We start from the raw sequence: 288,358 nt of genomic DNA, 5'->3' as shown, positions 1-288,358 counted from the left end.
TGTCATACCGATGTTCGATGGACAAGATGTGATTGCCAATTGGGGCTGAAAATCACCATCAAGATAGGAAGCTGCAAACCATCAGTGGTAATGAAGTACATAGTTCATGAGGTGTTGAAAAGTGGCTAGGGCTCCATACAAACTGAAAGGCATGGTTGTAAACTAGAATTGCCCTAGAGGGGAGGCAAATGCTGCCTTTTCTCTCGAATTTTGCATAAAGGGTATTTGCCAAGACCCTTTTGTCAAGTCTACCATTGTAATGTATTTAGCTTTTCCAGGTTGATGCAGTAGCTTGTCCATGTGGGGCCTGGAATGGGATTGAATTGTGAAACCACATTCAACCCTTGCAAATCCACACAAAATTATATCATGGCATCTGGCTTAGGCAGCAGCACAATGCAACTACACTAAGGCTTTAAGATTCTTCAATGGCCCCAAGTTCTAACACTGTCCAAACCTCTTGCTCCACAGTCCCTCTGGAGTGTCTCTGGAATCTGATAAATTTTATGTTTGGGCTTTGACCCTGGATTTATTTGGATATGATGGCCAACGAGATGCATCCAATCTGGCTGAGAGGAAAATGTAGTACTGAAATACTCCAACAGGTTCCTGTCCTGTCACTGCAGATGTGGAGAAAGGTTCACCTTTACAGGTACATTCACAGGGCCTGTAGGAGACTGCACTTCAGGTCTCAAGTCATCAAATAAATATTGAGGGTCTATGAATAGGCCTTCCTGAGTTCTCCTTGGCTTCAGAGGGTTCACATGATTCTTTTGTTTTTCCTTGTTGGGGTAATTGATTTCATAGTCTATTCCCTCAATCCTCCGTAGGACCTCATAATGATGTTGTCACCTGGCCAAAATCTTACTTTCAGGGCTGTGCAGTAATAGAAAGACCCAATCCGCTGAGTAGAAAATCCTTTTCCCAGACCCTTTATTATAATATCAGGCCTGAATTTATTGGGCGTCTTCCAGATTCTCTCGAGCAATCTTTGACATCCAGTTTAGGCATTCACACATCTGCATAATGTATTGTAGGATGTTTTGGGAGTGGGAAGGATGTTCTTCCCATGTTTCTTTAAGTAAATTGAGGATTCCCAGGGATGCCAGTTATATAATAACTCAAAGGGAGAAAATCCCATTGAAGCTGGTGGCACACCTCACACAGCAAATAACAGGTATGGCAGTAGTTAGTCCAAATTTCAGGGGTCTGTTTTTACAGATTTTTTATCATACCATTTTAGGTTTGGTTAAGCTTTTCTACTAAGCCATCTGTTGGTGGATGGCATACCAAGGTTTTAAGGAGTTTAACCTTTAGGAGGGCTGTGACAGGGTGTATTAGCTCCCTCACTACTATTTAAGCTGCCACTTAGTACATGGGAATCGCCTCCGGACACTGTGTGGTCTAATCAGCAAGTACCAATATATGCCGGCGTTTCCTTGTGCTTTTCTCTAAGGGGCCAACATTATCGGTCCCTACACTTTCAAAGGGTGTATCTAAAGATAGGGAAAGTAAGGGTACCTGTCCTGACACCTTTGATGCAACCAAATGGCAACCAGGACAGGAAGCACAAAAATTAGCTGTCTCCTTATAACCCCTGGCGAAAAGAAGTGGGCTAGTAACCAGTCCAGAATCTTCTTCCGGCCTAGGTTTCCTGAAGAAGGTATAGAGTTAATGAGATACAAGACTTCTTCCTTTATTTCCTGTGGAACTAGGAGCTGGTAGTGTGTTCTTCCAATTTTTGGTCCCATTCAACCCAATAAAGCAGGGAGCTGCTTGAGCTGCTTGAACTTCTTGAGTAACAACCCCTTTAACTACTGCTTTCTGCATATATGATTCCTGCAAGGTAGGATCTTCCTGCTGCCTGCATACCAGGTCGAAAGAAATTGTCAAATGCTCCAAGTTGAGTCTGTCAAATGCTCCAAGTTGAGTGGGGGGTTCTCTTGAGGTGTTTCTTCCTCCTGCTGAGGTGGCTTCTTAGGTTCCACTTTTCTGATCAAATAGGCCTGCAGAAAGTTTTCCCATAATTTAGGTGTTATGTCCAAGACTTCCTAGGGCAGGTGGTCCCCTCACAAAGGTCAGATGGTATTGGGAAGATATTGCCATATAATAACATTCTTTCTATTCTACTAGTATCTCAGGAGGATGTTAAATAGCAGCTTCTGAGGTACCACCTCAGAAGAAGTCATGTCTGACTGAGGGGAGAACAAGGAGGGAAAATGATGTTTATAACCTTCCAAAGTAGGCATTTTACAAACTGACCTGGATTGGCTCTGCAAGGCATCTGACTTGGGCCAAAGAATCTTACTGGGCCAACTCACCACCAGATGGTCTTCAGTAGTCTGGATTGCGGTTGCTGATGAATTAGGATTATGCTGGCAAACACTCATTTGGATTGTCACTGGAAATACATCTAAGTATTGTTCTAGCACTACTGAGTCTATAACGTCTACTATAGTGTACGTCTCCAGCTGTTGTCATTGAGTAGCCCAGTCTTTTAGGCACTGGGCTACAGTGCAGGGCAATGACCCAGCGTGAAAAGACTCTGACCCAAATCAACAATGATAGGTCTCTGGAGCTACCCCCAAGTGGTCCAGTATGGCAGCTTTCCTACCATCATTGGCTCTAGCTGTTTCATTATCCAAGGCTCGATATGCAGCTTGGATTTCCCCCGGGCAGACGGGTGTTAGGCAAGCTGCCCACATATCTTTAGCCTATGCTGCAGTCATGGCTACCCATTCAAAAATGACCAAATAGGCCTCAGGATTATCACTGGGACCCATGTTGGCAAGCGACATACCAGATCAAGCCTCAATGTACTCAGGGAAGCTGGGGCAGCCAATCGCTGGAGCAGCGATCCTGAAATCATTCCTGGTTTTGCTGTTGTTATTGCAGCTGGAGTACCTCAAGGAGTATTGCTTGTTGCTGCAACGTTCATTGGATTTCTCATTGTCTCTTGACTAGTAGCTGCTGGGTTTTGGCTGAGTCCTATTGCTGCTGGGCCAATAATAACTCCTCCACTGTACCATTGTAATAAGCACATCTGGTATCAAGTTGTGGTGGGTTTCACTCACCTCGTGAGCACCCCTTGTCATTTGGTGGTGGTGCTGCCATTCTCTTTTCCTACCAGCACCCCCTGCAGGCTGTCAGCATGCCTCTGTGGGTGTGACTTGGCCCTCTCATCTGTTCACATAGTTCAAAACCCCTTCCAGGGTATAAAAAAATTCAAAAGATAGAAACAGTTCCTTGCCCTTCAGGAACAATTATAAACAAAAATGCTTTCTGGGTTAAGTTCCCTCTTTGGGATTGAATCATCAGGGTTCCTTCTTATCCCCTGCCAATGCCTGTGGCCAGTAATAAGCCCTGGCCTGCCTTGGTTCCTCTAGCTGCAGCCTAGGAAGCATCTCTCCAGAAGACCTCCAGTAGGGAGCCATGAAGGCCTGGTACAGCCCGTCACATAGAGATAATGCAATAAAAAAGTAGGTCAGTTAGCTAGGGTGGGGCAGTTCTATGCAGACCCTAATAGTGATTAACGCCTTATTAATGTATTTGGGGCAAAATCAGATGATATAGTCATATATGATAACACTCTTTCTATTCCACTAGTATCTCAGGGGGATATTAAATAGCAGCTACTAAAAAGCTAGACATTTTAAAATCAACAGGTCCAGATAACTTGCATCTAAGAATTGTAAAATAGCTGTTTGAGGAGCTCACTGGAATGTTAGTATGGATTTTCAACAAGTCTTGGGACGCTGGGGAAGTTCCAGAATGTTGAAAGACAGCTAATGTTATGCCTATATTTTAAAAAGGGTAAATAGGATGATCCTGGTAATTATAGGCCTACGAGTCCAACATTGATCCCAGGCAAAATAATGGAGCAGCTGATACAGGACTTGGTTAATAAAGAATTAAAGAAGAGTAATATTATTAATACCAATCACCATGGGTTTATGGAAAATAGATCCGGTCAAACTAACTAGATATCTTTTTTTTATAAGATTACAAGATAGATTGATAAAGATAATGTTGATGTAATATACTTAGACTTCTGGAAAGCATTTGACTTGGGAATCACATGACATTTTAATTAAAAAACTAGAAAGATATAAAATTAACACGAAACATGTGAAATGGATTAAAAGCTGGCTCACTGACAGGTCTCAAAATGTAATTGTAAATGGGGAATCATTGAATGGGTGTGTTTCTGGTGGGGTCCTGTTGGGATCGGTTCTTGACCCTATGCTATTTAACTTTTTTTATTAATGACCTGGGAGAAAACATAAAATCATCACTGATAAAGTTTGCAGATGACATAAAATGTTGGGGGATTTGTAAATAACAAAAAGATCAGGTCACTGACACAGAGTGATCTGCATCACTTGGTAGCCCAAGTTCAAGCAAACAATATGTATTTTAATATGGCTAAATGTAAATGTATACATATAGGAACAAACAATGTAGGCCGTACTTACAGGATGGAGGACTCTATCCTAGGAAGCAGTGAAAAAAGATTTGGATGTATGGTGGTTAATCAACTGAACAAGAGCTCCCAGTGTGACATTGCAGCCAAAAGAGCTAATGTGATCCTTGGATGCCTGAACAGAGGAATTTCGAGTAAGAGCAGAAAGATCATTTTACCTTTGTATTTGGCACTGGCGTAACCACTGCTGGAATACTGTGTCCAGTTCTGGTGTTCACAGTTCAAGAAGGATGTTGATATATAGGAGAGGGTTCAGAGAAAAGCCACAAGAATGCTTCAAGAATTAGAAAACATGCCTTATAGTGAGCTTAATCTATTTAGTTTAACAAAAAAGAAGGTTAAAAGGTGACTTGGATACAGTCTGTAAGTAGCAACATGGGCAACAAATATTTAATAATGGCCTCTTCAATCTAGCAAAGAAAGGTGTAACATAATCCAATGGCTAGAAGTTGAAGCTAGACAAATTCAGACTGGAAACAAGGTATAAATTTTTAACAGTGAAAATAATTAACCATTGGAACAATTTAAAAAGGGTTGTGGTGGATTCTCTGTCACTGACAATTTTTAAATCAAGATTGAATGTGTTTCTAAAAGATATGCTTTAGGAATCATTTAGGGGAAACTCTCTGGCCTGTGTTATGTAGGAGGTCAGGTTAGATGATCACAATGGTCCCTTAAAATGGCCTTAGAATCTATGAATTTATGAATGTCTGGTCTTGTATTAGGAAGCAGTCCTTAACCTTTAATAAAGCTGTTGATAACGGAAAGAACACAAGTGCATGGAGAAGAGGGTGTGGTAGCAAAGGGACATATCAAGGGTAGAGATGGGCTCCAAGCAGCAAAATTCAGATCTGGATTTCAGAACCCCTCAGAATTCTGATGGTGCTTGTATCCAGCATTTTGGTTTAGGCCAACACTACTCTTGAGGCAGTTACCTTGGAAGTAGGAGAAAAAGAGGAGAGGGAAGAAAAAAGCAGCAGAAAAATAGTCCCTTAGCAACTCAAATATCCAGTCAACTGCTTACCACTCATAAATATCTATTAACTTTGGCAGCCTGTGTGTATTTTCTCTTGCCCATTAAATTATTCACATTGACAAAATGAATTGAGGCCCAGTGTAAGGCCCAGATATGGCCTTTCCTAGTGAAAGAAGGAATGCCTAGGTTGACCTGCTAGTGTCGAACTGGCATCAAGGATTTTAGTGACCACAACCACTCGGTCCATATAGATGTGAAGAAGAAACTCATCCCAAGGAATTCATTTTCTCAAATCATACATTTCAGGAGAGGCAATGCATACGCGAGCTTGGAGGAATCTTTTGGCAAAAAGGCAGGAAATGCCACAACAAGGCCTAATAGCAGAATTGCACAGTCTACCACATAAAATGGCCCTGTAAAGACTTGCCTGGTATTAATAGACTCCAATATATCTGTGGTTACTTGGCAACATGAGGCATAAGACAGAGCACCGTCACATATTCCCTTTTGCAAACACAGCCAAATTTGTTTTGCTATGGATATTTGACCCTATAAAAAAGCAAACTGCATTGTAGGCCAAAAATGATTGCCAGGAAAGCTATATCCATCCTGTGTTTGCAATTTTAAATATAAAGTGGAGGTTATTGAAAGCAGTACAGAATAAGTGTAGGGAAATGCGTGTGGACATCAAGGGGACTTGCAGACACATTTTGTTCCATTGTATAAGGACAAAATAAATACATAAATAAAATTTCTGGCATGAGAACTGATAAAATGATATTACCATCCATGAATGCAAAATTAGAGGACTCAAGCCAAATGGTTCATATTGCAGCACATGGGAATGACGTTGTTCTTCATATGCAGGAGGAGACCACTGTACCTGTGGAGGAAGTGCTGACAGGATGTTTAAACAGCATTTAAATCAGAGATTATTTGGGAGAATGGAAGTGTACAAGTAGGAAACCATTTCAGCTTTTTTTTTTTAAATGTCCATTTTCTTTTTACTGCAGCTACTTTCATACTTGATTTGTACTAAATCTCTAGAGAAATCCTTAACTATGCAAGACCAGTAAAACATTAGACAAATAAATTGCTCCAGTTACATCAGCCAAATTTATGTAAGCATCAAGTTTTGTGACCCCATTCGGTATTTACATTATTTTAAAAAATGTAAGTTTAATTGCCGCTGTCCTTTGGCAACATTGACCTATTCCAAGGAGTTATATGAATTCACCATATCTTTAATTGAGAGCTGATTGTGGGTTTTTTTAGTATAAAAGATGACACTTTATATAGCATTATTAGCATTAGAAGATTGCACTGAAGATTTGTTGGGAATGATTTTAACTCTAGTCACTTACAAATCTGATGCTTACTGACATAGTGCCCTCAAGTAGTTACAGTATATAATAAAACATGCAAATGTAATGATAGCTTTGTTATAGATGAAGAGTTAGAGGGAAAAAGAGTTCTGTAATAATTGTAATACCTATAATGAAACCATAATGTTAGTTTCCCCCCATTTAAGTTTGTTAATTTATTTATTTAAAACATTCCACTGGAAAATGTTGAAGGCACGATCTGAATTTTAATGAAGATCTTGTTCTGCATCCAGAAAAGTATACAGGGTGGTGATGTGAATAATCTGCTGAGTTACCTTGTGATATAGCACAACACATTGAATAAAACAGAGTTATTGTGTGACACCTAATGGAATTTTGTGATATATCACTAGAGCTGGTCAAATTATTCTTTGCAAATAAATTAGCCAATTAATTTCACCCTTTTTATTGTTCTTGAACTCATCCTGATTTTTGTAAACGTGTTCATTATTTCAAAGTGTTTGCAAACAAATTATAAAGACAAAGTTCAGCTTATCTGGTGTTCATACAGACTGTCCATTTTGACTATTTGCTGGATGTGATTGGTCAGCTAAAACACATAGAATTCTTTTTGCTTTCTGGTTGATTGACCGAACATTTTAAACAAAACATTTCAGTAATAGATGGTGAATAATGAATAGGGAACCAACTCTTGTTTGTATGTTTGCATGACATTAAGCATTCATACAAAGAACAGACGTCTCCCCTAAACCTTCATGTAAACAAACCCCCCCCATTCACATAAATATTTGTGAACAGGGAATAAAATTAGGGTTACATATGTGGTTGGATCAAACATCCATTCAGAATTTGAATGGAAGTTTGTGAACCCTGGGTGAAATCCTGGCTCCATTGAAATCAATGGCAAAACTCCAATTGACTTCATTGTGGCCAGGATTTCACCCACTGGTTTTTTTTGCCATTTGCCCTGATAAAGGAAAATTAAACTGCTGTTGCTTGTTGCTCCATAGCTCAGCTTCCCTACCCCCTCCATACACCCCAACACAGTCAAATAATGATGATACCATGCTGGTCTTCAAGTGGTAGGATGTTCCTTTTAGTAGAGAAGACGGAAATGAACACATTGATACTTTAATCACTTGAGATTTAAAATTAAAACCTGGATCCTGCAATGTGAGATGCATGCATGACCCCTATTGACTTCAGTGGGACTCCGTGTGAGTGTACTGGTCCACCTATACAAATCTGATCACAGGATCAGCCTCATATTTCAAGCGAGAATATTCATCAGAAGAGGGAAACCTGTCAGTGCTTTCATGAGCAATGTGTGTCTTGTTCTCCTACTTCATGTAATGAATTACTTAAAAGATATTAATTTGTCTCTGCAGCTTTGATTTTTTTTTTGTATCCCACTTCCATCTCAGTTCATTACTATATTATCTAAATTTACACTATCATATCCTTATAATCATTTACCCTAACATGTGTTCCATTTGTTCGATAGATTTTTTTAAAAACAAAAGTTGAACAGGGAATAATACTTAAATAAAATTTGAGCAGGAAAAAATATTTGAAACAAGGTACTTTTCTCTTCCGGGAGGATTAGGGTCAGATACTGGGCCATACTATGCACACTCTCTGTCCCCCTCCCCGTCCCCCCTCCACACCTCTTTACATCACTTGTCTGTGCAAAGAAACCATAAAGCTGATCTGAATGGACAGCTGGGGATTTCTGTAGGGTAGAGGGAAATCAAAACTCTGATGTAAAGCCAGCCGAGTCAGCTCGAAATCATGCCATCTTGGGCACTCCAGAGTAGAGGGTATGGGGAAGTGTGGCCAGAGCATAGTGTGCTCTAGCAATCCGCAGTCATGGAACGGCCCTGTGGAAACTGGCAGTTGAATGTAATTTAGTTACATTAAAGTTGTACTGGGTGAACTGGCAACCAGCAGCCCCAGGGATCAGGAGAGCATCTCCAAAGCCACTTTTGCACCTCCCTCCTCCTGCTTCTCAGCTGCATTGAGCTGATGTAGATATGGACTTAGTTCACAGTGTTACTTAAGTCACAGCTAGAAACAAACTGCAGTGGCTGAGTGTAGTAAGAAGTCGTAACAAAATTATCTGACAAAAGGCATGTGGAAGGAGGAGCTACTCATAACGTTAAATAACTCCCATGACACTTTGTTCCAATGATTTAAACTACCTGGTAATGGGTAAATATATGTTTTACTATCTGAGAACAAATATGTGGTTACTCCATTTTTCAAAGGTTTTAGAACCTATCTGGCATAGTGCATTAAGATTAATGTCATGGGGACATCAGTCTGAGTCTTGTCAATGCAGCATACAGAGTGAATCACACTTAGTTTGGGTAGATGTAATTCATATGAGAGAGAAACTGACAAAATTAATATTTCTAAGGTTTGGTGAAATTTGATCACAAAAGACATTTTCCCTGTTTAGTTTCTAGCGAGGACCAGATCTTATTTGCCGTACTCAACAAAATTCCCTTTGAGTTCAATGCAGGATCACCCCTGAAGCAGTAAATAGAGAGTCTAAAAAAGAGATTTGCTTTCAGTTGGATCATGGAAAAATAGCTTGGATCAAATCCTGCTCACTTTATTCATGTGCAAAATTCCATTTAAGATAATGGGACTGTAGTCAAGTGAGCAAGATTTGCTCCTTTTTAAAGGATCTACTTATTAAAACCAAAAACCTGAACACTAAAAATACACCATAGATAGCTGAAATCAATGTAACTAGTCACATCAATAAGGTTTTGCAAGATTGGTTTCTTGATCTATTTAAAAGTAAAAAGAAAAATAGTGTCATGTTTATCATCCACAGTATATTTAGTGGAGAAAAATAAATATATTTTAGAACGCAACCAATCTTGCTATATATTAGTTATCTGGTATCATAGATGGGCATGAGGATTTATGCAACAAAAGACAAAACCATTTTCTAAAACTGGATTTAATGTGTATTTACAGACTGGACATTTCCTTTCTTCCCAGTGAAAAACAAAAGGATCCTGAATGCCAGGCTAGTTCTCAACACCTGTGATGAATTATTTGTAAATGTAATGAATTACATTACTAGGGACATGTCAAATTATACATTGATAATGAATTTTTGGATGCATCTGCTATGTAATTGTTCCCAGCGGATGTGTATTCATCTTCACCTGCCATTATTTTCCTGATTTTTGTTTTTTTATTATGCATTTTCATTTATATCATAATTGTTACAGTGATCCCTGTTCCTTTGTTCTAATCAGGCCTCTTTAATGGTGTTGCACATTTTGAACAAAAGAGGAGGGGAAATACACACAAGGCTATTGGCAAAACAAAACACTGGCCTTTATTTGTTACTTTGTAACTGCCTGTTTGGCCTCAAAAGGTTGGGTGGTGTTGACAGGGACCAGTTGTTTTCCTGAATGAATCTGCCAGCTGCTGCAGTTGTGTACTCTATAGCATAGTAGGTGAATAAATGTTAAAGGCTGCTCTGATGACAGACAGGTACATGCTGCTTATTCTTAGTGTATCTGAGATTTTTAAAAAGGTAAATAGAGCAAATTAGTAGCATAAAACAGTATCTCTCTCTCTCACACAACACACTGTTACAGAAATGCTTTCAATGAAAATATCTGTCATCAGTTTATGGTTACAATGAGCAGTCCTACATAAATTGTGTTTACACAAACTTTCTGTATGATATGCCATTTACCTCCAGAGTTCATTTTTACTTCACAATCTATGTTTGTCTCTCAATAGCAATATTTGAAACTGCTGCCAAAACCAACTGATCAAACACTGGATCCATGTGTGCAGAACTTATTAGTGTTTTTTTTATAGTCTAACAAACATATTTTTTAAATTCAGTAAATCATTTACAGCGTTTGACCTGAGACAATTTTTTACTGTGAAATAAGTCTTTATTATTTGCTTTGCACTTTATCCTCATTTGACTTATATATTGACACGTAGCGGCTGACATCTTTCTCTTTCTCTCTCTCTCTCTCTGGGTATTAAAGTATATCATGTGAACAGTTAAGACACAGTCAAAAGTGAGATCTGGTTCTGGACGTCACCAAAGTTGGAGGGTTTTGGTTCAGCCCAGTCTGGAGAGATGGGACAGCAGTGAAATTTGGATCTAGGTCTTGGACGCAGACAGATGGGTTTGGGCTCATCTCTGATAAAAATGTCAGGCAAGAGTTTAAAACCTGTTAAAAAACAGTCTCTTCCCCCAACCCTCTCCCACAATCTAAAAGTAACAATTAAATAGTTTGTGACTGTTATGTACCAGTATATGCCATTCTTTTGTGAAAAAATAAATCAGAATGTACTGCTAACTGAGCATCCTGATTAGGGAACATTCCTAGATGCTTTATAATTTAGAATGTTTTCTCTTTGACATCATATTAGACTGCTACATGCTGGCTACCAGTTAAATGAGATCCCATTATAATCACTTATACATGGTTTCTTTTTAAGGACATTCAAAATATTTGGCTTTCTAAGATAGGGATATAATGCAAGGGTAGTGTATTAACTGATCTCTATTCATCTACTGAATTGTTGTACTTAGAATAAATTTTATCTATTTTTTTTAAAGTTTGACACCAATCTCAACACGTACAGCACTGTAGCTATAGTGTGAAGCACCTCGTCTTGCTTTCCTTAATTGTCAAATGCAAGAGAGATGATTAATATGGCATCACAGGAAATATTAGTTTATATTAATCTTTGCCGGGCTAGAAGATGCGCCCATAAAAATAGTATCATGTGAATGCATGTTATATTGCATTGTATTCACATTAAATTCCTAGAAAGTGTCCATTATGCTAACAATAATGGAAAAAAGCAGATGCTTATTTATAAGGCTTAATCATAACAGTATTCTAATACTTCGTACATTTAGTGCCTTCTAGCAAAAAAGCATTCTCAAAAACATTAACAAATTAAATTTCACAACTGCACTGGGTTACTTTCTGTTCTCTGTCATACTGGTATAAATCAATGAAATTGATTAACTTATTGCAGATGCACATTGGCATAACTGAAAAAAGAATCTGGCCCAATCAGAGATACATACATAGTATTGGTCCTTTTACAGTTGGAGCAATAGACTTCCATTTGGGATGCACATATGGTAAACGTTTAAATCAGAGATACAAATACAATTATTTTGTTCCTCTATGACAATTACTTTGCGTAAGTAGCTCTATAGTAATTAAGATAATAATTTTTATATTAAAGCAGTGGTTTTCATCGCCATTTATAATGTACAGCTTTTTTCCGGTTCAGGCTTTGAATTCTGGATTTTTCTACACTTGCACCCCTTCAAAATAAAAAATCCATAAATGTTGTTTGTTCTGTGGCTGGCCCAAACAGTAAGAAACTGTATTCATATAAAGCAACATATATTTCATTTAATCATGCCATGGGCTTATATCACCCCAGTGGATATTGTATTCATCACTGGTCTGATGATGCAGAACTTCTAAAATAATCAATTAGCTTATTCTTCAAAATAAAAAAAATCCACAATTTTGATTCATTTGGGAATTTTTCAGCTATCAGGAGGATTTTGCCCGACCATTTCAAAAAATGTTAAAAAGAAATATCAAGGGGCACACTTTACAAAAGCGCTAATGAAATAAATGCCACTTTCTTGATTATGCTAAACCAATTAAATCTAATTTCTCTTCTGTTTTCATACATAAGCAACAGCTGTACATGCCATCCATGGGTAATTAATTGCTTCCAACTGCCTGCCAATGTAAGTGGTATTTCTTTAAATCAGTGGCATGGCATGAGCCACTAACTTTATCAGGGTACATTATATCATGGAACATATTCTGACATAACAGAATTTTCATGTTTCTGCAACAACTTAAGAGCAAAATTTTCCTCTCCACTTTATGCTACAAAGGTGAGTTTTGTTCACTGCACTCATTCTGCCTGTAGAATTCCCACTGATGCCAATTGGAGTTCAGTACTTGGATAGAATATGCAATACGCCTTAGAGATCTGCAACAAAGATAACACAGATCAGAGTAGAAAACTAGCATGACATGCTTTCATTCAACTATAGTGGTGCAGGCAACTGAAAATGGCACCGCTTTGTGGTTGCAGAAGGCTGCTGATCTTGAGGGCTGATTCAGCCCTGGAGAAGGGCAGGCAGAGTTTGTACCCCTTGGCACTTCTTACGATGATGCTGAAGGAGAGCAGCTTTAAGCAATGGTTGGAATTTCATGGAAGCCCCACTGGTGTTGGCTGTCTAAAGGTGTGCAGAATCAGTGCATTACCTGGTTGCCCTAACTCTGCACCTTCAGACCTTTGCAAATATACCGGACGGCTACTGGCCCCTCAGGAGATAAGGTGTCTAGGGAGCCCTGCATCACAAATTTTCTCTTGGTGGACTGTTTACAGCTTGTGACTCTTTAGGCATAATTGAATTGTGCCTAGTGTGGCTTGCTGTAGAAGTGGGTTTGCACAACACAGGGACACCAAAAGAGCCCCATTGCTGATAGCAACAGACCTTTTATTACCACCCCTCCCATCCCATTTTCAAACATTCATTATAAGGATTTTCTCTAACAAAAGATTTTAATTTTTTCCTCCATCTCCATTAGCAAATAAATGAAAGAAGGTTGAGGGGGGGAAGCAGCTTTTATTCTTTACACCTGGAGTTCAAAAGAAGCAGTGTATGTGCTAAGCCTTTGTAAAAGCAACAAATAAACAAGTCTTGTGAAAATGTCAGAAATCATAAGATTTTTTTAAAGTTACATTGTTTTTCAGACCCAAGACTCAGAGATTTAAAGCTTTTTCCTGACATTTTCTCTTTTATCTGAATTTTCAGGTTTATATATATGGATGCCTTAATTTAAGACTGTAATAAAGGCCTGATTCTCCTGTCACTTACAGTGATGTAAAGCGGGAGTAAATATACCGAAGTCATGGTAGCTACACCACTATAAAACTGGAGTAAGTGAGAGAAAAAATAGACTACAGAATAAAATTAAAATGTCCTTATGAGATCAGTAAAGCAGCAGTGTGAATTTGAGCAGGGCTTAACCACAGATTTGTACAACTCTCTTGGTAAATCACATCAGACATGTGCTTTCTGTAATTTATATGTGAATTATTGCCATCTTTAACATTGTGGGCATTGTTTATTATTATGAGGCCATTAACCCTGTATGATGTAGATAAGTCTTCTGCTTGCCAGTTTGCCTTTTCAGAGCACACACTGTCACATAAGCTCCACTGATTAAATATACTGTGACAGCAAAAGTAGTAATACACAAGGTTCGGGCATGGAAAGATTTTGGTTCATGCTCCTTTGTTTACACAGTGCATTTTCTATCTCTGGGGACCAATGTTGCACTCCTTTATCAGGCAATAGGAGTTTTGCCCTGTAAGAAGCACAAGCTCTGGTGTCCCTAACTTGATATATTTAAAGGTATGATATTCTCTTTACCCTGAGCCATTTTATTCCAGTTTCCTCTAACGAGAACCTGGATAAAGGAGTTCCATAAAAATTGTACTTACAAAACAATATTCCCGATTAAATTTATTATTAGTACCCAGGGTGTGTGTTGTATTGATGCTTCAACCATCAAGCTCAAGGTTTCTCCTTTAACACAAGCCATAAAACCAACCTATCCCTGGCCTTCCCCATGACAAGCACTGGAATGCTAGTCTTCTTGAAACTTTGTTTATACTAAAGAGTATAATCGATATTTTGGTAGTTTGTGTATGTCTCTGTATGTATATATTAAATACAGGACATATGCACTATAAAAAGGTACTCATTCTCACTCTGTAAATTATACTCTGTGTACACAGATAAGCCACTGTAATGTAGTTATTTACTGTGTACTACAAGAGCTGTAAAATGCCACTTTCTAAGATTACAACTGAGGCTTAAGTCAGCATTTTATGATATCATCTGTACTGGGAAAACATTAAAGGCTCAATATTTAATAAACATAATAAACATCCCCATGAAACAAATTGTTCATAAACTACCTGTTTAATTTTTCAGGGTTCCTGAACCACATATTTTCTTATTAGTTGTGAGCCTGCTGGGTTGCAGGATAGATAGGGCCTGTCAGGGATAGAATATAATGTAGCGGTTTTATGAATTATTTCTGTGAGGAAAAGCCTATTATAGCTGACAAGAGGATGATGATATTAGCCCATCATCATTCAGATGGCACCACCCTTCCCCCTTTCATCCATCAGACCTCTTATATGGAGGCTGAAAGCCATGCAGTCTTTGCATTGCCAACACAAAGACAAATACTGCTCTTTTTCTGAGTCCATGAAACATTTAGTATTTCATTTTGAATCATGGCAGATGACAGTAACAAATGGCCTAATGAATCTCCCTTATTGTCCCTTGTGAATCTGAAGATGAGCTAAAAGTAAAATCTGTTTCTTTTTTTGGACGCGCTCATTCAGTATGAAAAGGTTTCTGCTGCTTTCTAAATAGAATTCCTGTGTTGCTGAAAATTAGACCAATAAACAAACAAGGAAATCAAAAATCAGCTGCATTGCTGTAGACCGGTTTTCAATCTGCACCTGATAGTAATAGGGGAATGATTTCATTCAGTAATGGGGAATGATTTCAATCAGCTTTGACACAGACATTTAAAAAATGTACATAGTGCAATAAAAGATATGTAAAAATAATAATAAAGCTACATAATGAAGTTTTGCATTCGGAAATAATAGTAATAAGTCAGTGGATATCATGAATTATAGACCTCTTTAATGACTTTTTGTTCTATTTAAAAGGAAAATATATTAATGGTGTCTGAATTTTTCAGCAAAAATATGGCATAGCGTATATTAATTTGTATAATTAGATTTTCTAAACATCTTTTTAAAAGGAGGATGTCATTAATACATGAGTAAGACAGAGAATTTTTTTTTCCTAAGACACTATAAGAACTTATTGGTTATCCTGGGTTTGTTTGCCCACTGGGCTTGTCTACACTTACCTCCGAGATTTGGCAGCTGTCAACCGGAGTTACACAAACTACACAAAAAACTTGTGTAACTCCCGTCAACTTCTCTGCTTCGGTTCTGTGCACCGTCTTCACTGCACTGCACCGATGGGAACCGTGTTCCCATCGACCCAGCGCTACGCCACTTGAGAAGGTGGTCTTAATACGTCGATTTCTGGATTGACTGAGCGGGTCTTTACTGACCTCTCAGTTGATCCAGAGAAATAGATCTGATGGCGGCAAATTTTTGCCGTCAGTGAAGATGTAGAGATACTTTTATAGGCCAAAAATCATCTACAGGACTGGAAATAGTTTAATGAGCATTGTGTGACAAAGGTCACCCACTACCAGGTCTTTTTATCTTTTATCCATTTTTTAGATGAGGTATGAACTTTTCTTTATCTGTGCAATTGACACTGTCTACACCTATGTTTACCCTGTGATGAACTTTCTCTGTGATGTTTACCAAATCAAACCAAACTGGTAACTGGTTGAAGTTATCAGGATTGTGTTATGCTCACCCCGTTTTCTTTATGTTGGCGTCCCATACACTGGGGAATTGATTTTAAGTGGGCACTAGTGGCTTATGAAGTCCTTAATACTGCTCTTATTGGACCTGTCTACATTTCAGACCCACTACTTGAGCTTTGCTTATCCTGATGGGTTTCCGCACTCATATGCCACCAACACTTTTGAAGTTGGCAGACAGGCAAGCGTTTGCTCTGGTGGGCCCCATGGTGTGGAATATGATCCCTATTGAAATCCATTTCATTTAATCCCTCTCCACTTTTAAAATGCACCTTTAAAAACATTTTTTTTCTTCAAAGTTGTTTTTAGAATGGCGAATATTGACCCCACATTTATTACCTTCCCTAAATACCTTTATTACTCTTTTAAAATTGCTCCCCTCACGCTCCACCCCATTTGTTTTTGTGGGCTTTTTAAACACCAACTTTATTATATACTACACTATCCCAATGCTTTTGGAAGGAGTGGGGAGGGGCAGATCTGCTACATAAATGTTATACATTATTATATTGGATTATATTATTATATATATTTCAAATTTGGATTTTTGCTGCTTTTAGTATTACTGTTTTTTATGTTCAGCACTTATGTATCAAGGAGATAGTATGAAATAGTTACGTATTATGGGAAAGGGAATTCATACTCACTCTCTTTCTTTAAGGAAATCTTCCTTTTCATTGGTTTTGTCAACTGGAGCTATCCCCTTAAACAATGTGATTCATTGAGATATACTCATCAATAATGTCTACTCTGCTTCCCCTCCACATATCACTCTGCCACATAAGTTTTCCATTAGCGCAGCACAAGGCAAGTTGAATTGCAGAAAATGCTTTTCATTTATAATAAAAACTTGTGAACAGGACAGCAGCAAAAAGTGCTTGTTTTGGATTGTCAGTGAAAATCAAGAACAAAAAATTGGCTTGGTTTAGTGTAAAACTTTTTGCATCGCTCTGTTTGTATCTACTGTAGGCACATGTGCATTTTTGACATGACAGATCATAATGGCTCTTTCAGACCCATTACAGTTACCAAGTAAATCCTTCTTAGTTCAAGTACATATAATTGATTCCCATAGACCATAATAGCTCCAAAACCAAGGCAATACCCTTACCAAACATAAAGCAGTGGCAGGACTAATACATAATAGTAGTCAGTTTTTACCACCATGGTACTAGAAAATGATATAGTGCTAACAATGTTGCTTTTTTATTTGCTGATTTTTTTTGGTACAATAGTAGGGCAATAATTCCACAGTATTACAATGGTACAATTCCCACATATTCCTGGTAAAGTTATAAATCCAAAGGTACCTCAGTAGTAGTTTTAATAATCCCCATATGGGATTTAAACAAATTAAGCACCTGATTGTGCAAATAATCTGGTTCACTTTAGTAGTAGGGCTGTTTACGTGAGTAAGAGTTTATTCCTGTGAACTAGGCAGAATCAGGCCCATAACTTTACCAATGACATTGCATATTATAATGCAACAATAATTTAGAAAGCATCAACTAGACTTTAAATTATGGCAAAAAGGATAATAAGCCAAAATGTGCTATCTTGGCCCTGTGTGGTTCTGAGATGCACTGCTCACTAAGGGATTATGCAAAATCCTTTCCCAATGCAGCCCAGTGTGCAGAGACACTGTGCAGGTGGTGCCATCTTTTTAATGAAATAGCCTGTCCCAGTCGGCATGTCTGGTAGACATGTCTGCTGTAGAGAGGGTGCTGCAACTCCCCCTTGAATGGGGAGTGCAAGAAGGAAGTGGGGCTCCAAATTTCATATATTGCCACTAAGGGCCAAGCTCCTCTCCTACTAATAGAAAATAATTAGGGAAATAAGGGGGGTAGGTGTTTATTGCTTTTGAAGAAAAGACAAGTTTTTAACATTTTTTGTTCTGAAAGAGTTTATATTGTGATGGTAAAAGGTGCTGTAAACTTCTGATACGCTAATGTGCCTTCTGTAAAGAATTTCACCAGACATCTTAGAAATTTCACATAACGCTTATATGTTAATAACGTCTTTGAATATAAAATCCAAATTAAAAACTGGAGCTGAATAGAAAGCTTTTGTTAAAAGTAACATTTTGAAATGCTGTCAGTAACTATCATAAATATTTGAGAAGTTAATATTTTAATCTTCAACTATAGCACTGAAAACATTTTTAGTGACAGACAGTGGTTCATTAATAGAGTTCTGTATGTCTAATTGCTTTAGGCAAAGTGAGTTGCATTATTTTGACACATGACATGCAATTAGTACATGGTCACACGGCTAAAGGGAGATTTTACACCTTTTTTCCTTCCACATTCAGAGTGAATAATTAGCATATTTTTTCTGCTTAGAATAATCATCAGAGCCTCAGATCAGAAATTGCCTAATGAGGTAAAATTCCAGTTGTTGACATTAATACATGTGACATTTTTTTTTCAGTTGTAAAAGTAAACCAACTGCTGCTACTTCATTTTCCCTTTCCAAGGTGTTCTTAAGATTGAGTTATGTTTTTTTTTTTTTTTTTCGCATGAAGCCGTTGAATAACCGTATCTTTTGAAAAGAGAGAGATGAATGATTTTTTAACTTTCTTAATATTTGTATGGGTTGTGTTATTTCAAAATGGCTAGCTTTGTCCATAACCTAAAGCCATGAAAGATACCTTTTTCAGTTTTCTTAACACAAAAGATAAACAGTGATCACAATATTATTGTATTAATTGTGTGTAAGGTTTATATATACACACTCACACAAATTGGTGTTGCTCAGCTGAAATATATAGCATATTTCAATTTGAAAGTCTATTAATGGAAAAGTTTTTGCCAAGAAAATATATTTTGGTTATTTGATGCTTGAGAAATAAAACATTTTATTCTAAGCAAACTGATATGACTGTACTTATTAATGTTTAAGGTCAATGATGGCTACAGCTATAACACTATTTACTAGAGATAGTTTGAGATATTTTTGAAAAGAAAATATTACAGAATTCTTTTGCACATTGTTTTTTTTCTTTTATTTATCACTATCACTCAAAATATCCTTTAATTGCCTTTTATGCAAGAAACATATCAGCTGAATGGTTTGGGGATCTCAATCCTTCACTCTATACTCAAGCAAAGTTCCCACTGAAAAGTTTTGCCTGAGTCAGGGGGTCTAGTTAGTATGGTTCTTTCATTTCCTTCACTGCAGAGAATATCAGCATTTCTGAACACCAGAGTTTTCTTTATAAATGAGTGCAAAAATGCATATATTAAAATGGGGCAAGGGGAAAAAGACCCTGAAGTCTGAATAAGTGTTGTATGGTAGGTATTAACAAGGCACCTCAAAATTATAGTTTAAATTCATACTGATAATCTGTTCTGTGGGAGGATCTTTCAGAAAATACATCAAACATGTAGAGCCCTATATAACGAAGGGATGACTTAAGCATGAACATAGTAAATCGACCTTTTTTTTTTTTACTTTTAATATCCTGCTATTCATTTAAATGAATGAGAGATAAGCTGTAGAATATGCTCCTGACTCAGTGTACATATTGGATATTTACCAAGATTTGGATAGCACAAAGACTAGCACTCAACATTTACAGAAATCACAAAAGACAAAGAAAACTTACTTTTTTATACATATAAAGGTGTTATATGTGGATTTGGAAGGAAATATTTTCAAAGTAAACTCCTTACTCGTCAGGAAGGGTGAGCTATTCTAGCACAGGACAACCTGACAGCAATCTATAGATATCATAAATCAGATCAGGAGACTCAAGAGGCCTGTGGGTAGGTGGTGTTCCCACCTTGTTCTAATCAATATATGCTATTTAGAGTCAAATCTCACCTCTTCCTGGGGTTTGGCTTTACTAATAAGGTAACACAAAATAAACAGAATAAACTGTAGCTCCAGTCTTTTCTCCCAGCATGGCCATTTGTAGGGTTCTTCTCTTAGGACTGCTCAACCTTATACCTTAGATTCTATTGACCAAAGGGTCACCCCTCTTCCGTTATTATACACAGGGTGAGGCAAAAGCTGCAGCTGTCACAATTAGTCAGCAGAACTCATTTTGCATCTCTCTCCATGGTCAATATGGTCTTCAGGCGAACCCTGACACTCTGCTACGTGACCTGTACAACACTCCTGGGCAGGAAAAAAATCCACACACACCCACTAAGCAAAGCCCCCAACTCTCTGTGCAGAAACCTATATTTCATAGCTTCTTATGCTAATGTAAGGAGAACATAGTGTTGAGGACAGACACAGATGTACATTTTTATGTCATCCACTATCCCTCAATACAAAGATGGTGTCTGCTGGGGGATAGTCATTGATGAGACTTGAGATGGCTGAGGAGTCCAATTCATGCTCTAAAGATTTTTCCACATACTGTATGTGACAGGTGGTTGCTTGGAGAGAGCACAGTTGCTGGCTTGGATGATGTATACTTTCCTTCCTCCTCTGCCATTTCTCAGTCTCTTGAGCAAGGTGATTCTCTTCAAAAGGGCTGAGGTTTGATGTATGATGTGATGCCAGCCAGCCAGCCAGCTCTTCCCAATTCAGGTGTATATTTTTACAATGGCCAAAGAACTGCAACTTTATTCAATTGAAAAAGGATCGGTTAGCAATTCGTGAGGTGATGAGAGCCTCTTTTGTCATTGGCTTTCCTCCTTATTACTCATAAAAATAAGTGTCCTAACAGTCCATGGCTGAACTCAATCTAGTGGGCCAAACCACCCGGCCTCTTTGGGCCTGCAGTCCAATACAAAGGACTATACAAAGAAATCCCCAAATCTCATGAAGATCCCATAAACATGAACTCCATTGGCATAGAATAGAGGGCTGAGAGACAAGGATATCATCCCTCTTCCAACCACCATTTTACATATTATTCATCTCCCAACCCTGGTGTGGGACACCAGACCGCTGTTCCTTTTATACCATTCCAACAAGCATACATGGGTCACAGGCTGACCATGCCTTATTGTGCATTCAACGGCAAGTGGATCTGGTGGACACATTTCTATTAATTGACCAGCTCACCTGTTTTTTGTTTATTTTGGTATGTTTATCATTAGGCCAAGTGAGAATGAAAACAAGGAGTCTACTGGCAGTAAATTGCCAGACCATGCTAGTCATGATTTCAAGGCAGAGCTGAATTGACCAATGGCAGTTCTCCAAACAAGGACCGCACAGCATTGGCTGGAAGGGAATGCAACACTGCATGGTATCCAGAGCTCCTTGTGTCAATCTGAGACCAGCTAGAGTCAGAACCACTTTATTACACTGCTACTCTATGGTCGTTCATAGTGTATTCATGCACTGTTGGCTCTAATATTGGAGGTAAGAGAAGAGGAAGCTGAGGGAGACACATTTCATGTCCTAGCTGATCGGAATGTGCAGCATTAGTTATTCCATGCATCTTTTAGTGCATTTTGGAATTGTACTATTCAGCTCTCTGAAAATATGCTGCTTCTGATAAGAAAAAAGCTTTTCTAGGTACATTTGTAAATTTACTCTTGCAATTATTGGCACGATGCAGTCATTCAGCAGCAAATCAATAGAAAACCAAATGTTCACAGATTGCATTATATTACCAGAATCTACCACATTAGAGTAAATCAGTGATTATCAGTATGGCAAACAGCAGTATCTCCCATATCAAAAATACCAAAGCAGGTGTCTTGGGGATATTTTAGTAAGTGTGTATTCACTAGATCTTATTTACTCTGCAGAGAAGAGAGAGAGAGACTGTTTACAACAGAGATTAGAAAACCATGCACTAACCTCAAGTGTATGAAAATTCTGGTCCCTAAGAAATGCTGCTGAAGATAAGTTTTCAAAACTGTCTGAAAGCAAACAGTAAAAGTATCACAAGGGATGCATGCCCTATTCTCCAGCCAGGGATACGTTTTTTATAAGAGATCCAATTTGCTAAAAAATTTACTTTTGGTTATTTAGATGGTGTTCAGTTACTGCACTACTATCGGGCCACCACATAAATATGTGGCGTTCGTATTAGTGATGAACTTGGTCCATTATTAATTTACATATGACTATCACTGACACTGGCTGATAGTATTTGAAATACCACTGGACTAATAGCTTCCAGATGAATTCACTGGGACCAAAGGGAGGCAGCTTGTGCCACCCCTATTCAGGGTCTCAGGGGAACAACTGGGCCCTTGGGACACACTAAGGCAGCTATCAGAGGAATCACCGAGGCACAAGACCACTCCAACCAACCTCCTGCCCATTCTGATCTACCCTCTCAATCCTCTGGCCTATCCCCAATATGCACCCAGCCTGCCTTGGAACACTCTCTATGACGGAATTTTCTGCAGGAGCCATGCAGAGTTGATGGCATCAGCTCTGCACCTGGCATATAGTCCCCCTGTACTATTCACCAGGTGGGCCTTACGCCTTTCCTTTATCCCTTGCACACTCATAGAGCCAGCACAAAGGAACCACAAGGCAATATTGAATCTGCCTCTTCATATTCAGCTAAAACCAGTCCCCAGAAAAATGATCGGTTGTACTAGGTGATGCCTAATATACTTGCTAATGTTAGGCTTTTGAGTAGAAAATTAGGGTTGGGGATGTAGTACAGGTGATCTGGTTATTTTCTAGCTCTGGTGACTTTTTCATTGACATCACCCATTTTAGGGTCACAGCTTGACTTTCCCAGCTTTCAGAGTAATTCATGTGAAGTCATGCTGTAACTAATTCTGCTGCAGTCATCTGCAGTACCTCATTTTGGGAGAATTTTTATGAGGACTGAAATGAAAATAGATTATATTGCCTTATAATAAATTAAATAAAAGGCTACATGTAGATGTGTACAATTCAACAAATACATATATTCAGTTGGTCTGAGATACCTAACCTTCTATAATGAGCAATCCCTTCAATACTTGTTTATACTGTTGGTCTAAGGAATAGTTCTGCAAGCACTTGATAAAGATGAAATTAAGCGTTCATCTTGCAGAAGATGCTGAATTATAGTACCTGTCTTACCCACAGTTATCTTGCTGATTAAGCTGTTCAGAAGAAAGGTTCCTGAAGTATCTAACTAATATAACATGCACATGTCACTTTATTGCTTTCAGCTCCCTCCACAGCCACCCTTTATGCTCTTCTACACAACCAATGCATTACAATGGCCAATAAACTTGTGGCTGAACATGGGGGAAACACAGCCTGGACTGGACCCTGTGAATCCCCACTTCACATACTGCATGCCTTCATTAAATTGTTCACAGCATGGTTAAGTTAGCTATGCAACAGACGTTCAGCATGACCAGCCCTTGGGTGTGCCACCCGTGGGCATAAGGTCTGCAATGTATACTGTGTGTTCAAAGAATCAGATTTTTATATGCTCATGACTCAGTCAAATCAAACTGAATTTTCATTGGAAGTCTGCTCAAAAAAAGCTTTTTCTAAGCCAGATTTCAGCATTCTAACACTAACAGCTTAGACATGAAATAAAATCAAATATTTCTTTTTTACTATACCCCTCTCTTTCTAAACCACTGCTCAACACACACACATACATGTCTATCTTTGAGCTAAGAAATAGTGGCCTGAAAAGTGAAAATTTCAGAAATCTGATCCCAGTATTGCAAGACATTTCTTGGAGGTGCTTAACACCTTATAGACTGGGCTCTCAATAAGAAAGTGAAAAGGGGGAATTAGATTTAGAACTTTGTTATGATATTTAACTGTTTCCATGGCTCCTATAGTTATCAAGGGCAATCATTACAGTGTGTAGGTAGGTAAATAGCTATACATACACACTTTTGAGACTGCTTTTCCATCATACATTCAGTGCTGCCATCCATTAATATTCAATAGAACTCCATGGTTCTTTAAAACACACCTAGTAACATTCATACACCAGCAAAGCAATTGTGTTCTGTATCAAAATAGATCTGGAATACCCAACAGAAGTCAGGTGGTTAATCCTGAAGACCTATAGCTGGAAAAGCCAGGAAACAATGTTAGAATGAACTGAAATATTTATATTATCTCGGTCTTGAATTAAATTTTTTTAAAAAAATAGACCACATTATCATATTTAAAATATTTCTAGTTCCCTGTGTTGATTCCTGTCTGCCACAATTGTTAACTGAAATTATACTGTAGCTATCTCAACCAGAAACTCAAAAAGGTTATGACTTTTTTGTTTCAAAAGTCACAATTTATAGCTAAAGGGTCTATTCTCTCAAGGAGCCCATATAACTCTAATTAAGGGTAATGGGAGTGACATTCATGTACTGAGGGCAGAATAAAAGCTTAAGGTTTCATGAAAATAATTTTTAGCAACAATAACAATTATTATGAACTATGGCCCTGATTGATCAGTGTTAGAACAATGCTGATTGTTTTTGAAAATCCTACCTTTTAAAGCTGAGCTATAAAGAAAAAAGAAAACAAAGATAAGCAAAAGAATTATAGAGGTTTTCAGCACAGAGGTGGTGAGATGCATTTGGTACATAAATACATTTTAACTTGACTCTTTAAAATCTTTTCCCCTATGAGACATTCTCTAGGTATTTCTTAGTCTGCTGAAGAAACTAAGACTGATGACATCAGAGTGACAAACACAGATACCAATGTCATTGTGACAAATGCAGTCCATGGTATCTGGTACTGCACAATGTCTCATTCTGGAATACTTTCGGATGAACCAGGATTTACCAAGAGAATTCGTCAGAGAGGAAAAATTAATTTTGAAAAGATTAGTTAAAGCGTACTTCTGCACTGACTACTCCCCACAGCCTGCTTGATGTCACTCATTAATTTGAGTTTATTCAGTTGTCCGCTTTTTGTTTTTGTTTTTTACATTTCACTTTCAAATTTTATTCATACTGAAAAGTTTAATTATCTTTCTAAATACTCAAGCTGGCCAATTTCAGATAGTTCAGATTCAGTGTCCATTGTTATAACACATCCAGTGTTTAAAGGGTGGATTTTCTATGCTTTGTGCTTATGTACTTGTGAGGCTGGCAGACTAGTTGGCAACTCATGCCAAGGCCCCTAGGCCTCACTGAACACTGACAAATGCATAGCTGGAAATCTGTGCGTTAGCATTGTTAAAATAGATGTTAAGTTTATAAGAACGTGTTTGAGCTTTACGGAATGCTTCTGAGTTGCTCCATGTATTGATCTCACTTATAATATCTGAGCTCCATGATATAAGGTAATATTTAACTGTTTGCTTTGTAACTATCAAAGTGTTTGCTATGAAGCTGGAAATCCTCAGAGTCAGGAGAGAAAAGTTACCAAGTGTGAAATACTAGTTTACCACAAGAGGTGTCATCTCTTGCCCAACGAAAGAAGGCCTATAGACACCAGATGAACCATTGTGGAATATCAGTAGACAAAAGACTTGGCTGATTGCTCCCCCAACACCCAGGAAGAGGGGACATGCCCAACCCTCGTCCCATCACAGTTTAAATTCTGGGGGGAAGGAAATAAAAATCCACTGACCAGAAGGAACTGTATCACTGTGCTGCTTGGAATTTGGAGACGGCACTACTTCTAGGCTTAAGCAAGGGATCCCCAAGCTGCTTAGCATGGGTTAGTCCTAAAGGATATATAGAGCTTGCATATTACAGCAGCTTCTATTACCTTCTGAAACCTAAGACTGTAACTCATTTCTGTGTGTATGATTGCCTACTTTAACCACATAAATAACTCTCTTATTTCTTTGCCCTAGTTGATAAATCTTTAGTTAGTTTATTACATAATTGGCTGCAAATGTTGTCTTTGATGAGAGATCTGTGGTACAATTGACCTGGGGTAAGTGACTGGTCATTTGGGACTGGATGTAACCTGAATATTGTTGTGATTTTGGATGTAAAGGACCATCTATCAAAAAGACAGGCTTGCCTGGTTGGCAAGATAGAGCAGAGTGCCCAAATGGGACTGTCCGTAACTCCATGTTAAGGCTGTTATGGTGCTTGAGGACTTTACTCTTGATACTTGATTGGTGTAATTGATCTAATTATAGAACACACAACCAGTATGGGGTTTGTGCCCTGGTTTGTAACAAGTGTGACCTGAGGTTGGCACCCACGTTTGCCAGCCACTCCAGGCAGCATGACAGTATTTAAGAAGTTTTTGTTAAATATAGTGTTTCAGTAAGTAAAAGCCTTTCTTATAAATCTTATGTAAATTATTTACCTTGATCATTTTGGAAACTAGTCATAATTATGATGAGTGATTAATTAAAGCTTCTGCAAAACTTGACAACAATGCTAATAAAGCAATTGACGAGGTGTGAGTAGTTGATCTTAATAGGAAGAGCTGACATTATTTACAAGAATAAATAACGGTACCTACTCTCACATTCATAACTATCAGTGATGGGCCAACATCAAAAGACGTGGAAGTTCTGTTCAGCTTTTCTGAGGCCCCCAAATATGTTTGCATATCTAGGGTTTATCCAAATTATCCAATTATCTGAATCATGTGTATATATATAGCAATTGTTCCATACAAAAGGAGAATTCAGTGGGCCTCAGAAACTGGAAGCATCATTGGGACCAGCATGGGAACATTTATTTTATGGAGAGATGGAAATATGCTGATGGAGCTGGAGGTGGCCATTTCCTTTCAGAAATGATGGGAGGGGAAGCGGCAAAACTGGAGCTGGGCTCCTAGGGATAAATGTGAGCGAACCAAAAGAAAGAGTGTCACTGCTGCTCTTGCCTAGCCCACTCAAAAGTGTAGCCTACCAGTTGCTATTCTCTCTTCCAACCACTGGAACTGCTCCCCACATCTGTTCTACGATGTAACCTCCAATCCCGCAGCCTTCTGGTGAAGAACACAATTGGGCATGTAAGGCCAGATTGTCTGGCTGCTGCACAGTGGGAAGGAAACACGTTCTCACCTTCACATAAACCATCCAGCCTCAGTTGTTGTTTCAGTGCCACCCCTGGTTTGAGCACAGGGACTGCTTCTTTCATGTGCCCTCTGGGGCATAAGTGGCTCTGCCCCCATCAGATAGAAATCCTTCTGGAGCTCCTTTGGGGCCACCTGACTCCACACCATCCCCAAAGCCGGGCTGTGCCTACATGGCACAATGAAGCGCATAATTAAGAAGAATTCCATATGGTTAGTATTTCCTGAATGAAAGATTTTGCTGATATTGGATTCAGGAAAGAGTATCGTGCATTTTTGTGAAGAAGTGAGTGCCGACTTTGTGTTCATTCTCTTATAAAGTCATCAGCTGAAATTTGCTTTCAGAGAAATCCTATATGATCATTATAAGAAATTGGTTGAAACAGTGAATCACAGTGAACCTAAAATATCTGTGTGTATTGATGTCTCTCATTCCCCAGAAGGAAGCTGCATTTGAGACCCTACAAGATGATGCCTGTTCAATGATGTGCATTGTTGATAAATCAGGTACTTGAAGTATGGTCATTTTCTGTCTTGTGCAGCTGGAAGGTGTCTCTCTTTGGTGGTGATGGTAGTGGCTGGTCTACAAATAATAACTATAACTATCACCCACCCATATCAGGTCTCTGAGAAACCCAAGGGTATTAGAAAAATAAATGTAGCTATTTGACTTTTTGTTCACATTTTGGTGTTGATATAACTTTTCCCACTGCATCTCTCATTGCCAGGTTTATTTTGAGCAACAAGCTATGGTGCATATGATCCAAAGCAATGGTGGCAACATGTTTTCTGTTTGGATATGAAATGGATCTTTGCCTTTGGATGACAATATGGTCTGATGGAATATGACTGCTAATCAAGAGCAATCATTTCTGCTCCCTTTCATTTTGGTTGATGATTTTGGTAATATTTAACCTGTCTCTGGAAATCTCTGATGACTTTCTCATTGAAAAACTTCCCTTATCAGGATCACAACATCACTTTGTCTTTATCTATTCTTGATTGTTCAGCTCTTGCTTGAGGGCATGCAAAGAGCTGCGGGAGTAACAGTAGCACTGCCAATGTTTGATAACCAGTGACATATTAGCAGTGAACTGTGACAAGCCTATTACAAAGCTAGAAGTATCTCTTCCCTCCTATGCTCTTCTTTTGTGATGGTTGCTTTCACCAGTAGGTGTAGCATGGAAAACTGTTTTATTTGGATACTAGCACTAAAGATGTTTCATCAGAGATGTTGTATGTGGGTTAATCCACTATAACTAACACAGGGGTTCTCAAACTTTTTTTGTGAGGACCCCCTTTGTGATAATCTCCCCCGAAAAAAGTGATGACTCCTCCATGTCATGCCACCCTTACTTCTGCACTGCTGCTGGAGCACTTCTTCAGAGCACCCGGCCAGCAGCTGCTGCTCTCCGGCCACCCAACTCTGAAGGGCTGTGGCTGTCAGTCATGCATGGAACTGATATCCGCAACCACAGCAAGTAACCTTGCGATCTCCTGAGGGGTCCTGACCCTCAGTTTGAGAACCACTGATCTAATACAAAGTGGCTGACAAGGATCACTATGGCTCTGATTGGAGTGAGCCCTGAATAGCTGATGTTAAATTGCAGTTAGCTGCTCGGCTAAATTCTGAAGTTATTTACAAAGGAAACCTCATTGTCTGAAATTTTACCACACAATGTATGGGCAGAATTATTCACATGTGCACAAAAACACAAACATTTTTATCTTGTGACTCAAGTCAGCATGAAGGCAATTTCACTGGCACTGAGATATATAAGGGAATCAAAGAACCAGTCAACTCAATGGGAAATTGTTTCTGAGCAATGTCAAGCAAACATCTTTTAATATCATCCAACATGCCTATTCACTGATTTGATTTATAGGGAGAGATGAAGTCAGAGACATTGTTCTCCCCTGCTTTCCCCCTCCACCCTACCAAACTATCTCCTCTTTGGCTTTTAATGTTCAACAGCTTCATACTCAGAGAATTTATTTGCCTTCCTCTATATATTTTTCTGTGGTTTGCATTATCATTTTCTAAACATATTACCACATGCTATTTACCTTGGGCACAGATCTGAGACCTTTGTATGAGCCCTCTGGACCCCTCGACCTAGGATTAAATCACCGTGCTTATTCCAGTACATCGTATTCATACTGAATTACTTCATATATCAATTATTGTATATCTGCTATTTTCATACCATGTGATAATCATATGGACTTTCCACAGCATCCAAAACAGAGTGTACAACAAACAACCCTGCTGTCAGCTGAATGTGAAAATGAAACACTGGAGCACTCAGTGGCTGTGACATCCATGAATGTAGAACCAATACTTACATCATCATGAGAAATGACACAGTCTGTTCCATCAACAGAAATATTATACAGTGTGGTTATACAGAGTCATAACAAATCAGAAAGGTCAGCAGGATAATAGGCCTAGATCCTAAAAGAAGTTGCTTCTTCCCAATGAAAACTAAAAAAAATAATTTTAAATCCTTTGCTGCTGTTGTGTCTCTTGTTTACTTTATTGACAGTAAGTAGTTGTTTAACAGAACAGAAATTACCCTAACCAGTTTTTCAGGACCTGATTCTCTGTTGCGGTTCAACTTGTGTATTTGTTTTCATCGGTGAAAACAGAGGGAAAAATACTTCCATTCTGAGTTAGCGACATTTCCACACACTTTACACTGTTTTAAGTAACTGCAAAATGTGCAGGGCTACAGCAAATGGGACCATCAATGCCTTGTGGAATAGAACCCTGTTCTGATTCAATACCATTTTAAAGTGGGGTGAACATTTAAATAGCTTGTTGCCAACTATGCTTTCTTGATTTTTGTGGCACCCTCAAATGTACAGTGCACATCCAGGAGCCATACAAGTGTGCTCTACACCTAAAGGGTTAATTTTAATAGCACAGTGATGTTGAGTCTAGCACTGCTGCATCCTTTAAAAATAGTATCTATATTTTAGAAGGTGATAGCAATAGACATACTACTTGTCATTGATTTTATAGGCTGAGTTTGTATCATAATATATTGACATCGTACTTTTATACAACACTTGCTTCAGGGTGTAGCTGCATTCAGGATTGAATAACAGGCTAATAAAAACTGTGGCAGAAACAGCTTTACGACCCTCCATTGACTTGTGTTTTACATTATATTATCTTATTGCAGACATCAGAATTAAAGGTTAACAAACACAATTTAATGGGTTGTCGGAATGAATGTACAGTACATGAATACATGCCTAGCAATGTCTATCAGTTATCACACTATACGTGCATTGCGATTTGGGTTAAGACAAGACTTTAAATGGGTGATGGCTCCTGACTGACTCTTTTTAGTAGTATGAAATAGCACATTTTGTTATACTTCCTCCAATTAAGGGCATATCTACCATTAAAGCAATCTGTCATCATTTTAACACTGTCATTAACTTCTACAATGTCTCCCAGACGCTTTGTTCTTCTTTCAAAATTAGCAGCACATACGTTTATATAGAAACTATGAAATGCAAACTAAGGGGAAAAAAGTGTAAGGAGCCATCATCTGTAAATTATATAAATAATGAAAAAGTGGTTACAGAGGAAATGTGACTGTTTTAAAAAGAAAAAGCACAAAGTACTTAATCTGCAGAAATTGTACAGTAATAAAAATGTACAACCTTATAAAATATAAATTATTTTTCTCTCTTTAGTAATTATAAGGAAATATGGTTTACCATACTATAAAAATGTACTAACCCTATAAAAATATACTAAATTATTTGTCTATCTATAGTAATTGTTGGGAAATATGGTTTGCAATAGAACAAAATGTACTAACCCTATAAAAGTACACTAAATTTTGTTTCTGTCTATAATAATTATTAGGGAATATGGTTTATAATTAATAAAATATAATTTTAAATATGATAAGGTTGGCTACAACACCAAAAATGAGACAGCTTCTTTCCTTTCTATGCTCAAATAGGCTAAAATTATTTTTGATGGTTCCAGTAAACAGGAGGATAACTATTAAGTACTCTACTCTGCAATGAATGGTTAAAACAAATCATGGGTGATAGATGAAGGCATCATTTTTCAAATGAGATGTTTTTTATTCAAAGTTTCACATTCAAGTTAATAGTAGTATGTCATGCTGATAAAGGATCAGCTCTAGAATCTTGCTTTGTTAATGTTGCACTATATTTTTCTAATATGGTTAAGTTGTCCTTTAAAATCCAATTTGAAACAATATAAATCAAACATCCTGTTTAGTTAAAAAACAAAATTGCAATTAATTAATCTGCATAAAAAAATTAAATGCATTTCAACTGAAATATGGTAGTTGTACTAGAATCTTCTTAAAAATATATTGCTTTTGTGTTAGTAGTGTGCATAATCTGTAATCTACATTAGGAGTAAAATTTTCAAAAGCATCTAAGTGATGTAGGAACTAAGTCTCAATATCTAAAGAGATGTAAGCATCTAGGAACATAAAGTGTATTTGAACGTCAGTAAGAATTAACTCTCAAGTCACTTAGGCACTTTTGAAAATTTTACCTCTAGTTATAATAGCGACCAACATGGATTACATTTTTCTTCCACCTGCTTCTTTAAATATTTTTTCAAAAGTATTGTGATTCTTTGATTCCTCAACACAAGACTCTCTGATTTAGGATTAATTGAACCTGTGCTATTGTATTGTTACCTCAGCTGAAATCCATCATGTGATCCTTTTATACTGTTATTCAGTACATGTAGAATGTTTGGTACCCCAACATAATGTTCTTCTGGAAAAAAGCCATGTTTCTTTGTAGTGGTGATCTGGCGTGAGATTTACATTGAGTTGTATTAATAATGGCATCTGGTATCATGAGAGAGAATTTATGTATAACAAAATGTAAGTCAGATATCTGTTGAGTTGAGTTATGTTTCTGACTCAAGCCTCTGAGAAGGATAGTTGTGGTACATTTTACAGAGATGCTTTGGGTGGGATTGGCTCAGAATCTGTACTTAGCAATTGGCCATTTTAGTACCTAAAGATTTTTAGGAAAAATAAGGTACATGCCACCACAATCGGCCAAATTCTGAGACCAATTAATGCAGCTGTAAGAGGCATGATAGCTCCAAATGGACACACAAACTGGCTCTTGATTGAGCTGACCAATCTTGGGCACCACGGCCAAAGTGTGAAAGGAAGTGGCAAAAAGGGGATCCACTATCAATTCATGCTTTAGAATGTGAAGCCATTCAGCAGGAAGGAACACATGAAAAGAAGCTCCACAGTCCTTCTCTAAACAGCCCTATCCAAATCCAAAGCTCCTACAGTTGTTACACTTGCTGGGGCTCCAGGACTTATTTGTCAAATCTACCAAATGACAGTGTATTAAAAGATTTATTGATTTTGCATGGGCAAGTTATTTTTTCCCCCAGAAATAATTGTTATTTAGTATGTGGCAAAAATCAACATTTTGCAATATACTAACATGAAATGTTTTCACAACACATATTCTTAATTGTCAATGAATCTCACAAGTGATTATAATAGTTTTCTATATTTTCAATTGAAGTCAGTCTCACACTGAAAGCTGTGCACCAGTAGTACTAGTAGACTGCTACTGCCCATAATTTGTATGGAATAGTGGGTAGATATAAATGTAAGTGAATTCCTAAATGTAATGCTCTTCCATTTCTAAACATTTGTACACACCAAAATGAAGCATCTAGTCTGCCTGGTAGCAGGTTTTAATCTGTAATTGCCTGTGCGTGCACAGATCAGTATTAGTGTTAGATATTTCAATACACAGCTTCGTATTATGAATATGCAAAAGCTAGGGGAGGAAGAAGTGGCCTAACAAGAAGTAGTGAAGACAAAGTCCACAAATAAGTTCTTGCCTCTTCAATGAAGCATGTTACATTTCTTACCAACCATGTCGTTAACTATATAACAAACCCATTTGACCGTGAATCACATCCAGAGGTATTTATTAACATATCTACTGGATTGCATGTGACATCAGATGTATATGAGTCTCTGATAAAAATAACAGATGTTGGTGAAGAGCAAATGGAGAGGTGCATTTTATTCTAATGGGACATGTAGCTTCTTCAGCCTAGTCAAGAAATCTGGCATCAAAACATTTGCTGATATGGACAAGAAGATCAAATTTAGGTCTGGCAAGAAGGGACAATCACAGCAGCCACCAGTCCAGAAATTATTTCCTGCTGAGTTCTTTCCTTAGCAAGACACAGAGATGATGTTTCAACGGCAACTCTTCTTAATCATCCAGTAGGACTTGTGGCTATGTCCTTCTTCCATGCTGATGGAACAATGAGAAGAACAGACAAAGCTTTCTTAGGGCATCAGCTGGAAGCTCTGGATAAAAGAATGCATGAGCTAAAAGCATGCAACAAAGAAACGACAGTGTACATGAGAGATGCTATGGCTTTCATACAAATGATGGCTGGAGACAAATTCCACACATTTGATTAATTGGCTGCTGAGTACTTGAGGCAGGACCTAAAAGGATTTGACAAATCTTATTCTGTAATCAAAATCTTTGACAGCTATGACAACAGTAACGCCAAAATCTGCAGAAAGACAGAACTGGAGAGGGTCTAAGGTTGGACTCAAAAGACATCTTATGCCTCCATTAAAAGAGTTTCTAAAGGTGCCATCCACCAAGCAGTCACTTGTAAAATTCCTCTGTGAATGTATGTTTCAAAATGCACCTGAGAGTGTAGGCACACATCCAACACAAACACTCTTTCTTGCTGTAGGCTTTTTCAGTTGTGAAGTAGCAAAGTCCATCATCCGCAGAGGTTGAAGAAGACCAAGACTTGTACAGTACTCAAGAGGAAACAGACACAAGAATGCTGCTGCATGATGGATTTGTTGATATGGCTTTTGGGTCTCTTGATGTCGAAGGAACCATAGTAATTATATACAGACATTTTGGTCCGAGCTGTCCGCTGCTTTCCAAAAATGGGACATATCGCTAACATGTGGATTGAAACAGGTACTGTTACCAGTACAACTGACAAACGGCTTCATACCTGTGTTTCCAGTTTGTCACTCACTCACTCGCTCCTGACTTCTGCAATATATTTCCTGCTGTCCGTGCATTATCAGGATGTGATTCTGTCATCCCTATCTGGAATTGGGGCTGAGGGGGAGGGGGAAATTTGTGTTTAATGTTTTCCAAACAAAGGGAGCTTACTGCTTCAGAGATCTTGTGAAATTGGGTGAGAGTGATGGATAAACTGCAATTTCTGGAGCAAGGAAGTTGATAGCAGTGCTGTATGACCAGAATGAAAAGGACGTCTACAGAGACCTGAATTGCTTGTGTCTCAATCTAGCCATCACAAAGGACAAGTCACTGACCAAACTCCTACCATGTGAAGATCATGTCAAGAAAGCGTCTAGGCAAACAAAGATTTGGATGGTTTTATTGCTGCCTGACAAACCCTTGAGGTGAAACTTCCCAAAATCTGTGTCCACCGTTGGTCATGAGAAGTGGAGCAGAGGCTGGTTACAGCTGCTGCTGGATGGCAGCCTGGAAATGGCACCTGGCTGGTAGCTGTGGAGGCCTGGGTTCTAGGCTTGTGGAGCTTTACAGAGGGCCCAATAGCATCTGAGTTTTCACAAGACCTTTTTTGTGCCTGTGCTAGTAGGGGTCACTGCACAACTTTGTCTATAGTCAGAACAATCTTCCTTGCACAGATATGGGTATGCGCCAAGGCAATGAAGACTATGGTAACCCATGCACTCTCATTGAAGATCATAATGATGAACAAGATGATGACCATGATGTTGACTAGAAATGTCACAGGTGCTATTACATTACAGTGCTGCCTGTACAAATTATTAGATATTATTTTACACCTTAATTTATTGTTGTGATGCTTTGAGGTCACAAAGAAATCCAATGTTATGTCATGAAATATTACACAGAGTCATTAAACTAATAAATGAATGCAAATATTTCAGAGTGGTCATTTTAACGTGTTGATGGTGTCATTGTTTATCCCCATTTCTATGATAATGGCACCACTTCACAGCTCCACATCATACCTCATCTTAAAATAGACATAATAATCTTTCAAATGATGTATGGTGTATGTGTGTGTGTATATAAATGGTACATTAAGTCAACCAAATCGGCGGTGTCTGCCACTTGCCTAAAAGATGTGCTCCCAAAGTGGAATAAGGGCACAAGGAAAAGTCCATACATTACTACATTTTTGCTTAGGATATTAACTGTATTTTGCTTTTGATCACTGAAAGAATTATTTTGTTGAATGACATGTGAGCATAGAAAACAGCATAATGACAGCAAAATATAAGGAGATGCTCTCTATATTTTTATTATTATATTAATCATATGTATATAGCTCCAAAAACAGATATATACATGTCCACTCTCCTGGCCAACTAGCTGACTTCAGCTGTAACACATCTTGAGGATATGTAACTGTCAATACTAAGTGATTAATGATCAAGTTCAAATAGTCAGGCATCATGTGCTATTGATTGACATGCCAAATGCTTGGCAGTTTAAGAAATTATGGGCAATGCAAATTGCTATCTTCCTACAACTTCAATTAAGCATCTTTATGTTGATGTAATTAAACTGCAGTGGCATCTGAAATTAATCAAACAAATGATGGACCTAAAGGGATGGATTTTATTTGTTTTTGTTGTCTGGAATTGCTAATATTTTTTGCATTGCTTAGATTTGAAGGGATAATACTTTAGTTTTCTTCATTGGATTACTAAACATTTTTCTAGTTTTAATAGTTCAATATTACTTTGTTGATTCACATTTATATTGTGATCCACTATAAGTTACAGAACCTTTTTTGAAATACTTCTTCCTAGGCAGCCATTTCTCATCTTGTATTTTTGCAATTGATTATTCCATCTTAAGTTTAGTACTTTGGAATTTCATCCTACTTATTTCAGACCATTTCTCCAGTTTGTCAAGATAATGTTGAATTCTAATCCTGACCTCCAAAGTGCTTGTAACTCCTCATAGCTTGGTATCATCCACAAACTTTATAAGTATACTCTCTGTGCCATTATCTAAATAATTTATGGAGATATTGAATAGAAGCAGACCCAGGGCAGGTCCCTGTAGGACCTCACTCGATATGCCCTTCCAGATCAGCTGTGAACCATTGAAAACTACTGTATTCTGAGTATGGTTTTCCAACTATTTGTGCACCGACCTCATAGTAAGTTAATTTAGGCTATATTTCTCTTGTGAGCAAATATCAAAAGCCTTACTAAAGTCAAGACGTATCACATCTACTGCTTCCCCCATCCACAGGGCTTATTACCCTGTCAAAGAAGGATGTTAGATTGGTTTGACATGATTTGTTTCTGACAAATCCATGTTGACTGTACTTATCACCTGTTTTTGTTATAGGTGCTTACAAATTAATTGTTTGATTACTTGTTCCATTATCTTTCTGGGTATCAGAGTTAGGCTGACTGGTCTATAATTCATTGGGTTTTCCTTAGTCCCCTTTTTTATAGATAGGCACTGTATTTGCCCTTTTCCAGTCCTCAGATCTCTTTCCCATCCCGCCATGAGTTCTCAAAGATAATTGGTAATGGCTCAGAGATCTCTTGAGCTAGTTATTTAAGTATTCTAGGATGTATTTCATCAGGCCTTGTGGATTTGAAGACATCTAACTTGTCTAAGTAATTCTTAACTTGTTCTTTTTCTCTTTTAGCCTCAGCTCCTACCCCATTTACACTGATGTTCACCATGCTAATCACTGCTAACTTTTTTGATGAAAACTGAAACAAAAAAGTCATTTAACACTTCAGCCATTGTTGTTTTCTGTTAGTGTCTTTCCCTCCTCACTGAGTAATGGGACTACCCTGTCTTTGGTCTTCCTCTTGCTTCTCATGTATTTGTAAAACATCTTCTGGTTATTCTATATGTCCCTTGCTAGTTTAATCTCAGTTTTTTTCCTTGGCCTTTCTAATTTTGCCCCTACATGCTTGTGCTGAATTTTTTTAATATTCATCCTTCATAATTTGACCTAGTTTCCTCTTTTTGTATAACTCTTTGAGTTTCAGGTAATTGAAAATCTCTGGGTTGAGCCAGGGTGTCTCTTGCCAAACTTCCTATCTTTCCTACACAGTGGGATAGTTTACTGTTTTGCCCTTAATAATGTCTCTTCGAAAAACTGCCAACTCTCGAGCTGTTTGATGTTTTCTCACCTACCATTCCTTGAAATAATGAATTCCATCATTTGATGATCACTTCTACCCTAGCTGCCCTCCACTTTGAATTCTCAACTAGTTCCTCCCTGTTTGTCAGAATCAAATCTAGACTAGCCTCTTCCCTAGTTGTTTTCTCCACATTTTCTAATAAAAAGTAGTCTCCAATGCATTCCAAGAACTTGTTGAATAATCTGTGCCCTGCTGTATTATTTTCCCACCAGATGTCTGGGTAGTTGATTTCCCCCATCACTACCAAGTCTTGTATTTTGGATGGTTTTGTTAGTTGTTTAAAAAAAGCCTCATCTACTTATTCATCCTGGTTAGGTGGTCTATAGCAGACATCTATTATGATATCACCCACATTTTTTATCCCTTTTATCCTTACCCAGAGACTTTCAACAGGTCTGCAGTCCGCTTGTATCTCAACCTCCATGTAAGTGTATATATTTTTAATATCCAAGGCAACACCTCCTCTTTTTTTCCTGCCTGTCATTCCTGAACAAGTACTCTTCTATACCAATATTCCAGTTGTCCGAATTATCCCATCAAATTTCTGTGATGGCAATTATGTCAAAATTGTGATTATTCACTAGCATTTCTAGTTTTTTCCATTTATTCCCCATACTTCTTGTATTTGTATACAGACATGTAAGATGTTCATTAGTTTCCCCTCTATATTCCCTCTTGTCTCTCCTTAGTCTCTGCTGTGATTGCCCGTGTTCCCCTAGATTCTGACCCTTCACTCAGGTATCCATGTTTTGGACTTACCTGTGGGCTTTTGTCTCCTGCTCCCGTCAAATCTTGTTTAAAGTCTGCCTCTTTAGCCATTCTGTATTAGAAGATACTATTCCCCTTTCTTGATCAGTGGACCCCATCTCTGCTCAGCAGTCCTTTTCACAACAGCATCCCATGGTCAAGAAAGCTGAAGCCCTCCTGGCAATACCATCCGTGCTGCCCTGCATTCACCCCCAGGATGTGTCTCTGCCTGGGCCCCCACTAGACTAGAAGGATCAATGAGAACACCACCTGTGCCCCTAACTTCTTCACCCTCATTCCTAGAGCCCTGTAGTTACTTCTGATCTGCTCAGGGTCATACCTCGCAGTATCATTATTGCCCGCATGGATGAGGAAGTAGTCAGAGGGCTGGATGATCCTTGGCAATCCCTCCATAATGTCTCAGATATGGGCTTCTGGTAGGCAGCATGTGTTTCCTCTGTATGAACAATTTGTTCACTATAATATGGAAATACAGTATACTTATTGTAGGGAAAATGTTTTATAATAAAGAGATGAAAAAAGTATTGTAAAAAGTTCACAATATTGTAGTCAGATTCATAGATTCCCAGGACAGAAAGGAACATTGTAATCATCTAATGTGACCTCCTATATAACACAGGCCATAGAACTTCCCCAAAATAATTGCTAGAACAGATCTTTTAGGCCTGATCTACACTGCCAGCGAAATTTGGCGGCAGTTGACGGGAATTATGCAAGCTACTCTGTGTAGCTTGCGTAACTCCCGTCGACTTCATAACTTCCCTTTAGTGAGCTGTCTCCACTGTGCTGTGCCGACAGGAAATGAGTATCTGTCGACGCAGCGCTACACTTTCTGGGTAGGTAGTTTTATTAGATCGATTTCCAGATTGATTGAGAGTGTCTTCACTGCTGCTCAATCGAACCGAAAAAATCGATCTGACAGCGGCAAATTTGCCGCTGTCAGTGTAGACATTGCCTTAGAAAAAACATCCGATCTTGATTTTAAAATTGCAGAAGTCATTCCTGATTCCAGAAAATCCGCTATCAAGAAGTGATTTCTGCTTTTTGTTTAATAATTTCAGATGAACAAAGAAAAATATTAATGGATTTCTTACATTAAAATAAAACACTTTATTTTAGTAGCTGAAGATTCCAATACTGACCTGTAAGAAAATCAATAGTGGAAAGTGCACTATTGCACTATGAGATGGGTCAAAATATAAACAACTGTGTCTTATTGTGACTAAAGATAAATACTGTGGAATGTTATTCTCAAACCTTAAATGTGACATAGATTCTATGACCTAATTCCTCAAATCCCGAAGATGTCAAAGAAAATGGCAACACAAGAAATAGCCATCAACTTCAGCATACGCCAAATGCACAGACAAGTTCCATAGCCTCCACAACAGCCAATGTGGCCAGTTAAGAAACCCTGGCACAGGCTTACCAATAAGGCAGATGTAGATGCAGATGCTGTGGAAAATTTACATTTCAAAGCTTGACATTTGAATCCTGCTACAACAAGTACACCTTACATGTGGTCATGAGTATTGGCTTCAATCCCAGAGAAAACAAAGAGGGAGGATTGGAGAATGAAATGGGTCAGAAATAATAACCCCAGCAAGATAAAGCAGCAATGCCAAAATAGCTTTGAAAATCCATACAGAAGGCCACTATGTGTTATTAGTTGGAAAACATGATGTTGTGTCCAGGGGAGCACTCTGAGAGGGCACAAAAGGGAAAAATCATTTCTGGAGTGAGATTTCATATTATGAATGATAGAATATCACAAATGTGTGTCAAAAAAAAATAATCGTCCCTATGAATTCTACCCTAGAGCTACCACCATTACTACTCCAGATGGGTGAAAGGAGGAGGCAGAAGAAGAAAATTGTCATATTTAAAAGTCAGAATTCTCATTGCAGCATTTGTACAAAATATTTAAGGTTTGTGTATTAAATCTCCCTTTTTGATATTTCATGTTATGTATCATCACGTAGTGACTCCAATCCATTGATCTACATCATCCACTCCAGTTTGACTAACAACACTGGTAGACTGCAAGATTGCAGAGCAGAGTGAAGCATTTCTTCCTATGAACCCTTAATAAAAGTAACCATTTAATGGTTTAACACATCCCTACTGTTGTCTTCTCTCTCTACTGTAATGATAAAGGCAACAAAATTATGAATTATTATTTAAGTATCACCTAGGCATCAAAGTCTTTTAGAAAAGATAGGACAGAGGGCTAAGAGAAGAAACTCAAAGGCTAAGAGCAAGGATTCTTCAGACTTTCCAAATAATCTAGAGAAACACGTGTTTCTAAAGCTTTTCACAAGAGAGTACCATTGATGCTGCAGAAGAGATTTCCCTTTTCCCCTGTCTGTGAATTCATCAATTAATATAATATCTTAATATGTGATATCTATATTTTATGTTGCCAGATACAGTAGTGGGAAAAATAGGGAACTAGATTGAAACAACAACTGTGATTAAATGAAGTTGTGTGTATAAAAGGGAAGTCAACTAAAAGTAATGCAGCTTTGGACAAAATATTGTAAACTTTTAATGAAAGTGTTTATCTCATGGGCAATCCTGTTAGTCGGATTGGGAGAAGGGAGTTGTGCTCATATTGATTTATTTTAGTTTAGTGATAAAGTGAAGAAGTAAGTTTAATATTTGCAATCAAGCTTGCTTGTGCTTTCAAGTTAGTAAAATATTCCTGTTCTGAAAGAGGGTAGGAAATAAAAGGAATTAAAATCATCAGGGCACTTGATTATAGAATGGAATAATCAGAAATGTAACTTTGTTCAATAATGTGTGGAACTGTGTTCAATAATAACACAGCTCAGCCATACAAACAAAACAAGAACAGAAAGGGAAGATTTATACAGCTGTTCCTGACTGCTGGAGAACCACAGTTCTTGGAGTGACTTTGCATTGCATGATGGGCTGTTAAAATAAATTTAAAGAGCATCAAAAGATGTAGAGGGACTTTGTATAAACTATATGACTTTTAAAGTGGACTTTTCAGAGTATTGATGGAGAAATTTGAGCAAGCATAATGCAAAGCAAAATGCAAAGTTGGCCAAAAGATGCACTGCAGATAGGAAAGATGGAAAACAACTTGTGAAGGTAAGTTTTACTGACCAGAACAAACCAGCCAGTGTTCAATGTATGTCCCAACATGGTTGTATCAAGAGCGATGACCTAACTCATCTTAATATGACATAATGTTTTACACAAAGCTGCTGGAAAATTCCAGCTCCAGTAACAAGAACTCAGAAGTGATTTCTTATTCCTTGATAGGACGGTGAGAGGACATCTCTCAATTTGATTGGGACATTTCAAACCTTCAGCAGAAGTATGGGTCATCATCTGATTGGTCCAGGCCAGCATACCCAAGAAAAGGAATCACATCGAACCACTCAGCAGAAATGGGATAAAATGTCCTGTCCTTCAGCATATTGTTTCCCAAAAGCCAAATACACCTGAAAGAGAAAAGACCGAGGTCCTCAGCCAAGCACCTGGGAGTTCTCCTGGTGATATCAAGTATCTTATTTGGGCAGACACCTTTTACTGTCTCTTTCTGTTTACTAGCAATTTGGGTTACCCGCTAGTGCAGCAGGAAAATACTATAGTCATGTCTGTTCTTTGCTCCACAGGTGTTTGCAGTGTCCACTCCTGCTGTGAGAAGTAACTGATCAGATGGCTGAGCAAAGATCTGACAAATAATACACAGACTTTCTCTTGGGTGATGACACAAATCAGTCAATTGACTACTTCCTGAAACTGAGTACCTAATTAATACGGAAGTATACATGCTTGTGTGTGTGTTTTAAAGACTGTCATAAAGTTAGCATGTGTCCTTATTTTGTAACAGGTTCCAATAAAGATTGGTATAAAGTAGCTTTCAAACTGAACAGATTATTGTTGTTAGCTAAGATTGTGAAACTTTGTACATATGTCTACCATAGTTAATGGTTTCACACTCTCTTGCAAGTTTTAGGTATGTAGAGACATAAAACAAGACCTACTGCAAGTCTCATGAATTACACTCAGTATATACTGTGTTATAAATGTAGGAATTTATGGTAGATAGTGTTAAATCCTCTGGCAAATTTAATTTGTGGGGAAGTAGGTTAAAAAGAATTGACTACTATAGGTCCATTGGGAAGGAGATCTTGGTGAACTGGTATGTAATAATTGATCAAATTGTCTTATGCTTTAGCTTTGGATTGATTTTCCTTCATTTTGTTACCAACGGAAGAGTTGATAATCACAACTGAGCCCCTATTCTGAGGAACTCTTAATTAAAAAACTAAACAAATTCACCTTCTCAAGACTGTGGTGAAAATAAGTGTTATTTTCTATTGTGACTGTGTTGTTTGATTCTGAAAATCTGGATGGTTATCATATCAACCACTTTTCTACTATTTGTTAGCAAAATTATAGTCCAATACTGTTTTTGCCTTCTTAGATTCTATGGTATTAGTTGCTGTTGTTAAGGATAGTCAATAAAATTCTATAAAACCAAATTTAACTTTTGATTCTTTATTTCAGTTAAGCAATAAAAAAAAATCAAAGTACCCTAAGAAAGGTGGTACAGGTAACCAGGTAAGCAATTTGCGTAACTAAGGTTTGTTTTATACACTATATTTCTTACCATAAACATAGAAAAGTTCCTTGCTTTTTTGCATTAGGGGCCTGATTAAAGCCTACTGAAGTTAATGGGAGTCCTGCCATTGAGTTCAATGGGCTTTAGATCAGGCCATACATTTTAATCATGTTTTCAGCTCATGCAAGACACAAAATGTTCTTGTTTGTTGAAACTGATGATGCAATCATGCTTTTTAGAAGAACAGAGGCAATATTGGTAATGCTTATTTAAATACTGGTATATCATGGGGCACAGTCACCTTGCCTCCTTGTGACTGCATCTGGGGATTAATTCTGCCCAGTCTGATGCCCCCTTCCTTTGCTCACTTCACCACAGCCTCTCTTTCAGTCTAGGAATCACAGTGCTCTCTCTTCACGGATTGGCCCTTCCTCTCCATGGCTTGGCCCTCTGGCCAGGTCTCTATACAGTTTTCCCCTTCCAGAGTAATAGTCTTACAAGATTAACTGTCGGGGTGCCAAGGTCTGCACTATCTCAATCTTTGTGGCTGTTTCCCTGGGCTTCTTCCTACTCTACATGCTTTCTTCTTCATCACCCCTCTGGGTTTATCGCTTCTCTCAGGATCCCAGGGCTTCTGCTCCCTCCTGGGTATTCTTCTTCTCTCCTCTCAAGGCCCAGAGAATGACTGCAGACCTCCACACTGCAGCCTTCTTCTTTTCACCTTTCCTGGCTTTATACGAGCCCCACCTACTTTTGGCCAGATGGGCTCCATCTTCTATTGGTGCTTGTCAGTCAAGCCTGAATCTCCCCTTAGGTGCAGCTGTTAGATTAATTAGCCCCTTCTGAGTGACCTTAACACCTTTAGTGGTGGTGTAGGGTGAACACCCCCTCACAGGGTATAAGAAAGCTCCCTCACTTTTCCAGATTTGTTTTAAAGTTAACCAAATAACTGTTAGCAAAGCCCCACCCTCTCAAAAGTGAGTGTGGCTGTCTCACTTCTGGTGACACTGGGAACCCCTTAGTGCCAAATGGCAGAAGGCCCACCACCCTGACACACTCACTGTCATTAACACTCTGCTGTCACGTAAGGTGTCATATGTCAACTGGTGACACACTGGTCCCAAAAATCTTTTTGTGATATATGCACAGGTTGTGTATAAAGAATTACATATGTGTGTGTTCTTAAAATGTGATTGAGAGGCAGTGCATAAACTGAGCCTGCCCTAGACAAAGGAATGTGGACTTATCTGTCTGACCAGCTTGATTGTAGGCAGAGGACAATAAAAAATGCATTTGCATATAAGGTAAACAAAACAATCACGCTAACAAGCAATGGAGGAAACAATTTAGTGAGCACTCCAGAGGTCCAAGTGTGCACACCAGGAAGTTTTCCTGGCTCTTGAAACAAAGACAACGGACTTTGGAAAATATAAGAGGGAGCAAAAAGACATTCTGGTTATCCATCACATAGGGGACATAAAGAATAGCACCTCCTAAGCCTGTGAAAGTTAGATCCTCTTGGCCTGAAGGGCAGGAGCTGCTGATCACTTGCTGTAAGTGAGAAACTGTTTTATATAAAGAAATATAAAGAAATATATATAATGTGCTAGAATTAAGTTTTAGTCACTAGAAACCAAGAGAGATAGGAAGGAGTGCAGGGCATAGCAGGAGGAGTTGTTGAAGCCTGATTCTGCCTCTCTGGTTTAAGGGCTCTGATCTAGAACCCCGTGGAGTGGGTAGACCTGCGTTTCCCTACCACCTCTCAGAGACTTAAAAACTGAAGAGGTTTCCAGACCCCCTGAGTACCCAGAACCAGCTGACCGCACCAAGCATAACGGGAAAACCTCCACATCCCAGAGAGACTGAAACGAACACACAAGCTGGTGTGTGCTCTGTCACTTTGGACATAATTTCTGTGAGCATCCAGTGAGATGGACTGGATGCTGCAAATAGACATTTCTGGGGAACTTGGGAACTGGAGTTCACTAATTGTTACCTGCAAGGCAAGATTCAGACTGGCAAAGTCTTCAGAAGTTTGCTGGTTAAGCGGACAGACAGGTGTGGCAGGGAGCAGACATACAGTCTAATCTCACTTGCTGAGGCAAAAAGGTAACACAGTGCCTTACAGTTCTGGGTGTCCTGAGCAGAACATTACACTGCTATCACAGGCAGTGATATCTCTTTTCAGAAAGAGAGGTGTCAGAATATTCAGTAAATCAGGTGATCAATCTGATTACCTTTACTAGAAAAAAATGGACAATAGTGTTGTATGGATAGCTTGCTTTAAAATATCCTATATTGAGTTATGGATTGATTTACTTGATGCAAATGTAATACAACAGGAGTTCGGTGGAAGAGGGGGAGCAGTGAAGGGGAGGAATTGAACTGAATGGACCTAACATTAGGATCTGCTGAACTCCATAAGATTTAGTTTTGCAGAGGATGGAAATATATTAGGCCTTTAAAGTTCACTTGGAGATTTGAGTTTAGTGAATTCAGTTCGGTGTTTCCAAGGGGTGAACCCTTTTCTCCCTTTCTCTTCTAGTTGTCCTAGATCAACATGGGTTTGTATGCCTCAGCAAATACTTCTGAAAGTTTGGTTCTGAGCTAAAGTTGTTTGCACGGATGGGTAACCAACTAACCTAATCACCATCCCCCAAAACCTCCCGTTCTCAATATACACCAACCTCCCCACTGTAGATGTCTGTGTGCAGGGATCCATGGTTCTCAAACACAGATCTGCACTCTCCCTACGTGGGCACGGAAGTGAACCGCAACTTAGATTCCAATGTCAAGAAGATTCCAGTTAATACCAGTGGTAATGATAACTATGTCCTTGTGATTAACCTTCAAGAATTTTATGCCTACAATGTGACAAGTGGTGACTTTGTTCAAGACTAAATCTGTGTTTGATTTTTCTCCCATGGGAATGAGAAAATCCCAGAATATGGTCCTTTTGAGCTATGGCAGCCTTAACAGGAGATTTAATTCAGCAGTTCTGAAAGTAGAAGAGCTAACAAAATTAGCAGGAATTCACTATGGTGAGGTAATTCACCAACATTATGCTGCTAAACCAGCCACTTTCTCCATTTCCTGTAAAGTGATGTCCGCTGCTCCTTGCTGAAGGCTGTGAAAGGAATGTAGTTAATGGAGATTTGTGCTGTTCCATTACATGATTTAAAAGTAGAAGAAGAAGGAAACAGAAAACTGTCTATCCTTGTTTAGAAATCCTTCCTCACCTATGTGGTCAGTGAAAACCTGCGCAGATACTAGTGTACACATATGCATCTTGAATATTCTTTCTGATGAATGGCACATAGCCAGAACACCTGCCCAGTGGAGGGAAATACATGGGCATAACTCAGTTATTTAAGGAAGAATCTGTAACTAGTATCAAAGGGAAAAAAGGCAGCATATCCAGCCTCAGCGCAGTCTGACCCAAAAGGCACCTAGAGGTTAATAAAGAGGCCAGCAAGCTACTATAGTAATAAATCCTTCTCTCCTTTTATCTACCATGTCTCTGACCAACTAGAATTGTGTAGCAAGAAATCATCATTTCTAGCACTGACTAGTCAATCTCAGAAGTACCAAGACTAAGGAAACAGTATTTCTGGAATAGCAATATTGGATGTCGTATAACCCGATGGGGCATAGAAAGTGGCCTGGGTGGTAAAATGGCTACCTGACTCCTGAATGAGTGGGAACTTTAGATACCCTGAAGATGAACTTTACTAGGCTATCCACAATGGGGCAGATCTTCCATGGGTGTAAATTGTCACAGCTCCACTGAAGTCAATGGAGCTACGATCATTTACCCTAGCAGAGAACCTGACCCAACGTCTGTGGGCCCAGTGAAATCTAGAAATCTAAATCTGAATCTTGGAGCCAGATTTTACAGTTGCCCCTACTTCATAATGGGTCCAACCAAAGCCTAGATTGATTTGCTTCTGATCTCTGTTTATTAGGATCCAAATATTGCAGCTTGAGGCCATCTTTGTTTAAAAACAAATAAAAAATAGTCACACCAAGCTGTCACTACAGTCTTTTTTCAACCTGACATAGCATATGAGAGAGTGAGAGAGAGAAGTGACCCTCAAATATTTTTTTAAAAATGAAAAATTGCAGAGTTATACGCTAAATGCCTCAGTTGGCAAAAGAAAAAGGAGCATTCTGTGCATAAATTATTCTCAGTTTAACTTTTTAAAGAATATATATTAGGTCTCCAGATGTTACTGTTCACCAGCTCTCTCTCAGCTGTATGACAACACACTGCCTCATCCCAGCATGCATGATGCTGTGCTGTTCCAGCTGTCATGGAAATTACTGGAGCCTAAGGGAGTCAGGTTAGTGAATGCTGCTTTTTAGTACATGACACAGTTTCTCCAAGTGATGCATTCCAGCAAAGCAGGAGACAGCCAACCATAATGCTGAAGAAATCTAATGTCTATACACAGAAAAAGTAAGATTAGAATAATTTATGTGTGGAATGCCCTCCTTAGGTGCTAAATGCAGAATGGATTAGTTGGTCTAATACATCTTTTCCAATTTATGCCTTTGCTCCAGCTGTGGAATAGTTATGTTGCTCAAGTCTACTAACCACCAAAAGAAATATTAGAAAGCTAGGAAATCCACAATTATGTCAAACACACTACAAAATAATCAATCAACAATGAATACAAAGCACACGCTACATCCAGTCACATTCAGCATGTGAATATTAAGATTATTAGATTCATAAGGAAATGCCCTATCAAATGACTCTTTAACTCTGCTCTTATAGTGATGCAAGAGTCACAACTGAAAAAAGTTTTTCTGCCCATTACAGGATTTCAACTAATCCATGATTACATGCACTAGAATCTTTTACTCTCAGTTAGCTTGTACAATTATTAGGAAAATGCTGGTCACCTTTAGATCCATATTATGAGGTCATCCTGTCCATAAAAAGCTCACCAGAATGAAGTTAGCAGTAACATCAGCATAGTAACTGAATAAGAGATGTGAGTTTGGCCCTCCTCTCCAGAGGCTTCTAGCAATTTCAGCACAGTGGGAATAAAGTAGTTGAGTACAAGGTTGTGAGCATATAGAAAGACAAGAGGAAGAAATTCAAGAGGCAATAGTGGAAGAAAATAAGAGGAACTCAGACAAATTCTGGAGTCCAGATAGGGTCCTTTTCCAGTGTTGTATGAACTGCGCTGGGATGGTCAGTGAAGAACAAGTGTGTGTATGTGTCCACATAGAGGTGGGGGTGCAGACAGGGAAACAAGTTCAGGAAAATCTCTAAAATAGAGTAGCTAATAAACTGGAAAGTGTTCCCTGTATTTAGTATTAGGGAATCAGGAGTTTATAAAGTGACACTTATTTTCTTTCAAATATTAATTTCCTTTATTTATAAATGGTAATTTACATTTGTTTAACTTGAAATGCTTAAAATAGTCTCCTCCTTTTGGGGTAGCAGGATAGTGTGGAAATGTTCTTGGTTTTGAGTGACAGAGGAGCAGATTAAGAAAGTTTGGTATGGACCCAATATAAAAAGGGAATTATAAAGAAAACACAGGTGTTCCATCTACTCTGGTTCAAAGAGGGACTGTAAGTTTTGAGGTCTTGTAGTTTGGTTGGGAGGGACTACAGCAGAAAGAGTGGGAGCCCTGAATAACTCTAAGATTTTGGGTAGGAATCTACTGCTATTATCTTCTACCTCTGCATCCAACATCCAGACTGGGTAGATCTTCTGCGGGGCATTATATTAGAACATCTTCCAGCCTGATGAAAGCTAGATTCTGCCTTTATAAAGACATCAGACAGAGATCTTAGGTAAATAGGGAGAATAGAGCTAGGAAACTCCATGCCCGCAGGAACAGAACAATTCTCTAGGAATTCCACGAGTCGGAGTGAAATTAATGTGAACTGAAAACAAAATCATATTGGAATCGTTAAGTATAAAACCTCATGACATTTTACTCAGTCTCTATTCTTTCAAGTCTAACATAAGAGACTGGAAATAAGAATAGTAGGTGGGGCCTGACCTCTGTGGAGAAATCTCCCTTTCATATTTCCCATGAGGGTAACAAGTGGAGGCTTCTCATTGGGACTAGTTACTGTTCTGAGTTTAGACAGCTGAGTTCACTCTCTGGCGACTGTCCAGTCTTTACCGGCAGACCAACTGAAAGGGGTAAGAGGACATATCCCCTCAGTGAAGATAGATGGCAGTGCTTGCTCAATCAGAGCAAGTTGCAGAGGAGTGGCCATGCTGTGTACTACTTCATATCTAGCCTTCTAATGTCTAGATCATAGTAAAAGGGCAAAATGCTAGCTCTTTGTCTATGTGGGCATCTTGGCTTAATGCATTGAGTTGAAGGGAGTGAAAGGAGAGAAAGTCAGGGCAACAATTCTAAAGAAATTCTGCTTTGAAAAAGGAAATCCACGTGAAATCTCATAAATAAATATTTCTGGGCTCATTCGGTCCCCTGGGATCTTCACCCTGCAGCTCTGTGAATAAAGAATATAGCTGTCCCTGAGTTGCCAGATGGTCCTGATTTAACTCTTTCTTTGAGGAACAGCTGGGGGAAATTGTCTGGTTCAGGTATGAAATGAAAAGGGTCATCAGAGTGTCAAGAGACACTGAAGTTAAGAAGCTTTGCTGCTGAATCATGAGATTATAATACCACATGCCCCCTGACTCTCCATCGCATCATCATCTGCACTCTACTGCCTCTTAGGAGACAGCGTTTAGAAAAGGCTATCTTGGGTGGAGGATAATGCCTAATGCCACAGACACAGGTGCATGGAGCATCTTTTGATTTATGCACAAATGATCAAATCTACCAATGAGAACTTTTGAAACATGTGTAAATGTTTATGTGTGAAACATCAGTCCCCCTCGCTCCACTGATTAGTTTCAACCAACAGAACTGCACCATGCAAATTAACTGGTGAATAATGGTGATGATTGGTTGAATTTTCTCAGCTATTACCAAAGTAAGAATTACATGAGCTATTGACTTGGCCTTGACTATCAGAATGACAATTAGCTAATAACTTCACTTAATTATTACCTATTTTCTTCAATGAGTTTAACATTTATGAAATGGTTTAGTAAAATCCAGTTTTTAGAAAGAGAAAAATGGAAAAAGATGAAACTCGCAAAACAAAATTATTAAAAGGACTAATATACATTTTAACTTGTAAACTCACTAAAAGCTTTGCTTGAAAATCATCAGAAAACTCCGTCTCTGCTCTGAAATTGTGTGCTGCAAATTTGAGGAAGATATAAAAATGTTATTGAAGAAAATATTTAAAAAGTTATGATACAGAGTTTAAACGAAATAGTTACTGGACATCCAGGCATAATGTACACATTATCAAGGGGTACAGAGTTTGGTTGGGAGTCAGGGAGTACAACGAGAGGATAATCTGTGGTATCCTGGATGGGAGGGTGATAGGTTTGACAGTTAGGAATACAAGGGATTGGTAACGAGGGAACGTCACTTAGTGCAGGGGTTACATGGGATGCGGTTAATGGGGAGTAGATATGTCTGTAATAGTGGGTTCTCCCTCATTGAGTCAGGTAAGTGGTGAAGTTAGTCCATGAAACTATAAATCTATTCTTCATACAAACTAAGAGGTTGAATCCCTGCTAGGACTCAAGCATTTTTTTTACATCATAACTGATGCAGCAAGCCTAGGGGTGCTGGGGCCATGAACTGCCAAGCTTAGAGATGTAGGGGGCTCAGTTCCGGCAAGCCCTGGCACAAATTAAGCGCTAGAGTCACTGTGAAGAATATGGGGCTGATTTGTAATCATTTATGCTACTGTATGTGATCTGATTATTGGGATAATTACTGAATGGCTATATTAGCCTATTGGAATGTTCATTATTTAATAGCAGGGCTGTTTGAAAATTAGATAGAAGGCAACACAATGGTTGTAGATAAGTAATATCTCAGTAAAGGTGGCAGTGTTCATTAAGAGACAATTCCTGAGCTGTTAATCGGAAGGAGGCTACTTCCAGGCTCCAGTCATAGACTATTATTATAAATCTGGTTTGGCCAGGGCTGGAACCAGAAGATCAAAAGAACACTAAATAACTAAAAGGCAGTGTGGTGAGAGAGAAAGGATTCCTGGAGAACAGATAGACCCAGAGACTAACTCTGCTTGAGGGTCTGAAGAAGCAAAACCTACCTGGCCCACTACCACAGGCTTGTCGAGCTTAGGGTAAAATAGGCATGGATATAAATATTTTTGTTATTGTAAAATCCTTTTTCTCTTATGTTATGGTTGCTTCCTTCTCTTAAGATTAAATTATACTTTGATTTGAGATAGCTGTCTGGTCACCTGATCACAAGCTTCTGAAGGGGAAAAGTTCCAGATACAAAACCCAGTTGGACTTTCTGGGTAAGCACAAATGGTGCACAGGGAACGGTAGCCGGGGCTGGGAGGGTCCTAGAGTGGGAAAATCATGGGATTCTGCCCCAGCAGAGATGAAGACAAGAGGCCTAACACTTTGGGGAGTGCACTTAGTGAGACCAGAAGATGGGACCAAGGCACAGCTAGCTCTGTAACTGTGCTTCCACAAGGAAGTATTTCATTTTTCAAAAACTACTTGCCTTTAGTATTTAACGTATAGGCTGTAAATAGGTACAATGATTAATGATTGACAATTTTAAGATGATTAATATGTATATACCACCTTGCAGTAATGACATTTTTGGTAAAATATTGTTCAATTTAAAATTCAGAAAGGATTTGAAAAAAGAAAAATGTAAGAAACAGAAATCATTTACATGCTTTCTTCTGGAAGAGCAGAAGCACTGCTATTCTATGCTCTGTAATGAATGCAAATGAGGCAAACATGGCTACATTGCTATAAAGTGGGAAAATAGTCACTTTATAGCACCTATGATATTAATTTTTAAAAGTGTTGAATAAGATAAGGATGAAATTAGCAAACAAAATATTGCAAGAAAGTGATGAAATTCGTATCAGTTCTTTGCTTTAAAACTAATCCTCTTTGGCCCCTACTAATGGTGCAGCTGAATAAAAACTGAGTATTATACCATAAGTCTGTGTTGCATTTGCTGTCCCAGTATTACCATAATTCCCTTGTCTCCGCATATACTTATATAAGGATAAATTGTTAATTGTTAGGGGCTTTGCACTGTTCGGATAGCAATACAACATCTTGTTCAATATGCCAGGACAGTGGTATACATTTGTACCAGTCCTCTGCATTACTCAATTTCCCTTTACTATTGGTGAGAAACAATTCAAAAGGTCCAGAACTGCTCCACCACCTAAGGTAACATGTTGTGTTAAGTTGCCAGCACTGGCTGATGTGGATTTTCCCAGTTTCTCAAATGCCAGGTTGTTGCTTAAACTCCAGTGACTGTGACTGAAACTGGTGGATTGCCTTCTGGTAATATTTCTATTGGACAACATGACAAGTTGAATTACTGATGTATAACAAATTCTACATAGTAACATAGCTTTTAGAAAATTGTTTCTGTCAGCTAAGAAATTATTGATTGAGTAAATATATATATATATAAAGTCAGGCAGCAAGACAGACTGGTGAAAAGGTTAGATATGGTGTCCTTTCCCAGAAATCATACTTTAAAGTCTACAATGATTAACACTAAAACCATGAAGCTACCTAAAATCTCCAGATAGTAATCCCGAGCTTCAGAATATTTTTCTTAGTTGCTGGATTTTGTTTATGAAAGGAAAGATGAGTAACTAAAACTTTTTAATGAACTAAAATGGTTTTAATGAGTCCAGAGTCTGTCATTCTAATCTAAAAACTTGCTAATTAATTTAAAGGTAACATGCAAGCCTTGTTTTATGTAGCTTGTCAGCAGAAGCAGTCAAAGGAGAAAAGTGTATTTTACGGTTCTACTAAAGGTAATAAACATCAGACTCACGGAGATACTGTTATAACTTTACGAACACCCAGGGCAGTATTCACAGAAAATCCAAGCACAAACATAAAATGAAAAGATATGTTTTCTAAGCACAGTCAAGAGACTGTGTTTAACTCCAGACATAATGTAGGTACAGAAGGTTTAAAGCTCAGAGAAGTGATCTGATGATAAAGTCACTACAGTTGTGAATCTTAATGGGGTATAGTTTGGGCAGCAGGAGAGCATAAAAATGAAGCACCGAAGGCTTGTGTTGCGGTTTTTTGATTAACAAGAAATGGTGCAAATGCTGAGCTCTATATAAGATATAAAGACAAGTTGGAGTTTATTCAGACTTTTTTACATGACATGCGACAACTCTTCACTTAACAATACATATACTGATTGTGACCTTCAAGAGGTCTGGAAACTGCTTATTTATTCACTTCCTGAATCCCCTGGATATACAAACTCAGTGATTATACATTATACACTATCACTTTGACTTCTAGTTGTCCTACAGATAGGTCTGCTGACAGCCTGAAAGGTAAATAAGCAGGTTAAACCTGTAAGTACTGCAACATCTCTCTATTTTCTAAAGAGTATTTTGTAACTTGGAGGGAAATACACCTACATAGTTACCATTGTCAGAAATGGCTCCATTTTTAATTGGATCCCACCCTTGCTCTTCTTCCTGCTCTTCAGGGCCCAATCCTTCATTTCCTGCACACTCAGAGCTTCTACTGAAGCTAATGAGAATTTTGGGTGTGTAAGGAATGAAGGATTCTATTGCTCTATTGCTTTTCCCTGCTTCTGTACTATTTTTGTCCCTCTCTCAGGATTCTCTGGGATTTCGAAAATTGCATGTGCTGAATATGAAGGCTATTATAGCAGTTTGAGGGCTATGTCTATTCTGAATCTTACTTGTTCTCACCAACTGGAAGTTTATTTAGTTGCATATTCTATCCCCAGGTTTCTTTTTCTCTTTAACAACATGATAATATCAGGATATCAGTGTAAATACACATGCAATTGTCAGTTAACCTTATGCTATTATTTTCATAGTGCCTGCGGCAGTGTTTCAGTACTGTCAGAAGGAAGAATAACTCAGAACAAGGCATTTCCACATTCTTTGCCATGAGCCAAGACACAAAATGGGCTCATTATCAACATGTGGTTGTCTGCAGTTCAATATTAATATGTCTTCAGCTATCCAGAAAGCACTGTATATTTGTGTAATTTAGTGAAATGTAAACATGCATTCCTGAAGGAACAATGTGCTGCCAAGCAAATGAGATTTTATTTCTGTTTAATCAAGTGTGAAGAATTTTTGTGTGAAACAACTTTTGAGACAGTCAAAGGACCAAATTCAACACTGGTGTAAGCAGGTGCAATTCTATTGTCTTCAAAGAAATTGCTACTGCTCATGACAGCTGTATGTTTGGCCTAGTGTTGCTCAATAATCCTTCAGATGATATGGTCTAGAACTAGGGCAAGAGAGAGGAAATCCTGAGTTCTAATTCTAACTGTGCTGCTGTCTTGCTGAAACAACTTATTTTAAATTCTTTATGACGCTTAGCAAGTCTGACCAACCACATCTCAGGTGTAACTCAGTATGAAGTTGGCCTTCTGTGTCACTTGTAAAATGGTGATGATCATACTGACTTACCTCACAGGGATGTTGTCAGTATTCATTAGTTTATGCCTGTACTGCACCTTAAAGATGTTCAATGCCATATACGCTAAGTGCAAGTATTATGAAAATAGCTTAAAATGACCAGCATATATATATATCCTCTTGATTCATGTGCCTAACTCTACATGACAGTAATAGGGATTACTCACATACATCAACAAGAGAGTAATTACACATATGCACTTAGCATTTAAGGGCTTGAACCTCTTCCCAAGGAAGTCACTCGAAATTTGTTCTCATAGTATTTAAAACCAAATACAAACCAAAAACAGGGGACCAAAAACAGAAATGCAAAGAGTCTCGTAAGATGCTCTAATCACATGAGATTTCTGGTTCATTATTTCAAACTGAAGAGGCCCAGATTGTTTGGGGAAAAAATTCCAAAAGCATCCCAACATTTAGGTGTTCATTTGAAATACTCCAGAACTCCAATCACTTTGAGGTTTTACTTATTAGTAGTTAAAATCCTCCTATGTAGAAGCATGGAGCTAGTTCTTTTCATTATATGCTTAATCATGGCAGAAGTCTGTTTAAGATGCCATTACAAATCTATAATTTCAATGGTGTATTTTTTCTTCCATTTTCTATATTTCCTCATTTTATGGACTATGGGTTCCAGCTATTTGTTATTTCCATGAACAGTGTAATAGCTTTGACAAGTGGTGCCCACAGACAGAATCTCACTATTAACCTAGAGGTAAGTGGGATGTTCTGGGTTATCTATACTAGTTCTGTGCTAAAAATGATGGTAATAATAATTTTAGCATTGATGCTATCCTTTTCATCTGTAGGTGTCACAGTGCTTTGCAAAGATAAATAAACATTATTTCTCCCCATATGACAGATGAGGAAAATGGGGTATAGAGAGAATAATGACATGCTTAAACTAAAACCTAGGTAGTCTGATGACCAGCCTAGAGTCTTATCCATTGGACTGCACAAGTCTCTCCTTGGTGCAATTCCAATGAAGTCAGTGAAGTCAGAGCAAGAATAAAAGTGACCCATTCTAATTCATTTTTTATGTATTTTTTCTAATCATTGTTTAATTGGGTATCACATACAAAATTGATTATATCTCAGGAAGATCTTACTACATTTTCTTTTTAAAGGTCTATAATTTCTCATTTTAAAGATAACAATAACCAGTGACTGTGAGAATATGGTTTTGTAAACACTTAAATGAAATAAGGAAATGTATTTGAAATTTACAAACACTAATGCAGTACTTTCTACAACCACTTTCTCATGACAAAGTGCCTTTATTTATACCTGTTGATTACCAGTTGGCTAAGTGTTACACAGCCATCTTATGACTTGATTCTTAAAATAAAGTATGTATACTCTATTTGCAAATACAGGACTTGCTGCATTTTTACTGTCAGAGTGCAAGTTGATCTCTATGCAGGTTTTTTTTTAATAAAAAACCCACAAAAACCTCACACAACGAGTATGAGAAAACTCGTGTGCCTCTGAGACAACATCTTTTTGACTCTGTGAGCATTCTCTACTATGAATAGAATTACCTACCTGTCAGTCAGTCAAGGTGGTTTAAAATACCTGTGCTCCAAAAGCCTATGTGTCACCATAGATTTAACAGTACTAGCAGCGTTCTCTGTGTCAAACAATGAAGCAATATGACTAATTAACACTCACTAGGGAATCTAAAATAATGATCCCTCTCTCTTCCCAGAGCCAATTACCCCAAATATTCAGATTAGCTACCTACTATTTCTCTGAAAGAAATGTCTTGATTTTTTTTAATTTAAGGCATTATGTATCATGTAGTATCATGTTATATGATGTTATGTCACATCCTGACAGCTTACAACTAGGTATATGCTGAATTTATTGGATGGTTAATATCTGCCTGAATTAACAAGACAACCAACTTTCCAAAGCAAGGAAGTCTGGGAAATAGCTACAATTCCTCCTTCCTTTTCAGTAGGGAGAACACATCTGATTGCTTTAATAAGCCACAGTGTTTCACTATTACAGTACTTTTCATTAAGATATGTTTGAAACATGATTTTATTTAGAAAGATACATTATGCAAATAATACACTTGAATCTACCCAACATACAAGACTATCCAGTGAAGGAAGTCCAGTCTCAGGAAGATGGTATTTCCAGGAATGTCAATACAGGCCAGAAAATAAATAAATAAATAAAGTGTATATGTGTGTGTGTGTATCTGTGTATATATATATATACATATATATATATATCAATCAAGTTTATGAACTGTAATGCTATTCCCAGAAATTAATCCCAAATTTGTTAGGTGCTAATTCCAGCAATGACATCAGAATCCTTCTGGTGGCCAAGTATTATCTCCTTTATAAAAGGACCCTAATTATGTATTAGAATAAGTACAGGTAAGGGACAATGGTACTACAATGATGGGTGTGATATTGAACCAGATTCAATTCCTTGTTCCATCACAGATACCCTGTGTGACCTTGAGTAAATCACTTAGCCTCTATGTGCCTCAGCTCCCCATCTGTAAAATTAAGGTAATAGCACTTCCCTACCTCACAAGGGTGTTGTGAAGATAAATACATTAATGATTGTGAGGCTCTCAAATACTCAAATGGGAACCATATAAGTACCTAAGATAGATGATAGCTCTATTGTTTTAAAATGCAAAACTGCAACATTCTAAGGCCCTGGTACAAAGCACTTACGCACATGCTTAACTTTTAGTATGCAGGTAGTTCCACTGAGACCAATGGGACTCTTCTGGTGCTTAAATGATTTGCTGGCTCGTGGCCTAAGAACAAACAAGTTTAAATATGAGATTTGCTTTTTTTCCACATTGCTATTTGCAGTATGATGGAATATAATCCATGTTTTTACATGTCATGAAGTCTGGGAGATGGAGGCATCATACTTCTTTCAGACACAGGTACTCTGGCAACTAGTACTCTGGGCTTGTGGCAGGAAGCACAGTTAGACTATGTACTTATTGTTGTTATTTATATATTGAGAATTAGAAGCAATCCAAACTTTTCTGTTGAAACGTTTCTCAACAAAAAATAAAATGGATTTTTTTTTTCTAAATGAAAACTTTCATTCAAAATTTGTAGGTTCTTTTGCTGACAAAAATTTCAGCCAAAAACTGGAATTCCCCCCCCAACAATTTAAAAATCCCAACCTTTTTTAAAGGAGAATACTTGCCATTTTCTGATCAGCTCTAATAAGAATCAATAGTGTACTTTACAATCTACTAACAAATGAGATGACATGAACTGAGCCCCCAACCTGGTTGCAGTCTAGTTCAGACTAAAGACGAGTGTGAATTGAAAGACCAGATCCCAAATTCAAACTGTCTTCTCCCCTTTTCAGCAACTTTAGAAAAGGTCAAATCTGAATCCTGATGCAAACTCTGTTTCTCAAGCCCATCTCTTGAATTCAGATGCAGAAAGAATAGATGGGAGGCAAAGAGTCTATGGTGTCCCAAAGTGAGGGGGAGGTGGTATAAGAATTGAGTTGTGGTTATATTGGGAAGGCTTTGAAAAGCTTTGCTATTGAGTAATTTTCATTTTCAGTGGATAGTTTGACACATTGCATATGATGTAAAGCTATGTAACTCAATGCACATGGGTTATTTAAGAAAATATTTCTTTCTGCTGGAAAACATATAAACTCATAAATATTTTTATTCCTGCTACTGTGTTTGAATTACTGCACAACCCTGTTGTCTGTGTGTAGTTAAGAGTTTGCCATCTATCCATTATATTATATATCTCTAGTTTGAATGGTAAAACCTCTGTCTGGGATGGAACTTTTCATTCATGATCTCAGCCAGTGCAATACAGACTTACACACGTACACATGCATAGGTATATTGTATATGTATTCATATATGTCTGTATATGCATGCATGTTATTGCATGTGATAAACGCAATGGCTCAAAAGGTTGGAATAGGTTGGATGGCAAATTTACTAAAGCAAGAGCTTTACAGCTAATAACACATTTGGGGCTTAATGCAAAAATAATTTACATTGCAATCTTTGAAAACAAAGCATCTGGACAGTTTTTAATTTTTTTTCTACTTATGACTGAGAAAAACTGACAAAGATTGACAGAGGTAGTGACACTGGGGTGACATGAGGCTGTCAACTGAGAAATCAATTTAGAAATAAAAATAGGGAAATGTTTTGAATGTTCAACATCTGGGGGATGCTTCCAGAATCCAGCTAGTATAAAGAGTCCCATGTCCCTTTCATCCACACCCACTAGCAATGCAATACTGTTCCTTAAGGGAAAAATATGTGGCATGTTTTAAATGTTTACTAAATAACTTAGGGATAGAAAGAGCTTTCTAAAATGGTTATATATTCCACACTTAAAGCAATATGATTAAAAAACAACTTGGAGCAGCATGCCACCTTTACATCGTCTTATATTTTATTGTTTTATCTTTGTCATTCTTATACCCACACTCATCTCTGATTTGTAACATCACAACTATCTTCAGGGTCCCACTGCTCCACCAATGCACCTCACTTAGGATGTATAATTCCACTGCTCCGCCTGCTTTGGGCCGCAGTCATTGCTCCATTCTGCAGTACTTTTGCTATGCAGGTGGGCATGTATCAGGCTTGAGACCACCAAACCCATTTTCGTTATTGACATAAATTGAGACTCAAAAAACTACATTCCTACTCGTGAAGGGATTATGCATTCTGCTACCTATATTGGAGTTTCAGAACATGTTACATATAAAACTATGTGTAACAGACATGAGTTCAGCTTGCTCAGAAGTTTCCAACTGCTGGAACATTTTACTATCCAGCCGGGGACTAATTTCCATGAATCAATCAATCTATCTATCTACAGAATTCCTTAACTGTCTTTATGCATAACAGGTTACAGGCAGCTGTTTACTGACTGACAGCGTAACAGGAATACTGATTTTATAGAGTTTCCAGCCGTTACTGGTGCTCCCGCTGCTCTTCTCTTCTGTTTTTAGACAATGAAAACAGAATAAAAAGAAAGAAAAGTATTTGCTTTATTCATTCTCCTTCTTCAGGATGCATCACATTACCAAAATTTTTGTGAAAGATTATGTGATATAGAGAGTGAAACAAAGGTTGTAATAAGTAATAAAATTTACCTCCAGACAGTATTATTTATTATACTTCAGTAATTCTGTAAAACTTTTCTAGTGTTCTTAGGAGTGAACAGTCGTCACATTAAGAACATCTTTGATCAGAGGTTGCACAGAAACTTACAAAGCTCGTGGGTTTAGAAAACAAAGAAGGAGCACCTGATTGTCCCATTGTCTTTCCAACACACACACGTACACAAGCCTACAAAATGTTATCACTGTTTCTGTATTTACTCAGTAGTAAACTTGAAATAATTAGAACTTCAGTTAACTTTTGTAACTACAAAAACATTTTTAAGCAAATGCAATACATTAGCAAATAACAGTATCATAAGATGAGCAAAGAGCAACAGTGTAGAATGCTACCCATTACCATAATAGCAATCACTGCCTTGGGCTTCATTCTCCACTCATTTTCTATAAAGAACAATAGAACTCTCATTATTGACTGAACTTTGCACAGGTGTTCTCTAAAAATGACAATGGACCCCATTTGCTGAGCCCAAGCACAGTGAAAGGCCAAAGAGCGAAAGACGCATCTTAGAAAAAAAATGTGAAATGTATTCCAGAACAAAGTACTGGATCTCGCAGGATGCTGAACTCCCTCAGCTCGTAGTGACCCCATTAGCATGCCCAGCCCCAAAAGGAGCAGAGTGTGGAGTCCTTACCCAGATGAATATTCTCACATAATTCAGAAAGATTACTCATGTGAGTAACTTCTTACTAGAGGGAGCAAGGGGTTCACATTCTGGCCCAAATTTTGAAGTTATAATTGGGCATTTCTAATTTACTTGTTCCAGAACCTTCATTGAAGAGTGTTACCATATCTGACACTCGCCAGTATGGCAGCCCACTATAAGTCTGTAGCTATTTTTTCATTGACTTTTGATAAAAGCCTAATAGTTCTGAGAAATGCTTCTGGGGCAGGGCTCTGCTGCTTCTTAGCTGCTGCTCTCAGCTGCTGCTCTGACTTGCTAGGAGACCGTACTTCAACTGGGGATAATGGTATATTTTAACTACTACCACTGCCACTAATAGGCTCAGAAATGACAATTGGAATTGAAAATAATAATTATTATTATCAATACATTGATGCCTTTCACAATATATTTATGCGAGACAAGGTGGGTGAGGTAATATCATTTATTGGACCAACTTCTGTTGTCAAGAGAAACAAGTTTTCAAGCTTACCCAGAGTTCTTCTTCAGCACAAAAGCTTGTCTCTCTCACCAACAGAAGTTGGTCAAATAAAAGATAATACCACGCCCATCTTATATCTCTAATAACTTGGGATCAACACAGCTACAACAACACCATTACCCCCTCACTTTTTGTTTTATTTTTGTTTTCAAATTTAACCATTGTTACAGACTTGCAGTGGTCTGCTAGTAGTAATAGACAAGGCAGGGGCTGAAGCAGATTCAAGTCTTAAGTAAACAAAAGGCCACAGTACATCGAAAATGCCTTTGATGGGTGCTGATCATGTTTTGCTTCTTGCAATATACCAGTGTAAGCTGCAGACTGGTTGGCACACATGGGCTGTTGGAATTAGAAGCTTATTGTTGAATTAGGAAGATCAGTGTCCCCACTTCAGGCTCTGGTTAGTGAGAAGCAAAGACAAGGAAAACAAGAAAGTTCCATGCTGATTACAACTGTTGTTGACCTTGCAGTCTCTGTTCTTGCCATCTCTGCTGCTGCTGCTGTGATTATAGCATTTGCCCCTGAAAACTCTCCTGCTCAACACAGTTTTTTCTACAATAGTCTTGAGCAGGCCTTCCCTGTTGGCTCATGTTCCTTGAGGTGTTGCTCCTTTGAACTCAGTTGACATGCACAAGCCAAGTCTTTCTGTGTAAAATAGAAACCCTATGACAGAGTTTGTGCCACATATTGTCCCCTTGTGGAGCTAACTACTGTAGGAGGCCATCGATTCAAACTCTGTAGCTGGTTTTTCAAGGGCTGAATAATTATATCACCATTATTAATACATTCATTTATTCAGGCTGAGATAAGGATAAGGAGAACTCATGTTTCAGCATAGAAGATGATCCTCTGTCTACAGGGGTCAGAAAGGACAATATTGCTCAATTTGAGTGCGAGGATTATGGGGTAGGGTTGGCCACCTTTGAATACACATGCATCGGTCACTGCAGAATGCAGAAGATAGTACCTGAAAGAAATATATGCTGGAACAGACCTGTTTTGCTTGTGCACCATTTGGTAGCTATGTGTGTCCAGAATTCTAAAACAAGAAAGAAGTGTGTGGGCTTTTCATTTTCATCTTCATATTGCACTTGTAAGTTGATTACTAACATTTCAATAAAAATATTTAAAAGCACACTATGCCCACGAAATAGCTGACAGATGGAGAAGCAAATGGAGTCCTGCATGATTTCAAGTTTTAAGGGATTTATCTTGCTAAAGGCTACGTATTTAGTGCAGCTAACCTCTTCAGTTACACTGATACAGTCATTGTTTCAGTGCTTGTCCAAATAGTCTTTTATGTTGCAATCAAGTAACAGATATAAGATTGACAAGTTACAAAGAAAAGGAGCTTTCAGTCAACAAATAGACTAAAATCCATTATTGTGGAGTGTACACTGTGTCCTGGACCTGTAAACACATCTTCATTGATCCCGTAGAAAGATAGAAATATCTCCCCTTGTATGGTTCAATCAAGCCTCTTTTCACAAAGGCAAAGTGCAAACAATATTGAAAAAGCAGAAAGAGACTGACATTACAGTCAAACAGTAAATAATGGTTGGGCTCAGGAAACCTATCTATAACACTTCAAACTCCTGTCAGCTCAAATGAAATGTATAACCTCTCTGTTACAACCCTAAGAAAGATCAAAACACAGGTACCATACATTCCTCTTATTGTCATCCCCTCTTTACCAACTGACCAAATCAATAAGAAAAAGAATATCATTTTTTAGTTTTGCATTTTTATGAGTGTCTTGAGGCAGGACAAGCCCTTTGGAGAAAGCTCTGCTCTTTGAATGTCTTTTTATTCACATTCTGTTTTTAAAAATATCTGCCAAAAAGTGTTAAAGCTTTTTTTATACAAAGTTTTGTGAAGTATCCTGTGTTACGGTTCTGCAAAGATAAAGGCAGAGAGGACAGCAGATATGATGACAGATTGTCCTTTATATTGATTTTTTTTCATTTTCTTAACATTGTATGATATTTCATAGGTAGATTTTTATTTATGAGTAATAAAGTGTCTTCTATTACGTGTAAATATTTAGGATTATATGCCGCCCAAAATCTGCACAGAGCATGGAATTCACCATGTTCATCCCAAATTATCATCTAGCTATTATGAGCCTGATTCTCGTTTATGAGCAGTGTAAAGAGGTCTTAGTGTAAATGAGAATCAGATTCTACAGCTAGAATCACTGGAAATCCACTTCACAGAAAACCTATGCTATAGCATGGAATTATCTTAGCCATGGGAAACACTCTTTGGGGGATTTTGGGGGGGAATTGGCCATTTTTAGCAGAAATCTTGTGAGGAATTTCAGGAGGCTATGGTGAGTTTTCTTCTCCATTTCTCCAGCTATGGTGAAAGGATTTGCAGTGAATTCTTCCTAAGATCAAGGCAAAGATCTGACCCACCATATTTGATAAGAAAAAAATAGGGACGTAAATTGGATAAATAAGCACCAAGATGAATGTTCACCCAGAGGTCAAATTGATCTCTTTTGATAACTGTGCTTTCTATTTTGTTTTACAGCGGTGTTTTTAATCCATCTATAAATCAGAAGTAGTGGAAATCTGGAGTTTTTACTTGTCGTAAAATTTCCAGCCCATTTTTGCAGGATCAAGGTGATTCTGTTGTTTAGATATATTTCAGATGAACATCCAGGGTGAAATCCTGGCTCCATTGAAGTTAATGGGACTGTTGCTATGGGGCCAAGATATCATCCCTAAACTTTTGGGTGTTTCTCTGAATAGATCTTTTCTGAGACAAGGTAGATGAGGTAATATTGGACCAACTTCTGTTGGTGAGAGAAATAAGGTTTCCAGCCACACAGAGCTCTTCTTCAGGTCTGGAAAAGGTTCTCCAGCATCACAGCAAAATGCAAGGTGGGAACAGATTGTTTAGCATAAGCAGTTAGCACATGTTGTAAGGGACCATTCAAGGTAGTGGCCACTCTAGTCATCCCTTACTTACTTTCTCTGATGACATGATCTTGCAGAACTTTCGATCAGCCTTCTTTCTATACTTGAGTTATAGAATCATAGAATATTAGAATATTAGGGTTGGAAGGGACCTCAGGAAGTCATCTAGTCCAACCCCCTTCTCAAAGCAGGACTAACCTCAGCTAAATCATCCCAGCCAGGGCTTTGTCAAGCCACAGCTTAAAAACCTCTAAAGATGGAGATTCCACCACCTTCCTAGGTAACCCATTCCAGTGCTTCACCACACTCCTAGTGAAAAACTTTTTCCTAATATCCAACCTAGACCTCCCCCGCTGCAACTTGAGACCATTGCTCCTTGTTCTGTCATCTACAGCCTAGCTCCATCCTCCCTGGAATCCTCATTCAGGTAGTTAAAGGCTGCTATCAAATCCCCCCCTCATTCTTCTCTTTTGCAGACTAAACAAACCTAGTTCCCTCAGTCTCAACTCATAAGTCTTGTACTCCAGCCCCCTAATCATTTTTGTTGCCCTCCACTGGACTCTCTCCAACTTTTCCACATCCTTTTTGTAGTGAGGGGCCCAAAACTGGACACAATACTCCAAATGCGGCCTCACCAATGCCGAATAGAGGGGAATAATCACTTCCTTCGATCTGCTGGAAATGCTCCTACTAATGCAGCCCAATATGCTATTAGCCTTGTTGGCAACCAGGGCACACTGCTGACTCATATCCAGCTTCTTATGCACTGTAATCCCCAGGTCCTTTTCTGCAGAACTATTGCCTAGCTCATTGGTACCCAGTCTGTAGCTGTTCTCATATGGTATGACCATCCTTCCCCACAGTTATAAAAATTCTGTCTCAAAAAGTAAGAATAGTGAGATTAGCTTGCATTAAGGTCTCTTCACACAGAGATTCCGCAAGATCATTCAATTTAGCTAGGGGTTTCCGGTAATTTCTATATCAAAGAACTGTAGATTTTTGACTGTTGGATGGTCTGTATGGTCTATGGGTTAGCAAAAGCATTTCCCCATGGATGACAGGGAACTCCTAACCTTCTCTAAGGCCCTGAGGCAGCAAAGCACTTTCACATGTACTGAACTTTAAGCACACAAATGGTCCTACTGAAGTGCTTAAGTTCCATACTGAATTAACAGCCTACATCTCTGAATCTCTGCTAAGTGAGCCATATTCAGTCCTAGTGTAAGTGGGAGCAACTGCATTGATTTTTTTTGGAGTTATGATCATTTACACAAGGACTCACTGTGGAACCACATCTCTTGTGCCATCAGTAAAAAGTGGTATTCTGAGACTTTCCTCATGGACAGAGAAGTTGTGAGATTTAATTAATGTTTTTAGACTGCATTGAAGATACAAAGGGCTATATATGGATAAAGTATTGATATTACTTTAAAGTCTCATATTATTAGCTAATGTAGCTCTACTCTGAAATTGACTACATAAAAATGGCACCTTCTTACTCAGTTGTCCTGCTCCTGGTGTCTATTCGGAGTCACTTTTGTTTATGACACTAATTAAAATAAGGTTTTACCACTTATTAGTCCTGTTGCCACTGCAAAGTCAACACAACTCTGGAACACTGAACTTGATCCCATTTTACCTCACACACAATCAACAGAGATTTTATTTCTGTTTTCACTATAGAAAGTTTTATTGTTGGAAGTGCTGGAGTCTTAAAGAACCCAGCTGGACTTTCATTTCAGAGTGAGTTTGCAGGTCTTAAAACAAATTTCATTTCACTTTAAACTGAGTCGATTTGATCTGAAAGCCATTGGGAGAAAGGAAAGAAAGAATAGGGATAAACAGTTAGTTTACAACATGGCAGAAGGTTAATAGTTGGGTGCCCAAAAACTCTTTAGTAGGATCAATTTAATATATTTATCAATGATTTGAAAAAGGGGGAAAACAGTGAGATGGCACAATTCTCAGGAGATACAAAAGATTAATCAAGACTAGAGAAGCATGTGATGAACTTCAAGGGGACCTAGCAACGATAGGTAAACAAGCAGCACAAAGGCAGATGTTATTGTTGACAAATGAAATCTAATGCACATTCAAAGGAATAGTTTTTGACCTAATGGTGCACATTCTTATGCTCTAAAGTCACTGTAATGACTAAGAAAAAAGATCTGGTCATCAGTGTTGGTGGTATAATGAAAAGTTCTGCTTGCTTAATATACAGGTGTTTGGTGCAACGTTGTACACTGACATTTTAGGTCAGCAAATGGCTGATGTAGAGTTTTTATACAGTTAGGGTGGTCGAGAGCCCCTCAAAGTGGACATAGGATATCTGGGTTCAGTTCTCAGCTCTTTCATGGACTTCCTCTGTGTCCATGAGGAAATCACTTAATCTCTTTCTACCACTAAGCTCATCTGTAAAATTAGAATAATAATAATCTTTACTTTCTGTTAATGTGTGTGTCTGTCTTGTCTATTTAGATTGTAAATTCTTTGGGACAGGGTCTTTCTGCTACTCTATGTTTGTGCTGTTCCTAAGCACAATAGTCCTACTGAAGTGCTTAAGTTCCATACTGATCTCAATGAAGGCCTCTGGATATTAGTGTAGTATGAATAATGATCATTGTGCATTGTTAGTTAAAAAGCAGCCAAAAGATTTGGATGTTTAAGAAATGGAATAGAAAATAATACTTAAAATACTTTGATGGATTACATATTGTACAACAGCCATACGTCCCTTAGTACTTGGTAGCATTATTTACTCAAAGTATTATATGTCTATGACCTATTGTCCTGCAGTTTCTTTGAGGTCAGGGGTTTTCCCCTGTTATGTATACATGTAATTCCCAATGTCACAGCCAATGGGAATTGCATGTGCACATCATGGGGAGGGATAGTAGGTGTAGTTGGCATTCTGTGAAGCTTTAAGTGCACCATGACAGGGAGACCTGCCCCTTAAGGGCTGAAGGCCTGGGGCCAGCCAACCCTGATTACTGAAGGAACTGCTCCAGCCCACCAGTGCCCCCTATACAGGGCAGCAGGACGCTACAGAGAGTGGGGAGCTCTGAAGACTATAGTGAGTAAGATGTAAGCTCCTGATACTAGGGGAGTTGAGAAGTCAGAGCCAAGAGGCCAAACTTCAGCCTGGGAGTGACTGTTGAACTGGGACCCAGTTCTGGTAAGGAGGGTTGAGGATTCTCTATCTAAAGGGAGAGAGACAATGAGCTGGGATTGGAGCCTGAAGAGCTAGTGTGTAAGGACAAAATAAACTGGATCCCAGGATGGCATGTTTTAATTACCCTGGACTGAGTGGGTTATTAAGGGGCCCTGAGGAGAAGAGCAGAAACAGGGTGCTGCGCAGTGACCTCTGACATTGAGGGGGTGCTCAGGAGATGGCTAACCCTGTTACATGCACTTAAACCTACAAAACACATCCAGTGAAAACACAATAGATAACTTGAATGAGCACTATAGACAGACAATAAAGTTGGATACAATGTTGCAATCACAAGAATTATTTTCATTAAGGATTTGTAAATGAAAAATAAGAGGATATATTGTTTACAGTAGCTAATGGAGAGAGAGAGAGAGACACACACACACACACAGAACGAGAACTATTGTTAAATAGGAGGAAAATTCGATGGATGCTTAGCAAATTGTAACTGGGCATCTAGAATGAAGATGAGTACATTTTCTGTCTCAGGTTTTATATCTTCTCTGCAAGTTATTGGGTATGATGTAGGAATTACTAGGTGAAATTCTAGGGCCTGTGTTATGCAGGTGGTTTGACTAGATGATCATAATAGTTCTTTCTGGCCTTAAAATCTATGCGCATCCGTGAAATTCTTTCAACTTCTCTGCTATTAAACTTACCTGCTTAAAGTTAATATTTATTCCTGGACAGATAATAATGGGTGATTTTTAAAAAGATGTCTATTGTTTAGAAGCCACTGTTTTTATTAAATGCAATTACTTTCCTTACAGCTTTTACATTCAGAGCAGCTTCAGATGGAGAGTAGTTTCTATGAAATGTAATCGTTTTCCCCAGTGGCTTACATGGTAAAGGCATGGCTGTTAAATGAGGGCAGTAAATAAATGGTGGCAGTTTTTACTGAAAACCATATGGCAAAGGTAAGGCTACTAACTGAGAGTAGCTATTAATAGAGTGGGTCTTCTAAATGAAGCTGTACAGTAGATCTGGTTTTATTTTCTTATTTTGCAGCCTGATTCAAGCAGTGCTTTTGTTCTAGCTATAGCTTATATGCTGTTAAAACATATCTCCATTTTCTTGTGCCTAAAGCAGCAGCACTTCAAGGTGATTTTTTGGACATTCAAAATAAAAAATGGCTTGTTAATAAGGAGTGAGGTATAAAACCTCAGGTCCGAACCCCACCTCCCTAGAACTTTGATGGCAACTTTCAGAATCTGAACCTGGATCTGACTCTTGCAATTGCGCCTTTCTCTATTAATGATAAACCTGCTGCTTGTGCTGGCTAGGACATGCTGGCGTTAAGCAACACAAATTCCTTTTTGTGATCCAACTTCTGCTTGATAGCAATGTATTTCATGCTTACTGTAGTCAAGATGCTTTCATTAGGGACTCCTCATTTTTCAGAGGTTTATTTCTTGGCCATAAAAGTTCATTCTTTGCTGTAGTGAATTTGTTTTTGTAGCAGATAATGAATAATAATATGGACTGGCCATCTTCAAGCCAGAAATAGATAAATAAATAGAAATGCATAGTTTAACTTTTAATCAATTTCCTTATTTGCTTTTTCCATCATGATTAAAAAAATGTGTGTAGTGTTAAAATGTTGTGTAGCATCCTAATCTCCCCCTGCTTTGTCTGTATGTTGTCTACTTAGGCCCCTGTCCTGCAAAGAGAACCATATGGGCAACAACTGCAGAAACATATGGTTCTTTCTGCAGGATCAGGGTAATGTAAGCTATTTGAGGCGGGGAGCTGTTTAATTATACATTTGTGAAATTACTGTATAAGTAATCATAACATTTTAAAAACAGAAATCTGGCCAAGGAAGTGCTCTGTAGTGCGTCTTTCTTTAGGTATTTCATAGCAATCTCTTGCATGGAGTCAGAACTTTTATTTATAACTTTATTTTCTGATCTGTAAAATATGCTCTGTGCTAATGTGTTTGCTTTAGTCTTCTCACCACAACTGACCTTTTCAAGCCATCCTCCTATTCAAGCCGTACTCCTAATTAAGAGTTTCCATTATTCACTCAGGGCCTGATCCAGAGCCCCATAAAGTAAATGGCTCACTTCAATTGACTTTTAGTGGGCTTTGGATCAGGCCCTCAGGGAGCAGAAACAATATCATATGACCTAGGCAACCAACTGCATAGTGTGAATAGCAAATTATGAATGGTGAATATTCAAAGCAAGTGCTGTAGCAATGCACACACTGGAATGTGTTTGCATAAAACATTCATTGAATAATTTCAATAAACAAAGTCATAAAAATCTCTCTGGATAATTTATGAACAGAATAAGTGCAAAATGTTTTGAGTAAGTTCTTTACAATAGATAGGTTGTCCATCTCTAATAAGGATGTTCTGAGCCATTATGACAATAGAATTAAAGTGGAAAAGAGTGAAAATGTGACAAAGTATTACACATATACGTAAGTTTATGGAAAAATTATCTGACATTGCATGAGAAATAGCATGTAATTGTGTAACTATAGATATTTTAATGCATTTGTACAAATGGGCAGAGAAAAGTCCATGTGCAACCTCGATGATGGCATTTCCTGACTTGTCAGGGCTTGTTTACAAACCAGCTGTTCCTACATAACTTTTATAAGGAATATTACAAATTCAAAGCCACGTGTTGCCCCAACTGTGTTTGTATGTAATGTATGGTGTTACATGATAGTCAGATACATGTTCTCAGCAAAATTAAATTCAGCCTCATCCTGTATAAAGTTCAACATAATAATAAAAGCAAATGATAATATATTTTAATATATAGACAACCATACCTGTCAAACTCAGGTTGCATTAACGATAACTAAAAGCATAAGTTGTCAAATTAGCAGATCCACATAGCCAAACAATCTGAGGAGCACACTAATGTTAATGTAAGTCTAATTATTGCCAGGGTACTCAGAGTTTGTCCATGGGCATTATTTTTAATGTTAAGTTCACAGAAATAAAATACAAATGCAAATTAGTGGGAGGAGGTGCTATTTCCTGCCATTCTTCAGGGGAAAATTTGAGACCTATAATGGCAGAGATTTTTCAAAATACTTTCCCCCTGTTTTAACTAGTTTATCCTAATTACGAGACTCCTCTTGCTCTCTTCCGTTTTGTGGAGTCTTTGATCAAGTAATAATAAACCTTTCTGTACCTTAGACCCCACTCACTTTCATTCAATAGCATGTTGTTCATTGCTATGTGACATAAGGCTTGGTAATGGAGTTAGGATTTTAGTCCTGAACCAATGATATAAACCATGCAGAACAGCATGTTTAACTCTGGGAGACAGACACTGACTTAAAGTAATTGATAAACCATTCTTGCTGGGTGATGATCATTTGAGGTATTCTAGCTACTGTGCTAGCACAGGGAGGGTGGAATTCTGGGAACCAAGGGACCAGAAAAATGGCTTGTAATTTCATATGTTATCCAAGAGCAATATCACTCCCAACAGTCAGTGATACAATGAAAATTCTGTAGCTTTCCTTCTGTTAAAAATAATCAATCACTTGCGATTGAAAAATGAATCAGTAAAGTTAACCTAAGCTGTCAAATTTGATTTATTTAGAGGTAAACAACATTCCAAGAGGATTTAGTGAGCCTGTGTTTGGCAAAAGGGTATGTCCAGGTTGCGGCATTACATAGACTGAATGTCCACACATTTAAAAACTCTTTCATCATGTGCCTGAATATGAAAACGACAGCCTTCCTTTAGTGACCTTAGAATGTCTAGCTATTTATTATGGGCTTTCTGGAGCAGTTTCACCTTCTATCAGGGGTTAAACAAATGACAAGCTGTTGTTTTTCTGATTCTTAGATTAACATTGAACCATTGAGATATAAATATGTTGGGCCAGATCCTCAGGTGGTGTAAATCATTGGCAGAAATGGAACTATGCTGCCTTGTGCTATTATTCTGAACAATATTGTTTCTCACTCCTCTATGTAATATCTGGCTAGAATGTATGATCAGTATATCACAATATCATCACTATATTGCTCCTCCTAAGCACTGCTTTCTCCTTCAAACGGGTATTTATTCTAATCTGTAGCAGATTTCCCTTTCTTCTTTCCTTTCCTTCATTTTTGGTTATCTGAGAACCTAATAAAAACCCAAACACCCTTATGAGGAGCAGATTTCCAGAACACTGAAGTCTGACGACACTGTCACATTTTGGAAAATGGAGGCCCGAGGTCAATTTTGCATCTCTGTTTACACATGCAATTAACACAAGTGTGCATGCAAATTAGGTGAGTTGAATGTAAAAAGCAGCTAGCAAGGTGCTTACATAAAATGAACGGAAGTAATTACATGTGCAAATGGGAGGGTGCAATTGTGCACAGAGTTTGAACCTCCCTTTTAGATGAATTTGCCTTTTGAGGCATTTTGTTCCTCGCCTATTCCACTTTACTTCCTTATGATTTAACCCACTGTTGAGAGAAAATGAAAGGCCACAGCATGAGTATATTCTTTCCTGGTTTATTTTTATTTACCATATGCACATAGTTCTTATTGTATTGAGCATAGATGGGTTATTAGCAGGAAAAGGAGCATACATATCCTAGTTCAGATCCCAAGCATAACATAGTTGTGTGGAGTATCTCTAAGCCAGCCGCTCGTAGTTACTGCTTACAACTACTGTGCCTGTGTCTCAAACCACCCAAAACCCATTATACTCCAGTTGTGTAAGAACAAACACGTGCTTGGCCTTCTGCTCAGAAATCACAACCTCACGTGGCATTGGTCTTATGGTTCAGGGAGCAGGGCTCCTTCATAAGCTCCAGGGAGGCTATAATTGCTATAAAAGCCATTTAAAACAATCATGTGTAAAATGCAATTGCTTTTGAGACAACAGGTGAGAAAATGTGGTGACTATTGTCTAAATTTCCCATTCAGGTGTTTTAAGTTATTAAGATCTTCCTATATAGAGAAAGAGGACTTAAAATTATTTATTTCTGTTCATTTTTTCATATCTTCAGAATAATATTTTAATGTTTTGGTCAAATGATACATCTTTATGTTAAATTTAAATTTGTCCCTATAAGCCTGGCCTAATATATAAAAATAATTTCCCTCTTTGAGAATCATGTAATGTGTTTCATTTCTTTGGTTACAAAACATTAGTTTGGTTACAAAAGACAGTTGTAACTAGTCTCTTTATTAACACCATATATGCTGAAATTTCAATACTAACACACACACACATGCACGCACACACACATATATAAAATAAATAGTGATCAGAAAAACAGCTAGACTTACAATGTAAATGCATTTGGAGGTTTTGTAAAAAAACTACCAAAACTCATTCATTCTTTTCCTGTACAAGTAACAATTCCCATCAAGGGTCTTGTTGGGCATAAATACAGGTTTACAACTTTTTTGGAAAACGTTTTAATGTACTTTGATTAGGAAAAAAGAATGGGTGCTTTTTCAGCATAGAGTACTACATAATTTCAAATGTATGGTCCAAAGTTTTCAATGGTTTCCAAAATGCACTTAAAAATGAGAGTACAATAGGGAAGGCCTCCTGATTCATAATGAGAAAGTAGGGCAATTGGCTAGTTATCTTAGGTGCAAGAAGCTGGGAAACAAGCAGAAAGAATTGGAAGTCCTGGCACAGTCGCAGAACTATGATGTGATTGGAATAACAAAGACTTGGTGGGGAAACTCACATGACAGGAGTACTATCATGGATGGGTATAAACTGTTCAGGAAGGACAGGCAGGGGAGAAAAGGTGGAGGAGTTGCACTGTATGTAAGAGAACAATATGATTGCTCAGAGTTCCAGTATAAAACTGGAAAAAAAACCTGTTGAGAGTCTCTGGGTTAAGTTTAGAGGTGAGAGCAACAAGCGTGATGTCGTGATGGGTATCTGCTATAGACCACCAGCCCAGGAGGATGAGGTATATGACAACTTCAGACAACTAATGGAAGTTTCCAGATCACAGGCCAAAGTTAAAGAAGTATTGGTTGGATGAATGGAATATAAGGCAGATAGAAAGCTGGCTAGATCATTGGACTCAATGGGTTGTGATCAACAGCTTGATGTCTAGTTGTCAACCGGTATCAATCGGAGTGCCCCAGGGGTTGGTGCTAGGGCTGGTTTGTTCAACATCTTCATTAACGATCTGGATGATGATGGAATGCACCCTCAGCAAGTTCACAGATGACACTATGCTGGCGGAAGTGGTAGATATGCTGGAGGGTAGTGATAGGATACAGAGTGACCTAGACAAATTGGAGGATTGGGTCAAAGGCAATCTGATGAGGTTCAACAAGGACAGGTGCAGAGTCCTGCACTTAGGACTGAAGAATCCCATGCACTACTACAGACTGGGGACCAATGGGCTAAGCAGCAGTTCTGCAGAAAAGGACCTGGGGCTACAGTGGACAAGAAGCTGGATATGAGTCAACAATGTGCCCTGGTTGCCAAGAAAGCTAATGGCATATTGGGCTGCATTAGTAGGAGCATTGCCAGCAGATTGAGGAAAGTGATTATTCCCCTCTGTTTGACACCAGGGAGGCTACATCAGGAGTACTGTGTTTCATTTTGCCCCACACACCCCGCCCCCAACCACACACCCCGCCCCCAACTACAGAAAGGATGTGGAAAAACTGGAGAGAGCCCAGTGGAGGGCATTGAAAATGGTTAGGGGGCTGGGGCACAGGACTTATGAGGAGAGGCTGAGGGAACTGGGTTTATTTAATCTGGAGAAGAGAAGAGTTAGGGGGGATTTGATAGCAGCCTTCAACTACTTGAAGGGGCTTCCAAAGAGGATGGAGCTAGGCTGTTCTCAGTGGTGGCAGATGACAAAACAAGGAGCAGTGGTCTCAAGTTGCAGTGGGGGAGGTCTATGATGGATATTAGGGAAAACTTTTTCACTAGGAGGATGGTGAAGCACTGGAATGGGCTACCTAGGGAGGTGGTGGAATCTCCATCCTTAGAGGTTTATAAGGCCCTGCTTGACAGAGTCTTGACAGGGATGCTTATTTGGGGTTGGTCCAGCTTTGAGCAGGGGGCTGGACTAGATGACCTTCTGAGGTGCCTTCCAACCCTAATCTTCTGTGATTCTCTGAGTCTTCTATGATTTCATCCATTTGTGTTCATAAAAAATGTTTAAGATTTAAGTGACATATTTTCCCCAGGTTTTATTGTTCAGAGTTGTTGTTTTTAAAATACTGCATGAGTTTTGTGCTTATGAAACTATGAGACTAATAGCATTGGCTACAACCAGGGACACTATTATGGGAAAATTGTTCCCATACACAGCCTATCACAGTATCTAAATCAGGACCTGCAGAATACATTCTTGTCTAATGCTGGGCCTTTCAGGTAGAAACATGAGAACAAATAAAGTCAACAAACTCATTTTCAATTGTGACCTGAGCTACCATTTGTGCCATCTATAGTGTTTCAGAGACTAATGGAAACAGTACTAGCTTACTATGTTACTGAACCTCCTGGTTCATGTTCTGTTTTTTTTGTTCTTTGTTTTTTGTTTTTTTTTTAATTGAGGCCAGATTCTCTATTCAGTATAGTGGAGGTGTATTGATTTATACCAGATCTGGCCCATTTTGCAGGATCCATGGATAAACTCATTGTCACACACATTGTATTGACCTCACTGTCTGAGGTACAAACCCAGGAGATTAGGGAATTGGTCAACAACTCACTCTGCTGTCATTTCCCTCAACTTGTGCAATAGTGTGCATGGTTTTAAACAGCTCATGCATAAAATGGCGTTCTGCTAAATGCTTAGGTTCATAGATTAATAGAGTTTAAGGCCAGAAGGGACCATTAGATCGTTTAGTGTGACCTCCTGAATAACAGAGCTATTAAATTTCACCCAGTTACCCCTGTATTGAGCCCAATTACTTGTATTTGACTAAAGCATAATTTAGTTTTTGAAGAGTGGCTATAGTCAGAAAGGCATCCAGTCCTATTTACAAAACAGCAAGAGATGGGATGTTTACCACTTCCCATGTTAGTTTGCTCCAATGGTTAATCACTCTCATTGTTAAAAATGTGTGCCTTATTTCTATCTAATTTGATGTTGTCTGACTTTAGTTTCCATTCGTTGTTACGCCTTTCTCTGCTAGAATTGTACAGGCGTAAATACCTGCCTTTTCCTGGTTACTATGCGGCCAGTCCGCCGTCCAATCTAGTATCCAGTAGCTAAGATAATCTAAAATCAAGATCTAACCTATAAGTAATATTTATTATTCAATTGATTAAATTAAATTACATGAAAGAACAGTTAAACATAGCCAACAGGTCAATAGTATAAAACTAAAGCCCATTGATAAAATTTAGAATATGGAGAATAAATATATCTATATCTAAAATATATCTAAAATCCACAGGATACACGAAATGAATGTTCGGGTTCACTGTTTATCGCTAAAAAGAGCCAACATATCCGTCGTAGCATACATAGCAAGTCTGCACACACTTTCTTTAAAACTTTTAAATTTATCAATACCTAAAATTTTAAAAATTTCATCATTTCTTTCACTCCATTTACCTCTCGCCCCAACCACAAATCCAAGGAAGTGGATGATCTTCCCACCAGTGAGCTGCAGCACCTCCTCCTCCAACTCAGAGTAGTATGCCTCCTTCTCACTGTGGGCTGCCTCCACACTGTCAGCGTTGTCTTCCCATCTAACTGTGACATCCACAACGGCTACCACTCCTTCCTTTTCAATAATGAGGTCGGGTTTTCTCAACTTCCCTTCTTTATTATGAAGGTAAGGTTCAATCCAAATTTTACATCCTTTATTTCCTACTTTATCAATTAGTGCTTTAACTATTCTATTATGTCTTTTAATTTTTGCTTCTTTCGTTTTTATGCACTGAACAGAGATATGAGGAATTGTCTCTTTGACCTTACCACACCATCTACATAACCCTTCCTCCATCTTCCGTCCTCTTGCTAGAGCTTCCCTGGTGGGAAAAACATTTGCTCTCATTTGCAATGCCGCAATCAGAGAGGAGGACCTGGCCAAGCAAGGATATTTTAAAAACTAATTACTAATACAATCATTTTTAAAATATTTAATACCAATTCCCTGACATCTTAAATTACTCCATTTTAAAAACTCTTCATCTCTCCACGTTTTAGGATTAGTGTTTAGTGTTTTAGCACTATATATTAAAATTTTCTCCACTACATTTTCCCCAGCATATAAAAATGAGAAATCTATCCAATCATCTTTGGAGACTATATGTCTCCTCCATTTACGAATTAACATGTTTGGAATTTGGGTACTAAATTTTGTAACTGCTAAACCCCCATCTCTAGTTCTAGCATAGAATAGCCCGTCAGTTGTACACTGGGGAAGATGTAAAATCTTTTTAAGAGTGTTCCTAACTAAAACATCTAATTCATTTAACATATAAAGTGGCGTCTTGATTAAAAGTAATTCATAAAAACCTCTTGTTAAAATGTAAACTTTTAAAATTATCAATTTCTGCGCAGGTTTTAACGGAGCCTTACATAAACTTTCACACCAATCAACTAATTTTTCCTTAGGGGAATTATTAGCCACTCCCACCCATGGATCTATTCTTGCACCTAGATATCTTTCAGACTCACCAGGTTGAATATAATCAATTAATTCATCACCTAATCCCCATTTATCTTTTGGGTTGATAACATATGTTCCCATGCTTGGGAAAATATGAAAGCCCTTTGTCTTTTTAACATTTACTTTTAAACTTGAATTTTTACAAAACTGATTAAGAATTTTTAAATTCTTAACCATCCCCTTATAGGACCTACTTAATATAGCGATATCGTCGGCAAAGGCCAATGAAGTTATCTTTCTACCCTGCACTATAAAACCATCTCCTTCATCTTCCAATTTATATAAAAGAGGGTCCATGGCTATATTAAATAAAATAGGGGAGAGCGGATCACCTTGCTTAACACCACTCTTAATTAAAATAGGTTCTGTCTTATCATCACCAACACTAATTTCAGTGTAGCAATCTATATACAAATCCTTTACAATATCAATTAAAGAGTCCTTTACTACCCAGTATTTTCTTCTCAGGAAGAGATTTATATAGTGTAATCAAGTCATCTCTCAATCTTCTTTGTGATAAACTGCCCAGATTGAGCTCTTTAAGTATCTCACTATAAAGCCTTTTCTCCAGCCCATGTAGCTCTTTTCTGACCCCTCTTCAACTATTCAATATATTTTTTTAAATGTGGACACTAGAACTCTACACAGTATTACAGTGAACTGCATGTAGTATTCCAGGATGGTCTCACCAATGCCATATACAGAGGTAAAATCTCCTTACTCCTCCTATATTTATATATCCAAGGATCTCAGTAGCCCTTTATTCACGGCATCGCACAGGGAGATCATGTTCAGTTGCTTATCCACTATGACCCCTAGATTATTTTCAAAGTCGCAGCTTTTCAGGATACAGTCTCCCATTCTGTCAGTATGGCCTGCATTCCTCGTTCCTAGATGTATAATTTTGCATTTGACTGTATTAAAACACATTTTGTTTGAATGGGCCCAGTTTATCAAGTGACTGCTGTCTTCATCATTATTTACCACTCCATCAACCTTTGTGTCGTCTGCAAATCTTATCAGCAGTGTTTTTATATTTACTTCCAGATCATTGTTGAAAATGATGAATAATGTAAGGCATAGTACCACTCCCTGAGGAATCCCATTAGAAATACCCTCATTCAGTGATTGTCCATTGACAACTACTTTTTTGAAATACGACAGTTAGCCATTTCTTCATCCATTTAACTGCACTATGTATCAGAATGCTGCTGTAGTAATCCACCTATCGCTAGTCTAAATTTCTTCCCACAAAGCTTGATCCAGTGGGCTCTGACATCTGCTCTATATGTTTGTTGCAATTGTGAGATGAACAGTCTTTTTTCCACATGTTATCACAAACCAACTAAAATCAGAAGAACGAGTAAAGCAGATGCCATTTCCCTCCCATCATGGAATTAAACAAGAGGAGCATGGGGTAGGTGCTCTGGAATTTAGGTCAGGCAGGCAGTCATGGCAAAAGTATGAAGATGAGCATAGCTCCCTTCACTATGCTGCTGCTTACATGTGTCACACCATCAGTGATAAAGGCCTGGCAATCAACAGCAAAGAACCAAAGCTGCAGATGATTTGTAGGCAGAGTCATTTAGCTGACACAATGGGATGGGTGAAATGGGTTCCTCTCCCACCATAGCCATCTCCTGATCTCCGATGTTCACTTCTACTTCATCCTCATCTAGGCCCTCCTGTTTCTTTTTCCTGTTGCACTTCATGGCATTCCTATTTCCAGAAGAATTAAACATCAGAAAAATCCTCATCCTCATCTGCACATTCTTCAAGAGCAGCATCAGCCACCTCATCCTCTTTGGTGACAATCTGCAACTCAGCCTCTGGCTCTGCAAAGTGTTTCTCTTACTGCTAGGTCTTCTGTTACAGTTCAATAAATTAGATTTTTTTTTCTCCTTTTTTTTGAGCAGCAGATCTCTAAAGCTGCAGGCAGAACCATCTGCTTGGATACTTAATACTGTCTTGATAATGATAATGATCATTGATAATGATCAGTTGATAACGGTGACTCTCTTTGAAAATGTCTTTGTCTTTTGAAAACATATAAGCACATCTCTGGCTTCAGCTCTCGATCCTCCTCATTTTGTGAGGAAACCCTTTGATACTACGACAGAACAGAGAACTCCAGTCTTTCTCAGGGGCAGAGTTGCCCTTATAGAATAGAAGACCAATAATAAATCAGAGGATTATTTGGAATCTCAAGTACCAGGGGAACATCTGTAAATAGAGATAGTTTCAATCTGTTTCTACAGTTAAAAATCAAGTGAATTAAACTAAAGCAATAAACTCCAATCACTGAGTACCCTTAGGTCAAGGAAAGATTAACAAGCCAATGGCCACTCAGACATCAATCATTTAACAGAGACACTATGCAAAGGAAAACCAAGTGGTTGGGACAAATTCCTTTATTCTCCAAGTACTCTAACAGCAGCTTCTATCCTGCAGTTCTGTGAAGATGTAGTGGTAAGTGTCCCATGCTTGGATATTTGGTTTTATAAAATGGAGGAAGAAAGTTATAGGAGGTCTCTAAACAACATTTAGGAGAAAGAGCCACTGTCATTAGAAAGGCAAATCTCATTGAACATAATGGGAATTTTGTCAGCGATTTCAATAGGAGCAGGGTCCACAGTCTAAGGGTTCAAGTTTTGTTTCTTTTGCTGATAGAAAAAATAGCTTCTTTTCAAGCCCTATGTGAGTGATTCTCAGCCTTTTCCATACTGGGATCTCTCTGGGATAGACTTTCATCTAGCTGGGTTCCTTCTCCCCTTTTTCAGTGTAAGAAGACCAGGATGGTAACAGCCCCTAAAATCTGTGGCACCCCCATGTATAGTGGTCACAACCCCCTAGGTTGAGAACCCCTGTCTTCTGCAAAACCTTTGCAAACAAGTCCCCGTGGCGTCTTTTACATTCTTGACCACTTCTTCCAGCAATGAATGCATGGGTCAGAGACACTAGCAGGCTGGTGAAGAAGGTATTCCTTCCATGTTAACCTCAAATTTATTAATTGCCATGAACAACTGTTACCAACAGTTAGCTGAGTTACTAACTCTCTCCTCTTATCACTTTCCACTTACCACAAGATGTATTTAGGCTGTTTATACACTGTCAATATTTATTTTCTTTTAGATTAGAATCACTAGACCTTCTTTAACGTACTGAATTTCCCATATTCCAGTGACTTTAAATGTCTGGTATGAGTCTATGTCTCATAGAGGACATGTGGGAAAAGAGCTAGATGATTTCCCTGGAGTCATTAAAACAAGGAACTAAGTGGGGACCGCCTGGGATCCTCTGTTCAATTAGGTTGGTACCAGTCTCCCTGAGTGAACTGTGCCAACTGAATGTAGTGTGAGAAGATGGTGCCATCAGGCTAGGTTGGGGTGAGATGGCATAGCTAGTGAGTCCTCTGCTGGCTCCCAGTTCCCTTTATCTCCATTTGGCAGTTGTTCTATGACTATACCATCCAGGTTTGGGTGAGTGAGGGCTTGGCTGTGCAGAGATTGAGTACTTGGTAAGACAGGGTGTGAAGTTACTAGCCTGTTGTGCACTGGCTGGCCATGTGGTCCCGACTACTGCTCCCTAAAGTTCAGTAGTGTGCTTTGTCAAACAGATTTGTTTCAAACAGCAATTTAGTTTGCAGCAGCATGAGTTCCCACGAGGAAACTTAGTGCCCAGCAGGCTAGTGTGCTGTACGTTCACACCCCAGCTTGCCATTTACCAAGTGACCATATAGACAAGCCCTAACGTGCATCCCATCCCAGCAGGGCCCCTAACAAGAGGCCATGCCAAGCCAAAGAGTGGTGAGGATTTGGGAGACCAAATTCCAGCAGGGGTTTTCCAAGTGAGTGTCTGGAGCATACCCAACTCGCAAGTAGTCAGGAATAACAGAGGCCTGGTCTACACTTCAAAGTTTTGCTGGCATAACTATGTCATTTAGGAGTGTGCAAAAATCACACCCCTATGCTCACAAAAGCCCCTGTGTGGATGCAGCTATACCAGCACAAAAATCCTTTTCTTAGTATAGCTTATTCTGTCAGGGGAACTTGTATAAGCTATACCAGTATATGATGGGTGACTGCCCCATCCCGGTAGAGAAGGGGTTAGCAGAGCCTTGGGAAGGCTGCGGTGGAAGCAGCCAACAGAAGAGGGGCTGTGGGCAACAACCAGTCAGGACCCAGCAAGCCCGTATAAGAAGAGCTTCAGGGCAGAGCAGATGAGAGATGGCCTGGAGCCTGATGATGGAAGGTTGTATCTCCTGCAGGCTGAGAGGCCTGTAGCACAGAGGCAGAACTACTGCTGGCAGGGACCAGGGGTAACGAGAGGAGCTCCTGGGGGGTTACTGGAAAGTGTAGGCCTGAGAACAGGTGAAAAAGGTGCTATGGCTGGTGGGGGGCAGGAAGGTGGCCCAGGGAGACAGCAGCAGGAAGAAGAACTCAGGGCACAGCAGAAGGCTGCAATCCACGGAGTAATGGGTGGGTCTAGGTGTCCCCCCCCCCACTCACCACTGGGAAGTGGCGGGATGAGAGACTGCAGTTGCCACTGGGAAAATGGCTGGAATACTGAGGAGCCAAACTTCCAGCAGAACAGGAGAACACAGATTGTGACTCAGCCAGAGGGCTAAGCCACAAAGAAGATGCTGCGGTTCCCGATGGCTGAGGGAAGTGCTACAGGAACTGCAGTGAGAGAGTGACGTGGGTTTAGGCCTAGAGTAATCATCAAATGATCAGCAGGAGGTGCCAGAGTGGTGAGTAGTGCATCCTGTTACACAGTAAAAGAACTCTTGCCAGTATAAGCTCCATCTGCACTAGGTGGGATTGCCAGTATAGCTATTGTGGTATATCTATACTGGCAACCCCTTTCTAGTGTATACAAGGCCTGAGTCTAGCTAGGCTGAGAATATTAAAAAGAAGCTGTGTTGATTTCAGGATAGAGAAGATGGGTTGCTGTCAATTATCCAGGACAGGGAGCCTAGAGGTAGAAGTACCTTGTTTATATGTAGTGTTGTATTTATAGAACTCTTTTTATGGTGTTTTGTGGATTTAACCTGCATGAAGGGAATGTGACCAGAAACTTGTCTTATTTAAAATCTTCTCTTGGTTTCACAAGAACAAAAATAAACCTAAAACCCACTAGAGGGTTTGTTGCTTAGCATGGGTTTTCTGTGACATTGTTCTTTAACATCACAAACCTTTGCCCTACCATATCGTCACATCACACCCAGGAATGACTAAACACACACTTAATGGGAGGAGGAGCCGAAAACAGATTTTCTGTACCTCCATCCATTTCCCCACCTGGTTCAGGGTACGATAAACTGTGCATGGGATCATACCTCTTCTTCACAATGTGGGGTGCGTTGCAAGGTGCATAAAGCACTAATCCTTGCAGTGCCACAGTTTATCCTATTTTTAGATTCTAATCTGGCAACTGAATTTTTCTTTTTGTGCCCTTAATGTAAAGGAGCCTCTCCACCAACTAATTCAGAATGGCCTGTGTAAATAATCTATAGGGCACTTCAATTTATGATCTGTTGTAAAAAACAAAACCAAAAAATAGGGGGCATTATTTTTTCATTATCTGCATTAACTTGTATGCTGATCTGTGATGTCTCTAAAATCATCCACATGCAGTTCTTTGCGCTATGAATTTTCCCCCCAAAGTTAGGTATAAATTGCATGGTATGGCACACATTCAAATTGCCTTTTTTTTTAAATTTCCAGAAGCTTCAGAAGGTTCTTTGAGAACATGGCTGATTGGGGTCACAGCACAAGATACTGGGGTTTGGTTTCATTTTAGGTTTTCCAAAGTCCTCTTTTTTTTTTTTTTTTTTAATTTGAACATGCATACATGAACTTTAAAAGGATTATTTTCAGCATTAGTTCTGCATTTTTCAGCATTATCTCACTTTATGATAATATATACTGTCACATAATGTCTAAATGGAATAAATTGCCAGAAACTCAGGTAAAATGCTGTTAAGTGTTATACGAATCCTAAATCATTCAAATTTCCATATCCCCCCTAAACAGAAACTTAGAAATATTTAATGGTGTTCAAGTTCACTTCAGTTATTCAGAACCATCCATCCAGCCCTACTTCTACAGTATTTTGGATTTTTCTTTGACATTTGAGAAAAGTAACCAGATTTTGGATCAATGAATAATCCTGGTTTAAGAGACCCAGCTGGCTAACGCAGAAAGAAAACAATGCTCTAATTTTATATCCATATATCAGGATTCTGTTTCATAGTCTGAGAGTTCAACAGATCATCCCAAAATGCACTGAGATTCTCAGATGGAATTCCATGTTTTGATATAAGAAAGAAACACAAAGTCAGACATCACTTCTGTAATCTAAACTGGAAAATGCAGCTAGTGTGCAATTTGCTAATGGTTTTACTTAGGCACTTTTTATGACAATATAGATCTCTTAATTTACAGTTATCTTTATCACATAATCTATACGTGCATATACAATGAGTTTAGTGTTTTCAGCCCAGTCCCTCATGGACAGTAATCTACATCACAAAGACACCATACATAATTTACCTAAACTGTCAGTCTCTCCTCAAAAGAGTCTTGCTTAGATTTGACTTAGAATTGACAGCCCTGTAGCTGAATTACCTTCACCCCATCCCAGCTGCCTCTCTTTAAACATGTGGTCTGTCCTGAATGAAGCTGAGGTCAATGGCAGAACAATGTAAAGTGCTGTTACTAGTGTATCCACTTGCACTTTCTCTGGTTTGAGGATGAACTTCCATGTTAACAGTCCCTGATAATATCCAGAACATGACACTGTTTAAAAATGTTTTTCACTTATTATTTATATCCAGGAATGCTTGTTCAGTGAATTGTAGCTGTAAACTACTACGTGCTAGGTACCGTATAATTATTATATAGGCACTACAGTAACACAAATAATGATATAGCCAAAAAACAGAACCCATGCCAACAAAACTTACAGTCCCCCTGCTATCCGCCTGCAGAGAAGCCCTTGCATGGGAAAAAAATCAACTGACGTATCTGCATCTTTGAAGGCACTGATATCTTGAGCCTATTTTACCTGTGTGAGGGATTGGTTTCTAGAAGCGCATTGTAGTGCAACCTCCTAACTGTGAGGACTGAAGAGGACTGAAGTGGAACTGAAAAGAGAGGATCAGGTTTCAAGAGGAAACTAGATTAGGCAGAGACCAGAGGCTCAGGAATGCAGGAATGGGACAAGCTGCAGAGCCTCAGCATGTAGCACTAGCCTCTCATCACGTTTAATAAAGCTGTGTTTAACATAGCTCTGCCTGCTTGTCATATCACCTACCACTAGTAATGAAATGCACATGGAGCCCCAGAACTCGCAGGTAAATCAGGATTTATACCAGTGGATCACACAGCCGCCGCAAGGAGGTCTGCCCTACCATGCTGCTCTGCAGACTTCTCCCAACTGGTAGCACATCTATCAAAGGGAGCCATGCTGTCATTTAGATGCTTTTCTCCTCAGAGTTGCATAGTAGAGGAATAGAGGTGACACTGAAGAACTTAATACTGTTTTTAGCAAGATAAACTCCTACATAGACTTCTGATGAGGAATCACAAGGGAAACCTGCATCTGATCACCAGGTCTACCCCTGAAAGTCAACAGAACACCAAATGCATGAAATAGAGGGCATCACACTTATAGTAGGTGGTGTGCCATGCTGGCTTAGTTCCCACCAGTTCCCAAAATAGCCATTTTCTTCTCTGAGTCACATCACAGAAGAGACCATGAGCCCTTAAAGACAGATTTTAATGCTAAATTTAATTTGTCTCTTTAGGATTCTATGCTGTCTTGACAGTAACTGGCTTTTATAGTAGATAAGTGCATTAGATTTTTTAGGGTGAAATCCTGACTCCATTAAAATCAGTGCAAAACTCCCTGCGATTGAAGTCAGTGGGTCCAGCATTTCACTCTTATTGTTCCATGCTTTCCATGCTCCAGAATTTGGAGACTAAAGTCCTGAAATATATAGTTTTAAGCTTTTTTCATAGAATATGCAAACTGGAATTTGCTTCCAGAAAATATCCAAGTAAAAATGTAACTTAACTATCTTAATACAATGTGTAGACTGAAGACGCTCTAAAGTCACGTAGCTTTCACCAAATGTAATCCACAAAACTATTGTGTAGAACACTTACAAAACTCTTCTTGATCAATAATGTGAGAATTACAGAAAATGCTCTGTAAAAATAGTTGAGGGAGATGCAATCAGACCATAAATTGAATGACTTTATTTACTTGCAATAGTCCCTGACAAATTGTAGTCCATAGGAAAAAAAATCCATAATTTCAAACCATTTTGCACAATTGACAGCCCCAGGAGAGGCAAAGATTAAGGAACAGAAAGATTCCCTAGCTTGATAGTACAGAAGACTCACTTGTTTTCCTTTTGCTTACAGTCATTAGACTGGAACTGCAGACTATATTATTCAATTACTGTATGTCTTTGAGACACCTCAAGGTAGTTTACCAATTTTTTTTAAGCACCATAGAAACTGGAGTTGGTATTGTACCAGGTACTTGCTTATTATTGCACTTACAAAGTTTTTTGTATGGCTCCATTCAATGTGTAGTACTTAGAAAAAATCATAGACCCTGCCTGACATTTAATCCCTGAGGTATATATAGCACACAGAATATAATGCAAGTGCTTTCCATATGGCCTTATGAACAAGCATGATGATCTGTGGCACACCATTATTAAGAAAGGGACTACCTTAAAAGAAGTAGACCATGGAACATACCATGTTTTTTCTTGAAGAAGAACATTCAAGATTACACATTTTTGATCAAACCAGGAAATATTTGTTTTAAATACAAAACATGGAGTCTGTGCTTGCAAACACAGCATTTTCTCCAAGGCACTTTCTGATTCCTAGTCATGCGAGATCTCCTCACGTGGTAATACAAAGAAGTAAAATCTATCTGTATATTTTAAAATTTGTTCTAGCTTGCAAAGATTCTGAGTTATATTAATTTTACCAGAACTGGCTAAATACTGAAAACCGTGTCTGCTAACAGTCATTTGAAATGTGAAAACTTTTACATTCACCTATGTTACTTGTTCAACATTCACAAATATTGGTGTGAACTAGATTTTGTTCATATGCATTTTTGAGACATGGCTGTTTAGGGTACAGATATGTGCATTTGTGTGTGAGAAAATACATTCGTGAACACAAGTACTTGTTGTTCATTAGTTACTTATTAGTCTCCTGTTTGAAACATTGTGATAATCAAAAACAGGGTGCAGAAACAATACCGTGTGACTCAGGTGACCAGTCTCAGTAAAGACTGTGTTATTTGGCAAATAACCTATAGCCTAAACAGCGTTCATTTAAACTGTGTAACTAATAATTTCGAGTAAGAAGTACATTAGCAGAAATCAAGATTGATTTGGGAAAAGGAAAAAGGTCTAAATTGCACTGAACATTATTCACGCTGAATAATTCAATTAGCTCTGATTTTTACATCCATCTGATGATTTCTGTTTCAAACAGTTATATAAGAGAGCCATGTTGTATAATGAGCAATGACAATGAATGTTAGAATATGGTCATGGACACTGTCTGAGCCACATTCTGATTGGCTGGTTAGGACTTTATTATGATGTTTCACCTATGTAGCAGCTCCCAACAGTGAAGAGCTAGGATCTCATTACTGAAAAACATACCAAAAAATCCCTACGCTCACATTAAATGGATTGGCAGAAATATTGGCCCTTGGTAACATCATAAATAGCATATGCAACTAAGATTATGGTTAAAGAGAACTGATGGGGCAATAGTGGAAAAACAGGGGGCTGCACAAAAATGGATACTTAGAAAGCTCACTCCAAAGTACCAACCTACCTGCTCTTGTACTAGCAGTTTGTGACCCTCCAGACTCTTAGAGTCAGGTACACTGGTTTACATCACCTGAGTACCTCTGACTTCAGTGGCACTACACCAATTCATACCAGTTGAGAATCTGATCCTTCATATTGTGAAAACTAAACTGGGAGATCTTCACTGTGAAAATAACATTTAGAGTAATGAGTACAATAACTGAGTGACCAAACAATGCTGTTGAAAGGGCAGCGGAGTTAAATGGGGAATGGAGAATAAGTCTACATAGTCTATAGTATGTTAAAAAAATTAGAAAAAAAATATGGGTATGTCTACACAGACATAAGAAACTTGTGGCTGGCCAGGATCAGCTACTCGAGCTCATGGGGCTTGGGCTTCAGGGCTATTTGTACAACGCCTAGTACAGAAAGCCTCTGATCCTATTTGGGGCCCTCTGGATACTAGTGGAATGAAATAATAATACTTATCATAAACCTAATTCCCTCACCCAAAAAGTTTTTTAAAATTTAGGAAACACACGACAATAGCAAAACTATGCATTATTTGGCTATTGGTGGCTTGGGTGATGGAAGGCACTCTGTATTTGGCTACTGTATTGCACTAATCATGCATCAAGAACTTGCTAATGATCATCCAACTGACGCTTAAAAATTGCAGGGACTGAGTAGAGGTTCTTATTAATTATTATTTGTATTCCCCCAATGCCGTGTTGTTTCATTTATTCTGTGGAAAACTGGTCAGTTAATATTAGTAAACCATTCGTGCCAATCTACAAAATGGACAATGTGGATTCACCTCTGAGCCAGCAAGAATTCTCACAATAAGCTTTTTATTTTAAGTTAGACACTTAGAATATAGATTACAATGGTGTTCATTGTCATGTGAAAGGCATGATTTGCATATAATGCAGATTACAAAAAACCTAGCATATAATATTAATGAAACAGAACCTACAAATCAGTTTCCCAGAAATGAGAATTAATAGAACAAGCAATAACATATTAATTTCTGCAGGACAACTAGAGCAACACTTAAAAACATTCCACATTACCAGATAAATATACCGTTCATTTTCACAAATGGAGTCTGTTTCAATTCTCAGCTGTTGGATGATGATTTGACTCGGAGCAAAGGCAGCATAATTGGGTAACAGCTGAAATGTGCTTCATTTGAGAAGGGCTGAAAGATCCATTGCTGGATTTCCAGTAGTGTGAATTACAATTCCAATAATATCAGAAGCAACTAATTCTATTCTTTAGAAGTGAAGACATAAAAGAAGTTTTAGGTTTTCTTATTTCAAGCTTTAATTGAGATCTAGGTTATAACTCATTTTCATCCCTGAATGGGTGGTAAAAACATACACAGCAGGTAATTCACACTACCTCAAAAACTGTTGGTGCTGTAAGAAGACTAATCAGGGTAAGCTTCCAGTAGCAAATTATCAGCTACAAATTAAAATCTTGCCTCATGTCTGCTGTAAGCAACCTTTTTTCCCCCCACCAACACACACATGTCAATATTAGTAACTGTTGGATTACTGCAGGATATGAAGATTAGGGCTTTCTCCTTTGCTGCACTAAAGATGGCACCAGAAGAGTGAGAAATGAATAGCTGTTCCAGACTATGTTAAATTTGGGAAAGAAAATATGAAGCTGTCTTAAGTTGTGTTTTGTTTTGTTTTTTTTTGTTTTTTTTTGTTGGTTTTTGTTTTTTGTTTTTTTACCATTCAGAATTATGTATTACACTTTTAAAAACCTGTTTGAATTTTGAAGTTGTGAGACAAACTGACAAAGGCAGGAATCTTTATCAATTAATATTTATTTCCTTTAATTTAAAATGGACCTCTCCAGGGCCGGTTGTGAGGGGCAGTATGCTCCTTCCTCCCCCTCCCGCATTCTGAATCTCACAGCCTATGTCTCAAATGAGCTGTTTCCCAGTGATCGGGTCCACCTGCTCTTCCTCTCTCTGCAGAAAGTGACTTAACTCCATCCACCACACAAGCCCCTCCCTCTCCCTATGGGCAGATTGTCAATAGATTGCACTCCTTTGCCAAGCGCCTTAGTGCCTTGGAAACCGGCTAACCAGCCTGCCTCTACCTCCAGCAATGCCCCACCCAGAGATAACATGAAGCTCCACCTCTCCTGGGACTATGCCATTGGTTTTATTTCCCCCCCGGGACCTTAATCTTTAATCCTCCCCTTGCACCTATCATAGCATTCAAGTCTGCACTAAAGTTCAATGTTAAAGGAAAACTTTAGCCCTCATTCACACCAGTGAGGGGAGGCAATGTGGAGGAGAAGACACAGAGGTCTGGCTTGAGGAGCGTGTGCCAGGTATAACATGCAATTTCATCGTTTTGTTGTTTTACAACACAGCCTCAATGTCCACATTTTTAGGTACATTTCCTCTCTCTCTTTCATCAGGGCCTTTAGATTTTTAATGAAAAATTTCAAATAAAGTTAATCAATATAACGTGTCCTGTATATTGTTATGGTGGGAGTCACTAGATGGCACTATTACACATAGTTTGGCTAGTTGTTTTTCTTAGTATGTAAGCAGCTTACAGCCTTTGAAGAAATCCTTGTATTGTTAGTTTTGTAATGTCATTGTGGAGGGGAGGAGGGGAGGGAGAAGGGAGAGCTGTTGCTTACAGCAAGAGAGTTTACTCTCTGCTTTAGTCCCTCCACCTAGAGTCAATTCAGAGTGTGAATTGGTTTAATGGAAACAGGGACTGGTATTTGGGCTGAGATTTCTGAGAGAAGAGAGTGCCTGCATGCTGTTTCTGACCATCCCTGTTCATGGATTGATGTACATTGTGTGAATAAATAAATTAAAATAAGAAAATAACCTGGCTCTGTGTCACTAATGGTCAGTTAATCATTTTATTTCTGATTCATATAGGCCTTGATTCAATAAAGCACTTAAGCATATGCCAAATGGAGCCATATACTATAGCATGGAATTATAGTCTTGTAGGTCAGGAAGGGACTTTGAGAAGTCTTCTAGTCCAGTCCCCTGCATTCAAGGCAGGACTAAGTATTATCTAGACTGTTCCTGACAGGGGTTTGTCTAACCTGCTCTTTAAAATCTCCAGTGATGGAGATTCCAAAACCTTGCTACGCAATTTATTCCAGTGCTTAACCACCCTGACAGTTAGGGAGTTTTTCCTAATGTCCAACCTAAACCACCCTTGCTGCAATTTAAACCCAATGCTTCTTGTCCTACTCTCAGACACTAAAAAAAATTTTTTTTCTCCCTCTTCCTTGTAACAATCATTATGTACTTGAAAACTGTTATCATGTCCCCCGTCAGTCTTCTTTTCTTACATCTGTAAGCAGGAAGTGCCAGAGATCTGATGAGATTTCCAGCCAAATTTAGCAGATCAAAGAGGTTCATCTAGTTTAGATCAGGTGCTGATAAGCCTCTGAATTTCACTTCTGTTAAGGAGGTTTGTCAATCTTTACTGAGTATGAAAGAGAAGAAATGTCCAAATTGGTCATCTTATATTTGGGTTCCAGGGAATCCCAAGCAACCAAAGAACCCTGCAATGTCTGAGTTTTATTATCAAGGTTCCTGACTGTTCCCCATGAGAGTTAAGTTGTACATGAATGCTCATTAAATCCACTAAGATAACTGTTTGATGTGTTACTCAATAGATGAAACATAAAACTGTTCTTTAAAAATCAGTTAAATTGCTTGGAGGAACAACAAATTCATACATCAGCCCATTCTTTATGTTCTAAAGTGCAATTTACAGGGCTAAACTAAAGCAAATGTCATACCTTTAATTTTGTAAAAAGTTATGTACAAGTCTATTATTCAAAATAATCACATAACTGGGAAATTCACTGAACAGCTACCTTTCTGCTCAGCAGGGTGCCATTTTATAGACTTTAAAATTCACTAAGTTCAAGCGGCTTTCGTTCTCAATAATACATGTGCTAAATATGTCACATTAAAAGTGCTTTTGGCATGTAAATGATCCGTTTTCACATAGAAATGCTTTTAGAAGAATCCAAGCTCACTTTTTGGGAAATTATAAGTGCATTGAATTTCATTGTCCTATAGAATCATGCAGAGTTGATCGAAGTGAACTACAATGACAAACCAACCCTTGTCAGCCCTTATACTTATCTATCATTTGAACTGTCAGAAGTATATATAGTTCCATTGGCTCCTACATATTTTCTACTCAGTTCAGGAAAATAAAATTTGGTGTGTGTATGGGGAAGGGGAGGGGAGGTCTTTTCTAGGCCTAAGTGTTAGCAAGCAGTTCTGTGGATAAAAAGTTAACATTTCACTACAAGACTCATGGTTACATGTTAAACTGATTTCCCAAGCGTGTTAATTTTTCCTTAGAACTCGGCAGAACTTCTACCATTGCTTTAATGCTGGAAGATAAGGCAAATGTTTTACAGGTGATTTAGGGTGCTTATCCTCCGAAGAATGAATTCTTATGCATAATATGAACAAAACTGTAGGCATAATCCCTGTCTCTCCCTGCTTCAGTATTCCAATGCATACTGAGCAGATCCTCCATACTAAGAATATTGCAGAGTGAGATTCTTTCATGATAACTTATAAATTGATTGTACCTGTTCCCTTTCTCTGTAACTCCATGCAGAGGAACTTGATGTCAACTGTATCCTGTTTTAAATATCTTTTGTGCTTTCTTATTATAATAGTACGGCAACTTGAATGCTGTTTGGAAGTCATTACATTGTTTTTCCAGTTAGCTATAATAAAGTACATGGTGCTTGGGTTTCACTAGAGGCTTGTTTAAGAAAACCAATTGTCAATAATACTTGATTCTTTCTTTAAATACAGAAACAAAATTTCTGGGATGCCAACAACAAATGGAAAGGATTGGTAGCAGGAAAGGAAAAGACAAAGGATAGTGAACATTATTACAATTATATATTAGCCCTGGTCTACATTAGGAAATTAGGCTGGTCTAACTATGTTGCTCAGGGGGTGTAAAGAAAGCCACATACCTGAATGATGCAGTTAAACTGACCTAACCACTGGTGTAGACAGTGCTAGGTCAATGGGAGAATTCTCCCGTTGATCTAGCTACTGCCTCATGAGGAGGTGGGTTACCTACGCTGATGGGTCAGTCCCTCCCATTGGCATAGGTAGTGTATTTGCTGAAGCACTGCAGTGGTATAGCTGTATTAGTGCAGCTGCGCCACTGCTTTCTAAGTGGAGACAAGCCCTTAGTATCTTCTAGGGGTATCCGATAACCTTTCTTATCTTGGACCATATCAAAACATTAGATAGAAAGCATTTTTGTTCCTCCTATTGGACAGGTGACTACGTTTCCAATCCAGGAAATTTAGGATTTTCCACACTGTTATGTGGTTTTTAATGGCCAAGTCCCAGCCCCATTTTCCCAGGTGCCCAAGACCCAGAAGGAAGGGAAATGCAGTGCTTTCACTGCAGGAAGGTTTGAAGAGGAGGCCATCTTGAGGAGCAGGGCGATGGTCAGTGGGTCCACACACAGCACGAATACACTTTGGCATGTGTGATGGGGTGTCCACACCACACTCTCCCTGAAGGGGTTAATGGTGGCCAGATAGATCAATTAACCTATTAGGCTGAGGGCTGATTAGAAAGCCCTAATTAGAGGAAACTCACCTGTGCGGGAACAGATGTGGCTTCTATAAAGCCAGGGAGTTGATAGCAGGAAGGGGGCTACAGGGAGAGCATCTGTAGTCACTCCCTGGGAGAAGGGAGGCATGTTTGCGGGCTCTAGAGACAACTAGTCCATGGTTGCTTCCTGGAAGGAGAGAGTAGAGAGGCTGGCAAAGCCCAGAGAGCAGGGAGTGCTAGGGTAGGAAGCAGTCCAGAGAGTAGGCAACTAGGTTGGAGACTGAACAGACATTGGGCTGAAACCTGGAGCAGAGGGCAGGCCTGGGTTCCCCTACACACCACTAGGGAAGTGGCACTGGTGGGGCTGTGAACTGGAAGACTCCCTGGGTGACTGTGGGAGTGACAGAGACTTTGAAGGAATATCCCTGGAAGGGGGAATGCTAAGTGACCTGGCCAGAGGGACAAGTCACGAAGAGGACATTGTGGTTCCTAGAGCAAGAGAGAGGCTGGAGAAAGAGAGAGATGGCATGATGGCGTCAACCTCATGAGCAAATGCACAGAGCTGCCAGGAGGAGGTGCCAGCCTAGCGGTGAGTGGAGCACCCTGTGACAGCATGGCTCCAAAATCTATATGGAAGGAGAATTTCATAAGCCCGCAGACACTATTCCTGGCCATAAATTGTTGTATCAGCCAGAACTCAGTGTCCCATGTCCTGTCTCTGAGCTGAGAAGGAGTCTAGTGTCCTCTTTTCCCAGTAAGCCATATCAGGCTTGATTCCACACTGCCAACATAAGAAGACAGGGTTTCCACTCCAAAGAACATACTGCATAAATAGACATACTGTATAAATAGACAACCATAGATTAAGAGTGGAGGGAACGTAGTATAACAGAGTAAAAGCAAAGGACTGAGTGCTTGTATTTGGCACACATCTTCTTTTACTCTACATGTTTTTACATTCATTTATTTTGTGTATGTTTATATTGTAAGCTATGTATCTCTCTCATTAGGAGTCTATCTAAAACTGAAGTAATCTAGACTAAGAGTCTAGTAATAGCTGAGAGTACAAATCCTCCACAATAGAGACGTGCTCGTTATCAACAGTGATCAGCTTACTCAAAGAAATTTGTCCCTGGAGAAATTATTTGTCAAGTCATCATGTGGGCTGTCCATTCTGCTGTAGTTTGGTGATGTGTTTGCTTGAGATTCGGTTTTTGTTTTATGCACTCAGTGTTCTCAGGTAAGCCTTTTCAGAGTATCTCGCCAAGCTTCAGACTGCTGGATTTCTTCATGTGTTTTTGACTGATGTGGAGAAGTGTTACATTTCATTGCTACAGACAGGGTAAAGTGGGGAGTGGGAGCTAGGGGAAGACGTTGGGGGGGCCAACCGAGTGGGGGTGCAGTGAGGGAAGATCTGGGGATCTGGGGTAAAACAGGGGTGTGAAAGATGGGGTATTGTCCAGCTGCGGAGTGGGGTAGTATTTAGGGGGCCAGTATTTACCAGAGAACATGATACCAAGTGCTTCTTTCTGGCTCCTGTCCTGTGGGCCTGGCTGTGTTCAGCTTCCTGCTCTGGCTTTGCGACCTGGTGCATGGAGTTCCACTCAGGTTTGCAGCCCCACTTGCTCAAATTTGGCTCAGCTGTCACCCCGCTCCGTCATCACAACAGAGGGAAAGCTGGGCCAAACCTGAATGGCGCTGAGACCCCATGTACCAGAATACAATGCCCAGAATAAGGAGCCAAGCCAAGCCCAGCCTGCCCCACAACACTTTGATGCATTCTGGGTTGAATTGATGCAATTTTGGGTTGTGACCCACAGGCTGAAAAACCCTGGAAAGACCTAAACTCAAATATCCCGAAATGGGGTAAAAAATTCCATAAAGTGGCAGCCTTATATATTCATTCTTCATATATTCATAAACAAATGTAGCTGTGCCGCTTTTCATGGGCACAAGGTATTTTCTATACTCCCATATGGAAAAGCCATATAGAATGTAATAGCAATGCAACTAATAGCATTCTACAGAAATTATTCTAAAATCCTGAAGTGTCTAGCAGAGAATATTTTTCTATAGTTTTTTTTAACCCTTTGATAGAATTCTGTAGCATGGATAGAGTTCCCTATTAAATGCTCTGTGGCAGCTGGGTAATTTAAGAACATAAGAATGGCCATACTGGGTCAGACCAATGGTCCATCTAACTCAGTATTCTGTCCTCCAATAGTGGCCAATGTTAAGTTGCTTCAGAGAGAATGAGCAGAACAGGTAATCATCAAGTGATAAATCCTATTGCCCATTCCCAGCTTCTGGCAATCCCTGCCCATCCTGACTAATAGCCATTGATGGACCATGAATTTATCTAGTTCTTTTCTGAACCCCTGTTATAGTCTTGGCCTTCACAACATTCTCTGGCAAGAAGTTCCACAGGTTGACTGTGAGTTGTGTGAAGAAATACTTCCTTTTGTTCGTTTTCAACTTGCTGCCTATTAATTTCATTTGGTGACCCCTAATTTTTGTGTAATGAAAAGGAGTAAATAACACTTCCTTATTTACTTTCTCCACACCAGTCATGATTTTATAGCCCTCTATCATATCCCCCCTTAGTTGTCTCTTTTCCAAGATGAAAAGCCTCAGTCTTATTAACCTCTCCTCATATGGAAGCTTTTCCATACCACTAATCATTTTTGTTGCCCTTTTCTGTACCTTTTACAATTCCAATACAGGGAATTGAGATGGGGCAACCAGATCTGCATGCAGTATTCAAGATGTGGGTGTACCATGTATTTGTAAAGAGGCAATATATATATTGTCTCATTATCTATCTCTTTCCTAATGATTCCTAACATTCTCTTAGCTTTTTTGTCTGCTGCTGCACATTGAGTGGATGTTTTCAGAGAACTATTCAATATGACTCCGAGATTTTTCTTCAGAGGTAACAGCTAATTTAGACCCCATCATTTTTATGTATAGTTGGGATTATGTTTTCCAATGTGCATTACTTTCCATTTACCAATACAATTTATAGAAATTTAATCATTTTCTAATACATTTTAGAGGATTTCAATAATCAATGCACAGAATCCTCCTAGATGCAGAGTCAGAAGGAAGCACAATGCATACTGCACTTGATTTTATACCTTGTTGGGCTAATTCGGTGATCTAAATGTGTAGTCAACATCCAGAGACAACATGGGGATTTGTGACACACAGGCTATATGTCCACAGAACATTAATTATACTCATTCATTAGCTTTTCATTGGAATAGATGTAGCACTGATAATATCATTTTTTTATAACTTCCCCAAGTGTAATTTAATGCAAAAATTGTAAAAGGTATTAATTCTGTGTAAATTATGTGCCCTCCATTTGGTGTTTGCCAGCTCCTGCATTGAGCCTCTAGGCCTAAGGGGTCCTACCCTGTGGACTACAACAACAGTGGCTACCAGAGCTCTCTGAAACTATTTCCCAGCATTCTTGGCATCAGTAATGGACACAGACTGGACTAGAAACTGCTGCTGAGGCTAATAGGGAGGCTTCTGTGTGGGGTGACTGAAGAGGAACAGAAGAGCTCAGGGAATCTCTGATTAACTCCACCTGCACACAAAGGGAGTCTTTGCACTGCTATGGGATCTAGTGCATGGGTCAGGCAGGTCCAGCCCCACAGAGACCAGCATCCAGACTTGCAGAGAGCCAGCCTGCCTACTCAGAGCCAACTGAGACAACCACAGGGACATAGGATTTTGTTGGTGAACCCCAGGTCTATGGAAAAAGGGAGAACTGAAGTGCTTGCAAACTGGGCTTCTTCTTTGATACCTTCTGTCTCTTTTGCAGCAGGAAAGGTGAATGGATTTAGCAGAGCAAGCTGAATCCTTGGGGAAAACAGGGAGAGTTAACCCTGAGTTATGTGGCCCATAAACCCCGCACTAGGCCCACCTAAAATGCATGGAATGGGGAGGAGGGACAGATGTGCCCCTTTCTGATGTTACATTTTAATAAATCTGTGGGCAGCCAATTAAAATCTATCCTCGGGACTATCTTCATTCACGTTCAAGACCTGATCAAGTCCTGAATGTCTTTTATCTACCATCTGTGAAGCACAGTTCAGAAGGAAATTTATAAATCACAGAAGGCTCTGCCAACAGATATAGATTGTTCAAGATACTGTAGATCTGAAGATCTTAAAGCTGAAATCATTCCAGTAGAGATACTCTAGTATTACTGTAAGTGACAGCACCAGAACCTCTTAGCTGAATTCTAGGCTTATCGTGTATATTTGGATAGACATATTCCTATATGTTACTGACAAAACGCTAGATAGCTGTGCCTTTTGAGCGAACTGCAAGAACAAAGTAGGAGTCTTTGTATTTACTGTGTTACCGGGCAGATGCATGGTAATGAAAAATAATGTTGATGAATGTACAGCAAGAGCCAAGTCATGTAAGAGGTATACACTTAACAGAACTAAAGAGAGAGAGAACTTCAAAACAGTTTTAAGGCACTGTGTCTATGTCACAGTAAAATACCCGCAACTGGGCCACGTCAGCTGATTCAGGCTGCAGGGCTATAAAATTGCAGAGTAGACATTCGGGCTGAGGCTGGAGCCAGGGTTGTCACCCTCCCCCCTCACAAGTTCTCTGAGCCCAGTCTTCAGTCAGAGTCTAAACATCTACACTGTAATTTTATACCCCAGAAGCCTAAGCCCCACAAGTCTGAGTCAGCTGACAGGGGCCAGCCATGAGTGTTTTATTGCACTAGAGACATACCCTCGAGATATTTTCTATAAATCTTTTCTCTCTGTAGAGACAGTGAACAAAACTCAGAGAAGCGCTAATATTTTCCATCAGTGGCATATGATGGTATCACACTTTCCTCGTTGTCAAGAGTAGCTTTTTAATAATGTAGGGGATAGTTTGAGAGAATTAATTGAATTGATGGTGTTGCTGACCTTATGAAACAGAATATTCTAGCTCTGCTGATGTGTCTGAAGATCTTAATTGGATATAAACAATTTCCTTTCCATGCAAAAAATTGCCAGCCCTTCAGTGAATTACAGAAATCTTTATCTTAGATTTTTTTTCTGCTCCAAAAGTTATAATGTACCTGAATGTAACTTGATTTCTCTTAGGCCCCTATATTTTAATTGTTCTCAGCTGCTCCTTTCAATGGAGAAATAGATCTAAAAACAGCTTATGTCAAACTATCATTTTAGACACTACTTGTCAAGGACTCATTAGCTAATGAACTTTCTCGTTGTTCTTTATTTACAGGATACATCCACCAAAAAAATTTGAATGGCAGGATTGGACAAGTACAAGCACAAGTGACATGAGCTATCAATTGGACAAATCGTTCACCTGAATTTTACAAAAGGTTGCAAAAACCAGTGCCTGAAAAGGTGTTTTTAAAAGAGTTCTAAAAGACAGATGGGTCTAGATAAGGTTGAGTTGAGTTGAGTTTTGCACTTAAAGAAGGGATTCAACCTCTTCTTTATGTCTGAAGAATACAGCGTATCCTCCCCAAACCCACAGCACTTGCTCTTTGGACACAGAATGCATTTTCTGAGAATTTACGATTTGGTTAGGAATGCTGCTGACAATAGTGTTGGTGTTTCCATAGCTGGCACTCTTCCACTGGCTCATTTCAAATACTCTAATAAAGTGTTAGGTGGCACTATGACACTGGAAAAGGAGGGCTGAATCCTCATAACTCAGGGGAATCCCTAAGTGGTACAAAGCCAGCATAACTGGCTCTATGCCATCCATTCCCCCACTCTGTTTAGGGGCTTGGAATGTCTGGGAGTGGATGTGCCAGGACAGAGGGGGGCAGGGTAGAGTGCCATGGACTCTACCACATGCTCAGACAACACAGCAGCAGAGCCGTCCCTAGGGTACTGCGACCGCCCCAGCTCCCGTGCTTTGGGGGCTCCCTCACTTTGGGGGCTCCCATGCTTTAGAGGGCCCCGTGCTTTGGGGGGCCCCACTCTTCGACATCATAAGAGTTGTCAAGCTCTGCCCTAAGAAATCGCAGAAGTACATCGAAAAAACACGACCAAACCCACCTAATTTGTTTTACTGCAACAAAGATGGCGGATTTTGCATTTCTGGCTCCAGTCATGTGGCGCTGGAAGCCAGAAATTCAGGAAGCGACCTGGCCCAAAACACATGAAAATGACCTGTGATACTAAGGGGGGCCCCACACAGTGTGATTTGCTCCAGGCCCAGCACTACCCTAGGGATGGCGCTGCACAGCAGTTAAATTTACTTACAATATAAGTTCTCTGGGATGTGGACCCTTTTTTTGTTATGTGTTTGTACAGCACTTGGCACAATGGGATCTTGGGCCGTGACTGGAGCTACTAGGTGCTTCTGCAATACAGATAACACAACTAGTACTAATAACAGTGGCTGGCTGCGGTCAATGTTACTTAGAGTAGTTTTTTGGTGCACAGTTGCTCCAGGACCTCAAATTTAGAGCCACCTTTCCGCTCCATTGTTGTCTCAGCTGCACTGAATGCAAACTCAGCATACTGCAGGATTGAGCCTATTGTCTTTCAGATCACATGTAAAAATAGGGTCTCAAACACTTGCATTTATTAAACATCCGATGGCTGTTTTTGTAATAGTAGGGTTGTCAATCTCTGTGTCCTGTCGCAGTTCAAATCTGGGTACTTGTTATATTCTGCCTTCCCAAATTTTTCTTGAAGTTTCAATTGGATATTTATACTTCTTCACTTCCTGTTTTAAGCTGTTGAACAGTGTTTTTGCAGGCTGGAAATAAATACGAGACACTGTGAAAACTCAGCCCACAAATTTTTAACATGTTGGCAATTTTTGCATTTTAAAGTTACCCATTTTGTTCTTGCAGAGTTTGCAAATGAGGAAACACATGTATTTTTAAATAGGTCAGAATGTGAAAAAGATTAGGCAATGTTTTTACCTAATGTACAAAAAATCCTGCTAGATTAGTAAATGTTTTGAAGGTACCCAGCCATTTTTCCGGTGCTTCTATTTTGAAATACATTATTTGCCTGCTTTCTTTTTGCTACTTGCTGCATAATGACATCTGCTGGAAGAGGAAGAGGTCACTAATAAAAAGGTGTTAGCAACTGAGATAGAAATTGAAATCCAATCTGGACAAACGTATGTTCCAATCTCTACCAGTTACTGCCTGGAAGTGCCATGTGCAGTAGATAGATGGGAAGGTGAAAAGAGTGTAAAGAAGTGGTACCTAAAACATGTGGAAAAGTGATATTTAAAATTAGTAGATAAAGAGGATATGTTCTACAGGCTGGGATTCTGAGTAAGTTTTCACTGAGCAGTATTCATCAAGAGTGGGGAAAAATGGAGACTTTATCTACCAGCTTTACATTTTAGCCTTCAAATACACAGGTCATCGCTTCTGAGCAAGGTTACAGCATTAAAATTAATGAATATTTATTTGTATTCTAATAGAACCTAGAACCCCACCAAGGTTGGGACCACATTGTGCTGTACAAACATATAGCTCCTGCCCCAAAGTGCTTGCAACCTAAGTAGACAAGACGGACAAACAGTGGACAGAAGGAAGCATTGTTATCCCCATGTTACATATGGGAGCTAAGATACAGAGAGATTGAGTGACAGCCCAAGGTTATACAAGATGTGTGTGGCAAGACAGGAATTGAACCAAGATCTCTAAGTCCCCCGTTAGTGCCTTAGACATAAGATCACTTGCCCATCCCCACCCCCATGCTTCCTTCCTAGTTAGGGGCTGAAGAGAACTGTTATCTTATTTTCCTGGTCATAACAATAATGTGGCTACAGTGCAGGGGAAGAGCAGGAAAAGGCTACAATACCTGTATGCACTCTAAGAGGGAAAGAAATTAATTAGAATGACCACAGAGAGAAATGTAGCAAGAGCCTTTTTTGAGTAGTTATTAGGAAAGTATAGGGATAGAAGGATACTAGCTCTTGTAGTCCATCTAGGGTTCACTGTGTCTACATAAATGTCCCAAAATGTTCTTTGCTTTCTTTTTTGCTTTTTCTTCCTAGCACTGTGCTGAATTCACAGTATTTTACTAATTACATTATATGCATCATTCTTCTGTCGCCTCTCAGAATACAGTATATTTCCTTTTCATGTTTTCAGCCCGAGCTTCATTACCTCTCTGTTGAACTCCATAATAGTGATCAGGGAATCATAAAATATTCACAGTTCAGCTTCAGTTTGGATATGCTCTCCCAAAAAAAAAAGTATCCAAATTTTATCTAATCTAGTCAAATGTTGTAATTTTTTTTTCAGATTGACCCCAGTCACCTTTGATCTTCAAGGGGAACCCCAAACCTCTCTTTCATGCCTATATCTTCTCGTAATGTTTTCAGGGGAGACTCAATGGCCATGTGTCCCTCTCTTCAAGAAGCTATTTCTTGTGGGTGCGAAGGTCTGGGGCTATCTTCAGCTCTGGCAGCTCACACATGACAGGCACGGCTTTTGGTATCCCACATTATAAAAGGGACAAATCCTGATGCCAGCACCCATATGCTGAGGAAATGCACAGAGGAAACCTCCCCATTAGGCCACAGAATAGCTCCAGAGCTATCTGTGGAGGCTACATCAGATCAGTGGCTGACATAGCCCACACGGCACATGCTGTGGCCTCCTCACCATAAAGAGCTGAAGCATTTGGTAAGTAGGGGATCTCCCGGCACAATCATGTCATGCCTCCACCCCTCCCTGTGCAGTAACACACAAGGAGCTGTGCACTGGGCTCTGTACATGTCCCCCACATATAGCACCCCCCCTTACATGGTAGAATTTTACCCCTTCTGCTGCACTCGGCCTTCAGTGACCACAGGAGGACTGGGTTAGTTTTGCCACGCAGAGGTCAGGGTCACGCTTTGTCTGAGACAAACAAATAGCTTGAAAAAGTCAGTGTAACTCTTCTTGTGGTGAACTAAGTTCTATGCCCAGTGACCAAAGGGTGTTTCCAGAGTCACTTAACACTGCTCTGGCTTCACACTATCAATCAATATTAACAGTTCTTTTAAGTTAATACTATTTATTGAAAAAATCAGCAATATACAAATAAAATGGAATTCCTGGTTACCAAAAAAGCAGATAGAGTGGAGCTTAAGATAAAACATTAAAGGTCAAAAATACACAGAAGAACAATAAACATCTCAGTGATACACAAGAAACAGTATAAAGAACAGAATATATACTGTACTACCATTAGAAGAGTAGTAAACATCACAGATGTATTAGTCAAGTGGGATCATGGTTTATGACTGGATTTGCCTTGAGATAGGCTTATATCTCACTCTATCTGTGTAATATATTGTTGTTTTTAATATTTTTATTTACAGCAATTGAAATTAATATTTAATAAAACAATTAAACACTTCGTCTCCTTTTTGATAAGAAGTCATGATTTAAAAAAAAAAAAAAACACCGAGACAAAGGCCCATCACTAATAGTTCATCTTTGTGGGAACACATTGCTTTCAATAATAATTCAGGCCTGATGTCAAAATAGTAAATAGGGAAACAAGGATTCACAGTACTTGGATTTTTCTTATATTGCTTTCATTGTTACCATATACTCTGTGCCAATGAAACAGCTGATAGATTATGATTCCTAGAATTATATAATTTATAATGATTCCTTTAAGAGTGACTTTTTTCCATTAGGGTGTTGCACAGACATATTTCATTTCTCATTTTTTGGTTTCTACAATGCCTTGGGATTGAGGGGTTCAATGAGGCTGAAACCTGGATGCCTCCATTTTGTACTTCCCTTTCTGTTCTTTATCTGTCCCTTATAGCTATGCTCTTTCCCTAAGGTCTTTTGTTTCTCTTCAAAAAACAACCAAAAAAATACAACCCTTCCCCTCAAACTCAGAACTAAGTAAGGAGTGAGGGGTAGGGGAGAAAATTAAACCTCTACACCCATGATTAGGAAGTTTCTGAAACACCTACTTAAACAATGCTAAATACTGCTAACCCTCAACTTCACACAGCTGGCTGTGTTTAAAGAGCTGCAGGAAATGATTCAGCACCTAACCTATGCCAGGCATTTCCAAAGGGCAAACGATGGAAAGTCTTTCAGAGTTGAAGGTGCATCTCTACAGGACTTGGGTGGCACAGCAATTCCATAAACCAGCCTTAATCTGTCTACTTTAGGAACCACCTGAAAGTAATTTAAGTCAGTTATAAGTGACAAAAATGCCTTCTCAGGAAACCAGTCTAAATTTAGAAAGGAAATAAACTTAGGTCATCTCAGGCTGCTTACTAGCGTGATATGACAATCCTCCTTATTTTGCAGACCTCACATAGAAAAGGAAACAACAGAAGATTAACAAGGGTGGTAGCTACCAGTTGGAGCCAAGAAAATATTGTTTACAATAAACAATCCAGATTTTTCATGTGTGCTTTGTAAATGACGCAGATGGATACTTAACCTCCAATCAAGAGGTTTAACCTTTAAAATGTGAGGCATGAAGTTAGTCAGACCTTATCAGCCCTTTCCTAACTGGTCAACAAAGATGCCAACAGAAGCATTCTTTATTTAGTGTTTGCTTTGAGGGCTCTTTTTAACCTTCAAACATTAAAGAAATAAGTAGCCAGCATTAAAGATAAGAATAGATCTTTTCTCTTTTTAATTTTGATGAACATCACCTTAAATCAACAATTGTTTATGTTATAAAACCAGATATGCCAGGGCAGATTTGGAGTCCATTATCAGTATTCCTTCCCAATGAGACAGTATGTTTGGAGGAATATAGTACTTGACAGTCCTTTGCAAGTGTAGAAGTCCATTTTTCTCCAACCCTACCATGCTTTCACCTGAATATAAAAAAGAATTGTCATTTCACAACTGTAGGTTTCTCAACAAAGTCAAAAAAATCATTTTTAATATCTGTAGGGGAAAAGGTTTTGAAGGATAACAAGTGGGAGAAGAAGGTGAGATAATTGAAAGAGTTGCAGACAATTCTTGAATTAAATGTTATCTTTTTGTTTGTTAGCTATCAATGGGCCCCAGTATTATGAATTTTAAAACACTCTGTAAGTGGACACATGATGTAGATTCTTGTTAAACATTACCAGTCTTACCAACTTAGCCCATAATCTTTCAATAAGCTCTACTTGACTGCGTGCATTGATTCCAATGGAGCTCCCTGTGTCTATTTAAAAAAAATCAAATCAAATGTGACTCCCAATTATTTTCCATAAACAGGGACATGTTGCTTTAGAGAGCTAGAACTCTGACCTATATGTTTCACCAGTTCCTTGTAATCCAGTTAGAATAAACATGTGCAGTGAAAAAAGTGTATCAAGAAGGTTCAGTCAAGTTAAATTAAACAAAGGCAAAAATCAACCTAAACAAATGGTGATTTTTAATAAGAATGTGTTCTTTAAATGAAGTGCCATTTACCTCATTTTTGTCTTTCAGGCATTAATAACTCAGCATACTAAAATTATTAATTGCTAAATTGTAGAAATAAAAATTAGTGGTAATTAATAACAGTGCACTTACTGCAGCAGAAACAGGAAATTACCATTAATTTCTCAATATCAAAATTCGCACTTTATTACACTCCATTAGTGTTTTCTCTTAGTCTTCTCAGCATTTCTTAAATATACCATTCTTCAGAGAAATTTATAATGGGCCAAATTAATACCTGCTCCAACCCCACCAAAAGCCAATGGCATTACACCGTGGATGAATGTGGCACAGTGTATTTTCACCAATAATTGCTAGGCATAGTTTAATCGTTGTAGTGATACAACTTTTACTCAGCTGCTCAGTTTTTGGTCTATTAATTATTAGTAACTGGAAATATAATTTAAACAGGAGTTAATTAACCTGTAACATATCTGTGTACATTTCCTGCTAAGAGAGCCCTATGTAATAATAATTAAAAAAAACAAAACCTCTACAATATTGTAGTATGTGGTTTCAGCAAAAAAATATTGCTATGCAAGTGAAGGCACAGAGTATGTAGGTTTTACAGGTAAAACTGGATTAGTTATGCAAATACTGTCTGCACTGTGAATGTTTTAACCGGAGTGCATTTAAAGTTTATACATCAGGAAAAGATGATGAAGGGGAGTTGCCAATATTTTAGGCCAGATTCTGCAATGAAAAACAGATACTTTAATAATAATAATATTGAGTTCTTATACTGTTATGATATAGTGATTGAATGCAATACACAAAAGCAGTCTCTTCCTCACAATCATTTTTCTTTCTGATTATATTGCCATTACTAACTCTCTCTAGTGCAAAGTTGCCTTCTTATATGCCTTCCCTGTCTGCTTTTCTGGATCTGGACCTTTAAATTTGGTGAAATCAAGCAACTGCAGCCCTATGGTGGCCATTTTGCAACTGTCTGCTGCATCTCCTTTCTTGCTAGCTGGTAAGTACTATTAACTCTTGTTATAGGTTTGTTTGGCTTCTTCATTTCCTTTCTTATTTCTGAGAGGGTGGCATAATCTCCTTTTTGAAGCACCTACAATTATTTTTAACTAACTTCTCATAGCACAGGTTCATGCAGTTGTTATATAAGTGAATTTTACACAAAGGGAAGCTGGGGCAGATGTTAAGAGCTACACTTTCAAAAGTGGGTCTAGTTTTGGATGCTTCAGTCTTAGGGCACCTACTTGCCACCATCATGGGCATGATTTTGTCAGAAGTGTTTAGCACTTCCAACTCCTTTGGAAGCTACTAGGATCGGAAGGTGCAAATTATGTCCTGTGTGTCTGAAGTCTGCCATCCAAAATCAGAGACCCCTTTTGACAATGTTGAGCCCACCTCCTGCTTTTTAGAGGTGCTAACCACCCACCATTCCGGCCTATTTCATTTGCATTTAGATGCGTTCACATCGCTGAAAATCAGCCTCTAAATAGCTCAAATTAAATCCCTGTAATCATAGTACTCCTTTAGAAATGTACCCCTAAATCGTTTTGCCTGAGGCTGTGACAAAACTGTGCTCTCTGCAATCGGGGTTGTAATTGCAGTGTGTGTAGACATACCTAAGCCAGCTTTAATCTAACTAGCTCACATACCCATAGCAGTTAAATTGGGGCAGCATAGGTTTCAGCACAGGCTGTGCAAGCCCACCCCGGACCCTGAGTAATTACTTGGGCAGCAAATTTGCACTGATGTCTGTGCTGCCACAGCTTCACTGCTTTCAGCACTTGAACTAGCTAGATTAAAGCTAGCTTGGGTAACTCCACAGGTACTGCAATCGCAGCCCCCTGATTATGGTGTAGACATATCCTTTGTCATCATCTTGTGGGAGATAGTGTTCAGCTCACTGCTCTAGGACTCCTAGTAAATTACACCCAGGCCTGTTGCTAGCCAGAAAGGCACATGTTTATAGATAGATAGATTTTGGTGGCCTTCGAGTTTCGAAGCCACCCACAGGCTGTATAGAGGGAGAAATTGAAAGCTGAGCAATAGGGTCCTCTCTCCTTTACATGCTGTATGTTGGCTTTCTGAGCAAACTGATGTGGAGGATCCCAGAGAGTCTGGGTGATATACAAAGTACTTTTATATACCTTTGCAGATCTACTAGTGCAGCTCAGAGACAGCTCTCTGTGTATAGTGTGCTGTAAGGCCTGCGGGAGGCTGCTGCTCACGTGAAGAAACTGACTGACTGAGAGTTTTGTACAATGATGATATTTTAGTTAATGTATTTTTTTTTCATCATGTGTCATATGCTCACCTGGAGTTCTGTGCATTTATACTGTAATTTGTCTGGCCCCTAATACACTGTTATTGACACATGCATTGAATGTTTTACCTGCCCAAATCTGGCTCATCCCATTTGTTTAATTATAACTGCCTGTATATTCTTGTAAGTTTTTCATCATTCTACCTTCAGCTGTAGTTGAACTACAAAACTTTGAATCAGTGTGAGCAGTGAATACTGGGGAAGAGATTATTTGATGGCTTAGCATAAAAGGTGCTGTACCATTTCTAGCATAACCTCCTGTAGTAACTTTACGCTCTCCTGTGCTATGAAAATGAACCTTATGATCACTCCGACTAAGATGGCTTTATCTCCTACTGGTGGAGCATAAGAAATACAACTTAATCAGATAGCCCTTAATCATACTGCAACTGACTGCTCTGTACTTTATCCAGATATGTTTAATAAAATAAGTAGCTATTAGGTACTCTGTCATCATTTTTCTATTTACCTGCATCTTAAGGTTGAATGACAGTTCATAGAGGTATCCGGTATACTATTCCAAAAACCTCAGATCTTGCCATGTAAAGGATAGCATTTGCTGACCCATTTTACCTTTCATAAAGGCCATTGCTTATTGGCTGCTCTTAGAGTTTTGAAAGGATATCATAGAATAAAATGTAGTGTGTGGAGCTAGATCTTAGTCTGTATCCTTGGGTATGGTGAGAAGAATTTATGGAATTAGAAATACAACATCTCTGTAAGACTGGGAATGAAGCAGGATGAATATTGCATTGTGAATCATTATTCTAAGAAAGTGGCCTTTTTTCCTCTTTGTAAATTGTCCCCAAACTACCTACAGTTTTCTAAAATGCATTTATTTGAAATTGCTCACTGAATTACTAATACTAAGCATGCTTGGTTGTAGCTTTTTTGTAAGCAGTTCATTGTGAGTATTCAGTATTTGAAATTCAAGATTCCAGCTGGCTGGTTAGTTTTGACTGCGCACACAGGTCTCATGGCATGTTTCTTCTCCTTGACTGGGTGAGGTTAGGGTCAGTTTCTAGTAACTTTCCATAAATATTCTTCATTATTCAGTTAAAATTCACAGTTTCTGCTGACAGTCCTGCCATTTAAATTGTTCACTGGGGTCTTTTGCACCACGCTCCTCTTCTTCTCCTTACACACCATGAATACTGTTTATGCTAGGCCAGATTGTACATCACTGTTCTCCTCCAAATTCCTAGTTTTCTGTGATGTCTATAAAAAAATGTGACAACAGTTAAGCTGCTGGTGCTCTGAGACCACTGCCTATTATACTGACCAATTCTGTCTCATTGTACTCCTCTGTCTTTCTGTATCTATTTGTTGTCTCTTGCTTACGCTTGATTTGGAAGCTCTTTGGGGGCAGAGATTCTTGTTTCTTCTGTGTTTGTATGGTACCTTGGAGAATGGGGTCCTGGTCTATAACTAAGGCTCCCATGGTAAAACACATAATGAATAGCTATATAGTATTCACTGAATCCCTTGTATTTTTTCCATTTCCAATAAAAACATATGCACCATCAGTTTCCCTCAGCACACTGTGACCTAAGATTGGTCTGTTGGAGCCTTTGTTTCAGGCCACAGATCATTAGAACAGGAGAGATTGTTATGCACATGTGACCTTTCACACTCATTTCCAAATATGAGGAAAGAGTGAGGCAGTAAAACATCTCCAAACCAGGCAGCTGTAAGATGATTTAGAATTTAAAGAAGTCAAGGACAATACAGAGTAGTGCTTCTGTTCTGTTTCCTGACCCATTACCCTGCTGTTTTGCTCACAATAAGTTCTTTAGCAGTGTTAGCTCCAATTATTTCTAAAGTTTAACCATCTCAAGGAGATGCAGTAACGTAAAGTAGTTACATCAGTGGTAAGATGGAATATATAAAAAATTGTGGCCTGGGGAGTACATGGCACTACCCATCTAAACAAGGGGAAGAAGACACCGTTTCTGTTTTTGTTGAGAGAGGCACAAATTTCACTAGCCAGCATTTCTCCAAGCCTCTTGGTGCAGCCTCTGAGGTTGTCATGTGTGTGATTTAACAAGGCATCTGTTCAGTCTCTGCACGTCCTGAAGGAATTTGCTCAGGAACATTCATATTATGGTCAGTGTTTCAAAGCCCTCACTACTGTGTGGAATATTAACGCAACAAAGCCATATTCTGGCCTTACTGTTTATTTCTTTATTTGTATCGCTGTAGCAGTTCAGGCCCAGATTGAGGCCCTAATGTACAATGCACACATTGTGTTGTTACTGCCCAGGTAGCTTACAAATCTAAATGCAGGATGAGAGACAACAAGTGAATAAACAAACAACTGAGGTGCGGAGGCCAAGGTAAAATTGAAATGAGCATATCTGGTATAGGAAGCACCAGTACCTTCACACGCACTGCTGAGTCTATCCTGCTTAGACAGATGGAAATCCAGGTTAACTTTATTTTGACTCCACAAATTTACATCAGTGATATAGAGGTCAGAATCTGGCCCTAAGGATCTTATATAAGGATTTCCTCTCTGTAGCTGCAGTACATGAAAAAATAGCACCATGTGGAAAAAAATGTTCATCTTAAGGTGCCATTTCCGTATGCTAAACAACTCAGCTCTTTAACACCTACTCATTTTTTCCATATATGTTACCCACTCATCTCTGTAAATACTTATACAGTTCCCCCTCACTGTTGTATCTGAGCCTCTGGACCATTGGTTAGCAAAAATTTCATTTTGAAACTTCAAGCTACATTCAGTTTACAGGAGCAGAATAAGAAACAAAGACAAATTTTTGAAAAGAAAAGAAAATCCTTTCTGTGGCTAAAATTTTATCTCCTTAGATTCTGCCCAAAGCAACATTTTATGACTGAGTTATAAACCCTTGTGTAAATAGGGGTTTATAATGGAAATATTGACACAGGCTGAATTCTAGAGATGTGAATTTTTCTGCTATGAGTGTGTGACTTATTGATGGAGAAACTTCCAGGCATCATTTAGATCCATTCTTGTATTTTATCTTAATAAAGAGAACAATTAAGAGAATTTCAACTGTTTTGAGCAGTTTGAGTAGGATTTTTCTGGTCCAAAATTCATCAGTGGCAGTTTGGGTTTATCTTAGGGTAGAATTTGGCTCCTTGTCTTTCAGTAAGGGAACCTATTGAGCATGATTTCCTGACTTTGTTAAATTTGAGGTGGACACTGCGCTTATTCACAGAGAAATGTGTAATATTAAGTCTCGGTGATATGAATGTTTGTATCTGCATTAATATCTTTACTTGTTTCCATTCTTTTAACTGTTCAGATTAAGTTGAATGATGAGTACTGAAGAAATACCAGGCACTATTTTGGCTTTTCCTTAATAAAATGCATAAGAGCTGCCATATTGGGGCAGATCAATGGTCCATCTAGCACAGTATCCTGTCTTCTGATAGTGGCCAATGCCAGGTGCTTCAGAGGGAATGAACATAACAGGTAATAATCAAGTGATAAATCCCTTTGCTCATTCCCAGCTTCTAGCAAATAGCAATCCAGGCCCATCCTAGCTAATAGTCATTGATGGACCTATCCTCCATGAACTTAACTAGTTCATTTTTGAACCCTGTTCTAGTCTTGGCCATCCTCTGGCAAGGAGTTTCACAGGTTGACTGTGCGTTGTGTGAAGAAACATTTCCTTTTGTTTGTTTTAAACCTGCTGCCTCTTAATTTCATTTTGTGACCCCCTAGTTCTTGTGTAATGAGGAGTCAATAACACTTCCTTATTTACTTTCTCCACACTTTCTTTATCATATCCCCCCTCAGTCGTCTCTTTTCCAAACTGGAAAGTCCCAGCCTTATTAATCTCGCCTCATATGGAAGCTTTTCCATATTCCTAATTAATTTTGTTGCCCTTTTCTGTACCTTTTCCAATTCCCATATATCTTTTTTTTAGATGGGGCGACCAGATCTGCAAACAGTATTCAAGATATGGGAATACTATGGATTTATAAAGAGGCAATACAATATTTTCTGTCTTATTATCTATCCCTTTCCTAATGATTCCTAACATTCTGTAGCTATTTTTGACTGCTGCTGCCCATTCAGTGGATGTTTCCAGAGAACTATCTGCACCATTTTTGATTAAGAGAAAAAAAGTTTTCAAGGCGTGATAAAGATCAAACATCTGTCTTAAGCAGCTTCCAGATGCTGTCCAGAATACTTCCTTGTACCTGTGCACCCTGACAAAGCTAAAACATTAAATTAACACCTGTACCACCAAGAACAATAGCTGCAGCAATGCATCCTTGTCAGTCTGTACTCAAATATTTATAGATAAAACAAACACAGTAGGCAATTGGTGTTCTTCTTATAGCATGCATAACTCAGTTTTCACTTTAGTTGTTGGACTGTGAGAACACTGTGCAGAGCATGTGTGTAACACTATCCATTATCTCTTAGGATTGGAGTTTAGTTTTGCTGGGAATTGCATGCTTTGCAATGATGAAAACCAAAGAGTTCAGGCAACTGTTTGTGCAGTTCGTATATGCTGATTCAAGCACTAATTATGCAGTTGTTATGCATGCAAACTTTACATTATTTATATTATTTTATTATCATGCCAAATCCAGGAGTCCATGCTCAGTTTCTACTCAGACTTTAGGGTTTGGCCCACTGTTGAAAGCTGACAGTGTTCTCAAAGACTTTGACTTCAGTGTAATACATCCATGTTTCTTGCCCCTTAAATAATTGTACAGTGTGAGCTAAGTTTAAACCAATGTAGAGTGTACACAGACAAGTTGCATCAGTTTCACTACATCAATGCACCATCACACCTTTAGTTAAACTGGCACAACTTCTGTGTATGTGCCAGACCTAAATCCCCGATCCTTCAATGATTTTCATATGCAAGGGCCTTTACCAGTATGGGATCCCACTGATATCTTTGGGGCTTTGGTGGGGGATGGGGTCCCTATGTGGAGTGTGTTGCAGGATCAGGACTGAAAATATTCATTTTCCTGTTCTTAAACTCATGTTATCATTTTAGAGCCTGTTACCTGTCAGCTCTGTGTTCTTGGGGAACCAGGGCACAGTACCCAGCCTGTCTGGACCTGTCTGGGGACCTTCCCCCTCTTTCCCCCTTCCCCTCTCCCCCAGCCTGCGCTTGAACCAGAGCTGATCAGAAGAAAGACTTACAAAAAGCAATGAAAAGGCAATGAAAGATGTACCAAAACCCCTCTGGACAAGGGTGACAGGATTAAGGTAACTCCCCTAGCCTCATCAACATCGAAGATGGAACAAGAAAACATCTCTATTAACATACCAAATCGAGAATCAAGCTTCAAGGCAGGGACCACACTGAACTCTGGGAGTCTGGGATCAGGGAAGCACAGCATGATGGGAGATCTCTGCTCCAGATGTTAATGAACCCACACCTACACACACCCAGCTCAGCAGTTGTCAGATCAATTCAAGTCATAGATCCTTTACTGATATCCAGAACACTGAATCTGCCTGATTGCATTGTGAGCTCCATCGAAGGAACACTGCCCATAGCCAGGAATGATCAGTTCCTATTGCCAAGCCTGAACGAAACAACTTGGGTATACTCCCTTGAGTCATCGTTTACCCATAAACAAACCTGGTGTTCTCCCTTGAGCCGTTGTTTCTTCCCTACAAAAACCTCTACCCAAGTTCAAACCTCTGTTCTGATGCCTGCATCCAAAAGCAGCATTGGTTCCACTGGGACTTCACCTTTTTCTGACTGATTGTGTTGGGGGCTCTGCCTGTCTCCTGGGAACCTTTGACCAGTACAAGCTGTGCTGAGTGGTGAGACAACACCAGCCCTCCCCTCTCTCCCCCTCCCTTTCACTCTCCCTCTCTCTTGTGTTAAGCCCACTTTTTCCCTTCAGACCTAACTTGATATCTCTTTCTTAGTCCAGGTATAACTTTCTAAACCTGACTTTGTAATCAAACTTGGGCTAAATTTCCCCAATACCCCAATTGAAACCGTGTAAAATGTAACTGTTTGGTTGTTTTTCTCTCCTTGTATGGCTATTACTATGAGTACCATAAATTTTATATACTTGGCAATAAAATAACTTTTATAATCAAGCTAGTTGCCAGACTCTCTCCAAACTTTGATTACTCTTGCGTGTTCTTGGCTTCCCTATTTTGCGCTGCAGCAACGTTTTTCCTACCTAAGCTAAAGATCCCTGTAGCGCCCCAAAAGCCTGTGGGGTTTGCTCATCAAGGGAGTTACTACTAGAACAACTGTAGAGTGAGAATGAGGACAGCAATGCACTAAACCTGTGGCATATAAGGGTGGCAGCTTAGCAGCGCTGATCTGCCCCACCTGTGGAGTCCAGGGGCATATAAGGGTGACAGCTTAAAAGTGCTGTTCTGACCCAGCCTGCTCAGAAGTTCCAGAGGGGTAGCCATGTTAGTCTGTATACAGCAAAAACAATGAGAATCCTGTAGCACCTTAAAGACTAACAAATTTCTGCAGGCATAAGCTTTCATGGGCTGCAACCCACTTCGTCAGATGCATGAAATGGAAATAACAGATAAGAGGTATATATATGTCTGCTCAGACACACTTCGTTAATCTGTGAATGTGTGTGTGTGAGAATGTGGGTGTTTATTTGAATCTGGGGCTGGAGGAACCCAGCTCTGGAAAACTTAGGTCCTACAGGGTAGCTCCATTGGGAGGAGACTTGCAGAAGGGGGAAGTAAAGCGCCATATGAAAACACAAGTGACACAAGCAGTACATTAATAGAATTAAAAAACCCCTTCTCCACCCCGAGGAAAGTAACCTTAAGAAATGAGCGTACCCCCAGGGGATGGGCAAATCTGGTAACAAGCCCACATAGCTCTGTTACAGAGAACTGGACTCTATGCTGGCACAGGCATCATCAGAATTGCTAAGAAAGTTCCAGTTGCAGAATATATGGTGGGTGATGCAAAGAGCACAACTTTATTTTCACATTTCATGCTGAGTTTGCAGTGCTGACACTTAGAAAAAGCATCTTTTTATTTGTAAATTGAACAAATTTTACCTGGAAATCAGCAAGAGATGATAAACATGGAACTCCCAGTATCATTTGCACATAGTCACTTTTCGGAATAGAAAAGTGCATTTCTTAAGTGCATTGATTTATGAAGATGTCTGGACAGTACAGTTCTGACTGCTGATGGGTGCTAATTTACTTTTAAGGGACAAACTCACCTATTAACAATGGTTTAAGATACTCTGTTACCCATGTATAATACAAAAGCAATAAAAGCAGTCAAGTAATAAAATATTAGATTTTTCACAGTGGGGAACAAATATATGGAGCTTGGGTTTCACAGCTTCTGTGTTACAATCATGTTTTGGTTTTTTTACCAGCTTTTATTAAACTTTGTTCAGTCATTTTAAAAAAAATCAAGTAGGCACAGAGAAACAGAACAATATAATAAGTAAAAAGCTGAAGTGTTGGTACTTACTTTGTGCGCACACCATAAGGAGTCTATCCTGTTATTTCTTGGACCAGTTCTCTCTAATACAGGGGAAGTGGTAACAATGCCCCTCTAAGTTTACATACACATTGCAAAAGCAGCAATAGTTGTCACAGATATCTGAAATGGCAACAGACCCATGCACAGATTCCCCATGCAGGTTATTCCCACCAGAAGCATATTGCAGGATCCACTAACTGTGTCAGAACTGGTCTTGGAAGGTTTAGATTATTATCGGTAAGTGTCGGTAAATATCGATTTCACCGTATACAGACACAAACTGCTGAAAAAGTATTCCCATCAATAATAATTGAAATGTACAGTTAGGCAAAGTAAGAAAAATGCTGCTTGAGAACTTATTAGTGTTTGATTTAAGGATATTTACTTTGTATATTTTGATGTGATGTTGACGATTTATATGTTAACAGTTATAAAGTTTTAACTTTTGTCATTAAATAATTATCTTACCCTCTATTATCTGACCCCCCTCCATAATTTCCTACAATTGTGAAAATGCAAAGTGATTAAAAAAAATGGAGGAAAAGCTTTAAACCCATTATTTTGTGCAACTGTGTAAATTTAAATTGATATAAATCAGGGGAAAAATGCTTTAAAAGAAATATCAATATTCATTGAAATTAGATTAAAAAAATCAAATTGTCAAACCTAATCATAACCAGTGGAATTAGACACACAAAAGGCCAGTGTTCCCGGGAGGGACTGTTGTTGAGAGGACACTAGCGGCACAGGGAATGCAGGGAGTGAGGCTGGAAGCAACTCAGCCCCATGAACAGAGCAGTGCAAAGAGTTAAATGAAGTTTTATTTGTTCAACCTCACCTGCGTTCAGCATCACTCTTTGTGAATGGAACAAACATTGACCGTAGAAATGTGAGCATTAGATTGAATGGAGATACTGGGCATAGGCCCATAAACAAATTGACTGAAGCCTTAGTTCACTTTTTACACTGTTTTGTATTGCATGAGATGTTACAAGAATGATATGCATTTTTTGCTATTTTCACAGTAAATCAGGACAAAGCTATGCACCAGAGAAGTTATTGTAACTGTGATACATTCCAGCAATTTAGAGTTTATTTGCCTGCAAACTTCCAGTTAAATGGGTTCAGTGTGAACTCCTAATAGGAGACAGAATACTGTCAGGATAAGCAAACTGTAACTTCCATGGTATAAAGTGCTTAAAATTGAAGAAAGCACATGCTGATGTCTGAAAGCCACCAGCTGGCACAATAAAAATGTGGTCATTTTTTTAACATTTTATCATAAAGAAACACTAAACAGCTAAGACTGAGATTTTACTTATCTGTTATTTATTATTTCGATTACAGTAGTGCCTAGAGAGTCCAGCTGAGATGGGAGCCCATTGTGCTAGGCACTATGCCAGAATAATAATGGATGGTCCTAGCCCCAAAAAGCTTGCAGTCAAAATAGCTTGCAGACAAGGGGAAGTGACTTGCTCAAGGTCACCCATTGAGCCAGTGGCAGAACTAGAAAGATGACTTGGGAGTCATTATTCCTGTGCCCTGTTTGTTAGATCATCCTCCCTCTGAACAAATCTACCTTATCTGGATCCCTCTGAACTGACTTTTGTCCTCTGTATTTTCTCTTGCTCTAACCTTCACTTTTCCTCTTTCCCATGTCTCATTTTCTCTGCTTCCTCGCCCTAGTTCTCCTTTTCCCTTTTAGTCTTTTCCCCCTTTCCCTGTCACTCCAACCAGATGTCTACACTAGTCATTGTCTGTGGATTATTTGAAGTAATCAAAGTTGCTTGCTAGTTGTTCAGTCATGGGTCAGTGGAGAAACATATTTTAAAAGTCTGAATAGAACTGGAGGCTGTTTTTGAGTAATGAAGTTTATAACAATGTAGTTTCCTGTGCTCTCATTTTTAAACATCTCTTAAACGATTTAATCTCTTATCTTCAGTGTGTTCAGGCATGTCCTTTTCATTGAAGTATGCAATACAGGAGCATAAGAATTGCCATACTGAATAAGGCCAGTGGTCTGTCTAGTCCAGTACTGGGTCTCTTACAGAGGTCAGGGACAATTAGAGAAAGGGACAATCCCCATAGCAGACAATTATGGAGTAAGCTGCCAGAGGGGAAGTTTCTTCCAAAGCTCTATCATTTTGTGGTTGCCTTATGCCCTGATTTATGGGTGTTTATATCCCATTTCTTTTTTAAAAAAAGATAATTATCCTCTTGGAATAGATGTGTGGATGTTGTAATGGGATGTACAGACCCAGTCCTTGGCTAGCAAGGGAAGAGTTAACCCCCTTCTACTAGGAAGGGCCACAGCTGTTTGCAGAGGCGGTCAGGAGTGGTTGGAGGCAGCTTGGCCCAAGGGGGATTTTCCATCCCACTCCCCATAAGAGATGTTGTCAGAAGACAGTAGAGAGGAAGAGAAGTATGTATCCGACCGCCCATCCCCTTAAAGGGCGGAGGGACTATTTTAGTCCACGCCAGGGAACAGGGAAACCGAGCAAGAGGGGTGGGGTGAGCCAAGGGAAGGATAGATGGACTGATCTGAGAAACCCTGCTGACTAGGGAAGGAACTGATTGTGCTTTGGGTGGTTCATTTTCTTATTATGGCTTAATAAAGCAGAACCCGAGTGGGGAGAATTTTAATAGGATCATCTATTGCATGGCATGAATATTTCTGGGTCACAAGAGGAGAAACTGAGAGACTAGCACACAGAGATTGGGGAGGACATTCTATCTTGCCATGGACATTCTATCTATCCATGTAAATGTTTAACCATTTATTAAATCCTATCAGCTCCTGACCCCAGTGATATTTAGTGGGAATTACAACTGTGTTTCTAACAGCCTGGGATTGACATGGTTACAAGCCCGTTGCATATGGATCTCTGAGCCTCAATTTGAATCCTCTATCTTAAGCAAGGGAAGACCGAGTCTTGAAATGTCTAAGGTAAAAAACAAGGAGAAAAAATATTTTGGAAGGAGGAAATAAAGACTCTCAGATTTTTTTTTTTAATATACCATAAAAATGAAAAAAAAAAGTATAATGCCTTTTCTTTTCTTTGTAGGTCACCTTTAAGTAACTGTTGGGTCATTAGATTACTGATCTATCTCTTGTATACAAATGTCCTGAAGGTTTTCTGCCCCCACTGGTAGTTCTCAGCTAGGGATGAGGAACTGCATTGCTGTTTATGTTGTTTTTCAACTTGTTTAATCAGTGCTTACATTATCTAGCCTTGTAATAAATACACTTTTAAATAAGCCTTGTTCCTGTTTATTTATAACCAGTGAATGTTTGGCTGCTTTAAAGGTACCAAAGGTTAGTGTTAGCCTGAAAGATGTGCTTCAGGCATGTTAAATTAAGAGAAGTGTTACAGCACTGTCAGAAGGAGGGGTGTCTAGGCTTCTATAGTTAAAGCAAATAGACACTGGTGGCAGCAGAATGTGAATGTGAAGACAACCTAATTTGTCAGGACCTAGCCAGTACATGTGTGGGACATCTATGGCAATATTGCTTCAGGTTACATAGTTGTAACACTGTGTGGGTGTGTGTGTGGTTTTTTTTTTTAATGATGTGCAGGGTATATAACTAGTATTTTCTGTTTGTGTTTTATATTCTGCCATACAGGGGTAAATAATGAAGTATAGATATATTGGGAGTATTGAAGTATAGATAAGTTTCATGCACAAAACATTCATTTTTACCATGGACTCAGCAATTGCACATGCAAAACATGTATTTGTGTCCATAAATACTAGATGGTCAAAAACCCTCTTAGCAAACCTTTGTTCACATTCCAAGTGGCTGTTTGGAGGGTCCAGGTGCACGCTCCTTTTTATTCACCACTCATGAATGTTTGCTTGTTCAGATCTTTGTCTACATGATTGTTTGAGGAATGGCTGTCCTTAGTACAAATGCTTATATTCACTCTGCATCAACAAGAGCATTCATTATGCTATCTGTCTACTTACACGGCCTTAATCATTGGACTAGCCTCACAACACCTTTGTGGAGGTAGGGAAATGCTATTCCCACTTCTTTTACAGATGAGGAATGGAGGCCAGGCGCAAAGTAGATAAATGATAAAGTTCCTCCCCCCACATTTTGACAGATTCCATCAGTTTGAGAGTCATTCACTCACATAGGGTAGAATTTTCAAAAGTGTTTAAGTGACTTAAAGCCCTTTCAATGAGATGTGTGCTCCTAAATCAGTTAGGCACTCTTGAAATTTCACATAGACTTCACTTCAACAAGGGACTTAGGCACATGCCTGAATTTAAGCAAGTAATTTAAGCAGTCCCACTGACTGATCACAAGCATGCTTAAAATTAGTCATATGCCTAAGGACCTTGCTGAAGTGGGGCCATAATGGGGAATACCTCTTGCACCACTCAAATCTGCCAGACTCAGGGAAGGGGGGAAGAGGGAGAAGTGTTTTCACTTTGCTTACTGCATTCATCACTAATTTGCCTTTTTAAAAAAATGTATAATCAAGTGAGGTCCTGCAGGGGTCTTTCCTATGTCTGGTACTGTTTAATATTTTCCCTAATGACTTGGATGATGGAGTGAAGAGTATGATTGTGGATGATATGAAGGTGGAAGGGGTTGCAAACACTTTGAAGGACAGGATTAGAATTCAAAATAACCATGGTAAATTGGAGAATTGGTCTATACTCAGGAAGATGCAAAGTACTGCACTTAGAAAGAAAAAATTAAATGTACAACTACAAAATGGGGAATAACTGTCTAGGTGATAGGATCTGGGGATTATAGGAGATCACAAATAGAGTGAGTCAACAAAGTCATGCAGTTGCGAAACAGTCATATTATTTTGAGATGTATAAACTGGAGTGTCATATGTAAGACATAAGAGTTAATTGTCCCACTCTACTTGGCATTAGTGAAGCCTCAACTGGAGTATTGCATCCAACTTCGGGTGCCACACTTTAAGAAAGATGTGGACAAACTGGGGAGAGTCCAGGGAAGAGCAACAAAAATGATACAAGAGTTTAGAAAACCAGACCTATGAGGAAAGGTTAAAAAACCTGGCATATTTAGTCTTGAAAAAAGAAGACTGGTGGGGAAAGAATAGGGTGACTTGATAAGTCTTCAACCATTCCAGTTAGGGATTTTTATAAAGAGTATGGTGATTATTGTTCTTGACTTGCACTGAAATTAGGACAAGAAATAATTGGTTTAATCTGCCGCAAAGGAGATTTAGGTTAGTTACTAGAAAAAAAAAATTCTAACTAAGGATAGTTAAGTACTGGAATAGGCTTCCACGGGAGCTTGTAGAATCTCCATCACTGAAGATTTCAAATAACAGGTTAGACAAACATCTGTCAGGTATGATTTAAGTATACTTGGGCCTGCCTCCACATGGGGGGATGGATGAGATGACCTTTTGAGGTTCTGTCTAGCCCTACATGTTTATGATTATGAAACTTTAGCTAATTGTAATTTGGGTTCACATGCCAGAAATAATGAATAGTAAGTGGCCAATAGAGAAAAAGACTATTTTGTGAATAATCCTTATCCTAACATTTGTTCAATATAACTAGTCAAAGTACTTATGAATAATGAAAAAAATCAGTACTTTATGAGCAAAGATAAAAGGCTGTGAGTAGTGGGACTGGTTATATTTACAAGAATCCTTTGTCGAGCAGATCCAGACACTATGGCAGTAGCTCAGAGATGGTTTTGACTACCATATGAATCATCTTGTTGTGTTGGTGATCATTAACATTCACATCACCTGGCCCTAATGAAAGCATGTACCATCAATTGCAGACAAGGAACACGCTAACCAACTCTAATGTGGGCACTTGCAACATTATCTTAAAGCTGATTTTGAGTCCATGTTGCACATCACCAGTTTCAGGGGCTCCTCTAAATTTGCACTGCCTGTGAATGGCCTCAGGTGGCCCAATACAGAAGCCTGGGAGCCCAGAGATGTCCCAACCGTGTCCTCTTTTCCCTGACTGTTCCCCCTACACCAATAGCTGTAGAAGGGTGACCTCAGAACTACTATGCTGGCCTCACATCACCTGAGGAACCCAACACATAGAAAAGTCCAGTCACTGCTTCAGCGTTGGACATCTGTAAAAGAGAAAACAAAGTCAATAGTTAAAGGTTACATAGTTCTCATGCACCTATCAATTTACCTCCCTCAGGTTGCTCTAATTTATGCTGGGGAGTGGGGGACAGACAGATTACCCACACTGCCCAGGAATACAGGGGGGCACCAAGGTAGATTAAAGCCATCTTTATTCCCCCGCTCAGTTTCTGTGCTAAGCAGGATCCGACCTCTGGCCTCCCTATGTGTTTCTACAGTGCACCGCAAAATGGAGTCCCTATTGTGATTTGAAAGCATTGGACTCTACCTCAGCACAACAACAGGGTGTCGGGGAGAAAGCCTCTAACGCTATATTTATCCATTAAAAATGTTTTGCTTCTCACACAATAGATATCAGCCATGCTGTACTACTGTTTCATACTTGGTAAACTACTGTTATCTTGATCTTTTCTGGAGCACAGTCCTTAACAGAGCTCATGCCTTATGACAAGTCCATGGTGACCTCTTATCCTGACTAGGAGAAGTGAAGTCACCTGATCATAATTTCAAAATGGGTGAACTGTTTGCTTGTTTAGAAAACAATAAGATGTTTTCTATGGCCAGGCATCAAGATAGATCCTTAAGCCATCAAATTCAAACCTCGGATTAAAATCTGTTCTAAAATGGGAAGCCTGTATGTGTATGTTGCATTCACAGGCCTTCGTTACCTGAAAGATGAGCAACAGTGTTAACAGATTCTGACTAGAAATGTGTTGTAACGTGTGCAAAGCATGTGTATACAAACACATCTGTCTTAGAGATTGTGATTTCTGTGTGTTTACGGTAAGAAACGAGTCTTCAGTTCATTTGGTTGAATGAATACTATGCATTTTTTAGCTTGACCTTTTCTTTTCATTGCATAATAGGAACAATAAGTTGTGAAGTGTAAAAAAGCATCTCGAAAGATACCTCTATAATCTTGTATTTGCAATGCTTGTCCTATAAAATGGTTAAAGTAAGCTGGATTTTATATCTTCATGTATTTGCACCTGTCTCTAAACATTTGCTATGAACAGCTGTAAGCAAATTTCTATGTACTTTACTCTTAAATTCAAGTATGATCCTTTTATATAAAGATTGAGATATGAGACACTGTAGACCGCTAAATGGTGTGGTCTTATGTAGAGCCTGATTCAACTTCCATGTACAAGAGTGGAATTTGAATGTAATGGGTGTCTTTTCATTGATTTAAATGGGTGTTGAATTAGGCCCAGAATGTAAAGTTAGTAACAGATGCAAATATTTAAGAAAGTAGAATATACTTTTATTTCCAGTTTTATTGCTCATGTAGACCTTTTGTACTTCACCAAATGTAGCTTTAACAGAATAAGTATATGGATAATATCCAAATAGTTCTTCCAAGTTCTCCTTTTCGTATATACACTGAACATTTCCTGTGTGCAAAACTGCTGCCATTGGCCATACTCTGTCCAACACAGCATGCATAGAGTCTTCCTTTAAAAATGCTGTTCCCTAAATCAATGAGGGAGGAGGCTGGCATTCATGTGGCAGATGCTTCTCATCATTGCCTTTTGCTGATAATCTGTGATGTTCCTGAGCAGTATTGGCCTAGAAAATAAAGATCCCCTGAGAAAAGCATCTACAAACATGTTCCGACCACCTGCCAAATATGGATTGCAAATGATAGGTTGATCTGAAAAGATTTGAATAGGCCAAAGCAGGTGCCAAGCAACCTCAATATTTACCGGCCAGAAGCCAAATAGCTGAGATACAACCCACTAGAGGATGAACTACTCATAACCTTTCCCCTTTTTGCAGAGTCTCATACCTAGAAAGAAAGATGCATCTAAGACTGAATTACAAAAAGATAAATACAAATGTTATAAAAAATGCATCAGAACAATAATGACTTCTGTGGTATTGCAACCCAATACTTTTAAACCCCACATTCTTGTTTTTTCAAAATACTTTATATTCACTTATCCGTTCCTCTGTTAGCAGCAGCATAAGGCAAGTAGGTATGTTTGTCATCACACTGAGGATTTTGCTCTTCTGCAAGAAGGAGGAGGAGCAGTTTGCAATTCCAGAAGTCCTTTGTGTAGCTGCTGGTCACCACCATCCTCGTGAAGCCTGCAGTATTCTGGCAGGCTGGCCAAATCTGATGTCCAGTCCACAAAAACATGTCATCTAAGACAGCCGATGTCATCTCTGCTGAAAGTATCTCATCTCAGTGTACAGTCTCCCCTTCGGAAGATTGAGCAGGAAGGATGTTCTCTGAAAAAATGTAGATCCCATGAAATCCACCACAGGGCATACTCATTCCTGGGGCAGACCTATTCCAGTCACATGGCCTCAGTGGAGCTATGCTAACGTGTATTCTCCAGATTATGGTCCTGGAACAACCTTCAATGTCAGGAGCAGCATTTGTTAATAATGTTTTAGGCCTTTGCATTTCCTGACTATGAAATTCAATGAGAGGTAAATTTTGCAAGATTCTGACCCAGCTTTGTGGATCCCAAATGTTTGCACATCACTACAAATTACATCAGTGGAAAGAAGAGAAAAGACCCAAAACCATCAAGTAGTAATATTGTGTCAGGAGAGCAGGTCGTAGGCAGTCAAGCCTAATGGTCGAAGCCAAGGGTTGCGTCACAGCCAGGAATCAGAGCCAAGGATCAGAACTGTATTACCTCGAGTCAGGGAAGAAGGAGGAGCAGGGCTGGTTCCAAGGCAGGAGCAAGGCTGGGAAAGGACTAGAACAGGGCCAGGTGCAGCGCAAATCTAGGCTGGAGCAAGTGTGGAGGGAGGTGAGAACAAGCAGCCAGAGAATCCATGGGCGTGTACTTTGAGCAGCTGTTGATCGTCCGCAGGCTGCTGGGTTTAAGAGTAAGCTATCTGACTGCCTTAGCCAATCAGATGGTTCTGCTGTGTCCGAGCTGCACTCATTGGCTGCTTGATGACTGGGCAAGCGCAGATGCAGGCCCTTATTCTTGACTTAACTAAAAATATACCTGAAGGTATTTACAATAAGGTAATCACCATGTTTTTACAGCTGAAGGGGAGAGAGGATTTGCCCTTCAAGTTAACCAAAAGTCTATTTCTTTTAGCCCTTATTGCTGGCCCTCCCCATACACACCTTTTTTTTTCTTTTTGACCTTTAGCATCAGTCCCAGTGTTTACCAATGAAAATCCAAAACCATACAGCAAATATCAATTCAAAAGTTACTTAATCTATAGAAAAGTAACCGAGAATGCCTTTGTATTTGACTGAAGCACGTCGGGAACCAAGAACCAGACTGACAAATTAGACAAAAGATATTACTAATCCCATTCACTGTATACTGTTAAATATGTGTAAGCAAGGTCTGAGTGTCTGAGTAAAGGGGGGCCCTGTATTTGCATGGGCTTTGTATCTGCATGAGTACAATTAAGTATTTAGCATAATTCACCTAGGTGCTGAGCATAATGGGAAATGGTTAGCAGGGCTGGTTTGGGGCTACAAACCACTTTTGTGTTAACTGCTGGGGTAATGAAATGTTGTCCTTCAATTGTATGAACAGATGTCAGCAAAACTGTGCTTAGTCTGTTAGGATAGAATACTTCCCCCAAACTAAACAGAGCTCCACAAGGGTGGCGGACAGATGTTTCAGCCTGGTAAAGGGGGAGTAGTCTCCTATTGGGATTGCACTGGCTTTGGCAAAGGGCTGCCCCCAGGCATGGAGTGACTCTCTCTTCATATTGTTAAAAGGTAAAATTAATGATTCCTCTCGGAGTCTTTTGTTTCTTGAAAGCAGGGACATTGACTGTGTGTCAGCAGAAGGTTTACCCATGAGCTTAAATCACTAAAGAGCTAAAATCCACTAAGAGCTGAACCAGTAGAGGATCTAGGAAACCCTGCCTGACAACTAACAGAGCTAAGTGAGCAACAGGCAACTCTGGTGGGAGGCTGACACGGTCAATGCCAGCCTGGTCAGCGGGAGCCAGGCATGGTCGGTGCCAGTGGTTGGCAGGAGCCAGGCACAGTTGGTGCCAGCCCGATCAGTGGTCAGCAGAGAGGCTGGCATGGTCAGTACCAGCCCGGATAGGTCGGCAGAGGGGCCAGCATAGTCGGTGCCAGCCCAGTGCAGTCAGCGGGAGCCAGGCGCGGTCGCTGCCATGGTTGGGGATTCAGTGAGGCCTGAAGGCGGTAGGAGACAGCAGCATAGGAGGCCTGGTCAAGCCTGTGTCGGACAGGAGCGGCGCCACACCGGAGAGGTGGACATTGCAACAACGACGGTCGGTACAGGGGAAAGAAGGAAGGGAGAGGCGAAGGACACGCCCCGTACTCTGGGATGGGTTTGGCTCATTAAGTTCATGAATGCTGTTTGCACTGTTTCCCCAAACCAGTGCTGTGTTACCTCTCTTTTGCTATTAAAAGGTTTCTTTCTACACTCAGACTCTGTGCTTGCGAGAGGGGAAGTATTGCCCTTTGGGGCACCCAGGGGATAGTGTGTGATTTCCCAGGTGACTGGGTGGGGGCTCGAGCCAGTTTGGTGCTGTATCAATGACAGGGACCCCTAGACATAGAACCCAGCCCTTGCTGCTGCCGACTCGGTCTGGCAAAAGGGTTACATATGTATAAAGTGGATTTATAACCAGTTTCTGAAGAGTTACTTTATCATCAGCTTTATTTGTAAAGAAAAAAAGTAGAACCTTTACAGCAGACTTTCTTTTGTATTTTGCTTCCAAAGTTTCACATTCATTTACCTGTGTTCTGTCTCCCACTGATAGAGGAAATTCCATACTAGAGCCTGCCAAGCAGCAGTTTATTGGCTCTGTTAGAATCACATTGTCAGAACTTGCCATTGTCAAGTTTGCCTCGTCTGCCCAAACATCAATTTAAGCAGTGAACTGATCTTGAAACAAAAATGCTTTCCACCGGAATGTATTAAATAAGCACAGGGGAAAATAGCAGAGATAGATTCCTGTTGTTACATGGTTTGATCATTAAAATATATTGTAAGCATTCACTTTGATTTTTCCATTTAAATACATAAATATCAAAAATAAATGTACCCTATAAGTTAGATAAACTCTCTGCGTGTGCGTGTGTGAGAGAGAGCGCGCTAGCACACACACAACTTGGAGCTGGGTGGTAAGTATATATAACACTGTATATGCAGATTATTAATTTTAGGTTACTATTCTACAGTCCTTATTCAAAGTTCCCAGTAAAATCATTTGGAGATTGGCTTGAATAGGGATTTAAGAATTTGGCTTTATAAGGCCCTGGTTCAATGCCCATTGAAGCCAATGGAAATATTCCCTTTGATTTCAGTGGGCTTTGGATCCAGCTTTAGGTTTACAGTGTTTTATCAACACACACACACGGCTAAAATTTTCAAAAATGATTTAGGAGCCTAAGTCTTAAAGTCAATGGGACTTATGTTCCTGCATCATGTAGGTGCTTTGGACCATTTTATTCATGGTCCCTTTAGGATCTAATATTGATGCACTTGCTATCCAGCACCACCTGAAAAAAAATTATAACCCAATGCTCTTTGTAATAGCAGATATTCTGGCAGAGATTTAAATTGGTGTCTGTCAAAATTCAGCCAGATGAATTAAAGTCACCAATACAAACACATTTTCACAAAATACAATGCTTCTTTTTTTCCCCAAAGCTCTATCACTAAATCAGAAACAACTGAGTTTCCCTGAAGTAGCCCCATCTTCCTTCATTTTAAAGAAAACTAGAATTATATACAGTACCACCAAAATAGCTTACTGCTTTGCAGGCTATTCCATGTAGTGCTGAAAATGTGGCAAATGTACAATTTTAGGTTCTCACCCACATATCTTTGAAATTATTCTTTACTATATGAACATCTGTATTATATGTACTGTGAATAAATGAATGTGGGTTCTGTGGATGCTACTGAGAGTCAGCCCAAGAAATGAAAAGAAAACTGTTTTTTGTCTCTTCAGTAGATTGGGTAAGGTACTGTCTTCATTGTTAACATGGTATATAGCCCCCAGAATCAGTATGACATCCTGAAAATTTCTCTAAAATGGGGTTACATAGAAACATTTATGTCTTACATGATTGTCCCTCCAAGACGTGATAACATTTGCTCAGTTTCTTTTGTTTTCCTGTTAACATTTTTATTTAAAAGTTTTTGATAATTTTCAGTTATCTCTCTCTCCTTTGTGTTTTTCATGTACTTCTTTTTCAGATAGTCTAGCTGAATTAACTGAAGAATAAAGCTGTATAATACAGTCTTATTATAAGCAGAACAAAATGAAGATGATCTGATGAGATAAATCACTGAAGGTTAATAGCTTTTTTAAAATCAATCTTCCTTACAGAGGAAAAGGGTAAATGGCTTAGTGGATGAAACATTGGCCTCTCACCTTTGTGACCATAGTTCAAGTCTAAACTGTGAGGGTCCTAAGTTACATGAGTTTATTGGGCTGAGATCAGTCTCTAGTGGGCAGGAGTCTGCATTACAAGATTCCTGCATGTAATTTGCCATACAGGCGGTACTGATGCATGAAGTTAATGTAGACTGGGTGTAGTGGTATGGACAGATCAGAATTAACATTACTCTAAGCAAAGTGTGAAAAAGTTCCCACTGAAGCCTCTTCTACCATATCAGTGCTGTGGGTTAATTAAGGATATTAGTATCCGGAACTGCTTTTGGTCTTTTGTCAGCCATAAATATAGTCCCATACTTTTCCAACAAAAGTGAGGTGACTTTTTTCATAATAATTAACAGATTAGGAGAGAGGTTTAATAATTGTAATTGATCATTTTTAATAACAAGTTCAGTCAAAGGAATAATTTATCTGAGCTGTTATTTTAGACAATAAAATAACTGAAGCATCAGTTAGGAAGTTTAAGCCAAAGTGGATGGAAATTAAAAATAAAAAACAACATTTTTAGCATAATGTATTAGCACGCTAATCAAGTTTTAATCAAATATTAATCTGATAATGTATGTACTCCCATCAGACATGCACCTGCAATGACTATTAAATGGGCTTCTTTCTGTTTTAGCATTAATAATTTGTTTTTAATAGAAAAGTGCACTGTGTTATGAATAGAATAAGAGCAACCCAAACTGCTGAATAAATACATGTGGCACAAGAAAACTGTCAATTAAAGAAATGGTAGTAAGCTTGATTTTATAAGATTGTGTTCCCATAGTGTCCAAATAAAAGCAGAATTTCTTTATCTTATAAGAAAAGTTATTTCCTAAGACAAAACATTGTTGAGGAAGCCTCTTATTTGAATGGGAAAGGAAAGGGTTTTTGATTTAGCTGGCTGGCTTTTGCAACAGGGTGCATGCAGTCCTGCAGCACATGTGTGTGTTGTGAGAATGTATACGTGTGTCTGTGTTATATGTAATCATATATATGATACCATATGAATGCATGGTGTCTTCATATATATATATATATATATATATATATATATATATATATATCATATATCAATTATCATAAATAAATCACTGGCATGAGTATGGAAGTGTCATGAGAGGATAAAAATTTTAGCATGAACCCATTCTTTAAGTTCTGGCATACATATTATTTTCCATATGTATTATATATCATCCGATATATATAATATTATATATTATCCGATATCCATACATATGGAAAATAATATGTATGCCAGAACTTAAAGAATGGGTTCATGCTAAAATTTTTATCCTCTCATGACACTTCCATACTCATGTCATTGTTTACTGCTAATTCAAGCCAACTGCAAATCCCTTTGTTTTGATCAAAGCATTTTTTCTCGCCCAAGATTGATGGATGGTTTTGTAATTTGTGAGGTAATATGTTAAAGGTCGTGAGTTAATATGTCCTGTGGAACTTGTTTTTCCTCTCATCTTCCTTTTCTAAATGGGTGGAGGGAAAGCTCCATTTCTTTGTGATTTATATCCATTTGTAACTAAATTTAAAAATGTGTATGTGTATATGTGCATGTACTCGTATATACATGCAGTCACCTTTAAAAATCATTTTATACTAAAAACCTTTTTGAAATAATCTATCACTGACTGAATCAAGTATTATTATTATCCCTTTTAAATTAAACTATCCACAAAACATGCATTTACTTTCAGTTATAGAAAATGCTAATAATGCTTTTAGAATGGTCTTTAAAAAGTCTAATTATATCATTTAAAAACTGAGAGACCAAAGGGCAAGCTAAATTCTCCTAACATAAATCAGACTTTTTTATTTCAATGACTTTAAAAACCTCAAATGCAGTAATTTTAATAGCAATGAAAGAATGAATAAGTCATAACTCCGCCTGATCACATAACTGTCTATAACTGTTATTAAATGCTTCAAAATAAGTGAACTCATTATGTTTCTGCACTGCTTTTAGCTAATCTAAGATTCTGCTCACTTAATCATGCAGAAAAGGCTTTAGCACAGTTTTAGACCCTCAGCAAGGTCACTCCAATGCCTTTTTTCTGTTCTATGCTGATCATTTAAGAAAAGTACTTTGACCTGAAACTGATGATCTCTCATATAAGCTTGAATGTTTAACCCCGAAAGGGCTATGTTTCAGATGTACATTTGTACGGCCTATTGTCATATTTGCTGCAAACTGAGCCAGATACTCTGTTCATGAAAGGAGGAAATGCCAATCAGAATTTGTAAATGTCGCGTGTATGATGAACGTACATTTTATGATACCTTCAGAGACCGGCATAGTGATTTTTAAAACACCTGATCCCACTATGAACTCTTTAATGAGTTCTAATTGGCTTTAAAGGTATGGTGATTAAATGCTGTTTTTTACTATATATGTCTGTCATACAATATATAAATCTAACTTATAGCGTTTACCTAGCAATATAATTGGCTTGGGCATAATAAATGGAGCCCACTTAGCCAACCCTCACAGACAGTAAAAACTATAAATGCATCCAAAAGCTGGGAACTTTATGGAAGAAATGTTATGCCTTGTTCTGTGCATGATGTCGTTGCTACAAAACAAAGCGTTTTTAGGCTGCGTTTACGTAATGAGCTAGCGCTGTGATTCTCAGCTCATGTACACAACTACGTGCGCTGGCTCTCATTGAGCTAGTGCAAATATAAATAGCAGTGTAGTTGCAGTAGCACGGACAGCAGCAATGGCGGCACGGCTTAGCTGTGCCAAGCACAAACCTATCTGAAGCCGGAGAGTATGTACTCAGTATGGCTAAGCCATGCTAATGCTGCTACACTACTGTTTATACTCCCGCTCGCTCTCATTGAACCAGCACAAGTCTGCGTATGTGAGCTCATACACCCCTAACTCATAGTGTGGATACAGCCGGGATGTCAAATTCTGCTCCTCTGAATCAATGGCAAAACTCGTTGCTTCAGAGGGAACAAGATTGGGCTCTATAACAAATTAATCATCGACTAAGGCTATGATCCTCAAGACGTTTGTGTGTTTACTCACCTGAGCTGTCCCATTGACCTCACTGAGATGTCGTCACATGAGTAAAGTTAAGCGTGTACTCACATGTTTTCAGGATTGGGGCTCAAAGGCCTAATCCAGCAAACACTCACTCCCTGGCATAATACTTACTGCCGTGGGTAGTCTGATGAAAGTCAGTGGAACTCTTCATGGCAGTCAGCGCTAGCCTGGTCGGGATTGGAAGATCAAGTTCTAAGGCAGTGGTTTGCAAACATTCTCCATCCATTACTGCCCAGCCAAGCAGCAGCTGAAAGTGGAGCTGGGGGAGGAGCTGGGGCTAGAGGGGGAGCAGGGCTGAGGATGAAGAGGGAATGAGGGCAGAGCTGGAGTGGGAGCGGAGCAGGAGTTCGGGTGGAGCTGTGGCTTGGATCGAAGTAGAGCTGGGATTGGGGGTTCAGTGGGACTGGGGGTGGATCTGGCATGGAGGTGCAGCTGGACCTGGAGCCAGAGCAGGCTCTGGAGCCAGAGCAGGCTGAGCGGGTTTGGGGGCAGAGCTGATTTGGGGACATGGCATTCTCTCCCCGCCTTCCCCCCTCCCCCCCATAGGACTGGCCCAGGCCTGGGTGCAAAGGAGGACTGGAAGTGTGGCACTCCATCTCCACCCCACCCCGTGGAGGCTGGACTGGGCCCTGCCGTGTCTCCTCTCCCCATGTTTCTCCATGCCTGCTGAGGGGGACGTGCCCACAGTGTGGACCACTGCCCTAAGGGTTCAATTGTGGCTTTTCACTGCTGCCCCACACTGGAACTCTGACTCAGAACTTGTGGAGCACAGCCATTCTGTGGCCCTTTCCAGGGCTGCAGCAATTGCTCTGTCCTGTGCAAAGCCAGCTCTGCTAGGTGATGCGGAAAGGAAGTTGGGACCTGGCCTCTGAGTGGCAGAGTTTTCCCATTGCCCCACTCTGCTAGCAAGTGTTGGAACCCAGCACTGACCTGCAAGTTAATTACCACGTACTCTTTTGGCCAGATGTCGTGCATTAGAATCCACCTTTAATAAAAGGGAGGTGTGATTAGCTTTCTGGCAGACGGAGCTAAGGCTTGGGACAGGCAAATCTTGAGAGAAGTAATATTAGAAGCAGCAGACAAGGTGGTGGGTGCGTATAGCAGCACTTTGGATCTACCTTTCTGTTGGCGAGGCAGACCCCAGGAGGAGTGATTTTTTGACTGAGCGTTTAGCTTTTTATTTGGTGCTGAGTGGGGACTCCATCGTCCAGCTGTTTCTGGGAAGCTAGTGGCACTGGGGATGCCAGCGTTGCAGAGTCCTTGCCTCGAATTCAAGGTCTCTAATTGTGCCCAGCCCCTGCAGGTGCTCTTTGGTTTCTCTCCCCGCACTTGTGCTCTCATGCAGGATGGGTCACAAAAAAAAGCCTGATACCATGAATACAGATGTTCTAGGGTACGCTAGAAGGTGAAATTCATCTCTATGCACCACCAACCCTTTGCGCAATGGTGACTGTAAATGAATAGTTTTAGTAATGTTAATATAATGTTAGAACTTATTTTTGGAGAAATCTATTGCTTTTTATTTTTAATACTTTAAAATCAAGGGGAACACATTTTAACAAAAGACCGTTTGGTGGAATGCAGTAAGATCTTTCTTCCCCTATTCCTTTATGCTTAAAAATACAAACGCAAGTATTTTTTTAAATTAACAAAAATAAATTAACGCATTTAAATAGAGTTAAAGTAGGAGCGGGGGGGGAAAGGAAAAGTAAAGAAAATAACTCCTAACCAGTGAAATTTGCCATCCACACACAAAGCTGTGCTCCAGAGAGTTTATGTGATACTGGAGCTTGAGAGTGAGTGCCAAAGTGTGGATCCAGTATCCTTTTCCCAAACAACCCCGAATCTGGCTTCTTCAATCATCACACTTCCTATGCCGTTGCCTAAAGCCATGCTTAAGTGCCATGGCAAGGCATGCATTGGTTCTGTAATTTTTGGCGAATTTCTCCCAAAGTGAATGAAATTGTCTCTTTTTTTTGTTTTGCAATGGTGTGATCCCTGGCTGTTACTCATTACCTCTTGGGATTAGGGCCATAGTTAAAGAAGGTCTCTATTGTACCATTAAGTACCTTGCATAGAGAGTGGTGGAGAACCATGCGACCACAGGGGAGCAGGCATTCAGGAAAAGATTGTGGCTAAGAGTGGCACCCTCACTTCTAAGGCTCCCTGGGGCACAGCAAGTGTGTGTAGGTGACAGCATCATTCCCACTCTTTTTGGGATGTTGGGCACCTCCAGGAACAACTGAAGCTAGCAGTCCCTGCACTCCCTTAAACATAGCGACTCTGAATGTCCCCTTCCTTACATGGCTACACACGATTGCTGAGGGTGAGGGCTTATTGCTTTAGTTTGGATTTACAGAGCTTGGAAAGTAAACTCTTCCGGGCACAGCCTGTCTCTTTGTTATACAATTGTACAGTGCCTAGCACAATAGGGCCCTGACCTCTAGGCGCTACTGTAATACAAGTACATTATAATAATAATTAATAATTGCTTCTTCGTTGGCACAAAGGCCAGGGGCAACATGGTCCTCAACATTTGTGCAATGCTTTGACATCCTAAGACAAAAGGTACTTTAGAAGTGCAGTGTTATAAATTAAATATTAGAAAGATACTTCCTGTTCAAAATTGTATTTTGATATATGATGAATGAAATATATTGCTGATCTATCTTCGAAGATGTGCAGAAATTGCATCCCATGCACATTTCCACAAGAGGGAAGCTGGTGCATTTTCAAGCACGCACAAAAATTAATAAAAACAGACTGCAAAATAGCTATGTATGGGTATTTATAGCGGGATGTGAGAACAAAATAATATCTTAATATTCTTTGCTTGGGGACAATTCATATTTGATTAAAATGTAAATTGTGGCTTGTGCTATCTAGATAAATGCTTGAGACTTAGTTTTCTTTTTCTCATTTTAAATAAGTGTGCAACCACAGGTTCAAGGGAGACAAGCTCAATTCTGCCTGAGAATGGAAAGGAATTTGCCCAGTTCTCACTAGAGGGTCATGGTATACTTAGTCCCATTTTTTTACATTTCTTTTGTTCATATCAGACAAAGGACCACAATAACAGAACAAAAAAGTAGAAGCTGAGATTGGTAGAGCTCCTTAGTGGTGTTGCTCTCCTGTCCTATGTTCTCTCTGTGAAATCACGCCACAGAAACACTTAAACAAGTCAGATTCATGCAGCATTGCTCAAACTACGATAAATCGTTGTGACATCATGGTACTGCCACTGGGCAGTGCCACAAAATCACTGCAGTGGGAAGAAAATCTAAAAAAAGAAAAGTATATGTTCTCTTCTAAACAGAATAGTTCCTTACTATGAAAACAACATCCAGCTGCTTGTTCGTAGCAAAAGTCACATCTTCTGACTGAATAAATAAGAGCAAAATAATACTACAAGGATGACAAATAATAATAGGTAATAGAGACAGGCATAAACCAAAACTCCAGTCTAAGCACCTTAAGCTTTGGAGGAGTCCTAATCCATACGTGGGTCTGGATCAGAGTTCTGCCTTTATAATTCACCAAATCAAAACACTGAGCTTTGGGGTGGCCATAATCCACGTTCAAGTTTTGCAGCTTGACACCATCTCTGAGATTTAGGAAATGTTTCAGAGACGATGCAAGAGTAATTTTGCAAGCAAAAGTGCTGAATTCAGTTAGCTATGATTTGCGAGAGACTATTATGCATGCATACTTGGCCAACTGCCAAGTATTAGTGATCAGGTTTGTAAATCCCCACAGCTTAACAAATTTTAGCAAGAACTATTGTGTGTAAAAATGTGCTCTCAAATTTTATTAGTCATTCATTATTATTCTCTTTAAAAACATTCAGTCACTCAGTCAGGTAACAGAAAATAATACCACGTGACTTGGTAAGCAGTCACACAATACGAAGAACTAATACCAAATAGGTGAAACAAAAGCTTTGTGGCCAACCCATATATTGCATATTATTTGTTAAAATATTTTGCAGGCATTTACATCTAACAAACACGTTTGCAGAAATCAGGATTGACTCACGCAGAGAACCAAAAAAGGGATAATGGCCTGATCCTTTATTGAGTCAGCAGGAGCATTGCCATTGACTTCATGGGAACAAGATCAAGCCCTAAATTTGTAATTAATCATATTTTTAAAGGTTTGACCAACTTAAAAAAAAAAAAAAACAATTTGTAGTTGGACAACAAAATAACAACCTGCACCTTTTTCTGCTAACTTCACACATAGCATTTGAGTAGCTGAATGGGGGGAGGCTTCATTTCAGAAAAATTCTAGTGGGGCAAAGTCTGGGCGTGGAGAGTGGGCAAACATGGAAGACATAATGGAGCATGTGGACCTATGGAAAATCAAAAGTAGGAGAGCAACTGCCCCCTTTCCCCATAGTAAATGATACCCCTGTAGCTGAACCAAATAAGTTCCTAAGTAGCTATTTGTGAGTATTTAAAAACAAAAACATAAATCTGGCATTGCATTTTTTCAGATTTACAGAATTTTTGTCATCTTTCAGGCCAATGACGGTACATTGTGTGTGGCATCATTCTGTGTTGTTGTGTGAAACCCCTGTTTGGAACTGCCAAGTCTTGTTTAGGGTGCAAAATGCCTGTAGGGAAATATAAATCCATATAAAACTCACCTGATTTCAGATCTGCAAACGATTCAAAACTTAAACCAGGTCCATCAGTGTTTTGTGTGAACATTTCAAACAAACGTTGGGCCCAGGTCTAAGTGAACCTAGGCCGATACCTTGAAGACCAGATGAAATTATCATTTTTGAGTTTCACTTAGATGTGTTTTATTTGTTTATGACCACAATTTAAAGCAAAGCTCAGAGGCTACAAACCTATTTGGATCAGAACCAAAGAAAACACTCAAGGGTCCCCTGAGAAGTGAGACCTCACAGCTCTAGTTATTATAATATTGTGCAACATGATGCAACATGCACGGCACAGCAGTCCAGGAACAATGTTTTGAGATCTCCACTACCTACTGTAGGCACTGGGTTAGCTGTTCAGCATCCAAAATGTCTTTAGTCAAAGTGCAAATATGTTTAGTTGAAAGGGGACAGTAAGCTGAAGGCAAGATGACAACAGACAAAATAAATGGGAGGTGTACCATAACCATATAGTAACAGACAACAAAAAAGTGAATAAAGTGAGAAGCAGATGCAGGAGCAAGGTTGGCCAGGTACCAAATAATCTGATGGAACTTCCAGCGCTGCAGGTCCTTATGGAAACAACACAGAAAGAGAGACATCAGAAATACCTTGAAACACACATCACTGGGATATAGATCAGGTAGGGATGGCTGCATTTCTCTAGCATAGAGCCACATGGTAGACAACGGTATATTTATTTTAAAACTGTCAGTCAAATGGCAAAGAAAAGACCAAAAGGACCCTGTAGGTTGCTAAGCTTGCATTTTGACAGGCTCAGCCAAAGGGAGCTAACATGTTGGAGGTATTGAAGAGATATTCATCTTTGTGCTTTTATTTAAAAACCTGCACAAGGTGATTCTTAAAAGCCAGAGCAAAAAGAAAAATGTAATTTTCTTGTTAGACAGGAAATTTGTGACTAATTCTGACTAATTGAGCTAATAATTTAAATGATCGATTAATTTACCAAACTGTCTTTTTTAACGTGACCATTTCAATTGTAAAATAACATAACCACACGCCAAGATGCTAGATAGAAGGAGCCCTATGCAATACATTGTCGAGCTGTATGAAATTTTCAGGCCAAAACCTGAAATCAGGAGAAATTTATTTTTAAACACAAAATTCTTCAACATTCATAAACCTCAGAAGGGACTTCAGGCCAAGTAGCTCTTGCAAATATTCCCATCCCCTTCATTTTCTCTTTACTGGCAGCAGTCTAAGAGGTGGCTACCCTATTTCCAGCTGGCCCTTTCCCAGAACATTAGAGGGTATCTGATAGCTTACTTTGTCCTCTTTCTGTCTAACTGTGGGTGTGCTGGGAGAGGCACAAAGCTGGTAGCCCTATTCCCCACCAATTCCCTATCTGCAGTAGCAGTATGGATCCTTTTGACACTCAGGGGTCAAAGATGCCCCAGAGTGCAATGTGGTCTTGGCAAATCCCAGATCTCAGGCTGGATTCCCTTGTATGACAAGACACCCTTTGAATATAGTGACCTCTGGGCCTGAAAAAGACATCGGATGGAGGGAACCAGACAGTCCCCTGAAGATGTGGGGGGAGAGACTAGAAACAACTGGCTGATCCAGGAAGATGTCAGAAAAAATGGGATGACTATCCCAGGCTTCCTTTAGATGATGGGTAAGGGAATTGTAGCTTTTTAGAGGTGGGGGTCAGCATAAAGAAAGTCATCCAAATGAGTTTTCTGAGTTTCATTATGCAACTGATTAAATTCTCCACATTCTCATGGCTTTATTGAATTTCTGCTGAAGTTTTTCAGTGTGGATGAATGGAAAACTATGCAAACCACAGGAGTGCAGAGAGTCCTGAAATCAGTGCAGACCAAATCCAATGTAAAGTTCACAAAAACTCATTGAACCAAAACTTTTTTGAACACAGCAAAAACAACAAAAGTTCTGTAGCACTTTAAAGACTAACAAATTTACTTTCCGCAGGCATAAGCTTTCGTGGGCTGTAACCCACTTCGTCAGATGTAAGGAATAGAAATCAGATTGGGGATATATATATATATATACATCTAAGGTTAAGGAATAGCAATGGGAAAGTCCATCCAGTTAGAGTAGTTGAGCCAGATGGGTACTCAGAAGTCACCTACTACAGGACAGACCCAACAAAGAAAACAACAGAACACCACTGGCCATCACCTACAGCCCCAACTAAAATTTCTCCAACACATCATTAAGGATCTACAACCTATCCTAGCAGATGATCCCTCACTCGCTCAAGCTGTGGGAGGCAGACCTGTCCTTGCTTACAGACAGCCTCACAACCTGAAGCAAATACTCACCAGCAACTGTACACCATACAAGAAGATCATTAACCCAGGAACATACCCCTGCAACAAACCCCATTGCCAGCTGTGCCCACACATCGACTCTAGTGACACCATCACAGGTCCTAACCACATCAGCCACACCATAAGAAGCTCATTCACCTGCACATCTACTAATGTAATATAAGCCATCATGTGCCAGCAATGCCCCTCTGCCATGTACATTGGCCAAACCGGACTGTCACTACACAAAAGAATAAATGGACACAAATCAGACAAAAAATAGTAACATCCATAAACCAATCGGAGAGCACTTCAGTCTCCCAGGACACTCTGTAGCTGACTTGAAAGTTGCTATACTTCTACAAAAAAACTTCAAAAACAGACTTCAAAGAGAAACTGCAGAACTGGAACTTATCTGCAAACTTGATACAATCAAACTGGGTCTAAATAGGGAGTTGGAATGGTTATCTCATTACAAGAAGTAATTGTCACAGTCCATACATTCTCACCTCCTAATCAATGGTTGTGAATAGGCCTCAACTATTCTAACTGAATGGACTTTGCTTATACCTAACTTCCCCATTATTGTTCCTTAACCTTAGATGTGTATATATACCCCCGATCTGATTTCTGTTCCTTACATCTGATGAAGTGGGTTACAGCCCACGAAAGCTTATGCCTGCAGAAATTAAATTTGTTAGTCTTTACAGTGCTTCAGAACTCTTGGTGTTTTTGCCATATACAGACTAACATGGCTGCCCCTCTGGAATTTTTTAACAGTCTCACTTTGGCATAACTAAATCATCCTATGAAATCACTATCTTTTCATGGATGATACTGATTTCTCTTTTAATAGGTTCAGTGATTTTGGTGAATAATGTTCTGCACTGGCCCCTGAGTGACTCATAGATCTTTGGTTGTCCACATAACAAGTATGGCATGAGAAATCACAGTGTTGGTTCCTACACACTGATCCATCAATGTGCCTAAGTGTTAGTCACTAGGGACAGTTTCAATTAGTGAGAATACCGCTGGTCAGATTATTCTTTGAAGATAATATTTCTATTAATTCAGCTCTTGTTCTGTTTGCAAGTCATCCAAAAACTGATTCTACAACTATTTTGTTGATCATCAATATTTGCTAAATAGTTTGGACTATTACATTTGAGCACATAGAGCTGTTTGCAAACTGTTCACTTTGACTATTCTCCAGTTCATATTCTGAACATGTGATTGGCTTCCCTAAGCCATGTTACAGCTTCTGTTCCCTGACTGGGTGAATGAAACTTTTAAAATAATATCTTCTGGCATACTTTTTGGACTGCTAACATCAGTGAAAGTTTTGGGGGTCTGTAAACATTTGCACAAATACCCAGTGGTCACTGAAAAACTCACAAAACATATGACCCCAAGAATAGCAGAGGAGCTAAGTCAGCCTGTTTGTGACTATTCTTGCAAATCTGTTAGTCAACCAGCTCCAGGTGACAGTAAATCTGTTTCCTTACCTGTGCTGTTCTGATAGCCCCTGTGCTAAGAACTCTGACAAGGATGTCAATTAGTACAAATTGTGATGGAATATTTTGTGATGTGGCCACCTGTCCACTAAATAAATAAATCAAGCAAGGTGACTTTCTCTGATGGTCTGAAAGAAGCTGCTGGCACTCAAGAAGCAGACTTTCTTTCCCCCTATCTATTTAGACCATAGTTCATCTTCTGGAATACTTTTGACTTCAGTTGTCCTGACCTTTGATTAATTTTCAAATGTTTCTTTGTGTTTAAAAAACCCACAGGAATGATCAACCTGTACCAGAACAGAATAATTCTTTTGTTCAAGATAAATGATCTGTTTGTTAATTTTGAAATTTACCAGGAGTTAGGTGATTCCTACTGATGAGATCAGAGTCAGTTTTCTCACATGAAATAAACAGCAGTCTGATGCAGGGATAATCTTTGTTCTGTTTTATAAGAATATCTGTGTAATGTGTCGGAATGTTTACATAAATGTGTTCAGAAGCAAAACTCATCAGTGGATGCACTTTTTAAAAGATGTCTTCTTACACTTATGCTGGAGTTAGCAGCAATCTACTCAAAGTGGATGAGAACGGCTAGCAAGCCAGAATATTTACACAATCACCTTCGATATTTTAGCCTTCACGCTATTTCTGCCTGCCACAGCAAATTTGAACTGGTTACTGCAGCTGCTGTCAGATCTAAAAACAAGTGTGTCCTTCATCATGAGCACCTACCAGGAATATCAGGCAATATGTGCCTATCTTTCCAGTGTATCCTACCCTGTAGCTTGCAATTAGCCAATACAGTGGAAAAAGAGGAACTGCAGAATAACCAGAAGTGCTGCTGCTTCATCTAACCTGATGGGAGACAAGTCTTCAGGGGCAAGTCCATTGTCAGAAAGAAAGAGAACTCCATGCTAGTAGATAGCAAGAGAAATACTCCAAAAGAGTCTCTGCTCTTCCAGCTTTAGGCTGATAATTATATAACAAATTACACTAATGAAGTGCCACAAGGTGGTATAAACAATGTAGTCCAGTGATTTAAAATATATTATCATCAGACCTTAGTTCTGAACTGATAACGGAACATGAGCGCCTGATTCTGTACTGCTTTGCACTTTATACAGACTTTCCAATTTGGGAGCATTTTACACCAACTTGCACGAGTACAAATGACTACATAAGGTGCAAGACAGGGTCAAATCATAGAAGATTAGGGTTGGAAGGGACCTCAGGAGGTCATCTAGACCAAGCCCCTGCTCAAAACAGGCATCTTGTCAGCTTTTGTGTACTCAGAGAATTTTAGGACTCTGAACTTATTCTCCAGTACATTTGCCAACTATGTCAAATAAATTATCATCCATAGTTGGTTGAGTTTTTCTACAGCATTCTTTTAACAAAATCAAACTTGTGTCTGCAGTAATTTTAATCTCTGCCTGCCCATTTTACCACCTATGACACGTATCAGTAAAATTGCATGCAGCCGGCAAAGTATCATTTAATGAAACCTTTGCAAACATGCTGTAATGTTTATCTAAATGAATCTCTCATGCCTAAATGGGTAATATTGAAACACAAATATTTTTGTGTTTGGGAGAGATTCTCAAGAGACCTGTACACATAAAATGGAAGCCGTCTGAATAATGAGTGACAGTTTTTTAAAGGTTAATATTTTCTTTAATCTATTTCCATAACAGGAGAGGGGAGAAAAATACTGTGCTAAGCATAAGGTGTGCTTTTGGGATTAGAGAAACAATCTCAGCTATTATGTATATCACAGACCATGGGGAAAAATATAGATACCACAAACAAATTTTATTGCATTTAACGAAATATAGCATTGTCTTAAATATTTTTCTCTGTTATTCAAAGGATTTTGAGGATTCCTTAGATTTTGTTTTTCTTTTATTTTTTTAAAGTAAAAAGTAAAACTGCCCTTAATGCTGGACTAGACACTGTGATTGTCATGTAAGGTAATGAAACCATTAAATGCACAGTATTAAGAAGAGACAAGATGCAATTAGCCAAGAAATTACTCTGATCTCAGTGGCATTTTCAAAAAATCATAATACAATATACATTGCAGGACATGATTGACAGTCTAATCCAGTTTTGATGGAACATAGTCCACATACTGTGAGTAAAGCAGTACACGGCCAGATAAAGCTCACAGCTGTGAATCCCTGATATGTCCTTACAGTCTTGTCACCCTGGAAATTCCTCAGGTTTAAAAGATGATGAAAGTATCGACCATTAATGACAGGATCATCTCCTAACCTGAAATAAAATGTACTAATCCCTTTTGCTAGGTCTATGAATTCCTAATATAAATTATATAAACTCTAGTAATTCATCTCTGTTAGCACAGTTGTGTTTGGAAATTGTACAGCAGTCTTTGCACTATTTGAAATGCTAGATGAAAGCAAGACATGTTCGTTTAAGCTGCAGCATAAAGTAATTTAACACAGGAGACAGAATAACTTCTGGATAATGAGCACTAGATATGTAAAAGAAGGACATTCTAAAGTTCTAAAGTGGCCTGATGGATTTATGCCTGATCTTAGAAAGAGGCCAAAAACATAAATATAGAAAATATGGCTAAATGCAGGTGCTTTGTTAGACGTTGGTAAGGTGATTTGGTGACTGAGTCATACAGAAAAGAGGTGCCAACTTCAAAGAAACACACAATGGTCATTTATGTCTTACAAATAATTTGGATCATAATCTATCCATCATTTTAAAATCATTGTTGAAATACAGTAATATGGCTCACACTGGATTATGCCAGCGGAAAAAAGTTTTTAAAAATTAGTGAAGTAATATTAAAAACACATTTAAAATGTTATCCATTTTTCATAACATGTAATTTATAGTTGTATATATCTATTATCGAACTTCTGGCCTCACCTCCGTCTCCCTTTTTGTGCCTGCAATTTGGTGGGTCCAAATAATTGTGGGTAAAACCAAGTCGTTAGCCATTCAAATGGCCTTAATTGTGCCTGCAAATAACAAGCACAAAAGTGTGCTGGAATAATTTGCCCCTCCAGATAGCAGGAAAACAAATCGAAGCCAGGTTTTTAAAAAGTATATCTTTATTTATATAAAATGAGAGTGAGAAATAGATCATATCTCTGGTTTAGCTATCTCTTTGTGTGCATATATAGATCATGGACAGATGTATACATAGTAGATTATATCATACATAAAAAGAGAGAATGGACTAGATAAACGATATTTACTCTTTCAAAACTATGTTTCTCTAACACTCCTGAGGAATGCTGAGGTTGATGATGGCTTTTCTGTATTCTGAATCTGGCCACTAGAAATCTGCTGTAGACATCACTGTATTACGCACACACAAAAAGCAAGCCTAATGTTATTCACTGCTTTCAGAACACTTTAGGAAGCAGAACAAGAGAGATTCAGTTCTTTTATGTCTGACTAGCATTGCTTTTGCCAGTTATGTTCAAAATCATTGTAGTAAGATCAAAAGCGAACAGTATACATAAATTCCCACAACTTGTGGGATTAAAGATATCCCACAGGTATGATGGGTTACAACTGATTCAAACTCTTCAAACTTCAGCAGGTTCCGACATAGCTTGAAATCTGAGCCAAACCACAGCTGATTGAATGCCATTTTTATCACCTCAAAGAACTAAAAAAAGCAGAGGTCTATTTTATATTAGTCATTTGGAAAGTTCAAATATGAATTCAATATCTAGTGTCAGACCAAAAAATAGAAGTAAGTCAACTTTGAAAGTCTACCCTAGCACACATATAAGGAGGTGAATAATGGGTTATGCCACTTATGACTCAGACTTAAAGAAATATTACATTTCTATTCCAAGAATTTGATTTTATTCAATATGGGTGGTAGTGGAAGGTAAATCCAACTGGATAACTTCTTGTCAATACTCAAAAGCAGCTTATCTAAACTCAGACCTTGATTTGGAAAGTTTACTATAAACTAGTTTAATGTTACAGAAATCCTTTTCACTTGAGTCACAAACATATTTTGAGAATTGTCATTAATCTGGGTTCTATTTACAGCATTTAAACATTTTTCCAGACCTGATCTGAGCGGTACTTAACATCCAATAATCCCATTGACTTCAGGGGGAATAAAAAGGTACATGATCCAGCATTTAATAACAATATTTTATGTTAATATTTAATAGTTAATCGTTTGTGTTAATGCACATTTGAAGCCATGTTTATATGAATATAACAAACAAATTGCAGCACTAGTAAGGAAATGGGAGTTGGAGGAGGAGGAGAAATGCCTCATAGATTAATAGCCTGAATTCTGTCAGGTAACAAGCCACTCCATTGAAGCCAGTGGGAATTATCAGTGATCAGCAACTTTCTGGAGCAGCTTAACATCCAGCAGGATCTGATCCTAAGACCGAAGAAACACTGAAATACCAAAACATATTAAAGAACATGGCCATTTTCAACTGTTGGAGGATGTCTTCTTTATGCCTTCAATGAATTAATTTATAAAATTTGGAGAGAGATCTCAGCAAAGGAGGTTGCCAACCCTGTTGGGAGTCAGATACAGTGCAATTTCTATTTGCCACCAAAAACTGGTTCCAAATATGCTTTACATATTAGTTTTGCCTACCCAGTTCCACGTCACCAGACTCCATCACTGAAAATAATAAAGCAAATATTAAAGTACATTTGATACAAAATTAGACACTTATCAATCAAAATGCCTGTCTTTTATGTCTAGTTTTGTTCTGATAATCTGGTTCTTTTGAATGAGGGTGAGGAAAAGAGAACAGTAATGTTTTTTAGGGTGTATGTGTGTAGTATTTTCATATACAACAAAAGTACAATTGCACTCTTTCTCTTATGTCTAAGTATGATTGTTTCTTTATTTAAGGCAACTGAACATTATTGACCAAAATCATTTTAAATTGTTTTAGATTATCTGTACTTTAATCTATAAAAGAACAAATACTTTAAAACCAGAATTTTATGGTGCCTTCCCTCTTACCTTCCCTTGTGTACAATATGATTGTGGGCTCTTTTGTTATTTAAAGGAACATAACAAAACAAAAGAAGATGGCTCCAATTTTAAACTGGTTTAAAGGTAAACAAATATGCTTGAGCATTTACAAAAAACACACAAGACTACATTGACATTTGGGAATTTTTCCTGGGTTTCTGCACTTTGCCATTTATATTCAATTTAGAGGCAATCAGCTACAATTTTGGCACAGAACCTGTTGTATTATAGGACTGATTCCTTTGAGAAAAATCAAAACTGATGATGCCAACAAGCTCAACATGAGCAATGTGACCGTAAATGCTATTATTTTGCTGTGTGCAAATGTAAAAGCGGATAGCTGGCAGGGGCGGAAGGCAGCTAGCAAAAGAAAAGAATAATCCTTTTATTATTTCCTTAATAACAATACTGCTAACAAGTCAAACTTTGGGGATGTTGCATTTGTGAGAGACATCAATATTTCAGTATTTATCAAGCTAATATATTATGCCTAAAATTCTGTCATGAAATATTTTAAAATCATATATTATACATTGAAGGTTAAATGTTGCTATTTTGATTGTTCACAGGCGTCTCCTACACTGGGTCTCTTTTTGCCTACAGGATTTTGTAAGGTTACTGTTTTCATGAGCAGTCCTTGCTTTGCAAGAAAATTCACAGTGGCAAAAGCAGCTTTTTGTCAGATTATAAAATAATTAGTTATTGATTTTTTTTTTGTGGTAATCTGAATTTCTAGAATCAAAAGTCTGATTAGAAGGGAGATTTCTGATACTCTAAAATCCTTGACAGTAATGAAGTAACTGAATTGACTCTAAGATAAATTGTAGGATGGGGAAGAATACTCTTTGTACTTCATTCAGAAAGCATAGTACAGCATTTCTGGTTTGCCTAAGTACCACAGTACAAATGTTATTCATTATTTTACCTAAAAAGCACAGAGGTTAATGTATTCTGAACTGTCTAGTATAGGGGATCTCTTATTACACAAACTTGTTGATGTTACATTTATGGGGGAAAAAAACCTAGTGAAGGTCTCTAGTCGACACTAGCTAACATAGCGCTTTGTTTTCAAAGCACTGAACAATCATACAAAAACATCAGATGTATGTAAATGAATATTTCTTAGCTACATATTTAAAGAAAAAACAATTCTCAGTCCAAAGGCTTTTGGAGTCGATGCTGCTTATACAATTAACAAGAATACAGTAGAAGACCTTCTGAATAGTATTTTTTGGAAGAGCAGGAGCAGGAAATCATGTTCACTTAAAGGAAACCTTAAATATTTTTCAGTCAATTTCAAATAGCTTTTTGACAGGTTTGTTATGGTTAATTAATTACTTTCATTTGCTCTAAGTTGTATACTTGAAGATGAATAGTGCATGATAACAAGGCTAGGCTGTGTGAGGAAGACCTTTGGTAGTCTATACAGTGTGCTGCCTCATTACAGAACTAGCTATCTGCAGGAAGCCTGACATTGAAAGGTACCGCACGTCCCATAACGCCCTCCCCTAACTGAGATGATTGTAGCTTCTTCCTAAAAGTGATGATTAGGAGAGAGAAAAGCAAAACTGAATGCTGTATGAATATTTCATGTAAATGTAAGCAGGCACTTACTGGACGTAGACCTTGATTGATGCTAGAGTGCTTCTAAATGCCTTGACATTGAAGGGTTTAGACTCCCTTTTCCACAATGACTGCTTCAAGAGCTGCAGTTAATAGTGGAATATAGCTGTATTTAGCTGAAGAGCTCTTTATTACTGGCTGATATTAAACAAGACCACAGGCCATGGGTTTCAGTAAGTGAATCCAGATAAAAGATAAAAGAGTGGAAATCTAAATGAGATAAGATAGTTAAGTTTTTCCTCTCCCTCTCTCCCCCCCCCCCCCATCCCTCTACAATAGCTCAATTGCTTATAGCACTTTTAAGTTCCTTCTCCTATGCTGAGGTGAATCAACAAAGCGCTAGAGGACTTGCCACAAATTGCTTTATAATGCCTACCCACAAAAAAGAGATTGAATAAATAGAAATGTAAAAAGATGGAGGCAGACATCTTAAAAAGAGAATGAAAATAAATGTAATTATTCAAAGGGAAAACAGCATTTTTCCAAATAATCATTTTAAACTATCCCATTACAGATCAAGATCAAAATCCACTACTCTACCAGGGATTATTTCTCTACGGCTTTCATAGAACAACAAATATTTGCATATATGTGCTAAATGAGGACCTGATTTTTATACCCTTACATTGAGTATTCCCTTCGAAGACAAAGTGGCAGAGCCTGGCCCTTCATGCATACCTTTTAGTGGGATAGTACTACATTCAAGTAATTTAGAAGCTGAACTAAGTGGCATGAGAGAATTATCTTTCAAAATCAGTCTCATGAGGGAATGATCTGTCAAAGGGAGCCTTTGGGGCTACCTGTCTATGCAGATGCCCAGGGATGCCCAGGGATGGATTTGGCTTTCCCCAATGATCTTCAGGGTCTGTGTAGCTCCACAAGGCCAAAAACAGATGTTTCCCAAACTTGCATGGGTACAGACAGTTAAGGTAGCTTTGCCCACTACCACTCATAGGCCAAGTTCAACAAAGGCTTGAATGAGTGTTGCGCAGAATTTACTTCAGCCAATTACTGAACATACCACGCAGAAAAAAAAAGGCTTATTTTTCATAATCACAATTCCTCCTCCTCTCTGGCTGAAGCTCAAGTGCTCCTCATAAGGATGGGTCTTTCAAAAGAAAGTTGAGGAAGCCATCAGGAAAACAAATCCTGATTCAAAAGAGCCATACACACATGACTTACAGCAACTGAAAAGATATGCCTATTTGTTAAGGATATTACGGAACAGGCATCTTAAAACTGGGTCTTTGACCATTTATAGGGTAACTGATTGCACTTTATTCAATAACCATGGATTTTAACTATGACAGCTGCTTTATGTGTTACATATAGTTGACCTAGAGTATGTTCACTGCAACCTTCCATGTGGGAGGTCTTTGGCTAACAGGAAGTAAAAGTATGTTGCCCCTTTAAAGGATCCCCTACAACATGTGGGGAGGAGGAGAAAATTTTACAGGGATTTACGGGAAGGGCAGGAAGCAGTTTGGGGCCAGGTCAGGAAAAGGTCACTGCACTCTTCTTCCTGATGACTGGACACATGGGAGGGATATTTAGACCCTGTGTAGCCCTGGACAAAGGTCTTCTTTTATAGGAATCAAGCTGGCAGCACCCTTCCATGAAGTTGGCAAAAGGACAGGGTTCATTTCTGACCCACTACAGGCATTACAATAGTTGCCCTTTCCCTTGGGGGACTAGGAAGGAATTTTTCCCTCACTGCCAGATTGGCTGAGGTGGGGTGGGGGGCTTTTGCCTTCCCAATAGCACATCTGAGATTGAGTGGGGTAAGGTAGGGATACTAGGTTATAACATTGCAATTTACTAGGTAAAACTTGTGGTAGGTGTCCAGCGTAGGTACTCGGTATGGAAGGGATGTGGTTATAGGATAAAACAGATTGGAAAAGGATTTGAAGGAAAGCGTCCCTTAAGGGGCTTAGGGAGGGTGTTTGGGGCTCCTACATCTAAAACACTGGGGAGCCGGCCCCCCTCCTTTTATAGCCTCCTTTCACCTTACATGAGGGAAGGGTGGCAGGGTCCCAGCAGCAGGATCTGTCTGGGGACTATTTGGAAATGTTTAAGGAAAGGATAATGACCTCCACGATACAATTTGTTGCCAGGTACTCCAATATATTTTAATTGAATAAAAGTTGCAGCCTAATGAAACCTTATCCACTGCCTTCTGTCTTCCTTCTGACGTGGCCAGACAACCACTTTTCTATGAGAGAAAACACTACAAAATGTATAGAAAATGGGCCTGGTCTTGTACACCTTTGAACTCAGTGAGAGGTTTGCCATTGATGATAATGGCAGTAGGATTGGGCCTGATATATTATTCACTTTATCCTCATATTTATTTTTTATTTTAAAACTTCATGGAGCACATAAAGAGTAATGCAGAGAAAAGTGAGCGGTAACTATAAGGGAAAGCTATAGTGGTTCTCAAGTGGCAGCTCACCTCTGTAATGCAATTTCATGTTTTCCAAAAAATACTTTAAAATTGCTGCTATCTCTGTGTTGGTCAATAAGGTTCTGAACAATTTCCAGCTGTGAAGAGTCCTTATGTGCTTGCTCATGCCCGCAATTGATTTTGTCTGTCACTGAGCTGCCCATATATTTTATGCCCACTAATTCATGTACGCACCCTGATGCCCAAATAAAAATTTCATAGGATATTCAAGTTAAGTTTGTACAGGTGGATCAGGTCCACAGACTGAATTAGCACAATCAGACAGAACAAAAGAGTGCCTACAGTAACATTGCCGTCCGGTTTGTTTTTAGTGAATAATACAGAGTGCTAGTAATGTGCAAAAGAGACAGGGTAAGGAGTGCCAGGAATACAAAACTGCGTAGAGTGGCTTGAAAGAAGACAAGTTACTGAATATTGGATGCCTTTGTTATTAAAATTAAACACAGATTTAATCTAACATTTCGTGGTCAGTCATGCAACTGACTTTAATAATTGTAAACTTAGACTTGTGTCTTTGTTCACGAAAGCTAATGCTTTAATTAAGTTTGGATGCTGCCTGTTACAATGCCTCTTGTGCACCTGAGTGAAGCAAACTGGTGAGTCATGCCACTACCTGCTGGAACTACAGTAGATGAGTATTCAGGCAGAAGCAGTAGAATTCTTGATGCCACCGTTAGATATTTATGAAAAGAGATGCATTGAATTTTATCTCAGTAGTATAGATCAATTTTCAGGACAGAGTTCCTAACAGTGTATTCATGGGCTGGGTACAAAACCAATTTTATCTGCTTCACTGGTGTGTGAACTGTATAAGGAAAGACATCTCTTTACTCTCTGATAGCTTATCTTCCCTGGTGACCATTTATGCGTGCTCTTGTAAATATACATATTTTACAGAAAAAGCTCTTTAAACTATCCTTTGAGATGACCTTGAAGTAGGAGCATTTGAATCTTCCAGGAAATTAGCAGCAAAGTGTGTTTTGGTAATGATCGGTGGGGTGGGAAGTGCCACTCAAAGCAGTAGCAATAATCAGTGCAGCAGGCTATTTAATAGGACAGGCCTCTTATAAAGTCAGTTTCTATAGGAAATAACAAGGGGAAAAAACACAGCCACTCTTCCAGCCCTGAAAAATCTCTTAAGAGCTGGGATAGCTTTGAAATATTCCTCCTGGCAAGGTGAGGTCACTGTTTGAAATAATAATAAAAATAAACCCCATGTTTCTTTTAGCTAGCTGGGCCTGTAATCCCTAGGAAAGCTTAATTAATGTCAATGGAGAAAATAATGAAGCTTTTCAAAGTGATGCATTGGAGGCTCACAAACCTTAACAAGGCAAAATATGAAAAATTCTATTATTTCTTAATGTGTGGTGGTTTATTTTTTTATTCCCCTTTCTCCGTCTCTTGTCTCCTCTCTTTTCCCAATACACACCAATCCAGTCTTCAGCTTGCTCCCATATACATGCTCAACTTCAAAGACACCCTTCTGCTCAAATATTGCAAATATATATGTATGCACAATGCTTTCATCCCCTTGACCTACACCTGCTTTCCCCAGCACGCACACAGTAGCAGGTCTACCTGAACACAATTCCTCTCACAGACACACCAACATGCATGTATAAACACTTTTAAATCCACACCCCCAAACACATGCATACACATACCACAAATATGTACGTATATAGACACACACACACACACACACACACAGCCCCACAAATATACTCACACACATGTTCACTCCCCATAATAATATATCTGTATGTACTCATCCTCCCCAAAAAATGCACACATGTAAACTCTCACCTACAGTAGTGGTTTTCAATCTTTTTTCATTTGTGGAGGTGTGGGCCCCTTTGGAAATCTTAGACATATTGGGGGTCTGCCGATCATAGGCTGAAAACCAGTGTTCTATGGTAACAACCACCTTCTGCGGACTCCTTAGACATATTCTGCAGACCCCGAGGTGTTCACGGACCACAGATTGAAAACCACCTACCTACAGTACATACAAAGATACAGCCATACTCTGTGCATATGTTTACATAGTCTATATGCACACTGCACCCACTACATATCCGTTACTCTGTGTATTTGCAGCTTGGTTGGCTCCTGCACATGAATCAATTAATGGTGTGATTTTCAGGGTGCAGCAAGCTTCTTTAGCAACACTGCAGCTCTCTTTCCAAGTTACCTATTGGAGAATCTCTGCTAGTTAGCCATGTATACAATACTGTAAGTTCTTAAGAATGGAGCCCACAAGTCAGCTGATGTTATGGTAATTATTTTCTCTTGCTGTAGTGAATCTTGCAAAGTGAAATCCAGTTACAGTAGTAACTCGGGATTTACCTTTTTGTCCATATCAAGCCAGTCCTTTACATTTCAGACCTGTTGCTCCTGCCCCTTACGAGAGCATTAAGAAGCAAAAGTAGGGAGAACTGGTTCAAGGTAGCACATAAATTAGGGAGTAGTGTCTTTGCGGCATGCTTACATGAGTCAGTGGAAGCCACTTTGCAGCCATGCAGTGAGGTTGGGGGTCCCTGGGTCAGAAGAAGGCAAAACTAGGTACTTCTGTGGGAACATGCTGCTTGGTGAAGAACCTGGTTGACTTCCAGTGGGAAACCTATGCAGAAGATATTTGTAGAAACAGGAGTAGTGCCTAGGGGTAGGAAAAAGACTTTACGGCTGCATGACTCCATCAGGAGGTGAGGGGATCCCAGGCAGTATGCAGAGGGGCCGTCTCCCTGAGCTACTTCCCTGCAATCTGTGATACTGGAATTAGATTTCCCTCATGTCTCTAGCACAACTCCTCAAAATTCCCAGGCCATGCACCTTCTCCTTGCAGGAGGTCCCTTAAAAAAGGTACCTTCTGGAGTTTATAACACTTTTTTCACCCTCCTGTGAATTTTTCCATTGGAGGAAACAATGCAACCCACAGTATTTAAATATATATAATGCGATTTGCATTTTTGGAACTGTAACATTTTTTTCCATTTCTTGGTCGTATCATATTTTCACATCCCTGCTACAGTGCCAATGTCTGATGAATGATCAGTTCATGGGCAGAAGCCTATGTTGATTCAATGCAGTGCAGAAAAGTGGCCTATTTCAGCTACAAGGGAAGCCAGTAAAGTGTGATTCACAAACTGGTTGATTTGCATAATGAAAAGTAGCTCTATTCTGCCACTAGAGCAAAGACATTTGATAACTCAGTGGGTTTGTTCAGATGATTACATACGAAATGGCTCTTAGCTTATGAGGACCACACGTATCGGTCTAGAGAGAGACGTAACAGCCAAAATATTCTGAGCAGAAAAAAGAAAAAGGTTAAAACCATGGATTTGGCTCAGGTATGCCTCCAGTGAAATATTTCATATGCTTAAGCAATTTGATGTAAAGTATATATGACTTGTACTAAAATGCTACAGAGCATCCTGCTATTTGAGAGTCTGGATGCCACAAGATGTAGGAGTCACTCAGCAAAAAAAGATTGTCCAGAGGCTGAAGAGTAACATATTGCACTAGATATTTTACTTTGCTTTTATCATTCTGTTGTTAAAGGCAATTCAATGGTTAACTTCATTGTTTGTGCATGGGGGTAGAGTTTGTGTTAAAATTCACTCAAACTTACATTTAATGGGCACATGGCCCGAACTTGTAAATCATGTTTGTAATTGTTTACTCAGAAATCATAAGTTGTGGTTTTAACTGTAGCCTCCTCTCTGGTTTGACTTCATATTGAAATCCATAACACCTGCTGAGAGGCTAGGTAGATTTAGACCCCAGAGTGGAAAGTGACATAAAGGGAAGAAAAGCTGTTGCTGTGTGTGTTTGCACTAGAGCTGAGCAGTGTTCAGCCACAGAATTGCCTGTTATTGAACGCAGGCCCTGTCCTCCCCCAGATATTTTGTGAAAAGTTCTCTCATCATTCACAGCCTGATCCAAAGCCCATTGGAGTCTACAGAAAGACTCTCTGAGGGAAAAGATAGCCTCATTGAAGTCAATGGTAAAACTCCCACTGACATCAGAGAGGCCAGGATTTCACCCTGGATTTCAACTTCAGTGGCTTTGAATCCAATCCTCTCAATTTTCTGCTGAAGCCAACGGAGTTACTTTGGATTTGCACCACAGTACGTGACAGCAGACTTTCAGCTCATGATTTGAGTGCTAAATAACATTTTTTATTCATAGTCATTTCATTCTATACATACACACACATACATAGGGTTTGTATCCTCCATGGTTAGAGAACTAATCAGAATCCAAATTTGTGAAATACAGAGATGCATTACATTTACATAACTAAAATAAATTAACAAAGCTTAAAATTAAAACTTTTTGTCATCCCCATTTTCAGATGTCATCAACAAATAATCTAGATATAGAGTCGGGACAGGTTTTGTTCCCTAATAATTGCTTAGATTATCACAGACTCACTAATCATTGCTGCATTATATGGAAATTTGTTTTTAATCCAATGTGCCATATTGCTAATGACTGAAACATCTAACAGCAGCATCTCTCCTAACAGCAGAGAAATGCCTGGGAATTGATTTTAATTAGCCTTAGAAAAAAGAATTACACAGAACTCACAATCCGTTGTTCAAGTCAGATGCCAGCCATGCTGTATAAGAGGTTTATAGAGCTAACTGGCCATTAGGGACTTGTGTGTCTGTTTAGAAATGTACTAACCATTTGCTATAGAAATGCAAGGGATATGTTATATCTACCTAGGTAGGCATATAACTATATATATACAATTGAGAAATACAGAGAAAGACACATATAGGCCAAATTCTGATCCCCAGAGCAAAGCCCAAGTAAGCAGACTATGTGTGTGTGGGATATGCATACACACACACTCACACACCAGTCTCTGAGAATAAGCACAGCTATCCTGCAGCTACTACGGTAGCCCATGGGCTATAGTGCTGTCTAGCATTCCTGTGGTCCTCCTGCGAGGAATTTTTTACCAGCAGAGCCCTATAATCATGGACCCACTGGTCACACCTGCATCCCTTCTCTAGCTTTTCCCCACTAAGCCCTTGAATCCTCCCCCCACTGCTGCTACAGAGAGAGTACCTTACTATCCAAAGGGAGTGACTTCCCATCTCTCCCCTCACCCAATAAAACCATACCATCTGTGGAGGTGGAGATGCAGAAACAGGATGCATTCCCATATTCTGAAATAACTTGCCATTTCTTTCTTTTTTACTAAACGCATTATAGAGGCACCCCAAAAATAATGTCCATTCCATGCATAATAGGTTTCAGTATAATTACTGATTCTGAAACAGAATTCTGACTGTTACAAAAAAAGATTCTCAGCGCCAAATCCTCAGAAAACTAAACCCAGACCCTTTTTAGGAATCTTTGTTTTTGTTAATAGGCTATGAGGACATTCAGCAGATCTCCATGAAAGTGCCTTTTTATTGGCAGCACAATGTATGTTGTTAGGCACCAAAAGTTCACATCAAAACTTGAACAGGCATCTTCTTTCCCCTGCTGATCCCTCACACAGCACACTGGGTAATTTGACTACACAGTGTACAAGATAAAGAATCTCTGAAATATTCAACTGGGCACCAGCATGTGGGCAAGATTTGGCAGATCTGAGTGCAGATTTCAAAGGGCACTGGGATTTCCTTTTTGGGACTTAGAATGTGTAAATGTTAAAATGAAATAATGCCTTAAATGGCAATGAACAACACCAGAGAGGCAGCATTCACTACCATGTTATTCACAGAAATGTGTTGGTTTCATTGGGCATGTCTGAAGAACCAATTAAGTTCAACAGCTTTATGCTTAAAATCTTGATATTTAACACTTCTGATGCCCCAAAAGCCCCAGCCTTCCGCCCCCCCTGCACACTAACAGGTGAAGGGGCTCCCTGGAGCTGTGTGAAACATTTGCATGAAATATCAAAGCCACCTGCACACAGCCTGGGTTTGAAATTCATTACATTTGTTAACCTTAGTCCATGACCTTGAAAAGACTGTAGACATGGGCTAAGGCTTTTGAATCTGTTCACACAACCATGCCTATGTATCTCAAAATAACTAGAGGATGCCCCTTAATTCAAATATCCTCAGGTAGGTATGTAGGCTTGATCCACTACCCCCAACATCTTCCCTGGTTTGTGTATTCTTCATCCTCTTGTCTTCCAGAAGTGCCTGAATTTTGACCCAACTAAACGAGATGCTATTTTTCTATTACTGATCTAATACAACCTGATGTAATAAATTGTAAGGTATGCAATACATAGAAGCAGCATGTGGCTTTGTAACTGTCTCTGCTCGCCGTCTCCCATGCGAGTTTGGGATTGCATGCTTTTTTTGCAGCATGCCAATCTGGGGCGTGGCCCTTTACATATGGCACAGCTAAACTGCTGCAGCCCTGTAATGTCTATTTTGTAACTGCCAGCTGCTTGCTACAGTTCCCTCTGTTCCAAGTGGTAAATACTCTTTGTTCCTGCTATGTTTTCCCTCTCTTACTCTTGAAGAAGATGGTACATTCTCAGACCTTCCGCCTATTGCAGAAATACAGTAGGATCCGTGAGATACTCAGGAAGGGTTCCATTCATTTCAGTGAAGGCCCACAAAGACTCTTGGGATTCCTTTCACTCTGTGTGTTTCCATGAATGGTTGGATGGATGGATTTTATTTTCAGCGTTAATGTGAGTTCAGGGTGACGATATATGTGACTTTGGTACAAGTTTATCTTAAATTGTGAAAGTGAAATGAAGTAGCTATCCATTGGGTCAAATTCAGTTCTCACAGCCAGATTGTGCCTTTGGATACAAATTCACAACTTGCATTGAACTTGGCAGGTATTCAGTGAGTGTATCCACAGCATAAATTGGCCTGCACAATCCCTTTGGAAACAACTGAGAGCAGGATTTGGACAACATTTTCTGTTTGCAGTAAATCTGGGTATGACAATCACCTGAACTGTCATATCAATACTTAGCTGCTTATACGTGGGGCAAAATGCACATTCTATCTATGGGCCTCTGAGCACTGTGACTTGGATGGGTTCCTCATTTGCAAAGCTAATTTGCCCCAGCTGTATTCCATGATTTTTACTGTGTAAAGATCCACAGAAATTATTTTCATCAGTGGTGCAGGCATCCTGCATACGTCAGTCAAATTTTGTTATATGAATCTGTGTGTAGGTGTGGGTGGGGAACTTTCTCAAAACATGCAGGTTAGTACATACTTAAGGCAATGTTGTGACTGTAAGAAAAATAAAGTTATTTTGAGGCTGTCCTGATGGCCCAGAAATGTTTAAATGGCCAAAGTGAGTATCCTGTTCGATTCAAACATTTTAAATCAATGCAGTTTGAAACAGCTGAGAAACTAAACAATGAAAATCAGGGGAAAACACTCCGCATAGCAAGGGTTATAATGTGATTACAAGGTTTCAATATGTGCCAGATGCTTGGGAAAAATATTAGGAAGATGAGGTACTGGCTTACCATGCATTTTCGGTACTTCGTTTTCAAATCTGCCATAGCTCTTAAAGAATTAAGATACAGATTAATTTTTGTTTAATTCACAAAGCAATCAAGCCCTGTTAAGGGCTAAGGCATTGGTTCCCCTGTTTAATGTGTGTGTTACATTACAGGCATTGCAAGCTCATGTGACAAGAGCCCCAAGTCTCTGCAAACGCTTGGGTTTTTTTTAAATCAAATTGTTCTTTGATTTAGACCCTAAACAGATAACTGATTATTTAACATTTTGACACTGTATTGCATAAATTACGACTTCAGCTTTCATGATCTGACAAAGCTATACTATGCTCAAACCAAGAAAAGGGGATTTATAATGGAAACACTGAATGATCCTTAAGTGCTACTAGTAGTAGTGGACTTCACAGTAATGCAGCACAAAGAAACTTAACGTCATGAAGCTTGCCACCTTTATTAAACATGGCTTGATTGCTTTGTGAATTAAACAAAAATTAATCTGTATCTTAATGCATTTCTTTTTAAGTTGAACTTTAACTCTGAATTTCCTGGATTTATAACACTTGGTTTGGGAATAATTGCAACATCCCTGTAATGTATTTTAACTTAAATTATTGATATGTATTCTCAATCTAGCAAGCCAAAGGCATAAAAAGATTCAATGGCTGGAAGTTGAAGTCAACAAAGTTCACATTAAATAAAATGCCATTTTTAAATAGGGAGGGTAATTAAGCATTTTGGAACAGATGAGGGATGTGGTAGAACCTCTCCCAGGTGAAATCTTTAAATCAAGATTGGATGGCTTCTTAAAAGGTATACTCCCATTCAGCCATAACTTGCTGGGCTTAATGCAGGAATTACTGGATACAGTTCAATGGCAAGAGGTCAGATTAGGTGATGGTGAAGTTCCTTCTGGTCTCCAAATTTGTGAATCTACAAGAGTCAAATCTATTAAATCAAAAAAACAGAGCTTTGAAGGATGGGGGTGAGCAGGAGTTAAAGGGTGAGGATGACGGAGTAAGGGCCTAGAAACAGATACACACAGCCGGGAAAGACTCAAGCTTGAATGATGAGAATCTAATATTTTTCTATTGCTTAAATCTTTCAGGAGGTGCTAGTAATTTCCCATAACTGTAGTATCTTTTAATATGAAAACTGCATGTGTGTGCTTGCATGCATGAGAGAAAGATCAGAACTAATTAAAAAGTTTCATAACACTTTCACCTTTAAAACACTTTGATTCTGCCATCGTTAATAATATTCCTGCCTCACTGAATGTCTGTCTCAAATGCTAAAGTCTGAGATGTAATGGCTGAACAAGGGCTATCCAATGGGGTCTTGGTCACTGCACATATGTGGCCAGATTCTCTTCTTACTTATACCAGTTTTACACTGGGGTAACTCCTCTGGCTTCAGCAGAGTCATTCCTTATTTACACCAATGTAAGAGAGGACAAAAGCAGACCTAGTATAAAGATGCTAAGTTACAATTGTATCTATCTAAGGGAGTATATTGGACTAAATGGAGAGATTTTAATAAGGCGTGGGGGGGGTGCACTTTACTTAATAAAAAGAGCATATAGAGACCCTGACTGTGGCTAATGTGCATAAAAAATTCAGCCTGTCAGATCCTCACTTTTCTAATTCAGTAATCTAAATAATTTATTTGACATTTTAGCTCAAGATGACCTTTCTTGGGAAAAAAAATTACTGTTTTAAACTTTTAGCAAGTGCAACCACTGCAGCAGATTGCTGTTGAAGTCTGCGTTTTCCCAAATGAGCAAAGGTTAATCTTGTACAGCTCAAACACATTTCTGACCCTTTTAAACAAGTTCACAAAATGTCATTTAATTTTTTAATCTAATTTCAATTAGATTGTAATATTTGGAACAGTGTGTTTTTTCTTTTGTTTCTATCACACTGAGATCATCTCCTGTATATTTGGATGCATTTAGTCACAGGGTTTACTGCAAATAAACCATCTTTAAAAATGTTACCTTTCTACTGAACATTGTTTATAAAACAAATTCTATAAATCACATGAAAATACATGGTGGATTAACAGGTGAGAAGGTTAAGACAGCTACTAGTGCGACCAAGCGGATGTCTGTCTAAGGCAGTGGTTCTTAACCTTTCCAAACTACTGTACCCCTGAAGCCTGAGTCCCACCCCCACGGGGCTGAGGTATGTAACTTAGTTTCATGGCGCCCCTGTGGCTCCAGGCAATTGCCTTTCTTGCCACCCCCAATACCAGCTCTGCACTTGCGACCCCTCTAAACCCCCAGGTTGAGAAACACTGGTCTAAGGGTTCACAGTGCCCAGATTGGTCATCTGACTGAGGAGACCAGCCTCTGAGCTACGCCACAAAAAATGAATATGTTCATCCCTTTACTCCCTTCCCCTGACTAAAAATTCCCATATTTTGCACAGAGCATTTCACTGGTTCTATTAAAGACATTTAATATAATCCCTACTTTTCCTGTTTCTGATAATTTATCTAACTTTCTGACAGGTCACTAAAAAAATCTTTCAATATAAGGATTAATATACCCCCAATTGTACATAATAAAGACTATAATTCTATCAAGGGGTTCTGGTGACTTTATGGGGGTACGTTATTTATTATTTAACATGGGAACCTGCTGGAGTTCCTGAAATACCACAAACCCCCCAGTAGCTGTGGAAAAACTGTGGTGCTATTGACAGCCACTGGAGGAGCTAAAACGATCTGGCACCACCAGAAATCATAATTAAAATAGTCAGTGATGCTCAAGCCTCTTTTTGTGGTGAAAAATATGTGAGTTCTAGTTTTTCCTGCAGATTGCCAAAAGAACATTTAAAAAAAAAAAACCCCAAAAGCCACAATGGTACAGTTTGAGGGTGAAATTCTTCTCTCACATCTATCTATGGTACTTATCTGGCCCTCTTTATTGTTGTATCTGGGCACCTCAGAGTCTTTAATGTATTTATCCTCACAGGACCCCGGTGAGGTAGGGAAGTGATATTATCCCCATTTTAGTGACACAGAGACACAGACACTAAATGATTTTCCCAAGATATGGTAGAGCAAAAGATTGAACCTCAGCCCCCAAGGTCCAGGCTGATCTCCTAATCATTGGACTATTCTCCTCTTTCATATAAGATTGGGGAGCCCTGATTCATCTTTCTCTTGGATAAAGTATAAATCAAGAGTAACGCCACTGAAATTCATAGAATTACATTGGTGTGAAACTGGTAAAACGTGATGTAAGAGGATAATCAGTCACTTCAGCTCCTGTATTGCGTTTTCCCTTCCATGGCTCTCCCACTGACATCAGTACATACTTTCCTGCCATAGGAAAAAAGGATGTAATAAGGGTGGGATTTTCAAATGTACCCAATGTCTACACAGCAACTGGGAAGTGTAATTCCCAGCTCAGGTAGATGTACATGCAATAGCTCTGCTTGAACTAGTGCCAGAAACTGCAGTGTGGCTGTCAGGGCATGGGTGGGAGATTGGGCTAGCTGCAAGAATACAATCCCCCCCAATCCCCTGGGAGGCTTGCTTCTAGCTTCACTATAGACATACCCTGTGCTGCTGAGCAGGGGCCAGAGTTTCCTACCGGAGGGAGCAATCCCATACATCATTATTTGTATGGTAATGATGTGCTTAGAGAAAGTTTGGGGACTGGAAAAGTGAAAGAAAGTGTTTCTGGGTAGATGCTCCCTGAATCCAGCTGTAAGGGCAACAAGCACTGCTGTCTGAAAGTGTATTAGAGGATAGTTGGATTTTAAAAGAATAGGGTCACATCTCATTCACTCTGATACTCCAATATGCGGTTTCTGTTTGCGTCTGGTAGGTATGGTGTGATGCTCATTACCAACAAGTATTGTCAGTGTCTGTGGCAGCACACTGGCATCTGGATATGGATTCAAAGCGGTGCAGGGCTAATCTATGTCTTTCAGTATTTCTTTTTCCTTCTATTCTTTCTATTTCTATTTATTTCTATAGTATTTCTATTTCTTTCGGTATTGCCGATCCCAAGTGGTCAAAATTCACCAATCACACCACAAAAATCACAAGATTGGTTTTTAAATCATGAGGTTTTAAAAATGGAATGTATTTGAGGCTCTTTTTATTTACCTTCTTGTTTACAAATCTGTAAGGTCACACTTCTAAGCCTTTCACACAATCATGAGGATTAGAAATGTACTTTTTTTTTTTTTTTTTTTTTTTAAATGAAAAATGAGATTATCATATAATCCGATGACTCCAGGAGGTGGGATTAAAGAAATACACCAAATATTGCAAAAGTTGGCAGCACTGTTTTAACAAGAAAAAATGGCAACTTTTTGTTGTTTTTAAAATGGATTCTAGATTAGTTTTTCTCACAAAAGTAAAGTAGGGTTGGTTGATTTTATCGTAGGCAGTAGAACTGCCTTGTCACAGTATTGTCAGACATGCACATTTACTATAGAGACAACAAAAACCACTGCTGTCGCCTCCTTCCACTGCTCTAGATTATAATCATACACTGAATAAAGAATGTTTTTTCACAAGGGGATTGCTAAGTATTATCCTCGCTTTACAGTGGGGAAACTAAGGCATAGAAAGGCTAGGTGATCCATTAACAAACTGAGGAACAGAATCTAAGTTTCTTGACTGACAACATCCTAATTTAACTAGTAGCTCTACTGCCAGGCCATGAGGAAAGGGATTCTAAATCCTTCCTGAGGCAGAAGGACTCACAGCTGCTCCTCCATAGTGGAATTTGCAAGGTGATACAGAAAAACAGATATGGGTTTGTAAGAAGGCCATGTGCTGCATTACTGCCCTGAAGGTAAGGGTGGAACACACAAAGACCCACAAACACAAATGGAGAGACAAATCTTGTTGGCACACACTGACCACAATTAATGTGTTTTATACTGTATCTTTAAAAAAATGTTTCTCAAGAAGACTTGCCAACGAAAACCCCTGCAGTCCTGTCAAGTGTGGTGTCACCTTGTGCCGTCTTCTGTGTAAGTGCCAGTCAGATGAGGCAGGCCTACCCATGGGCTAGTCTAACGTAAGCATCCAACTTTTCAAAACATGTACTTTTACTGTTCATGGAACATCTTATTCACTGCTCATGCCTGTTCCATCTGACTTGCCATTTCTAGTCTCCAGCCCTCTTCCAAAGCACACAGCAGGAGAAGGCAGGTCTATGTGGCAAGACACTCTGTGTTGATGGAGAGTGGGGGGTTTTGTGCAATTTACATAGACGTAGCATATTGCTACATATTACTTTTGGTGATGGATGAACAGTTCTCAGTTTACATAGGGTGTTAGTTATTCGTGACAGGACATGAGAGTAGTGAGACTCTGGATGAGAAATAAGGTCTCTCTTACACCAATGCTTTTGGTTTGAACTTCTTCATGTTATCTAAATGACATAAGCCATGATTTTCAAAAAGTAACTAGAGATTTTGGCTGCCTCAATTTTTAGAGAGCCCATATGTGAGACATCCTAATGTGGCCAGATTTTGAGAGGGCTGGCACTCAGCCTTTCTGCAAATCAGGTCTCTTTGGGCATGTCTACACTGCAGGTGAGTGATATGATTCCCAGTGTGGGTAGACAGACTCACACTAGCTCAGCTCAAGTTAGCATGCTAAAAATAGCAGCATGGACATTGTGGCACAGGCGGTGGTTCAGGCTAGCCACCAGATCTTGGGCCCCAGGACCAGGCTGGGGTTTGGGCGACTAATTCGTGCTACAAAGTCTACACTGTTATTTTCAGCATGCTATCTTGAGGTGAGCTAGCACGAGTCTGTCTACTTGCCCTGGGAATCATGCTTCCTGCAGTGTAAACATATCCTTTAAGGTCTCTCAGGTTGGGCACCCAAAATGACTAGGTATTTCTAAAATTCTTGGCTACTAAAAAAGAAAATGTCTGCAACATTTTAGTGGGAAAAGTGGTTCACTTCATAAAGGAATCATGAGTTTATAAAGGCAAAATCATGCCATACAAATTTAATATAATTACAGAATTAGTGCTGAAGGGAAAGTGGTAGACATCATATACAGGTATTTGAAGGCCAAATTCAGCCCTAACCCCTGCAAAAGAATGGTCTGAATATAATCAATTTCATTCACATTTTTGTTACAGATAGATTAAGCGATTAGCAGTATAAGTTATTATCTGTATTGCCACTTCACATTTTAATTCTTTGTGGCTGAAGGTGAAAACACATGAACTGTCTCAGATGGCAAGTGCAGTTAGGCATTGTGAAGGTCATAGCAGTGTAGGGGTAAGCAGTAGCAATGTGTCCAAAGGTAAGCTTTAAAGCCTTGGATGGCAATTATTTTACTCCTCAAGAAATGATTTGCTAATATCTTTTTTTTTTTAACTTTCAAAATGTATTCCAGATCATAATAAGTGTCAGATTGAGAGACTGAAGTTCTCTGTCCAAAGAACAAGTGGAGAACAGACAGGACAATACAAGCTTTCCCCAAACTGCCCTGACCATTTGTCTCAAGTGTCACCTAAATAGATCCCTATTATGGATCAGAAGATATTCTTCATGCCTATTTGGCAAGTTGTGATGGTGATTTTTATGCAGACAGCTGTCCAGTAGCCCATAGCCTGAGACAACTAGCTTATGCAGCTATGGCCACTGAACATCTGTCAAATCTGAATGACTTTCAGTCATTACACTCCTGTGCTGGATTTGACTTGGTGATATAGAGACAAAAGGTTCTTTTACCCTGTTAACAATTATCTAAGCCATCTAGTCCCCTATTTGTTGTGTGGATATGGGCATGCTCAACTTATGTGCTGGGAATGGTCTTATGAGAAGGTGGTGGCAAAATTAAATGCTTAAGAAAACTGATGCCCATTTGTGTTTCTATTGCTACAGCAGCCTAAACAAAGCTGAAGTGTTGTGTTGAACCCTACCCTCATATTTCAGTTGTAAGCAGCTCCTACAACAGTCTTCTGCTGCTGTTCACATCAGTGTTTTTCAAAGATGTTTCTGAAGTTTTTTGATCTAATTGATTTTGTTTCCCATCATTTTACTCTCCCTGCCCCTGTAGTGTGCATGAGTTAAGTAATAATGTCATTTAGCCCACAGATGGTGATGTTTATTTTGGTGTTAATGACAGACATCTCACTAGGCTTTTACAGGGAAATGGATGAGAAGGAAGTATTATAACAGCCTGGGTTTGGTGTGCTCTCAGAAGACTAAAAGAAAAGAGCAGTTCTTTGAATTCTTGTCTCCAGGTGTTAGCTATGGAACCAGACAACACAATTTCGTGATAAAGATGGCATCAGCTCTCACTTTCAGTCCCAGAATGGGAGGAAAATATACGACTTTAAAATAACAAAACATTATTTCCAGTGTAGTGCACTCTCCTCCTTAATAGTAGGGTGCTCCTTTAAGTAATCAACAATAAGAACTGTTCTGATTATGCCACTCACCACTTTTAGAGAAGGGGAAGAAAGCATAGCCAGCTGGTGTTTGAATTTGGGAGAGAGAGTGGATAACTAAGCCATTCCTTCTTGTTGTTTATGAGGTCTTGTTCAGATTTGTCTGAACCTGGACTAAATTTAGCAGAATCCAGTGAAGCAAATCAAGCTTAAATGAGTTCATTACACTAACTGAGATTGAGCTTGGCTGAACTCCTGACTTGGATGAAGATTGCTTCCCTTCAGCTCACCTGGTATTGTAAATAGAGCCGCTACTTTTAGACCACAGCTGTCCTGGTTCAAGCATTAGCTCTGGATGGTGATATGTGGGATGCACTTAGATATTACAAAAGGGACTCCACTAAATAGTTAAATCCACTGTAGCGTGAAGCCATTTGCTGGGAGATATAGCATTGGTTTGCACACAGTTGAACCTGCGGTGTAAGTGTAGGACACTGCATCTTCTGAATTCAGGACAAAGCATAATAGACACCTATGCACTATTATGAAACGTACTTTGCTTCTTAACAGATAGTATGATGTAACAGCAATGCATCAGCCAGTTGATGAATGGGTCTTATCTGTTACTTTGAGTGGCATTGTGATAATGGCTTCAGGAAAGACACAGATGGGGCTGATCTTAAGGACAATTAAAAGAAGCAGACACACGAGGTTGTGGAATGCAAAGGTATTTTGTACATACAACTATGAAGTTGATTTTCCAACAAAAAGTTGCTATTTACTTTTGCGTCTGTAAATTTAAAACACCCACTGTGTAGGCTGCAACCAGACGTTGTGAACGCTCCTGAAACTTAGAAAGATTTTGATCTGAATCTGGATCCAGGCTTTGTAGTTTAACCCTTCCCTGATGTTTACATACCTTCACTTCAAACATTCAGATGCTGTTTCTTGCATATCCATGACGGTAAAATGCAATTTACACTGAAAAATGACAATACAAATGATATCATGAGGTTCTACATTTATTATGACTGTTTTCTATACTATGCTCGCTTCACAAATAATAATTTTTTTAAGTTGCCAACCCTGCCAACTCAACCTGGCTTCTGCGAGTCAAGCTGTGTTCTTTCCTGCTGATGCCTCATTAGCAATAATTGAAACATCTGCAGTCCAAAGTATACCCTCCATCGCACCTGTGCAACACCGCATCACAAAAAGAGGCTTTTACTGATACCTCTGCAATCTGATTGCCTTCAAAGGGTCTCCAAAGGTTTAGCTGACTGAAACCTAGTAAAAAAGCCTCAGAATGCAAAAGAGGGAGTAGAATGCAGCTCACTTTCTGTTTGCTGTCTTGGGTTTACAATGCTAAAAGGAATAAAAAGCAGTAACATTTATTTTAGCTCCTAAAGTCAGCAGATCTGACTGAGGAAGGAAGTGATGTTTTTACATATCAGTCACTTTTCACAGTCGAACTGCAATGTAATAATGCCTCTACTTTTTAAGTCAGCCAGAGGGTCAGATAGGCTTTTATTGGCATTTTATGTTTAAAACAAAAAGCTAAAGCTAAAACTTACTAAAATGTTTCTCCTTTCTGACTCATGTAGGACTCTCTAAACTGTCTAGTGATATCAGGAGCACTAACAAGAATAGGCTAATAGGTTACGTGAGTATGTGCGATATCCATCTCTTGATAATGGATGATATTTTTTGCTATGACCATCACAGACTGATACCACAAAACAAAAAACACCAGACCCTGCACCAAATTTATTTACAGGACCACTCCTTTGCTACACACTGAAAGAGGTTTTAAAATAATTTTCTCTTTTTAAGGTGATTTTCACATCATGAACTGAGTCACTCAGAACGTGTAAGACTTAAGATATATCAATATGTATACAGGTTGAACAAAATACGTAAAGGATGACTCACTGAAGGGACTGGTAATGGGATTTTAGAGCCTCTCGACTCTAAATTGTCAGTTTAAATTCAGCCCAGATTGGTAGAGATAGCAAGTTATCACTATCTGATAGCTGTATGGTGACCTATGTGAAAGGAATTTGGTGAACTCAGCCTAGTTTCTATTGGCAAACAACTGTATATTTCGCACACATACACAGAATACATTACAGCTTTGGACATTAATTGGTAACCTTCTTGGCTATTTGAGAGACACAGGACTGAAATGAGCAGACATACTTAAAACACACTGCAGTATCTAGAGATAGTCCCTCCAGGATAAGGTTTGATGCACTGTGAGAGAATGATGCAGTACACTGAATAAACAGAAGGCTTCTTTTGCAGAGTTGTCAGTACGACATTTCCACAACCACAGTATTCATACACACACATTTTTTTTTAAGATATGAAAATCAGTTCTTCCTTCATCCACCTGCAAAGAGAGCTCAGTTCTGCTAACACTACAATCACCCAAAACATTCAAAGAGTGAGGTATCATGTTTGGGGGTGACAGGACAAACACTGAACAGTGACCACTGTCCCTCGAAAGTGCATAGATTGTGTGTAAAAACACATTTTTGAGGCCATTGTTCAAACCATGGCACTCTAGGAGGAAATACTTTTTTTTCCCTGTGTGTGGTGTATGTTTGTTTGGTTTTTGTATAGGGACTTTTTCCTGTTTGTGTCTGTGGTGGGATAAATAAGTTCATGTAAATTTAGTTTATCACAGGCTTGAACTAGACTTTTGCCTTAAAATGTTCTCCAAAGGAAAGGAGCATTACAAATAGGATCCTCACCCATGTTTGGATGTCTGGCAAGTGCTTTTGTGCAGCTGTACTAAATTATTCACCACCTTACTTGTAATCAGAATATTTAATCCTCTCTTTGATCAAGAGCTTGATAGGTAAATAAGACCACTGGAATGGAGCATTGTGTTTAGACTTGTTACAACAGGTCAGAAACCAAGCAGCAGAATGATCACATGATTGCTATTACAAGAAGAAAGGTAGCATTTTAGTGTGCTGTACTTTCCAAAGTCCTTAAACCCTCTAATGAAGCAAAAATTAAAGTAGATGTCTCAGGCATCTAGCTTTAGTTAACTTGCCACCTTGGCAACTTAAAGCGGGTAGATTCAAAATAATAGCTAAAAGGAAGATGAAAATAAAGCACACAGTTAGTAGTTGCTGAAATAAACCTTGATTTCTTTTCCATCTTCTCCGGCTGCTTTATTAGAATTGTCTTCAGTGCCTAAAGAGGACAAAATCTGACTATTAGCTGCTGCAGCCCAAAGGCATTACTTAAAAAGCTGCAGCAGGCAACTTGTTAAAATTCCACAAGAAACGCACCTGTATAGCAGGGTGTGTTTGCACATCAGCTCTTCTGAAAAAATAAAAACAAGCAAACCGAGAACCGTCACACACTTGGAGAAGACAGATCTTACCTGAAGACAATACTCTTTCAGATTGAAGATTTGCAGAATAATTTCAGTTACTTAGAATGAAGCATCAGTGTTTTTGATCCTCTGTGAGTTCATTCCCTGCAACCCCTACCCTTTGTTTTAACACATTTCATTGAGGTTTGCTGTTTTGTTTTGTTGTTTTATTTTTTCCAGCCAGAAAATGTAATGTTATTCTGTAAATTGTTTCTTGCTGTCATACTTCCCAGACTATTTTCTTCCTATTTTTGGAAGCCTGAATCTGCCTTTGGTCACACTATTTGCTCCTCTATGGTCACCTCTGAGAAGATTAACCCTTTCATTAAAAAAGCTTGGCCAGGGTCAAACTACAGCCTGGCTCTGGACTCTTACATCCCTTTGATCTCCCAGCTATGGAGAAATTATTAGCAAATTCTAAGCCTTCCCATGTGATTTGTTTTTGTAAATTTGTAGAAATTATTCCTAATCCTATTACGTGGCCTAGGGCAAACCTGCATTAAATATATGAGACTTTTTGTTATGTGGCAGATGGATAATAAAGGAATGCTGAATGCAGCCCCATTCCAAGTTATGGGAATCTGGACACTTCATCAGCATTCACTTAATCCTCTGCCATGGCCTACGCCTTTGATGAATGCTCTCATTTATGACCACTGATGCCACTCACTTAATTTCAGAGAAGAAAAATAATACCTAGCTGTTAATGTGAATATTTGAGTTTATGGCTGTACAATGAATAATTGTGACATTATCAGGGGAACATCTTCTTATACATTATTCACTTGTATAGACCACATTAACCAGAGAAAGGAAACTTGCAATTTTGCATCCTCCATCTTCTTTGGAAGGTAGACACCATGCAGACAAAAGTCAGTGTCTTAACCCAAATTCTAGCTGACAATGCGTATCAGCCCTCACTATATTTTGCTCATTGTGGTGCCAATCTCCTATCTCACCAATGACATTTTTTCAAAGAAAGAGTAGATTTCCTAGAGACTCTACCCCATGCAACTTCCATAGCTTATTATCGAGTAGGAAAATGTATCCCTTCTTTTTTGCTTTTATACTGTTGCCATGTAGGATGTCTGTAGGTTTAGGATGAAAATTAAATTAGCCTGCACTTTATTTTTTATACTTCATAAAAACTCCAGTTTACTTCTGCTAATGGTTTTCCTACCATGTTACTTTTAAATTTAGAATTAAGGTGGGAGTATTTTAAATTTGCTGTTGCCCTTTCTTTACAATCTGCAGCTTCCTCATTTAGGTGCACACACATATAGGCAGAGAAGGCACATAGTACATATTAAATTATTTGTTTTACACTCAGCTATGTGACTTGAGACAGCATTTGGTTTAGAATGTTCACACTACAGCTGATCTCAATTAAAAAAATGCTTATTTCATCCAAGGGAAGATGTGATTACACTAACTGATCATTTGTAATTATGAAACTTGTTAATTCAAAATAACTATTTAAATATATATGTGTGGCTACATTACTATGTTTAAGAGCAGAATTTCCTTAAGGATATTTTTAGTCCCCATTTTAGTAAGTTCAGTCAGTTTAGCTGATATTTAATGGTGGCACAATTTCTAAAAGTTGAACTGCTTTCCTTTTGATTCAGATCTGTAAAATTGAGAGGTAGATTGAAGCACTGGTAAATCATCAGTGTGTGAAACTTATTTGGATTTAGTAACTATAATAAAAAAAATAAGTTGAACATCTTTTCCTAGTGGGAGTTTTCACACACTGTAATTAACGTATTGGAATCAAATGAAGGAATAAAAATAAATAGTTTGCTCATTTATAGTACATTTGCATATTATTATTTTTCAAAATATCAGCTTAGTGTATCAGGGTGGTCTGAATTCAGTTCTTCAAAAGGAATGTAAACAGCGGTGCCATGTAGATTAATTTCTTCAATCATTCCCTTCTAAACTGTCACCAAATTAACACACGTGTTATATAAGTTGCATACAAGCTTGTGCACACAAGTGTTACTTTGTATTTGCTATATGTTTTGAGATGTCTGTCAGAAAAAAGAACACTGTAAAATTTTAAAAAATTATTTGGAAAAAAAAAGGGCTTGTGATATCTTTGGCACTGTGTCTGTATAATTATGGTGATTTGAGATTTTTTTTAAATAGTAGAAAGAAATGCAAACTGTTTTGTGATTGTAAAGTGATACAATGATGAAAGATTACAGCTTAATTGACTTCAGTGGGAGCAGGACATGGCCTTAATTTTAACATCATAATGAGCTGAGCTAAATTCCTCTCACCCACTAAACGCCAATCCTGATTGCCTCTGCTCATCTGATTTTGCTTGTTTCTTCTCCTGATAATCAGAAATGTAAAATGTGCCATAAATTCATATTTTATTAATATTGCAGAGTTGATTTAGGTTTTAGATTTTTAAAAATTATCTATAACCCAAACTTCAGCAAGTTACCCTTGATATTCAAAAAGTACTGTATTCTTAAATGATTATTGTAGGTTCACAAAGCTAGCAGATAAACATACAGCATTCTATTTACAATGGGCTAAATCCTGCTCTTCATCTTCAAGCAAAAATACCTTTGATTTCAATGAGAATTTTGCTTGAATTAAGGAATGCAGAATGTATCCAACGGCAACAATCCATACATTCTGCAGAAAAAGTTTGCTAGAAGGAAATCTAGGCACCGGATCAAATCTCATAGCTCAGACCTAGACTTCAAACAGCCCAAAGTTAAGGGATTTAGTTGGATCACATTTTTATTTGTGCCAGTATAAGGAGGGGGCAATTGGCAAAATAAACATTTGGATCCATATTTTGAATGTTCCCAAAATGGAGGATGTTTTGGATTGAAAGTTTTGAGGCAGACTCATGTCTAGTATAATCTTAAATGAAAGGTGAAATGTTTATGCATTTATATGTAATGTTCATATATGATGTGAACTCTGTTCTCTAGAGTCTGCTTCTCAATATTATCCTCTGCTGAAATAGTATGAAAGTAAAGGTTTGATTACATGTATAAAGTGACCAGTGTCTGGGGCTTGTGGGACACAGGTTTTAATGTTGTGATGACCAGTAGGCCAATTGGTCAAACCAACCATTTAATATTAAGCGAAGTACAGATCAAACTATCATTATAACATTAAAGATCACTGTTACATTACATAAGTTACAAAACTGAAGACAGTAATAGGAGAGAATAAAGACAATATTAAAATGTTTTTTGGTTTTTTGAGTTTACTGAAAATTGGGACCTGCAACTAAAATATTCCGTTTTCTAGAAAATGCATTGTATGATCTTTTCCTTTTCTAAAAAGATGCATTTATTTTAAAATTTAAATTACATTTTTAAAGCTAACTGATGTTGACTGGTAACTTTTTTTTTTTTTTTTTTAATATTTTTTTAAACTCCCCTTAAATGAATTTTAAATAAAGTCCTTGCTGAATGTAATATTACTTTAAAACAATGCATTCTTTTCATAACTGGAATGAAATGATAATGAAAGCACTGATGTTGTGGCTCCAATGCTGCAGTCAGAGGAGCTTGCTTGAGCATAAATACAAGGGAAAGCAAGACCAATAGAACTCAGAGAAATACCTTCAAACCAGGCATCAGTTGTATTATACTGGGCACTGAAAGGAATGTAAAAATGGCTTTCTGCCTATCATTTAGAGTTTTTATGATTGTAGAGTAATCCCCCACCCCAGGCTCTCTACACCCAGAGATTGAAATGCTTTCCTTGAAAGCAAGACATATACATAGATGTCTTCCTTTCCTGATTTTTCTTTCCAGTGTGATTGGCTTTGAAACATACAGTATATATCATGTGTGATGAATGATACTTTGCTGAAATGTCGCCTTTTTAAAATATGCTACGAAAGCTGTGAACAATATTTACAAATAGTTTAAGTGTCACAACAATACACCCACCACTCAGGCTTTCATCGATTTTCCTATAATAAGAGTTGTAATAAAGGATACCACTGTTCAGTATTATGAAAGTATTCTTTACAAAGAAACATAATTGGGAGAAAATTTCTAAAATCTATATAAAAATCATTTTTCAGATCCTGCAGTCTCAACTGTCAAGAAAGCAACCACAATTTCTCTTGTCTAAGAAGAATCATCAGACACTGTACTGTTATTGCCTATTTTTGTTTTTTCCTCCCAGTAAGTTAATTTACCAACACAGCTCAAAACTGAGCTTCCACTATTTTAAATGGTTGAAAATAAGTAACTGTGAATTTAAGCTGTGTCATGAGAGAGAATAATACAGTTACTATTTACTTTCAAGAGTTGTTTTTTAAAGCCTTCACACCAAGAGCTAAATTCTGTTTTCTGTTACTCTGGTGTAAATCTTCAGTCACTCCACTGAAGTTGTTGGAGTGACTCCAGATTTACACCAGTGCAGAAGTTAGCTCTTGACCTCAAAATGATGCATTCTGGCATTTAGAGTCACTCCAGTGAATTAGCTTTCATTACATTCATTCATTCATTCATTTCATTTCATACAACCTTTTATTTTGCAAGAGCTTTCAAAGTAGGGAAAATAAAAGCATCCAAAAACAGGCTAAATATTTTTTTCTAACAATGCTTATTTTTATTCATTATTTGAATTAGAGTCAGGAAAATGATTGAAATATTCTTAATTCAATAGGGCCAGCTTCATCCATTGGTATCAGTTGAATTACAACTGCAGAATTTGGCCCCGTTTGTTTTGTTACAGAGAGTTGCTGTATCTGTTTATACACACCACTTAGATTTTGACAGAAGCACAATCATGTTATATGGGAGTATACTGGAGAAGTAGTTGACGTATATTAGAAAACATATACACTGAAGTGGATCTCTTCATTTTTTTTTCAGTCTAAGAAAGCCAGGTACAAATTGAAGGCTGTTTCTCTAGTTGGTGTGTGCTATTATTTGGTTAACCGAAAGCAAATATGGTGTAATCTTAAGCACTCTTGCTCCACCTTCGAAACATACTGCCCTCTTTTCAACTAAAATGAATCTATAGCTGCAGTGACTTCTTGAACCCCCTTTTTTTCTCATTCTGAGTGTTGTACTTGTGAAAAGAAAAGCCTAAACACCCAGACCACACCAGTGTAAGTAAGGCTCTATAAACAGGCACTGCCAATATGCATTCCATCTGCATTTTTAGCATAGTAACTAGAGATAAGAGTCAGGTGAAAAAATAAACTAATTTACAGCAGCATCAAATTACTTACAAAGACCACTCTGCATTTTTCATATTCATATCAGTATTAAAACAGGCTGCCTCCCCTATACCAAACTTATATTAGTGGAGATTTTTTTCCCTCTCTCACAGAGGCAAGCAGAGTACAATAAGATGTTTTGCTTTGGTGATACATGCACCAATAAGGGAGTGGGGGGGACGGTTCACTGGGATTTGGCTGGTTGAGTATTTATTATTATGATTATTTATTTTATTAATATTAATATTACATTTTGTTTTGTTTTTTAATCTTAAAGATTTACTTACTATTAGCAGAATTTGCGGGGGGGGAGTCAGGACCCAAGCATAATTTTTTCGGGCCCCGTACAAACTTGTAACATGGACCCCCTCCCACACACATACCACAATCCCTCAGCCCATACATACAATCTCATGAACAGTGAAATTTTTTTTCCTCATGGTAATGGGGGTTGCAGCCTGGGACGGGCCCCCCAGGGCCTCTGGGCCCTGGTAATATGTAGCCTTCCCTCCCCCCCCCCCCATGTGGAGGCTCTGGGGGGAGTAGCACGTGTTTAAAGACATGTACAAAGAAGAATTCCAATAAGCAGGGAGAACATTTGTTAAGATGAACAATCTTGATACAATTGTATTATTATATGTCTGTGAATTTAGCACAGTTGATATATGGTTACACCATAATAAATGTAACAATAAATATCACATCTATATTTCATTTTAGATGTCTCCTTCACTCCCCCAAGCCAACAGCACAAGGTGTGGTTTTACAAGGATCTGACTGTAAATAATCTGGTTAACTAAAAGGCTACTGATGCACTTATAATATAGAGTCACAAAGTAGTAAGATTCAAGCCCTCAGATGTCTTCTGTTTCCTCAAACAAAGCAAATGGCTTTGATTTTGAAAAAGATGTGTGTAACCTATTTGTGTTTGTTCAATAAAGAAACTATATATATATACAATATCTTTAAGGGTTTGTTTTTATTTTGGTGTTTTAAAGGAAATACTCTTCAAGGTCTACAAATTGTTGGATAACATCCCCTCAGATATTTTTAAATATGACATTCAGGGAAAAATATTTCTAGTTGTATTGTTGAACTACTTACTTGGAATTAGAAAGCTAAGTGTAATCTAGAAGATCAAATCTGAGATCTTTGTTCCAGTGGCACCTGCTAAGTCTGTTCCATTTAAAGGTCTGCCAGTATTTCCATTAAGAAGCCCATTTTTCAGACTTTTAACGCTTGTCTGTATTCACACAGGAGTGAAACTTGGCACTCAGGATTACAGTCCAGGAGCAATTGATGCTGCTGTTTACAAATGTCTCTTGGCATTCATTTTTAAAAATAAAAAATTCTCTATTAAATGGCGTAAAGCCATTTGGTTATTTAAAATGCAACTGGGTGTGGTATTATGATGAATGTTTGGAATACTGTAACAGTCCCATGCTGCTGTTTGAGACAATATGTTTATCATATTAAATAATGTGTCTCTTCAAATAAGTTTTTTGTCTATTTTGCCTGTGGGAAAATATTGTGTATTTTCATGTTAAAAGGAGTCTCTATTGTTTATCAGATAAATAACTTGTTGTAAAAATTATGTATGTCTATACTAAAGTATACAGGCTCCAAAAAGTATCTTTAAAATAAGGGAAATATAGTGTTTGTAAAGGTTTGTTAACTATGTATTTACTATAATTCAGTGATATATCTTCATCATGCACACATACCTTGGCAGGTGAGTTCTCATGCATTTCTTTCATTTTTTACTTTTGTTAATTTTAACTTCCTAATAATAAAGTGAAAATACTGCACATGCAACCTCATGGGCTGCAACACCTAGGCAGAATGGGATGGATTAAGAATACAGTGTCCACCTCAACTGAATTCCTCTCCTCCATTCTCTCATTATTTGAATGTGGTTTTTCTTGTGCTTCAATTCAATTCTTTTGTTCATATGAAAGAACTTGTATTTGCTCATTATATATGAACTTAGCCCTTATCAAGTCATGGTTGTTGTCAATATTTCAGTCTAAAATTAAAAATAGATGCTTATATTCTCAGCTTGAATAAATCAGCAGCTACTCTGGAGCTAATGACTTCAGTGGAGCTATGCTGATTTACACCAGCTAAGGGTTTAGCCTATTCTCATTACAAACATGGTCGAGTAATGGATTTGAAGAAAGAGTCTGTCTTAAGTAGTTTGAGAAAAGTTATGAATTCTCTGTCATTTACCATTGCTGTCATATATCAACATGAATAGAAACTTATCTCTTCCATAATTTTTTTTTAATATAAGCAAAATCAGGTAAGAAGCTAAGTGATTTTTTTAAGGTTCCCTATTTGATTGGTTTTCTTAATTTTATGTGAACATATATGGTCTGAGACAGGAACTGCAAGTTTTCTGTTTAAAATGTCACAAATAAAAGAATAACACCATCTTAGCATTCCATCTACTATCAGGTCACTTCAGAGGGAAGAAACCCCATGTTGCTCTATTTAGACTCCAGAAATAATTCTTTAAAACCGTTCTCTAAATAATATTATTCATAGTGTAGAATTGTCCTTCATTTCTGTAGGTTCTGTTCCTCAATTTTGGTGATAGTGCAGGGAAGTATCTTGAGTTTGGGGACATTACGGGGGGTTGGGTTTTGGGTTTTTTAAGTACCGTGCTTTTCACTACTGCAAACTTAATTTTTAGTCTTGGTTTTCTGAGAAATCAAAGGCTATTTAGAATACAATAAAGAATAAAAATGTGATCAATTGTAAGAAGTATTTCTGTGAAGTCTGAACAAAGTGGGAATCTGAATTGCAGCCTCAACTATTTATATAAGCTATTACAAAAGGAGTGCTAGGAACCATTATATTGCATGATTTCTTGTGAATAATAGAAATGCTCTCTATCAGAAATTTTTACTTAAATGGAATAAATGTTTGAGAGAGAGATGGAGTTCAGTCATTGTAACCTTTCACGCCACTACTATTAGTATTGTTATAACTTCATCTATTTTAAAAATATATGCTTTGACTCTATTAAAAACATTCTAAAACTTAGCAAGAAGTGTCATTTTAAACCCGATATATTAGTATCTGCACCATTTGGTAGTGTGTCATTTATGCTTTAATGACATCAGTGTAGAATTTCAGCATTCCCACATAGAAAATGCCTGTCATACACAAACAACATTATGGCACACTTTTAGTATAATATGCCTGGAGTAGCTCTATTATTTAATGGTGTGCTTTTATATTGCTCAAGTAAGTTTTTAAGAAAAAATGCACCTATCACATATGTGATGCCTAGTCTTAGGGCCAGTAAACGGGACCACACTCGCCGTGAGAAAGGTGAGCAGGGTTTGATCCCTAGTTATCCTGGTCCTGCTCCAGCATCATTCCAGTCAATAAGCTGGTTGCCATTTATTTATTTCAATAGGAGCAGGAGCAGTGTGTATTGCCCCAGTTCAGCAAAGCACTTCTACACGTTTAAGTTCATCCATTTTCAACGGCGGGAATTATATTTGTGCTTAAGTGTTTTGCTGAATTGTGACCTATGGATATAATCCTGTGTCCTTTGCTCAGGCAAATTCCAGTTGACATCAAGACGCTCATGGACATCAGTGGGAGTTTTGCCAGAGTAAGGGCTGAGCCAAATATTTTCTTGAGTCTCTTAAATTAAAATAATGAGAACATGCAGCCTTGTTGTAGTCAGTGGCATTTCCCAGGCATGAGGGCTAAAAATCAGGTTCCACATCAGCAAAATGAGGGTCAGCAATGGAACTCGATGGGGGAAAAATACTAACTTCTGTGAGAGTTCAGCTTTGTGAGAGTTGTGCGTCGGTAAGGATATCAAGACCAAGTTCACCATTATTGATTTCAGCTAGTTGAAATATTGCCAAATTGTACTTGATGAAACTGGAACAACACTGCAAATTAGCACATGAATGATTACATTGGACTTGGAGGGAGTGGGTCCCATCACAATATAGAAATATCTCATCAGTGCTAATGCAAGTAAAACATACATGCTGAAGGGGGAGCACCACTTTTCCTTACATTCATTTGTTCTAGTCCTTAAAGAAATATCTAGAAGAGTGAAGTTTTGGAAGGAATTCAGTTCAGAAGGAACTCATTTTCTACATTTTCACTAGTGAAAATGGAGAAATGTTGTCCTTTTTCTTGAAGAGTTTCATTAGAAAAATGAATTTTCTCATCCAAAGCACAATCAGTGTAACATATTTTCCTTCCCTCTTCAAATGTATTGTGGGTTGGTTACTCATTCAATACTATTTTCATCAGTTTTCATTACCTCTTTTTATCTTACTCTATATTATTCCTTTTCCTGTTTTCTTTGGATTGTATATGGTGGTGCTTTAGACAGCAAAGAGCATGTTTATACTTACTTCCCTATGCTGAATCTGAATCCTTCCCACCCCATCAGATATCCCTTAAGGCACAAACAAGTTCTGGAAATTCTCTATTAGCGCACAAGATTTATTCTACAGGCTTTAGCTCATCAGTGGATAAATGCACATAAATCTGACTGAGAGAATGAAAAGTGTATAAATGTCATTACTAACAACTTATTTTTTAAAATATAAAACACAATGCTTATCTCTTAAAATTAATATGACTCCATGTGTAAGGTGTGCAGGGTCAGGGTTTTGGTTCTTAATGAAGGTTAATAAATATGGAGATATCGTTGTTAGTCATCAGAGAATATGTCTCTTAATGACAGTTGTTGCACACATACTAATGTAGATAGATTCCATAGGAACATTATAGGTTACTTAAACCAAATTAAATACTTCTCTTATGGTCCTCAGTGCTGACGAAGGCATGTAAGGCCTGTTCCTGAGGGGGTGGAGCACTTTTAAATCCTATTGACTTCAGTGGGAGTTGAGGGTGCTCATCGCCTCCAATCTGCTCTTACTGAAGTCAATGGTACAATCCCCATTAACTTCAATAGTGCAGAATCTGGGCAAAAATCAGGCCTCTTAATCACTGTTTAGGAGCCTATAGCAGGTATTTAGCTGTTCCACTTTAAGCGGACAAGTTTGAAACTATGGCCCCTACTGTTGAGTAGAATTGTATTCCAGTTTAATAACTAATAGATACAATTCTACTTATCCCATAGATATTTAATACTGGAAGCATATGGATAACAACTTTTAGTTAACAGACAGTAACACTTTTGAATCTACAGATGTAGATTTAATAATCTAATCATCTGTAATGAAGTGTATGTTCTCAAACTGCAATGCATAATTCACTTCACTTTTGAAGGGGATATTTCTTGTTCAGATAATGTAGATCCACTTGAGTTGAGACTCTTTTTAGGACAGTGATCTTAAAACAATTTAAGTTATTTATTACATGCACACACACACACACCACTGAATAATAGCAAATATAGTGTTGTCATTTAAGGCTTGTTTTACCTTCAAACAGTGTTACTGGTCTCTTTGTTGGACCAGGTGGGCTGCTCATTTAAATAGGAGCTCTTCAGTCTAAGTGTATAGTGCACAACACACCTGGCCTATGTTTAGAAAAGAAATGTTTTGCTTCAGACACATACACGGAGAGCCAAGACAACGTTAATTTATGCATTAAAAATGTAGGCCCATATTTAAGAGTCATCAGCAATAAAGGAAAATATACTGAATCATTTCAAGTGCATGCTAATCATTTAATGTAATAAATGGAGCAACTCTAATTATCTCCTGAGGAAATGATTTCACACTAAAACAATGGAAATGAAGAGGTTACTTCAGGAGCATTATACACAGCTGAAAATTACTCATGTGAATCTAGAAGATATTTCATATAAATAGAAAGGAATGCTCGTTCCTTTGGAGTATTCATTTAACACCATGAAAGAAATACTAAATGATGTTAAAGATATTTAGTAATGTGCACACAGCCTCTGATGATTTCACAGGTACAATTATACAACCAAACTGACTCCTTTCACTGAGACAGTAGTTAGCAGAAGATCAGTGCCTGTCGTAACTGCAGGTTCTTTATGAAGGATAGCTGAATAAAGCAAAGTAAAATGAATATATTTGTCTATAGGTTAATTGCAGTCTGCATTATATTGATTTGTAATTGACAGTAACCATGACTTTTTCACTGAAGTCTCTAGGACTCTTTCTTTTCAAATAGTAAATAAGAATCATTTTGATTTTTTTCCAAAATAAATCTCATAAAAGCTTATTTTGGGAACTTAGCACATTTTTAACCAACCAAAAAAAAAAAAAAAAGAGGTAAACTTTCAAATAAGATGTAAAAATTTCTCAGGGAAAGAGGATTAGAATTGAGTGTAATGATTCAGTCCATTCCCTCCACGGGAACTGATTTCACTGTAAGCTAAAATGTTTTGTTAAATTACGTACTTCTGTTGTTTGGAAGTTATATTTCTCCCAGAAAAGCACATGAGATCCTCATTGGCACTATCCTCATAGACATTTTAAAAACACATCCATGTTAAATAGGATATATAGACAGTGGTTGAGCATACAATCCCTTTAAGCTAGATAACAAAAATGATTTTGACTTGTTTTAAAATCTTTTCCCTTAAATGGTTCCAAATCTAAAACTAAAAAGACAGATAATGTGGATTGAACATTTTTCACCTTGATTTCAGTTTTGTAGAGAAAAGCATATTATAAGCACTTTCCTTTCTATAAGAATCACGTTGAAACACCAGGAAAAATCCATCTGTTTTGGCTAGAAATATAACAGCATGCTTTCCAGAACTCCATATTCATCTTTACTAATATACCAAGTGTAGTTTGTTCACATTTTTTTGTCCATTCAAATACCATACTACTATACACGTGATTAGCTAGTCCTTATTCCTAAAATTGGCTAATAGTTTCAAGACTATGCCTATTATACACAGTGGAAGATATGACCAAATTCAAGACAAATTAATGCACAATGATTATAAATGCATAAATAGAGGACTATGACTTTTTGAAGGTTGGCATTTATTCTAAAGCAGACATCTATATTTCACAAGGGAATACTTAGACAATTGTTTTTTATCATAAGATTACTGTTCATCATGTACAAGAAAACAATTGTTATCAGGTATGAACTTAATTGGAATCAACTGTATCAGTCTTTACAGGAATTTACCGAAATGTCTGCCATTCAGAGCTGGCTTACCATAATACTCTCTATGGAATAGTTGACCACAGGATTCTCATTCACAAACAGCCAGGTTAAACAGTTAAATGCTAGCAAATCCTGCATAGCCCTGTGGGAAATTTCACTTTAATCCTGAATTTATAAAAGGACAATCAAAGCCCAAAGCCTGGGTAACAAATCTGATCCTCTGTTGCAATCTGTGTCCTCATGGGAAGGAAAGAGATGCTCCCTGTACAAGCCTGAGATGGATAAATACCTAAATGATGAGATAGATGGGGAATGCAGAAAAAGCGTCTGGCTTCAGCCATTCGCTTCCAATTTCACATTACATTGTGAAAGGCAATTCTTGTGCAGCTCGGGAACAGCCAGTCCTGATTACTATAAGTTGAAGTGTGGCTTAAGGAATGATTAATGACAGTGTCAGGAGAAAACAAAGCACAATGAGAGTTATCTCTAATCCACCTGCTTGCAGATGCTATAGTAAGGGAATGAAAATGGCCCCAGCGAGCCCTGATAATAAAAAAAATCAAAATAGAAAGGTGCAAAGCTGTAGATATGTATTAATCTGATATATAAAAACTAGGTCTTAGCTTGAATAAAGCATTAGGCATGAATGGAGCCCCATAGGTGATAGATATTAGAGCATAGTGGACTTCACATTGTCTGTATTTTTTAAATCAAACAGAACTGTTCCCTTCAGTATTGCCTTTGACATTAATGGGTTGGTATTTGAAAAGTCACAGTTCACTAGATGAGCGGGCTTGCGAGTTCAAGCTCATTAAACAAAACCTCTTTTTGTTGTTGTTCTTTTAAAAAGTGACACTACACCACCACCTTGTGGCTTTTTCATGAATAAACACAGATGAGAGAATCAGATGTTTGCCTTTCCAAATAGGGTACGTTCAGGTAAAACATAATTAAGATCTACTTTATTTTTTTTTCTTTCAAACACAGACACATTTATAAGCTAATTCGGTTAGGACAACACATCTGAAAGAAGCCAACTAGATTATTTTAAATGGCTTTTTGGATAGGGATCAGATCAGCTCAGGCCATTCTAGTTATATTTGCACTAATTTAAGTCTTCAGCTATCACAGAATTAAGGAGCTCACTGATCCTAGCTACAACTGAATATGCAAAGTACAATATTTTGCTTCAACTTGATAGCTGCTGTCTTCTTTCAATCTGGCCCACTCATCCTTGCTAAACATATAGCAGCTTGAAACAGGGTACAGGATGTGTTGGAGATGAGAGCTTGCAACCCCCATGGAACTCTGAGAGTATGTCTATATTGCACACTAAACCCAGGCTCTAACTCAGGTTTGAGCCCAAGCCCCCTTTCCATCCACACACAAAGCAGTCTGGCAGGGAGGGGGAAGGAGAGTCAGAGCTGAGCCTCAGGTACAAGTCCTGTCATTTTGCAGTGTTGACCCAGGTCAAGCCACAGACTCGAGTCATAGTGCAGTGTGGACTAGTTATCACAGCGAGGGGACCCAGGTCCAGCACTTGTAAAACCCAGGTTTAAAATGCAGCGTGGACCCTCAAGCACAGGCTTGGAAACACTGAGTCAACAACCCCAGATGCCACAGACTCAGGTTTACAATGCAGTGTAGACATACCCAGACAAACTGCCTTTTGGTCTGGTCTAAGATGCACCAGACAGGTTGTGCCTAGTAATGTCATCCAAACCAGATCCCAGTCAACAATGGTGCAAGTACCCTGTTTGATTTGAATTATAGTGTTTAGTCCCTCCCCCACCCCCACCCCTTTTTTTTTTAACTAAGAACAAGCTGATATAGACTAGCCACGGTTGCAATAATACTGTTTTTACTTGATACAAATGCCATAGTTTAAGACATGGGATAAAATTTTCAAAAGCGAGTGAGATAGGAATCTAAATCTCATTGACTTTCAATTAGACTAATGCTTCTTATGTCATTAATGAAAATGGGACGTAGGTTCCTAAGCCACTTAGGTGGCTTTTAAAATTTTAGCCATAGCCATCCAATACTGGAAGTTAATTTTGAATAACCAGCTGAAGTGGAATATCTCTTGAGAGCAACCTGTGCATCAAATTTGGGAAAATGACTTCTAGTTGCCACCAGGCTAAACGCTTAGGGGTGAAATCCTGGCCCCACTGAAGTCAATGGCAAAACTCCGATTGATTTAATTGGGCCAGGATTACATCCCTAATGGTTTCCCCTTTTTCGCAACATGACCTGCAACAAGTTAAATATTAATTCATATTTCATGGAAGTATTTTAATATTGAAAATCTAATGAAGATTTAGCACTCAGTTTTTAATGAGGCTGACATAACTGTTGAAAGAAAGCAAATACATTATTTTAATTAATATCAATTCATAAGTGCTCCTGATTTATATATTAAACAAAGAGAAAGTGGCTTGTCATACACTACAATTTATTCTGTATTCACCCATCATTTACTCAGAATCTTTTTTTTTTTTAGTATGAAATGTATGATGGAACCTGCCATGTAGAACTGTATAGCTGCTGCACACACTGTAAGTACTGTGATCACATCACCCTTATTTTCTTATGACGTGCCTCAAGTCAATTCTATCCAGGTGTCTTTGTCTCCACCTGACACCTCCTGCTATCAAATAATCATGCTGTATTTTAAGCTTAAGCCTTTGTACACTGTATTTTTAATGGCAGCAGGGAGTCAGACAGTTTGCATGTTATAAAAAGATATTGTTATAACTAGAGAAGGGCCTGAGTCACAAAATTTTGGATCTGGATTTTGAAATCAATGAAGTTCAAAAGTGCTTAGATCTGAGGTTTGGTTTGGTCCATTATAGAGACAGACCAGACAAAAAAAAAAATGGATTCTGAACTCCCCTCCTCATATCCCTTAAGTTCAGAGATGTTGGTTCAAGCCCATTTTTAGGTACAAATGTAATTATGATAGGGTTTAATGCAGCTGGAAGTCAGGGGAAAAGTGGCCTTAAATACAAAAGCATTACAAAAGAGCTTTATAAAGAGAGACTTATATTTGGCAAAATTTGAGACCAAGAATTGTATTGTAACAATGGTGGTTTTATGGTCATGAAACAATGCCAGAATTGAAATAATAAAGATAGATAGTAATTTTGTGTGAACTTCCAAAGAGCCTAAAGTTCAGTTTGAGTAAACGCAGAAAGGTTTAGGATTCCACTTCTCTGATGATACTACTCCACTGAAAAAATGAAGCTACACGTGCTGAGCATTTTTTCCTAGAGGCATATCTGAATTTCTACCATCTTACTGAGGTCTTTTCCCATTCTCTCCTCTCTACTTCTCTAGCTTTCTTCTCCTGTCTCCCAACCCAAACACAACTTTCTCATTTCCTCCAATCTCATCTTTCTTTTCTATGGTGCCAGCTCCTTGTTTCTTGACTCTAAACAACCATCTTGATCCTGTAACTCCTTCTCCCAACCCCCAACAGCTCTCCCTTGACTCACCAAATGTCTCCTCACAGGCATGCTACCTTTGGATAGGAACTTTCTCTCCTTTGGGCTCGGTTTAGTTATTTTATTTAAAACCCATGTGCCTGGGAGCTTCCCACTCAGAGTTTCTCCTAAATGTATTGTTTTCCCAACCCATTCAACCCTAGCATTTTACCTTGCAAAATATGAAGACAGCGACTATCCCAACACAGATTTACATACAGTCACAAAATGGATGTCAACAAAGGCTCAAGTCTTATTGTGAGGTGCTTGAAGGCGAGGAGGTGGAGAACTTATCCACATTTTTCCAAGGTAAAGTGGGTTCAGATTCATTCTGAGAATCTGGCTGAGGTTCAGGCTGGCTTTATCTAAACTGATTCAGACACCACAAGCTGTTGGAGCTGCCTCCTCTTTCATTGATTCAAAAAGAACCTCTACTAGTGATTTCTAATGGTCTTTTATCGAATATTCTTTCTGGCCAAGATATAGTTGACCCTAAAAAGTTAGAAACCTGTCAAAAATTAGTTTGAATAATTTGCAAAGAGCTTCTGGGCAATCTGAGCTGCTACTTGCAAAATCAAACCAAAGTCTTTGCTCCAGCCACCCTTGAACTTGGGTAGAGTATGGATCCTGCATACACCTTTACAGATCAAGTACATTTCTACCTAATACATTTCCCTTTATTTGAAATGGAGATGGTATTCTTTTTTTGCTTGTTCCTGAACTGTTGTGTCATGCAGTGATTTTGCTGTCATTATAGTGACCGATAGCTATTTCTGGGGTGGAACTTATGTTTTAGGAGTGGATGAAGTATTCTGAGGTGTTGCAGAAGCATTGCTGTGAATGGCTGGACAGTTACCCTATTTACTGTTACCGTGTAGCTGTTTTGCGGTAAGTCAGTAAATGATTTATGGCATCACTCTGTCCCATTTTCAGATGGAAGATAAGATGTTATTTCTGCTTCGATACAAAACCCTTACAGTTGATGCAAGGAGGTGTTCAGATTCCTATCTAAATTACATGCCAGGCAGCATTAACATGGTTAGGAGTGTTGTTTATCTAAGTCCTGGATATATTTCCAGTATAATACAATGACTTTTAAGCCATCTCTGTTGACGTGCTAACCTAAAGCAAAATAAAGCTTTGACTATAGATTTTACATAAGACAGTATGATACAGAATTAAGTTATATTTACCGTAATTATAATAATTCTGGTCATATATGTCTTTATTACTCCTGCTGGTGACTATAACAGTGATAAGGAGCCACAGCCAAAACTGAAATAGACTTAGAAAATGAATCACTCATTGCTATTCAGTAGGTAGCAAATATGTTCTATTTCAATAGTGATTTGGTGTTTGAGAAGTGTATATATTTGGAGTGCATGGCTGTTAGACCTTCATTAAATGCAGTGCAAAGTACAGAATTTTTATGGCACTCCTATTTAAAGCCCAAAGACACAGAGCACTGGTCTGTATAGTCTCTGTATCGGTAGAAGTGTGACAGTTATGGGTGTGATTTTTTTTATCAATATAATTATAGGAGTACAACCCTTAGTGTGAACACAATTGTACCAGATTAAATGTTCCTTGATACCAATGCAATTTATCTTTCTTCCCATACAGGATTAACCTATACCACTATAAGCACATTTATACCAGTATAACTATGTCCGCATTATAGGGGTTGTATAACTTTAACTATACAGGTATAGTTAAACAGTACAACTTGTAAGCCTAAAAGAGGCTACTTTTGTGGAGCCAGTGAAGGGGTTTAGTTTGGAAAAGCAACTGAAAAAGAGCCTAAAGTGAGAGTAACTCAGATGCATTTAACATCTGCAAACAAAAATCAGTCCACATTCCGATAAATGGATCTCCATGCAATGTTCTTTCCTTCTTCCTTTAAGTGTGAACTCTTTTTTTAAAGCTTGTGGTAGATCTGCTCCTGGCAGTATGTTATGTTCACCCATTAGTTTATTTTTTAAGACTAAGAAGAGATATTTCTACATTATAAATTATTTATAAAAATAAGAACAAAGGGAGGCTGTCAGGGCTGCTGGTACTTTGAGAAAACAAAACAAAAAAAAAAGAAGATGATGTATTTATGAAGAATGCAATTTTATAAAGAGGGAGGGGGGAACACAACTACTAATTATTAACATTCATCGGCAGACAGGGACCTGAAAGGATAGGATTAGAGGGATACATTTACATCTGTCTGTCAGAAAAAGAAATCTCATTAATGGTTTACTAGACTGTCACTAAACTTCTAATATTAAACTTGAGGGTTCCTAGCAGGGGAAGATAACTTACTTTTGGCCCATTCAAAAATAAAGTGATTAAAAATAAATAATACAATTAACATTTTCAGTAGCAGCTCCAGCACTACTGAATCTCTTGAGATGACATGAAGTTTCATGTGTAATTGAAAAAGTTGTAGGTTATCACTGAAAGTTTCTGAGCTTTCTTTTATGCAAGCATGTGTAATTTGAGATGGGATGCTGCTGCCAAAGTAATCCTGGTGTGATAGTTTTGATACTGAGAATCCCTTTTGTCATTTGAATATTTCTTTTCATGTATAAAAAGAAAAATCCAGTAGGTTGCTTTGACAATTTGAGATGCTGAGCCACAGTTTCTCCTCTTTAAAGAAGCAGACATTAAGGTTAAATGTAACTGCACCAAAATAATCTCATCACGTGTGTAAAATACATTAATAGAAAAACTTGGATATACTGTAGTATTTGATCGAATAAATTGACCTGTGGAAGTGAAATCCACTCCACAGTTACCCTTTTCATTTTATTTTTCATAACAAATTAATTTTTCCTGAATACACATCACTACAGAAAATTCTGGAACACTATATTGTTAGTACTCAAATAGTTAGGTACATCCATTCTAGTGAGGTACCCATACCTGCTACTTGTAGGATCTGAGACATATGTTGCCTGGTTAAATATTCTGGAATATCATAATGTGATTTATACAGTTGGTTGTATTAATATATGCAATGATGTGCAGGAGAGTGTTTTCACCTTGAAAATTTTATTACAGATTTTTAAAACTGGCAAGATGAAATTCCAAAGACCTTTTAAGTTACCTAGACTGTTCCCATGCCAGTGCAGGAGCATTCCTTGCAGTGGTTTTCCACCTTTTTTCATTTGCAGACCCCTAAAGAATTTCGACTAGAGGTGAGGACCCCTTTTGAAATCTTCGACATAGTCTGCTGATCCCAGGGGTCCATGGACCACAAATTGAAAACCACTACCCTACAGTATTCAAGCAAAAACCTACTTCAAACTTTTCAAGGTTTAGCCATCATTATTTTCATTTATCTTCATAGTTAGTGTATTTCATTTCTTATCAAGTTTTGTGTGGGATTCAAATGAGCCCTAGAAACAGTGCCTCTCGTTTGCACTCCTTTATTTTTCTAAAGCTACACTGGAGAGTATATGGTCTGTTTTCCAAAAATATTAGTGATTATGGATATCTGTTTTTGGGTGTTCAACTTCAAACACCTTATAGGGGCCTGATTTTCAGAGAGTGAGTGCTCAGGACCACTGAAAATCTGGTTCTTTAAGGAGTCTCAACTTGGTAACCCAAAAGCAGAAACATCCAAAATCTTAAAAACATAGGCCCATATGTTTGAACATGTTGCACCACTATATATGCAATCCTTGGCTCTTTTGAAAAGCACACATTCCTCGCCACCCTCCTACATTCCTCCCTCTGTTCTTCCCCATTTAGGACTATATACGTACCATGATGTAAATAATATTCTGGATTTCAGGTAATCTGAATGAGAAAACTCTTATGCAGATCAGCGGAATTTGCGGGGAGGGTGTTGTGTCAGTATCCCCACTTCCTTCTCCCTGCTTCCAGCTCCCCACTGGGGTTGCAGCTGCTCTTGGTGGGTTAATGAGCTTGTTCCATCCTGGAGGGAGGTGGGGAGGCGGCATACCAACCCGATCCTGTGGAGAAGGAGGGTGGCGGATTGGGGGGTATCTCACAGATGGCTGGTCTGGGGAGAGGGGGCCAGCACTGACAACAAAGCAATGAGGATCCCCAGCCCAGCCTTCCCTACAGTGGCTCCACAGACCCAGTGGTGTCACTGCAGCACCAGCTGGTAAGGAGCTATGAAAAGTCTGGAGGGTGGCAGGGGAACCAAGGTCACATGTCCCCCCCTGCCATAGCAAATGCCTCCCCTGATTCAAATCATGGAAAGATGAAGTGGCCAAGGTTTGCGTCTATTCCAGAGTAGCCATTTGAGCACACAAAAAGATATTGGCACTGAGAGAATATACATAAAGGATGGTTCATAAGACTGGAGTTGTCTAAGCAATAAAAAGATCTTTTATCCTTAACCTAGTTGTTCCTCCATCATTATCTGACAATTTCCTTCATCCAAAACTGCTTTTACTTAAGCATGCAGTTGTGTAATCCAGCTGAGCCACAAAGACAATGTAAAAATCTCCCGCTATAAGCTTTGGAAATATCTTAATGCGATCCTGACTGACTTTTCTAAATAAAACACACAATCCACCCAACAATGTCCAGCAGACAAACCATGGGGTCCAGCAAATGATAATAGGTGAAGGTCGCTGAGAAAGGTAGATGTGAATAAGTGAAACATGATCATTCTCCTATTCTCCTTTCCTATTCACGTATCCTCCAAGCTTCTCTTCTTCACCCCTGTCATATCTTTTTGTGATTCTCCACATTTTAGGGGGAAAAAACCTCACGCGCTGAATTTAGTACTTTTCTGACGACCGTATTCTATTCTTCCTACCAACATTCCCTTCAAGGTCTCAATCAACTACTCTGCCCTGCATTCCTTATCAGCATACACTACATTTTTCTCTAGCTCTATAGTAAGGAATATAAAAATACACACAATGACTTAATGTGGATTAAATTTCACATACAGCCAGAAGACTATTTTCTCTCACTCATAGAGTATATATAAACCTCTTTAGGATTAGAATGCTGGTAGAATGAAAAGATAACATAAAAGCCACAGCTTCATAATTATTTTGCATTGGTTTTCTGCTTGATATTTACAACAGAGGTGTACAACCTTTTTACCTGGAGCTGTTAATGTTTTTAGTTTCTGCTTCTGTAACAAATACGTGTGAGAGGGGCAACCACTTTTGACAGGATCCCAGTGCCCCAAAGTGTGCTACTCTGAAACTGAATAGGAGAGGGGAAAGGACACGTAAGTGAAAATTCTCTTTGCTAGTAATATTTCTCCTCATAATTGGGGGTTTCAGCTGCATACCAGATATTTTAACCAATCTAAATACCAATACGGGCAGTGCAAGACACTCTTGCCCAATGTTAATGTTGTCATTATCAAATTTATTTTACATCAAATAACTGCACTTTAAACTAACTCATTCTGTATTTTAAAGAAATGTATTATTAGATTTTTCTTCAGTAGAAGTGCTCAGCATCTTGCAGAATATAGTCCTTAACCACTGTGGGCCTAATTTTGACCTCAGTGACACTAGTATATATCAGGAGTACTTCCATGAAAGTTAACAGAGCTACATCACTGTAACAAAACCACTGTAACTAAGGCTATGGCTACACTACAGCTTAAATTGAGAGCTTCTCCAACTGACATAGCTACCACCACTCATGAGGGCTAGAGTAGTTAAGCTGCCAGGAGAGCTCTCTCCTGTGGACTTAGAGCTGCTACACAGGGAGTTGCAGCTGCGCTGCTGTAAGCTCTCTAATGTAGCCATAGTCTAAGATCAAAATCAGGCCTAACACGTGCAGCTCAGTAACGAGTGGTGAGGATTTTCCACATTCAGGTCTCCATATCAATGGAACTGCAGTTAGATAAGAGATACATTTACACACTTAATAAGCAAGTGTTCTGCATGGGAATACAGGATGTCCACACAGCAATGTAAGCACAGGATCAGTAGAACTCAAGTTAGCAGAGCCTGGTTTTGTTTATTTAGAACTTGAGCGTCTACACCCATTTGTAACCCCAAGTTAGGAATCGTTGAGCCCTGGGTCCCTAGCTGACGTTCCAGCGTCTACACTGCAGTATGTGGGCCCAAGTCTGACCACTTATATCCCAGACTTTGTAGCACCCTCCCAAAATGTGGGCCTCTCAGCCCTTTGTTTGTGGTGCAGTATGGGATAACTTGCCTGTTCACCAAACTTGACTGTCCAGAGGACAAAGAAAGCTGGCCCACAGGACTATGAAATACTCTCAGTGGACTACCGGAGCACAAGTCTAGTGGTGCTGCATTGACACTCCAAAGCAATAGGGCTTGAACCATGAGTCCCAGCTTGAGTTAGGCTCAGAGCCGTCACCCCGGTGGGGGCCTGGGGCAGTGCAATTTGTGTAGATGGAAAGGGGGGTTAGGCCTGAGACTGAGTTTGAACCGTGGGTTTACCCTGCAGTATAGACATACCCAGAGCCATTAGTTACTGGGATTAAGGCACTGAATGTCTAACAGTGTATAACAGATGAAGTCTAGGTTTTAACATTTTATTATGGTGAGGTAAAGCAGTAGGTGACCTTAAACTCTTTTACAAATGTTAGATTGATAAGAAGAAAGATGTTAGCCCTAAGAAACAAAATCCCAACAAAAGAGAAAAGGAAAGATTGTTATTAATGCAATGTCAGTTTCAAAAGTTGCTTTTTGCATTTGGATGGTGTATAAGCATGTTCTTTTTTTTTTTTTTTTTTTCCTTTGAGATGCTGTCATATTGCAACATGATTTTTCTCTAAAAGTATCTATACACTTGTTTGTCTGAAAAAGCCCATTGTCTAGGGACAGATTCTTCGTTGCTGTGTAGTCTGGCATAAAGTAGGAGAGGTTTCTGAAACCTTCCTGAAAAGTAATCCATGTACAGCTAGAATTGATTATGATGTGGTCTCTATTCTGAGAGCTTCAGGTGCCCTCTTCTGGCATAATAATAGAAGTACCAGCAGTCTTTGTTTAAAAAAAACTTTTGAAAATCACTGGTTCACAATCAACAAATCTCTTAATTTGAGTATCCGATCATGAGTATTACATAAATGGAATTTGCCTCTAGTAAAAGCACTTTGCTTCATATAAAGACTCATTATAAGACACACTTCATCAGTAATCTCCCATATACAGTCAGCTCATGCTTCTCCATTCCTGGTATTCTCAGATTGAGTAGTTGTGATGGTTCAAGAAATATATATGCCTAAAGTCAATATGCTGGCATGAAAGCAGATTTATAATTTACAGAAAGCTAGAGGCTGAATTTAAATATATGGATACATCATACTATCTATATGTCCTGCCTGGCATGGGGATTCATTTAACAATGTGAGTCTTTTCTATTTCCATCTACTATGTTACTATGAAGAACCAAAATCTTTCCTTTTGAGGATCTTCACATGAAAATAGGAGATTTTGACTGATGTCTATTGAGAACATGTTCTATGCACTTATCCTTTGTTTTCTGAGCATCTGGCATTGGCAGATCTGATTTAGGTGGTATTTCTGTCTCCATGTATCTGGTTACCTAGATCAAAATTATAGTTATGCTGGCTATGTACACCAGGAATATTGTTATCTATGTAATTTGCCCTTCCAAAGGTTCTCCTGTCTTGTTCTGACTTACAACAAGCTCCTTACTCATTTCTTTACCCACAAAAGCACTGAGCATCTTGCTGATTTTCAAACAACATTTTCATACTCACTGGTCAATAGCTAAACCTAAATGTGCCTTATGTGATGAAGAATCCTGGACAAAAGTTCACATAAATGTAAATTTTCCTACTTTTATGTGATATTATATGAACCTTGACCAGGAAATGCCTATTGAGGAATGTATTTTAGGAATAGCAAGGGAGACCAGAGTGGGTCAGTAGCTGCATGATTATTCTTCAGATTATACTTTCTCACAGTTAATGGAACGGCAGTGTTGCAAGAATGAAAAGGGTGTTGATTCGAGAAATCAAACAAAGAATTACATTAGCAAACATGCCAGGGTGCCTTAGAAATTTTATAGAGGAACTCAGTTACTTTAGGTATGTTCTCATCACCCTCTATGTAAATCAATTTCCACTTCTTAGATCATATCAACACCAAAAAAGAGATTAACAAGTCAATTCTTTACTTTTATTAGAAGATAATGCTGCTCAGTCTATCTTCGGTTCCTCAAAGGGTGTATCAGTCAAAAGACCTTTATCAAATGGGTAAAAGAACAGAGCTTTAACAGAAAGTGAACATGGCTCCTGCTATTTGTTTACAGCTATCACTAATAAAAGGCATGGTCAATATAGCAGTTTGTTGATGTTGATGTTATCTCTGAAAGAAAGTGCTGCAATTATAACTACAACTAACTACAATTCATGTGCTGAATTTAGTACTTTTCAAATGACTGTAGTCTATTTTTCCTACCAGCTACAACTAACTGAATTTCCAAATGTAATGTCTGTAAAAGTTCATGCAGACCATGGGCAATGGGCCGCATTGTTGCATCAATTTTTAATCCAAACTATCCAGTTAACTTTTTAGCAAAACTCTGCATTGATTTAACAGTACAATATAATCCAATAGCTGGACTTGATCCACATATTTAGAGGTTATGGAACATAAGTAAAGGAGTAAGTAAAGGCTGCTTTCAAGCTTTCTTAATCATTTGCATCGCTGCAAAAAGAATCAAAAACTGCAGATCCGATGGCAGAATTAGGACCCAATTGTATATACATTTCCTATAGTGTGGGATGCAATATATTATTCATGATATGGTGAACAATCAGATATGTGGCAACTCAACACATCGTTTTTTCAAGCAATTAGGAGACAGGGAAAAAGTGTGTAATGGACACAAATCTCTGTTGGGGGAGTAAGGGTTATTCTATCCCAGGGAAGTATTGAGCCCATTTTTTCCTCTTTCTACACTGTTAGAATGTGTGTGTTAGGTTTCTTAAACAAAAACCTGATTTTCTATATACAGCGGTCAATAGCCTTTACAACCAATTAAAGTTACTGCAGCATTCACAGTTTTTTCTAGGTGCTCCTTATATTAATTATAGGAAAAGAAGGAATACAATGAATATCACAGGAATGATATCTAGTTGTAAAGGCAAAACTGGAAAATGTTAAGTGTGACCACCCTGTAGACAAGAGCAGGAATTTGGGAGCAAAAAGGGAGTGGAAATCATGACGCAGTCAGATATATGAGGAAGAATTAGATGCCAACAGGAAATAGAATGCATGTGCTTGAAGAATCCATAGATCAAAATAGAATCCTATTGAGAAGAGAAGTAGTGACCATGAGAGCGAAGGGAGAGAATCTACTGGTGTCTACCTAGAATTTTAGTGGCCCTAGATATGAGTACATTGATGCCTTAAAAAGGAGATTATTCAGGATAAAGGAGTCCTTAGCCAGGTAGAAATTAGCGATTAAAAGACCTATAAGACCAGTTTCATTGCCAGTGGGACCTGGGCTGCCCAATGAATAGTTCAACTGCTCTTACTAGAAGTATAGAAAAGTCCAACTGGAGGATGATTGCAATGCTCCAACAGTAGCCTGAGTCAGGCAAGCACAGCCTAGAAAATGAATGGGGCTGATTAGATATAAAGGATTGCTTTAGTGGAATGACAGTCACCTTACTTCCTATGTTCCTTCAGGGATGGCAAGCCTATAGCATATGTACAACAGCACTCCTTGAACTTGGCAACTGAGACAGGATTTCATAGAGCTGGAATTTTTCTAATTTGTAGGGTGTAAGACAAGCTGCAAGATGTGTAAAACATTGAAGGCCAAATTCTGAACTCAAGGGGGATGTACAAGATTCAAATGAGGGCAAAATATGGCCCTAAAGATTGTAATCAGTGTCTGTCATTAATTGAAAAATAGTTTAATAAGCATCTCCCCATTGTAAGACTTTCCATTCAATCAGATAGGTGACATTTCATTGGGCTTCTCAATTTATTCATTCCAAAGCAAGGAGTCATTGTAAAGAAAGCTATTTAGAGGAATTTATATTTTGTCAATACAGCATCTGATATAGATTCCAAGGCCAGAAGGGACCACTGTGATCATTTAATCTGACCTCCTGTATAGTCCAGACCATAGAAGTTCCCCAAAATAATTCTTATAGCAGATTTTTTAGAAAAAGCATCCAATCTTGATTTTAAAATGGTCAATGTTAGAGAATCCACCACACTCCTTTATAATTGTTCCAATGGTTAATTACCCTCACTGTTAAAGATGTATGCCTTATTTCAGCCTAAATTTGTCTAGCTTCAGCTTCCAGCCATTGTGTTATAACTTTCTCTTCTAGACTGAAAGATTAAACGTTTGTTCCCCATGTAGATACTTATAGACTGTAAGCAAGTCACCCTTTGAGCTTCTCCATGTTAAGCTAAATATATTATTTGAGTCTATCACTATAGGAAATGTTTTCTAATCCTTTAATCATTCTGGTGGCTTTGCTCTGAACTCTCTACTCTTTTATCAACACCCTTCTTGGTGTTATGTAACTAGTTATACAATTCCCTGGTGAATAGACCATGGCTTGTAATTTTGAAACAGAGCTGTATTGAGAAAATAAAATGCTTTTTTTCAGACTTCAAGTGTTATAAAATTCTTGCCCAGCTATGAGAGCAGTCACTGTCTGAGTCCTGAGTCTGCCAACCCCTAGATACCTCTATTCAGGGCACTGAAGTTAAACCAGGGTTGAATTTAATTCTGGGAGTACAAATATGCTAGCATAAGTAAGAAGCTTCAGTGTGGTCAAGACTCCAATATTACCTTGTGACCATATGAACAATATTTATACAAATGCTCCCTTAGAATTATTGTGATGTTTGAAAACAAATTCATTTATTGGAGAAAAAATATCATGTTCATTGTGTTTTTGTACCCTATGAGGGAGAGAAAGAGAGAAGTCAGACCAATCACACTGGATGATCATTTTTTGTTTTGTTCAATAAGGAGTAACATTACCATGGGAATTTTAGAACTGTAGGGCTAGAAAGGACCTCAAGAAGTCATTAAGTCCGCTGCCTGTGCTGTGGCAGGACCAAATAAACCTAGACCATCCCTGACAGATGTTGGTCCAACTTGTTTTTAAAAGCTTCCAGTGATGGGGGCTCCATGGTCTCTTTTGGAAGCCTATTCCAGAGATTAATTACCCTTATAGTTAGAAAGTTTTTCCTAATATCTAACCTAAATCTCCCTTCCTGCAGATTAAGCCCATTACTTCTTGTCTTACCTTTAGTGGACATAGAGAACAATTGATCATCATCCTCTTTATAACAGCCTTTAATATATTGGAAGGCTATTATCAAATTGTCCCTCAGTCTTCTTTTCTCAAAACTAAATATGCACAGTTTTTTCAACCGTTCCTCATAGGTGAGGTTTTTTTAAACCTTTTGTTATTTTGTTGCTTTCCTCTGACTCTTTCCAATTTGTCCATATCCTTTCTAAATTGTGGTGCCCAGAATTGGACACAGTACTCCAGCTGGGTCCTCACCAGTAATAAGCAGAGTGGGATAATTACCTCTTGTGGCTTACATACAGTTCACCTGTTAATACACCCCAGAATCATATTGGTCTTTTTTGCAGCTTAATCATATTGACAATTTATCTTCAGTTTGTGGTTCACTATAAGCCCCAGATCCTTTTCAGCAGTACTACCACTTAAACAGTTATTTCCTATTTTTTAGTTGTTCATTTGATTTTTCCTTCCTAAGTGAAGTACTTTGCCTTAGTCTATATTGAATTTCATCTTGTTGATTTCAGACCAATTCTCCAATTTGTCAAGGTCATTTTGAATTTTAAACCTGTCCTCCAAAGTGCTTGCAACCCCTCTTTGTTTGGTGTCATCTGAAAATTTTATAAGCATACTCTCTACTCATTAGCCAAGTCATTAATGAAAATCTTGCATAGTACCAGATCCAGGACTGACCCCTGTGGGACCCCACTAAATATGACCTCCCAATTTGACAGCATTGATGACTATTCTTTGAGTATGGTCTTTCAACCAGTTGTTTCAACCCACCTTATAGTAATTTAAACCACATTTCCCTAGTTTGCTTATGAAAATGTCATGCATAACTGTGTCAAAAGCCTTACTAAAACCAAGGTATATCATGTCTACTGCTTTCCTCCATTAAGTTAGTAATCCTATCAAAGAAGGAAATTAAGTTGATCTGGCATGATTTGTTCTTGACAAATACATGCTGACTATTTCTTATAACCCTATTATCCCCCAGGAGCTTACAAATTGATTATTTAATAAATTGCTCCAGTATCTTTCCAGGTGTTGATGTTAGGCTGACTAGTATATAATTCCCTGCATTGTTCTTGTTCTCCTTTTTAAAGATAGGTGCTATGTTTGCTCTTCTCCAGTCTTCTCGGATCCCTCCCATTCTCCAGTTCTCAAAAATAATTGCTAATGGCTCTGAGACTGCTTCAGCTAGTGGCTTACTACCCAAGGATGAATTTCATTAGGTCTTGCTGACTTCAATAATCTAACTATTCTAAATATTCTTTAACCTGTTCTTTCCCTATGTTACCTTTCATTCCTTCTCCCTGGTTGTCAATATTAATTGTGTTGAGTGTCTGGTCTTTATTAACCTTTTGAGTGAAAACTGAAGCAAAATAAGCATTAAGCGCCTTAGCTTTCCTGATGACTACGCATTTAAAGTTGAGCTGGGTGAATATCTGATTTATTGATTGTCTGGCAAATCTCCAAAAAAACTGTGAAAAATTCAGCGAATCAAAAAAGTTATAAAAATTTCATTTGGGTCAAACTAAACATTTTGGTTGATCCCAAACTAAATGTTTTGTTTTGGGGCATTTTAAAAAATAAAAGCCAAAGGAGATGAAGGGCTAGAGTCACAAAATGGTCAGAAGTGGAGATGGTACCTTCCTTACAACTTTCAGCCTAGCAGCTAGGGCATTCAACCAAGATGTGAAAGACCAGAGTTCAAGTCCCCTTTCCACCTGTTGTAGAGCCGCGATCTAAACTCTGATTTCCCACATTGCAGGAGAGTGCTCTAACCATTGCTATATGGGATATTCTGGGGCAGTGCTCTCTGTCTCTCCTGTTGAAGCTGTTACACTATGTATAAATAACTAAATAGTCATTGAAGTATGGACTTAAATTAGGGTATCCCCCCCTCAAGTGAGTGCCCTAACCTTTGGGCTATCGGGTAGTCTAGCTTGAGGGTTTCTCACTCCCTTCTATTGAAGCTGTTCCATTTTGTATGAAATACTTGAATAGTCATTGGATCAGAAAGAGAGAGAGAATAGGAATGACTCTACAGCCTGGTGGTGTTATCTGTACATTTTATATATACTGTATTGATTTTTTTTAATTAACACATCAGCTATACATGGCTCATACTCAGCCTATCCACTATCAATTGGCCAATATTTTGTGGAATCATGGAAAAGATAGGATGTGAGGGAGTGATTTGAAGGAATGGGTAGTGACTTATGGAGGGGATGGTAAATTTATGGAGGGGATGGTATGATGGGACAACCTAGTCTGCAATTGACTGATCTTTGACTAGTGGTGATAGATATGCCAATGGCCTGTGAAGGGATGTTAGATGGGGTGGGTTCTGACTTATTAAAGAGAATTCTTTCTTGAGTGTTTGGCTGGTGAGTCTTGCCCACATGCTCAGGGTTTAATTGATCATCATATTTGGGGTCGGGAAGGAATTTTCCCCCAGGGCAGATTGGCAACAGCTCTGCGGGTTTTTCGCTTTCCTCTGTAGCATGGGGGCATAGCTCACTTGCTGGTGAATCCTCTGTACCTTGAAGTCTTTAAACCATGATTTGAGGACTTTAATTAGATTAGGGATCTATTACAGGAGTGGATGGGTGAGGTTCTGTGGCCTGCGTTGTGCAGGAAATCAGAATAGATGATCATATTGGTCCCTTCTGACCTTAAAGTCTATGAGACCTTCCAGATTTGTTCAGTGGAGGGCCGTTGCATGTGTAAGAGGCAAAATTGCACATAACATGCATGAAGGATGCTGGCCAACTAACATGGCTGTTATGTATTAGGACATAGGACTCAGTGGAAATTGTAATCATTTATGACTGAGAAAAATGTGATGTTTCATTTGTCTGAACATTTAATCAATAATTGAATTTATTGTATGTAATTTACTTAGGGGAGCAGAAAACAGATGTTTTGTCTCATTCATTGTGCCAACTATGAAAGGTAATTTTTACCCAAATTCTAGAAATCCTATTCTCTGGCAACTGAGCAAAGTCTGTATATATTCATACACTATGTATCATGAAATGTCTAGCTATTGGCAGTCAGAAATTCTGGAGTTAGCCTAATGTCTAACTGATTAAGTTTATTAGGAGTTACCAGAGGTCAAAGATTATTAGGAACTCTGACCAACTAAGTGCCTCATTTGAAATAAAAAGAAAGAAGGGATACAATTTTCCACAGAATCAGAAAAAATACAGCAGAGGAAAATACTCACCAGATGCTGAGATAATTTAGCAAAATATCTTTCTGGGTCTGTGGTTTTCTTGCCATTAACTTTGTTTTCTTAATAAATTATTTTATTTTATTTTATTTTATTTTTGGAGGGCAGGGATAAAATGCAAAGGTTGCAATGGCCATTAAATAGATGCTATATAATTTTAAAAAAAACTTTTAAAGTTAACCATCAAAAAAAGAAGCAATACCCTTCACTCAGTATCAATGTCAACATAATACCCCAGGGTGGTATTAAGGGAGAATATGGTACTGATGCAAAGGCTGTCTTTGAGATGAAGAGAAATCCAGCATTATTTTTAGGTGTGTGAACCTTTAATTACAAACTTGAAACCACTAGGACTTAGACTAGTTTGTGGCCTGCACATAGGAACAAACCTAGACAGATTCTGTGCCAAAATTTGTGGGGTCTGTGAATTTTTCTTCAAAACAAGAAACAAAACTTTTTGCTATAGCTAAACAAGCATGAAGTTTTAGAGGCTGTTTCATTGGATGACTTGCATGTATTTTAGTTAAATTTAGATCTTAGTTAACAATTCTATTAATGATATGTGAGCCAGAATAGAACCTAACTCATTTCTCTTAGCTATGTTAGTTCTGCAAGGCCTACGTGAGTAAAAGGCAGTAAAAGCTTATTTTTGTTACTTACCTTATGAGTTATACTTCTGGATATGTACAAAGAACAGATCTATTGAGTAAGAATGTGCAATTTTATACAATCACTTTTTTTAACCATAACTACACTTTGAGACATAATGTTAGTTAAGAAGCTGCAATTTATGTGAGAAGGATTGAAGAACTTGAGAAGTTCACAGGGACTGAGTGACATCCTGATTTAAAGCCAAATTTTCGTTGTCAACTGCTGCTTAATCTTGTTTATAGAGATGGTCCTCTTATCCTCTTGGAATCTCAAGAAAAAGAACGTTATCCAGGTCTTAAGTCACTTTGCAGTGAGTAAACTCAAAGGAATTACATCATGGTGCTTGGCAAATCCTATGACCTTAACTATTTGATTGCCTTAGGACAGTTGATTTTCAACCAGGGAAAGGGATGAAAGTGCATCCTGCCACCCCCCATAAAAACTAGTGTGAAATACCACTTCATTTATGAACCCAGATATACAGAGTTATAGCACATGATAAGTGGCTGTTGAGAGCTCTCCTAAGGAAAACACGTTTTTCTGAGAAGTAGTCAATGCACTGATGCTCTGATGATGACTATGGGGTAAAACACCCTTCCCTGAGGCACGTGAGCAAGCAACACTGTTGTACATCAAATGTCTAATGGTTTGAAACTACGGAGATCAGTTATGCTGCTGCTGTTTTTTTAAATTGACAAATATATATACCATTGAAACCCTGTGATGTTCGGGTAATCATGTTCAAATCGCAGCAGAGGGTAGCAAACCATTGAATTATGTTGATTTACATCTTCATTTCAATTGGAGTAGTTCTATAAAAACTGTGAAAGTAGCTTTCCACCCTCCCTCCCCAAGAGAATAAACGTAAGAGTTAAGATTTTGTCAGGGATTTGGTGTCCCATCACAGGTCACTGAAAATATAGAGCTATAAAATAGAACTGACCAAATAATTCACAATACGTAATTTACCTGAACAAGTTAGCCTTTTTTTTTTTTTTTTTTTTTTTGCTGAGGCATTATCCCAGAATAAAATCAGATTTTTCTCAAATTTATTCACTAATTAAAAGTATTTAACAGATTTTATTTTTGACATTTGTTTACCTTGTTGGTTTAATTGCAAACAGTTTTCTGCAAGTATTCAATACTAACCATTCATGCTGTGTTGCTGAGCTGTGATTGGTTGGGTTTGTTGCCTTATTGAATGATGGTGTAACATTCCCAGCTCCAGTATTCAAGTAAGTGAATCTAACACTATTTCACTGAACTCTTGCACAAGTGTCTTTTGAAATTCATGAGCAATTGTGCCAATAAATGTTCATTACACAAATGTTGGCAGCAAGGAAACACAATAGGGGCACAAACTTAGCCAAAATGAATTCATTTTAAAAATATGAATTACCATTGGCAGGAAAGGTATTCAACTAGAATACATATTCATATTTGGACTAGGGAAGTCATTCATGGAAATATGCTCCAGAAATGCAATGGCATTTCCTCTGTGATTCCTTTCACAGAAGCACTGTGTGAGGGAAAGTGAAAATTAGGGAAGATGTTGCTATCTTGCAATTTTATTGCACATAACATGATTTTAGTGCTTGCTGCAAGCAGTTTTGCACTGGTGCAAAAGTGATTTTGCTGTCTTCACTGTTGTTGTTACGTGTGCTAGCTTGATTTAAGTTAGCTCAGGTAAGCTAGCCCATGCACAGCATTTCCTGTGTAGATTATGTGAGTAAAATGCTTGCAATGTGTGTCTTATGTCTCCTTGTATGAGCTGGTTCACATAGAGGATAGCAGCATGCCTTCCCCAGCAAACTACTCCTGTAGTGAAAGTGAAGAAGGGCTGTGCTGTGGATGTGTAGTTCAGGAGTAAGAATCCTGCCAGTGATCCTTGCAGAGATGAAAATGTACATCTATGTATAAAAGTTAGTATAAGGACCCTTGAGTTATTGTTGGCATGATTTTATATGGTAAAACGTTGTATTTAGATGATGGATTAATGTTGCATTTTTAGTATTTACATTTTGATTAGCGCATGCTGCCCCTTCAAGAACAAGGGGGAGCACTTATTATAGAATGTGTTTGAAAAAGACTGAGTGCAGCCTGTGGGAGAGTTTGCCTGTGTTACCTGAGTGGATGATCCTGTGTGTGTGAACTCCAAAAAGGTCAGAACATGATTTAATACATGTATCTTTCCAGAAAGCAAGTCTTGCTCTCAAAGGTGTAATATTAACACTTATGGAGACTGGGTGTTGCAGGGCATTGTTAACATGCTATAGAGCTTTCACTTCCAGGTTGGATGTTTTTCTAAAAGATATACTCTAGGAATTATTTGGGGGAAGTCCTACGGCCTGTGTTATACAGGAGGTCAGACTAGATGGTCGCAATGGTCCCTTCTGAATTTATTAAAACCTGTAAGTCACCAGTTTGACTCATTGTTATTGTTCCAATTGAATGGATGTTTGGTGGCCCCTATATGAAATGAGTTTGAGAGGTCTGAGTTCCACTTCTGATATCACAAATTCACCCCTGTGTTGGACACTAGTTTGTAAGGTCTTCAAGGCAGGGACTGTCTCTTACTATGTATATTGCCTAGCACAATGGACCCCTGATATTGGTTGGGGGTCCCCTAGTCAGAGCTCCTGCAACAGGAGTCACCGTCATCTTATTGACTATTAATTTGTGAGAGTTGGCTACACTGCAGTTGTCACACACACGCTGCGGGTGGGTGCGGGAAGGGCTAAAATCACCCCCCAAAACATAGTTTAGTCTCTTTTATAAAATCTTGTGGTTTTTTTGGTTTTTTAGTAGCGCTAATCAGGAATTTTTTTGACTAAAACCTTTCTTCTTCAGATAATGCAATTTATTGAAACCTTTAACAGAAACCTACCAGTTTCAAGGAAAGTTTCTCCAGTCCATGTGTGTGAGAAAGAGACTCATGACTAGCTTGAAGCTTGCCCAGGTTCAAGCATGTTCCTGTTCTGCCAGAGTCATCCAAACAACATCTAGTGTTCAGAGACATCCTTAATTGTTTGAGAGAAAAGGTGGGTAAGGTAATATCTTTTATTGGACACTCCTTACTTATAAAAGATATTACCTTACCCACCTTGTCTCTCTAATATTCTGGGACTCGCACAACTACAACTATACTGCATACATCCTTAATGTTCAGCATTTTTCTCCTTAGTTGCATTGATTGAGGAACAAAGAGTGAGGCCAAGTGACTTGCTCAAATAAATCAGTTTCTCAGCTTGTATTTCAGCCATAAGGCCACAAGATTCCCAGTGCTGTGGTTAGTTATTGTAGATATTGGTTGAGCACTGACAAAGTGCTCAGACATACCGAGAGTCCGTGGCCTGAAGAGTTTACAGTCTAACACCCCAGTCCTGCAATAAGCTCCATTCATGAATAGGCAGATCATATTAATATCAGTAAGCTTCCAGAGGGGCACAGGAATCTGATTGTAAGATCAGAGCCTAGAAGACAAGAAGTAGCGAGAATTTAGAGGAAAGAAAAACCTAAGTGCATGTTTATTATTGCTAGAAGCAATGTGTATATATAATATGCTGTGTGGCATTGAGAAAATGTCCTGGTATTGTTCAGATTAGTTCCACACACAAGGCTGATAATTATTAGGAAAAAAGTAAAACTAAGGCTTGGGTTGTAGCTCTTTCTTTTGTAACAGTTAAACTCAGGACTAGGGGCCAGTTATTAAAGTTAACTTTTAAATAATATTAACATGTATATGGTACTTTTAAATAAAACATCTATAAACAAAACACAGAGCCTAGGACAATACTGCTGTTTGGATAACATCAACGTTCCTCTGACTTAGATCACAGCAGAATTGAATTACATGTGTATATATAAAATAAGCAAACCATTAATTAGCCAGTATGTAATAGTCCACAAGGATCCAGTACTATATGGGACTTCTGGGAGCCTTTCAGAGTGCAGTGATTGATTTTGTTACAGAGCCAAAAAGTGGCTAGAAGCTCTAATTCTTTTGCTCCTCCAGAAATATACCTGATAAATTTGGCAGTGGCTTTTTCTTTTCATACCCTCTGTTCAAATCATTCCATAATTACTCTGGCATCAAGATCAGGCAACTTGGCTAGCTCTGAGAGCTATCAGATGTTTTTCTCATGCTTGCTGAACCTCTCTTAGACAAATTTTGCATTGTTTTTTGTGTCAGTTTTATCGTGGAACATTGTGCTGCCATCTGGAAAGAAAAACAACATGGTACAGGAGCAGCTGGTGAATGAGAATGGCCAAGTAAACATTGGCAGTCACTCTGCCATTAGGTGAGATAAGAGGGCCGAAGCTGAGCCAAAAGAGACAGCTCCAAACTGCTGCCACTATCCTTCACTGTCCCTTTTACTTTTATCTCCACGTGAAAACACAGCTATCAGTCATGTTACAGAAGGGTAACCTAGCTCTCAGATGTTGGACCTGGCTTTCTGCAGCCTGGAAAAAAGGAGATATCCACAGTCGCAAAGCATCTAAAAATATCCTGTCAGTTGACTGAGTGTTTGGCAACTTTTGTGTTTTCGTGGAAAATAAGAATACTTGGTGCTTCTTTAATGACTCCTGTCACGGGCATTCAAAGCATTTTATATATTAACATAAATTAATTATTGAAACACTTTGCAGAAGGCAAGTAATTCTAATCCCCTTTCTGTGGACAGGAAAACTGAGATACAGAGAGGTTGATGACTCAATTGCTCAGGGTCAGACAGGAATAAGTCCTGTATCTCCTGACTCCCAGTCCTACATCTCAACCACACAATAAACCTTTCTCCCAAAGACTTGAAGCTGGCTCAAAAATCTAGGGGTAGGACAAAGTGCAGATCTAGAGAGCAAAGCAGTACACAGGTTGCATGCCTTATTTGCCTGAGAGCTCTGTTGCTTTCTAGTGATCCCTCATTGGCAGACACATGGTGTGATGGTAATAGGATTCAGAGGGGCCACATCCAGTTGTCTATAGGAGGGAATGATTTTTGCAGTATGGGGGCACCACAGGTGAAACAGGAAGATTCTCTGCTACTAGAATATGGGCTTCTTGGTCTATCTTTGCTATTAGAATATGTTTGCTTGCATTTTCAGAAATGCAATGCTATTAGAATATGCTTGCTTGCATTTTCAGAAATTCAGAAATTTCTATCTCTGTGCTATTAGAATATGTTTGCTTGCATTTTCAACAATGCTCAGCATACATTTGCAGTCCTTTTTGGTGTCACTCAAACTGAATATATTAGCATTCTCAATACCATTGTAATGCATGTGAACAGACACCACCTAATTCTGGCATGTTTTATTTCAAAGAAAAATCCAGTCTTTTTAAAAAAAAAAAAAAAAAAAAATTCTTTTAATAATTATTATATGTAGACAAATTAAGACTTGAGTTTCTAGTGTGGCAGGCAGAAGTGGGCAAGGAAAGTATTAAAACTGAGGCTGGATGAACCATTATACTCTAGGTTGCTGGATAAAACATAGCCTTTTTTCGCCAAATCTAGCTTTAGTACCAGTAGTGACCAAAAGTCTTTACCATCTGTTTTGTGGCTTATAAGGAATGAGTTTGGCGATTTCAGTTGAGTTCCTGGTGGATGGCAGGTGTCCCCATCACAAAACCACATATGGCACTAACTAGAACTCTTGTCAATCTTAGCAGAAAATCCAAGGACTGAGGTCATGGAAAGAGAATACCTCTCTCTTGTAGAAACCCTCAAGGATAAAGCAATGTTCCTAAAATAGCTGTTCTGGTATAACAAAAGCCTACCCAAAACTCATGCTAGATCTTCTTGGGCAAATATATATTTTCTAAAATTTCCTACAACCCTGTATTTTCCAGTTTCATCTGGCATTAGCAATGGAAACAACAAAATGTTAAAACAGCCATTTTTATGGTATTTCCAGTGTGGACAGAACTGAGATGTACTGGAAATCCATTGGGAAATACTTTTCTCTCCTGAATTTTCTAGCACCTTTTCTAGATTTGGAAAAGTTCAGACAAACATCTAAACATTTTGATTCTTAACCAAACCTGAGATTTGCTCATCACCACAAAAAATAAGAATGAGGCTCAATCCTGTCCAAAATCACTGGATTTTGCTTTGTTAAATATTTGTAGTGTAACTGAAAGATTTTATCAGCCACAATTCATAGATTATAAATTTAGCTCGATCTATAGATTATGTATTAGTTATAGTGATTACTTATTCTGCTTGCATTACTGCTGAATATAATAAAGGCTGAATGAAAGCAAGGCAGTGAATGTAATAAAGGCAGGTTAGCCCTATGGGCTACAATAAGGCTAAAAGTGGCCATTGTGATCATCTGCTTTGACTTCCTGCATAACATAGGCCTAGAATTTCAGATTAGCTGTACCGATTGTGAGCAGAACTAGAAAAACAAAGCACACCTCCGTGTGCTAGCCTAGCCCAGCACCCCAAGACAATATACCACTGCTGTCTTTTATTAGGCTTTTCCATGAGGAGGAGATCGTTTAGGTTATGGTCAGAACTCCATAGGTGCCCCACTGGTGGTGACTATCAAAAGTATTAAAGGAACCAGGGCTTCACCTGTGCACCCTCCCTTATCATCAGTGTCCACTTTGGGGGCTCTGCTGACCCTTTATATGCATGTCAGTGGAGAGAAGGTTGCAGCAACAGCTTTCCCCCATCAGTGGACTTTCATCATTAGAAGTCAGGAAGTTAGGCAGAACCCGGCATTATCCCTCCATTGGATATGATCCAATGTGTGATGAATTCATGAAATGTCTTCAACAGTAACATTTAAAAGAGTAGGGAAATCATTTCAGTAGCAGGCACTGTAATGCAGGTGATCTATGAGAGAACATTTTAGTTTGAATTAAGATGCTGGCAGAGGCATTATGGGTTGAGTGTAACTGATGTATTTCTCTGCTGGAAGACCTCTAAAGAGAAAGTTGCAGCAATTCAGGGAGGAAGTAACAAAAGCATAAAAGAGAAGTCAGTCTTCATGTGAGAGAGGTAGTATAACCTTGCAATGTTCCTGACATGATACAACACCTACCAAGTGAAAGAGCAAATATGATCATTAAAAGATAAAATGGAGTCTGTGATCCCTCTGAGGTGTTTCACCCCAAGAGATAGACCTGAAGCTTCATGTCACTTATCTGGATTGATGAATGGAATGGTTTCAGTGTCATGAAGGAACTACTAGTAGCAGCTCTATCTTACCACTAGTAAGAGTCAGGCAGTTCTGAGAAAGCTGGGAAATATTATTTGACCTGCGTGAAGGACTCTGTTAGGACTAAAATGTCATAGGCTATTTGGCAGGTAAAGAGATGGATGGAATAGCTGTAGTAAACAAAAATAGGTTTTGAAATTTACAAAATATTTCACCCCAAGGATGCCTACTATTTGGACAATGTACTTTGTTAGAGGACCCAAAATGAAGCTACAGGAAACCTATGGGAGCTAAAACAGAACAGGTACATGAGTAACAAATTGACAGAATGGGGCAGTCCTGAGGGCAGAATTTGTCTCCCTCTCCATTTGCTGAGATGAAATGCCACTGTCAAGTGCCTTTTCAAGCAGTAGGAAGAAAGGATGACACCGATTTTAGCAATCACAAAGTTGAAAGAGAAGGTGAATGGGAAGCAGGAGCAAGGCCTAGAGAGAGGAGAAAAAAGAAAAGTAGGAAATCAGGGAAGTTAGAGAAGACTGGATGGAACAGAAACTAATTGAGATGGTAAAAGTTGGTCAAATAAAAACTGCCCTGAATCTCAGCTTTGAAGCTCTTTTCAAACCATTTTTAGGATTTGGCATTTCTTTGTGGATATTTTACAGTCCTTACACACTATTCTATCCATTCTATCTACCTGCCCCAAACCTAAATTAATAAAATGTAAAAATCCCTACCCCAACCAGCATTTTTACCCCAATGAAGGGTCTATAAAGGCTACTAGGGAGTTCAGTATTGCTTTTGATTTGACATGGAAAGCACTTAGATGCTAGGAGCACGGGTGTCAGTATAAAACCTTAGTATCAGAATGTTGTTTATTCACTCTTCTATGTTCTTGTGTTCATCGCCACCTACACCCTACTTTAGTAAGGCACTTCAGCATATGTCTGCAGTGCAATCCAAGGTGTGATTGCAGTTCATGCACGCACACCCACACCAGCTTTAGTTTAGCTAACCCAGCTAAAAATAGCAGGGAAGATGCTGCTGCACAAGCTACAGCGTCAGTGGTACAAGCCCACCCACAACTCTGGGTATGTGCATGTGTTGCTAGCCCATACCAGGGTCTGTGCCACAGTGTCTTTGTTGCTAGTTAAAGAATGCTAACTACATAAAAATTAGCAAGGCTTTGCTTACCAATCTGCAATCAAACCTCCAGCTGCAGTGCGACATACCCTCCGTGGACCTTGATTGTAAGGCATAGTGACACTAACTGGTAATAATTGATACTGCAGGTAACTCTGTTGGATTGCAGAGTAACCTGTTGTGTTTCAGGGGTTTGCTTCTCTTTTTTTCCTCCAGGTTTTCCATTAGAAGAGTGCAAATTCTGAAATTTTGTTTTGCACAAAGCAAACATTTCCATTGGGATTTTGATCCACATTCGGTTCCCAGTTCTATTCCCCCATCCCCAGCTTTGCTCTGGAGCTTTCAATTTCTTTTACAGGTTTGATTGAGCTCAACATCTCAAAGACAAATTGAAATGAAAATGGTTTCTTAGCAAAAACTTATGCAAATTCATGCACTTTAGCAAACCTTTCAGTGAACTTGATCTGAATTTCTAGCTTGTAACAAAATCCAGAACCCAGTGAGTTTCATAGGGTTTGTGGTTTTATTGTGAACTTGCACATTTCAGCTCCCCCATCCACTTTCTCATTCCATATATACTCCTCTCCTTTTTCCTTTACAGTAAATGCACTTATATTACACACATTAATATAGCAGTCATTGTCAACTGCAAGCATAGCAATTGCTTCCAGGGAAAAGTTTTGTTTGGAAAGTATTACGTGTATTTTTAGAAATCTTTAATATGATGTAGCAACAGGAAATAAAAAGGAACTATTAGCTTATAATCTGCCAGCTTTCTGCAGGGTACTAGCATGTGCTCCATAGGCCACCTCCTGGAAATCACCAAATTCAAATAAATCCTGACTCTGGTTTTCATAGAAGCAGAGGGCACAGAAGCCTCAGCCTCCCACATAAGATGGCTGTGGACTGATCCCCTAGGGAAGGTCCAGTTAGTGCCACTGAGCTCCTGAAAGTGGACTCAGAATGAATGCATACAAATGGACTCAAGGCTGTAATGATTCATGGGACTTCAGTCTGGGTCTGCCATGATCTCCGATTGGTCCAGACCTACTATTTAAGCCTGGAGAGAGAACCAGGAAGTCATCTGTGCAACAAGGCATAACCATGACCTGCTGCTGAGACAGAGCTTCCTTTGTTCCTGGTTCCTGGCTATTGACTCTGGTTTTGCCCTTGGTTCCAGTTCCTGGCTATTGACTCCGGCTTGGCCCTAGACTCTGGTCTTTGGCTATTGACTTGGTGTGACCTCTAGACCTCAGCTACTGACTCTGGCTTGACCCCTCTGGCCCAATTGCCTATGTCGCTGACCACTGAACCTGACTGCACATGTTCCAAATCCTGACACATGCTTGCAGAGTGGTTCTCCTCTAGAAAGCCTGCTCCCTTCTATTTCCTAGGGATGTCCTAGAGGGACTGTAGTAATCCTCCACAGACCCACCTCTGGGAGATGGGATGGAGGTAATGGTGACATGGGGACAAAGTGATTCCCCATGAGTGAGGTGGCTTCACATGGCCAGGAGAAGCTGTACCAGTCCTCCCTCCGCTTCATTGCCCAGAGGTGGGAGGAGGTTTTTGCTCTGACGGTTCCACTTTGGAGCTGTCATGTAGTTGTGCTGTTATAGATGTTCATCCCCATTAAGGCTATCAGTCACCTAAAGAAACCTGACCCCACCTTTGCAGAGTGAGAGAAGCCCTGAACATGCCCTGATATCATCCCGATAGGCCTGGGAGGTCTGGTTGTAACAGCAGTTCCTGCAGTACAGAGCCCCTATCAGCATTCCACTTGCACTCTGCAGCCCTGGAGTCAGTCTAGACTGGAAACAAGATTTGGTCTTTAACCATTAAAAACAAAACCCCAAAATGGTACCTAAATCATATAGAGCATAAATTATGTATATGACAATTATAATTTAGATTTGCTTTATTTTGAATCTTGCCATTCACGTATACATGACTAAATATTGCTAACCAAAAGCATTCACCTTTCATGATACTGGATTAAAAAAATTATGATTATTTTAAATTGCATCTTGGCTTCTTTTTTATTTGCACTTTATTGAGCCTTCATTGTTTACAGTTTCTAGGTTTTCTCCACAAGCTGGAGGGCTACATATTTTTATTTTGAAATGAAAGCAGAGTTTCATGAAATAATAGGACTTCAGGAGCTGGAACTATAAGAAGCACATCAAATATCCTGAAACTTGTGACAAAATCTTGAGAGTAGCTGGCACAGAAGACATTTGACATGACTTTTATACTAAATTATTCTACCCCGCAGCACTGTATTGTAAAATCAAGCCTCATTTTTTTGGCCTTGTACATCCTACCTCGTATATAACCAGCTGCCATACTGACTCTCAAATCATAATTCAGATTCATAATTCATAAATCATAATTCATAATGTCTTGGATGGTTTAGACACAACAAATCCTGCATCTTGGCAGGAGGTTAGACTAGATGACCCTTGCAATCCTTTCTAACCCAGTGGTTCTATGATTCTACCCATTAGGCAGATATGACTAAGAAATCTCCCAAGAAATGGATAAACTCCACACAAATAGGGTTATTTTTTGCAATGGCACTATTGTAGCCAACACTGCATTTTAAATGCGTAGGGCCATATACACCATGGCTGGTGTAAACCAGCATAGCAACAATGAAGCCTGTGGAGCTACGGCAATTTACACAAGATGAGAATCTGGCTCAGACCCCTCAATATCCATGCAGGAAGGAGCTCATATGCTATCTTCATCGTATACACAAGATGGCACTGCACCCTAAGCATTACCCAACATTGTGAACACTGTAGCGATGTGGCCTTGAGGATACTTCTACAGAGCAAAAAATGACCCAAGGTAGCGAGTCTCAAGTAGATCTACACGGTGATAAAAGACCTGTGGCATGGCCACAGCTGGCCCAGGTTAACTGACTTGAGCTCGCACGGCTCAGGTTGTGGGGACATAAAATGGCAGTGTAGACATTCAGGCTCGATTCAGAGCCTGGGCTCTGAAACCCCATGAGGGGGATGGTCTCAGGGCCCGATCTCCAGCCCACGCCCAAATATCTACACTATTTTTAGCTCCTCAGCCCAAGTCCCATGAGCCTGAGTCAGCTGACCTGGGCTCTGAGACTCGGTGCCACAGGTTTTTTATTGCTGTGTAAAACATACTCTCAAAGCCTGGGTCAACTGACTCCAGCTCACTGGGCTCAAAATAGCAGAGTGGACATTTGGGCTCGGGCAGAAGCCTGGGCTCCCACCTCCCTCTCCTTTGCCGAGTTTCAGAGTCCAGGCTCCAGCCAAACCTGAACGTCTGCACTGCTATTTTTAGGCCTGCAACTCAAGTCCTGTGTGCTCAAGTCAGTTGATCCAGGCTCTGAGACATGCTGCTGTTGGGAGTTCTTTTGGTGTGTAGATGTACCCTACGTATTCCTTCAAAATGTGTCCAATATATCTCTGTTTGTGTTTGTACAGTGTCTAGCACCATGTGGCCATGATTCTGATTGTAATAACTAACAGTATAATAATGACCCCGATCTGCCTGTCCTGCAGAAAAATCCATGGAGGAGGCTCTTTGGGGAGATAACCTCTGTGAAGATCCTGTTGTGATGTTCTGATTGTCCTACTCACAAACCCTGCAGATCCTTAGTAATCTGTAGAAGCTAGAACTACCCATGTAGCAGACTTGTGCTTGAAGCCAGGTCTGGCTCTAAGCTGCCCAACCCCACCTCCCAGTCTGTGCGTACCCCTGAGGTCCTCAGGATGCTATCATTGGGGTCATATGGGGAGTGATATATATTACACTGATGTAAAACCAGGCCATGATCGATAAGGCAATTTCCTGCAATATCCTTGAAAAGCTTGTTGTGTTAAGTTTGTGGTGTTGTCAGACAGGAGTGTATGTAACCTTTCTAGTGGGTGTGAGGCCTGGGAGTTCAAAGGACTATACTGAAAATGTACCAGACAACAATGGACTTTTGGGATAATACACGTGAAGTGGATTTCTTGGGGAATGTAGGGAGAGATTAATACAAATTCCTCACCTCCAATTACGCAAAAACCTATGCTGTGGGGAGGGGGTCATTGTCTGCAGATTACCTGGTCCCAGGGACTGGTGATGAAGGGCCTGAGGTGTAAAAAGGAACAGCTGAATTGCCCTGTTGCTGTTCTGGTTCTGAATCTGAGACAGTTGTGAACTCGTAACCACAGGGAAAGCCTAGTTGTGGCTTTGAAGGACTGACACCTACCAGCATTGGTGCTTGGAATTGAAGGTGACCTCTGAGCAGCTTTTTAGCATGCGTGTAGGTTCTTTTATTGTTTTTGTTTGCTTCTTCTGTCATGCTTTCACCTTAAGAATAAAAGTGCTTACTTAGAAAGAGCTGTGTGGTAACTTATAACCACTGATTACAAAACTGGTCAATATATTGAAGAGAAAAGCAAAGCTCAGATGCAGGCCTTTTAGGCAGTCTGGCTGGCTTGGGATATCTCACTGTAGGCAGGGAGCTGTGTAGCCATAAAGTTACCCCAGTCAGGAGGGAGGGAGATGCAGGTCTCCACCCAAGATGGGTGACAGCTTGGAACTGGAAGCCTAACAGTGGATGCCCATGGTAGATCTCAGAGGAGGAATACATGTGCAGCTGGCCCGAAACTGACACAGGATAGGTGAGATCAAAATCAGGTACTATATATATACTACTATATATATATATATATATATATATATATATATATATATATACACACACCCCTATATAGTAGCCTTAAGTCACATGAACAACTTTCTCATTCTGGTGTAGTTTTGGTTATATTTTCTTTCCATCCCCATAATCTCCCAGGGTTGCTTCCACCGATTCAGTTCCACCAGGAACAATAATGGTGGAAGTGCTAGCACAGACAGGGCTCAGCTAACATGGTGGTAAAAATGCCTGCACCAGTTTACACTAAAGCCTCCCAGAGCCAGGGAGTGTGTGATTGGGAGCAAGGACTTACTGGTGTGTCTGGGAAGAGAGCGATTAGGGTCAGTACTTTTATGGCATTCCCCTGGGAATGTAAATACACTTCAGTAATATGGTAACTGCTGCCAGTTTGTCAGATGCCAAGTTATGCCAACTGCCTGTTCATTTTTTCCAGCTTTAATATTTTGTTTTAAAGGAGCATGGTGGAAAATGAACTGAATGAGAGTCCTGTGTTGCAACAAGAGAAGCTAAACAGGTCCTTTCTAGAATCTTTCACAGCATCATAATCAGCTAAAATCCATAACTGCCTATACTACCCAGCTAACTGGGGATAGCCAGGGCTTCAGATCCAGCAATATCTGTTTCTCATATCTTAAATGCATTTAGCACCATGGAGATGGATTGTGCTGTTTCTTCCCAGTGTAAAGCAGTCAGTGGAGTTATCCCAATATAAACCAGGGATCAGAATCAGGCCCATGGAATGTAATTTAATCCCTTTGGTGTTACTGCATGTCTTCAAGCTCCTTCAATGTCCTCAGTCTCCTTTCACATACACAGGGGTAAATCTGGAGTAACTCCATTGCAGTAGATGTGGATGTGCTGGTATAAAACCGGTATGAAAAAGAAATGGAGCCCTCAATGTTTATAAAGTGCTTTTGAGATCCTCAGATGAAAGGAGTGTTGGAAGTGACAAATATTATGTTCTGCCAAATGTCCCTCTTGTTTGTATCCTGCAGACAAGTGGTAGTTAAATTGCATCATGCTTAGAAAGTGCAAGGAGCTTGTAAATCTTTTAAAACTTTTTATTCATAACATTTGAGTTTTATGATTCTAATAATACGTTTCAACTTTTCTCTGCCCGAGGGAGGCTTCAGTAACTCAATCATATTCCCAACAAAAGCTTATGCCATGAAATCAGAGACACGCATGTATATGAGAAAATATATAGGGAGAAAATAGAGTATTTTCTTACCAATGTAACTTAAAGGAGCTACGCTTAAATATAGTCTTAGAAACTGCTTCTCTTCTTTCCCATCACAACACCTGCCTTTTGCAGTGGTGCTTCAGTCTCAAAGATCATGCTCCTGGGAATTGGTGTTCTATGGGGCAGCGACCCACTCTCTGGAATTTGACACTGCATTAGACATCTAAGCGTGGCCATTTCTAGAGCTCAATATAAGACAAATGTTTGTCCAAGTTTTCCACTAGCTGAAGGTTGGAATCCCTAAGCATTTACAGCCAAATTTTCAAAAGAGGGCACTGATTTTAGGTGCCCAAGCATGGTCTTGATTTTGTCCTTAGCTTACTTGCTGGGCTGACGGCAGCCAATTTGATCTATTTCCGGATAGCTAGTGCAGTGCTGTTTGTGAATTCACAGTGAACATTCACCTCAGTGCTTCTTGGTTCCATCTGGGGCTAGAAGAAGTGCTGAAAAAACAAAAGATACATTCTTCTCTTAACCTTCTGAGTGGAGCTGGTGGAAATCTTGTTTTAACAGAGCACTAGCTGGTGGAATATTAGCTGAGTGAGTATTACACGTTACAAGAGATGCTAAACTGGTCCTCTCTTGGATCTTTAACTGCACTATAATCAGCAGAAATTAGTACGAATCTAGCCTATCATGTCCAGCTAACTTAGAACATCCTGGGCTCCAGTTCCAACAATGTTTCTTTCTTTGTCTCTCTCTCCTATTTCAAATTACATCTAGCACCACTGAAGTGATTGTTTCCTCTCTTTTCTTTCATGCTTGGATAAGAAGTGAAATAGTTAACAATGTTGACCTTCATTGGCAGCTGATATAGTACCTAATGAAATGAATGGGGCACTTCACCCCTTAGAACTATTATTTTAGGCTCTGTGAAAACTCAGGCAGGCGTCTCTGCATCAGTAACACTAACTTCATGATTTAAAGGTTTTCTTGGCAGCACAACTGCTAGATACTTTACTTTCAAATGAAATCTGAGACTCTGGAGGGTGGCTGAGTGGTCTGTCTGCCCCAACAACCACAGGCAAGCACTTTACATCTTTCTTGCCCTCTCAGAGAGCACCACACACACACACACACTTCTCCTCTTGTGGGTAACTAGAGAAGTCATGTAGTTTCTCAAGTGCAAGAGGAGAGAATGTGTGTTAAATGGAAAATGTGGCCACCAGCATGGCTAGCCAGCCATGGGACAGCACTGAAGGGCCTCCAATACAACTACCCAAATGACACCCAGAACACTAGAGTCAAACCAAACCCAGGCTTGTTTACCCAAGAGCCTATGACTTTCCCTTACCAGAAGGGTGGACTTAAAGGTGTATGTTGGGTACTAGTTTTGTGTAACCCTGACAGATAAGAATAGTCTTGTACCTGTTTCATTAGCAAAGAGTGAGGCCGAGTGCAGATTAAGTTGAACAAGAAGAACTTTATTAAACCTTGTGCATGGCTCTATCCATGTGGCTGAGTTGCTTCCCAATTCCTTGTTTTCCTGGTGTCCCCTCAGTAACAGTCCCCAGGAAACATGGGACCTCTGAATCCAGTTTCACTGATCATGGAGCATCTTCCCTATTTTAATATAAACATATAAATGATGCCCAGACCCTCACTCTGTGTCCCTTCAACCAGAGGTTGCTAGCTTATAGTCGGGTTGCAGTCTTGTCTCAGCTGCTTACACAGTCTTTGAGATAGCTTGGTCTCTTCAACAGATGACCATAACAGGAGTGACCTATCTCTATCTCTCTGTTACCTATTTCAATGTCTAGCAAACGTTCTCTCTCTGGAATCTCCTCCCTCCCCAAAGTGAACCTTCAGTTTGTCAGTCACTAACTTGCTCCTTGTATAAGACAGGTCATTGACTTCACAAAAATTTGAATGATAGTCCACCATAATCAAGTACTGTTTTTCATTGAAGGTAAATAAGTCCACTCCCACCTTTTCCCATGGTTCAGTGGGCAGCTCATGTGGTAACAGAGTCTCTTTTTGCTGGTGTTTATCACATGGCTGGCGGGTGTCAGACCCTCTATCAAACAGCAGAGTTTTATATTCGTCCCCAGTCAGTAAACACGCTGTCCAGCCCATCTAAGACCCAGTGTCCAGGTATGAGGCATGTATTTTTGCATAACATCCTTAAATAATGAGGCAGGAACAACAGCTCCCTGTCCTGGAAATATGATTTGACCCTGCACACTCAGCTCATCTTTAATTTGAAAGTATGCTTCTGCTCCTATTGGCACTTGGCTTTTGTCTCTCTTGACTGCCTGTCCTTTTCCATAGCCTCTTTAATTTTCATCAGCTTTGCTCTTGAAACTAGGAGATGGGCAGCATGTTAATGGATTCAATATCTTGATCTCCTTCCCCAACTCACTGATGTTGTGTAAATATGCCTTGCTCAGGGTGTCAGCTAACACCAGTAATTGTCCTGGACAATTCTGATCTCTAGCTGGTAGAGCTGGAGATGCATCAACACATGCCACGATCATTTTGGAGCACTAAGAAGGGACTTTGCCATGATTGTCTCTAAGGGTTTGTGGTCTGATTGCACTACTACTGGGTGACCATAGGTGTACTGATGGAATTGCTCAACTCTAAAAAAATCACAGTCAGAAGCTCTTTTTCTATTTGGGTGCACCCATGTTCAGTCTCTGACAGCGCTCTGCTGGCAAAAGCGACAGGCTGCTTCTGCAAAAGAACTACACCCTATCCTTTTTCTGATGCATCACACTGGAATGTCAGTGGTTCTCCTGCCTGCTAGTACTTCAGGACAGGATCACCTGTTGTTATTTGTTTCAGTGCATCAAATTCTTGCTGTTGGGAACCCGTCCAGACCCACTCAGAATCCTGATTTGTGAGCTGATATATAGGTTCCGCTACTGCAGCCAGGTGTGGACAGAAAACTGATCATTCCTAGGAAGCACTGTAACCCTTTCACATTCACTGGAGCTGGCATGTCTCTGACTGCCTTGATCTTGTTGTGGGATCTGCTTTCACTCCCATGTGCCATGACCAGATATCTAACGTCTGTCCCCTCACACAGTCTGACGGGCCATCCACCTCGTGTACAAGTCTGACTGAATCTTTCTGAGAGGTTCTACTGCAAAATCCAGGGCACTGGAGGGCTTCAGACTGAGTTCCCTGGCTCACACTGACAGATGCTGCACTTCAGAGACCTCACCGCTCAGACACTGCCACCATGTTCCATTAGCAAAGAGAGAGGCTGAGTGTAGGTTAAGTTGAACAAGTGGAACGTTATTAAACCCTGCAGACTGCTCTGTCCATGCCTAACTCCCCACATTCCCTATTCCACTGGTGGGCCTCATAATAACATGGCCCCTTTCAGTCCAGTTCACCAATCAGGATACAGTACCCTCATATTGAACAGCCCTTAGAGGCATAGTCAGGAATTATTTGACTTTTCTTTCTGCCATTAATCACTAAGACGTTGTATCTATTTGAACATTTTCTTTTTCCTGTCCAAGTAACGAACCTTCCTTTATGCGTTGAGTGGGTGTTTGCGGTGTTAATAGTATTTATCCAGCCCCACCAAAGGCTGGAACCTGGAGAGCGCAGTGCGGAATGATAGTGCAGAGGTTAGGGTGCTGGCCTGAACTTGTCAGACCGGGACTCAATGCTTTGCTCTGCTATAGACTTCCTTTGTGGTCTCAGGTTAGTGTTTCAGCTCCTTATCTATAAAATGAAGTTGCTATTTCCTTACCTCACAGGGGTGTTGTAAAGATAAACACAATAAAGACTGTGAGGCATTTAAATACTATGGTAATGAGGGCCATATAAGTACCTGATATAGCTGGTTACATAGAGCCTAATGTTTGGAACATATCCATTGTTTTTGCACCATGATCTCACGTACAGTGGTGGCTTCCAAGTGTGCTACCAAAGCATTTGGAGCACTGAAGCACTCAGAATGACTCTGTGGAGGGAGCTAAATTATTGTTGATTAAAAATATATCCATCAAGGACCAGATCCCCTCTACCCCCTTTCAAAATATCATAGCCATTTCTCTGGAAGCTTTTCAGATTAGTAGAAAGCTGTTTAGAATGTGGGTAGTGCTCCAGATGTCCATTATTAACATATATTGAGTCAGACAGGAGCCAGGAAAAACGTGGGGCTGGATTCTAGGTGCTCTTCCATGAGTAAGGAAGGGGAGAGGGCAAACAGAGCACAGGAGGCAGCCAGCATGTGTTCGGGTTTTGTTTTTATTTTGAGATCCCTGAATTCAAGGGAGAAGCAAAAGGCCTAGTGCAGCCTGAGGTTCTCTACACTCCAAAGGGTCTATGGCTGTGGGGAGTGGATGGCATGGCCCGGGTCCCATCCCTCCCTCTGCACTTGCCAGTTCTTGAAAGTGACTGCTTTGTTGGGAATCACACTGTACTGTTATAAAGGGTGTAGTAATTGTTGTTCCTTGATGCGTTTCCACAGGCAGATTGTCTCCAGCAACTTTCCTCCTCCTCCAAATTGGCTGTAGTTGCAATAGCCATAAATTGGCTCTTTATATAACAAGGCAATTGCTCTTCTTTAGAAATCGCTCTGGGTCTCAGCTCTGACATCTGTGGAAAGAAGCTATAGCCACTTACTGGCTTGTCACATGATTAAGAGAAACTAGCATGAAAGCTCTGTGTAGAGCCCTAAATGTTTCTTGCTTTCATAATGGAAGAGTGTATATGTAAGTGTGAAGTCTGAATGAAATTATAGCAATGTAAATTCAAAATCTGTAGCCTTTTATCTCAAAAATTATACAGAGGAGCAGTGGCAGAATGTTATGAGGCTGACTGAATCTGTTCAACTGAAGTTGCCATCTGTCATTGTAATGTCATGTTATCCAATTAAACAATGGGGCTGGATTGCAGTATTTGGAATAGTATTATTGGCCAGATTGTCCATGGTTCCACAAAGTCTGCAATTCCTGCTGATTGCCTCTGCACCTGCTAATGCAGGCAGAGTTAAGAAACTGCAGGTTTCTAATTTGTTAATTGTGTTGTCCATAAGCTAGTCCTGAACCCAACAAACATTTCTGCATTTTAAACCCTGGCAAATTTTATACATGAATAATTTCTCCATCTCTTGAGGAAATGCATAAACTAAGATATGAGAAAATGTGCTGAAAAGATTCTGTATTTATATGGTACAAGGCTAGTAACCGTGTCAAATAATCAGGATGGATAAAAATTATATTTTTAAAATAAAAAATCATGTTTTTAAATTTAAATAAACTTGAAAATTTAAATCAGATTATTTAAATATTGCTAGTTCTTTACTTTCATCATGTCTGATAGTCTTCAATTGACAAAGTGTGGATGTTTTGTACTTGTTTCTTTAAATAGTTCCTTATTGTTAGCAAAATTTCAGATTTTAGGTAGTGATTTTTTTCTACTCAAGTTTTACACTTAAAATACTCATCTGTGCTGAAGAAGGCACATCCCAGGTCTCATTAACATCCTTACTGTAAGATCAACACAAACTCTCAGCCCAGCTTTAATTGAGCCTCCATTTTTGCTTCCTATTTTGGAAGGGGCATATATTGGCAAGTACAAAATGGAGGCCAGCAATTGAAAAATCTGTGTATATAAGTATATAATCTTCCATTGACTGTGGGAATTAACATGATGACAAAAGAGGTTTTGCCATCTCTAAATAACAATATCTACAGTCTGAGGGAAACATATTAATCAAAGACCCTGGGATTTTAGATCTTTTGAACATCTCTTTATCTTACCTAAAATAAATCTTTTGGTTTGATAACTACTGGGCCTATGTATGTATTGGACAAAACGTATGTTAAAATATCTTTGATATATTTGATGATTTTATTTTTGTCATTGCTTGTTAGAGATTTAGTTAGTAAAGTAAATAAATTAGAACATTGTGTCAAATTAGATTTCTTAGCTGGACATCTGGGCCTTTAGGAACCATGAAAACCCAGGGATGATAAAAGAGCAGTAGCTTTTACAGCAGCTATAGACCCCATTCATGCTGTAATCAATGTTCTCTTTAGTTACTGACAGTTTTCTACTGCAATATAATGTCTATCTCTACATCCAGCATGGTCTCTTAGCCTAATCCTTGTGTATTGTATCTCTATTTTTAACCTGTGAACAATTCTTTTGATGATTTCTTGTTGCTTAAATTCCTTCACTATAACTTTAGTGAGGTCTCTGGCCAATTTCCTCATTTTCTGTTTGCCTTTTATGCATTTGAACTCCCATCTTTAGTCTAATTCCTCTTCCTTGGCTAATAAGTAGAGTATCCAAAAGCTCATGAATTTGCTTCTGATAATGACTTAAGTCCCCCGCCGTCACATTCACTATACTGCATGCTCAGTGACTTCCCATAAAATATAGGAAGGTGGTTCTTTGACAATCAAAAGGGAATCACAGGTTAATGGAGAGTGGCAAAAATACTACATGATGGGAACTCTAATTCTATCACTTGGCAGGAAGTTTGAATTACGGTGCTGCTAATCCCCTCAGCAAAGCGAAGTTTACTTCTTTGCTCAATTTCTCTCTCTTACCATGGGAAGATGTAATTACTACCAGATCACTAACCCATCCCAGAGATATTAGGCAATGGCTGAATTGTTATGGAAGGTTGCAGAAGGGGAAACAGAGGGAAGCAAAGTTGCTTTCTGAATCATAGGAAGGTGGCAAAAATAATCACTCATCATAGGTTATGACTGAATTATTACCCCCTCTAATAACTCATTCTTTAGGATTTTGTTGCTGGGCGTGTCTTTGTTGTTTTAAAACATATTTGTATACACTACAGCATTGCTAACTTTTGTTATTTTTATCACGAGTCTCATAATATTTGGCATTTAGCAAAAAAAAAAAAAAAAACAACAACACTGCTCCTGGAGTTATGTGATGGTGAGAATCCCAGCTTTCATTTTAAAACAAAAGGTAAGTTTCCAGCTCTTGTGGGTCTAGAGAAAACACAACCATAAAGGATCAAAAACCAGAAGGCAAATGAAAAGAACTCCACACTTTTTATTTTTTAAATGTCTTGATTTGTAAGCCAATCTCGTGGTCTATGTGTGCCTGACTCATGATTTTTGAATGCTTAGGGCTAGCAATACTGAATATGGGAGGGCTAAAGAAAATGTTCCAGCCCCAACAAATTCAAGATTCTACCTAGGTCTCCACTCTTACCACAGTCCAGGAGACTAAGGTGTTCCATAGGCCCACGGTACTCTGGAATGTTCCACAGTCCTAGAATCAAAGGGTCTGTGGAGCACTGCAGCAAGCAGGACAGTTTGTTTCTTGCTGCTGAAGAGTGGAGATATTTTGGATTTACACCACTGAGAGAACAAAATCTGTCCCATTGTACACAGAAGAAAGAGGTCAGTTTGATCCTTATTTCAGTTTTCACCAAATGTGTGGTTCCCATAAATTTTCCATAAGTGCTTAAAACAGAAAATGAGATGATATTTAGAAGCTGTATTTGACTTACTGAGGGGAAAACAATATTCAATGCAAGTGTGGCTAGCTTACAAATCCGTATGAAAACCCTGAAGAAAATCATTCCAGTAGTGTTGATACTGTACAAGGAATACAGCTGGGTGTTTAAGTTTGTCCAAGTACCAAATCCTTGAAGTGCATCAGTAAGGGGATCATGTTCTCCCAAGTTTTAGGGAGATCATATTATATAGTTTAAGATGACTTAAAAAGGAATGAAATCTATTTTTGTTTCTTATTTAAGCAGCTTAAAATCTTCTCTGAATAGTGTTTAGGGTTCTTGTTCTCTTCAGTATGGAAAAATATTAACCCAATCAGCCAATAGCATATCTTTTTTGCCAGGATGGCAGCAAACAGCAGTAAATATATATACATATATATTGTTCCACTTCACTGTTTTAAAACCTAACCTTAGAACAAGAACTGCAGAAATGTAACATGATGATCTAAGCATCCTGACATATTTAAAGCAAAAACAGTAAGCAACAACAAAAACCCTTCTGTTTTAAAAACACAGCTCAACTGCAGGTGAGGGCTTTTTAAAAAGCAGGTTGCTGCTAATGACAATTGCACTCACACAAGCCCACCATCACTGCTATTTATAGAGCTGCTTCTGGAAAAGATTCCATTTCAGCTTTAACAGGCCAATTTCATAACAACATACGGGGCTTTCTTTACGAGGGGAAAAAAATCCACTCCAAATGGTATACTAACAAATATTTTCTTCTTGGTCCCCCAGAAATATGCAGAATAGCAGCATCACAGCTGTACTTTTAAAGGAACTGCTTTCCATGGGTGCCAGTTTAGCATTTGGTAGGTTTAAGGGAAAAATAAAAACAACTGAAAGAGCGAAAGAATAATTTCACAGCATTAACACTTTTTTCCTCCCAGGTAGATATCATTATTCTGTACCTCCATTTATCCTGATCTGTAGTGTAAGATAATCCTTCTTCTACCTTATCCCTGTCTAAAACTGCATCTAGAATCTATACCCCAGGTACAAACTTCATATCTCCATAATGGACCAAATTAGCACCCCAACTCTGAACACACTTAAACCTGGGGATTCAAAATTCAAGTCTTATTCAAAGTTCAGGGTCTTCAGATTCCTTGTTCAGATTTAACGTGTGTGTGTGTGTGTGTGTGTGTGTGTGTGAGAGAGAGAGAGAGAGAGAGAGAGCGCGTTAAACTGCAGACTTGGATCCAATTCAGAGTTGGGCTTTTGGTTCAAGCTCTACAACCAACAAGATGTTAACTTCTCCATCCAATTTGTATTTCCAACACTTCACCTCTACCACTACAGTCCCCCTCTTATTGTCACATTCTCTTGTTATATTGTAATTTGCATTGTTGTAACTACAGCTTGTCACATTCTCTTGTTATAATGTAATTTGCATTGTTGTAACTATGGTTTTTGGAAACTTTAATTGCAAATTTCAGACCCCAGTGAAACTTGCTGGTTTTTGATTTTGTCAGAAACTCAAAATTCAGCTGTAATTTACAAATCTTTAGAGTAAAATGTGGTCAAATTTTCAAGTTAACCTGAACCTATTTATGGATTTTCATTGAAGCCACATAAATCCATGTGAAAGTCAATGGTTTTGGCTTTGCTTTGAGCACTAAGTTCATTTAGACTCAAAATTTGAAATGAAACCCAGGAAGTGGAAATCTGTGTGAAGTGACACTCAAAGAAGTGGGTCCTTGAACCCCTGTGAACTGGAATGGCTGGATTCCATGCAACTCTTACTGTAACAATAGTGTTTTTGTTTCATATGAATGATGTAGATCAGGCATGGTCAAAAGACTGGGAAGAGGACCAGGAGTCAGGAAACAAGCTTTTATTTTCCAGCTCTGCGACTGACTTGGTTAATAATTTTGGACAAGTCACTTATCCTCCTTCTGCCTAAATTATATTCATCTCTGTAAAATGGGAATAATGCTACTTAGCTATCTTTGTCAGCACTTGAAGATCTGTGGATGTACCGTGCTCTCTAAGTAATACGCATCATTGACTATTTAAATTTAAAATTAAATTATATTGTACTGAATTGCAATACTATGTATACAATTAGGAGGAATTGTTGAAGCCTGTACCTACATCACATGGACAGAGGCCTCCTCTGTACTTCGAATACCTTAATTCATAAAGCTCACACTGACTGTAGCATGTGGGCAGTCACAGGTGTCTTCTGCTGTTGTTCTTAATAAATTCTTAACATTAGCAGAAAATAATGGAACTTCCGTGATATTAATTGACCAGATCTTAAATACTTTCCACATTGATATTAAGCATTGTAAATCTATGGGTCCCTCATGTGTCTATCACTATGTGTAGTGTACCTCATCCAGTGAACTATGTAACAACTAGTGAACTATGTAACAATCCGAGTAACAACTATGTGGGTGAAATGAGACAATCATTATGCTCTTAAATGAACTCACACAGGAAAATGATAAAAGACAAAAAAAGCCACATCTCCTGTGGATACTTCTCACAAAGCAATCACTCTATATCTGACCTATCAGTCCTCATCCTCAAAAGAAACCTGCACAACAGATAAGCTTTGATGCTTAAATTAATAACTATGCTAGACACTAAACATCATGATCTTAAAAAAACACTGGATTTATGGCTTATTACAACAATCTGTAAACCACTGACCTGCCCCCTGCTTTTTGTCCTATGACTACAAGGTTGTTAATGGGCTGTCTCACCTTGAATGGTCTCTTAGAATATGTGCTAACTATTTATTCTAAACTTTCTGTTCAACCTTGTATGTAGCTGAGACACTTTGAGTACCCTTCCCAGACCTGAGGAAGGGCTCTATAGCTGGAAAGCTTCTCTCTCTCTCTCACCAACAGAATTTGGTCCAATAAAAGATATTACCTAACCCACCTTGCCTCTATAAAAACAAGTCCTTTACAGCAACTGAAAACAGCATTAGTAAAATGAATGAATCTACTTTGCATACCCATTCCATGCAGCAATTACAAGCAAATACATCTGAACAAAGCCGCTGAGCCAAAACTCTAGCTGTGTTACAGCAGCTTTGCACTGCACCATTGACACCAAGCTGCCATTAAGACAACTTCATTGGCCAGAAGACGATAACATATGTGTAGTGGGATCTTGGTTGTTGTGGCACTGCTGTAGCATCCCCTACATTGCACGGTAAGTGATATTGCAAAATAGTCTAGCTTTATCAATGCCAGATTGGTTCTTAATAAAACAGACATGACTCAGAGGCAGTGGGCCGAATTCAGAGATGAGTCTAGAATGAGTCTGTTACACTGTCTTCTGGCTCCCTCAGTGTGTAAATCTTACCAACACAGACTCCTTCTACTCTTCGTTACGTTTATTTGGTACTCTTAGACTTACTGATTTGTATTAATGAGACACCCAATTTCCAATTTGTAAATTATACACGCACTCCCTTAAACTTCACTTCTGAATGTGGCCCACTCTTTATGGGTCTCATCCAGCAAAACACTTAAGCACATGCCTAACTTTCCGCAGATGAGGTTGTGTAATAGTCTTGGGGCTTGTCTCCACAGGCACACTCAGGTAAATTAATTCAAACTAACTAAAGTTGTAAATTTAAAGTTATTTAGTTAAACTGCATTAAACCCCTGTCTGACACTCTCATTCATAATTACAGTGGCCGTAATTTGGTTTATCTTAATTCAATTCCATATTCACATCCAAAGTGAATTAAAGTAAACTGAATTAAGTGACTGTCCCCATGTAGACAAGCCCTAAAATGATGTAACTTCTATCTAAGGGGAGCATCAGAGGGCAATGCAGTAGGTAAAGCAACTAATAAGAGGTTATAATGTGTAAGAGAAAGTCAGGGCCCCATGTGCTTTGTGATTCTGTAGCCATGGAAATATGTTCCAGAATCCAAGCTATCTTTTTCCCAAAAATGGTTTTTAGCTCTTACAACTGCAAAAAAAAAAAAAAAAAAAAAAAAACCGAAAAAAACCTTTGAAACAGAAACAGACTGCAATCAATGCAGTGACATCTACTTCAGTCTTTAGGGACTCAACAATAGCTTCCATTTTTCTCAATTGGGTGTGGACTCTAAAATATAATGGTGTAAAGTTCAGTATTCAAACCAGGCAAGTCACATATGTGCAAGCCCCACTTTATACCTGTGTAGCACATCTGCAGGGGAGGTTTACTGAAGACCAGATGTACACTAGAAGTGATTGACATTATAGCAGTGAGGGTTAGAGAGAGGATTTTTTTCCCCAATATTTCTATACTTGCAAAATTCCTAGTATAGATGCACTACCATAGCAGCATAAAAGTGCTTTTGCCATTATAGCTTATTTCGCTTGCCAAATCACTGTAAACTATGCTGGCAAAAGCAACATTTTTGCTGGTATAAACTGTGTCTACACTGGAAGGGTTTGCTGATGGAGTTACACTAATATAGCTATACTGGCAAACCTTTTCTAGTGTAGAACTGGCCTGAGTTTAGCTAGGCCAGTGCAAACATCTTTAATATAAACAAGCACATAGTATGTATTGCCCTAACTAGTGCAGCACGATTCAAGTTAACATATCATTATTAGTCTGTTACTGAAACTTGCATTACATATTACTCAAAAATGGTAACAGATCAGTTCTCAATTAAGTTGCCTCCTTTTATGTTACAGTCCTTTCCCTGACTAACAGCATAAGTACAGTAGCTCAGTGTCAGATTTCACTAGCAGGCGCCACCCGAAATAGAATTAAAACACCACAAATTGAGAAACTTTAGCAGGATTTAATAGTAAACTCTATTCCAATAAGTATTTCCTTTTGATCACTCATGTTGTCACTTAAACATGTTGCTTATACAGTCTTTCCCTTAATCGAGGTACAATACTATGACAACATTCAAAATGTATGCAGGGGTGGTGTAGTTGTGCTGGTCCCAAGATATTAGAGAGACAAGGTGGGTGAGGTAATTTCTTTTATTGGACCAACTTCCATTTGTGAGAGAGACAAGTTTTTGAGCTTACACAGAGCTCTTCTTCAGCTCTATGTAAGCTCGAAAGCTTGTCTCTCTCACCAACAGAAGTTGGTTTAATAAAAGATATTACCACACCCATCTTGGCTCTCTAACATTCAACATGAAAAGTTGCTTCAAGATTTAGCGTGTAAGGGAAATTTTCTCTGCCTTTCTTTAAGATTACATGATTTCCCAACACAATTAGTTCAAAAGTATCTTGAGCTCTGAAATGTAAGGTATTGACAACTATTGCTGTTGAGTTGTGGTGGGGACACCCAAAATAGAAACTCCAAGCAAGTCTTTGCCCATCCATCAAACTCAAATAAGATCTGAAAAAGTCAAACTTAATATTTCATTTTTGCACAGGTCTTCGTTTTCTGATTCCACTCAGGACTAGAAGTAATATCATGCTTCACATCCCCTACTGCCTCCATCTCAATGCAGTGGATGAAAATTTATGAATTAAGCCTTGCAACACCCTTTGAAGTAGGGAAACATTATTATTCTCATTATACAACCCAAATTCACAGAGGAAGTCTGTGGTAGAACCAGGGATTGAACCTATTTCCAGACTCCTATTTCTGTGTTTTAACCCCAAGACTGTCCTTTTCTCAAGACACTTCTAGCCCATTTTTGTAGACCTCAAAGGTTTGGATATTTTATAGAAAATTAAATAAACCTCCAAATTAATGTAATTATTTAAATTAATAAACCTTAATTTCTCTGAATCTAACCGAGAAACCTTAAGAAAAGAAAAACATATTTCTTGAATTCTAAACAGTAAAGTTAATTCAGAAGTCGATCAGAATAGAGTATTATTGTTGGTAGAATTTATAGCACAGCATAACCATAAGGGTAGACTACTGTGATGTACAGATTGTAGAACCCAAACGAGCAGGAATGGTGCATCTTCCATGCAAGAGAAATGTCAAGCACAAACTACAAAGAAACAGTACTTCTTAAAACTAGCAGTGGTTTCTGGTGGAGAAATGGTGTTCACTGCAACAGTTTTCCTGAGCTGTAAGCCTGATAGCTGTTTGGAAACCTTTGGGTTTTTTTAATGCCATGATGGAGTAAAGATTTGTATGCTTATTGTATGCTCATTGTACAGCCAGTGAACATCTGATGTGTAGAGTCTGAACATCTTCTGCATTTGTTGCTGAATAATGCCAAACTCACTAATGTGGATCAGTGTCAAAGTTTCACTGTTACAACACCAGTAGCCCAATGTGGAAACAGAACTATGTGAATAATCTTGGGAAAAAACTTTTTGATCATTCAAAAAATGGAAATTGGGAGGGGAGGAAGGCTGGGTTCTCACCGAAACAAAAAATCATTTGTGGTTGAACAAAATGTTTTGACCTGAAAGAATGTTTTTTGTGTAGTTTCATTCAGTATTGGGATGCGGTTGTTGTTTTTTTTTCTCTTTCACCATCTTTAAATAAGTGTAGCTTCATTTCAAAATTAAAAGTTGAAATGTCTTCTTTCAAAAATGTAAAAACTAAACATTCTGATTTAAAATAAAAATTCCAGACAAAACTATTTGCTGAATTCAACCCGAATTAACGAATAGCATCAGTAAACCCAGTACTGCATTTTTTTTTTTTTTTTTTTTTTTTTTTTGGTGACTAAACTATTTGTCAAAAAATATTCACCCACCTCTGCATTGTAATATACAGGATATTCTCCTTATGGTAAAACATGACAGAAATGACCAGTGTTCTGCCTCCAGTCCTTAATCACACTGAATCTCATAATCAAGCACCAGAATGTTTATCCTTGTAACTTTACTGCTCTCCTATGAGATACTAATTTAATCTATTTTATCCTGTTTGATTTTCTTCTGTTGATTCTTTCATAGCTAGTTACTTCCAATGTTTTTGTGTTGTTTTCCTTAATTGATGGTGTTGTTTCTTTATGCTCTTGCTCTCCTTCCCCACCCATCCTCAAGCAAAAAATATTTTAAAATTATTGCATGGCATCATGTTCTGTCCACACTTTGCACCCTATTGGGATTGTTTATGAAAGCAATGGTACAATTTGGTCACTAGGTGGAGCCTAAAGCCTCTACCCTTTTGGGTACCGCAGATTAATTTACTGTCTGTCACTTTAGGAGGGAGTTCCTCAGCCATTTCAGTCCCGTAGCTAGGCAACTTCTAAACCATTTGAGGTAAATCTGGTTGTATAATCTGTTGTATGTTATAAGAAGTATTAGAAGCTTCTTCTACATATTGAGTCATGTTCACTGTGTGACTGAAGTTGGATTATGATCAAAGAGAAAAGTATAAAGACTTTCCACATGTGGGTCCATAATGTAGCTTGTACAGTAAATTGCTGCATGTTTGACTGTTCTTATATTCTACCAGGAAAACAGATTGATTGCAAAGAAAATATGGTAGCCATGCTGGGGGAAGTCTATTTTATATTATAGTCTACATGTGGACGTTCATGGAAGCTGGCTGTAGAGTCAGGACTGCGTCACGGGCAGTGCTGAAACCAGGGTCCAGTAACAGGCCATGGGTCATAAACAGAGTCTGTAGACGAACCAAATCAGGATGGTAATCAGAGTCCTGATGTAGGTTGAAGGTCGAAGCCAGGTTGGAGTCAGTCCAAAGGGGTGTGGGTCAGGAGGCAGTTGTAGGGCTCAAGTGGGTCAGGAACAGGGCTGGAGCAACATCAGAATAGGGTGTGGCAAGGCTGAAGCAGGTTGGAACAAGGCTGAGGCAGGAACAGGAAAAAGATCAAGATCAGGAAGTCTAGCAAGGCTGTAACACCACAAGGCAGCAGGAGGAACCTGAGCTGAGTAGTTATTGCACAGACAAACTTGTGGCTCTGGCGGTGAGGGTGAAATAGCTATGCCTGCTGTCCATGTTCCCCAGGGGCTGCCCAGGGATAGACTTCAGCAGAATGCCTGAGAGATGAGTCACTGCAGGCTCTGCGAGAGAAGTGAGTCACTGTAGCTGAGTGAGCAGCCCTGGTCTGGCTGCAGGTTTGCCTCAGAGCCGTACAGAGTTTGTATCTCTTCTAGGAAAACTGAGTCATTTGAAGTTTTAATCTTCCTGAAAAGTGGGATGATGACCTACGCTTCAAGGCAATAGAGAGCAACAGTATGAAAAACACGGAACAAAACTTATGTTTAAGGCACCCCACAGTCATAGAATCATAGAATCACTCTTGCGGTTCATTCTAACCCTAACTCCCTACCAAGATGCAGGATTTGTTGAGTCTAAACCATTCAAGACTGATGGCTATCTGGCCTTCTTTTGAAAACCTCCCGTGAAGAAGCTTCCACAACCTTCATAGGCAATCTGTTCCATTATCCTTCTGTTCTTACACTTAGGAAGTTATTCCTGAGATTTAATCTAAATCTGCTATGCTGTTGTTTGAACCCATTGCATTTTGTCCTGCCCCCTATGGCAAAAGAGAACAACTTTTCTCCGTCTTTTTTGTGACAGCCTTTCAAGTATCTGAAAACCACTATCATGTTCTCCCCTAAACCCTATCTCCTCTTTTCCAAATTAAACATACCCAGTTCCTTCAGCCTTTGCTCATATGGCTTGCATTCCATCCCTTTGATCATCTTTGTCACTTGCCTATGGACCCTTTCTATCCATTGGTGATCAAAACTGGACCCAGGACTCCAGCTGAGGCCTAACCAGTGCCAAGTAGAGCAGTACTATCACCTTCTTTGAGTTGCATGCTATGCCTCTGTTAATGCAACCTAAAACTGCATTTCCTTTTTTTGTAACAGCATCACATTGCTGACTCATGTTGAGGTCGAGCCCGCATTTCTCCAGGTTACTTATCAGAATGTTATTTGGGACTGTGTCAAAAGTCCAGGTATATTTTGTCCACCAAATCAGTTATCCTGTCAAAGAAAGCAATCAAGCTGGTTTGTCATGATTTGTTCTTGGTAAATCCATGCTGGCTGCTAGTGATTACCCCTTCATCCTCCAGGTATTCACAAATTGAATGTTTTATACATTGCTCTAGTAGCTTCCCAGGTATCAAAGTCAGGTTTATCATTCCCCAGCTCCTCCTTTTCACCATTTTTTAAGATGGGCACTACATTAATCCATCTCCAGTCTTCTGGGACCTCTACAGTTGTATTCATGGTACAAAATCATACATTGGTATCAGAGTATGATCCTTTGCCTAATTATTGACTTGATATAGGATTCAGCATGCATTACACCCTTGAAAAGAGATGCTCCATTTGAAGTCTGATTGGCATAGAGCAGAAGGCACCTGGTGAGCAGGAAAGACCATCAGAAAATTAGTGCTGGGACATACACAGTGTGTGGCAGGTGTTTCCCTTGGCAGTCCTGGTGGGAATAGGTAGGACTACTGAGCTGTAGGAAGCATCCTTTTAAATAGGCAGAGGGGTGGGGGAGAGTGGTGCTTGGTAATCCCCAGTAATGGTGATGTGAGATTGGAGGGTTGTACTTTTGTGAAAAAAGATTGCAGGAGCCAGGCTTGTTGATTCAAAGAACCAGTGCATCAGACAACAAAAACTGTATCAGATGATTAAAAAAAGCCATGTTACCAGGCAACAATTTTCACGACAGGATTAAGACAAAGCCACATAGGACCTGCTTCTGGGGAGGAGTCTCTGTTGACCTGGAAACAGATGGACTGACTCCCACAGTTTTGTAATAGTCTTTGACCCCTCCCTCTATCTCATCAACATTGCTTCACTTAGAGACAAAAAACATACTAACACCTGATGCGGGGGCAGTCTGTTCTGCAGAAATGTCCTTCAAAATCCACCCCAGTGTGCATGAATCTCCTTGGAACTGGACTTTGATCTGGAATGGAATCTGCCCTGTGAACAGGTAAATAGCCAGATATACCTTGCCACCACCCCTCTTTAACAACCTCTTTAGAAGCTAGTCTATATTTTTTAGAAGTTAGCTTGGAGGTTATTAATGCAGTTGTAATTTTTTTATGGGTCCAACAGTGGTACATACAGTAAGTCACAAGCACATTCAGTTAAATTAAATATGGTAGATGTTCAAGAGTGCTGCTCTGTTCCTAGGAAGGCCAGATTTGAGCTATTGATAAGAATGTGCACACCTGTAGTTATTGGCTTAGAGATAAGATCAAGTATATTTTGAGCATTCTTTATTGACAAGTCCATTAATTCTACACCTTCTTCCTCCAATGTTGTGTCCTTCTGCCTTAAAAAAAAGCAGACAGTCATAATGTCTGAACATGGGAGGGGAGAGATTTATGTACCTAACTTTAAATAAACACGTTATATTTACTTGATCTTATCTGTTGGGAACCTGTTGTTCTGCACTTTCTAAAATCAATTGTACAGATTCTAATGTAATTTCTCTTTAAGCATATGTGTGGATTACTTTGGTATGTAAAATATTTATTTTCAGATTGATCAAGGTATTCATGGATGTGACAGAGTGCTGGAAACCACAGCTGAGCCCCCACTCTGGTCACTTAAACACCAATTAATTCCCACTGGGTGGACCTGATAGAGCCAAATTAGTAGATTAGAATGTGCTGGGGCAGGACTAATGGGCAAATTGGCCCATTAATCCAGGAGATATAAGGCATAGCAAGGAAATGCAGGAGGGGAGAGAGGCACAGGAAGGAAGTGCAGAGCTGGAGCTGATCTCATCTCGAGTGAAGAGATCTCTTCCCTCTCCTTTCTTTGGCAGAGAATTTAGAAGAAGCTGAAATTCTAAATAATTATGGTGTATGGATCAGTAAAGTGGTTGGCAGAGCAAATGAAAACACACTCACTGGGATGTTTAACAACTGAAGGTCTCCGACTCCACGTAAACAGAGCAGAAAACAGTAGTGGGATGTCAACCTGTCGCAATGGCCTTGTAATAAAAACCAATATTTAAATCGGGGAATATTTCCCTCTTCAACACTCCATATTTAAGTTTGAAAACATCTTGCTGTTGCGCTGTGGTTGCACTTGCAGGGTCGGTCCTGGGTACGGTTTTGTTCAACTCTTCATTAATGATCTGGATGATGGGGCAGATTGCACCCTCAGCACGTTCACGGATGACACCAAAGGGGGCATGGTAGATACGCTGAAGGGTAGGGATAGGATACAGAGTGACCTAGATGAATTGGAGGATTGGGCCAAAAATATCTGATGTGGTTCAACATGGACAAGTGCAGAGTCCTGCACTTAGGACAGAAGAATCCCATGCACTGCTACAGACTGGGGACTGACGAACTAGGCAGCAGTTCTGTAGAAAAGGACCTGGGGGTTACAGTGGATAAGAAGCTGGATATGAGTCAACAGTGTGTCCTTGTTGCCAAAAAGGCCAATGGCATATGTGGCTGCATTGCCAGCAGATCGAGGGAAGTGATTATTCCCCTCTATTCAGCACTAGTGAGGCCTCATTTGGAGTATTGTGTCCAGTTTTGGGCCTCCCACTACAGAAAGGATGTGGACAAATTGGAGACAGTCCAGAGGAGGGCAATAAAAATGATTAGGAGGCTGGAGCACATGACTTATGAGTAGGGCCTTCCCTAGGGAGATATGGGGCCCAGCATGAAGCCGGGAGTTTGGCAGCAGCCACCCACCTCCCGTCCACTCCCAGCACACAGCCAAGAGTGGGCTGCAGCCGCCCAGTCCCAGCTCGTAGCCAGGACACTGGCAGCAGCCACCCACCTCTCTCTGGATCTCGGTGCACAGCCAGGAGGTGGGCTGCAGCCACTGCCTCCTGCCCAGTACCTGCTCCCAGCTGGAAGATGATCTGCAGCCACCAGCCGGTCCCTACACAAAGCTGGGACCCTGGCAGCAGCCACCCGCCTCCTGCCTGATCCTGGCACGAAGTGTGGGCCCCCCCCCCCCCCCACCCAAAGTGCAGGGACGGCTCTGCTTATAAGGAGAGGCTGAGGGAACAGGGCTTGTTTAGTCTGCAGAAGAGAAGAGTGTGAGGGGACAACTCACAGATTTACCTCTCTCTACTCCAGACCTGTCTCCTTGTGTCCAAACTAAAACCTTGGCTTGTCTCTCTGATATCTCCTTGTGGATCTCTAGCCGTCAGCGCAAGTTCAGCATGGCTAAAACAGAGTTCTTAATCTTCCTTCCTACTCAAGCTCACCCCCTTCTTCTTTCTTGATCACTGTGGAAAACATCACCAGTCTGCAACCGTGGTATTCTCTTTGACTCCAACTTCTCTCTAGGTCCTCACATGGATCACAGGCTATGTTTAAATCTTGCAGATTCTTTCTGCATAATATCTCTAAGTTACAACCTTTCCTTTCCATTTACACGGCTAGCACTCTCATCCAGGCTGTCATCATCTCATGTCTTGATTACTGCAATATTGTTTTCTTACCTTGATAAATACAGTCTTCACCCAATCATATCCATTCAGAATGCTCCTGCAAAGATCATTTTCTTAGACCATTGCTCTGAACATGTCAACCCTCTCTTTGCATCCTATCCCTGGCTCCCTCAGCTCTATTATATCAAATACAAGTTACTTGTCTTCACATCCAAGGCCCTTCATGGCCTATTCCATCCCTACCTATCATCTCTCATTCATTACCGAACTGTCAGCTCCTGACTCCAATTAGCCAATGATGCCAGCCTCCATTGCCTACTTATTACATTTTCAAACAAGAACCTTTGTGTTTTCTCCCATGTTTCCTCATGCTTGGGATGAGCTCTGCGTAAAATCCACAAAACTAACTGATTATAAACTCTCCTTTTCCAGGATGACTAGAAAAAACTTGACAACAGTTAGGCAACATTGTCTCATTGTATCCTTGTACTCCCCTGTCCGTCTGTATCCATCTGTTGTGTCTTTTCTTATACTTAGATTGTAGGCAGCTTGGGGCAGGGACCATCTTTTTGTTCTGTGTTCGGATAGTGCCTGGCACAATGGGGTCCTAGTCTATTACTAGGGCACTTAGATGCCACAGTAACATAAATAATAATAAATGTGTTCAAAAGACCTAAGCTTCTATGCTCTTTCTAAAAGCTAATTTTACTTCCTTCTGGAGCTCCACACCCCATAAATACAGACTCAGGATTGGGTAGCTTTCAATTAGTAGTTTAGAAAACATATTTTATTCTGGGAAATCAAACAAAATTCTTATTGGCAGGAGCATGGACTTCACTGTAGGATTTTATCTGGACCATCCATGTTTGAATGGTGTAATGCCACTATGAAGAAAGTTTATATCAAACTGAAATCATTTCCTGTGGCTCCGACACCACATATTGCAAGGAGTGAGGTGTGTGATCAAACAAAACAGAGACCCCTGGAGTGGGACATTTGCTAGTGTGAGGACATTATAAACATATTTAAGCCACCTAATTTAACTAAATAGTTGGATGAATACTAGGTGGGGACAGATAATCTAAAAATATTCATTTGAAATTGTAAACGAATTTGCTTTGACTCTGTTCTAGACCTTTTGTTTGAACATTCCAGATGTAGTCTAGCCCAGTGATTCTCAACCAGAGGTACGCATAGATCAGTGTTTCTCAACCTAGGGGTCATAGGACAGGTTTAGGGGGGTTGCTAGTGCAGGGCCAGCATTAGGAGTGGCAAGCAGAGCAATTGTCCGGGGCCTCACATCACAGGGAGGCCCACGAAGCTAAGTTACATGCTTCAGCCCCAGGTGGCTGGGCTTGAGCTTGGGCTTCTGGCTCCTGAAAATGGCACAGTAGTCTGGCAAGGTTGAGAACTACTGTTCTAGCCAATGTGTTCACTCTCAGAATATTTTTAGAATAAGCAAATATCACACATTATTTTAAGACAATGCATTTTAAATTTGTAATTGCAAGTATTCACTCCTGATTGAAAGAGCTTTGTTCACCGAACCAGGGAGCAGAAATCTATCATATGACCTGTATGACCAATCAGAACAGCTCACATTCAGAATATAAAATGTCACATGCTTTTAATAAACTGTTCATGAATGAGATACCCACCAAGAATTATTCACAGAAATTATTCTGCAGATAATTTCAAACAACGAATACATTTAAGAAAAAAGAGTCTATCCACAGACAAATTACCAACAAAGTAAGAGGTGATATTTGATTACATTAATATTGTTTGAACAACCTTGTTGCTGACCAGTGATGTTCCATTGCTGAGTAATAGTAATAAACCCAGCACTTTTTGAAAACTGTTGTAAGCATGCTATACAGTGTTATCATGAACATTTACTATATTCTGCATTGTACATTTTCATTCTTCTTCTACCTGTTTGTCTGTGCTTGTTGGAAAACCGAATAAGACATTTTTTAAAATTCAAGTATGAGAAGTGTACATATTTTTCCTTCAGTATGTTCCTTTGTCAAGGCTGCCCAAATACACTGGTTGGTACCATCAGCAAGTTTGTGTGAAGGGAGAATTTAATTTTGTTTTATGTCATTCACCAAAAAGAGGTGCTTGGGGAAAGGCATTGCTTACCGATGGTGTGAAGCTGGCTGATCACTCTGAGCAGCAGGAAGGAGTGGGGAACTGGGTTACAGCCAGTCACTGTGGAGCTGGCTCCCCACCATCCTTAAGCAGTGCCATCCCCAGAACTGAGTGCAGGGGTGGGAGGAGAAAAATTAGTTAGATCAGTCTATCCCTCACAAGCCAAACTTTCACACCACCTTGTCTCCTTCCCTTTATTCATTCTATATTTTTTTAAATGTATACTGAAAATATGCACCCATTACAATTACTGAAAACATGCCCAGAAATTAAAAATCAACACACATTTAGAAATAATTAGGCACAAAAGATTGTGGCATGGGGGACGTGAAACGAAACAGCTGGTTTGGGGGGTTTCAGGTATACAATGCCTGCTCTAGGGTGTTACTGAATCTGAGGTGCTACAGCAAAGGTCATGTGCCTTAAATATAAACAATGCATCTGTTAATCGTTTTAATGGAAGACAGTTTAATGTCCTCAGTATAGTGAGAAGAGCAGTGGATACTGCTTTATGTCTGCATGAGAAGACATTTTAATGTGGATTAAAATTTTGGTGAAAGCTTTATAAAGCTGCACAAATGAGTGCAAAATCCTTGTTGGAGATCTCTAAAGAGAGAGTTACAGTAATCCATCTGGGAGATAACAAAAGCATGGATGAGCAATTCAGCATCCTCCAGGCAAAACTGTGATGCAATCGCTAAATGTTCCAGAGATGGTAAGAATGCCAGCTTCGTGTTCAAGCTTATGGGATTATTAAAAGACTGACTAAAGTCCATGATCAAAGTTAGGATTGTCACCCACGCAGATGTAATAAAAACCACATTCCTTATCTGAGCAAAAGGAAAATCTTACCATGCGGCCTTAAAGCTTACCAAAAGCCTGAGTTTGCCACTGCCAGCTAAATCTCAGGGTTTTTTTCTGATTTGGATAATTTATAAGCATCTCTGATGTAATTATATCAGCCACTATTCTTTTTTTCCCATTTAGCTCCTCCATTTTACCCACTTTTCCATGGCAGGTGATAGAAACACAAGGAAATAGTGACTTGCTTGAGGGTACATAATGAGTCAGGGGCTCATCTGGGATTTGAACCAAGCACATTTCTGCCTGGGGGACTTTTGCTGTGACCAATAGGCCACATGGCTTCTTAAATAATATGGACACGGTCTGTAAATAAGAGAGAGCTCATAAAGTAAAAGCAGTGTCTTTCTAAAAGAAAGTCCATAAACACATCAGAATGAGAAGCTTTGGGAAGTCTGCCTTCTGCAAGATTCTCTAGGACTGTTGCTGTACTTAGAGTTAAAAGCACATTTGAGTTGCTGATGTATCTAATCCTACCCCACCACCGTCAACTTGTTCTAAGTTATAAGTGATCTAACTAGTCTGATGGGCTTTTTTCTTTGCAAAATTAGCCTTTTTAATGTTCAACAATATATTTTACTTTATAGAGAAGGCCAATATTTTGATTCTTTTTTAAATCAGGTTATAAAAAAATAGATGAAATAAAGCAAAATAAATGTTGTTGAGATCTTTATTGGAGTGGAAAAGAAGTCAAGCCTGTTTTTAACATTGAGATGGTTCAAGTATAATTTGTCACTAAAAGTGAATTAATGTTTTGCAGTTAGATTTATTATAGGAACAAAGTGATATGTTATCACTTGCATTTTCTATTCATGTTCATTCATCAAGGGCTCTGGCCATAACAGAGATGGAAGGAGTGTTTGAAATTTACCATACATGGCTGTTAGGCCTTGTCTACCCTGGCATTTTCAAAAATCTTCCATTGTTGTACTACCTCCAGTGTAGCTCCACCAAAGGAAATGAAAACAAGGCACAGGCATTTTGACCATCATATCTATGTCTAACCCTACTCAGAGCGGCTATAGTTAACATAGTGGTAAAAATGCCAGTGGACAGTGGCGTGCTACCGCCAGTGGAGCTGTGACAAAAGGAGATATTTTTTTTAAATGCCAGTGGAAAACAAGGGATTACAGTGGAAAATGCTAGTGTTCACCCATAATGTAAAAGAAAGCAGCTTCTTTATAGTCATATTGGTGAGGACACAGAAATCAGGTGAAAAAAAATCAGGTTTTAAACCAGAGTATGATGTGTCTATTTGAGGACTGGAGATGGGAGAGACTAATAACATTTTGGTAGGTTTTCCCCCTATTTTTAGAAAGCCAAAATACCCTAAATCACAGAAAAGTATGTTTAGTACTGGAGGATTTTGCCACATAATCATCTACCTCAATGGCTCATGTTATGTCACTTACAGATATGGACTTATCACTGGCAGTACCTACTAGGTTGTGAGATAATACACCATTAATTGTAGAGCAACTGAACTTTAGTCTAGGCAGCTCATTCACCATTCTGTAAATTAAATGAGCTAACAGTTTCACAGATTAATGAGTTGGAGAGCAGTTCTGATATTATGGAATATCAACTGATAGCAAAAGAATCCAGTTGAAAATATTTCAGAATAGAAATGATTACTTTTGCAGCTGGGAGTGCAGCTTAACTAAGGATAACAAAAGCCTGCAGGTAAACAAAGAATTGCTGGAAAACCAAGGGAGGTCCTGCATAATCAGGCTTTGGATCTGCTTGGGTATCTCATAGTACATATATTAGGAATTGCTGATTTTTGTTGATTCATGCATTTTAAGGCAAGACAGGACCATTGGGTCAGCTAGTCTAATACCTGTATCTCACAGGCTATAGAATTCCACCCACTTACTCCTTTATTGAGCCCAATAATTTGTCTGACTAAAGTATATCTTCCAGAAAGGCATCCAGTCTTGATTTGAATGTGTTAAGAATCTGCCATTTCCCTTGATTGTTTGTTCGAACTATCACCCTCATTGATAAAAATGTGTGCCTTATTTATTTCTAATTTGAATTTGTTTGGCTTTAACTTCCTGTCACTGGTTCTTGTTCTCCCTTTCACTGCTAGGTTAAAGAGCCATTTAGTACCTGGTATTTTCTCTCCATGAAGATATTTATACAACAATAATCAAGTCTCTTCTCAGTTTTCTTTTTGATAAACTAAACAGATTGAACTCTTCACTTCTTTCACTGTCTTTTTTTCCCGCACCCATCAAATAATTTTAGTGACTCTTCTCTGTAATCTCTCCCATTTGAAGACAGATTTCCTGTCTCTATTATACATAGAGAAATAGAACAACCTGACATGACTGGAAAGGTCTCACAGAATACTCACGAGGGAATTCTGCACCAAAAAATCTAAAATTCTGTGCACAATATTTTAAAATTCTGAAAAAATTCTGCATATTTTATTTATCAAAATAACACAATATAATCACACCAGTTTCAATACCTGCCAGCAAGTATGTCTGGAAAAATACGAATAACAAAAAGATTCCCCCGATAGTAGGGAGTTAAAGAAATCCCTACACCAACCCAGTTCCTGTTTCTCTGTTATGCTTTTGTTGGGCGCCTCAGTCTGGGTGCATCACACGTGCCAGCTGGGCACATCTTGGTGAAAACTCTGCCCCTCTGGACTCAGACACGCACACCGCCTCCCTCCCCAGAGCCTAGCTGCAGAGTGTCCCCCAGCCCAACTGCAGGACACACTTCTTCCCCTGCAGAGCCCAGATGTGGGGCACCACCCCAGCCCAGACACCCACACCCTCTTCCCTTCAGAGCCCTGCCATGGGGCGTCCCCACAGCTCGCAACCCCTATTCCCCAGGGATCCAGAAAGAGAAACAGCCTGATCCTGGGTCCCGGGCTTGTATGGAGTTTCCTGCATGCTGCCTCCTTTCTTCAGGACATGCTGGGAACTGCAGATGCCAGGAACCTTCCAGCTCCCGTGCCCTCCCCCACTGTGTCCTGTGTTTGCGAGCTGGAGAGAGAGCTGGGCTCTGCTGGGTCCAGCAGCCTCTAGTGGCAGCCAGCAGCTCTGCAGTGTCAATTCTGCAGGGAAAGATGAAATTCTGCACAGAACATTGATTCTGCACAAATTTTGCATTGCACAGTGGCACAGAATACCCACAGGAGTAACAAAACAGCAAAGGACATTAAAATCAAGAGAGATATTAGGTGGGGGAAATAATATCTTTTACTGGACCATTTCCGTCAGTGAAAGAGACAGACTGGAATTTTCTCACTCCTGACCAATGTAGTTAACCTGGCCTAATTTTCTAGTGCAGACCTGGCCTTAGTGGATTACAAACTGGTTTTATGTCTCTTTACAACAATCTCTATTGAGTCTATGATTTCTAGTATCTAACAAAGTTATGAATTTAAGATCCCAGGCTTGTCTTTTGAAAGTGTTGTGCAGTTTTCCTATGAGGATGAGGACTGAGAGGTGAGATATTGTGTAATAGAATCATAGAATCATAAAAAATTAGGGTTGGAAGGGACCTCAGTAGGTCATCTAGTCCAACCCCCAGCCCAAAGCAGGACCAACCCCAACTAAATCATCCCAGCCAAGTCTTTGTCAATCTGGGCCTTAAAAACCTCAGAGGATGGAGATTCCATCACCTCCCTAGGTAACCCATTCCAGTGCTTCACCACCCTTCTAGTGAAAAACCTTTTCCTGATATCCAACCTAGACACTGCAACTTGAGACCATTGCTCCTACTTCTGTCATCTGGTACTACTGAGAACAACCTAGCTCCATCCTCCCTGGAACCTCCTTTCAGGTAGTTAAAGGCTGCTATCAAATCCCCCCTCATTCTTCTCTTCTGCAGACTAAACAAGCCTACTTCTCTCAGCCTCTCCTCATAAGTTATGTGCTCCAGCCCCCTAATCATTTTTGTTGCCCTCCTCTGGGCTCTCTCCAATTTGTCCACATCCTTTCTGAAGTGGGGAACTGAACACAATATTCCAAATATGACCTCACCAGTGCCGAATAAAGGGGAATAATGTCTTTCCTTGATCTGCTGGCAATGATCCTACTACTGAAGCCCAATATGCTGTTAGCCTTCTTGGCAATAAGGGCACACTGTTGACTCATATCCAGCCTCTTGTCTATGGTAGCCCCCAAGTCCTTTTCTGCAGAGACAGAGCTAGTCGGCCCCCAGTCTGTAGAAGTGCATGGAATTCTTTCATCCTAAGTGCAGGACTCTGCACTTCTCCTTGTTGAATCTCATCAGATTTTTATTTTTGGCTCAGTCCTTCAATTTGTCTAAGTCACTCTGAATCCTATCCCTACCTTCCAGCATAGTGTCATCTGGAAACTTGCTGAGGATGCAATCCACCCCATCCTTAATGAAGATGTTGAAAAAACCAGCCCCAGCACTGACCACGGGTGCACTCCGCTTGTTACCAGCTGCCAACGAGACATCGAGCCGTTGATCACTACCTGTTGAACCTGATGATCTAGCCAGTTTTCTATCCATCTTATAGTCCATTCATCCAACCAACCCAAACTTCTTTAACCTGGTGATGAGAATATTGTGGGAGACTGTATCAAAAGCTTTGCTAAAGTCAAGGTACATCATGTCCACCGCTTTTCCCACATCCACAGAGCCAATCATCTCATCATAGAAGGTAATCAGGTTGGTTAGGCATGACTTGCCTTCGGTGAATCCATGCTGACTATTCCTGATCACCTCCCTCTCTTCCAAGTGCCTCAAAATGGATTCCTTAAGGATCTGCTCCATGATTTTTTCAGGGACTGACATGAGACTGACTGTAATTCCCCGGTTCCTCCTTTTTCCCTTTTTTGAAGATGAGCACTATATTTGCCTTTTTCCAATCATTTTGAGAAATTATTTTGTGAAAAGTGTTTCCCCCTACCCTCCGAGTGATAAGGTAATTTTGCCTTTTGATCATTTTTCTGTGTGATTTCATTCAAGAGCATCATCGACCTATGAAATCTACCCCTAACTGGAGTGGCATTATCTGTACTCTCCAAGGGACTAAACTTCTGCTCCGCTGCAGAAACTGATATCAGAGATATATGCAGAGAACTAGAAAAATTCTTTTGCCATCTCTGACTCAAAGAATTTTCACAAACAAAGATGACAACATATCCCCACTGACAGTCATAAGAAAAAAGAATCATCTGACCAGACAGCCTGCAGTAGACAAAACCACTCACTTGATCTTAACATCAATTGCTTCAGGAAAATAATCAACTGTGAAATCCTTAACAAACATCAAACTGACCACAGTCTCCCCACCACTGAGAGATCAGCCATAGAGTCCCTGAAATCCAGCCACTAGATACTGATCAAACCAGCAGATAAATGGGGCAAATCATAGTCTTTGACCATGATGACTACGTCAATGAGGCTGCCCAATGACTCTCTGACACCACCTACTATAAACAACTCAAAGAAGACACCATACCACAGTTCACACAGGAATTTAAGAATATCATCAGATCCTTCCCCAAACAGCTCCAAGAGCAACTCCACAGCCTCATCCCTAATACTTCCCAAGATGCATAAACAAGGGAACCCAGGCAGACTCATCATATCTGACCACTGCACTCTTACAGAAGAAATATCAGGACTCATAGTAACCTCTTCAAACTACTCACCACACAACAGGTCAGTTTCCTCTAGAACACAACTGACTTCCTCCAGAAACTCCACAGCATCAACAACCTCTCTCAGTATACTATCCTTGCCACCAAGTATGTTACCTCCCTAACACCAACACCCCTCACCATGATGGCATGGCTGTCTGCCTCAAATATCTACAAGTCATTGCATAACACACAGACATCCATCCCAAACACATCGCCAAACTCATCCATTTCGTCCTCACCATAACAACTTTGCATTCAACAACAAGCACTTTGTCCAAACCATTGGAACAGTCATGGACATTAGGATGGTTCCCCAATATGGCAAACCCTTCATGGGCCATCTTGAGAAAAGTTATCTAGAAAAATGCATCACAAAACCAACGATAGACTGAGCTACATCAATGATACTTTCATCCTTTGGACAGATGACCTAAATTTCAACAATCACCATGCATCTATTGAGCTCTGTTTAGAACACTCCCACACCAGTATCAGCTTCCTGGATACCACGATCAGCCTCAGCACTGGAACTCCTACTGTCCGCTCTATGCAAGAAACCCATGGATCATCACAGTTATCTCCAGAGATCCAATAACCACTCTAGACCAAGAAACCTGGTATCTACAGCCAGGCATAGACGACTGGTGCCTCCTGATACTGGGGGGGAGTCATAATGTAAAAGAGTGGACACGTGACACCCTCCCCATCCCCCGTGTGTCGCATCTGGGAGAACTTCCAGCCCCACCTCCCCGGCCAGGGTAGCCAATCCTGCCAGATCCTGGGGGCTAGGGCCACAGAAGTAGGGAGAACATGCCTCTAGATCTGGCTGGGGCCAGCCTCGGCCCAGGGCGACTCTCAGCACACTCACAGTGTTTTCCTGGAGCTCATGGATACCTCAGCAGGGGAGGTGCAGGGCATGTACAATGCCACTACCTCCAGCTGAACAGAGGCCAGGGAACCTGCTCCCGGCACCTTCCCCAGCGACCCTCTGTCCTGCACCTAACCTGAGGATGCTGTGCTCTCCCCACCCCACCAGAGTTGCCTGAGGTCGGGGGGGGAACTTCGACTCTCCTGGTGCACCTCTCCCCACAGCACATTCAGCCACTCTCCCTGGCAACTGGGCCCGGGCTAGTGGGAGGGAATTGCTTCTCATGCCAGATGAAGGTGGCCACTCTGGGTCGCTGACTCTGTGCAGTACAGTGGCTGCCTGAGAGAGAGCCCGTCTGGGAGGTAGCAGCAGCATACCCCTTCTGCTCCCCACCTGGGTCTGGTTGCCAGGGACAGGGACCAAATGTGCCTTTCTCCCCTCGCCCTCCCCCACCCGCCTGCAGGCCGAGCAGAAATCTGGGAGTGCACTTGATCCCACATGCCTCCTTACACATCGCCTATGCAGCCAGGCACACAGATACCACAGAACATGCTCTGAGAAGACAGTCTAGGGTACATACCTTAATACACTTAAAACCTCTTTTACCAAACAAGGCCACTCCACCAAAGAAGTAGATCACTTTATGGAACGGGCAACGCTCCACCAAAGAAGTAGATCACATTATGGAACAGGCAACAAATACCCTTAGAACTTACTTCAATATAGAAAAACAATTTCACTGACTGTAAACCGTAGTTGTCACCTACCACCATCCACTGGAATCTATATGGGATGTCATCAAACAATTACAATTATACTTGAGGGGGCCGCATCCTGAAATAAGCCTTTCCTGAACTTCCTCTTCTCACCTTCAAACAACCCCCAACGATGCCAATCTCATCATCTGAAGCAAACTCCCCACAGACCAGAACACACCAACCTAAAGTGGCACCAGACCCTGCCAGAACAACAGATGTAAAACCTGCAGACATAGCTCCACTGCTGTGATGATCAGTAGCCCCCTGCAGCACACCTTTCAAGATCTATGAGTCTGACACCGGCCTACCACAACATGGGCTATATCTCATTCAGTGCACCAAATGCCCCAACAAATAGCTATGTGGGTGAAACGAGACAATCACTGTGCTCTCAAATGGACTCGCAAAGAAAAATTATAAAAGACAAAAACACCTGCCACCTGGGGGTGAACATTTTTCACAAAATCATCATTCTATATCTGACCTCTCAGTCCACATCCTCATATAAAACCTGCACAACACCTTCAAAAGACAAGCCTGCAAGCTTAATTTATAATTTTGCTAGAAACGAAAATCTTGGACTCAATAGAGATCCTGGCTTTGTCTCTTTACAGCACCTAACCCTCCTTTGTCCTATGACTGCAGAGGTGTTAATGACCCACTTCATTTTGAATGGTCCCTTGCAACAATATTTGTTAACTCCTACGATTAGCAATCTGTTACAACTTGAATTTCACTAGGACACTCAGGTTACCTTTCCTAGACCTATAGAAGAGCTCTGTGTAACTCAAAAGATTCTCTATCTCTTCCACTAAGAAGCTGGTCCAAGAAAAGATATCCAGTTTGTCTCTTTCATATCCTAAGACCAATAAGGCTACAACAACATTGCAAACATTAATATCAAGACAGAGAACAAAAGAGAAATAATGTAATAAATACAAATATATATTTTCCTGGCTTTAGACGTCTCAGTACTAAATGGAGTCCTTATTTCCACTTAAATTGGTCTTTCGGAAGAAAGGTGATGTGGTTCGCCATCGTATAGTCTATAAACTGAAGAAAATGCAGGGGAAAATAACTAGCAGCTGTGGACAGAGGAAAGATGAACAAAAAAAATTCAGGTTCTAATTCAGGCTCAAAGCTTAGTCTAATATTTGAACAAATCCTGAACTCAGCATAGTGAATTTGAGGTTACAGTGCAAACATCATCACATCACAGTCTAGTCCAAGAGACCATTTTACAGGGTTGGAGAGCAAATGGCAGGTATGATCCAGCTATCCTTTTCCTCTTCTTTATGCCATGGGGGTGGTGAGCTCCTGAAATACATACTGTAATGGGGAGAGATTCTAGAGTGCAGACATTGGGATCCTGAAGTCCATAAACTTGAACCTATACAGTAAAATATGCTGAGGAAAGACAATGTAAAGCAAGCAGGTTTTGTTGTTGTTTTGATTGATTGCGTTGTTTGTTTTGATTGTTGAGCTAGCATTGCTGTGCATGTTCTCTATTGAGGGTTCATAAATTTGCAACCTAGTATGTCACAGATGCACTGACTTTTTCCATTAGAGATGGGTTTTCTTGCCTCTTTGGTTAACCCTATCAGAATCGATCAAGATAATGTCAATTGTAACTGAGGGCTCAGCAGACTCCTTTGACATAAGGATAAAGGAATTTCATCAGGATCACCTACTCTGACTACATCCATTCAAATTTTATACTGAGATGCACAAGTAACACTGCTCTTGAAGGATGAAATGAAAGAATTCTATGATGTGGCTCCATCATTTGTACAACTTAGCTGGTGTGCCACAGGAAGTAATCCAGTGTGGAGTTGGCACAGATTACTTCTACACACACATGCCAGAGCAAGAAGGGGAATCCGGAATTAGTAATGGTTGTTTCACAGTCCACTCCTGTGGCAGCTTGGGGGTTGGGGCAAAGCCACAGGTGAGGGCTGAAAGACCTTAAATTATTTTGTGCTCTGAGATCTTGATTTAATTGTTGGCTCAAAGCTGCTTAATGTTAATAACCAGAACAACGAGTGTAAAAATCATCGAACAGGCAGTTCTTTAAAATATGAGCCATTTTCAAATAGTGAACCAGCAAACATTACTGGTTCAGTGGATGTGACCTTGATTGATCAGGGCTTTATGTAAGTACCCCTGCCTTTTTAATATATTTACTGGCCACACAAAATACAGTAGTAAATAATGAATCTCAGGAAGGCATTTTATGTTTATATGATTTATAAAATGTATCCATCCTTGAAGTTCATATGTGGAATTTAATAAAATAACTCCACCTCTTTCAGAGGCAGAAAAGAGCATCCCTTATAAACAACTTCTCTTGTCCCCTGAGGCAAATGCTTTAGAAATGCTTTAGGGACTTACACTGTACCCTAAAGGTCAGTAACCTTTGGTTCTGTTAGACCTATAGTGGAACTAGTTCCAGTGCAGAGGATCTTCCAAGAATGCAATGCCACCAGGTCTCTTACATTTAAACGTAGGCTCTCTTAGCTTGAGTACCTCAACTAACCACAGCTGCCATAGGAGACGTTTGAGAGATCAGTATCACACCAATAGCTAGGGCTCGTGCCACAATATGGTTCAGGAGAACAAAGTTAACATGATGAGATGCAACCAGATATGAACAGAAAGACAGTGGCCTTGTTGAGGAACTGATATAATATGTTTCCAGGTACTAATGCCACCTAACTGGCTATCACCTCATCCTGGCTCTCACACAGACATTTCAGTTCCCCATGTGTCAAGTGGGGATAAGTGACACGTGTGTCTCGCACCCTCCCAAAATGGAACTCAATCTACTGTAGCACAAATAATAATTAACTCATATAACTGGAGAGCTGACCAAATGAATGAGAGTAAGTACAGTGTAAATGTGACAGAATTAATGTGACCTGGAATTCTAAAAACACTTGTATTAAGCGTAAAACCAATGTGTAAATGTGATCTGGAATTCTAAAAACACTTGTATTAAGTGTAAAACCAAAGGGGTAATAATACCTAACAAAGGTCCTGATTAAGCATTTGCTTAACCTTAAACATGTAAATATTGCCAATGGCAAGTGCTTCAATGCTTTCTTGAACAGGGATGGACTTACTCAAGTTCAGCCTGCATTGAAATGCTCTGCTCAGTCAAGGCCTAATTCATGTAGTTATTTTGGTTTTAAGAAATAGTGGAAGTTATCAACAACCTAACAACATTATAGTTTACATTGTAATAGCAATGCAATTACAGTTAGTATAAAGTGTGTATATATAGGTTAAAGCAACTACCAGTGTTGAAAACTTTCCCCCTACTCACTGACATAAACTTTCATTTTACTTACAACTAGACAGCAGCAATAAGAGAATATTTGCGGAGGGAGAGGATTAGCAGTCTAGTATATTTCTCCAGCTTCCTTCCCCAACAAAACCACACTTTTCCCATATCTTTTGAAATTTGAGTGTGCTGGCCCATGGGACAAAGGATATAGTTTCCCTTTATAGTGTGAAATACATGGAGTCCCTTTCTACCTGTTCCAAGCTGTCAAAAATTCTCTATACACATAGTCTAAAAAGACAGAAGTTAGTGTCCCAAATCCATATCAGTTCCAATGTTAGTATTGGAACATTTACATTAGTAGATATGCTATGTTTACTGAATATCCCACATAGCTCTCTACAGACTTCATATCTGAAAAGGATTATTCTCATTAGTCACTTCTCCTAAGGGAAATTTAGAATTAACTGTCCTGCTGCTACCTATAATGAAGATCATTTCAGGCAAAAAAGTTATTGCAATGTATCTTTAAAAGATATTGTATTTTCATCTATTCACACTATTAGGACACTGAAGATTTGATTTTGTGATATGTTAAAGCTAAAAATGGCTAAAAATTAAACCCTACCTTTTTAGGAGATCCTTTTGCCTCAGCTCAGAAATTGGTGTCCTGAGCATATTATATATCTATTTTGCATTTTGGTAGTATCCAATTGATCTACATTTCCATGTTGTGTTTGAGATAATCCTTCATTTGCGATGGATCTGATAGAGGAATTTAAAAGTTAAATATAAATCCCCTTACATAACTACATACTATCAGTTTTTGCAGTGTTGTTGTAGCCATGCTGGTCCAAGAATATGAGAGAGACAAGGGATGAGGTAATATTTTTTATTGGACCAATTTCTGTTTGTGAAAGGGACAAGCTGTTGAGCTACACAGAGCTCTTCCTCAGGTCTGGGGAAGGTAACCAGTGTTCAAGCTGGTTTAAATGTTTAATATTTAAATGTTTAATATTTAAACTTCAGCCTTTTGTCTTCCAGCTCCAAGGCTTCCTGGAGTGTTGCCATCTCTGCTGCCTGTTTTTGTTTCTCAGCTTCCATTCCAGTCTTTGGTCCACTTCATTATCTTCTGAACTTCCATCTTAGACAGTTTGACTTGCAGAGCTGCCTCACTGAGAATTTGTCATGTTGGTCTTCTAAGCTTGTTCCACCCTTGCACTCAGTCCGTTTTGATGGATCAGTCTGATCTCTTTGCCATCTGTCCTGCTTACTCATCTTATACTTTTCTTCCCTCTATTTCCTTAAGCCAAAATAAAGAAACAGATTTTTAGAAGTCACTGGATCGTGTCCACACCATGCTCCTTGCGCCGGGCTCATGCGTCCACACTCGCCACGATTGTGTCGGCAGTCAGAGCAGTGCACTGTGGGTAGCTATCCCACAGTGCAACTAGCTGCGGTGGCTGTTGGCATCATCCCATGATGCAACGTTCCTCCCCCCTCTCTTCTTTTCCCAAACAAACAGGAAACCGATTTTCATGCTGTTTGTTTATGTTGCGCGCTCAACATTGCTGCAGAGATATGGAGCTAGCACAACTCTGCACGATTATTGTGAGCGTCACAAATACATCTCAGCTTATCATGGAGTATTTTCAAAGAAGACCGAGAACCCAAGGCACGGGCAACCCCTATGCCACCGAGGCTGCCCTGCTACAGGCCATCGAGCGGAACAATTCCGGATTGCTGCAGGCTGTAACGCATCATCTGCAGTCAGTGGAGCACCAGTTCTCGTCCCGGAAAACAAGCACAAACTGGTGGGACAGCATCTTTATGCAGGTGTGGGATGAGGAACAGTGGCTGCAAAACTTTCGTACGCGAAAGGCCACTTTCCTTGAACTTTGCTGAGAGCTGGCCCCGTCCCTGAAGCGCGTGAATACTCGCTTGAGACAAACTCTGATGGTGGAGAAACGAGTGGCCATCTCTCTGTGGAAGCTGGCAACCCCCAACTGTTACCGCTCAGTTGGGAATCACTTCATAGTGGGTAAATCTACAGTTGGAGTTGCTGTGATTCAAGTGTGCAAGGCCATTAATAGACTTCTGCTACGAAGGCTAATGACTGGGGAAACGTGCAGGACACAGTGGACGGGTTTTCCGCGATGGGGTTCCCAAACTGCGGGGGGGAGCCACTGATGGCACGCATATCCCTATCTTAGTTCCTGCCCACCTCTCTGCCAAGTACATAAACCGCAATGGGTACTTTTCAATGGTCCTGCAGGCCCTTGTAGATCACAGGGGTCGTTTTACAGATATCTATATGGGGTGGTCTGGAAAGGTGCATGACACACACGTATTTCGGAACTCAGGGCTGTTCTCTAACATGCAGGCGGGCATTTTCTTCCCAGACCAAAAAAATTAACATCGGGGGCATTGAAATGCCAATAGTGATCCTGGGGGATTCTGCTTACTCCTTGCTCCCTTGGGTAATGAAGCTGTACACTGGGCACCTTGACAGCAACAAGGAGTGTTTTAAAAATAGGCTAAGCAGTTGCAGAATCATTGTGGAATGTGCATTTGGGCGTTTAAAGACCAGATGGAGAAGTCTCCTCACTAGGCTGGACATGAGTGAAAAGAACATCCCCCCAGTGATATCTGCATGCTGTGTTCTTCATAATGTGTTTGAAGCGAAAGGGGAAAGGGTTGGGCTGTGGAGGCAGAAAGACTAGCCGCCAATTATGAGCAGCCAGATGCCAGCAATACTCTGAGAGCTAACGGCATAGTGCTCTGCATTATGGAAGCATTGAAAACCAGGTTCTGCAATGAGATGCAGTAATGATTTCTGTTCCTGTATGTTATGTGCCTTTGCTTTAAATCCTCCCTACCATGTACGTCAGTGCCCTCCAAATCCCTCCCAAGCAAGATATGATTTAATAAAGAAACATGTTGAAATGATGCAAACTTTTATTTATGAACATTCAAGTCGGTGGGGACGGCGGGCTGGTGTTCATTCACAGTCTCAAATGGTAGTGTGGTTGCTTGTAGGCCAGCTGTTAGCGGGGCCGCCGCTGCTTTCTGCTCGCCTTCACTGAGGTGGAGTGCACCACATACTGCAGCCTGGCCATTCTCCTCCAAGACCGCTTGGGGGTGGGGGAGCGGGAGGGCAGCAAAGCCATAGGCTGAGGAGCATTATGGAGGGGCTGCAGAGGGACTCTGTCTGGCTGCTGCTCCTCCTGAAGTTCCACAAGCCGCCGGAGCATGTTTGCTTGGTCGCGCATGATTCGCAGCATCTCTTGCGTGGTACTGCGATCATGCTCCTGCATCGCTCTTCAACTCTCCCTGTCCATGTCCATGTTCTGGGACAAGTTAATCCGCCAGGCTTGGAGCTTTGTCTTTGCAGCCATGGAGGCGTTCATGAGCTCGCCAAACATGAGCTCGTCTCTTGGATTTTTTTGTTTTTTTTTTCCTCCTCTTAATCTGCGATAGTCTTTCTGCAGTAGTTCAAGCAGGCTGGGCCAAGGCCGAGGTGTCTACAGAACTAACAGAAATGCACAACGGTGCCATTGTTAGGATACCCAGGGAAATGAAAGAAATGCAACAATGTATAAAAAAACTCCCCTTGCTGTGCACAAGGGTAAGACAGACCCTCTTTCCATTCTGCACATCCCAGAAGGGTCGGCTTGCTGTGCCGTTGCAGAGATGGTAAGGTAGGGGCACTTTACTCTGCTTTAGAGAGGATTAAAAAAGCTCATTTCAAATGCCCTGTATGAGAGAGGTGCCTGGGCACCACATTTTCATTAAGATGACCATTTTGTCACGAGGTGGCCACCGGGGATCTGGGGACAGTGCGGGGGGATTAATAGTGTTGTCTGAAACCATAGCTAAATAATTAAAGTGACTTTACTGGGGCAATACAATGGGGAATAAACTTGCGCTGTCTTCCCTAGGTCACCATGAGCGATATCAGTCTCCTGAGGGTAAGGCACGAGGAAAGGGAAGATTTGCTGCACGCAGCGGGGTACCGGTCTGGCCCTTATGCCGCTATGCTGTGTTCCGCCATGATTCTGGCTCCCTTGATTGCAGCGTGGTGCGGCAAAGTATCCTACCAGGGAGGAAGGAACAAGGCTGCCCTGCCCTGAAACCTTTTGCAAAGGATAACAGATTACATACATGAAAGTTTCTTTGAGATATCAACTGATGATTCTCAGAGCATATGTCTGCACATAAATAATCTGTTCCGGGGGTAGCCACCCAAGACAGTACGCTAAACCCCTGAAATCCCCTTTCCTTCCCCCCACCCACCCTTAAAGCAGTTAAAGAAGTAGTTATCTCTGCCTGCTGTGTGCTCCATAATGTCTGTGAGACAAAGGGGGAGAAGTTCCCATTGGGTTGGGTTGTGGAGATAGATAGGCAGGCTGCAAATTTTGAGTAGCCAGATGCCACTGCAATGCTGAGAGCCAATCACAGAGCACTGTGCCTCAGGGAAGCATTGAAATGAGACACAACTTTTACAATGAGACACAATAGTAACGTGCATTGCTTATCTGTGCTGTGCTTTTACTTCGCCTCCCCTTCCCATCCCCCACCGAGCCAGTTCCCCCTCTTCCTCCTCACCCACCATTCCAGTCCCTCGTCCCTTTATTCTCTTTTTATCAATAAACAAACCAGTAATGAAATGTGAAGCAGTATAGTTCCTTCCCTTCCTCTTCCCCCTCCAATCCATTCCGCCCCTCCCCACACTTTCCCCTCCCTTTATTCCCTTTGTATCAATAAATAAAGAGTAATGAATTGGAAAGTAGTACTTTCTTTATTAATGATTCTTCACAGAGGGAGTAAATGGAGGAAAATGGAATGTTCCGCATGCATTTTGTGGGGCTAGGGATACAGAGCCCATTTTGGCTGTGCACACACAAAAGAATCACACATCCCCACTCCTGAAAGGGGCTGTCGTCTCTTTCTGCTCACCTCAATCAACAAGGAATGCAGCACGTACTGCACCCTGCTCAACTGCCTTCTAGACCGCTTTGGGGTGGGTGCTAGGAAAGAATGTGTTACCTCAGTTTTTCAGGGGCTGCAGAGGGAGTGTCTTGCCGCTGAGCTTCCTGAAGCTCAACCAGATGCATCAGCATGTCTGACTGATCCCCCATTATACGCAGCATCTCTTCTTGTGTTGAATGCTCATACTCCTGTGCTGCCTTCCTGTTGTCCATGTCCGTGTTCAGTTTGTCAGATAATGAAATCCTGCACGCTCTTAGCTTGGTGTCAGCAGCCGCAGAGGCATTCATTAGCTCATTAAACATGTCATCCTGGGTTTTTGTTTTTCGCCTTCTTATCAAGCATCCGACGAAGTGGGTTTCTGCCCACGAAAGCTTATGCCCAAATAAATTTGTTAGTCTTTAAGGTGCCACAGGACTCTCGCTGTTTTGCTAAAAACAGACTAACACAGTTACCCCTCTGGAACTTAGCTGCAACAGGTGCTTTGCGGGAGTATGAGACGGTGGTGTGTTGAAGGCCACATTGACCACTGTGAGGGAAGCAAAGCCCAAGGTACCTATTGTTAACTTATCCCATGGATGAAAAGCAATGTTACAATGTAAAAATAAGTCCCCTGAACATTCCCAAGGGAAGGCTACAACCGCATACCATTGACTAACTATTGCAGGGGTTGCAGTGCCGTTCCAGCCATGGTAAGTAAGGTGCAAGTGCCTATGTTTGGGAAATCCCTGGGGCCCATACTGCGGAAGTCCATGCTTCTTAGAACAACATGGATGTCGGGCACCCAACTGATCAGGCTTTTAAGAAGCGGTAGAAAGGGTGAGGGATGAGTACGGGTAAACCGTCTCTGGAGGGAAAAAATGGGAACCCATTTGCAGATGTCCAAGGGCCATAGCAACCATGTCCTGCTTAGGGACTTGCAGTGTGCTGAACAAAGAAACCATCCCCGGCTGTGCAATAACACACACTTTAAAAAACTTTCTTGGTCAACTACTGTAAATGTGTGCCATCTTCCCTAGGTAACCATGAGTGATATCAGCCTGCTGATGGTCACAAAAGTGGAAAGGAAGGATTTGCTGCAAGCATCTGGCTACAGGCCTGCCCCTTATGATGCTATGCTGTGTTCCATGATGATGCCTGCACAATTAATAACAGAGCGGCGGGATAAAGTGTCCTATCGCGGCGGAAGAAATAAGGCTGCCCTCCCAAGAAACCTTCTGCAAAGGATTGCAGAGTACCTGCATGAAAGTTTCCTGGAGCTATGCATGGATGATTCTCAGTGCATCCCTGTGCACATAAATAATCTTTTCCGGGGTGAACCCAATGCTTTAGCACACCAAGTACGAGGAAGCACAGCCCCACCGCCACATACACCACTTTTTCCCACTGGTACAAGATTCTGGACAGGGGATATAACCAAAGACATACAATTTGCAGTACATACTCACCAGATGTGCCTTCCCTGGTATCCCAGTCAGTCACGGTTTCCTGCGTCTGGATGGACTGCTTCTGTGTTGCAAACAGTTCCTGGCTTTCAGAGAGAAGGGATACCACACTCATCTGTCCCCGGTTCTCATTATCCTCCTCCTCCTCATCCACGGACTTTTCCTCATTCATCCTGGCTTCGGATTTCCCTAAGGTATCAATGCTGCATGGTGACATAGTGGTGGGGTGTCCACCAGGAATCGCAGGCAGCTCCTCGTAAAAGCGGCATGTTTGGGGCAAGGAGCCAGAATGGCTGTTAGCTTCCCTAGTTTTCTGAAAAGCCTGCTTCAGCTTTTTTTTCTTAACGTGGCACTGCTGCGTGTCCCTGTTGTGCCCCTTCTCCAACATGCCACGAGTTATCTTCTTTTAGATATCCAAATTTCTTTTGCTTGCTCAGAGCTGAGCCGGAACAGACTTCTCTCCCCACAGACCTATGAGAGCCAAAACCTCAGGTTGACACCAGGATGGAGAACATTTGGGGCATGCAGTCACCATGATCAGTTGTGCAAGCAAGCTCTCTCCATGCTGACGAAACAGGAAATGGGAATTCAAAATTTCCTGGGGCTTGCAGGGAGGAGCCATTTCCTGTTTACGTGGCCACAGTGCAGCAGACTGCGGATGTGCAGAGCGGTCAGAACAGAGCATTATGGGATACCTCCCAAAGGCCAATGACGTCGATTTACGTTGCACTTTGCCTACACTGATGCTCATTTGATCCACAGAATTCAACTTCAGCCCTACGCCACTTGTGGAGGCAGTTTTATTAAGTCGTATTTTACCACGATTTAGGTCGGCAGAACTGACACGCCAGTGAAGATGCATACTTTAGGTGGTCGACGTAAGCCGTGTTACGTCGACCTCCATTGTCAGTGTAGACCAGGCCAGGAAGAAACCCTGTGGGGATCAAAAGCCCTGCAATCCTGTCTCTGAGAGGGGGAGTTTGCTGAGGAAGGTACAGTAGGAAGGGCAGCGAGGGCTGAGACTGTATAGATCTGGGCTGCTGACGATAGGGTCCTGGGGGTGGGGTCCTGGGGATGCTTACGATAGGATCCTGGAGTAGACGGCTGTTGGACAGATTGTTGGACAGATTGTCCAGTGGGACTTGGCTACACCGGAAGGGGAAAACTATACAGTGACCTGGCCAGAGGACTGAGTTATGAAGAGAGAGCACCCTGAGTCCTGGCGAGCAAGAGGGGCCTGTGGGCTAGCAAACCATAGTAGAGGGTCATAGACCAGACAAGAGCTGATCCCCAGTCCCCAGCAGTGAGTGAATCCCATTAGTATGTTGTTCATTATTGTTGTATCAGAGAACTGAGGAGACACCATCAGGCCAGTCAGTTGAAACAGTGGCTGGTTCATAGTCTATCCAACCATGTTGTTTTAGTTGAGACACAACCGTAATTTTTGTCTGTGTCCCAAATTCATCCCTCCATTGTCACTGCGATTAGTTCAGGGACTGAGGGATTGAGGTTTGTGCCCCCAAATGCTGAGGCAAACTGGTCCCCAGCATAGATCAAATCAGCCTATGGGGCTTCATCCATCTAGTTTCAGCAGTGTTAGAAATAGCTGGGATGTAGGATCTCTCTGGACACACTCTCATGCTGCACTTATGGAGGCCTGTGGTACCGTAGATGTGTGTATACAGAAAGTTTTCTATGAGGGGTTCCTTATGACAGCTTTGCAGATCTTTTACACCAGCAACACCAGCATAAAAAGGCCACAGTGTAAGCACGAATTCTCTTCAAAGGCTATGCTTGATTGGGGAGGAGAATGCCAGAGAACAGAGTGTAGATTCTATAACAAACTATTTTTCTTCTTTAGTCATAATATACTCCTGGGAATTAAACAAGGGTACTCTCTCATGAGCTGCTGCTTCTAGATGCGGGCTATTTAAAAAAAAATCATTTGTTTTTCTTTTTTCTTGGAAAGGTCATGATTCATTTAGAATAGATCAGTCATGTTATGAAATAATTTTGGCTGAAAGACTTGATGCATGTAACATCCTCTCAGCAAGGTCTAGGTGTATAGTGCCTTAGGATCAGAACTAACACTTAGCACATTTCAAATTATTAATCATTCTTCAAAGTATTTGAAATTTCTTAATTATTGTCACAATGTAAAATCTCACAACTTCTGCCTCTGAACTTTCCCTGGCTAAGGTTCACTGCAGGTAAGCCTCTGGTTGACAAAATTTCCTCCAGTGTGTTATTAAGCAGAAGCCTTAAACACATTGCTGCAAGAACTAGATTGCTCAATGTTTCTTTCAGCCTCACGACAACTACAATTATGAGTCAATACCTATTTTAAATATGAAACAGGAAGTTTTATTTTTCCTTCTGACTGTATGTTAGGTTTGGAGAGGGAGGTCTTAAAGCCTGTCAGTTTGAGGATATGATCTGCACTACTAGTCACTAATTTAGCGTCCAACATGATGATGGTGTAATTAGACGCAGCACAGCACTGCTTGATACACAGATGTTCCTTTTATTTAACTGTTGCCCACATAGTTAACAAAAATAGATTTTTGTCTCTGTCACTAATAGCTAATTTCCGGCCTCTGGGCCTTACATCCAGATAAAGTTCCCATAAGCAAAACATTAACCATTAATATATGTTACTATAAATAAGTTTTAGTTTGTCCTTGTATGTTTCCCTCTATAATGTCTTTAAGCATTGCAGCTAATAAAAATTGAGCTTCTCTGTCAAAATTGTTTGAATAAAAGTCCAATAAAGCCACACCTAGTTGTCAGTAGACCAGTATTTGGGTAAACACCGTCCAACCCAGCACTTACTAGTACAGTCAGTGGGTAAACAGTGAAGCATTCAGAATTGTAGGGTCCTACCTAGAGGGTGAATGAGACCCCACTTCATTATTATTGTTCTAACAACAAGGCAAATAAAAGCCCCACCCACAGTTCAACAGAGCTATGATTGGACCTAGTTAAAAATAACTAATGTGTGATTGGTTGGTATGCTGCTAAGTAAATAAAGGATAGGCTTTGTCCTACTTTCCTAGCCTCTAGGTAAATAAGCAGTGCAGGAAATCATTCAAGAGTTAATAAGTAAATAAAGCTGTTAACCTCTGCTACAGTATGCAATGCTGATAACTTTTTGAAAAGTTATCTTTAAGCATATTGCTGATTTCACCAGTCTGTATTAAGAATGTTTTTCCTTTATTCTGCATTCTCTTTCAATGCAAATTGTAGTCTTCATGCATCTGGTTTTAAAAGAAAATGCAGAAAGTCCTCTTGCTTTACTCTAAAATCAAAGAATATGTAGATGTACATTTTAAAATTGACATTTGTTATTTACTTATTTTATTATTTCATCTGGTGCTGGGTGAGTCTGAGGGTTTTTTTATATATTCTGATATGCTGGTCAGAATGGGCCAAATTCTATACAGATGGTATCAAAATGTGCATGCAGCTCCAGGTTTAATACACAGCAGGGATTCATTTGGCCCAGTATGTTAAAGTGCAAACTAGAATAAACAGTTGTATAAGGCTCTGTACAATGCTGGCACAATGCACACTTGTGGTCACTGTATGAGAGATTTTCAGAACTCAGGATATAATGTGCTAACCACTTTTTAAAATCTGGATCCATGTGTGTGACTTTTAAGTCTGATAGAAACCCCATTGGAAACTTTCCTTCCGAGCTTCAAAATTCTTTGTTCATTATCATTGACACTAGCAGTGTTTAGTGAGCAGGAACAAATTCCCCTCAAATGCTTCATCCAATTCTAATTAAGAGAGATTTCTTTCTAGTGATATATTTCCTGCAGACACTTGTGTACATTAGCAGTTAACCATTTAGAACCTGATTCTGTGAGGACCTGAGCACCTCCTGCAAGTTGGGGAGTGCCTTCCACCTTGGGCGGCTACTTAGTAGCTGCCCAGTGGTAGCTACTGTCCCTGTGGCAAAGGCTCTCTTGAAACAACCCAAGCAGGGGAGTAAGAGAGCTCCTTACACTCCCCTTGCTCCCCTGCACAGGCACACAGCTGGGCCCATGATTGAACTCTTAGGAAGTAAGAGGCCTGTCCTGCATCCTGTGTTTATTTACATCAGTGAGGCTACTCATTTGAGTAAGAACTAATAACGTAATTGTTTCCAAGATTAAGCCCTAAAATTTTCCATTCCCTTTCATGGCCATGTTCTTCTAAACATTTCAGTTCTTAAAAGAAACCATATAGGTTCTTCCAACCAGTATAGGTCTAGGAACTTAAAATAATAAATTTAGAAATATCATAGCACGCACATTATAAAGAGAAACAAATAAATCATAGCTGTATGATGAACAGAACAAGGGCAGAGCAGATCAAAACAGCAAGTACCTGTATTATTGAAAATAACATGGTACAGTAAATAAAAACCTTTGTTATTACAAAAAACATGACAGAAGAAAACAAATACACCAACCAACAATCCTCTAAAAAATTGGTATCATATTCTTCAGTTTTAATATCTCAGATCATATGCATCACATTTGCTGTTCAGTTCTGGTTTCTTGAAGGGACTGTCCTGATCCATTTTTAAAGACAGTTCTGACTGTTCAGAGTTTTACACTGAGTATTAAAGGCGAGTGTATCTGAAAACGATCTCTCAAAATGTTGTCTTTCTAAACTGGATTCTAGAAGACAGAATTAGCTACAAAAAAAGGAAGCCAGATCCTACTGTCCAGGAGTAGAAGCAGAAATGGCATATTGCACAACTACAATCCACATCCAGTTAAAAGGTTATATGATCTGATATGACATGAGGACAATATACCCCACCTTGAAAAAATGAAAATGATGGTCATTTTATGAACACCTTCTTTCCAAATGTTTTTTTTTTCTACCCATAAAAAGACTGCAACAGGTGTACAGGTCAGCAGTTAATAGTTGAACTTGTAATTTGATTTGCTGGTACCAAAGTAATTGCTTAACCCATAGGTTGGCTCAGCAGGCATTGGAATTCTGCTAAATGGTGTAACATACAGTTACACTGACACATTTGCAGGTAGACTTTATGACATTGTATAATTTCTGCCTTCAATTTGTCCGAAACTTCTGTTCAATTCTGGAAAGTAACAAACCTACCAAGGTACATGGGTGCTCATCAACAACAAAATGTACTTTCATTTTGTTAAAGGGTTTGACTCAATGAGGTTTCAGAGAAATGAAAACATTGCTCCAGCTGAAGGGTTATTTTTCTAGCTGCCAGCATTCCTTTGCAGTACGAATGGAAAGAAGCAAGACTTTTGGAGGGAGCCAGAGTCTCATTTCCATTCCGTTCTCATACAGCCACTGTTGTATCTGCAGGGCCTGCAGAATGTAACTGCTGCGGCAGGAGGAACAAAGACACTATTCAGCATGGAGAGCAGCTTCCCTTCCGCACCACTCTCTGACCACAGAGAGGTTGGCTTGAGCACGCTATCTGACAGACACAGGATTCGCTGGCTGAACAAAACTTCCAGTGATTCCAATTCAGTATTCTGAATTTGTCTAGTGGGATGAAGACTTCCTTTTCAGTACCAGCCTGAACAATGAGAATCAGCTGTAGCTCGCTTTCATTTCTGAACTGTGCACACATAGAAATCTTTTCTTTGTGGTAATCCTCAACTAAATCACTGCTCATTATAGTTGAGATGTCAGGTTTCACTACCCCTATTTTTCATGCTGGATGGTATGTCCCAAAGTTACAGAAGTTGTAAGAACACATTGTTTCTAATCTACTGCCTCTGAAATCCCATCGCAGGGGTCATTTCCTGACTTTTGTGTCACTTCAATCCAGTCCCTTGAAAGTTCCCATCCCCTTGTGATTTAGCAAACTAAGTACATAATTGCAGTGTTTTCCCATAACCACTCCAGGGCTAATACACAAAAAAGGTTTTATTTTAATTTTGTGATTTTGCCTGTAAGAAAATAAATGTAGACTGATTCTGATTTATGTATCATTAAAAGAAGTTATAAACTAGTGTTGAAAAGGAAACTCTCTCATTCATATTCCTCATGCGTCTTCAAACCTGGTTCAGGTTGGTGGCAAAGTCTATAAAAGTTTTTAAAGTTCAATAAAATGCTTAAAGGTTCTTATCCAAACCTTCTATCACCCTTCAACACATCTGTTTCTTTAATGAGAAAAACAAGTATCAACTTTATTTTAAAGTCCTAAATTACATGGATCAATATTAGCCTTGGAAGTCTAGCTTTGCCTTGTAGATAAACAACAGATACAGTTGAGCTAGGCTAAGCCACCATAACCATAAACACTATCCCAACACAGAATTACCATTATAAGCAGAGACACTTCAGTATCTGAAGCCAGTGGTTTAAGGAAGAGAGGAGTAAAGCAAAGATTAGTGGACCAGATTCCTCCCTAATGCAACACCATTGAAGCAAATGCAGTTTATACTATGGATGAATTAGTTCCATTGTGTTTGAGATTTAACTTCATGACTTTAATGAAGTAGGACTCAATTCTTCTCTCACTTAAAGCAGTTTAACTGCATATACTTCAATGAATTTATGCTTTATTTACACCACTGTAATCAATGGAAGAATCAGATTCATTATATATTCCTAACTTCATGATGTTTTCAGGCACATCTCAGATTTGTGCAGTATTCTACACCTTTTTTTTCCCAAAGTAAAATTATTTTACATATATTCATCACCACAAGGGAGAAACATTGGTAATAGGTGAACTGCAGGGATTTGGGGGTTCAATTCAGATATTCTTCCAGAAGTTCAGATATTTTTTCAAAATGTATCTGATCTCATCCAAATCTATTTAGTCTGGAAATTGAAAATGGGGCTGAAAATCTCATAAAAACAGACAGTCATGAGTTTTTTCAGTACTTCCTTATTTCACTCAGATCAGATGCAGTGCAAGAATAGCCTTTCTCACAGTATGTTGGTATTTCCAATTCCTGTTCTGCCTGAAACCAGGAAGTGCAGAGGCACAAGAAATAACTTTACAGTAGTTTACAAAATATTTGCAAACCTCATAAAAGGTTTGGGCTTGGTTTAGTTTGTTTGAATTTCAGGCTAGTTTTATTTTATATGAACTGGTTTATCCATCACTCCAAGAGTAATTTTCCTAATTTCATTTTCATAAACCAACAAATTTTGTGTAAGCATTTCCCATGAACAAAGTGATTCAAAAGGGTGCAAAAATAACGGAAGAGAAATTCTATATAGAAATTGCCAGAATGCTGACAAATCATTTTCCTATTATTCACACAGCTCCAGGTATGTAATATGTTTCTTATTCTTTGACTGACTGCTAATAGGCTTATTAAGGTCACTGTCTAAGTCACCTGTCCGGCTGCAAACAGAGGGCAGGATCCTGCAAACCCTTACGCAAATGAGTTGTCCTCATGTAAGTAAGGATGACTAGTGTGAATCAGGATTTTCAGGACTGGATCTCTGTTTACAAAAAGTGCAAAAGAAACAATTAAGATTTCTTTTCTTTCCTTTCTTTTCATTTTCTTTTCTTTTGTGCCTCTTCTTTGACCTTGTACTTTACTGAGTGGTTCATATTCCTTGGACTAAAACTGGTTTGTGGAATCAACTAGCTATCCACTTTGTTTCAAAGCTCCTAAAGAGTGAGGGCAGAACATTAACTTTACTCTTAAACAATAGCACCGACACATTTGGTTGGTTGATTTATGCCCTATTATTTCTGTCTGATACTGTAGCTACTTACATATACATATAGCACACATGGAGGTTTTAAAAAACAGGTTAGACAAACACCTGTCAGAAAGGGTATAGAGATATTTAATCCTGCCTCAGCATGCAGGGATGTCTTCTTGGGGTCCCTTCCAGGCCTACATTTCTATGATTCTAAGCAAGCAGGTATACTCACACTGAAATCTCAATTCAACTCCCAGCCCCTAAATCCTCTCATGCTGGCTGAATCTGAGGGTTTGTCTACATTCAAACTGGAAGGTGTAATTTCCAGCTCAAGGAACTAGCTAGCACACTAAAAATAGAAGGTAGCCACAAGGTGTGGGAGGGGCTAGCTGCCCCGAGTACATGCTTAGTATCTCAGAGAGGACTGTACTCATGCCACCACAGCTACACTGTACTTTTTTGTCTTGTGAACACCTGCCACTGAGAAATGTGTTGAGACCACTGGCTTATTTCATATGGTCCACAAACAGCCATGACAAACTCTGGTCACTACCAAACTGGGCCAGATTTTAAGCCGCAACATAGATATGAGATAGTTCATAGCACATTACCTTCAAGCCTTCATATATACATACTGTAAGCATTAATCGTCATAGGCTATGGGTATGCCTACACAGCAAAAGCTGTGGGCTAGCTTGAATCCAGCTAGAGTAGGTAACAATGATGGTGAAGACAGCACAGCATGGCACAGCACAGCCCAGCATAGATCCTGGGTACACACTTGACTCACTAGCCCACCCTGAAGACTCTGCTGTCTTCATTGTTTTTGATACCTGCACCAGCTGGATTCAAGTTAGCTCAGGCAGGCTAGACCATGCTCTGAATCTGTCCTCTTTGTCCTTGGGTTAAGGCAATCCTGATTGTCTGTCTCTCACAATTATGTGGGCCTATCTCCATTAAAACAGAGTACTTTTTAGAGCAAATCAGAAATATTCTGTCAGTGATTTTTGATGGAAAATGTAATTTCCGCAAAATCAACATTTTCCACAGGAAAACTTCTCTTTTGCATAAATCTTTTGGTTTTCCATTTCCCAGCAGTTGAATCCGAATCAAAATAACTCAGTGTGCTTACCTGACCTGAAATGTTTCATTTCATTTCAGTATAAAAATTCATTTCCTTATTCCTTAAATTCATTGCTGCATGGGAGTTGTCATTTGTGTTTCATACCCTCATTCTCTCTTGTAGGTCGGGCTTCCCTGCCAGGCTCTCTCTCATATGATGGTGCCCCATGGGAGTCATATGACTGCAAATGAACATGAAAACAAAACATTTGAAATCAGGAATATCAAAATGTTTTATTCTGTTTGAAAATATCAAAATGAAACATTGAAATTTGTAAAACAACTTTTCATTTCATGAACAATTTAGATATTTCAATTCTTTGTCCCAATCCAAAATGAAAAAAAGGTTAAGATAACAGAGTTTGCTGCAGTATGGAAATTCTGATTTTTCCTCAGCTCTAGTACAACTATAAAAAAGATTTTCCCTCCTTATTTGTAAGAGTTCAATCAATATATCCATCATATTATTCTGGGTTTTTTCTTATGACTGTTTATTGACTTTCTTCTTTAAAAGTAATTTTAACTATTTCAGAGCATAGTGAAATCAGTCTTAATCTTAGTAATACAGGGCAGCTCATGTGTGTTTGTGATCTAAAGGCCCAAGTCTGCTCTCACTGAAATGAGTGGGAGTTTCATCACTGACTTCCCTAAATTAACATCAAGGGTATGAAAACAAAGCCACTGGGCATGTGGCTATCTCCCAATAACCCACATCCTGCTGTGCATTTTTGCTTACGTGCATTATGAATAATGACTTTATAATGGAGTTGAGAGTTGGCCACAGTCCTGTCATCTTATAACAAGGAACTTTTTAAAGAGGAAGCACTTTTACTTTACTTGTGATTTGAGCTGGATGTTAACCAAGCTTCATACAAAGAGGAAAGACAAGTGTATCACACAGTTTTCTTAAGGTACATTCCATCTTCTGACATGCCATTGAGAAGATAGTGAACCATTTTTTAACTTTTAAAAGATTATTTTGTTTAAGTAAAATATAGAGTGCCATCCTAAGAAATGCCTGTGTGAAATAGTGCCATGTGGTTTCTTTTTTTTTCATTCAGAGAGAAAGATTGATATGTAAAAAGTAGATATTTTAAGGGGGGTATTTAAACAGTCCAACATCTGCTGTTGTAAAAGCAATTGCAAAGTTCCCCTATAATTTTTGTTTCTGAGCCAGCAGCAAATGCCTGGAACGAACTGTGTGGGATATCTTTGGTTTTGATGTTTCTCTCTTTCTCACCACTAATTGGGAACTACTGCATAATGCAGCACAAACAGGGAACTAGAAACACACCAACTCACCATAAAATGATCAGGAGGTTAAAGTAAAGCCCTTGAACTTCCTAGAGGTTGAAATGAAGTTGCATGGTGCTAAAGAACGGAAGTTCAATAAAGTGAAAAGAAGCACTTATACATTAAACCAATTTTTCAGACCTTGCAAAACAGGTGGAAAGAAAGCTATCTTGATCTACAATGATCATTTAAGTTACGGTGGGGAAAAAATCCCTTCAGTTTTACAGTGATCATTCATTTTTAGAAGGTCTTTACATTATTATATAACATGGGATATCTTGGGGTTGTTTTTGCTTAATGAAAATAATACCATTATCTTCAAAAGTATTATTCTTTTTCTCTTTCATAAGTTTGAAAGTTACAAGGGCTCTTTGCATACCTAGCAACCAGCAGATCTGCTTTATTCATGCCAATTATTCCTTAATAACACCCCTTTTTTGCAGCAGCAGCAGCAGCAATGAGGAATAAAAGAGGTACCAGGGGGTTTGTTAGTTTTGAGTCTTTCTGTATATAAATCTGCCTCAGCTGAAAATTCCTCTTTGGGTGATGTGGTATCCAGCAAAAAAATTCTTTGCCCACTTTTGAAGCAAATCATATCTAACATTTTACTGCACAGGTTCAGATGTAGCTTACTTCAAATTGTTTTTGGTAATATGCTTATGGTGTTCATAAACAAAATATCATTGGCTCCACTAAGACAGAACCATACCTGAATCTGAATCACTCATTTAAAACAAAACCAATTAATAAAATATAATCAAGTTGTGTAACTTTTAAGCAGAAGTTACTACACTTGTATAAATATCAGAGAAAAATTTCAACAATATATCTTAGAAGTATGAAAGTTTGGGGTTCTTTTTAAAATTGTATTTCAGGAGTTATGTAAAATGGAAATCCTGACCATTTGTGGTCCTTTGAGATCCCAATATATACACAGGAGTTAGGAGTGTTACCTCAGACGTCTTGAAAAAATTCCAGTTTTAGTACCAACATTCTGCCTCCTGCACTACACTTAATGTGCCTATTTCAGTTGGATATTGGATTCTTTATTTTTGTTCCTAAATCATTATTACTCCCACTGACTTCAGTGAAAACTGTATCCGTTTCCATGCACAATCATGTTGTATATTATTGAATATACCCTCATTCTAACTCAGAGATGGCTGTCCTTCAGTGCTATATGAAGTGATTTCCATACATATAAAATTTGTAAATTAATTTGGGATCAGTTTGGATGAAAGACAATGACAATGTACCCATAATATTCCACCCACAGCTCTTGAGTGCACATGTAGTTCTGAGGCCTACATTATACATTCTTTGGGTTTTTTAAAATGGCACTGGATGAAGGACCAATGATGCAATAGTTCTCCCAAAAACAAAATAACAATATAATAATAATAATAAAAAAGATCTTAGAAACAGAAACACATGTAACTTTCATTATACTTTTAATTAAGGAAGATCAATTTATTTCCAAACATTAAATTAAGCCTCAAAATGCCACTATTAGGTGGTAAGATACTCATTTTAGTGATTAGAAAAACCAAAAAAACCCCACAAAGAACGTGAGTGGCAGAACTAACAACACAACCCAGGAGTTCCTACTGTCAGTTCCTTGAGCTCCTAAGCAGTCTGTCTTCCAGAGAAGACACATGTTGGTGGCAGGGACATCCACAGAATAAGGCATTAGTAACAAATTTTAAACATCAGGTATTTCACTGACTAGTGATAGTATTCACCATCTTTTGTGATAAATATATTAATCATTATTTTATTGTGCACTTGGAGCAACTAGAGTTAGCTGTAATTTATTTATGGACTTTTTAAAAAATCCTTTTAAAGGATAAAAACCAGATGTTGTGCACATTCCCAGTCTCTGTCCTTTCTTATTCCTTAGTTCCTCCTGTGCCACTGACAAATCAGGTAGTCCAGTTCCTCCTCTGATTATGGTCATTCACTAGTTGTCATACTTCTTCCCAGATGATGGAGCAGGTCCTTAAGGAATCCATTTTAAGGCACTTGGAAGAGAGGAAGGTGATCAGGAACAGTCAACACGCATTCACCAAGGGAAAGTCATGCCTGACCAACCTGATTGCTTTCTATGATGAGGTGACTGGCCCTGTGGATGTAGGGAAGGCAGTGGATGTGATATACCTTGACTTTAGCAAAGCTTTTTATACTGTCTCTCACAGTATTCTTATCAGCAAGTTAAAGAAGTATGGGTTAGATGAATGGACTATAAAATGGATAGAGAACTGGCTACAGCATAGGGCTCAACGAGTAGTGATCAATGGCTCCATGTCTAGCTGGCAACCGGTCACAAGCAGAGTTCCCCAGGGGTCGGTCCTGGGGCTGGTTTTGTTCAACATCTTTATTAATGATCTGGAGGATGGGGTAGATTGCACCCTCAGCAAGTTTGCGGATGACACTAAGCTGGGGGGAGTGGTAGATACCCTTCAAGATAGGGATAGGATACAGAAGGACCTAAACAAACTGGAGGATTGGGCCAAAAGAAATCTAATGAGGTTCAACAAAGATAAGTGCAGAGTCCTCCACTTAGGAAGGAAGAATCCCATGCACAGCTGTAGACCGGGGACTGACAAGCTAGGCAGCAGCTCTGCAGAAAAGGACCTGGGGGTAACAGTGGATAAAAAGCTGGATATGAGTCAGCTGTATGCCCTGGTTGTCAAGAAGGCTAATAGCATATTAGGCTGCATTAGGAGGGGCATTGCCAGCAGGTCACGGGAAGTGATTATTCCCCTCTATTCGGCATTGGTGAGGCCGCATTTAGAGTATTGTGTCCAGTTTTGGGCCCCCCACAACAAAAAGTATGTGGACAAGTTGGAGAGAGTCCAGCGGAGGGCAACAAAAATGATTAGGGGGCTGGAGCACAGGACTTATGAGGAGAGGCTGAAGGAACTGGGCTTGTTTAGTCTGCAATAGAGAAGAATGAGGGGGGATTTGATAGCAGCCTTTAACTACCTGAAAGGGGGTTCCAGGGAAGATGGGACTAGGCTGTTCTCGGTGGTGGCAGATGACAGAACAAGGAGCAACAGTCTCAAGTTGCAGGGCAGGAGGTCTAGGTTGGACATTAGGAAAAAGTTTTTTACTAGGAGGGTGGTGAAGCACTGGAATGGGTTACCTAGAGAGGTGGTGGAATCTCCATATTTAGAGGTTTTTAAGCTGAGGCTTGACAAAGCCCTGGCTGGGATGATATAGCTGAAGTTAGTCCTGCTTTGAGCAGGGGGTTGGACTAGATGATCTCCTGAGGTCCCTTCCAACTCTAATATTCTATGATTCTATGATGCCAGTGCGTTCAAAATCCTCTATCACTGTCATCTGCCAGTTCTTACTTGGCCTTCCTGGCTTTCTGTTTCCTACTTCAGGTGGAATTCAGTTTTTTACCCAATGTAATGTTTGCTTAGCATGTCTCCCATCTTCCATAGAGTGTACATGTCCGAGCCACCTGAGCCTTCTTTCTTTGATATTTTCCAACATGTCCTGCTCTGACAGCTCCCTTACTCTTGCATTTGTTATTTTGTCTTTCCATCAAATAGTATCTTCCTCAACCATCTGTAATGGGCAGCCCCCAATTTTTGTTTGCTAACTTTTTGTTAGCCACAGTCATCAGACAAGTTTCTGCTTTGTACAGTAGTGTGCTCAGAAAAATTGCATGGTATAGTCTGACCTTTAGTTTGGTGTGGAGACCTCTGTTTGACTAGATGGTGTTCATCCTTCCAAAAATAGTGTTTGCTTTTCCTAATCTTGTATGAATATCTCTATCACAGACACTTTCAAATATTCTCACGCTCCCCAAACAGCAGAACTCTTTTACCTGTTTGATTTTCTCTCCATATAGACCTTTGCACTTGTTGTCCAGTTTCCTATCTTCATAATCTTGGTTTCCTCTGCATTTACTTTCAGTCCTGCTGCTTTCCTTTCTACCTCTGATATAAAGGCAATCATTCCGTTCTACATCATACTTAATAAAGCAAAGTCATCAGCAAATTCAAAGTCATATAACTCATCTTCACTAAACCATTTTACACCATCCATGATGCCTTTTGTTGCTCACTTCATCACCCAGTCTATTGCTACTGCAAAAAATATTGGTGATAATACACACCCTTGTCTAACTCTAGTCACAATATCAAACCACTCACCCAGGCCTGTATCCAATTTTACTGTGCATCCTTTATAAGTTTCTAACAAACATCCTTATTATAAACTCCTTATTATGTTTTAATAAAACTCTGTAATGAAATATGGCAAAAGAACAAGTGCCAAGAGACTGGGAAAGTTATCATGGCATTGACAAAAAAAAAATTATCTTACTCTGTGTATGAACTGGAGAGGTACTGTATTGCTATCATCCTGAGCTAAGTATTGGTTACCAATATGCTGAATAGAATGAAGAAGGCAGTGGATGAAATATTATGAGAAGAACAGACTGGGTGTCAACCAGGTAGATCATGCTGTGAACTATTCACTCTTTAACAGATCATCAAAAAAGCTACTGCTTGGCAAAAACCCATCTTAATCAACTTTATTGACTTTAGGAAAGTGTTTGATGGTGTCCACAGAAAGACTTTGTGGAATATTGCTGGAAATTGTGGGGTACAAGACAAGCTAATCAACATAATAAGGAGTTTACATGATGGAAATAGATGTGCCAGTCTATGTAACCATGTGAATTTATGATTCTCCCCCTCATTTTCCCTATTGTGTTCCTTCTATTGTTTGTCACGGTCACTTGCATTTTGTCTTAAATTGGATTATAAATTGTTTTGGGAAAGGGCCAAGTCTTCCTGTGCTCATAAAGCAACTAGGATAATAGAGCTTTATTCCTAATAATAATAAGATCCTGGGGGTCTGTTTCTAATCAGGTGAGGAATTGGGGTGAAGCCAAGCAGAAACAACTACAATGTCTGTAGATCAATGCAAAGAGCCTGGTAACAAAATGGAGGAACTAGAATTACTGGTGCAGGAAGTGAAACCAGATGTTATAGGGAAAATGGAAACATGGTGGAATAGTAGTCCTGACTGGACTACAGATATTGAAGGGTATGTCCTGTTCAGGAAAGACAGAAATAAAGGTAAATGTGGTGGAGTAGCATTGTATATTAATGATGAGATAAACTGTAAAGAAATTAGAAGTGATGGAATGGATAAAATGGAAACTGTTCTGGTCAAATCACTTTGGGAAAGAAAGGTAACAGAGGCTCCACTGGGATAGTGCTTGGGGTCTGCTACAGATCCCCAGGATCTGATTTGGATATGGATCGAGACCTCTTCATATTTTAATGAACTAACTACTACTGGGAATTGTGTGATAATGGAAGACTTTAATTTCCCATATGTAGATTGTAGGACAAGTGCTATTAATAATTATGGGGCCCGGATATTCCTGGATGTGATAGCTGACAGATTTCTTCACCGAGTAGTCTCCAAATCAACAAAAGGAGGTGATGCTATTTTAGATTTGGTATTGGTAAATAGTGAGGCCCTAAATAGAAGTACTGGTTGTAGAGGACAACCTTGGTTTGAGTGATCAGGAGCTAATTCAGTTTAAATTAAATGGAAGGATAAACAAAAATAAGTCTGCAACTAGGGTCCTCGATTTCAAAAGGGCAAACCTTAAAAAATTAAGGGAATGAGGGAAGTGGACTGGACTGAAGAACTCAAGGATCTGAATGGGGAGGAGGCTTGGAATTACTTTATCAAAGCTGCAGAAACTATCTGAAGCCTGCATCCCAAGCAAGGGCAAAAATTTGTAGGGAAGGGTTACAGACCAAACCAGATTAACAAGCATCACAAACAGGTTATTAAGAGAAAGCTGCTGACAAGGAATGGAAGAAGATGTGCATCAGCAAGGAAAGCTACCTCTTGGAGATCAGAAAGTGTAGGGGGAAAGTGAGAACTGCCAAAAGCCAAGCAGAGTTGGATCTTGGCAAAGAAAATTAAAACCATTAAAACCATTAGGTTTCAAGTTTGATCTTGATAAATTTATGGAAGGGATGGTATGATGAGATTGCCTACAGTAGCAGATGGCACATCCATGACGTTATTAGCAAATATATCCAATGGCTGGAGATAGGACACTAGATAAGGAGGGCTCTGAGTTATTACAGAGAATTATTTTCCAGCTGTCTGGCTGGCGAGTCTCTCTGACATGCTCAGGGTCTAACTAATTACTATATTTGGGGTTGGGAAGGAATTTTCCCCCAGGTCAGTTTGTCAGATATCCTGGGGATTTTTCAGCTTTCACTGCAGCTTGGGGCATGAGTTACTTGCTGGTTTGAATTAGAGTAATTGGTGGATTTCAAGATTTGAGGATTTCAGTAATTCAGCAGAGGTTATGGGTCTATTACAGGAGAGGGTTAGTGAGGTTCTGTGGTCTGCAATGTGCAGGAGGCTAGAGTAGTTGATCATGATGGTCCCTGCTGGCCTTGATGTGTGAGTCTGAGTATGTGTATATTTTTTAACAGTTGTAACTATTTGGGCCCAAGTGCCTTCCTCACTCTTGCTCTCTTATCTCATACCCACAATTTTAAATCTGCACACATAAAAGTGTGCACATATCAGAGATACGGAACACAGAATATGTTGTATAATAATCAAGTGCTAGTCAAAGCCATTTTTATAATTATGCACTGAATAATAATAACTGGGGAATATCACAGACAAAAGGGGTTCCTTCAAATTTAATTTTGATATAGACTCTACCCACTAATAATAATAATTTTTTTTAAATATTCAAAACCAATAATTCTGATATCCTCCCAGCAATTTAAAAAATTGATGTTCTCTATCCAATTATGCAAATTTCAGTGTTGTCTATCATCAACTATACAAATGGACTGATATTAACTTTGGGAAGGTTGTTTTTCAGTGCTGGCACCAGATACTTAGACACATTTGAGAGCTCTCAGGTGAACTTCTCAAAGCTGGAAGAGACATCCCTCAGATATTTCCCCTCCTGTGCGTACCAAGAAAGGAGAATAATTTCATGTGTGTTGCAAACTTTGTTAGGAGATGCCTGATGTTCATATTTATTCTTGTCAAGTCACTTCCAGATTTTTCTTTGGTAAAAATTGGCCAGTGAATAACTTGAAATTCCATTGCGTGTATCAGCCTTGTAACTGCAAGCTAAGTAAGGAAAACTGTCTACCCTACCACTTCTTCATTCCTCTGGCAACTGAAGAATTCTGATTTTGTGTGAGCTGAACTCCAAAGACCAATACTCTGAGTGACCAGTAACTCCAAGACAAAACAGTCTTAATTTTATCCTTTTTGGCAGAATGTTTGTGGGTAGCTTACCTGACCCAGAACAGGCAGCTATGCTTCTTGATGGAACCTTGGAAACTAAAATGGAAAAACTATAACACAGCAACCTTATAAAATAAGGAAATCTACCCACAATGAAAATAAAAAGACCAATATAACAATGTTTCATACTCATTTCCCCAGGTCATTTTTCTGTAACTATGTCAGACCAAAGATATCCATTACTGGAGCCACCCAGCAAAAATACTAAACATCAACCTTAAATTTTCCTTTCTAAGATGCAAGACAATAAAATGTTTGACCTCAGATTTGCTTTAACTACACTATGTTGTTAACAACCCATATGTAATTTGGATAGCTGGCAAAGATAGCTACCCAGCAATTTACGGCTAGTGGAGATATTTTACAATCTATACCGCGTTCTTCAGTGCTATGCTGCTGGTGCTGCTTCTTTTTTTTTTTTTTTTGACCAATTACATTATAATGGGAGACTTAAAGACTATGTTTTGTCCATTGATGCCTACATAATATTGTTACCAAAGAGTCTCTCCTTATATCTATTTTCTGATTCATGGTTAAAAATAAAATAACCTCCTCCCACCCATATTGATCAAATCACAAGTTTCATCCTTCCATTTAGACCCTCAATCTCTCTTTCAGTGCCAGTCCTCCCTGGCCCCCAGATGATTCAGTGACTAATTCTAATGAAGACTTACATACATACTTATTCCTGGGTTCAAAGTGCAACTTTCTTCTTCTTCTGGCCCCATCAATGTGCATGTTACACCAACTTAGACCCCTTCTGGACTTTGACTTACTCTCCCACTCACTTACCAAGATTTTACTTACCCCTTCCATGTACACACTGTTATATATTACCTCTGTAGTCTAGTTAGATCCTAAGATGGTGTAACTCACATGCTGAGATCCCAGACAGGGGAGTAGCAAGAAAAGCATCTAACAGGTGGGTGCAAAAATACATGAGTTACAAACCCCTTCTTTAGCATGTTCCTTCTTTCAGTTCCTCAGTATATGAGTTACTCATACCAACTTAAGATCCCTTACACTGACCCATAAGTTTATGGGTAGGCCTCAGGGAATCTTGATGAGACTTAAGGAGCCTGCCTTATACCACCTTATACATCACCTCTGAATTTGGCCTACTGACTTCTTAGTTCCAGGACATAACTTTCATAAGCCAGTTGACTTCAACGGAAACTGCAGGAGTTTTCAAAAGCCCACAAAAGAAGCAGGTAGATACTTCTCTGGCCATCATCCAGCCCACATACCCCTGCGTAAGACTGGCATAGGGACAGGACTCATGGTGTGAGTAACAGCTGCAAGGCAGCATTTCCAATACCTATGTGTGTGCAAATCCCTGACTTGTGCCTGATCCTTGGAGGCAGCATCAGGAGCACACTGAAGAAAATCTTGGCCCATATTACATACAAGGCTCTGCAGCAAACAATAGAACTCAGCAAACAGAAACCCATAACCAAGGGTCTCGATTCCCAGTTGTGTGTTCTAACCACTAGATTTCACTTCATCCCAACTTTAAAGTGGCTGTGGTACTTACTTTGTCTTCTGTTCTGTGTTGTTCATAATTACTAGGTTATGTAGGATGAATTACAGGAGTGTGTGCAGACCATTAAAAGCTACATTTATTGAAGAAGAAAACTATGGTATAATAGAGACTGTACTTACATAAGAATATCATTAACATTCATTTTGATAACAGGGGCTATGCTCACCCTTGGTGAGTTCCTATATTTATCCATCATGATGATAATCTCAAATCCCTACATTCAGGGTTTTGCAAGTAATTAAAACTATTACCCACTCCAATTGCTGTTCTTGGTAGTTACATACTCTGAATGTTTTACCATATCCTCTGTATATAAAAGGTATATGCAGCTGCCTAATTCAAAAGCAAAATATCTGTGACTGATAGCCTAACAGTGCCATATACTATTGGTCACTATATTTAATTAAGGATCAAATTTCAGAGGCCCTCTCTAATTGGTCAGCTAATTTAATGAGATGCTATTACAAGTTAAAGTAATTTCCACTTCCTTAAATTTGACAGTGTTTAGCAGAGTTTTTCAGGAAACATTCATTACCTGCACAATTATTCTAAACCTTAGAGGTTGCTGGCTTTTGATCATTTTAACTTATAGTCAAGGGATGGGGAACTTACACTGTTTGTAGCATTTTAAACAAGGAAGGAGTTGGCAGTACATTGGTGTTGCAGATGTCTTCTCATTTCACACACTTTACATATGTGGATAGGTTTAGTGTGGTATCTGTACAAAGCTGATCCCATTCAGTTGATTATTTATCTAAATTAAAGGATGGCTTAACATAATTTCAATCATGTGTGCCCTATGGCAATGTGTTTAGCTGGAAAGGTCAGTACTTCTGCCTTATAGGGGTTCGGGATGGAGTTCTGCTACTTTTATGCCAGTCTTTTGCTGGATTTCATGAGGGACAGTTTACTTTGTAGCATATAATGATCTAATCAAGGAAATAATGCATATGACATGGCTGCCCTTTGGTTTTCTCCTACATTCCTCTGAGGAGCAGTTGTAAAGGGCCCCTGAAAGAGGAAATGGAAGTCTACAGGAATCAATCAGGAGAGCCAACCCACTATAAGGGGTATAATTTTAAGAAGCTTGAAGTGATTGCAAGAACAGACAAAACAGATGTTACACGACCTAAAGCTATGCAATATGCTGACAAGATTGTGGCATTTTTGAAAGTTGAAACTACACAGGGGATATTGGCTCGTCCAACTGACAAAAAAGGGGGAATATTTTAGCGCTTCTTGTCTGTGCCTAGATTAAAACTAAATAAAATAGCGAAAAATCCCTGGCTCAATTTCAATTGGCTAATAATTTAGAGGTTATCTGAATTGCTCAAGCAGGTTTAGTTCAAGCAACACTTGTGGGTTTGGTCTGCAGGGATTCAAGCAAACATTGCCTTGGTTTTAATTCCTGCAAATACACACTGTCCTGAGTGTTAGGACTGAAACAAACCCCAAAGTTCTAGCCTAAATTGCCAAACTTCCATTGGTTTCACATCATATTGGCCCAAGTTCTCTTCAAAAGTCCAAGAACTGATCTGCAGTTCAAGTTCATAACAAAACCCAAAACCAGATGAGTTTTCAGGTGTTATGACTATCTTGTACAATTCTGTTAACTAAGGTGTCTTCTTTTCCCACTTCCTGTAATGAACATTATTGTAATCAAACATAATTTGGCTCTGATTGTATCTTATCGAACAAGTAATCAATAGAGCAGGACTATTTTCATTCTAAACATGTTTTCAGGGCACATAAGCAATTTCTAATAATGCAATCCAATTTAAGTATCTTTGTCCTATTTTTGTTTAGTCTGTATGATTAGTACCAACAGGTTTGGTTAGGTGGTGGATTGATGTGGAGTGCAGACAGGGGTTGGGCCACTTCTAGGTTGTTTATTCATTTCTAAGTGGTTAATATGCTTTTTAAACATATTTTATATTTGAAGTGGTCCAGTGGGGGGTTGAATAAATTTCTGTGCTTGCTCCAAACTTGTCTACAGAGCTCAAGGGAAGCAAACAGAATGCAGAAGTTAGATCCCCATCACCACCACCAATAAGGAATCTAGTTCATTAACATCACAAATTCAAGCCACAGTTTTGTGATGTTGAAGCAAAAGCTTCATCTTTGTGTAGTGCGTCTGGAGGTGATGGCTCACTCCAGGACATGTAGGGAACTTTCCATATGAAAACCGGTAGTGTGTGAGTCCCACTGCCAGCCTTAGATTACAAATCTGAATCGCTGTCATCCAACTGTTCCAATTTAAGATGCTCATTTGGAGGTAGTTAAACTGGAATTACAGCCACAGGAGAAAAGTGATGTCCAGCTACTGCAGCTATGCTTTAAAAAAGCTAATCTGAAACTATGCAAGTAGGGAAAGATGCTTGCAACAATTAGAACAGTGTTTCTCAACCTTTTTGAAACCAGCAACCGGCTTGCTGCCTTCCTAAACTGTGTCAGGGAGATCTCAGGGACCGACACCGGTCCACAGACCAGTCAATGAGAAACAATGAACTAGAGAACCAGATCCATGAGGCAATTGGCTGAACTTTGGGACTACCAGTCAAGGAGAACCCCAGTCCCATCAAGTCTGTGACCAATTTGCTCCAAAATTGATGGACATCATCACAGAGGGCCAGATTTACATTATTTTGACATGCATAGTATGCATTAAATTATTACAATTATGTTGACACTCTCATAAACTGCATATGCAAGTTACCAGTTATACCGCTAACTGGCCATGTGTTTGAGCTGTTACTGCAAGTGAATGTTCAATCTTGATAATTATATGCACAATTTATGGACAGTTATGGAAATCTGGCCCTGAAGATCCTGTTTACAGAGTTTGTAAATCACGTGTATTAGCAATATATAATCTCCCCTGGTTTTTTTACACTGGCACTTACAGAGAGTAATACACTATATAATTAATTTGGTATCTACTGCACTTTATTTTAGTCATATATGTTATCTGTACTACATAACTGGTGGTGGCATTCATGTGAAAAAATGCATTTCTTTCGCTCTTCTTCACATTTGCTCTGCACTACTGCATCTCTACCAGGACTGCATCTAACATTCCAGGTCAGGGCTTCATGTGCTTTCAGAAGTTATTTTGGAGATGGGAGTGGTCAGGGGCAGGAAGTACATACTCTGTTCCATTTTGATACCTCCTGAGGAGATATCTGGGCAGATGTTAATGTTACTGTTTGTAGAATGTTTTTCTGCTCTGTGCCTACACCACTATCAGAGAATGGGATATCGTTCATATGAAGAGGCCAGTGACAGCATGGGGCAGGAAGGAGAGGAAGAGGAGCTGGTACACCATAGGATTGGAGATTTCTTCTCCTCCTAGGTCTCCTAGTTTGTGGGGTTAGGAAGCTACACTTCCATTTCTGTGGCTCCTCTACTCTAATGGAAACTGTATTAAGTCAATCTTAGTTTTCTGGCCCTCCTTTTTGGTTTAACATGAGGAAAGTATGCTATGACCAAGAGTGATTCCAATTAACTTTCTTTCCCATACCTCTCGATACTGCAGAGAAGATTTTGGTGATTTCTCTTGTACCCTTTCTTTCTGTCACAAATAATTTTTCTTTAATTAATTAATTTTGGGCAAGTGAGTAAATCCCTCTGCCTCGATTCCCCATCTGTACAACAAGCATAATGATATTTCCTTTGTCCTACCCTTTGACTGTTTTGTCTCTTTAGATTGTATGGTCTCAGGGCAGGCTGTCTATTGTTTTGTGTCTGAACAGCACCCAGCATCAGGGACCATGGTCTGAGTTGAGGCCTACTGTAGTACTGTTGAGGTACTACTGTGTACAAATAATTAACAAATAGTCATTTTAGGCCACACCTTTCTTGATGCAGACCTAGCTCAATTAATGTGTCTCAATTTTACTACATTGCCCCCTTTTTTTGTTCTTGCCAATACAAATGTTGATTAAGATTAATACAGAATATCAACATAAAATGAATGTGGTTATAGTAAAATACATCAGGTAAGATGAGTGTTAGTCAATTGAGTCAGCTCTCACAATTTAAAATCAATACAATCATTTTTAAGGAATGTAGTTAACAGGACTCATTATTTAAGTATAGAGAAAGAAATAGAAATTTCAATATTTTTGGATAATGTATCAAGAATACAGTTTAAAAAATAATGTTCTGTATACATAATTTTGCTGTACAACAGTTATAATTCAGGCATCTGCATATCAAGTATACAGATCTGAGACTCTGATCCATCAAAGCATTTAAGCATGTGCTTAAAGATAAACATCTGCTGAAATATTCTGCTGGATCAGAGCTTTAATGACATCAGTTGCAAATAAACTCTGGCATTTATATGGTCAAAGCATTTTAAAAACACTAACTAATTAATTCTATTAATGCCCTAATAAGAAGATAGATTTGTATTATTACGCCCATTTTACAGATGGAGAAACTGAGGCAGAGAGAAAAGGTGATTTGTCCAACCTTATGCAGCTATTCAGTGACAGGGATTAAATTATAACTCAAGACCTCCTGACTCCCAAATCTGTACCTACTCCTCCACCTCACACTTCATTCCAATAGTTATTTGTGTGCACAGAAAGCCCTGGTTTATAAAATCTGGTCTGTTAAATTTAATCACATTTTACACACAAGAAATGTGAATTACCATATTTCTACTGGAAAAAATCTGAAATACTGTCTAGATCACCAAGGCAACCCCACTCTGGTGGTATAACACAACCTTCAAGCTTTGATGTGTCACAAACATGACACGTCATCAATGTAGAAAGATCATCCTTCAACCCTATATTTAATAGGGAATAAATAAACTATACATCTCTTCATCTTTCTTTCACTTTTTGATGCCCTTTGAGATGCTGGGACTTCATTTTACCATAGTGAATGGATCCTAAGTTTCCTACCAGTTAATCTTTCCTTCTCTAAAGTATTTTGCTGCTCCTGCTGTGTTTTGAATTGTACCGAAGGGCAGAAATTTTGAGGAAAGCCCTTTTGATGAAGTGCTTTGAAAATTACTACCCCTTTATGAGACAAAAAGGGGGCCAGTAATCACTAAGCCTGAATGAGAGGGACTATTGGCAGCAAGCAGCAAGATCAGGCTAGGCCAGGCCAGGTTTGGGGGCTTATTTATTTATTTATTTATATATTTAGGGATATTTATAGAACCAAAACTTTATCTGCTGCAATGGATATGCTTCAGCTTTTCTAGCAAATACTATTCCTGGGCCTTATTCTGCTCTCTTTGAATATAATGGAAAAACTGCCAGTAAATTCATTGGGAGCAGGTGTGAGCTCACTCTGAGATACCATTACAGAAAGAAAAGTAGCCAATATACTATATAGCAGTGTTTCTCAATTGGTGTTCCGCAGAACCCTGGGGTTCCGCAGGAACACTGTTAGGGTTCCGCGAGCAGCTGTTCTCCGCGCTGCCGCCGAGAGCAACTGTTCTCCGTGCCGCCGCCGAGAGCAGCTGTTCGCTGCCGCCGCTGAAAAAGGGAAGATGTCCCGGATTTGTCAGCGGAGGGTATCTAGTGCAAGTGTAATTTAAGTGAAATTTAATTGAGAAATGCTGACATTTGGTATTAAAGAGTTTGGGGAGTTCCGCAATTATTTATGGAGTTCAAAAGGGTTCCATGGCCAAATTTAATTGAGAATCACTGCTATATAGTGTCCAGACTAAGTAGTGTTTTGCCTGCATTAAATAGTATAATCTACAGCCATTATTCAGTACAGAACACAGTTGTCTCTCTGCTACTGTCCTATGAGCCGGATTTAGGGGCTGGCGACCCAGGCAACCGCCAGGGATGCTGGGCTTTTGGGGGGCGCCGGGCTCAGGGTGCTGTTTTTGTTGTTAGCGATAAAAAGGAAAATAAAATGTTTGAAATAAAATGTTTCAGGTGTTCTGTATGTGGATTCATTTTTCACTGACCTCCTAGAATGTTCTGGACCTTAGTAGAATCTCGTGGAATGGGCTACAAACACAATAAAAATTAGGCATTCAAAAGTTTAACACATGGAATGGGGGCACTGAAGATGCTTCTTGCCTGAGGCACTATTTGGTCAAGGGCCGGCCCTGCCTATATAATCATATCACAAATGAATTAGAATTAGAGAAGATAATGAAGAGGCAACAATCAAGACAGAGAAGCTGAGATTAAAAGAGAGAGAGAGAGAAAGAGACTGTACATTTATTATTTAGTGTAGTAATAATGTTGTAACATGTTTTAATTTCCCTTGGCTTTCTGGTCCTTCAGCTGCTTCAGTGAATCTTGAGGTGACTAAATAAAAAACCAATTTGAAATGAGGTCCATTTAAAAAAAGGTCTTGTGTGTTTTCAGGTATTACACCTGCCTCAAAATCCATTGGAAATATTTGTGGTTTTACAACTGTTCTTTGCTATTTTTTCTCCTCCTTGTTGCTATGTGAAAGACCTGCACACAAGGGGGAAACTGAGTCACTGCCTGACTATAATACAGGGGAAATGCTGAGCACGACATGCTGTCAATTGCACAAAGTATACATACTGCAAAAAATAAATTAAACCGTGTATTTTTTCTAATCGCTTGGTGATATAGAAACCTTAACGATTACATGTAACAGCAATAGATAGGTGAAAAGAAGTAAAACAGAAAGGTAACTTTTAAGTTCCTGGTGTCCCTTTAACTGTGCAGGTGAATGAAAAAAATAGTATTTTTATAAAGGATCAAACTGATGTCTGAAGCATGAGTTTTGAAAATGATGCTTGGGGGATGCAGAAGATCCAGCTCGTGGCTCCAATGAGGCCCTTTTATGGTGGCTGAGCTGCTGTACAAAGGCCATAAAGACAGCTAGCTCATCCTTGGCATAAATGCAGGAATAGGAGAGGATGGAGTGCTTTACACTCTAGCTTCTAAACTGCAAAGCATCCCGTTAATGGCTGTGAGCAGCTGCCTTAGGTAGAGTAGACCCAGATCTAACCATGCTAGCCCCTGGACCAACACAGAATCACCATTGTCCTCCCAGGCTGTAACTTCTGTGCACCCTGTGCAAGGCTCAACAAAGAAGTTGTCCCACAGTGCATCCAAGTATAGGTGCTTGGCTTTGATTTTGATCTCACTTGCACCACCTTTATGCCAGTGTAATTCCATTTAATTTAGAGAAGTCACTCCTGACTTATGCTGGTGTGAGTGGAGTAGTAAGGGTGGCAGAATTTGGCCCAATGAAAAGGTGAAATTAGAAATGACAAATAATAATAAAACTGCATTTCCAGGATATCTGTCCCTTGCATCTGAGATTCTCAAACACTTTATAAACAAGCCTTTTAGGTTCATGGCAGGAAGATACCATTATATCCATTTTCCAGAAAGAATTACTGTGGCTCCTGCTCCCAAATATTTTTAATATTATGCTGGAGGTTATCCCAGCAAGCATGTCTTTGATCTGTGGGCTGGCACAGATCTCACTGCAGCAGTTGGGCATGCTAACTACCTCTCATTCAGGCTAAATGAGGGAACAGTTAAATGCCCTGTTGTTTAGTAATAGCTGAAACAGTAAAAGCCACTGCCCAAAGACTACACTGAATACAAAGGTAGGTGCTGGGGTTTGATTTTGATCACAGCAGTGTGTGTCAGAAGCAGTAAAGAAGTAGCCAGAAAGCAAGTAGAAGCTTGCTATAGTGTGGCCTTGAGAGAAAGCCAAGAGTCATTTTCTGGACAGAAGGCCAGCTGGAGGCAAATTTGGAAATGTGAGCATGGAATCTGTGTTCTGTGGTTTGATATTACTGTATTCATGGAACAAGGACTCTGTGTACATTCTTTGTAAGTAAACTGGCTTGCACCAAAGAAATACCTGACTCTATCAGCAATGTTTCCTTCCAAATGGAGACAAGTCCACAAAATGCCGAATATTGGCTAACTGCTCGGGCCAAAAGAGGCAACAGTAATATCAAGCAAAGATATACTGTGAGCAATCTACATTGCTGATATCTCATTTGCACTTATCTGTATCAAGTTTCACTGGAATATTATCCAACAAAACTCCACCAACACGTAAAGATCACCATAGATTATGTAAATATGCCCACCCGTATGAATGGTATTCTTAAGCATCAATGAGTAAGAACCAAAATCAAGCCTGGTATATAAACTGGGGCCACTCCACTGAGTTAACTGGAGTTGCATCAAATAAAATCAGGTATGCATTTGTCCCTTAGGACCAAATTCTGCCTCCACGTACATCTGTGCAAGTACATTCCATTATTTGCCATTCCTCTTCAGTGCCAATAAACTCTTTTGATAATCACACACAGTTAGAGAAATACAATAACAGAAAATGAAGATCTTGCAAAAAGTATTATGCTTGGAGACACCTGTATCAATTAGCTGCTGGACCTGCAGAAGAAAGATCAGTAACAATTATTATAATCACCATTATTTGCATTGCTGTAGCAATTTAAGGGCCCAATTAGGGATCAGTGCCCCAATTTTTAATCACTATACATGTGGATAATGAAAAGATAGTCCCTGCCCCAAATTGCTTTCTATCTCTCTATAAGTGGCTTAAGAGTGATCTTTCTCTTGCTTCCAAATCTTCCTATTCCTTAACTGCTGGACCTACAAAATCCAAAGTTTGTGTATCAGAAAAATATAAGGGCAGTGCCAATTCTGCATTCAGATTCATGTGGACAGAACCTTGCACTCTTGACTTCAGTGAGATTCTGCACAGGCCAAATGTTCTTATTACAAGATAAACATCAATCAATAGTGGTGCATTTTTCCAGTACGTTGTTATGGCGATCCCTACACTGTGCATATACAATGACTGTCTATTATACTTAAAAAGGCGCAACGAACTTGAAATCTCTCTCTCTTGTCTGTCTCTTATGTTTCTATATTCTATACAGAACATAGGGCTTTCATCACTGCCTTCCATCTTTGCTGATCTGCTGCTGCAGTCTTAGCTTCTCCCCATGTCATTTTGATAGCTTTCAGTTCTGTTTCTATTCTTTGTTTCCACATTATTCTTCATCTACCTCATTGCCTCTTACCCTCGAGGTTCCAGTCCAATGCCTGTCTTGCTATATTATTTGAGTCTTTCTCCATGTACGTCCTAGCCATCTACCTCTCGGCTAGCTGGATTTATTGAAGCATAACATTGAATGGTGGAAACATTCTGGAACTTGAATGTAAATCATACTGGTATAATCCTTTCTGACACTGATGCCCATTAATCAGGCTTTTGGCTGCCCTCCTTGATACTATCAGACCCACACCTTCTCTGTGTACATCACTGACATCCAGTAGCCCGAAATATAGTAGAATGTGTCCAATTGACAGTGTTATTTCTCCTGATGTTATCCATCTCATTTCACATAGGCCTAGTATAACTAGTTTATATCTGCCCATTTCTTTTGTTAGGTGGACTGTTTTATCAGGCATATTCCATGAACCAATTTTGGAAATGGATTTAGGAGACAGGAAATTCATCAGTGGAGTAGCTTCCTCGTGGGTTTGGCCACTTTGTATCATCATCTCTCTTCTAGCGCTATTTGAATGGAGTTGAGTTGGATGGGGGTTGTTCAACTGAGCAGTAGTGAAGGTTGAAGGAGGGTCACTTTTTAAAAAATAAGTTTAAATGGTTCAGAATCTCTTTTCTCACGCTGAAAATCCCCTTGCCAGTTGTTGTGGTTTTACTGTAATATTTTCCTTTTTTCTCTTTAAAATGTTTTTCACTCTCCTCCTGCTACATAAAGACACACTAATGACAGAAGAAACAACTAGCTGAATGTCTAGGCAGAGGAAATAGTGAAACTGGCTACACACAGAATGCTGTCAAATGCCAAACAAATTGAAAACAGATAAAAATACGTTGTTTCCTCATCTCTTCCAATTATGATAATCTTTAATATTTAACATTATTAGATACAAATTAACTGATGCTGTTTCTTTGAATGCACAGTGCACTTTAATACTGCAGTGCTTTGTATTATGTGTTGATATAAAAGATTACTGTAAATGAACTGAATCTATAGAGCTCAATAAATTTACTGTAAAATATATTAAGATTGAGATAATTGACCTCCTCCCTCTCTCTTTATATATACATTCTTTTTGGTCTTGTTTTATACATTTCAGTTTTTTCTATCAGGAGAGAGTAATTATCAGATAGTGTAACACAATACCAGTTCTACTGTATATATATGAGTCACTAAGTATCTCCACAGTTGATGATGTCTGAATTTGACAGCTTGATCCACCTCCTTGCATCTGCTGTAGTTTCTATATCAGAAGCAGGGAGGTAAGGCTTGCTTAACAGGAAACACAATAGGAAGAGAGTAACAGGGGACAAAAGACATATGCATATTTGTGTGTTACAAACAGAAGACAAATAAGTCACAACCCAGGAAAAGCGCAACACTTTTGTGGCCCCTCCAGTACATCTTTTTGGTATGAAGCACCCCTCAGTGTGTTATGTAAAATGGACACATCATATGTTGCAAAATTTGAGGATTCATGAACCAATAAAAGCAATGCAACCAACCTAAATTTCAGGCACAAGTCATATTTATAGTAGGATAAGGCACACTGCTCCTATGGACAGCAATTAACTGAAAATTGATACTATCCATAACAGAGATTAATTAGTGTATAACTGGATAAACAACAGATATGTGTATGAGACCAAAGCTGAAAAGGTAGAGGAGAATGATACAAATTAGCTAACATTCACTTTGCCACCTGAAAATTTGCTCTTGATACACAGAATGCCTGCTGTATTCCACCTCAAAGATGGCTGCATTTCAGTGATGGGGTAAACAGTTCATTTTATAAAGCATCTTGAGCTTCACTGCAGGAGGAGCATTCTACAAATGTTGACTTCCATTAATGAATTATTCTTTTAAAAAAAATATTTAAAAGCAAATGTCCTTTAGACTATTTGCTCTCTGAATGACAAATCAGTCAAAACTACAGAGAAGGTCAACCAATAAAGAAGAGGGAACAGCAAATAGGCAGCAGAATTTTCTTCAAAAGGAGAGAAAGGATTCTTTCCCTCAAGAAGCACATTTTTTCAGAGAATGACTTCCTGTTTCTCTTTTTGTGGAATGTTTTCTTGATAGCTGGATAGGTCAACAGGGTCACCAATTTGCTCAGGCAAGCTACCTCATACTAATTACAAAGAAAAAGGCTCATGTGCAGGGGAAAGAGCTGTACAGGAGGGAGCAAACAGAGCTTTTTCACTAGCAAGTGTTTGTGAGAGAAAACTATCTTTTTGGTCTAACTTCTGTGAAGAAAGAAGTTGTTGTTGATACACAGTGGAGTTTAGGGAGGTTTGTAATGAGGCCGAGTTGTGAGGCCCAGTGTGGGATAAAGTCTTAACATGAACACACACAGGAAATTACATAGGAACAGCTCCTTAACCTGAGTTTTATGATTCAATATTTCTTATGTGAGCAATTTACTATAATAGAATTGAGAATATCAAGTCCATGCAGGATGGATGTAAATTTGGGTCTAAAATATGGGCTGTCCCTCATATGGGTTTGGGTGTGGCGGATGTTTGGGTGACTGTGTGTGTGAAATTAGCTCTGTGGCTGAACAGTACAGGAAGAGAGCATTCAGGAGTTTCTCTTCATGTTATATGGAAAGAACAAAATGCCTAAATCTAGTGACTCAGTGCCTGCTTTGTATTTTAGGAATGGTTTTGTTGTGTTTGGTCTTCTTTACTTGAAAAAGTCTTGAGTACAAGGCTTTCATGACATGGCTCCAGTCCCCCACTGCATAGGCTGCAGTATGCAAGATGCTCCAGCGGAAGGCAAAAAGCAACTGCAAGGTGGCACCTCACCTCACATTCCCCTAGCCACCTTGAGCCATCTGGGCCTGTATCAGCAGGATGGCTCAAGCACCTACCATGCAATTGTCTTCACCAAACTCTCAAAATAGCAAGGGCAGGATCTTTCCTTTGAGGCTCAATCCTCCAAGATATTAAACACCTTCTGTGAGTAGCTGAATAGCACCTCACCTCACAGTGTCAAGCCTTTTGTCTATGACAAGCTGTATTCTTTCTTTCTCATGCCAAATTTTGACTGTGTTGAGCAGAGACATCCTTCACATAACACAAGCACCTTCCATCTCCACCAGGTAGAGAGGAGATCCTGTGCTATTTCTGACTGAGGAATATTCAGCACAAATCTTTAGAGATAATAAACATTCTTGCAGGATCTCAGTTAAAAATTCACAAGAATACTGCCCTAACATCCACTTTATACTAAAGCAGTAAAGTCAATGGTCTGCATGCAGCTACACTGGGCAAAATTTGGGCCTGGCTGTTTTATATACACCAAAATTTACTTTACTACATTTAAATCCTCTTCCTTGACTCAAGGGCTTCCTGCAGCCATAGGTGTCCAAAGTATCAAAAGTCCTCTATGGTCAATGGTATTGTTATCTCATATTTAGCAATAGGCACAAGCAGGATTGCTTCAGACAGTGATGCCAAACCAACAGCTGCAAGAGATCTTCAGGTCAGGAGCACATCATGAGCCCTAGTGTGCTGTTCACTGCTTATGGTTCACTGCCACATGATGTGGAGAAAAAATTCCTTTGTGTAAATGGTGCTCCGTGATGGTAATACACATCTGACTACTGGTTGTAATCAAAGATACAGGGTGCTAAAATATTACAGACATAGATTTGGATTGAGCAGCAATAGAAACAAATCCACAGGTATTTGGCCTGTGAAACAAGAGACACAATATCGTGACATCCTACTATTTGATTGTTGTAGGCCAGCTCTCTTTATTTTTCTCGTTCCCTCTTCACACTGTCACACCAGCTTGGAGACTACTTAGGTTGCTATTTTCTAGTGTGTATGCAATTAGATTGTGTGCACTTGCTACAGTCCTGAGTTTACCGGAGGCTGCTTTAACTCTCCTTTCAATTGTTGAAAAGACATGCTATTCAGGGGAGCATAATTTAGGAGTTTCCCGACTAACCATACCCCCTTTTCCTGAGGCCATCCTCCCTGTTGCAATGCTATGTGTGTACTGAATATTGGAACCAGAAAGCTCTTTCTTCCAGCTCTTTCTTTTTTACATGCTGGGCAGCATAGCAGCACAGGGGTACTAAGGCAATTTTTGTCTCTTTGAGTACCCTTTTATATTCCTTGTTTGCTTTGTATGGATGGGATGGTAGTGTACACACACTCACCATAGGCAATTATACTCTTTCAATCATCCCCTGGCAAAACTGGCTAAGGTCTGCTCAGCATCACAGACATACCCACTTCCACTGGATTTACTTTTTAGACCATGTCATGAAAGCTTCAGATGGCACTATCTGTCCAGTTTATTTATTATCATTTTATATTCCTTGATGCTTATTGTAAGAGGGTTAAGTGAATTACATTTTTTCCTCTCTGCCCAGCACACACATTGTTTCTTCATGCCTAAAGGTTGCCTTGTGTACCCAAGGCAGTATATATTTCCCCTGGGTGGTAAGCTTGTTAGACTCTGATGGGGTCATTTATGATCTCATCATAAAGCTCTTTTAACATATGATCATGCATTTCCCCAGAATGCTACATGTACTTTCTGAGGTGTGACGCAGTTTTAATCATCTTTATGAAGTCACACTAAAAACATTCAACCCTGCAATCAGCTAGCTTACTAGCTAGTAGAACCCAGTTTTGTAACTATGTGGGGAATGTCTGAGTCTTAATGCAAACATTCTCCAAAATGCCCCAGCTTTGTCAGTGACTTAGCACATTTCCTCCAAACACTGGATAATTAATGTACTAAGCTGTGTCTTAAACATTAGCTTTGTATTGATAATAGTAGTAAGGAATATTTAACATGAAACACTGTTACATATTCAAATGATGTATTCTTTACCAAGTTACTGAAGATGTCCTCTTCATTTGAACTGCCTCATGAGCCTTTCTTACTGAAGCAGTGAAATCATAGTTTGAAATTAGTGATAGCACAAGGCCACAGATGTCCCAACACAGACATGAAATTGGGTTGGTCAATATCTAACAAATTGATTGTTGACTCTGGCCAAAGCCATGGCCATGTCAAGGCAGCACTTTTAAAACCAATGAAGCTTTACAAAAAAGCCTGGAGGACTCACTTTTTGCCACCACTTTAGACCTGTTCTGCTGACAAGTTATGCCTCTGTGATCAAATTTTAATCCTTAAAAATACTGGTTAATCCTCGGGAGTTTAACACCACGAGGCCTGGTCAATTCCTATAGGCTTTTTAGGAACTGGTAGTGGTGGTTGTGTCAGAAAGAAAGATTTATTCTAGACACCAGGAGATGGGGTCACGTCAATACTCCTGTGTGCAAAGAATCCCAGCTAGGCCCATCACCCTTACCTCTTCCCCAGACTCACTCTGCTACTGGTTCCCAGCTGCTCCCTCTGTCTGGAAAGAACCAGAGAGGAAGCACTGGCCTGAAAGACCAAAGGCAGAGAAGGGACATGTAGGCTAGTAAATTTATCAGCCATCTAAGAGAAGGTGAGGCCCACCAGCCTACAAGATAGATACCAGGAGAGCATTAGGGAGACGGGATTTATCTTATTTCTGAGTTGAGTGGGTAGAAATCTTGCTTGGAGGGAAAAGGAAAGCAGGAAAGGGACATTATCCTTCATTCTGAACCTTCATACTAAGTGTCTAAAACTATCACAGAGGGTTTTTATTAAAGAACGCAGATGTTCTTTTCAGTTTCTTGTCATAATAAGCTACATGTATCTTTTAAAGCACCTTTCAATTCCATTTGGCATTTCTGAGCCTAGTGTTGTATGTAGCCATTTTGCTGAAATGTGATGTCAGAGTCCAATGTAAGAGACACTAACCCCGTGTGGATAAAACAAAAACTAACCTGAACTTTGAATCCCATTTGAATTCTGGATGAAAAGAGCATGGTTTTGCTCTTTGAATTCTGGATGAAAGGTCAAATAAGTGCTGTTAACTATGCCCTGTGTTATACTGGTTAGACTAGATTATTGCACTGGTCCCTTCTGGCCTTAGAATCTATGGACTTCTAAAAATGTATTATTCATTTTGTAATGGGTGCACTTTTAGAAAATAAGTGGATACAAATTTTTCAGGCACCTCACAATTTTACAGCACCAGTTAGTGCTAAAGAACAAAAATTAAGGCTTGAAGCAAATTTGGTTACATGGGGTCAGAACACCATAAAACAGTTATCAGTTGTAGGGTAAAAGCTTTAAATATGTTTAAATAATAAACTTCAGAGGGACATATCCAAAGTTTCCCTAAGATCAAGGATGTTCACATATGGGGTCTGGTTTGGGCTAGTCCTGAAATTTTGATCCTAAGTCTACAATGTTTGGAACTTGGGTTTTTATTCAGACTCCTCCCTTCAATAAACCTTGAAGATTTTCCTTGTAATGTTTAAACAAATAAAGCAGGTTGGAAACTGGTTTCCAATCCCCTGTTTACAGGTTATTGCACCAGGCTCTCAGGCAGTGAGTGATCGCAGTTCTCAGTATAGCCATCCTAGCAAGGAGTTCAGAAATGAATAGTAGCTGTTCTCCCCCCTCCTCTATAGGAAGTAACTTTTCCCAGCAGGACACACCTTTTACCTTTTGTTGATATCATGACCCCACTTGACACAGCAGAGATCTAAAGACAATGTTGAGGAGGATGAGGAATAGAATATATAGTTTATTTGCTTCTCCCTCTTGACAGCGTTTTGTTGACCCAAAATATCCTAGCCATTGACATTTTGGCTTATATTCAGCCCCTGAATAAAGCATGTGGCACCAGCAATTCTGTCATCGATTGTGGTTTGAGCATATATTGAAAATTGAATATAGCTGTCTTGCAGAAAAGGGTGGTTGCCAACATTTAGCTGCCTCAACAGACATAATAAGGTTTCTAACCTGGCTGTTGAGAAATGTTGTATATCTCTCATCCGGTACATACAGCAGTTTTAAAGTAACATACCCCAGAGGATCAAATTATTCAGGAAGAAGAAAAAGAGGAGAAACAAGCAGCCAAGGATTCTCAATATGTACTTCAGCTGCAGGAAATGAGTAGTGATTATACAAGAAGGAGGGACCAGCTAGAGAGTTTTGAGAGTAGTAAATGCATTAAATTTAAAGTAAACACACACACAATCAAAATCTACTTGATTTTATATCCTAAGCAATCCCAGTGACTTCATCAGGATAAATCAGCTCAGAATTTAGCCATTATAGACACCAGTATACATTGGCTGTGAACTAAAAAGGGAACACTGCAAAAACATCTTGTCTTTATTCTTATATTTGTTTTATTTGAAAAATGAGGGACTAAGAGTGCAAGTTGAGAGCCAGTTTTATTACAGGCAGGTGCTGTGCAGCTCCCCAGTTCCCATAGGGCTAGTGATACATCTCTATCCACATTTATATACTCTGCTGCTCTAGTTCTGGGTCATTCATGAGTAGCCACAGGATGTCAATTGTGCTGAACTGCAGAGTGTTTTTTGTTACATAGGCAGATGTTCCTACTGACTAAGAAGAGATTCCAAACTTGCTTTCATTTGGAATAGGTGGGTTGGGTGTCCCCCATCTTACGTACTTCTCAAATACTGGTGGAGGTTTTAGATATAAAACCACAATCTTTCTTTAAAAAAAAAAAAACCTAATAGTTTTGTTTGAGAGTTTGTGATTGATCCTGCTCCTGTGGAATTAGATGGAAGTTTTGCCACTGATTTCAATGGCGGCAACACTGGGTTCTGAATTTTTTTTTTACCATCTCCTTCCTCCACTTCCTGATTTGAATCAAATATTGGGAATCACCTATGGATGATGTGGAGGGCAATGGTAAATCCAGCATCCCATGCTCCTTCTCTAAGAGTCCAAAATTCCCCAGCTGAGGTAGTGGGACTTCTGCTGCTATTGTGAATCAGGCAGAACAAGCAAATCAGTCAGTCAATGTAAAAAATGAGGGGGAAGTTGCTTTTGTGCAGCAGCAGTGAGAGCAAGAAAGAGACTTCCTCTAAGTGTGGCAAAGGCAGCAAAATCATGCAAGTCTCACCCTCTCCAGTCCTCCATACATGTGACACAAGGAACAAAATGGTCAGTCGTTTGGCAACGGTCCAAAACCTAGCGCTTTCCTCCTTTCTCAATTCTGTCTTAAACAGATCAGGCACATCAAGATAAATTTGGGGCCCCAGTACATCATGTTCACTGGGGCTCCATCCCATCCCATTTCACTTTGTTTACACAGACTTCAGATGGGGGGAGCTTGAGCTCAGGGCCCCGGTAGAGTTGTCCCTCTTTTCCCCAATCTCTTCAACCCCGCTTACAGAAGCAACTGTTCAGCTTGACACAGCCCCCTCCTGGCTGACTTTGCTGCTCTTACTCACAAAAGATTTTGAAAGATTTTGTCTCGTGTAATTACCAATAAACAACAAGTGTCTGGTTCCTCCCTCCTTACACGAGAATGTGAGGAGGGGAGGTTGCTATTCCTCAGTGCAATAATCTGCCCTAGCTTCTGTTATAAACAGATTCCACTCCTGTCTCAAACCAAAAAGTAGGAACATACATATTAGGCCCTGATTTGCATATGGAGTCTTTATTTTTTTGGAAGCTCAAGCAATTGTGGATGCAAATAGCATCGCTTAAATGCCTCAGTGCCTGATTGTCCTGGCATTTGAAAAATTCTTTTAACTCCTGATTGTTATTTTTATTATTATTATTATTATCCTGGTTTTTTTTTTTTTTTTTTCGTGGTTTTTACAAGGCCTGGAGGCGAAAGTACTCCAGCACTTCAGGGAAGGAGGAAGGCTATTAAGGGAGGACCAAGGACACTGAAAGCCTGCTCTTATAAGCTCTCAAATTTGATTTTTAGACCAAGGAGGAGAATCCTCTGTCACAATCCTCCACTCCTAGGTCTAGGGACAAGAGCATCCATTGCTGCAACCACCTAAGCCAAGAAAGAAGGAAAGGGAATCCACTCCCAGGCAGAGAAAGAGGACAACAAAAACATTCATAATATTCATTCTTACTCAGGTTTGACTCCTGCTTCTTATCAGTTCTCTACTCAAGCCAATTCCCACTGAAATCAATATGTGTTGACATAATGACCCAAATAAGGGCTTATTAAAAACTGAATAAGGAGTTCAGGATTTGCCCACATAATAATAATGCTTGGCACTTGGCACTCCACATTGTAAAGCGGAGAAAATATTATCCCCTGTGACGGGGTTTGCAAACCCTGCACTGACAGGGAAGGGGCTTGGGAGGCTCTCTTAAGGTTGCTCCATCACTCTGGCTCTGCCAATCATGCATGGTAGGGAGGAGGGCTTTAAAAGGAGGAAGCTGAAGTGTACAAAGGGGCAAGTCCTGAGAAGGGAGTTACTGGAGTGGTGGCTGAAACCCTCCAGCTCTGTGAGGAGTCCAGCAAACCCCAGGGACAAGCTGCTAGGAAGAGACTGATTTGTAAGGATTGAGCTGTAAGGACTCCAACAAAGCTGCTACACAGGCACCTGTGAAGCAAGGTGGTACTATTGACATTTTTGTTGACCCTGGGAGGGCAGCTAGTTTTGTGTAGAATCTGAACTTTGGCTTTTCCTCCACCTGTCAACAAAGTAAGCAGGCCCACAAGGGCAGGGCCCAATGCAAGGACTAAGGAGCTGTGGCCTATACTCGGCCAAAACTGTGGACTTGGCAAGGGGCCCCAGCCCAGCTAGAGATGCACCCTAGAGAGACTCTTTTTACGTCCCCCTTTAACAGATGGAGAAACTGAGGCACAGAGAAGTTAAATGACTTGCCCAACATTGTACAGCAAATCAGTGGGTAGAGCTAGAGTTAGCAACTGGGTATGGTGACTGCCACTTTCCTCTTTTATTCCAGTGCATATTGCCTCCTACAGAAGTGGATCTGCTGCATCCCTGAAAAGTAAAAATAGTGTCATGATCATCCCTATCCCCCCAGAAGGTGATCTCCTCCCCAAATCCCCCAGGCTGAAGAACAGGGAAAATACAATCTACTTCCCCCTTGTAGGCCAGAGATAGGGAGAAGAGGATTCATTGCCAATGATTTATGCCGTTATACATCTATGGCCAGTATGGAACTGCTGTGTCATAATCTAGGACTACTGATCTCTAATAATTTTGTGAATACTATGTGACCTGGTTAGTGCAATAGTCACTATAAAGCTATATTGGGAAATTTTGCTTTCCTGGATGAATGTATTGGTTTAGTTTAATAGAAGGCTGTTGGAAAAACAAGCAGGAAGACAATACACAAACTCTCTCTCTATAGATAGATAGATTGATAGATTCAAGTACATTAGAAGCAAGAGGAAGACCAAGGACAAGGTAGACCCATTGCTCAATGACGAGGGAAAGACAATAACAGAAAATGTGGAAATAGCAGAAGTGCTAAATGACTTTTTTGTTTGTTTTCACCAAAAAAAGTTAATAGTACTCGTATGTCTAACATAGCGAATACTAGAGAAAATCAGATCGGATCTGAGGCTAAAATGGGAAAAGAACAAGTTAAAAATTATTTAGACAAGTTAGATCTCTTCAAGTCAGCAGGGCCTGATGAAATATACCCTAAAATACTCAAGGAGCTGACGAAGAAGCTATCTGAGCCATTAGCAATTTTCTTCAAAAAATCATGGAAGATGGGAGAGATTCCAAAGGACTGGAAAAAGGCAAATATAGTGCCAATACATAAAAAGAGGAATAAAAACAACCCAAGGAATTACAGACCAGTCAGCTTAACTTCAGAACCCAGAAAGATAATGGAGCAAATAATCAAGCAATCAATTTGCAAACATCTAGAAGGTAATAGGTGATCACTAACAGTCAACATAGATTTATCAAGAACAAATCATGTCAAACCAACCTACTACCTTTTTTTTTTTTTTTTTGACAGGGTAACAAGCCTTGTGGATGGGGGGAAGTGGTAGATGTGTGGTATATATTGACTTTAGTAAGGCTTTTGATACTGTTTCTCATGGCC

General features: G+C 39.4%; 1 long non-coding RNA gene across 2 annotated transcripts; it reads left to right on the top strand.

The window, feature by feature from the left end:
• The first annotated feature begins 104,333 nt into the window (after positions 1 to 104,333).
• On the top strand, positions 104,334 to 255,374 carry LOC137159709 (uncharacterized). Of its 2 annotated transcripts, none has more exons than XR_010921707.1 (3): positions 104,334 to 104,367; positions 179,353 to 179,407; positions 183,499 to 183,630. It is a non-coding gene; the product is annotated as an uncharacterized lncRNA (long non-coding RNA). The 2 variants fall into 2 exon arrangements; XR_010921708.1 differs by lacking the exon at positions 183,499 to 183,630 and adding an exon at positions 254,781 to 255,374 and having other exon boundaries at positions 104,350 to 104,367.
• Positions 255,375 to 288,358: the final 32,984 nt, after the last annotated feature.

Source organism: Emydura macquarii, unplaced genomic scaffold (assembly GCF_026122565.2).
Source record: "Emydura macquarii macquarii isolate MOO-44397 ecotype Brisbane River unplaced genomic scaffold, CSIRO-AGI_Emac_v2 contig_1876, whole genome shotgun sequence".
Taxonomy (NCBI): Eukaryota; Metazoa; Chordata; order Testudines; family Chelidae; genus Emydura; species Emydura macquarii.
The sequence above is the reverse complement of the archived record's forward strand: the minus strand, read 5'-3'. Positions and strand labels throughout refer to the sequence as shown.